General features: G+C 42.6%; 4 protein-coding genes across 14 annotated transcripts in view; 2 read left to right on the plus strand and 2 right to left on the minus strand.

Moving 5' to 3' along the window:
- The first annotated feature begins 18,324 nt into the window (after positions 1 to 18,324).
- On the plus strand, positions 18,325 to 189,689 carry LOC118358634 (DENN domain-containing protein 1B-like). Of its 7 annotated transcripts, none has more exons than XM_052480199.1 (24): positions 18,325 to 18,770; positions 19,419 to 19,483; positions 62,467 to 62,512; positions 67,590 to 67,633; positions 93,578 to 93,627; positions 94,670 to 94,789; positions 109,034 to 109,103; positions 113,135 to 113,215; positions 117,559 to 117,618; positions 118,994 to 119,047; positions 119,332 to 119,442; positions 125,148 to 125,248; positions 133,427 to 133,472; positions 134,977 to 135,078; positions 146,267 to 146,392; positions 150,436 to 150,537; positions 156,682 to 156,772; positions 157,036 to 157,076; positions 166,911 to 166,946; positions 167,401 to 167,454; positions 168,088 to 168,174; positions 180,469 to 180,542; positions 181,111 to 181,333; positions 181,503 to 189,689. In XM_052480199.1, exons 2-24 carry the CDS (start codon positions 19,478 to 19,480, stop codon positions 182,424 to 182,426), a joined length of 2,649 nt encoding a protein of 882 aa, XP_052336159.1. In that variant the 5' UTR covers positions 18,325 to 18,770; positions 19,419 to 19,477; the 3' UTR covers positions 182,427 to 189,689. The 7 variants fall into 7 exon arrangements, with proteins under 7 accessions (XP_052336159.1, XP_052336157.1, XP_052336158.1 ...); XM_052480203.1 differs by having other exon boundaries at positions 18,638 to 18,777; XM_052480197.1 differs by lacking the exon at positions 62,467 to 62,512.
- A 12,541-nt stretch (positions 189,690 to 202,230) lies between these two features.
- On the minus strand, positions 202,231 to 220,965 carry LOC118358894 (protein ABHD8-like). 2 transcript variants are annotated; one of them, XM_035736885.2, is made up of 5 exons: positions 219,714 to 220,965; positions 204,405 to 205,191; positions 204,139 to 204,309; positions 203,759 to 203,975; positions 202,231 to 203,684 (listed from the first exon to the last, which is right to left on the minus strand). In XM_035736885.2, exons 2-5 carry the CDS (start codon positions 205,181 to 205,183, stop codon positions 203,475 to 203,477), a joined length of 1,377 nt encoding a protein of 458 aa, XP_035592778.1. In that variant the 5' UTR covers positions 205,184 to 205,191; positions 219,714 to 220,965; the 3' UTR covers positions 202,231 to 203,474. The 2 variants fall into 2 exon arrangements, with proteins under 2 accessions (XP_035592778.1, XP_035592777.1); XM_035736884.2 differs by lacking the exon at positions 219,714 to 220,965 and adding an exon at positions 209,432 to 209,779.
- LOC118358895 (DET1- and DDB1-associated protein 1-like) lies at positions 219,319 to 223,296 on the plus strand. Its single transcript, XM_035736888.2, has 5 exons — positions 219,319 to 219,704; positions 221,053 to 221,133; positions 221,230 to 221,281; positions 221,439 to 221,500; positions 221,708 to 223,296. Exons 1-5 carry the CDS (start codon positions 219,696 to 219,698, stop codon positions 221,810 to 221,812), a joined length of 309 nt encoding a protein of 102 aa, XP_035592781.1. The 5' UTR covers positions 219,319 to 219,695; the 3' UTR covers positions 221,813 to 223,296.
- A 2,650-nt stretch (positions 223,297 to 225,946) lies between these two features.
- LOC118358896 (anoctamin-8) overlaps positions 225,947 to 288,358 on the minus strand; it is an 82,511-nt gene continuing 20,099 nt past the window's right edge. Inside the window, exons 1-19 of one of the 4 annotated variants that reach the window (XM_035736889.2) lie at positions 282,140 to 282,722; positions 255,709 to 255,819; positions 255,099 to 255,231; positions 250,810 to 250,948; positions 250,610 to 250,706; positions 250,201 to 250,317; positions 247,510 to 247,637; positions 244,254 to 244,415; positions 243,105 to 243,257; positions 242,594 to 242,720; positions 239,003 to 239,058; positions 238,785 to 238,859; positions 237,517 to 237,555; positions 236,264 to 236,511; positions 235,563 to 236,070; positions 233,597 to 233,788; positions 232,356 to 232,487; positions 231,135 to 231,245; positions 225,947 to 230,798 (exon numbers count right to left, since the gene is read on the minus strand). In XM_035736889.2, coding sequence (XP_035592782.1) covers positions 230,079 to 230,798; positions 231,135 to 231,245; positions 232,356 to 232,487; positions 233,597 to 233,788; positions 235,563 to 236,070; positions 236,264 to 236,511; positions 237,517 to 237,555; positions 238,785 to 238,859; positions 239,003 to 239,058; positions 242,594 to 242,720; positions 243,105 to 243,257; positions 244,254 to 244,415; positions 247,510 to 247,637; positions 250,201 to 250,317; positions 250,610 to 250,706; positions 250,810 to 250,948; positions 255,099 to 255,231; positions 255,709 to 255,819; positions 282,140 to 282,308 — 3,417 coding nt within the window. In that variant the 5' untranslated portion in view covers positions 282,309 to 282,722 and the 3' untranslated portion in view covers positions 225,947 to 230,078. Of the gene's footprint in view, positions 230,799 to 231,134; positions 231,246 to 232,355; positions 232,488 to 233,596; positions 233,789 to 235,562; positions 236,071 to 236,263; positions 236,512 to 237,516; positions 237,556 to 238,784; positions 238,860 to 239,002; positions 239,059 to 242,593; positions 242,721 to 243,104; positions 243,258 to 244,253; positions 244,416 to 247,509; positions 247,638 to 250,200; positions 250,318 to 250,609; positions 250,707 to 250,809; positions 250,949 to 255,098; positions 255,232 to 255,708; positions 255,820 to 282,119; positions 282,723 to 288,358 lie in introns of those variants that run through there. The other 3 variants (XM_035736891.1, XM_052480204.1, XM_035736890.2) reach the window with 3 other exon arrangements.

The following is a 288,358-nucleotide window of genomic DNA, read 5'->3' on the forward strand; positions in this document are numbered from 1 at the left end:
TTTAGAGGGGAATTTGGTTAGGATGATATCTATGAGGGTGCCCGTGTTTAAGGCTTTGGGGAGGTACCTGGTTGGTTCATTGTTAATTTGTGTGAGATTGAGGGCATCAAGTTTAGATTGTAGGATGGCTGGGGTGTTAAGCATGTTCCAGTTTAGGTCGCCTAGCAGCACGAGCTCTGAAGATAGATGGGGGGCAATCAGTTCACATATGGTGTCCAGAGCACAGCTGGGGGCAGAGGGTGGTCTATAGCAGGCGGCAACGGTGAGAGACTTGTTTTTAGAGAGGTGGATTTTTAAAAGTAGAAGTTCAAATTGTTTGGGTACAGACCTGGATAGTAGGACAGAACTCTGCAGGCAATCTTTGCAGTAGATTGCAACACCGCCCCCTTTGGCAGTTCTATCTTGTCTGAAAATGTTGTAGTTTGGAATTGAAATTTCTGAATTTTTGGTGGTCTTCCTAAGACAGGATTCAGACACAGCTAGAACATCCAGGTTGGCAGAGTGTGCTAAAGCAGTGAATAGAACAACCTTTGGGAGGAGGCTTCTAATGTTAACATGCATGAAACCAAGGCTATTACAGTTACAGAAGTCGTCAAAAGAGAGCGCCTGGGCAATAGGAGTGGAGCTAGGCACTGCAGGGCCTGGATTCACCTCTACATCGCCAGAGGAACATAGGAGGAGTAGAATAAGGGTGCGGCTGAAAGCAATAAGAATTGGTCGTCTAGAACGTCTGGAACAGAGAGTAAAAGGAGGTTTCTGGGGGCGATAAAATAGCATCAAGGTATAATGTACAGACAAAGGTATGGTAGGATGTGAATACAGTGGAGGTAAACCTAGGTATTGAGTGATGAAGAGAGAGATATTGTCTCTAGAAACTTCATTGAAACCAGGAGATGTCATTGCATGTGTGGGTGGTGGAACTAATATGTTGGATAAGGTATAGTGAGCAGGACTAGAGGCTCTACAGTGAAATAAGCCAATAAACACTAACCAGAACATCAATGGACAAGACATATTGACATTAAGGAGAGGCATGCTTAGTCGAGTGATCAAAAGGGTCCAGTGAGTGGAGAGGTTGGTTGGGGGTCACGGCGATTTAGACAGCTAGCCAGGCCATCGGTAGCAAGCTAGCATAGGATGGAGGTCTGTTGTTAGCCACCTCTTGCGTTCCGTCAGTAGATTAGTGGGGTTCCGTGTGGTAGAGGGGATTCATCCAAATCACACAACAACAACAAAAATAAAAACAATAGATATAGTTATAGAGGCCCAAGAAGAAAACATAATAATAAAAATAAATAAATTGTCCGATTGTCTATTCAGATAGCAGCCGATAAGACAGCTAACGTTTAGCAGGCCGCAGATGGGCGTTCAGGTAACGTCGCGACGGAGGAGCCAGCCGGATCTCCTTTGGGTAGATAACGTCGGCAGTCCAGTTGTGAAGGCCCGGTGGGGCTCCGCGTAGGCACTAAAACGTGTCCGAATAGGTGACTGCAGCCCCGGAGTGATTGATGGAACTCAGGAGTGATTGACGGAGCTTGCTAGCTCCGGAATAATTGATGTTTGCTCCGGAATCGACGAAAGCCGATAGTCACACGGATAGCAGCTAGCTAGCTGTGAGATCCTGGTATGAATGTCCAGAGAGCAGTTGAAATCCAGGGACATGGAGAGAAAAATTGGTCCGGTATGTTCCGTTCCGAGCCGTGCTGCGCCGTACAAAACTGGCGATAGATTTTCGAGCTAAAGCATAGCTGATGACCACAAACCGTGGTTAGCTGAATACTAACGATTTGCCAGTAAAGAAGCTAACTAGCTTCTGAACTAGCTTCTGATTAGCTTCTGGATTAGCGTCTGGGCTAGCTTCTGGCTAGCTCCTGGCTAGCTTCTGGCTAGTTTCTGGCTAGCTTCTTGGAATTTCTGGCTAGCTTCTTGGAGGATTACAGATTTGAGGTAAATAATACTTTTTTATAAATATAAATTGGTGAGGTGGGTTGCAGGAGAGTGTTTTGAAGATGAGTTGATGGAAAATAAAAATAAAATGTATGTGAAAAAAGTTGTAAATATATATATATATACAGGACACGACAAGACGAGGACAAAAGACGTCTGAACCGCTATGCCATCTTGGTTGAAATTGTGTGCAGAGGTTCCATGGTTCGAGCCCAGGTTGGGGCGAGGAGAGGGACGGAAGCTATACTGTTACACTAGCACACCAACAAAGGCATATCTGTCAACAATTGGATGGAAACCTAGCTATTAAGTAAGGTCATTTTCTGTTTACTTCTCCAATGTGATAACATTTTATTTCTCACGTTTTCATTGGCACACACTTTCTTCGAATGTCTCGGAGTTTCATCTGAGCTTTTGATGTATTCCACCTGTCCGAGTTCGTGAAGGACCAGAACACAGGGGAGGAGCCCGCAAACTTGCCTGTTTTTATACTTGACCATAGAGTTTGTTAGAAGACACACCTGCCACGAACGCACTCTCTTTACCTATATTTCTCATGGGGGGGGGTGGGGCAGGTTCCTTCTACAGTACGTGGCTGTGTGATTGAGTGGGTAAAATTCCAAAGAAATGTTCCATCCTACTTCCTCAGCAGTTGTGGTGTTAAATTCCTACTTTCACTCCTTCGCTGTTTATAAACTGCCTAAACAAAGCACAGAAAAAGTGAAGGTTGAATTTCACAAACAATATTCTCCCTGGGCCCTATTTAGATTCAACATAATTTGATTTAACATGAACTTAAATACATGTTTTATTGAGTTCATGTTAAGTCTACTTATATCAAGTCGGAATCGTCTTAACGGTCTTGTAGAATGGCTGAGTGGACAAGGAAGTATTTTGACAGGCAGGAGTCCCAGGTTCACATACACCTCTTAACATGAGTACCCACTTTACACATTACCTCTGCTATAACTTACATAACTCAAATTATTTTTGATTGCGCCATTATTTCTAATCTCACAATGGGCCTGGCAACTGTAGTTTATAATTAGTGCCAAAGCCTTTCCCTCGGGGAAGTATTACATTCTTCTTTAAAATGTCAATCAAAATATTGACTGAAAATCATCATTGATCAATATTTATGCTTTAAACCATTTTCAATTTTAAACCATTTGATTGTAAGCGAGACACAGTCTGCCAAAACATTATTTTTGTGTTTTGTGGCTGCCTTTCACATGCACTGAAACACCAGATCTCAGCATAGGTGTACTACTTTTCCTGGTTTTACTACACAATGACGGTGTTTTGAGACTTTCTATTTTAACAGTGTATTGTGTTACATAATCTCAATGTAAGAAATTCAGGCTGTAACACAACAAAATGTGGAATAAGTCGACTGGTGTGAATACTTTGTGAAGGCACTGTACATATGCTACACATGAGTACCCACGACACAGCAGCCACAGTAATTTGAGAATGTTATAACTTCATCATTTCTCTGCACCAACAATAAAAGCATGCCGAGCTATCTGAAGACAAGTCTTGCTTTGAAATGATATAATCTGACATCTTCCTTTACTGTTGGCATTATTAATTTATATTTGACCAACATTTTATTTGTTTCGTTCTTTGTTTGTTGGGGGAGTACACCTATATTATCCATTTCAAATTATATGTTTATTTAAACATGTACCTGTAGGCTGCTGCTCAGAAGACCCACCAACCTCCCATCCCCCCACTCCCGGAAAACATGTTTCCCCACCACCCTTTAGCAAGTAGGGTTGCTCGTCAGTCACCTGAGCGATTGAGAGATTCAAGGAGCGATCATTGTTAAATTACATAATAGGTGCAAAGCATTGAGTATTTACATTCATGCACTTCAAAATGAATTTTGTAACTATGCCCGAGAAACATTTACATGCAGGGCACTCCCACATCATATGGAGGAATTCACCTAACTAATTTAGGGGACACAGTGAACAGTTGGGAGTTAATCTCATCAAAAAATGTTTCCTTGGCGTTAAATACAGTCTGTGAACAAAAAGGTTTAAGTTGATGGTTCGGATTACAGGATGCAAAGGTCATATTTTTCCAAATTCTGTTCCAGTCAAAAGGTTGTTCAGATTCAGTCAGATCTGTGGACCATATGTTTTTAACGGCTAGCTCATTATATGAGCGTTACAAAAGTTGTTTATATATTATAGAGCTCAGTCCTTTCAGGGGCCAAGATGATTTATTTCAGCATAGCTGACTTAAGTATGTGTCTTTAAAATCTTGGAATGTTCTCAAACCGTTACTGTCCATGATAAAGTCAAGGGTACAGATTCCACATTTGGACCATTGGGGGGATGCAAAAGACAACCCTCCAGATTGCAAGGCGTTATTGTGAAATATTGGAGTATGGGCATGTCATTTTGATTCCCACTTACATTGTTTTTCATTTTCATTTCAAATAGAAATTGTGTTTACAATTATAGAACCAAAGCATACTTTACATTGTTTAAGAGATAAGTCAGTGAAGACCAGGGTGGAGGAATCTGAACCATGTCTAAACCAATTTAGGATGGGACAAAATGCTAGGGCCTCTAAATACAATTGAAAGTTTGGTACAGAGAGTCCTCCTACGTCTTTCCCACTTTGTTAGTAAAATGAATTCTGGGCTGGGATAGCTTGCCATATACAGTTGAAGTTGGAAGTTTACATACACCTTTGCCAAATACGTTTAAACTCAGTTTTCTGAATTCCTGACATTTAATCCTAGTAAAAATTCCCTGTCTTAGTTCAGTTAGGATCCCCACTTTATTTTAAGAATGTGAAATGTCAGAATAGTAGTAGAGAGAATGATTTATTTCAGCTTTTATTTCTTTCATCACATTCCCAGTGGGTCAGAAGTTTACATTCACTCAATTAGTATTTGGTAGAATTGCCTTTAAATTGTTTGACTTCAAACGTTTCAGGTAGCCTTCCACAAGCTTCCCACAATAAGTTGGGTGCATTTTGGCCCATTCCTCCTGACAGAACTGGTGTAACTGAGTCAGGTTTGAAGGCCTCCTTGCTCGCACACATTCTTTCAGTTCTGCCCACAAATTTTCAATAGGATTGAGGTCAGGGCTTTGTGATGGCCACTCCAATACCTTGACTTCATTTTCCTTAAGCCATTTTGCCACAACTTTGGAAATATGCATGGAAGACCAATTTGCGACCAAGCTTTCACTTCCTGACTGATGTCTTGAGATGTGCTTCAATATATCCACATAATTGTCTTTCCTCATGATGCCATCTATTTTGTGAAGTGCACCAGTCCCTCCTGTAGAAAAGCAGCCCCACAACATGATACTTCACTTTTGGGATGGCGTTCTTCAGCTTGCAAGCCTCTCCCTTTTTCCTCCGAACATAACGATGGACATTATGGCCAAACAGTTCTATTTTTGTTTCATCAGACCAGAGGACATTTCAAAAAGGATGATCTTTGTCCCCATGTGCATTTGTAAACTGTAGTCTGGCTTTTTTATGTTGGTTTTGGAGCAGTGGCTTCTTCCTTGCTGAGCAGCCTTTCAGGTTATGTCAATATAGGACTCGTTTTACAGTGGATATAGATAATTTTGTACTTGTTTCCTCCGGTATCTTCACAAGGTCCTTTGCTGTTGTTCTGGGCTTGATTTGCACTTTTCACACCAAAGCACGTTCATCTCTAGGAGACAGAATGCGTCTCCTACATGAGCGGTATAACGGCTGTGTGGTCCCATAGTGTGTATGGGTACTATTGTTTGGACAGATGAACGTGATACCTTCAGGCATTTGGAAATAGTAACCAAGGATGAACCAGACTTGTGGAGGTCCATAATTTTTTCCTGAGGTCTTGGCTAATTTCTTTAGATTTTCCCATGATGTCAAGCAATGAGGCACTGAGTTTGAAGGTTGGCCTTGAAATACATCCACAGGTACACCCCCAATTGACTCAAATTATGTCAATTAGCCTGTCAGAAGCTTCTAAAGCCATGACATCATTTTCTGGAATTTTCCAAGCTGTTTAAAGACACAGTCATCTTAGTGTATGTAAACGTCTGACCCACTGGAATTCTGATACAGTGAATTATATATGCAATAATCTGACTGTAAACAATTGTTGGAAAAACCTTGTGTCATGCACAAGGTAGATGTCCTAACTGACTTGCCAAAATTATGGTTTGTTAACAAGAAATTTGTGGAGTGGTTGAAAAACTAGTTTTAATGACTCCAACCTAAGTGTATGTAAACTTCCGACTTCAACTGTACATTTTGAAACCGAACTATGGGTTTTATCCCAATAGGCAGATGGGGGAGACAAGGGTAGCATTGAACTACAGAAATTCAACCATGGCAATACAGTGCCTTGCGAAAGTATTCGGCCCCCTTGAACTTTGCGACCTTTTGCCACATTTCAGGCTTCAAACATAAATATATAAAACTGTATTTTTTTTGTGAAGAATCAACAACAAGTGGGACACAATCATGAAGTGGAACGACATTTATTGGATATTTCAAACTTTTTTAATAAATCAAAAAACGAAAAATTGGGCGTGCAAATTTATTCAGCCCCCTTAAGTTAATACTTTGTAGCGCCACCTTTTGCTGCGATTACAGCTGTAAGTCGCTTGGGGTATGTCTCTATCAGTTTTGCACATCGAGAGACTGAATTTTTTTCCCATTCCTCCTTGCAAAACAGCTCGAGCTCAGTGAGGTTGGATGGAGAGCATTTGTGAACAGCAGTTTTCAGTTCTTTCCACAGATTCTCGATTGGATTCAGGTCTGGACTTTGACTTGGCCATTCTAACACCTGGATATGTTCATTTTTGAACCATTCCATTGTAGATTTTGCTTTATGTTTTGGATCATTGTCTTGTTGGAAGACAAATCTCCGTCCCAGTCTCAGGTCTTTTGCAGACTCCATCAGGTTTTCTTCCAGAATGGTCCTGTATTTGGCTCCATCCATCTTCCCATCAATATTAACCATCTTCCCTGTCCCTGCTGAAGAAAATCAGGCCCAAACCATGATGCTGCCACCACCATGTTTGACAGTGGGGATGGTGTGTTCAGGGTGATGAGCTGTGTTGCTTTTACGCCAAACATAACGTTTTGCATTGTTGCCAAAAAGTTCAATTTTGGTTTCATCTGACCAGAACACCTTCTTCCACATGTTTGGTGTGTCTCCCAGGTGGCTTGTGGCAAACTTTAAAAAACACTTTTTATGGATATCTTTAAGAAATGGCTTTCTTCTTGCCACTCTTCCATAAAGGCCAGATTTGTGCAATATACGACTGATTGTTGTCCTATGGACAGAGTGTCCCACCTCAGCTGTAGATCTCTGCAGTTCATCCAGAGGGATCATGGGCCTCTTGGCTGCATCTCTGATCAGTCTTCTCCTTGTATGAGCTGAAAGTTTAGAGGGACAGCCAGGTCTTGGTAGATTTGCAGTGGTCTGATACTCCTTCCATTTCAATATTATCGCTTGCACAGTGCTCATTGGGATGTTTAAAGCTTGGGAAATCTTTTTGTATCCAAATCCGGCTTTAAACTTCTTCACAACAGTATCTCGGACCTGCCTGGTGTGTTCCTTGTTCTTCATGATGCTCTCTGCACTTTTAACGGACCTCTGAGACTATCACAGTGCAGGTGCATTTATACGGAGACTTGATTACACACAGGTGGATTGTATATATCATCATTAGTCATTTAGGTCAACATTGGATCATTCAGAGATCCTCACTGAACCTCTGGAGGGAGTTTGCTGCACTGAAAGTAAAGGGGCTGAATAATTTTGCACGCCCAATTTTTCAGTTTTTGATTTGTTAAAAAAGTTTGAAATATCCAATAAATGTTGTTCCACTTCATGATTGTGTCCCACTTGTTGTTGATTCTTCACAAAAAAATACAGTTTTATATCTTTATGTTTGAAGCCTGAAATGTGGCAAAAGGTTGCAAAGTTCAAGGGGGCCGAATACTTTCGCAAGGCACTATACCTCTGCTGTTTTCAACCAAGATCTCAGTGATCACTGCCTCATTTCCTGCATCCGTAACAGGTCTGCGGTCAAACGACTATCCCTCATCACTGTCAAACGTTCCCTAAAACACTAATGCGAGCAGGCCTTCCTAATCGAGCAGGCCTTCCTAACCTGGAAGGATATTGACCTCATCACGTCAGTAGAGGATGCCTGGTCATTCTTTAAAAGTGCCTCCTCACCATCTTAAATAAGCATGCCCCTTTCATTTAAAAACAAAACAGTAACAGATATAGCCCTTGGTTTTCTCCAGACCTGACTGACTGCCCTTGATCAGCACAAAAACAGCCTGTAGCGTTCTGCATTAGCATCGAATAGCCCCCGTGATATGCAAGTTTTCAGGGACATTAGGAACAAATATACACAGGCAGTTAGGAAAGCTAAGGCTAGCTTTTTCAAGCAGAAATTTGCATCCTGTAGCGCAAACTCAAAAATGTTCTAGGACACTGTAAACGTCCATGGAGAATAAGAACAGCTCCTCCCAGCTGTCCACTGCACTGAGGCTAGGAAACACTGACACCACTAATAAATTCACTATAATTGAGAATTTTAATAAGCATTTTCCTACGGCTGGCCATGCTTTCCCTAAGACTACTCCTACCCCGGTCAACAGCCCTGCACTCCCCACAGCAACTCGCCCAAGCCTCCCCCATTTCTCCTTCACCCAAATCCAGATAGCTGATGTTCTTAGAACTGCAAAACCAGGACCCCAACAAATCAGCCGGGCTAGACAATCTGGACCCTCTCTTTTTAAAATTATCTGCCGAAATTGTTGCAACCCCTATTCCTGTTCAACCTCTCTTTCGTATCGTCTGAGATTCCCTGAAGATTTGTAAGCTGCCGCGGTCATCCCCCTCTTCAAAGAGGGAGACACTCTAGACCCAAATTGCTACAGACCTATATCTATCCTAGCCTGCCTCTCTAAGGTCTTCGAAAGCCAAGTCAACAAACAGATTACCGACCATTTCGAATCCCACCGTAGCTTCTCCGCTATGCAATCTGGTTTCAGAGCTGGTCATGGTTGCACCTCAGCCACGCTCAAGGTCCTAAACGATATCATAACCTCCATTGATAAGAGCCATTACTGTGCAGCCGTATTCATCGACCTGGCCAAGGATTTTGACTTTGTCAATCACCACATTCTTATTGGCAGACTCAACAGCCTTGGTTTCTCAAATGATTGCCTCGCCTGGTTCACCAACTACTTATCTGATAGAGATCAGTGTGTCAAATTGGAGGGCCTGTTGTCCGGACCTCTTGCAGTCTCTATAGGGTGCCACAGGGTTCAATTCTCAGGCGACGTACATTTAATGACGTCGCTCTTGCTGCAGGTGATTCTCTAATACACCTCTACGCAGACAACACCATTCTGTATAATTCTGGCCCTTCTTTGGACACTGTTTTAACTAACCTCCAGACGAGCTTCAATGCCGTACAACTCTCCTACCATGGCCTCCAACTGCTCTTAAATGCAAGTAAAACTAAATGCATGCTCTTCAACCCATTCCTGCCCGCACCTGCCCGCCCGTCCAGCATCACTACTCTGGACGGTTCTGACATAGAATATGTGGACAACTACAAATACCTAGGTGTCTGGCTAGACTGTAAATCTCCTTACAAACTCACATTAAGCATCTCCAATCCAAAATTACATCTAGAATCAGCTTCGTTTTTCACAACAAAGCATCCTTCACTCACGCTGCCAAACATACCCTCATAAAACTGACCATCCTACCTATCCTCGACTTCGGCGATGTCATCTATAAAATAGCCTCCAACACTCTACTCAACCAATTGGATGCAGTCTATCACAGTGCCATCCATTTGTCACCAAAGCCCCATACATCACCCACCACTGCGACCTGTACGCTCTTGTTGGCTGGCCATCACTTCATACTCATTGCCAAACCCACTGGCTCCAGGTCATCTATAAGTCTTTGCTAGGTATAACCCGCCTTATCTCAGCTCACTGGTAATCATAGCAGCACCCACTTGTAGCACGCGCTCCAGCAGGTACATTATATCTCACTGGTCACACCCAAAGCCTATTCCTCCTTTGGCCGCCTTTCCTTCCAGTTCTCTTCTGCCAATGACTGAAACGAACTGCAAAAATCACTGAAGCTGGAAACTCATATCTCCCTCACTAGCTTTAAGCACCAGCTGTCAGAGCAGCTGACTCTGCACCTGTAAACAGCCCATCCAACGAGCTCATCAGTATACTGTATTTATTTATTTATCTTGCACCTTTGCACCCCAGTATCTCTACTTGTACATTCATCTTCTGCACATCTACCATTTCAGTGTTTAATTGCTAATTGAGTAGTAAGCGCAGTTCAAGCTCTTGCTGTACCATATCTAGCAACTGCTAGAGACATGTTTGCTTCTCTGGCTAAAATTCGCATATCTGAGTATTCTTTAATGTAGGTGAATAGTAACAGTTGAATAAGATGGCTACAAAGTAATGTCGTAAAGTATAGAACACCAGGCTAGCTTCAGTCAAAGAGTGCCTTGGACCCTTTTGTTTGGTAAACTACTTTGGAATCCAAAGCCCCCTAGTGTATATACTAGAGGTCGACCGATTATGATTTTTCAATGCCATTATCGATACTGTCACGGCTTTCTTCTGTTGAAGGAGAGGCGGACCAAAACGCAGCGTGGTTATTTTGATACATCTTTAATCAAGATGAAAATAGAACAATATATAAAAACAAGAAACGTGAAAAAACGAAAACAGCCCTATCTGGTGTAACAAAAACAAAGACAGGAACACTCACCCACAAAACCCAACACAAAACAGGCTACCTAAATATGGCTCCCAATCAAAGACAATGACTAACACCTGCCTCTGATTGAGAACCATATCAGGCCCAAACACAGAAACAGACAAACAAGACATCCAACATAGAATGCCCACTCAGATCACACCCTGATCAAACAAAACATAGAACATACAAAGCAAACTATGGTCAGGGTGTGACAGTCCCCCCCCAAGGTGCGGACTCCGGCCACAAAACCTGAACCTATTGGGGAGGCTCTGGGTGGGCATCTGTCCACGGCGTATGGTGCCTGCTCAGCGTGTCTGGTCACCGGTACGCCGTTTCGAGCCAGGGTATCCTGCGCCGGCTCTGCGTGCTGTGTCTCCGGGGCGTGCCGGGCAAATGTGGGAGTGGAGCCTAAGGGAGAGGTGCGCGTAGTAGGCACTAGATCTCCCGTGCTTACCCACAGCCCGGTTCAACCTGTGCCTGCACTCTGGAGGGTCCGGGCTAGAATAGTGATCCAGCCTGGGGGAGTAGTGCCAAGGCTGCGCACCAGAGCTCCAGTGCTCCCCCACAGCCCGGTCTTTCAGGTGCCTCCTCCTAACACCAATCCTCCTGGAGGTTGGTTGTGGGTAAGCACGGGAGCACAGCCTGGTGGGTCCTGTGGCAGCCCCACGCACCAGGCTGTCTCTCTGTCTCCTCCCTACAGGTGTTCCTGTCTGTCCGACGCTGCCGGAGCCTCCCGCCTGTCCGGCGCTGCCGGAGCCCCTCAGCCCGAGGCGCCAGAGCCCCTCAGCCCAGAGGCGCCGCTCTGTCCCGAGCTGCCCCTCTGTCCAGTGGGGTCATTTAGAAGGGTCGCCGTGGTCAGGAAGCCACGGAGGCGGACTAAGACTATGGTGAAGTGGGGTCCACGTCCCGCGCCAGGGCCGCCACCGCGGACAGACGCCCACCCAGACCCTCCCCTATAGGTTAAGGTTTTGCGGCCGGAGTCCGCACCTTTGGGGGGGGGGGGGTTACGGTATGGTCAGGGCGTGAGTTGGGGTGGGCAGTCTGTTTGTTTTTCTATGATTTGGGGATTTGTATGTTTCGGCCTAGTATGGTTCTCAATCAGAGGCAGGTGTCATTAGTTGTCTCTGATTGACAATCATACTTAGGTAGCCTGGGTTGCACTGTTTGTTTGTGGGTGATTGTCTATGCTAGTTGCTTGTGTCAGCACAGGTCTCATTTATAGCTTCACGGTCGTTATTGGTTTATTGTTTTTGTATTCAGTGTTCAGTACTTTCTTTAATTAAATATTCACCATGAACACATACCACGCCGCATTTTGATCCTCCGATCCTTCTCGCCTCTCCTCTTCAGATGAAGAGGAGGAAGACCGTGACAGATATCGATTATTGGAGGACCAAAAAGAGCCGATACCGATTAATCGGACAACTTTTTATTTATTTATTTGTAATAATGACAATTACAACAATACTGAATGAAGACTTATTTTAACTTAATAATAATATAAATCAATTTAGCCTCAAATAAATAATGAAACATGTTCAATTTGGTTTAAATAATGCAAAAACAAAAGTGTTGGAGAAGAAAGTAAAAGTGCAATATGTGCCATATAAGAAAGCTAAAATTTAAGTTCCTTGCTCAGAACATGAGAACATATGAAAGCTGGTGGTTCCTTTTAATATGAGTCTTAAATATTCCAAGGTAAGAGGTTTTAGGTTGTAGTTATTATAGGAATTATAGGATTATTTCTCTCTATACTATTTGTATTTCATTAACCTTTGACTAATGGATATAACAGTATAGCTTCCATCCCTCTCCAAGCCCCTACCTGGGCTCGAACCAGGAACACATCGACAACAGCCACACTCGAAGCAGCGATGCCCATGCAGAGCAAGGGGAACGACCACTCCAAGTCTCAGAGCGAGTGACGTTTGAAACAATATTAGCGCGCACCGCGCTAACTAGTTAGCCATTTCACATCGGTTACACCATCCTCATCTCGGGAGATGATAGGCTTGAAGTCATACACAGCTGCTGGCAAATGGACGAAAGTGCTGTTTGAATGAATGCTTACGAGCCTGCTGGTGCCTACCATCACTAAGTCAGACTCCTCTATCAAATCATAGACTTAGTTATAACATGATAACACACAGAAATACGAGCCTTAGGTCATTAATATGGTCGAATCCAGAAACTATCATCTCGAAAACAAGACGTTTATTCTTTCAGTGAAATACGGAACCGTTCCGTATTTTATCTAACAGGTGGCATCCATAAGTCTAAATATTGCTGTTACATTGCACAACCTTCAATGTTATGTCATAATTACGTAAGATTCTGGCAAATTAGGCGGCCTAAACTGTTGCAAATACACTGACTCTGCGTGCAATGAATGCAAGACAAGTGACACAATTTCACCTGGTTAATATTGCCGGCTAACCTGGATTTCTTTTAGCTAAATATGCAGGTTTAAAAATACACTGCTAAAAAAATAAAGGGAACACTAAAATAACACATCCGAGATCTGAATGAATTAAATATTCTTATTAAATACTTTTTTCTTTACATAGTTGAATGCGCTGACAACAAAATCACACAAAAATTATCAATGGAAATCAAATTTATCAACCCATGGAGGTCTGGATTTGGAGTCACAAAATTAAAATTAAAGTGGAAAACCACACTACAGGCTGATCCAACTTTGATGTAATGTCCTTAAAACAAGTCAAAATGAGGCTCAGTAGTGTGTGTGGCCTCCATGTGCCTGTATGACTTTCCTACAACGCCCATGCATGCTCCTGATGAGGTGGCAGATGGTCTCCTGAGGGATCTCCTCCCAGACCTGGACGAAAGCATCCGCCAACTCCTGGACAGTCTGTTGGTGGATGGAGTGAGACATGATGTCCCAGATGTGCTCAATTGGATTCAGATCTGGGGAATGGGCGGGCCAGTCCATAGCATCAATGCCTTCCTCTTGCAGGAACTGCTGACACACTCCAGCCACATGAGGTGTAGCATTGTCTTGCATTAGGAGGAACCCAGGGCCAACCGCACCAGCATATGGTCTCACAAGGGGTCTGAGGATCTCATCTCGGTACCTAATGGCAGTCAGGATACCTCTGGCGAGCTCATGGAGGGCTGTGCGGCCCCCCAAAGAAATGCCACCCCACACCATGACTGACCCACCGCCAAACCGGTCATGCTGGAGGATGTTGCAGGCAGCAGAACGTTCTCCACGGCGTCTCCAGACTCTGTCACGTCTGTCACATGTGCTCAGTGTGAACCTGCTTTCATCTGTGAAGAGCACAGGGCGCCAGTGGCGAATTTACCAATCTTGGTGTTCTCTGGCAAATGCCAAACGTCCTGCTCGGTGTTGGGCTGTAAGCACAACCCCCACCTGTAGACGTTGGGCCCTCATACCACCCTCATGGAGTCTGTTTCTGACCGTTTGAGCAGACACATGCACATTTGTGGCCTGCTGGAGGTAATTTTGCAGGGCTCTGGCAGTGCTCCTCCGGCTCCTCCTTGCACAAAGGCGGAGGTAACGGTCCTGCTGCTGGGTTGTTGCCCTCCTACGGCCTCCTCCACGTCTCCTGATGTACTGGCCTGTCTCCTGGTAGCGCCTCCATGCTCTGGACACTACGCTGACAGACACAGCAAACCTTCTTGCCACAGCTCGCATTGATGTGCCATCCTGGATGAGCTGCACTACCTGAGCCACTTGTGTGGGTTGTAGACTCCATCTCATGCTACCACTAGAGTGAAAGCACCGCCAGCATTCAAAAGTGACCAAAACATCAGCCAGGAAGCATAGGGACTGAGAAGTGGTCTGTGGTCACCACCTGCAGAACCACTCATTTATTGGGGTTGTCTTGCTAATTGCCTATAATTTCCACCTGTTGTCTATTCCATTTGCACAACAGCATGTGAAATTTATTGTCAATCAGTGTTGCTTCCGAAGTGGACAGTTTGATTTCACAGAAGTGTGACTGACTTGGAGTTACATTGTGTTTAAGTGTTCCCTTTATTTTTTTAGCAGTGTATTTACTTCTGTGTATTGATTTTAAGAAAGGCATTGATGTTTATGGTTAGGAACACATTGGAACAACGATACGCACCACACCGATTATATGCAACGCAGGACACGCTAGATAAACTAGTAATATCATCAACCATGTGTAGTTAACTAGTGATTATGATTGATTGTTTTTTATAAGTTAATAAGTTTAATGCAAGCTTGCAACTTACCTTGGCTTACTTCATTCGCGTAACAGGCAGGCTCCTCGTGGAGTGCAATGAGAGGCAGGTGGTTAGAGCGTTGGACTAGTTAACTGTAAGGTTGCAAGATTGAATCCTTGAGCTGACAAGGTAAAAAATATGTCGTTCTGCCCCCGAATAAGACAGTTAACCCACCGTTCCTAGGCCGTCATTGAAAATAAGAACGCGTTCTTAACTGTCTTGCCAAGTTAAATAAAGATTAAATAAAGTGTTCTTTTTTTTTGTAAACGGCCAAATCGGTGTCCAGAAATACCGATTTCCGGTTTGTTATGAAAACTTGAAATTGGCCCTAATTAATCGGCCATTCCGATTAATCGGTCGACCTCTAGTATATACACTACACAAGGAAGACTTCCTCTCTCGGTGGAAGGCAACAACGATTTGGACAAAAGTGCATGCTGCCCCAATAAAACTGACTCCGTCAATCAACGAGCCACCTTCATGCTGAGGGAAGCATCATAACCATAGGCTCGGCTGCATGAATGTTTGGCCCTGTCCGGGGGTGTCCTCGGATGGGGCCACAGTGTCTCATGACCCCTCCTGTCTCAGCCTCCAGTATTTATGCTGCAGTAGTTTATGTGTCGGGGGGGCTAGGGTCAGTTTGTTATATCTGGAGTACTTCTCCTGTCCTATTCGGTGTTCTCTCTTTCTTTCTCTCTCTCGGAGGACCTGAGCCCTAGGACCATGCCCCAGGACTACCTGACATGATGACTCCTTGTTGTCCCCAGTCCACCTGACCGTGCTGCTGCTCCAGTTTCAACTGTTCTGCCTTATTATTATTCGACCATGCTGGTCATTTATGAACATTTGAACATCTTGGCCATGTTCTGTTATAATCTCCACCCGGCACAGCCAGAAGAGGACTGGCCACCCCACATAGCCTGGTTCCTCTCTAGGTTTCTTCCTAGGTTTTGGCCTTTCTAGGGAGTTTTTCCTAGCCACTGTGCTTCTACACCTGCATTGCTTGCTGTTTGGGGTTTTAAGCTGGGTTTCTGTACAGCACTTTGATATATCAGCTGATGTACGAAGGGCTATATAAATAAATTTGATTTGATAATGCACCAGTCATGGGGTTCCATCTGTCACCTTGTCCCCTTATGTGTTGGGTTTGATGTGCTTCTCAAAGACTTCTTGAGCTTCCTTGACAGTGGAAAATGTGTGCGTTGTTTTGGAAGGTCAAGAGGACTTTTGCTGGGTGGATGAAGATGCATCTCTGGTTTAGCTTGCGCAGCTGGGAGCTCACCTCATTGTAGGTCTCCCTTTGTTTTAGCAGTTCGGCACTCAGACTTACAATTAAAACCTGTAAATGAATCATTGGCAGTGCTCAGTGCTGAAGTGGAGACCTATTCAACCGAAGTGGAACGTTTGGAGAGGACAGCCAATGCAACAGTCGTGCAATTTTATAACCTGGAAACGGCAAGGTAGGCTCGAAAGGATAATCAAACTACTAAAAGAGAAGACAGAATCACTCAAATCATTCCCGTAAATTCAATGTGCAGGTCACAGGACTTGAAACTGGTGTGGAAGTGGGTAAACCCAAATGGCTTCATGGGCAATCTTTTCTATGAACTGTTGAAGCAGGAGAAGCTGGGTCCCATGCCACTGATTAACATTGTGTATTGCACGGGTCCTCTCCGGAACGGATCTCGGTGTATGATTGTACAGATCCACAGCTTTGAAGTCAAGCGGGAATCCGGAGTCTGACCTATGCAGGGAAGAGGATCAGCATATACCCTTCAATTAAAGGCAGAGGTAATCTCCTCACAAACAATCTCTGTGTACAGTAGTAGCGGCCAGCTCTTTCTGTTGAGAGATGCCATGTTTCCACAGTTGAATTGTAGATAGACAAATTCTTGTCACACAATGAGTGTCCCACACCTTAATATGATGTTTAGTATTGACAAGTTTTACAAAATAAGTCTGCTAATTCATAGTAATTTGCAAAAGAAAGCCATGAAATAACCACGTGTTTCAATGCATGCCACTGGAACTGGAACTCCAGACTTTTTCCTGTTATTTTATTTTGATCCTCTATCTTTGGTATGCAAGAGTGTTTTACATTTCCAATGGACATCACTATCATTATATACCCTTACAACTGTCCTGTTTTAATAGGGTTCATCCTAATACGTTTTTTTATTTGCCTCAAATAATGTTCAGTGGAACCGCTACTGCACTGTGTATGCTTGCCTTATAAACTGTACATTGAAATAAAATATACTCTGAACCAACCCTGTGTATGTGACTGACTGGGTCATCTGCATGCCACAAACATATATGCCTGCCTGATGAGCTAAAGCCTAAAGTCTTCAGCTCTCAGGCAATGTTACTCATCACACAAGCATGATTTAGCAAACCATCCCTATTACACACACACACAGAAATAAAATAAATGTTGAACCACATAAAGTGGTGTATTTAATCCACAGTAGGCTATTCCCTCCTGACTCCAGCCCTGTGCGTATTGTGCATATAGGTAATGCTTTTGTGAAGGTTGAGACAGCACCAGCAGGATCCTTCCATTATCATATCATAGGAGAAACCTGCAACAGCATGTCCCAGTCTGCTGCCACTTAATTACCTTCAGTCTGCCTGCAGGAAACTGGCTCCCAGCCAGGTCTACTCTCAAGAGGGCTAGGACACACACACACACACACACACACACACACACACACACACACACACACACACACACACACACACACACACACACACACACACACACACACACACTGGTTTCAATTTACCAAGGGACAAATATGAGCTTACACAGGGGCTCCCTCCCAATACTTCATATAATGAGTAAGCATCTTAGGCTGGGCTACTAAGAGTTGTGTGTGAATTATAGCTTATTTGCCACAGTAAATGTGGAATGCATGCATAAATGCCCAAATAATACACACAGGAAAATCCTCTGCATCAAGAGAAGCATTTTATAACAAAAAGGCTCTGATCATGTTTGTTATTCATGACATCAAATCCAGGCAGTCGAGTGAAGGTGAATAACAGACAAGAACAACCTAGGATGCTACCTCCATGCCATAGCATTACACATAATACACATCACTGCTCTTACTTGTGAAGAAGCAGTCCCTTTTCCACTTGTGTAATAACAACAAAACATACAACTCAATTACTAAACATTTACTATGAAACAACATAATAGGGAGATCAGATTTAATCAAGGAGGGAGACATGATGAAACCACTCCTGTTCTGAGGATTTGGGGGAGACACTACAAAGGGTTTATCAAACGAGGTGACGTCACTACATTTTTGACAGCCACTTCCTGGTGTTATTTGTTGTGGCAATACCGTGGATTTTGCCTAGACGAGACACAGTTCATGTCAGAATTGACAAGAATGTACTTTTTGTAGGTTAGGAGAATTCATACACCAGGTTACGATAATCAATGTCACAGGTTAGGATAATTAGGTCAAGGTTAGGAAAGGGGTAGGCTAAAATAAATCAACTTTTGACGTATATTTGACATAAACTGCATCCCATCTAGCGATGAGCAATACTGTGGCACTGAAACGGTCAGCTGCACAGATCAGGAACAAGGAAGACACATCGCTACTAGATACCATACATCTTTGAAGCGTGCCTGTACTATCGGCAGGGAACAGATAGAAAGGTTGAACAAGTTACGGATCTCACGCTGCTTCAGAACGCAAGCTTGGTCTCGAACAGTAAAGCTGGTGGCGCGATCTGTCGCGATGTTGTAAACCATGGACAGCAGAATAAAGTAAGAGGCGAGTTTATTTACTTATATAGATTATACATAACACTGTTTTACGGATCGTTATTAAAAGTGTGTGAATTGTATAACAACGTATGGCGTAATTTGGGATATTTATATAGTTAATAATGGAATGATTTAGCTGGCTGTCTGGCATGCGCTAGCATTTGGGTCAGTCTAATGCCGTCTCGCGCTAGCTGACCAATTAGCAAGCCTGCTAACGGCTCGCCATACATCTTCATCACGTTGCTAAATTAAGTAGCCTGTCAGTCTAGGACAAAGCTCACCGATATTCTAGTATTTAACGGTCCTAAAGTAAACAATATCATCTGGTATCAATACAGACTTTTAGGTACAAGGCATTTTACCACGAATGTCAGCTACCGCTAGCTATCATCATGTTATTTCTCGGCCATCAAATTAATCACGCGAGAATCCAATTGCTTTGATGTCTGGCCAGCTCACAGAGCGAACTCGACAGATGATTCCTTTATATGAACTGCTTCATAACGATTTATTGCTACGATTTATAGTTAGCTATGTTGCATATATTGTTGATGTAGCTAGTTAGCAATTGTTGCATACCATAAATTCTGTTTGTACACATACGTTTATTTTGCCCCAAGCTAAAGTCATAATCTCTTTTTTTTACAGCGAGATTCCGGAAAGGACGTTTGATTTGGTACTACAGATTGCATGCCCAACATCTGAAAATGAAGGTTGGTAAGATAACGTGAGCATGTTTGTGTTACAACACAAACACTTATTGATTTGCCCTGGATGGAGAGGGAGAAATGGACAGATCTGAATATCATTTTTTCCCCCTCTGCCTAGTTAGTATCATACGTACACTGCCAGACAATACTACCAAGACACTTTAGAAACAGAAACGTTTGCCTTTATAAAAGCTGTGAATAGTATGCACATTTAGGTTAAATAATAGGAAACTCTTAGATTGCAGATAACAGACATTAGTGAGAGTCGCATTCTCACCAGACATGGCATAAGTCAGAGTCCACGTTGGTACAGTAAGCCCTAGGCTACAGTGGAGGCATGGCCCAAGACTACCAGACTGTTTCACCAATATAACAGGCTTACAACAGTTAACAGACTGACATATGTTGAAGATCTAAGGATAGGTTAAAGGTTGGAATGTTGACTAACAAACTCCCACTTAGTTGGGAGCATAGATTCCAGTGTTTGGAGTCTTATTTCACCTTCTCTCACAGGGAGTAGTTGTTTTATGAAAGTTTTTGCATTATGATCCAGATCTACCCCTTTTCATTTTCTTGTGACTCACCAAATAGATCATTCTAACATTTTTTTAACCATAACAACCCAGGTTCCAACAGCGACTCCCAACAGAGACTGTTTTGTGTCCAGTCCAGGCCATGAGCAGCCAGCATCAGCTGTTCTTTATATTTGTGATTGTCAAACATTCCACCAGTCGAACAGAAAACACAAAGTGCTTAGAATAACCAGGGAATGATTCTGACCAATAAAGAACGGTTCTAACTTCTCTGAGTAGCCCATGGGAAACAAAACAACCTATATTTCACATTGATATCCAATGTCCAACCATAAGTCGAATATCAGGTAAAAACAGTTGTTGTACATATTATACCAGCTCTCTCGTTTTCCCTCTCAGTCCTGACATTAAAGAGGTGTTCTGTGGATGGTTCAGTGGTGCAGCTGCTGAGCTGACCAGAATAAAGGGAAACGTATCCTTGGACCTAACGAAGATATTAGATTTAAAACCAAACTCATAAACCTTGGGCCTGTACTGAAATAACTGGCTTCTCTCTCAATGATCCAGGGTCAGACTCGTATCCGGAGCCAGACTCTCAGGAGCTCACATCTACATTACACTCCCCTCAGCTCCCATGGAACAACCAAAAGCTTATACCTCATTGGATAAGTGTGCCGCTACAGCCAAATACTACCTCCTCATTGGACAGGAGAGTTGTAGGGTACAGGAAGTGGGTTATGATGTGGATGAATGGCCAGGCATTAGGAGAGGTTGTTAGGCTCACAGGAGATCCAGAGAGATATATTTGTTGCAAGTGGAATCTTGTGATTTTGACAGGTTGTTGTTTTAGAAAAATGGGTTTCGGATATCAAAACAGGGAATCGACCAAACTTCCAATTTTTATTGATTTCCCCTTTCATTTAAAATTGGCCTGGGTTCTAGTCTATGGGGATGTGTGGAATGTTATGTTTCTTTTACGCTGCTGCTTATAAATGAAATAGATTGTCTTGTTTTTAAGATATTATTACATTCAGATTGATGGATTGTGTGGGAGCATTAAATGTGTACTTACTATAGGCCTGTATTGAGGTATTAGGTTGCTATGGTGATGCTGAGCTCTACTGTGTGCTTTAGACTCGGATCCTCATGACATTTTTGTCTTGTTGTCTTTGTGTGTGTGTGTGTGGTATCAGATAGTGTTCTTTCTGAGTCATAATGGACAGGCTTTGGCCTAGCTGTTTGAAACTTCCTCTATTACTCTAATTTTATCATAAATGGCCATGTTCTCATAGCTAATAGCCTAAATGCAGAAGTTGTTCTCCTCATATTTCAGCCTCTTCATGTTACTATTTTTCATAATGGAAGAAGTTTCACTTCCAACTAGTTAACGATATCACAGAAGGTTTTAGTGGTGATGTAAAAAAAAAAAGGCCAATTTCAATTTGTCTGGCTTGCCATTCCAAATAAAATTTCTAGCCCCTTGATATAATTGTTTAATCTGATTTTAATAGCTATCATTTTGATGGCCATAATAAATAGATATGCCGATAGTGGACAACCTTGTTTTACTCCTCTTGACAGTATGATACTTTCTGAGAAGTAGCCATTATTTACTATTTTACACCTAGGGTTAGTTACTATACATAACCTCAACCCATTTTATATGAGATTCTCCAAAATGTAAATATTCTAAGCATTTATGTATAAATTCCAGTCATACTTTATCTAAAGCCTTTTCAAAGTTAGCAATGAATACCATGCCTAGTTTCCCAGATTTTTCATACACTGAAGTGCAAGGGGCCTCCAATTTTTAAAATTAAGTGCGTAAATGTTGCAGGACATGCAGGTGCAGAGGTTGTGTTTGTACAACAGTTGATAGTGTTCCAGAGAGCTTTTGGCAATATTTTCAAAATAATACCTATTTATATACTTTTCAAAAGGCTTTATAACTGTTCAATGAAAAGAAAATGCATTGGAACAGGCAAACTTGTCTATTCAATAAAGATTTTGTTTGGGGCCTTGTGAGCCGAGGCTGACAATTGCCAAGATCGAACTGTCAAAGAAAGCTGAAACGGGTATATTCTTGTAGCCCTTCCCTGGGATATACCACTGTCAAAACAACATTTAAATAACCAAACTGGTATTCAATTTGTAATTACATTGTATAATAATAGTCTAAAGCAGATAATCATAACCCATCCATAAAGGAACTTTAATTCACAATTAGCGTGCACTTGTAATTTTAAAAGGTAGGCTTATCATCCGTTTGACACCGATGAGGAGCTCCAGCAAACAAGCACATTTATTTGAAATAAATCTCCAACGTCGTATTTCAAATGTTCATGTCCACTTTAAACATCTCAGAGGAGAGGAAATGGTCAATTAAATGCAATAAAGTATGTATAATGTATATAATGTGTCGTGGGCCTCCCGAGTGGCGCAGTGGTCTAAGGCACAATGTACGCTGACACAGTCGCCAGGTGTATGGTGTGTCCTCCAACACATTGGGTTAAGTGGGCATTGTGTCAAGAAGCAGGGCGGCTTGGTTGGGTTGTGTTTCGGAGGACGCGCGGCTCTCGACCTTCGGCTCTCGACCTTCGCCTCTCCCGAGTCCGTACCGGAGTTGCGGCGATGAGACAAGACTGTAACTACCAATTGGATACTATGAAATTAGGGAGAAAAATGGTGTAAAAAGTAAGAAAACAAAAAAACAACGATGTTTCGTACCTAAATTTAACAGACATTTCTCCAATGTTGCAAGTAACGGGAATTAAATGTTGTAACACTAGCGATTATTATATGGAGTGTAGATTTAACAGAATGTAGCTTACGTTTAATGGCATCGGATTCACAAATGGGGCTTAGTAGTGCGTCTTCGCCACATGCCTGTAGAATAACCCTGTTAGAATGACCGTAGGAAGGCTATAGGTAGGCCTAGGTCTGTATGTATTTTTTTCTCCTTTTGCTGATGGGATAGTATGGTAACCTTGGTCAGCAGAGTAGACCCCTTAGTCTGCTGTGTGCTGTGTGCTGCCTAGTGCCGCTGCCTATTATTAGCCTACATGGCTGTTACAATGAGCAGTTCCCTGTTCCCTGGTAGCTGAGAGAGGAGAGGAGAACAGTTGTTATGTAGTAATCATTTGAAGTCAGATCCAGTACATGGCCAAAAGTGGACACCTGCTCGTCGAATATCTCATTCCAAAATCATGGGCATTAATATGGAGTTGGTCCCCGCCCATTGCTGCTATAACAGCCGCCACTCTTCTGGGAAGGCTTTACACTTGATGTTGGAACATTGCTACGGGGACTTGCTTCCATTCAGCCACGAGCATTACTGAGTTCGGGCACTGATGTTGGGTGATTAGGCATGTCTCGCAGTCGGCATTCCAATTCATCCCAAAGATGTTCAATGGGGTTGAGGTGAGGGCTCTGTGCAGGCCAGTCAAGTTCTTCCACACCGATCTCGACAAACCATTTCTGTATGGACCTCGCTTTGTGCACGGAGGGATTGTCATGCTGAAACAGGAAAGGGCCTTCCCTAAAATGTTGCCACAAAGTTGGAAGCACAGAATTGCCTAGAATGTCAATGTAGGCTGTAGCGGTAAGATTTCCCTTCACTGGAACTAAGGGGTCTAGGCCGGACCATGAAAAACAGCCCCAGAACATTATTCCTCCTCCACCTAACTTTACAGTTGGCGCTATGCATTCCGGCAGGTTGCGTTCTCCTGGCATCTGCCAAACCCAGATTAGTCCGCTGGACTGCCAGATGGTGAAGCGTGATTCATCACTCAAGAGAACAAGTTTCCCCTGCTCCAGAGTCCAGTGGCGGTGAGGTTTACACCGTATTTAGGGAGTTGCTTTAGGACTTGGTCAGGTGGATTAAGCATGTACCAATTTAGGTCACCTACCAGGACAAGTATAAGGTGCCAGGAGAAAGCTTAGGGCAGGTAGTGTACCTGCTGGTGCTGATGGTGGACGATAACACCCAGCAACAGTCAACAAAAAGCTATTTCAAAGTTTAATGCTTAAAACCAGCAAATCAAATTGTTTGGGTACATTTTTGGTGGAGACAACTGAGCACTGAAGGTGTTCCTTGGTAAAGATTACAACTCCATCACCTTTGGAAGATCTGTCTTTCTGAAAAAGGTTATAACCAGAAAGGTTAACATCAGCGTTCAAAAGACTCTTTCTGAACCACGTCTCAGTAATGACCAACACATCTGGATTTGAGCTGTGAACCCACACTTTCAATTGATCTATTTTAGGTAGTATGCTTCTAGTGTGCAGAAAACCCATGCTTTTACAAAAGCAGAAATCAGTGAAGCAGAGTACAAGTCAGAATTGGGGATAGCAACAATAGATGGGCCAGGGTGTACATGCACATTTCCAGACATCATCAGCAGTAATACAATCAGGACACGGCAGAGGACAGGGAGAGCTTTGTGTTGTTGATTTATGACATTTGAATGTGTATTAGATGGAAACACAGTCTATTTGTACAGCAATTGCATCAGGTAACATGAATACAAAGCTGACAGAGGTGGTTAGAATTAGATGGGAGTCCAAGAGTCCGTGTAACCAATAGAGAGTCAGATTACCGAATGTGGGAACACTGTCTGTCCCACGGTTGGGTAAATAAGCAAGTTCACAGTCAACAAAGCACGCAGGAGTCATGAGGCAAATAGCATAAAGCACAATAAAAAATATAACAACTTGGGGCTAATCATTTTAAGTTTAGAGTCACTCTCCCCAACAGTGCATGTGTTCTGGAGGCAAGTGAAAGCTTAGAGAGAGGGCGGAGTGTGGTGGGGACTCCAGAATGACAACCATCTTTGCACCACTCCACCAATCAGGCCTTTATGGTAGTGTGGCGAAATGGAATCCACTACTCAGTAAAAGACAGCCAGCTTGTATTTTCAAAAAGCCATCTAAAGAACTCTGACCATGAGAAACAAGATACTCTGGTCTAATGAAACCAAGATTGAACTCATTGGCCTGAATGCCAAGCGTTACATCTGGAAGAAAACTGGCACCATCCCTACGGTGAAGCATTGTGGTGGCAGAATCATGCTGTGGGGATGTTTTTCAGCGGTAGGGGTTGGGAGACTGGTCAGGATCACGGGAAGGACGAATAGAGCGAGATCCTTGATAAAAACCTGCTCCAGAGAGCTTAGGACCTCAGACTGGGAGCAAATGTTACCCTTCCAACAGGACAACAACCCTAAGCACACAGCCAAGGCAACGCAGGAGTGGCTTCGGGACAAATTTCTGAATGTCCTTGAGTGGCCCAGCCAGAGCCCAGACTTGAACCTGATCTAACATCTCTGGAGAGACCTGAAAATAGCTGTGCAGCAAAGCTACCCATTCAACCTGAGAGCTTGAGAGGATCTGCAGAGAAGAATGGGAGAAACTCCCCACATACAGGTGTACCAAGCTTGTAGCGTCATACCCAAGAAGATTCGAGGCTGCACTCGCTGCCAAAGGTGAATACATATATGTAATATTTCTGTTTTTAATTTTTAATACATTTGTAAAAATGTCTAAACCTGTTTTTGCTTTGTCATTATGTGGTATTGTGTGTAGATTGATGAGGGTAAAAATATTTAATACATTTTAGAATAAGGCTCCAAATGGTTAAGGTAAGGGTTTAAAGTTTGGCACATTGGCTAAACGGGATATCTGCATTGTGTCCCACCACCTGCCAACCTTTCTTTTTAAGCTTCTGCTACTCTCTGTTCATCATATATGCATAGTCACTTTAACGATACCTACATGTACATACTACCTCAATAAGCCTGACTAACAGGTGTCTGTATATAGCCTTGCTACTCTTTTTTTCAAACGCCTTTTTACTGTTGTTTTATTTCTTTACTTACCTGCACACGCACGCACACATCTTTTTTCCTCCACACCATTGGTTAGATCCTTTAAGTAAGCATTTCACTGTAAGGTCTACCTATACCTGTTGTATTTGGAGCACGTGACAAATAAACTTTGGTTTGATTTGAACTGTGAACGGTATTTCCTCTGACACATTGGTGTGGCTGGCTTCCAGCTTAAGCTGGCAGGTGTTAAGGAGCGCGGCTAGGCGGGTCATGTTTCGGAGGACGCATGATTCCATCTTCGCCTCTCCCGAGCCAGTTGGGGAGTTGCAGTGATGAGATAAGATCGAGGGGAGAGGAGAGACAACGATTGATTCTATGTACAAAAGGTTGCATGTTCGAATCCAGCGATAAAGTTGTTTTTGAGGTTTTTGTTTTAAGCCTATCCCAAACTTTAAACCCTTACCGTAACCATTTGGAGTTAATGCCTAAACTTAACCCTAGCCTTAAAAATGTGGAGTTAATGCCTAAACTTAACCCTAGCCTTAAAAATGTGGAGTTAATGCCTAAACTTAACCCTAGCCTTAAAAATGTGGAGTTAATGCCTAAACTTAACCCTAGCCTTAAAAAGAGTTAATGCCTTTTCTTAAACACTTCGAAATAGGTCTTTTGGAACATCTTCAAAATTGTACATTTAATAAACATGGATGAATTCTGACGTGAGACTGTGAGAGCTTGTTGACCTGAGGATGCCCGCATCATCATCAAGGACCCCGCACACCCTAGCCACAAGCGGTATCAGAGCATGAGGTCTGATACCAACATGCTCAGTGACAGTTTCTATCTACAAGCCATCAGACTGCTGTACACTTGAGCTGGACTGACCACCTGCGCTGACTCTCCGCACCTTAGCACACAGATACTTACAAACCCACACAGATACTCACTCACTCACTCATGCTACACACACACACACATCACAACTGCTACTACCAGACTCTTAAATACTGCACAATTTAAACACTTGTCCTCCAATCCCTCTTCCCCAAAACATGTGTAAATATTGGACTATCAATTGAGTGTTCCTGTATTATAATTATGCTAAAATGTTTATTCTACTGAGCCATGTTCATATTCTTTTCTTGTATTATTCCTTACTGTTATTGCATTGTCGAGAAGGAACCAGCAAGTAAGTATTTAGTTGGACAATGTTTATCCTGTACATACGACTTATAAAACTTTAAACAGCCTATATGTTTCACACCCTCCTACCGCTCTGTCTGTCCTCTGTTGTATGTGTCAACACAGCCGTAAACACCTTCCATTTATAGTAGTGGCATTAGGCCAGTGGGAGATGGACAACTTCAGGACACAGAGTGGGTTTGGTCTGATGTACGTTTCACATCGATTGAGCTGAGATTTTGGCCAGAAGAGAGAATATGTGCATATGGTCTTGTGCGTTTTTGCGTACAGTATGTGTCACTTGTGTGTGGGAATTGCTGACTAAACTATAATTAACTATCATTAAACACACAGTGCATGTTGCTCTTAACATTAACCATGTTTAAGAACTGCTCTGTATGGGTATTCTATATAGCATACATGTGCGTACATATACCACTCAAAGTCCCATGCACACACTAGTAATAATAGTTTAGGTCTAAATGCAATCTAACTTTACATCACTGAATGAGGCCAGCTCATCCACCTCCCAGTAGTAGAGCACATCACACAGGGTTTCATAAGAGGCCTGAGATCATCACTCTGCAGTACAGGGTTATTCTGACTGACTGCATTGGTCACTGGGCTGGATGACCACTCACCCATAGGAGATATTGTTGCACATTACTTTGGGCTGGACTCTGACTAAAAGCCTTGAATTTAAGTCAGCTTCTAACTTTGATACTTGGATGCAGTACTTTCTTCAATGCACATTTGGGGGTTATGTAATGTTATATCATTTAGGGGAGCCTTGCCACAGTGTTGAGTGGTTTCATTTTTACAATGCATAAAAAATTAATACGAAATCCTCTGGAAATTTGAAATTTGTCTCATAGAGATTGTATTGAACAATGAGCATGACACTGAACAATGTCTGACCAGGAGTCAGGTGACATCTTGTTGATTTGTTCATGGGCTAGCCTAGAGTCATTAGACTAGGCTATATTTACTAACATTCAGTACCCCAATCTTAAGAATTATTGCAACTGTGGAGGCAGAAATGTGGTTTGTGATTCTGTAGAGTTATCATCAGGGTTCAATATTCAGGTAAATTAAAAGGTGAGCAACTTCACTCTGCAACAGAATTAGAATTAGCCTACAATTCATATGCTCATTATGGGCAGAAGAATTGAATGCTCAGAGGAAGCAACAGGGTCTAACTGTAACGTTGGCCAACCTAGTCAAACTCTCTATGACTGTGAGTCCTTTGCTTTCCCCAGCAGGCCTATAGAGAGCAGCCCTCTCTGCCCTGCTCAGTTCTATTGGCTCCGAGTAGTGGATGCCTAGGCAGGCAGGCAGTGAGCTGAGCTAGATCATGTCGGCTCCCTGAGAGTGACTGGCATGCTAGCTAGTGCTGGCCCCTGTCGGCACTCCGCTACATAGAGCCATATTGATGTGTTTCCAGGGCCCTGCCAAAGCTAGCAGATGATGCTAGCGGTGCGGTGCCAAACAAAGGCAGTAGGTGGGAACAGATGCTACCTGTCCTAGCCACCCGCTCCAGCCAGATTGCTCCCGGTAACAAAGCTATAAAGTTAATAGATCACCATATCCATTCTACAACTGCACTCATGCTGCAATTAGCTGAACGATTTGCTGTTGTAAAAAAAACAACACAACACCAGTCAGTGGCTTTATCAGTCTTTGATTTTTGTTGATCAGTATTTGATTTATGGACCGTTGGTTTCTGTGTGTGGCGATGGAACTGGAACAGTGGTCGTGTTCCATCGAGTAATGTGTCTTGTTCCAATGAATTGTGGACAAATTCATGGCCTGTCTCAAAGGGCCTCAGATGGCTCTTTTACTGGTAATACTGTAGGAGTTCACATTGAATTGAGTTACTTGAGATGATTTATTTGATGGCTGTATTGATATTGATGCATTCTCTCTATCCTGATAAGAGTTGCATCTCCATAGACTTGAGTTGAGGAACAAGACAGCCATAATAACAGAATGGCCTTTGATTCAGATGCCCTCCTAACTTCACTCGCTCCAAGCATGCACCAATTATGAATCAGAACTATTGTTCTTGTTCCAGAGAACACTCTCTCACTGCAACCCAAGGTCTCAGAATGTCACCTCCTGCCAGCTAGTTAGCCGGCTGCGTTGCTCTCTGCCTCCCTGCTACTGTATCACATCCTCAAGCATTATTCTCTCCACATATTCTCTCCATATGTATTTTCTCTTTTCATCCCTCCCCCCTCACTTCCTGCGTCTTCACACTGCAAACACCCGCATAGTAGAACTTTTAGAAAAGGTTGAATGCTGACATTCTGCAAAAATGTCACTTTTGCACGTTGACCTCCCGCGCCCTGGTTCTGCGTTTTGATTGGTTGTTGGCCTCGTGGTGCGCTCGCGGTGGCCTCACACCCATGCGGAAGGCCACTGGAGGAGCTGCAGATGCCACGGTGATGAGGAGGGTGTTGATTGGTCATGAGAGAGGCCATACTCCACACACAGGCACCAACACTTTTGTTAGTTAAATTGGCTTCCATGTAGATGGAAAAATATGTGGCTTGTTTTTTTATTTTCTTAAATTGAAATTAGGAAGTCTCGTCATAACTGCTCAGAGTTTGACACTCAGTTATGAAGTTATCTGCATCTCATTCTGCCTTGCTCTTTTGTTTGTTTGGCTAATTTGTAGCTCCCTCTCATCTGTCACTCAAACATTGAGACTCAGTAGTCTTGCTCTAGAGTCCTGCTGGTCTCTGGGCCCTGCTCTGTTGGACTGGAGAGAGAGAGACAGCAGGGTGGACGTTACTGGGCAGCGAAGGATTGGCCTCTGGCTGCTTGGCAACCCTGTAGCTGTCTGTCTTGCCAATGTTGGAGCTGTCTATCTGACAACTGAAGAGAAACTACAACTCTGGTTCTCCGCTATAGTCTCTCGCTCTCAATTCATTTTCAATTTAAGGGCTTTATTGGCATGGGAAACATGTTTACATTGCCAAAGCAAGTGAAATAGATAATAAACAGAAGTTAAATAAGCAATAATAAATTAACAGTAACATTACACTCACACAACTACCAAAAGAATGAAGACATTTCAAATTGCAAATAGTTAAAGTCCAAAGAGAAAATAAATCAACATAAATATAGGTTGTATTTACAATGGTGTTTGTTCTTCAGTGGTTGCACTTTTCTTGTGGCAACAGGTCACAAATCTTGCTGCTGTGATTGCACACTGTGGTATTTCACCCAATAGATATGGGAGTTTATCAAAATTGGATTTGTTTTTGAATTCATTGTGGATTAGTGTAATCTGAGGGAATTATGTGTCTAATATGTTCATACAGGAGGTTAGGAAGTGCAGCTCAGTTTCCAACTCATTTTGTGGGCAGTGTGCAAATAGTCTGTCTTCACTTGAGAGCCAGGTTTACCTTCGGCGGCCTTTCTCAATAGGAAGGCTATGCTCATTGAGTCTGTACATAGTCAAAGCTTTCCTTAATTTTGGGTCATTCACAGTGGTCAGGTATTCTGCCACTGTGTAATCTGTGTTTAGGGCCAAGTAGCATTTTTGTTTGCTCATTTTTTTTGTTAATTCTTTCCAATCTTTTTGTTTTCTCATGATTTGTATCAAATTGTGTTGCAGTCCTGGGGCTCTGTGGGGTCTGTTTGTGAACAGAACCCCAGGACCTGCTTGCTTTGGGGGCTCTTCTCCAGGTTCATCTCTCTGTAGGTGATAACTTTGTTATGGAAGGTTTGGGAATCGCTTCCTTTTAGGTGGTTGTAGAATTTAACGTCTCTTTTCTGGATTTTGATAATTAGCGGGTATCGGCCTAATTGGGGCGGCAGGTAGCCTCGTGGTTAGAGCGTTGGGCCAGTAACCGGAAGGTTGCTGGATCGAATCTCCGAGCTGACAAGGTAATAATCTGTGCTTCTGCCCCTGAACAAGGCAGTTAACCTACTGTTCCCCGGTAGGCCGTCATTGTAAATAAGAATGTGTTCTTAACTTCTCTAGGGTAGGGGGCAGCATTGGGAATTTTGGATGAAAAGCGTGCCCAAATTAAACTGCTCCTGCTACTGCTACTCAGCCATAAAAGCAGGAATATGCATATTATTAGTATATTTGGATAGAAAAAACACTGAAGTTTCTAAAACTGTTTGAATGATGTCCGTGAGTATAACAGAACTCATCTGGCAGGCAAAAACCTGAGAAAAAATCCAACCAGGAAGTGGCCTATCGAATACACAGTGTCTATGGGGTCATATTGCTCCTAAGCCTAAGACTTCCACTAGATGTCAACCGTCTGTAGAACCTTATTTGATGCTTCGACAGTGAAGTGGGGGCGAATGAGAGGGGGATGAGTCAGAGGTCTGCCAGAGAGCCACAAGCTCAGTCTCAATTTATGTTAAAAACATCATAAAGATTGATTCTATATATTGTTTGACATGTTTATACGGACTGTAATGGAAATGTTTGACTTTTCATCTGCTCCTAGTGATCGCGCGTCATGAGTTTGGATTGTGTACTGAACGTGTGAACAAAAAGGAGGTATTTGGACGTAAATTATGGACATTATCAAACAAAACAAACATTTATTGTCGAACTGGGATTCCTGGGAGTGCATTCTGATGAACATCATCAAAGGTAAGTGAATATTTATTATGCTATTTCTGACTTTTGTTGACTGCACAACATGGCGGATATCTGTTTGGGCTGTTTTGGTCTCTGAGCACCGTACTCAGATTATTGCATGGTGTGCTTTTTCCGTAAAGCTTTTTTGAAATTGACACAGCGGTTGCATTAAGGAGAAGTGGATCTAAAATTCCATGCATAACAGTTGTATCTTTTAGCAATGTTTATTATGAGTATTTCTGTAAATTGATGTGGCTCTCTGCAAAATCACCAGATGTTTTGGAACTACTGAACGTAATGCGCCAATGTAAACTCAGATTTTTGGATATAAATATGAACTTTACCGAACAAAACATACATGTATTGTGTAACATGAAGTCCTATGAGTGTCATCTGATGGAGATCATCAGAGGTTAGTGATTCATTTTGCCTATATTTCTGCTTTTTGTGACTCCTCTCTTTGGCTGGAAAAACGGCTGTGTTTTTCTGTGATGTGGTGCTGACCTAACATAATCGTTTTGTTTGCTTTCTCCGTAAAGCCTTTTTGAAATCAGACACTGGTTGGATTTACAACAAGTGTATCTTTAAAATGGTGTAAAATACATGTATGTTTGAGGAATTTTAATTGTGGGATTTCTGTTGTTTTGAATTTGGCGCCCTGCATTTTCACTGGCTATTGACGAGGTGGGACGCTACCGTCCGACGTACCCTAGAGAGGTTAACCTCTATTGGAACTGACTTTCCAAGTTAAATAAAGGTTCAATATTTGGCGTTATTTGGTGTTTTACGTTGTACACAGAGTCTCAATTTGGTGTTTGTCCCATTTTGTGAATTCTTGGCTGGTGAGTGGACCCTAGACCTCATAACCATGAAGGGCAATGGGTTCTATAACTTATTCAAGTATTTTTTTAACCAGATCCTAATCGGTATGTTGAATTTGATGTTCCTTTTGATGGAATAGAAGGCCCTTCTTACCTTGTCTCTCAGATCGTTCACAGCTTTGTGGAAGTTACTTGTGACGATGATGTTTAGGCTGAGGTATGTATAGTTTTTTGTGTGCTCTAGAGCAATGGTGTCCAGATAGAATTTGTATTCGTAGGTCCTGGCAACTAGATCTTTTTTGGAACACCATTATTTTTGTCTTACTGAGATTTACTGTCAGGGCCCAGATCTGACAGAATCTGTGCAGAAGATCTAGGTGCTGCTGTAGGACCTCCTTGGTTGGGGACAGAAGCACCAGATCATCAGCAAACAGAATACATTTGACTTCAGATTCTAGTAGGGTAAGGCTGGGTGCTGCAGATTGTTCTAGTGCCCTCACCAATTCATTGATATATATGTTGAAGAGGGTGTGGCTTAATCTGCATCCCTTTCTCACCCCCCGGCTCTGTAGAAAGAAATGTGTATTTTTTGCCAATTTTAACCACACACATATATGTTTGCGTATATGGATTCCATAATGTCGTATGTCAATTAAGGTGTGCAGGGTGAATACGCGGTCTGGCGTACGGTAACTTGGTAAAACGCCAATTTGACATTTGCTCGATACATTTGTTTTCGCTGAGGAAATGTACGAGTCCACTGTGATAATTTAGAGGATTGTCTCAAGTTTGCTGTTGATGCATATCCCACGGTAGTTATTGGGGTCACATTTGTCTCCACTTTTGTGGATTGGGAGAATATGCCAGAGATGATATTAAAGCATTTAAGAATAGTCAATTGGAATTTGTGGTCTGTATATTTTATCATTTCATTTAGGATACCATCAACCCCACAGGCCGTTTTGGGTAGGAGGGTTTGTATTTTGTCCTGTAGTTCATTCAATGTAATTTGAGAATCCAGTGGGTTCTGGTAGTCTTTAATAGTTCATTCTAAGATTTGTATTTGATCATGTATGTTTTTGATGTTCTTTGTTCGAGCCGAAAAGATTGGATAAGTGGTTGTCATAGAATTACAACATTATGTTAATCACAATACTCTTATATTAGAATGTAATTAGAGGTCGACCGATTAATTGGAATGGCCGATTTAATTATGGCAGATTTTCAAGTTTTCATAACAATTGGTAATCGGTATTTTTGGACACCGATTTGGCCGATATTATTATTATCATTTATTTTTTTCCACCTTTATTTAACGAGGCAAGTCAGTTAAGAACACATTCTTATTTTCAATGACGCATAGGAATGGTGGGTTAACTGCCTTGTTTAGGGGCAGAACGACATATTTTTACCTTGTCAGCTCCGGTATTCAATCTTGCAACCTTACAGTTAACTAGTCCAACGCGCTAACCACCTGCCTCTCATTGCACTCCACGAGGAGCCTGCCTGTTATGCGAATGCAGTAAGCCAAGTTTTTTTAGCTAGCATTAAACTTACCTTATAAAAAACAATCAATCAATCATAATCACTATGCTAGATAAACTAGTAATATCGTGTCCTGCGTTGCATATAATCGATGGGGAATGATTTAACAAAAGCGCATTTGCGAAAAAAACACAATCGTTGCACGACTATACCTAACCATAAACACCAATGCTTTTCTTAAAATCAATACACAGAAGTATATATTTTTAAACCTGCATATTTAGCTAAAAGAAAACCAGGTTAGCCGGCAATATTTACCAGGTGAAATTGTGTCACTTCTCTTGCGTTCATTGCATGCAGAGTCAGGGTATATGCAACAGTTTGGGCTGCCTGGCTCATTGCGAACTAATTTGCCAGAATTTTACGTAATTATGACATAACGATGAAGGTTGTACAATGTAACAGGAATATTTAGACTTAGGGATGCCACCCGTGAGATAAAATACCGAACGGTTCCGTATTTCACTGAAATAATAAACGCTTTGTTTTCGAAATTATAGTTTCCGGATTCGACCATATTAATGACCAAAGGCTCGTATTTCTGTGTGTTATTATGTTATAATTAAGTCTATGATTTGATATTTGATAGAGCAGTCTGACTGAGCGATGGTAGGCAGCAGCAGGCTCGTAAGCATTCATTCAATGACACATATTGCAATGGCACATAATGCACTTTTACGTTCTTCTCCAACACTTTGTTTTTGCATTATTTAAACCAAATTGAACATGTTTCATTATTTATTTGAAGCTAAATAGATTATTATTGATGTATTATATTAAGTTAAAATAAGTGTTCATTCAGTATTGTTGTAATTGTCATTATTAAAAAGAAATAAATAAAAATGGCCGATTAATCGCTATCGGCTTTTTTTGGGCCTCCAATAATTGGTATCGGTATCAGCGTTGAAAAATCACAAGCGGTCGACCTCTAAATGTAATCCTATATTAGTACTCACGTGTCTGAAGAGAGAGAAGCCTCTGAGATATAACATTGACAGTAGATTTTCGATCGTTTGGTGATAAGGCAACATTCCATTCTATGATTAGTGTCTGTCAGTAATTTTTGTATTTCTGTATAAGCAAGCAGTACATTTTGATGTCTGTTGCATGAGAGCAAAATGTACATTTTGTGAACATTCAGGAGGATGGACTTTGTTATAAAATGCTGTGGCTTAGTTCTGCTAGTTGGGCTCTCAACGATTCACCTACGGGTGGGTTGTTGACAAGCTCCATTACTGGAGTAATTAAATAAAGTTTGATTGTTTTGATGAAATCTATACATCTCTCCCTTTTTGATTATAATAATTCCACCACAATTTGGCGATGAAAATGGGATCCTCAACGGTTCTAAACTATTGACTTGCCGCTACTTTCTAAAATAATATCTCAAGATATTCTATGATGGGCAGTGATGGACGGAACCCCAGGATGACGTTATATCAAAGCTTATAATCCAAATTTCAATCATCTTATTATACTTAATTATATATGTTATTATCCAAACTCCAGATTAAGACTTATTTCCACCTTCACCCAACTCTCATATATCACTTTCACACAATACTATTACCAAACACAAAAAATCAATATTTGTATAATCTGCAGGAATATTTTGTTCTATAAGTTGTAAGGTCAAAACTTTTCCAGTAACATCTTACTATAACCAATTTTTCCATAATCAGGAATTCCCTCAAGTTTCCATATTTGGTAAACCTGCAAGGACCGATCCCACCGAGATCCAATGGCCGGACCACACCCTAAAAAAATGGCCGAAATACCATGTCTCAACGTCATACAAACACGCGACCTGTTCAAACAGGATTTCTCATAAACTTCCGCCTACATTCCTACGGTTCATAATAAAATACCTATTTATATTTTTGAAACCAACTCCACATCCCTCAGAAATACTTTAAAAACAATGAACACCCTTTTCGCCTAACTGCACACTTCTGACTTAGGTAAATAAGAGACTAGACTCTCTTTTCCAACCTACCACACAACCTAGGATAAGGAGAACATGTCTTTCAAGAAAATATTTCATTAGCTACGTGACATTTTTTTCTTGCCCCCTCAAAATTTTTGTCCTAACTGCCCACTCTGACATTAACAAATGTTCACTTAATGTCTAATTGGTACTATTAACTCTGAGCACTTTAAGTTCAATTATTGAGAGAAATCAGGCTCACCCTTAATCTAATGATGTTTGAAATTATGTATCCATTCAGCTGATGCTCCCAGCCAGGTAGGGATCCGATTCTATGGATTCTTCACTTACATTGATTGAGCTGATTTCTGACGTGCAGTTCCTTCTTTTTCCGTAGTGTATTACTGTATTTATTTTTGGTGATTCACCATAGTGAAGGCGTATGCTCAGGTTTTCTGGGTCTCTGTGTTTTTGGTTGGATAGGCTTCTCAATTTCTTTCTTCATCAAGCCATTTGTTGTTGTTGTTGTTAATTTTCTTAGGTTATCTGCTTGAAATGTTTATGTTTGATAGGGAATCTGAGAGGTCAATATACGGTTTACGTTTTCTACTGCTAAGTTTACACCTTCACTATTACAGTGGAACATTTTGTCCAGGAAATTGTCTATAGAAGGGATTGAATTTGTTGTTGCCTAAAAGTTTTTTGATAGATTTCCATACTATTTTCCTTTTATTTGTAGAATTTCTTAATATTATTCAGTTCCTTTGGCTTTGATGCCTCATGATTGAGCATAGCTCTGTTCAAGTAGAGTGTGATTTTGCTGTGATTTGATAGGGGTGTCAGTGGACTGACTGTGAATGCTCAAAGAGACTGGGTTGAGGTCAGTGATAAAGTAGTCTACAGTACTACTGCCAAGAGATGAGCTGTAGGTGTACCTACCAAAGGAGTCACCTCAAAGCCTAACATTGACTATGTACAGTCGTGGCCAAAAGTTTTGAGAATTACACAAATATTAATTTTCACAAAGTCTGCTGCCTCAGTTTGTATGATGGCAATTTGCATATACTCAAGATTTTTATGAAGAGTGATCAGATGAATTGCAATTAATTGCAAAGTCCCTCTTTGCCATGCAAATTAACTGAATCCCCAAAACACATTTCCACTGTATTTCAGCCCTGCCACAAAAGGACCCGCTGACATGTCAGTGATTCTCTCGTTTAACACAGGTGCGAGTGTTGACGAGGACAAGGCTGGAGATCACTCTGTCATGCTGATTGAGTTCGAATAACAGACTGGAAGCTTCAAAAGGAGGGTGGTGCTCGTAATCATTGTTCTTCCTCTGTCAACCATAGTTACCTGCAAGGAAACACGTCCCGTCATCATTGCTTTGCACAAAAAGGACTTCACAGGCAAGGATATTGCTGCCAGTTAGATTGCACCTAAATCAACCATTTATCGGATCATTAGAACTTCAAGGAAAGCAGTTAAATAGTTGTGAAGAAGGCTTCAAGGAGTCCAAGAAAGTCCAGCAAGCGCCAGCGTCTCCTAAAGTTGATTCAGCTGCGGGATCAGGGCATCACCAGTACAGAGCTTGCTCAGGAATGGCAGCAGGCAGGTGTGAGTGCATCTGCACGCACAGTGAGTCAAATACTTTTGGAGGATGGACTGGTGTCATGAAGGTCAGCAAAGAAGTCAATTCTCTCCAGGAAAAACGTCAGGCACAGACTGATATTCTGCAAAAGGTACAGGGATTGGACTGCTGAGGACTGGGTTAAAGTCATTTTCTCTGATGTATCCCCTTTCCGATTGTTTGGGGCGTCCGGAAATAAGCTTGTCCAGAGAAAACAAGGTGAGCGCTACCATCAGTCCTGTGTCATGCCAACAGTAAAGCATCCTGAGACCATTCATGTGTGGGGTTGCTTCTCAGTCAAGGGAGTGGGCTCACTCACAATTTTGCCTTAGAACACAGCCATGAATAGAGAATGGTACCAACACATCCTCAGAGAGCAACTTCTCCCAACCATCCAGGAACAGTTTGGTGACGAACAATGCCTTTTCCAGCATGATGGAGCACCTTGCCATAAGGCAAAAGTGATAACTAAGTGGCTCGGGGAACAAAACATCGATATTTTGGGTCCATAGCCAGGAACCTCCCCAGACCTTAATCCCATTGAGAACTTGTGGTCAATCCTCAAGAGGCGGGTGGACAAACAAAATCCCACAAATTCTGACGAACTCTTAAGCATTGACTATGGAAGAATGGGCTGCCATCAGTCAGGATGTGGCCCAGAGGTTAATTGACAGCATACCAGGGTGGATTGCAGAAGTCTTGAAAAAGAAGGGTCAACACTGCAAATATTGACTCTTTGCATCAACTTCATGTAATTGTCAATAAAAGCCTTTTACACTTATGAAATGCTTGTAATTACACTTCAGTATTCCATAGTAACATCTGACAAAAATATATTAAGACACTGAAGCAGCAAACTTTGTGGAAATTAATATTTGTGTCATTCTCAAAACTTTTGTCCACGACTGTACATACACAGCGTTCAACAGAGCTCCAGGAATTGTGACCCATTTTTGATGATTATGTTGTTGTAGTTCTGTCTAGGGGGGCATATGGGGAAGGGAATGCTGTCACTTCCAGGTAGCTGTTTGTCCCCCTGTGTGCTGAGGGTGTCAGGTTCTTGTCCAGTTCTGGCATTTAGGTTGCCACAGACTAGTACATGTCACTGGGCCTGGAAATAGTTGATCTCCCCCGCTAGGATGGAGAAGCTGCCATCGCTAAAGTATGGTGATTCTATTGGGTTGATATAGGTAACACACATGAATGAGATCATGAGGTTATTTCCTTAATTAATTTCTAGCCTGATGTAAAATGTTCCTGTTTTGACTAATGTAATAGAGTGGGTTAGGTCTGCTCCATACCAAATTAGCATACCCCCATGTCTCTTCCCTGTTTCAAAACTGGTAGTTTGGTGGATGGAACTACCAGCTCTCTGTAACCTGGAGGGCAGCCCGTGGGTCTGTCTCCTTTAAACCATGTTTCTTGTAGGATGACAATGTCTGTATTTCCAATTTCTTTGAAGTCTGGGTTCCTGCTCTTTAAGCCAAAGGCAGATGACCTCAGACCTTGTATTTTCCAGGATGAGATTGTAAAAGCTTTGTGTTCCATAGTGTCAAGTGTTGTTTTAGGCCTAGACCATCACAGTAGGTGTGAGCAGAGCATGTTGAACATCTGATACATACATCTTAGGTCGCAGGATGGGGCTTGAGCGGGTGTAATAGTGACCTCAAAGTTTTGAACTGTAGTGTAGCTATTAGAGGACAAGGCTGCAGGTCAATATCTATCATTTTAAAGAGAGTATTAAAAAAGGATGACCAATACTCCGACAGCTTAGAACACGAATAAAACATGAGTGTGGTCTGCCGGAGGGAATGAACATCTATCACGTGTCATTCGTGTCTGGGAGGAATTTACTATGTTTTTTTTCTTTGGTGTAGGGAATTCTGTGCAAGACCTTGAACTGAATTAAACTTAACCGAGCACACGAGGATGTGGAGTTGAAAAGGGCCTCAGTCATCTGTAAGTTCAAGTATCACTACCCCAGTCTGTCTTGATTTTGTTTGTTGGAGAGGGTTCAGAGGAAAGCAAAATGTCATATAATCAGAATATGCCGACTCCACGAGAGGGACAAAATCTCCTCTAGCAATGTCTTAGGAGGCAGTTGAGAAAAGGTGGGAAAATGAGAGCGAACAAAGTTACAGGCTTGAAAATAGCAGAAAAGATTAGAATGAGCCAGATTACATTTAGCGACGAGATCATTAAAACTGACAAACTTCCCATCTAAAAATACATATTTGAAACAAACCAAACCTATCTCACACCACAAAACAAAAGCCTGGTCGAGTTTGGATTGTAAAAATAGGCGTTTGTTACAAATAGGGGTTAGAGGAGAAGGGGCAGAAAGTCTAAAATGTTGATGAAATTGTCTCCAGATCTTCAAAGTAGAGGGCACAATGGGGTTTCCGGTATACTTTGAAGGACACAAGGACAGTGGGGCACAGGCAAGTGCAGAAAGGGAGGTTGATTGGCAGGAGTGCGCCTCTAATAAGTACCAGCTGGTCCCTGGCGCATTACACTGAGTCCATAATCTTTTGAATATTGGCTGCCCAATAGTAAAGCAGGAAATTTGGAAGTGCCAAACCTCCATCTTGTCTCCCTATTTGAGGTATTGCTCTATGTATCCTAGGTGATTTGCCTGCCCAGATAAAATTATGATGAGCATATCCAACTTGGTAAAAAAATATTTCGGCAGAAAGATCAGAAGACATTGAAAAATGCATAGAAACCTAGGTAAAATGTTTGTTTTAACAGATTGGATTCTGCCAGCTAATGAGAAAGGCAGATTATCCCAGCATTGTAAATCTGCTTTAACTCATGTGACTAGGCTTGCAAAGTTAGTTTTCTCGAGGGGAGACAAAGAGTGTGTTATATTCACACCTAAATAGGAAAAGTCCTAGGGTGACAGATGGAAAGGCAGGGCTCCATGGGGAATTTGCTTAGAATCAGGGTTGATCAGGAAACATTCACTTTTCTGAATGTTCAATTGGTAACCTGAGAATGATACAAACGTGTTTAAAATATGCATTATGTTATAGACAAAGTTCACAGGGTTAGTGATATATATAATCATCTTCATACGGTGACACTTTGGGCTATTTACCAGCTCGGTGGATTCCAGTGAATGATGATGATAATTTTAAGGCCAAGGAGAGCATTTTTGCAAGAGCAAAAAGGAGCGGGGACATAGGGAACCCTTGACGCGTCCCTCTTGAGACGAGGAAGTATTTTGAATGTTGAGAGTTGGTGTGTACGCTAGCCGTAGGAGCAGAATGGAGCAGACGTATCCATGAGATATTGGATTCAAAACCAAATTGGACCCAAAACCAAATCTTCCAAAAATCTTAAATAATCCCACTCCACCCGGTTGAAAGCCTTCTCATCAAGAGAAACAACCATTTCTGGGTCTGGAGAGATAGGAGAGAGTATATTGTTCAAAAGCCGGCGTACATTGGAAATCAGTTGTCGCCCTTTTGATGAAACCATTTTGATCATCAGATATGACATCCTGAAGGCAGGGTTCCAGCCGGCATTATAGAACCTTAGCTAATAGTTTAACGACAGCGTTCAAACGTGAAATGGGCCGATATCCACCACATTCTGCCGGCTCTTTATCTTAACCCTCCTGTTGTGTTCGTTTCATGTTAATTAATCCTGTGTTCCTGGTCCAAAATGACCGTCCCATTATAGCTGATTATAAATCCATAATAATATATTTATTATCAACTTAAATTCTTGTGAACATTACACGTTTTGAACTTCTATTTGCTATTTATGGCCTGTAGGCCTCATTGACCTGAGCTCATACAACTCGTTTTTGAGTAAAAAAAAGCATAATGTATTGATTATTTTGACTATAACAAATTCTCAGATAAAACATATTGTGCTTTTTATCACAGACTAGTTTGTGTCCAAGTTTAACAATGACTATCTCCTCCTCACCAGTGTCAGGATCAAAGATATGATCAAGAGCCTCACATACAGTATATCATTTGGTCATTGTGCTGCCACATAATGAATTGTGAGCATGACTTCAAAAGAGATGTACAATGGGGCAAAAAAGTATTTAGTCAGCCACCAATTGTGCAAGTTCTCCAACTTAAAAAGATGAGAGAGGCCTGTAATTTTCATCATAGGTACACTTCAACTATGACAGACAAAATGACCGGTCATTAGAAATACTTATTTTCCACCATAATTTGCAAATAAATTCATTAAAAATACTACAATGTGATTTTCTGGATTTTTTTCCTAATTTTGTCTGTCGTAGTTGAAGTGTACCTATGATGAAAATTACAGGCCTCTCTCATTTTTTTAAGTGAGAGAACTTGCAGTTAGCATCGGGGGAGACAGCCCTGTGATTACGAGTTGGTGAATATTTTGATTTCTTTTATTTTACCTTTATTTAACTAGGCAAGTCAGTTAAGAACAAATTCTTATTTTCAATGACGGCCTAAGAACAGTGGGTTAACTGTCTGTTCAGGGGCAGAACGACAGATTTGTACCTCCATCCAATATATCTAATAGAAATGCGGCGGGTTGATCTGGTAACTAAAAAAAATATATATCAACGGGGAAGCAATCAAGGGCCTGGGGCCTTGCCACTTTGCATTAACTTTAGAGCTTTTGTTATCTCATCTAGATGCAGATGGTTATCCAGAACTTTACTCATCTCTATATCAATGGATTGGATAACCAAGTTATCTAAAACATTGTCCAAGCCGGATTATCTGACTGGGGTTCGGATTGGTAGAGGTTAGAATAAAATGACACAAACGTTGAATTAATATTAGAGGGATCACTTGTAAGATTACGGGAAGAGTCATATACCTGAGAGATAAGGCGAGATGCTGACTGGCGTTTTAAGTTGGTGTGCCAAAAGGTGGTTGGTCTTGTCACCATATTCGTAGTACGTCCCCTTTGTTCATTGCAACAGAAACTCTTCTTTATCAGTGGAAAGCAGATTAAATTGAGTTTGAAGTTTCAGCCTCTGCGTATAATTCAGGGTTATGGTGAAGTTGAATATTGGCGGTCTATTACCAGGATTGAGTCCTGATGTTTTCAGTTTTCTTTGTTTGACATGATGAGCATGGTAAGAAATGATCTTTCCCCGTAATACAGCTTTGACAGTCTCCCAAAGAAGAGAAGGAGGAGTCTAAATAAAGGAACAGAATTATTTGTTAAACAATAGGGCCATGTTAAATCTTCAATTCCACAGTTTTTCTTGCTTTTGGACTAAGAGCTGTGGGGGGAATGGTCTGAAATCACTATCACAGAATATTCAGTAGTTTTAACTGAGGGGAGAAGGGCTCTGTCTAAAAAGAAAGTAGTCTATGCGCGAGTAGGCTTGAACATGAGAAAAGTAGGAGAAGTCTTTTGTCAACGGGTGGAGGAAGTGCCCTGGATCAACACAACCAATTTGGGTCATGCCAATTTGAGCTTTTGCCATCCCGGAAGGAGTAAGTGCTCTGGAATTAGACCGGTCGAACAGTTAAGGTCCCCGCCGAAGATGAGGCGGTGAGTGTCAAGATTAGGGAGAGAGGCTTAAAGAGATGTCATAAAACTAGTGTCATCCCAGTTAGGGGCGTAAAGTACTACAGGGGTTTGGAAGAGGGTGCCACTAACTATTGTAAAAGGTCCTCCAGGATCTGAAATGATGTGTGAGGGTGAAAACTGTACATGTTTATGAATCAGTATTGCTCTTCCCCTGGCTTTGCCATTAAAATTAGAATTGAAAAACCATTTAAACCATGCTTTACATATCTAGTGTGGTTGTTAACACGTAGGTGCGTTTGTTGAAAAAATGCAATATCAGTTTTCAGGCTCTTCAGAACTAGACATTAATCTTCATAAGAGGAGAAGTCAAATGAAAAAGAAAGACGAAAAGAGAGCTTGTGCGAGGAGCAGCATGAAAAAAAGAATCCTCTACAAAAGCAGACCACAATAATCTTTGGATAATGCCAACATAACCCCCCTCACCATCCCGGAAATTCCAAACATACACACAAATAAAAATGATGGTACAATAGACTTCAAAGAAAAAAAAAGGAAAAAATATGAATCCTTAACTCATCATTATGAATGAAACCAGCAGCAGGAATTCTCTCTTGCGTAGTATCCCTTGATTACCCTACATGTGCATTAAGGTCAAACTGACCTAGGAAACAAGTTATATATATATACCTTTGAAATAAAAAAATAAAATGTGTCAGTAGGCCGTGTACAATTTGGCCTTCCTCTGACACCGCCTGGTATATAGGTCCTGGATGGCAGGAAGCTTGGCCCCAGTGATGTACTGGGCCGTTCGCACTACCCTCTGTAGTGCCTTGCGGCCGAGCAGCTGCCATTCCAGGCAGTGATGCAAACAGTCAGGATGCTCTTGATGGTGCAGCTGTAGAACCTTTTGAGGATCTGAGGACCGATGCCAAATATTTTCAGTCTCCTGAGGGGGAATAGGTTTTGTCATGCCCGCTTCACAACTGTCATGGTGTGCTTGGTCCATGTTCGTTTGTTGGTGATGTGGACACCAAGGAAGCTCTCAACCTGCTCCACTACAGCCCGTCGATGAGAATGGGGGAGTGCTCGGTCGTCTTTTTTTTGTAGTCCACAATTATCTCCTTTTTTTCTTGATCACTTTGAGGGAGAGGTTGTTATCCTGTCTCTACATGGACAGGTCTCCGACCTCGTCCCTATAGACTGTCTCATTGGTGTTAGTGATCCGGCCTTCCACTGTTGTGTCATTGGCAAATTTAATGATGGTGTTGGAGTCGTGCCTGCCTGTGCAGTCATGAGTGAACAGGGAGTACAGGAGAAGGATGAGCACGCACCCCTGAGGGGCCCCTGTGTTGAAGATCAGCGTGGCAGATGTGTTGTTACCTACCCTTACCACCTGGGGCCAGCCGTCAGGAAGTCCAGGATCATGTTGCAGAGGGAGTTGTTTAGTCCTAGGGTCCTTTGCTTATTGATGAGCTTTGATCCTTCTGTAGCTCAGTTGGTAGAGCATGGCGCTTGTAACGCCAGGGTAGTGGGTTCGATTCCCAGGACCACCCATATGTAGAATGTATGCACACATGACTGTAAGTCGCTTTGGATAAAAGCGTCTGCTAAATGGCATATATATAATATATATATACTTTGAGGGCACTATGGTGTTGAACATTGAGCTGTAGTCAATGAATAGCTTTCTCGCATAGGTGTTCCCTTTGTCCAGGTTTGAAAGGGCAGTGTGGAGTGAAATAGAGACTGCATCATCTGTGGATCTGGAGTGGGTCAAGTGTTTCTGGGATGATGGTGTTGATGTGAGCCATGACCAGCCTTTCAAAGCACTTCATGGCTACAGACGTGAGTGCTACAGGTCTGTAGTCATTTAGGATGTTATCTTGGTGTTCTTGGGCACAGGCACTATGGTGGTCTGCTTAAAACATGTGGCATTACAGACTCAGACAGGGGGAGGTTGAAAATGTCAGTGAAGACACTTGCTAGTTGGTCAGCGCATGCTCGCAGTATACGTCCTGGTAATACGCCTGGCCTTGTGAATGTTGACCTACTTACTCACATCGGCTGTGGAGAGCGTGATCACACAGTCTTCCGGTACAACTGGTGCTCTCATGCGTGTTTCAGTGTTATTTGCTCGAAGCAAGCATATAAGTAGTTTAGCTCGTCCGGTAGGCTCGTGTCACTGGGCAGCTCTTGTAGTCTGTAATGGTTTGCAGGCCCTTCCACATCCGACGAGCATCAGAGCTGGTGTAGTACGACTCGATCTTAGTCCTGTATTGACGCTTTGCCTGTTTGATGGTTTGTCGGAGGGCATAGTGGGATTTCTTATAAGCTCCTGGGTTAGAGTCCCGCCCCTTGAAGGCGGCAGCTCTAGCCTTTAGCTCAGTGGCGATGCTGCCTGTAATCCATGGCTTCTGGTTGGGGTATGTACGTACGGTCACTTTGGGGACGACGTCATCGATGCACTTATTGATGAAGCCAATGACAGATGTGGTGTACTCATCAATTCCATTGGAGGAATCACGGGAAATATTCCAGTTTGTGCTAGCAAAACAGTCCTCTAGCTTAGCATCTGCTTCATCTGACCACTTTTTTATTGATCTAGTCACTGGTGCTTCCTGCTTTAATTTTTGCTTGTAAGCAGGAATCAGGCTTTATTACTGCCACTTTTAGTGAGTTTGGTACACATCCGGTGGATAAAGAGCTGTTTATTATGTTCAACATAGGAGGGCCAAGCACAGGAAGCAGCTCTTTCAGTACTTTAGTTGGAATATGGTCCAGTATGCAGCTTGAAGGTGTAGAGGCCATGATTATTTTCATCATTGTGTCAAGAGATATAGTACTAAAACACTTGAGTGTCTCTCTTGATCCTAGGTCCTGGCAGAGTTGTGCAGACTCAGGACAACTGAGGTTTGAAGAAATACGCAGATTTAAAGAGGAGTGCGTAATATGCTTTCTAATAATCATGATATTTTCCTCAAAGAAGTTCATGAATTTATTACTGCTGAAGTGAAAGCCATCCTCACTTGGGGAATGCTGCTTTTTAGTTAGCTTTGCGACAGTATCAAAAATAAATTTGGGATTGTTCTTATTTTCCTCAATTAAGTTGGAAAAATAGGATGATCGAGCAGCAGTAAGGGCTCTTAGATACTGCACGGTACTGTCTTTCCAAGCTAGTCTGAAGACTTCCAGTTTGATGTGGCGCCATTTCCGTTCCAATTTTCTGGAAGCTTGCTTCAGAGCTCGGGTATTTTCTGTATACCAGGGAGCTAGTTTCTTATGAGAAATGTTTTTATTTTTTGGTGTGCAACTGCATCTAGGGTATTGCGCAAGGTTAAATGGAGTTCCTCAGTTAGGTGGCTAACCTCTAGCGTCGAGCAATCCCGTATCCGGGAGTGTAAACATAGCCTCAAGCTCATTACCATAATGCAACGTTTCCTATTCATGAAAATCGCAAATGAAATTAAATAAATATATTCAAACACAAGCTTAGCCTTTTGATAACAACACTGTCATCTCAGATTTTCAAAATATGCTTTTCAACCAAAGCTACACAAGCATTTGTGTAAGAGTATTGATAGCCTAGCATAGCATTAAGCCTAGCATTCAGCAGGCAACATTTTCACAAAAACAAGAAAAAGCATTCAAATAAAATCATTTACCTTTGAAGAACTTCGGATATTTTCAATGACGAGACTCTTAGTTAAATAGCAAATGTTCATTTTTTCCAAAAATATTATTTGTGTAGACGAAATAGCTCCATTTTGTTCATCACGTTTGGCTAAGAAAAACACCGGAAAATGTCACTTACAACGGCAAACTTTTTTCCAAATTAGCTCCATAATATCGGCAGAAACATGGCAAACGTTGTTTAGAATCAATCCTCAAGGTGTTTTTCACATATCTATTCGATAATCTATCAGTGCTGGCAGTTGGCTTCTCATCAGAAGCAAACAGAAAAATACTGCAGCTGGAGATTACACAATAATTGCGACGGAGGACACCAAGCGACCACCTCGTAGATGTAGTCTCTTATGGTCAATCTTTCAATGATATGCCTACAAATACGTCACAATGCTGCAGACACCTTGGGGAAAACGTGGAAACGTAAGATGACTCCTAGCTCCTTCACAGCCATATAAGGAGTCATTGCCTTGAGGCGGTTTTAAAAAATGCGGCACTTCCTGATTGGATTTTTATCTGGGTTTTTTCTGTAACATCAGTTCTGTGGCACTCACAGACAATATCTTTGCAGTTTTGGAAACGTCAGAGTGTTTTCTTTCCAAAGCTGTCAATTATATGCATAGTCGAGCATCTTTTCGTGACAAAATATCTTATTTAAAACGGGAACGTTTTTCATCCAAAAATTAAAATAGCGCCCCCTATATCCAAGAAGTTAACGGATTTTTGTCCTCTGACGTCCTTGGGCAGGCAGAAAGAGTCTGGAAGGGCATCAGGGAATCTTTGTGTTGTCTGTGAATTTATAGCACGACTTTTGATGCTCCTTGGTTGGGGTCTGAGCAGATTATTTGTTGATAGTCCAGGATTATGAGGAAAAACATTAAGATCCACAACATTTATTCCATGAGACAAAACTAGGTCCAGAGTATGACTGTGACAGTGAGTAGGTCCAGAGACATGTTGGACAAAACCCACTGAGTCGATGATGGCTCCGAAAGCCTTTTGGAGTGGGTCTGTGAACTTTTCCATGTGAATATTAAAGTCACCAAAAATTATCCTGTCTAAAGAATAATCCTGTCTAAAGAATAATGATTGACTGGCTCTTATGAATTTAATATGAGCCTAGTTACCAATGAACAGTTAGTTATCTCTTAATGCTTTATTGTAGTTCTGATAATCTGCCCAGGCTTTTAAGTAGCAACTGTGTAAATGTAGTGATGGAGAATATTGTCGTTAGGGCAAATCCATTTGAATTCAATCACTTTTTGACAGCACCCCTTTTGATTTGAACAAAAATGTCCATACATATTTCCCCATTGTAGAATTGTTCAGTAAGTGAATGTTTGCCAAAACATTCGAAAGATTAAGGTGCTCAAAATTGACCCATTTTGCATACCACACCATTCCATGAGACATCCATATCTTCGTCACTGGAGAAGATAAACGATTGAGATATCATTTACAGTGCCTTTGTAAAATATTCATACCCATTGAATTTTTCCACATTGTGTTGCATTACAGCATCAATTCAAAATGGATTAAATCATTTTTTCCCTCAACCATTAACACAATACCCAATAATAACAAAGAGAAAACCATATGTTTTACCTGGTTCAGTCTGGTCAATTATCAAACAACATGTAAACTCTTTTTCTCCTTCTTTTTTTTGCATTTTTATTCCAGAGTATGTTGTCTCAACCAATGGCAGGTACAACACAAAAACCTCAGATGATGTGAAATAGGGTCTAAGCTACAACTCAGAGTTTACGTGTTTTTAGCTAATTGCCGGTAATGGTCTAAAAATTATATTTGTTAAAAAAAATTATATATTTCAAGAAATAAAATAGTTTGACAACACTGTTTGTAAGCTTTTAAATTATATCATACTCAACCGTTTATCTTTTCCAGTGATGAAGACGCGGATGTCTCATGGGATGGCGGAGTATGCAAAATGGGTCAACTTTGAGCACCTTTACCTTATCATACGTAGACATAATTGCAAATGGTTAAATCCCTCCAATAGAAATAAAAAACTATTTAGTTATGAATTGAACTTTTAATTAAATGAGTTCTCTTCACATGGGATGATTTCACTGAACAACAAATGAACGGGAGTATTTAATGATCCCCAATGATCCATCGCATCTTCCAAAAACATTTTCAACATGGATCTATAAAGTGATCGTTTCTAGACTAATGCTTTGGTTGTCTTCCTCTCAGGCTTCCATGTCTTCTCCCTGGACCTCCTCAATGCCCACCTCCTTGAACATCAGACTCTGAGGCATCATCTTCACTGTCACTTTCCAACCTTGGCTTGTTGTCAGGCTCAAAAAGCCTCAAATTTGCCCGGATGGCCACCAATTTTTCAACCCTTGTATAAGTCAGCCTGTTGCGTGCTTTGCTGTGTTCTCAAAAAAGGACCAGTTGTGCTCTGAGGCGGCTGATGTTGGTGGGATTTGGAGGATGATTGAGGCAACATGTGAAAGAGCCTCAGATCTACAAAGTCCCTTCCACCAGGTGGCTGATGAGATATGTTGGCACAACTGCCATATGGCATCTCCATCCCAAAGCTCTTGCTTGGAAGTGTACTTCGCCAGACTGCCAAGTACCGTGCCCTCATCCAGGCCAAGGTGGCGAGACACGGTAGTGATGACACCATAGGCCTTGTTGATTCTCTGCACCAGGCAGGATGCTCTTGCCAGCATACTTGGGGTCCAACATGTACTCTGCGGCGTGTATGGGCTTCAGGCAGAAGTCTTCACGCTTTTTAATGTATTTCAGAACTTTAGTTTCCTCTGCTTGGAGCAACAGTGAAGTGGGCAGGGCAGTACAGATTTCTTCTCTTACATCTGCAAGCAGAGTCTGAACATCAGACAGGATGGCATTGTCTCCCTCAATCCATGCAATGGCTACTGCAATAGGTTTCAGGAGTTTCAGGTTGCTTACCACTCTCTCCCAAAATACATCATCCAGGAGGCTCTTCTTGATGAGGCTGTCCATATTGGCAAACTGTGATATAGCCATTTTTTGGAAAGACTCCTTCCACTCCAGGAGGCTGTCAAACATGATGACAACACCACCCCAATGGGTGTTGCTGGGCACCTTCAATGTGATGCTCTTATTCTTCTCACTTTGCTTAGTGAGGTAGATTGCTGCTATAACTTGATGACCCTTCAGAACCCTAACCATTTCATTGGCTCTCTTGTAGAGTGTATCTGTTGTTTTCAGTGCCATGATGTCCTTGAGGAGCAGATTCAATGCATGAGCAGCACAGCCAAATCAATCAAACTTTATTTGCCACATGCGTCAAATACAACAAGTGTAGACTTTACCGTGAAATGCTTACTTACAAGCCCTTAACCAAAAGTGCACTTCAAGTATTTACCAAGTAGGCGAAAATAAAAAGTAATACTAAAAAGTAACACAATAACAATAACAATAACGAGGCTATATACAGAGGGCACCGGTACCGAGTCAGTGACTATGCATAGGTAACAAACAAACAACGAGTAGCAGCAATGTACGGGGGTGGTGTGTGTCAATGTGAATTGTCCAGTGGTGATTTTTGTGACTTGTTCAGCAGTATAATGCTTTGGACTAGAAGGTGTTGAGGACCCTTTTGGTCCTAGACTTGGCGCTCCAGTACAGCTTGCCATGCGGTAGCAGAGAAAACAGTCTATAACTTGGGTGACTGGAGTCTCCAATAGGTGTGATGTGAGGGTTGGACTCCTCCACTTTAGACCAAGCAGCATTCAAGTTTGCAGCATTGTCTGTCACCAGTGCAAATACTATCTGTGGTCCAAGGTCATTGATGACTGCCTTCAGCTCATCTGCAATGTAGAGACCGGTTTGTCTGTTGTCCCTTGTGTCTGTGCTCTTGTAGAATAGTGGGTGAGGGGTGGAGATGTAGTTAATTATTCCTTGGCCACGAACATTTCCCAAATTCCATGGCTTAACTTCCCATTTAAAATTCCGGAAATTTACCGGAAAGTTTCCGACCCTTTGCAACTCTACCTGTTACACATATATTTGAGTTGACTTACAGGATTTTGTGTTGAGTCAGGAGTTTGGCCAAGACCTATGGCTCCACTACTTCTCATACTGAAACTTTAGCATCTTTACCCAGAGGAACTTGGAACTGATCACCCTGCAGAAGGAAACTACAAAATAATCTTCACCCTCTTGTTCTATTTCTATTATTGGTGTCTGATACTGTGGGTCATTTATTAAGGTTAGAAAAATCAAGTGCCATGCCGTGCCAAAATAAACGTGTAACCTAAAGTCTGGAGTGTGTGTCTGTCTTGCATCTCCTTAACCACTCCGTATCTCCTCTGGGGGCTGTAACTGTTCCTCAGCCAGCCAGCAACACCCCCATTTACACGACCTGGGTACATACGCTTACTGGGAATATGCTGGCGTTTAGATGGGGAGTATTGGCCCCTTATTTGGGAAGCAGCCCATTTTTCACAACGGAATGTAGGTCACAGCCAATGGCTGTCATTGTGAGGGATGAGTTGTGCCATTTGTCATTGCTCAACATTTGGCTCATTTGTTGTCACACATCATTCTCTCACATGATTGTTCCATGGGCGTTCTGTTTCTCTGAGTGTCAGAGGGAATTTGCATATTCAGTGTTGTCACTGTTTAAGTACACTAGTGCATGCTCAGATCCACCCCACCATTGTCTTCCTTAGAGCTTCATTGTCATAATACCTCAGGACATTCATCTAGGCTAGTTCCTGTCTAGTTTTCAAGGTGAGGAAAGAAAGCCGTTCTGTAGTTGTAGTTTCTCCGTTACTGGCTAGTAGAGAGGACTCTGCTATGATGACAGCAACATGACGGGGCTAACAGATTAGAGCAATGGCGTTGTGAAATATGCTAGTGAATACACATTCAACCTTGCCTCTACCTAATGCCCTTGTGTGGTGGTAGACCAAGTTATTGCATACTCTTAGTTTGTTTACGTGAATCATTGATGCTAAGGCAGGACAACTACAAACTGCATTGATGTAGTTGTCTCACCAAGCTATCTTAAGATGAATGCACTGCTAAATGACAAATATGTAAATGTGTGCTGAGTGTAGACTGACTAGTCTCAGTGAAAGCAGATACAAGGGCAACTTTAAAACACCCCCAATGCTGTGTCTTCAAGCTAAAAATACATTCAGGTTGAGTGTTTCCCATGGGTCTTTTTCTGAGGTGGTCCAGAAAGTACCCCACACAAACATCTAGAGCTGTGATTTAAAAAAAAAATTTGAACTGAAAAATCAACAGAACCAAATAGTGTCCACCTAGCTACTTTAATAACGGTATGAGAAACAGAAACACTTTAGGATTGCCCATCTTTCCAACAGTATTATGTTGCCTGCATTGAACCCTTCAAGTAGCAGTGGTGGTGTCGTTCCGCTAGAGATTGATAGCTGTCTGACAGGCTCCTCATGTGATCCTCAGATCCTTGCTACAATATGACGGCACCAGCATGTAGACGCCAAAGGCAAAGCTTTACTCTGTCATCATCGGCAGCTAGCAGCCTCTGGGCGCCATATGTACAGTACACTACTCTACATGTCATGGAGGGAGATCCATCCTTTTTGAAACTGGGATCCGCGGCCGAGGTACTGCACGTGGTCCGCAACTTTTATGTATACAGTGCATTTGGAAAGTATTCAGACCCCTCGACTTTCTCAACATTGTTACTTTACATCCTTATACTAAAATTGATTAAATCGTTTTCCCCCTTCATTAAATCTACATGCAATACTCCATAATGACAAAGCAAAAACAGGTTTTTAGGTATTTACATAAGTATTCAGACCCTTTACTCAGTACTTTGTTGAAGCGCCTTTGGCAGTGATTACAGCCTCGAGTCTTGGGTATTGCGCTACAAACTTGTATACATGTAGATGGGGAGTTTCTCCCATTCTTAGCAAATCCCTTAAAGCTCTGTCAGGTTGGATGGGGAGTGTCGCTACACCGCTTTTTTCAGGTCTCTCCAGAGATATTAGTTTGGGTTCAATTTCGGGCTCGGTTGGGCCACTCAAGGACATTCAGAGACTTGTCCTGAAGCCAATCCTGCGTTGTCTTGGCTGTGTTCTTAGGGTCGTTGCCCTGTTGGAAGGTGAACCTCGCCCAGTCTGAGGTCCTGAGCAGGTTTTCATTAAGGATCTCTCTGTAAATTGTTCTGTTAATCTTTCCCTTCATCCTGACCAGTCTCCCAGTCCCTGCTCCTGAAAAACATCCACACACGATGATGCTGCCACCATCATGCTTCACCGTACGGAGGTGCCAGGTTTCCTCAAGACGTGAAGCTTGGCATTCAGGCCAAAGAGTTCAATCTTGGATTCATTACATTTACATTTACATTTTAATTGTCATTTTTCCATTGTCATTCACCTGCAGACGCTCTTATCCAGAGCCCCTAACCTCTCAAACTCGACTTACAAATTGGTTTTTAGGGGGCTAGGGAATCGTTATGTCTTTGAAGGGGTAATTTGAGTTTTTCACAGGTACTGCGTTTTTAAATGTGTGAATGAGGCAGATGGTTGCACCATATGGGGAGAAATGTGTTATAACCCGAAGTAGTTCTGTTGCAGTGCATCTTTTTACCCACAAGTAAGGTGGGATGCTCAGCACTGACACTTAACCTAGCCAGTCTAGAATTATTATGTTCTACAGGCGCCTAGTTAGGTCTACAATCTGGAATTGGGAGTTTGTTTATTCTAGAACTAATGTTGTCCTGGCACGCTTGATGCTTGGAACGTGGAATTCACATCACAATGTACTGTAGGAGAGAGAGGAAGTCAGTGCACTCCATATGACTTGAGATATCAACGACAGTAAGCATTCTTTTTATTATCCCCCATACACAAACACGTAGTGTGGAGGAAGGCAGCGCCTAGCTAGCTCCTCGCTCACTGAGGCGTAGCCCATGTTTGACATAATGTTGGACCCGTATGGAGGCTAACTGGGAACATCAGTGTTGATAGATACGCAGAGCGGAGCCTGTCACAGAGCTCGCTTCGCTAGTGTCCATATGCTGCTCTGCTCAGTCGTGAAGCTGTGAAATTGGGTTGCTTCCCAACTATTCTGGAGACATCTCCCTCTCCCTCTCCTCCTTAAGGCTTATCCTGATAGCTCTCAGATAGCTGTGCAGATGAAATAACTGTGTTATTACCAGGGTCAGATCTTCATGAAGCTCTTTCTCCTTCTCCCCGTTATGCTGTGCTTGTCGGCTTTAGATTCAGTGTAATTGGAGAATCCCCAGACCCTACTCACATATACAGCATGTAGCCTGTATAGATAGAATCCCTGCAGCAACCATAAAGTACATTGGTTCGTTTAAAAGTTGCAGTGTACTGCCACAGAATTCTATGGCACGTTATTTGTGTGAACCACTGGTACCATTAATCATTAGTGCTAGTTTGACCACTAGAGGGCATCTTTGAGAAGCTCTTGGTAGCCTTTAATAGTGGCTGTACTAGAGAATTTAAAACCTTTTTTTTGTAAGAACATATTATTTGGGACTGATAATAAGAAATTTTGATTAATTTATTGGATTAATATTATGATGTTTCTAGTCCAAGAAAAACAAAAAACCCTCTGGGTTTCCATTAGGATGGAATGGAAATATGGCGCTGTACAATGTGACGGTCGGCAGTAGGCTACAGTACTGGGCTATTTAGCTAAAGAGTCCCTGTGTCATGTGTGAGACCGGGATTCAATTCCCTGACAGGGAGGAAGGAGTAGGCTGTCCCTGTAAATAAGAATTAGTTCGTAACTGATTCCTTGTGTTATTTCATGGTTGTGATGTCTTCACTATTATTCTACAATGTAGAAAATAAAGAAAAATCCTGGAATGAGTAGGTGTGTCCAAACTTTTGACTGGTACTTGCTAAATTAATTGGATTTAATATTATGGTGTTTCTATTACAAGAAAAATGAAAAAACCCTTGGGTTTCTGTTAGGATGGAACGGGAAATATGGCACTGTACAGTGTGATGGTCGGCAGTAGGCTACAGTACTGGGCTATTTACCTAAAGAATCCCCGTGTCGTGCGGGCACGCAGGGGACCTGGGTTCAATTCCCCCACGGGGAGGAAGGAGTTGGCCTTGCCATGACCAATATGACCAATTTATATATGGTCCTGCTCATAAAGGGGTTAATAATATATCTGTGAGAATATCCAACATGCTTTTATATAATCCTAAATTAATAATAATCGCTTTGTTTAAAAAAATATTTTTCAAATAACGTAAAATGAGCGAGGAAAAAGGCCATTCTTGAACATTGGGTGAGACATTGATAATAATTTGTTAATAAAGCCAGTTTGTTATTTAGAATGATTTATTTCTGTTTTTAGAGGGATAGAAACCAAAAACCTACAGTCATTTCATGGGTCTCCCAGTCAAGGCCAGCACAGGTATTGAACCAGGATCTGTAGCAACACAGCTTGCACTGACCTTTGCGCCACTCAGGCACTGTACAACGTGACCTGTTGGGAGTGACCTGCAGTACCACAGTAAGAGCAAAATTATCCTAATAAAATAATAAAAACCTTAGTGTAACAACAGTTAGTTGTAACAATGAAGTCGTGCACAATTATCACTTTCTATTTAGGTTTCATTGTCAGTCAGAGACACAGTAGGACCCAAAAGCATAATCCGTGCTCTAACTCCCCCTTGCGTTGGTCTGGAGCAATGAAGTGGTGACGCAGGGTACCGTACTGAACCGCAGCATAATCGCATAACGTTTAGTGGAGCAACCACTGTACCTACAGTAGGAATGTAAACTGCAGTGCTTTCCACCAGTATGGTGCAGCTGAGTTTTTTTTTTTTTAGGACACACAGTACATAGGCCTAAACCCTAATATCTACTTTTACTGACCCAGGCTGTTAACACAGACTGATCAACACAAGTAAATTTAAGGACCATATCGTCAGTGAGACATTTCCTTTCTTGGGCCCATTGCCTACTAAATCAGCATGAAATGTAATGCCATTGGCTGTGTGATTTCAGAGTGAGGATAGAGGGGAGAAAAGCTTGTTTTAAACGTCATTCAGTGCGAGTTGAAAGATGGCAGTTAATCTGCCTACTCCTTTAATTGTGTTCTGGTGGTAGGGCTCCTCCAAGACAAAATAAGGCTAGTGATCCAGAAGTAAAGCCATGACCATAGTTATTCCTCCTTCCTTTAGGCTCCTAACCCCTTTCCACCATGCCCCTGTCTCACCCCCTCTCCAGTTTCTTGAGTGGGAAGAAAGCCCTTCGTTCCGACAATAGACATTTGGGGCCATATGTTGGCTTGACATCGTCATCAGGTTCACAGCAGGTTACCTTAGTTAACTTTCACTCCAGTGGCTGATGGGATTTTCACCTGCAGCTCCTTGACTAGCTGGCTCAAAGTCTAGACGGCCTCTGAAGCAGGCCCCTGCAGCCCCTGCAGCCCCTGCAGCCCCGGCCCTACAATGGCGGCCATTGTGGATGTTAAGTAGCGGCAGCTTCCTCCCGGCCAGTCGCTGCCTCCTCAGTCAGAAACTGGCGGCTGCTAAAACAATGTCTTTATCCCCAGGCCATACAGGCCGGGGCCTTAATCCGAACCACTACATACGGTGAAATAAATCTCTTAAAGATAAGAGAGAGAGAGAGGTAGGAAGAGTGGGAGAGAGAAAGGAGGGATTGCCAAGGCGAGGTTAGAGTGCAGCAGTTTAACCCCTGGCCAAGAAAGAGAGGGGAGGGGAGAGGAGGGGATGGGAGAAAGGAGGAACAAGAAGAGGCAGGCACTACAGGGCCCTTCATCTTGTTGTAGAGGAGAGAGATGCTGAGGGGTTCAACCTTTTCTTCTCACTGCAGAACTGCTACTCTCCATATAGAAGCTGTCCTCTAACAAGCAGGATTCCTATTCAATATAACATTCAATCAAACTGCTATCCAGTCGTTTCTGGGATTATGCAAAAACCAACAACAGACTGCCTGCTCTGTGGGCAAATGTGTGTCGTTCATTTAGAGATGAGTTATTGGTAAGACTAAGAATAGGTTTAGGCATATATGCAGTTTATATACTAGATTAATACTGTGCATATTTAATACTGTTTATGAATCCGTAGTACACCGCTATAACTCATTGGTTGAATGTGTGTTTGATACCTCTCAATCTTCAGTGTTTCTGTGTGTGCCAGAGTTTCTGTTAGGAAAATGTGGTGCCAGACAACGTGACCCAGAAGGGTGTCCACCCACGGTGCTCAGAATGACAGAAATCACATTTAGATTATGGTAATTAATCTTAACAGAACATGCAGCTCATGTAATGAAGTGGCCAATAAAATGTAATTTTCAAACATGTGCAGGTGATAGCTGTTCCATGTGTGGCAGAGATGAAAATCTCTTTTAGAAACTTAGAAAGAGGGGGACTGGCACATTGGCATGAAGGATCGGGAGACAGATGCAGGAATGCGTAATAGTTTTTAAAATTAAACCGAAATTACGGCGTGTCGTGTAAGGGCACGTACACAAAACACAGGATTGAAACCCAAACAAAAGACGAGAAGTACCTTGAATAAATACACACGCGCACAATTATTAACACACGGGACGAGACCCGTAATCATCTGCGCAATCCACAAGGGCAAAAAAGCCCAAAACGCACAGCATACGCACTAACGGATATTGTAACAATAATCGACAGCCCAATGGAAACCAAAGGGCACACTTATACATGTACTAATCAGTGGGAACAGGGGACAGGTGTGCGTAATGAATGTTCCCGGAAGATCTGTGACAGGGACTCTAAAGACGCAACAACTAGGGTGGGTTGCTAATATGATTAGGATTGAGACTTTGGGCTTCTGGACAACGAAAGAAAGTTGATTATGAAAATCAATAGAACAGGAGAGAAATGGCGTAGGTGGGTCCAATAGTGAAGTAAATGGGAATTAATTGGCCAAAATTCTATAATTCTATAATAAATAAAATCATAAAAAATACTTCACCAGAAAGCATGACTTAGCCACTAGGGATCGAGGATCATTACCTTCTTTAAAAATATAGCTGTGGATTGTTTTAAATCACAAGCTCTTCGGCCTATGCCTCGTTGGGAGTCCCACAATTTGGTCAGCGTACGTGGAAATTGGCCTAGCTGATTATTGAGTTGCGGCTGTTATTGTAAAGCATATAAAATACGGGTGACGACAATGTGTCTGGAGTAGAACTTTAACTACGAAGAACTTTAATTGAGAAGAAGGGGAGGGGTGTGTGGCGAAGAAAGAGTTTGTAATAAAACTATAGTTCTTGACCGTAAGCTATTTGATTTTTTTTTTTGAACAATCTCCCCTCGATAATCACCAATGCTCGGTGTGAAAGAGGAATGGCCTATAGTCTATGAGTTCCATTGGCTCATTTCTTTAGTCACCAATGGATCGTCACTGTGTATCAATATGTCTATATAACAGAGGATGGTAATCTCACATTAGTTGACTTTTAAATTTGAATAATTTTACACTGAACAAAAATATAAATGCAACATGCAACTATTTCAAAGATTTTACTGAGTTAAAGTTCATATAGGAAATCAGTCAATTTAAATACATTCATTACGCTCTAATCTTTGCATTTCACATGACTGGGAATACAAAATAAAGTAGGGGCGTGGATCAGAAAACCAGTCAGTATCTGGTGTGACCACCATTTGCCTGATGCAGTGTGACACATCTCCTTCGCATAGAGTAGATCAGGCTGTTGATTGTGTCCTGTGGGATGTTGTTCCACTCCTCTTCAATGGCTGTGCAAAGTTGCTGGATATTGCTGGGAACTGGAACACGGTGTCGTACACATCAGTCCAGAGTATCTCAAACATGCTCAGTGGGTTACATGTCTGGTGTATGCAGACCATGTAAGAACTGGGACATTTTCAGCTTCCAGGAATTGTGTACAGATCCTTCCAACATGGGGACGTGCATTATCATGCTGAAACATGACGGCAGATGGATGGCACGATAATGGACCTTAGGATCTCGTCACGGTATCTCTGCTGCCATTGATAAAATGCAATGTGTTCGTTTCCATAGCTTATGCCTGCCCGCCCGTTACCATAAACCAACCATGGGGCACTCTGTTCATAACATTGACATCAGCAAACCACTCGCCCACACGACGCCATACACGCTGTCTGCTATCTGTCATGTACCGGGATTCATCTGTGAAGAGCACACTTCTCCAGCGTGCCAGTGGCCATCGAAGGTGAGCATTTGCCAACTGAAGTCAGTTGCGACGCCGAAATTGCAGTCAGGTCAAGACCCTGGTGAAGATGACAGGCATGCAGATGAGCTTCACTGAGACGGTTCCTGACAGTTTGTGTAGAAATTCTTCAGTTGTGCAAAGCTGCAGTTTTATCAGCTGTCCTGGTGGCTGGTCTCAGATTAACCTGCAGGTGAACGAGCTGGATGTGGAGGTCCTGGGCTGGCGTGGTTACACGTGGTCTGCGGTTGTGAGGCCGGTTGGATGGACTGCCAAATTTTCTAAAACGACGTTGGAGAGGGGGCTTATGGTAGCGAAATTAACATTTAAATTCTCTGGCAACAGCTTTGGTCAACATTCCTGCAGTCAGCATGCCAATTGCACTCTTCCTCAACTTGAGACATCTGTGGCATTGTGTTGTGTGACAAAATTGCATTTTACTGGCCTTTTATTATCCCCCAGCACAAGATGCGCCTGTCTAATGATCATGCTGTTTAACCCCCTAAGGTCGATGACCGCGCCCCTGCAGAAAACTAATTAGCAGAATACACGTGTCAAATGAGACAGTAATACATTATCTGTAATGATGTGACAATGATTTTGAGAAACTTTATTATTGAAATTAAACTGTTCCACAACAATGTGCAGATTAAAATCATAACTGAAATTCCAATTATCTTCAAATTAATATATATATATATATATATATATATGAGATTTTTTGTGCGTGAATTACTGTTTTAAAATATTTGTACTCTCTGTCGACTGTCTTTTCATACACGTAGCACCACGTTTCATTGCTCTTCTATGCACTACTATGATGGAGTTCTTAAAAAAAAGAAGATTTGTATTTAAAAAACTTTTTTGTTGTTTGTTGAAATTATAGGATATTTGCAAGCTTCCCCAAACTTGAAGTCTTTATATAATAATTGCCTCCACATTTCCATGGTCAGTTTTTGATTATAGGCTACTTTGAAGCAAGGTAAGACATGCTAAATAATATCAAATCTAATTATTTATATAGCCCTTCTTACATCAGCTGATATATCAAAGTGCTGTACAGAAACCCAGCCTAAAACCCCAAACAGCAAGCAATGCAGGTGTAGAAGCACGGTAGCTAGGAAAAACTCCCTAGAAATGCCAAAACCTAGGAAGAAACCTCGAGAGGAACCAGGCTATGAGGGGTGGCCAGTCCTCTTCTGGCTGTGCCAGGTGGAGATTATAACAGAACATGGCCAAGATGTTCAAATGTTCATAAATGACCACCATGGTCAAATAATAATAATCACAGTAGTTGTCGAGGGTGCAGCAAGTCAGCACCTCAGGAGTAAATGTCAGTTGGCTTTTCATAGCCGATCATTAAGAGGATCTCTATCACTCCTGCTGTCTCTAGCGAATTGAAAACAGCAGGTCTGGGACAGGTAGTATGTCCGGTGAACAGGTCAGGATTCCATAGCCGAAGGCAGAACAGTTGAAACTGGAGCAGCAGCACTGCCAGGTGGACTGGGGGACAGCAAGGAGTCATCATGCCAAGTAGTCCTGAGGCATGGTCCTAGGACTCAGGTCCTCCGAGAGAGAGAAAGAGAGAATTAGAGAGAGCATACTTAAATTCACACAGGACACCGGATAAGACAGGAGAAGTACTCCAGATATAACAAACTGACCCGAGCTCCCCGACACAAACTACTGCAGCATAAATACTGGAGGCTGAGACAGGAGGGGTCAGGAGACACTGTGGCCCCATTCGATGATACCCCCGAACAGGGCCAAACAGGAAGGATATAAATAATAGGAAATAAAACACTCAGGTTTCAAACAATTTAAGTATGTTTTCAAAATGCATACTGCCTCCAGCTGACATTGTAAAGTTGTGGGTGACGCACTGATAGCCTATTGATTGCCCTTAAGTGTTTTTTTTAAACACAAGATTGCTTTTAGAATTGTTGCGCTTGGGCTTATAGATTCACATTTTACTCCAGCAGCAACCATTTGAGGAGCTACAGGAGAAATCCCGCTGAAAATAGGCTTTGCATGCTCTGCCCGTGGGATAGTTGTTGGATAAATAAGATGACGTTACATGATGACTAACGAAATTGCACAGGTCTATTTAATTCAACAAAATGATGCAAATGAACCTATAGACCGATGAGCATAATGGTCAAATGTATTTCCATCAACTGGTATTGATGAATAAAAAGCATTATTTTGTAATGTGATTTTTTTTCCCCCCTGTCATTTTGGCCGGCAACAGTTTTATTTATTGGCTTTTCATTTTTTTTTTTGTTGCCCAAAGCCGGCTAACGGAAACCCTGGTGTGTGCCTGTATGATGCGTTTCTTCTTGTAGTTTGTCACCACTCTATTTTTAAACCTGACACAGCTTGTCACATGGAGACGTGGCTGACACTCACACAGTGTCTTAATGAAAAGCTAAAACGTCACAGTCTGTACTGGTGATGATGGAAAATTAGTGCCCAGCTCCCACTGAGTTGCAGTTTACAACAGTTAACTGGTTGTTTATATCGGGTTAGTTCTATAGATGTAAAGGGCTCCAATGGGCTATGGCCCTCTTCCCGCATTTATGGTTCCGTAACTGACATGCCACTCATTTTTAGCATACACATTTCAAAAAACATGCTGGTTATTGTGGTTACAAATGTTGAATAGGTACAAAAATCTCCGGGTTAACCATTAATTCAAAAGATTAGAATTCGCTTAAAATAAACTGGGATATACAGTATGTAAGAACAACTCAAGGGTACAAGACTGTGTACATACCAGAGTTGGGGGGGGTGGCAAACAAACTACTCATCCAATACAGCATTGCGGTCTGTATCGTCCAATCATAGTGTAGATACAAGTCACGACCGACCGGTGGATCAGACTTTTAAGTTAATTATGTTTACACTACACACAGCTGGCTAACTTTGAAAACATCAGAAACCATGAGGCCAAAACACCACGTTGGCTAGCTCTATATAGAACAGATAAATAATAATAATTATAAGGACAAATATAAGTCATAACAGGAGCCGTCTAAGCTCTGTCGAACTAGATAACTATTATCTTGTTATATATAGAGCTTTGGTTTGTAATTTAACCATTAGACTCTTTCTAATGTTGTTTTTTCATCAGGGTGGGTAGTTGTATAACCTGCACCAACAGGCACCAATTTACATGTTTAATTTAAAATAAAGATGTACATTTCCTTATACTTTCCTGGGGCAGCAGGGAGCCGAGTGGTTAGAGCGTTGGGCCAGTAACCGGAAGGTTGCTGGATCAAATCCCCGAACTGACAAGGTAAAAATCTGTCTTTTTGCCCCTGAACAAGACAGTTAACCCACTGTTCCCTGGTAGGCCGTCATTGTAAATAAGAATTTATTCTTAACTGACTTGCCTAGTTAAATAAAGGTTAAATGTAGAAAATACAAAAAGCTCTGACTAAAATGGGTGCATTGTTGTGTTGTTTCCCAGAACATGATGCTGCTTTATTTGTTTAAATGTTTTACCTTGTCAGAATTCCGTGCTGAAGATGGCCCATTTCTGGCTGCAGAAACTCAAAGGTTAGTGTAGTTTTCAATGCTTTTTGAAACTGGGAACTAGAGGGAAAAACACCACTTCTTAAGAGGTTGAAACATTCAACCGATGGGCACCAACTGATGGGCACCAACATAATAATTGTTTTGCAATCTCTACCTTGCACAGTAATGTCGCTATTTCTAATATTTTATATCACCACGGGTTAAGAGGATTGAGAATCCAGTTCCCAAACCACTATTCAACAATCTGGTAAAAGCAGCTGTCGGCTCCACCCACTCCTATAACCCTTTTCTATTTGACACTCATTCATTTTTCACTTAATAGTTAACATCTCTGTTTCTCTCCGCTTGTTGCTTCTATCCTTTCTTTGAAGTGGTGTCAGCTGAGAGAGAAGCCTAATCCTTTCCACCCTTTACCTATTAATCATACGCACACGCGCACACCCCTATCTCCCTTCCACCACTCACCTATTAACCCCCTCTGGCCCCCCTTTTCAGCCCCTATCAAAGCGATGCGTATCGACTTTTAAAGACGGGCATCGGTGGGACGTCCAAACATTGATTTGCCACTGACCCTGGCTGCTGGTTGTCTCAGCTGCTGGGGGGCTGACTGTGTGTTGCCTTGCCGCACAGCGCATGTCCCAGGTTAGCCACGCTTGAATCCCACAGGGATTAATGGACACACACATACACACTCGCACACACTCTGAGCCCCGCATTTTTTACACATGTAGGCCTATATGCTGGAAAACACAAACACGTATGTTGAGGGATCAATGGCCACTCCCGTGCCTGCCTTCACTCGGGGTGTAAATAGAGGAATAGTACCCAGTGATGATAGCTGATAGCTAGGTGATTTCAATTGTCACCTACAGGAGAAAGAGATAGGGACTATGTGTGTCTGTCACACACTGGAGATGAAATACGCTATAGGTTGTTTTCCCCTTGTCACTCACTGTCAGAGCCAACATGTTCTCACTAATGGAGTGGATATTTGTTTTGGGAGGAAGTGGGGTTGTTTTATTTTGGTGTGAATGGAGATGTGTTGTAGGTGGAGTTGTGATGTGTACAGCAGCTTCTGTTAACACATCTTTATGGGGTCTGGCCTAGTTCAGGATATTGATAGGCTTGTTTTGATTACTGTTAGACTTCTGGTTTAGTTGTAGGACAATGACAAAGAGGAACTAGTGAAGTATGTGTGTCTGTATTCCAGCATACGTTTCTGTGCCCATATTTATTTGTGTGTGTGTGTGTGTGTGTGTGTGTGTGTGTGTGTGTGTGTGTGTGTGTGTGTGTGTGTGTGTGTGTGTGTGTGTGTGTGTGTGTGTGTGTGTGTGTGTGTGTGTGTGTGTGTGTGTGTGCGTGTGTGTGTGTGAGCGCTAGGTCTGTTGTGATTAACATTTGTCTTTCTACCTCAGCAGCAGGGGCTTGTGGGTGGGAAGGGGGCAGCGGGGGTCTGCTTTACCCTCCAAACCTTCACCTTAACCCCTCCAGCCCCGCGGGCTCTAACACACGCCTGGCCTGGCTTACTACTACAATACAGCAGCAGGAGGGATGGGGGAAAGGGGGAGAGTCGGGGGATGAGAGGCTGAGCTGTACAGAGAATATTGAGAGACTGGTTGAAGGTGAGGGGGGTTAGGGAAAGGTAGAGAGAAGTGAGGGAGAGAGGGAATAGTGTGAGGGAAGGGAGTTAGGGAGAGTTATGGTCAGATGGAGAGAGAATGGAAAGAGGCCCTCCCCTTTTCTCCCTTCATTCCTTCTCCTCTTTACTCCTCACTCTCAATCTCCCTCTCTTTCTCTCTGTCTGGCAGTGGTTCCCATCCTCTCACCCATAAAATCAGCATAAAATTGCCCTAACTCTGGCGGCTCAGGAGGGGGGGGGGGGGATGGTATGTATTTGTGATGGAGTGTTTTATGTATTTGTGATGGAGGGGGGAGGGATGGTGGGTGTATATTTTGGGATGGAGTTCCCTAGGGGAGCAGAAAGTGTCTTTGTCAGGGCCTTTTCAGAGGAGGCCCGTGAAATCACGCAACAGGATTATGGAAGGCATCTTTGATTCTGTCTACTCGCTCCTGTTGTCCTTTTCAGTGGGAAATATGGGGGTCTGTTTATTATGTGTGTATGTGTCCTTGCGAGAGGAAGATTATTGTTTAGTGTTCCAAAATTAAACTATTGATGCCAACATGACTGCTGTTGAAGTTCTAAATCCAAAAACAGAGTTTTCTTAGCCATTTGAACCAGTTTCCCGGACCCATATTAAAGTTGCAATCTGTAGTTCCTCTATCCATTTTTGGACTTCTGAATTAATTAAATGTTCCCATTGATTCTTGAATAATATAACTAATAAAAGCCTCATGAGCTTAGGTCCATTGTTGTACCCAATCAGAACCCAAAATATACACTTATTGCATGCCAATGTTGGTAAACAAACACTATATAGCCTCAAAACATGGTTAAAACTATAATTTTGATATCATTGGTTGGCCAGTCATTGTATCCATAGCTCTGTCTATGAATTTGAGAGTGGTTACATTTCTCCAGCCCTATCCCTCAGCTATTCACCTAAACATTGGTGGGGATATTTAATTGTTATTGTTTTAAATGCTGATTGCTGTTTTAAGGCAATTTCTGGACTAAAAAAACAGTTGCTGTGGTCTGTGGTCTGTTGCTGTTGCTGTGGTCTGGAGCCCTAACATTGTGGTGAACTATGTTTACCAGAAGCCCCTCTGATAGTGACACTACGGCTGTGAGCTCTTCCTCATGTAGACTTTGTGCTAGACCTGGGGAGCGTTCAGCAGGACGCAATGTTTTGGATCGTTCAGATAGAAATTGGCTTTGTAGAACAAGCATGCCTCTATGACATGAAGAATAAGGAATTTAGTCGGCTCTATTCGTGCTATTTCTATCTGCAATGTTCAACAACATTTGTCTATTGAACTAGCCCTGGTGATATAAAAAGTATTTGTTTGCGTTTTCAAATGCTTTCGAAGAGCTTGAGATGGCTAAACGAGCATTGCTGGGTGGGTTTTAAACTTTTGGAATGATTCCTTTGTCATGATCTCTGCCATGATGTAGTCTAGACCTGTCTGCAGGTACATACAGTGGGGCAAAAAAGTTTTTAGTCAGTCACCAATTGTGCAAGTTCTCCCACTTAAAAAGATGAGAGAGGCCTGTAATTTTCATCATAGGTACACTTAAACTATGACAGACAAAATTAGATAAAAAAAATCCAGAAAATCACATTATAGGATCTTTAATGAATTTATTTGCAAATTATGGTGGAAAATAAGTATTTGGTCAATAAAAGTTTATCTCAATACTTTGCTATATACCCTTTGTTGGCAATGACAAGAGGTGAAATGTTTTCTGTCTTCACAAGGTTTTCACACACTGTTGCTTGTATTCTGGCCCATTCCTCCATGCAGATCTCTAGAGCAGTGATGTTTTGGGGCTGTTGCTGGGAAACACGGACTTTCAACTCCCTCCAAAGATTTTCTATGGGGTTGAGATCTGGAGACTGACTAGGCCACTCCAGAACCTTGAAATGCTTCTTACGAAGCCACTCCTTCGTTGCCCGGGCGGTGTGTTTGGGATCATTGTCATGCTGAAAGACCCAGCCACGTTTCATCTTCAATGCCCTTGCTGATGGAAGGAGGTTTTCACTCAAAATCTCACGATACATGGCCCCATTCATTCTTTCCTTTACACGGATCAGTCGTCCTGGTCCCTTTGCAGAAAACAGCCCCAAAGCATGATGTTTCCACCCCCATGCTTCACAGTAGGTATGGTGTACTTTGGATGCAACTCAGCATTCTTTGTCCTCCAAACACGACGAGTTGAGTTTTTACCAAAAAGTTATATTTTGGTTTCATCTGACATTCTCCCAATCTTCTTCTGGATCATCCAAATGCTCTCTAGCAAACTTCAGAAGGGCCTGGACACGTCTGGCACTGCAGGATTTGAGTCCCTGGCGGCGTAGTGTGTTACTGATGGTAGGCTTTGTTACTTTGGTCCCAGCTCTCTGCAGGCCATTCACTAGGTCCCCCGTGTGGTTCTGGGATTTTTGCTCACCGTTCTTGTGATCATTTTGACCAAACGGGGTGAGATCTTGCGTGGAGCCCCAGATCGAGGGAGATTATCAGTGGTCTTGTATGTCTTCCATTTCCTAATAATTGCTCCCACAGTTGATTTCTTCAAACCAAGCTGCTTACCTATTGCAGATTCAGTCTTCCCAGCCTGGTGCCGGTCTACAATTTTGTTTCTGGTGTCCTTTGACATCTCTTTGGTCTTGGCCATAGTGGAGTTTGGAGTGTGACTGTTTGAGGTTGTGGACAGGTGTCTTTTATACTGATAACAAGTTCAAACAGGTGCCATTAATACAGGTAACGAGTGGAGGACAGAGGAGACTCTTATAAAGAAGAAGTTACAGGTCTGTGAGAGCCAGAAATCTTGCTTGTTTCTAGGTGACCAAATACTTATTTTCCACCATAATCTGCAAATAAATTCATAAAAAATCCTACAATGTGATTTTCTGGATTTTTTTTCTCATTTTGTCTGTCATAGTTGAAGTGTACCTATGATGAAAATTACAGGCCTCTCTCATCTTTTTAAGTGGGAGAACTTGCACAATTGGTGGCTGACTAAATCCTTTTTTGCTCCACTGTGTATATATATATATGTATATATTTATATGTATATACGTATGTGTGTGTGTATGTGTGTATGTATATATGTACGTGTGTATATGTGTGTGTGTGTGTGTGTGTGTGTGGGGGGGTAATATATATATTTATTTTCATTGTGAATTATATGTGCAGGTCTGATTTCCACGCGTCCAAACAGGGATGATGTGGTGTATAATATCACATCATATCTACATGAAGGAGAGGCATTAGCATATTGGAGACACACATCCTCCATCTCTCCACGGTGTTAGCTAGCTGGTGCTACTGTATGTGTGTATTGTTGGTGTGTGTCTGTGCCGACTGGCGGCAGCCACCCTTGCCTCCACCCCCTCATTAATATGTATATGTTCTGAGGCAGCGCTGCGAAGGCTGTGTTTCTCACCGCTGATTAATGCTGTCTGTCAATTACCTCCAGATCCTGCCGTGCTGTGGAGCTTCCCCCAGGACTACACAGACCAGGTTGGAGACACACACACAGACACACACACAGACACACACAGACACACACACACACACACACACACACACACACACACACACACACACACACACACACACACACACACACACACACACACACACACACACACACACACACACACACACACACACACACTACTCCTTCTCTATCCCGCTCTCCTCTCACTCGCTTTCTCTCATGGTGATACCCCTTCTCCCTCAACCTCTCTCTCTCACTCCCTGCCTCCCTCCTTTCCGTACTCAACCTGCCATCTAGTGCTACCCCCCACCCTCCACCCCCACCCCCACCCCCACCCCCCACCACCACCACCACCACCGGCTGTTGCTGATAATGAAGGCAGTGAGCAGGTCTTCAATAACGGACGAATCAGTAATTATCGCGCAACCATGACAGGAATGCGCACCTCTGTTTCCTCGCTCTCTCTCTGTCTTCCTTTCTGTCTCCTTTTTACCGTCTTTCTGTTTTCTGTTCTTTCTTCTTTTCTGTCTCTCTGTCCCTTTCACTCTCTCGGTCTCGTGTCTAATCAACCCCAAAAACACCACTAGGGTCTAAAGAGACCTTAAAGCCTTCCTCCCAGTGCCTAAACCGACACTTATTTCAAATCCTGTCATTTGACAACATCCAACATGAGAGGGTGAAGCTGGCGATTAATTTATGCAGATTGCAACAGGAAACGGATACGGATCTGTTGCATTACAAACCTGTTCTGAGACAGGTGTCGTACTGAGGGTTATTTTTGCTCAATGCTATTTAGCACGGTTGACCATGACGTACCAGTGATTCGACTGAAGTGTCGCACTGCTATTAGTTTCCCTGTTAGTCGTCGCTACATGCCTTTTCATTACCATTGAATGAAAGAGCACTAAATCCAAATGGTGTCTTGTTCTTTGTCTCTGACTTAGATTTTCCCAGAATGACAGTTTAGCACCACAGTCCCAGCTAATAATAAGGATCATGCATTAGAAGACCGTGCTAAAATGTGCATTTGTCGAAGATAACAAATTATGCACGGCTGTCTAAGTAAATGACAAAAAAATGGCAATACTGGTTGTCATTTTGGTAGTGATCTTTGACTCTACAAGATGCCGTGTGTGTGTGAGCTGTGGGTCTACCACTGCCATATTGTGGTCCTAAATGCACGGCATGAGCGGGGGGCTAGAGGGATGCGGCGGAGGTATGGACCATATTGTGGTGTGACCGGGCCAGTGTGTTGAAAGGTGTTGGAACACACACAGGTCTTAGAGCAGAGCAGTGGGCAGACTGCAGCTGATCACAGAAAGAGAGAGAAACTAGAATGGAAGAGTAGAGGGAGAGATGAATATGCGTAGGCTAACTGTGTGTGTGTGTACGTACCACAGCAGAGAAGAAACGGCTTTGAAGAATCAACGGGTTGTAGAGACGCTCCCGGCTCTGTCTGTCTGCGGCTCTGTGTGTGTGTGTGTGTGTCACAATGCGATATTATCACGATACTTCGGTGCCGATACGATATGCATTGCAGTTATATACTGTGATTTTTACAGCGATTCGAGGTTCCAAACCTATTGCTGCAGAAAGACAAGAGGGAGCCATGAGAAAACGAGTTTTAGTCAGAGAAATAAAAGCGCTGAAAACAAATTGGCTCCCGATTTAAAAAGAAGCTCGAGAACAAGCTGTGAAGGAAAATATTGAAGTTTTGGTGCAGCTACAGGCAAATAGTGCAAATCACGGGCATTTGATTTAAGTAACAAAAGTGTTTCCCCCCTCTCGCACTCTCTCGCTATCTCTGTTTCTCTCTGTTGTTGACCAGCTTGTGCGTGTGGATAAGATGGCTAGTGTAGCTATTGCGTGGTGTGACTGTGCAGACGGCATGGCCTTTCTTCCCGTCGGCAGCCAGAAAGGCCTGTATACTATTCACACAGCTCATTACCAGGAATTGGGCTCCTTTTCCTCTTTGTGGCTCCACGCTGCGGCCGTGAGGAGAGGAGCTGCAGTCAGTCAATCAGTCAGTCATTCCTCTTTTCTCCAGGAGAGTAGCAGCATATGGCTGCAGATGCTAACAGTCTCCGCAGGCCTCCTTTTGTTTGGCCTGGTATTGTTGCCCGGCGTAATGACAGTTGTAGGATCGGGGTGGAGGGGTTAGTCTACCCCTGGGGAGGGAGGGGAGGAGGCAGGCAGGCAGGCAGGCAGACAGACAGGAGTGTGGATTATGGAAATATGAATGGATTTTTTTCTGTTCTGTGGTTGAATAGAGGCTCAAAGGAGAGCAGGCTGCAGGCTGGCACGCCAGGGCGGATAAATATGAAGTGAGAAACGCTCTCTCCATCTCTCACTCTCTCCATGTTTCGTTCGCTCTTTTTTTTTTCCCCCTCCTGCTCCCTCAACCCCTGAGACTCTTGATGTCCTGGTCATCTACAGCTGCCATGTGGAGAGGAATAGAGAAGGGGAAAGAGAGAGATGGCTGAAGCATATATTTGAATCGTAAGAAGGATTTTTAAATTAAAAAAAAAAATAAAATAGACAGATGGAAAGTTTCCTCTCAGATCTCATCCCAAAGTTCTTAAAAAATAGGAGACACACATACACACACAGTCTTGTATAGCTAACCTTGTGGGGGGACACAATTCAGTCCCTTTAAAAATAATATTTTACCTGACCCAAAAACCCTATCCCTAGCTCCTAACCTTAACCCTAAAACTAACCTTAACCCCAAAACCCCCTACAAATAGCATTTGACCCCAATTGATCATAATTTTGTTCATTTACTATTCTTGTGGGACTTCTGGTACACACACACACACACACACACACACACACACACACACACACACACACACACACACACACACACACACACACACACACACACACACACACACACACACACACACACACACACACACACACACACACACACACACTGGTCTCTGTCTCTGTTTCTCTGTCTCTGTTTCTCTCTCTCTTTTGCACACACACACAGGGATGATATTCTCCAAACTTATCAGGGCATTGAGTCATGCTGATAGCCTCTCTGTGTGTCTCTCCCTCTCTGTCTTTTCTCCCATTTCTTCTCTGTGGCAGGAAATTACAAATGACACCTAAAACAGCAGTTTTCTGCATGTGTTATTACATTAGTCCCAGATAAATGCAGTAAAATGTTTACAGTACTGGATACTGCTACTATAGAGTAAACCTGTACCACGGCTACATATTCAACAATCCACTGGTGTGTTTTTACCCTAACACCTGTTTGGTGTGTGTTTAGAAGCAGAGAGAGACAAAGGCAGACAGCGAGAGAGGCAGAGAGACTCAGAGAGGCAGAGAGATGGAAGCAGAGCGAGAGACCAATAGGCAGACCAACAGACAGTGTGGTCTCAGTCAGTAGAGAAATGGAAAGAGCCAGTGTTGTTGTCCCAGGGGTCTCCTCTCTCAGAGCAGATATTAGTCTATCTCTGACACCATGGAGCATCAGAGCATCCACACTGACACCATATGATTGGTGGACCCATCCTTGGGCCGGGGAGGGTGAGCATCAGAGGGGAGAGTGATGGGGTAACATGGGGAATGAGGAAGAGAAACGCAGGGGCAGGGGGTAGACTGACAGTTGGGCGTAGGCGTGGGAGGCAGGGGAGAGGGGAAGGCATATGGAGTGATGGGGTGAGAATAGGGGCCGTGCCAGCGCTACGGTTGCTGCTGTTATGACGGCCGTTTTTGTAGGGCTGTAACGGGGTGATGAGCAGTGAGAGATGAGGAAAGAGGCGGTGTGTGTGTGTGTTTATGTCTTCACTTCTGCGTCTGTGTGTGTCGAGGGGTCTCGTCTTTCCCCTTCACTGCACCCTGACAGCAGTGTCAGACAAGGCCCTATAATGTGTGTGTGTGTGTTTATCTGTCTCTAGCCCCTCAATGCCCGCTCTCTGGGGTGTTGTGGGGCACTACCTAATGGAAAGACTCGCCCCGCTGAGCTGGCCTTTATACAGGCACTCCTCTGGACATCTAACTGATGGCCTTTGTTGCTCATGGGTCCTGATTACACTGACCCCTGGGCTGCTTCTTAGGAGAGGTAGAGGGGAGGAGAGAGCAGGGGCGGAGTGGGAGATGAGGGGAGAGAAGTGAAGAGAAGAAAGTAAAGTGCAGGAGAGGAGAGAACTGCGTCGAGGAAAGGAAAGAGGAGCGGAGGGTGTGTTTTTGGCAGTCGTGGTAAGGGATAAGGGCACTGCAGGTATATCTTGGCAACCTGGTCCTCTACCAGATTCTGTTCTAAAAACAGGGAGGTGTTCTGGTAAAGAACTCTGATGTTCCGCAAATAGAACAGAGATTGTGGAACAAGGTAGACCTTTTGGTCACATGGTGTCTCATAGTTTCTTCCACCTTATAGTCTATAGCCTGTTTCACTATGACTATATCATTGCTACACTACCTGTGTTTTCTACAAGCACATGGAGTAGTCAGCCAAATAGAAAAAGTAGCCAGCCAAGCTCCCCCAGGCTTTCCCCCCTGAGTCAAGACATTTTTGCAGAACAAGCTCTATTTTGGTGGCCTCTGGTAAATTCTAATGCCTCTATTCCATCTGAAACACGCAGTGAAATTATTGAAAACTTTTAGTTTACCTCCCAGTTGTGGTATCGTGTTTACAGTTTAAGTGACTAAAAATTAATGAATTCAGACTATATTATTATTATAATGGACAGATGGCCACCGTTTTGCAAGCTCTGACCCAATGTTGCTTTTTTGTGATTATTTTGTTGTTTATTTGTACTTTATTTTCACGAACTGTATCCACTATTATTTCTTACAATCAACAAAAACTTTGAACATCAGATCGGCAGTTACTTATCCAAATTCTGGCTTCAACTTTGACTCATCCGCACTGGGCTCTGTCTGTAATTTCGACCCAATTTTTGGGCTACCCAATAGAAAATGCCGGCGGTACAGAGGCAAGAACAGGGTATCCTGGTGAGATTAAGACAAAGGAAACACCCAGCTACCCTTCCCTCCATTCTACTGGTCAATGCACAGTCACTTGATAATAAGATGGCTGTCCTCCGATCACGGATTCGCTACCAAGGGGACTCTCGAATGCCCAACTTACATCAACACGTCTCCAACTCCACTAGGGGCGATAAAGCCCGAGACGACTGTTATTCTACCCGCAAGCACACAAGGCCCTCCCTCGTTCGCCATTCACTAAATCAGATTACGACTCTGTACTCCTGCTTCCTGTTTTCATGCAGAAACTCAAACAGGGAGTACCTTTGACTCGCTCGGTTGAGAAATTGTCACCAGAATCAGAGATTATGCTACAGGACTGCTTTAGCACTGGTTGGAATACGTTTCGAGACTCCGCTGATTAACATTGACGAGCTAACCACCTCTGTGACTGGCTTCATTAGAATTTAGAATTTAGAATTTCCCAATAAAATACCCCTGGATTAACATTTACATTACATTTTACATTACATTTAAGTCATTTAGCAGAATTTAGAATTTAGAATTTCCCAATAAAATACCCCTGGATTAACACGGAGATTGGTGCTAAAGGACAGGGTTAATGCACATAGAGCTATCGTAGACAACCCTGAGGCTACGGCCGAGGACCGGAATAAGTACAAGTCCCACTATGACCTCCGCAGAGTCATCAATTGAGCAAAAGGACAATATAGGAATAAGGTGGAATCATATTACACCGGCTCCCACGCCTGCTGCATGTGGCAGGGGCTACAGTTCATTACGGATTACAAAGACCCAACCGTCTTCAGCCCAACGATGCCTCTCTACCAGACAAACTCAATGCATTTGATTTATGTTTTGACAACAACAACATTGTGCCGGGTGTGAGGGCCGTCACCGAACTAGACGATTGCGTGATCTCAGTTTCCGAGGCCAATGTGAGAAAGGTCTTTTATTGCGGTCGGGTCCCGGCGGTATTCCAGGGCACATTCTTAGAGCACGCGAAGAACATCTGGCTGGCATCCACACTCACAGTAATTTTCACCTCTCTTTGTCCCAGTCTGTAATCCCCACATGTTTTAAGATGACCACCATCATTCCTGTCCCTAAGAACCCTAATCATGAAGTGCTTTGAGAGGCTGGTTATGGCATACATTAACTCCACCATCTCAGACATGCTAGACCCACTCCAATTTGCATACCGCCCCCAACAGATCCATAGATTATGCAATCTCAATTTCTCTCCACCCTGCCCTCACCCACCCACCTTAGTCCCCTCCTGTACTTCCTGTTCACCCATGACGGGGCTGTATTGGAGCGGGTCGAGAGCTTCAAATTCCTTGGTGTCCAAATCACTAAAGACTTAAAATGGTCCAAACACGGGTACAGTCGTGAAGAAGGCGCGACAGTGCCTCCTTCCCCTCAGGAGGTTTAGAGAGTTTGGCATGGGCCCTCAAATCCTCAAAGATCTATAGCTATACCATTGAGAGCATCTTGACTGGTGTAACAACACCTGCACAGGATTGGTACATTCGAACATCACACCTGGGGGACGGGTACAGGATGGCAGCAACAACTGCCCAAGAAGGCACAATCCATCAGTGCTCAGACTGTCCGCAATAGACTGAGAAAGGCTGAACTGAGGGCTTGTTGGCCAGGTTGTAAGGCAGGTCCTCACCAGACATCACCGGCAACCATGTTGTCTATGGGCACAAACCCACCGTCACTTTAAAACGTTACTATCTGACAAGTCTTGATGGACTTCATAACGTAAATACAAACTCGATGTTTTTGTTTACTTGTCCCGATGCGATACCATGAGTATATAATTATGTTGTATGATTTTTGAATGGCAAGGATATGAGATCGACATTACTCAGTCAGTTTGACACCTTTTGTAAACTAGTCAAGCTTGCTGTTAATTAAAGCACATGAATTTGCCCCTCCTTGGCTGCATATGAAACACGCAAGATTCCAACGGTAACTTTTTTCGATGACACGTGCATCTCCAAGCTTACTGGCTAACAATCTATGGGTCTGAACATAATTTCTTCTGGCCCAGACATGGTGTAGTTCTTAAAGTGCAACCGACAGCATTTTAACAACATAAAATCTTATTACAATCTGTTCATATACACCCGGAATAATATTTTGAATTAAATGTATTTATTACATTTTCTGACGAGAGCACTGAGATATGGGAATTTTCACATTTTCATAAATTCTTAGAATGTTTGGGAATTACTTATACTAAGGCATTTGTGAAAATTCTACAGCAATATAAGGTTGGAAAGTGGCTGTGCATTTGGACAATTAATAGACATTGCATTAAATTAACCTAGGACCGTAGTTTATGCAGACTGGTGCGCCATAGCCAATCGGAGGTACAGTAGGCCTATATGCAAACAAGCCATTTGCCACAAGGGCCTGCCATTATTCACTTTGAACTTGACTGTGTGTTTACAGGCAGTTGCAACAGAGCGACTTCAGATCATTAGAATGCATTCAGCAGAAGTCACACAATACACTTGAATGGATTTCAGCAAATATGTAGCTAAATGCCACTGGAGTCCTCATATATTTGGAAACTTTACTACAGTCCTATTGATCAAACACCCATAAATAGGTAGGTTATGTTTCCCTATATGCACATCGACAAGATCAACGACTAATGCTAGCCAGTGCAATATGAGCTAAAATCTAACGAAGGAACAATCGATAAACCCTCCCAAACTTGTTCAGCTAGTTGGCCGTCAAAATTGCACTGATAAACGATGAGGAATAGCCTGCTCGTTCCTTCTGCAGCTTGCCTGCCAGTGAATGCAGTGTCCCAACAATGCACCCAAGCTTACTGGCTATAGTTAGCTAGCTAGCTAGCTACTTCCAGACCTAAAGGTGAGAACACCTCACTGAACGTTTTACTCGCCCTGGCAGAGCTGGGTAGGCCGTTTACCTGTTCTATTGAGCGTTAGTGACAAACTATAACTTTTTTTGCTCACGTTTACTGACACCGGCCACATTCAGCGGGTGTTGCGCCTATGCAAATTCATCAGTTATTCTGCGTTCTGGCACACTTGGACGAGTGCTCTGAAAACGGAGTAAATAGCTAGCCTGGGTGAATTTGCGAACACAAGATATGCTAACTGGAGAACAGTTGTTCAGCATAGCTAGCTAGCTAGCAAAGTGATTCACATTTCTTGCTAGCTAACCAAATGACACGTGCATCTATAGCTGAGTCATTGAAACTGAAACAGTGCACCCTGAATGGAGGCAGCAAACGATGTACCAGGCCAGCTGTGATTTACAACCTGATAGCAATATTTTTTTGGACCAAGAAATGTATTGGTGAATTATATTAATCATTATATTAATCATTGAACTGCATCCATCAATTCTGCCAACAATGCCGTCGTGTACGTCATGGAATGATGAATCAAATAAAAACTATATTTTCAAAGCTCTTATAAAGTTGGTTTTGTAGCAAAAATTGGGAATTTTATATTATTGACTGATATGATTTTGTGTTTGTTTCATACCAGTCAAACGTTTGGACATGTTTTTAATGAAATAACACACATGGAATCATGTAGTAACCAAAAACGTTTTAAACAAATCAAAATATATTTTACGTTCTTCAAAGTTGTTGCCTTGATGAAAGCTAATAGCATTTCAATCGGTCACTCACTCTGAGACCTTGAAGTAGGGGGCCAAGGGCCACGGCTTTTGTAGAGCGATAGGTAAAGGTTCTTCGAGGGTGACTGTTGTCGATGTGTGCAGAGGGTCCCTGGTTCGAGCACAGGTTGGGGCGAGGAGAGGGACGGAAGCAAGACAGTTACACGGAGATCATCTGTTCACCTACTCTGCGTCTCACAAAGACACTGCGGTTGGAACCAAAAATCTAAAAATGTGTACTCATCAATGTGTACTCATCAGACCAAAGGACAGATTTCCACTGGCCCAAGCAAGTCTCTTCTTCTTATTGTTGTCCTTTTAGTAGTGGTTTCTTTGCAGCAATTCGACCACGAAGGCCTGATTCACGCAGTCTCCTCTGAACAATTGATATTGAGATGTGTCTGTTACCTGAACATTTATTTGGGCTGCAATCTGAGATGCAGTTAACTCTAATGATGTTGACCTCTGCAGCAGAGGCAACTCTGGGTCTTCCTTTCCCGTGGCGGTCCTCATGAGAGCCAGTTTCATCACAGCGCTTCATGGTTTTTGCAACTTCACTTGAAGAAACTTTCAAAGTTCTTGAAATGTTCTGTATTGACTGATCTTCATATCTTAAAGTAATGATGGACTATCATTTCTCTTTGCTTATTTGAGCTGTTCTTGTCATAATATGGACTTGGTCTTTTACCAAATAGGGCCACCCGTATACCACCCGTACCATGTCACAACACAACAGATTGGGTGAAACACATTTAAGGAAAGAAATTCCACAAATTACATTCCAGTTGACTACCTCATGAAGCTGGTTGAGAGAGTGCCAAGAGTGTTTAAAGCTGTCATCAAGGCAAAGGGTGGCTATTTAGAAGAATCTCAAATATAAAATAAACTTTTTTTCCCTTACTACATGAATCCATATGTGTTATTTCATAGTTTTGATGCCTTCACTATTATTCTACAATGTAGAAAATAGTAAAAATAAAGAAAAACCTTGAATGAGTAGGTGTCCATACTCTTGACTGGTACTGTATATGCAAAGTAGTTAAAACACTTGTCAGTTCCACTTAAATGTATTGGGGTCATGCGGGGCCCATGGGTTGGCACGCTTCATCTGTATATTCAGCTATTAATAGGTTACATTTGGTTATGATATGTATTAAAAAGCTGTGTATTATTATTTAGCAATGCAATTTATTACTCTAGATTTGAAGATACGACACTGCCCCTTTAAGACACATTTTCCAATAGAGATATCGAAATGGCTACAGTAGTCTAGCCAAGACAAATGCTAGGTGTATTTTTGTTGCTTTCTTTTTGCAGGCTTAGTATCAACAGTAGCCAGCATATTGCTAGTATGTTCACTATTGAAGGTTTGCTTTTGTAAACCACTTTCCGTAAAATAAAGTTTATCGATGTCCGCTTCTTTTTGCTTTGGACACAGCTCACGTGTGCTGTGTGAAAGCAGCAACTTCTGTACTGCTTGAGAAGTGGTGCTTGAATGAACGGCCAATCATATTGCTCAGATGCAAAACGCATGTCGGGTCAGTGACTGACGTGTTCCAGTATCCCAACATGATTTCGCCGGCCCCAGTCCAGCAGGGCATCGTTAATGTCGGACCCTGTAAGCAAAATAAATGGCGCCACAAAACAATAGGCTAAGTGGATTTCGACCTACCACATTATATGGGACCAAGGGCGTCGTTAAGGAGGGGGGGGGGGGAGGAATGAATGATTAATGGGCCCCTAAATGTTTACAGAATTATTTTTTTATCATTTAAAAAATGTTAGACCAAAAAAATGTGTGATTAAATTAAGACGTATAACCATAATCAGATCAGGCATCTCTACCCAACCATCCCATTTGAGTAGCCTAGTTATCCAATATAGCTAGCTTGCTATCTTCAGGGAGCTGCCTACCGTGGACTCACTCGGCTCGGTCAGAGCAGTAATTATTAACATGATGATGATGCGCTACCACTACCAGCTATGGCTAGCTAATTAGCTATTATTATAACTGTTTTCCCCAATATTTGTGTGATATTTGTGAGCTAGCTAGACTAAAATTAAAACCTAACATGTAACCTACTGCATGCTACTACTACTACTGCTGTAGACAAAGATCCCAACGTGTGTTTACTACAAGTTGAAAGAGCAGACCTTGGAGGTGAGGCAGTTGTTTTGCAGCAGCAGCATAACTAGACATTTTTAAATTGTAAAGTTAGGCACATGATGACTTAGATACACTTAAATACATATTCTATTCGATATGTATACTATTAAAATGTTTTTTTTCCTTTCATTAGTAGACTTTTAGTATGGTAACTTTTTGTAGGAGTGAACATTTACACCTAAAATTCCCTTTGTTTACTCACTTCCTAGTGCCTAGAGAGCCCCGGGTAGGCAGGATCTCAGCAGAAAGCTGTCAGACAGACTCTGATGCAGAGGAGAGCAGGGAGGAGGAAGAGGAGTTAAAGAGTAGTAGTAGTGCCAGTGAAGGAGTGACAGAAGAGATTGAACAAGCAAGTAATAAGGGAAAGGAAGAGTATGGACAGATTTGAAGTGAGGAAGATGAGGTTTTAGATGATCCAGCACTGTGGCCAGAGAAAGTACAAGACCGTGAAAGATATTCTGTTGTTTGCAGACTAGCCAACAGGTGTGGTGATGGGACAGAACTGTATAAAATCATGCCTCCAGACTCCGAAGGCAAGCCATTCCCAAACTATTTACAGTACAGTAAGTCAACAAACGGGAGAGAAAATGTGCAGAGAGACTGGCTTATATATAGCAAGAGTGTAAAGGCATTATATTGCATTCCATGTATAATTTTTACTCGTGAGCAAAGTAAACCATCACCCAGTTCTCTGAATAGTAAGGATGGCTATAAGATATAATCAGTGAAATGGCGGAGAATGTCTGACAAACTACCAGAGCATGAGGACGGTGTGTCTCACAAGAACTGTTACTGGAAATGGACAAATCTGCAGCATACCATAACAAAGGCTACAGCTATAGACAGTCAACTGCAGAAACAAATCTAGTCAGAAATGTATAGAAACAGAGCACCTTTTAGAAAGGATTTTGGATGTGATACTGTATTTAGCATCTAGGAATCTGCCATTCCAGGGTAAATCACTCAATCTTGATGATGTTCATAATGGACATTTCCTAGGCTTACTGGAACTGTTGACCCGCTATTACGTGAGCACTTACAGTCAGGGACAAACAGAAAGGAGCACGACTGACTCTTTACCTCAGCCCTGAGAGACAAAACAAGTTCATAGGAATATGTGGTCAAAGGGTTTTGAAAACAGTACTTTATGAAAGAGAAGATGCCATCTATTACTCGGTTATTTTGGATGCAACTCCAGACATTTCCCATACTGAGCTAAATGTATTATTGGGTGAGACATGTACACAAATATAAAGTTCAGTGAACAGGTGAATGGGAAATAATTGAACCTATTCTTGAATTTTAAAGACTTAACATTTCTGAAATGAATGTGAGTGCATTGGAAGGGCATGGTATTGACATAGCAGATTGTTGTGGTCAAGACTTTGATAATGGTGCAAATATGTCAGGGAAAAGAATCCACTGGCCACTTAATCTTGTGGGTGTACATGCAGCTCAGTTGTGCCCAGAAGTATCCACCTTTTTTGGCTGTGGGAATCACCTTTACAATCTGTTCAGTGCCAGCCCAGAGTGATGGACCATTCTCAAGGAAAAGACTGGCTGCTGTCTTAACCGCCTTTCAGACACGCGATGGTGTGAGCGTATTGCTGTGGTCTGACCAGTGGCAACTCATTTACTCTCTATCATCATGGCCCTAGACATGCTTCTTGCTACCTGCAGCCTGACAAACGCAGCCAAATCTGAGGCAAAAGGTCTGAAATGCTACTTCGCGTCTTTCAAGGCAATCTTTCTGCTCACTTTCTGGGTAAAAGTGTTGCAGTGTACTGGGGATAGAAGCCTAATTCTTCAGTCAGGAAGTGTTTCTCTGGATACTGAAGCAGCTCACATTAAGACACAACAGGAAGAAATACAGGCTCTGCGTAATCAATGGTGCCGCTCTTCTGGCAGAAGCCTCCATGGTGGCAAATGAAATGGGTGGAACTGCTCCGTTTCACAGTGAACAGAGGAGCCGCCAGAAAAAAAAGAAAACGTTTCCCTGATGAGACTGAAGATGACATGGTAAATGAACAGAAGTCAGCCTATTGGATTTCGCGACACAAGTGTTTTTATTTGGCTCTGGATAGTAATAGTCACTCATTTGGACACACGGTTTCACACGATTGCAGCTATATGCGAGGAGTTTTCACCAATACTTCCAGTTAGGAAAATGACTGAAAACCAAATTCGTGTATCTTGCCACAGATTGAGAAAGAAGTACTCCAAAGATCTCACAGATGGATTTGAAAATGAAGTGCGACATCTAAAGGCGATATATGGTGCCACTTTTTCAGGCCTTTCTCCCGCAGAGGTCCGAAATGCCATCCACAAGATGCAGCTGCAGAGCATTTTTTTGAGAGGTGTGCATTGTGCTGCGAATCGTCTGTACAATGCCTGTAACAGTTGCTGGAGGTGAAACGTGCCCTCAGTAAGCTGAAACTTAGAAATAACTATCTGAGATCTACAATGTGCCAAGACTGGTTGAACAGCCTTGCCGTCCTTTCAATTGAAAACCAGTTAGCTAGAAATTTTTACTTTTAAAGACATACATTTAGTTTGCTCATAAGAAGGCTCGACGCTAGGTTCTTGGTGCTGTGTAACCTCTGAGTTTTGTTTATAGGGAACAAACACAAGGACACCTGTTCTACCCAAGCCTGCCCGGGGATGGGCAAAATACTGTTTCAGAGGATTTGCTGCTATGGTTCATGTCCTGTTGAACTTATTCAGGAATGGCCACATAAGGTCTTGAAACTACAGTTGTAGTTTCACAGATGTTTGTTCTCTGTAGGTACCACATTTATGCTTGCAGTCCACATAGTTCAGGAGCTTTTATTTTTATATTGGGTGTGTTATTTAGGCATATATTTAGGAATTATGCATAGGGCAGAAGAGGGTTCGCCTTGTTTATAAGAATTGGTAATACATTCTTTATTCTGAACCATGGATCATTGGTAATTTCTTCATTAAAACTGACTACAATACCCTATATTAAGAAAATAAGTCACCAATTGTGTTGTTATTTTATAATAAAGCATCATAAAAATCTCATGACACAGACAGCTTTTTTTAACATTAGGAATCAAAAATGTTTGCGATACTGTTAATATAGGCAAAGGATGAAGGTGGAAACTAGAACCTGCACAATTGTAGTATAGAGCAGCAGAAGCTTATAGTTAGTACATTTAACAACACCTGGTTCAGTTCATTATGTTAATCTGAAACATTTTGATTTCTACGTATGGGACGTGCAGATTCACTCGCAATATATGGAATGTCCTCCGTGTAAAGAAATTAGACTGCAACCACAGTGCACACATCCTGGAGACGGGACAGACAGCAGGCTGTTTCCCTGTCATCGCTGATTGTGACTGACAGACGCCCGTCCTATCAAGAGATCGCTAGAAGATGCATGTCGTTAATTCTAGCGGAAGAGGGCTCTGCAGACTTTCTGACTTGTGAATTGAAAAGTGGAAAAAGTAGCCAGCTGAAAATGGGTGTAATCGGCTGTATAGCCGTACAGCCGGGCTCTATTGGAAAGCACTGCAATACTCCTATGCTGCAGTTCTGCTTTATAACCACCAGCTTCTATTAGCCTACATACAGGGTTGGTATTGAATTTGCTTTCCAGCTCACAACAGAGAAACAGAGGGTTTCCGATGTCCTTCTATGGAAGATGTGATGCCAGATAAAGACAGATTTATGTATAACGATGCATGTTTCTTTACTATTCACATCAAAAATATGAGAGGCTTGGCAGGAGAAGGGGGGATGGTGCCTAGAATGATGGAGGGAGAGATGGAGAGAGCAGAAAGAGCAGGGTTGCTCAGGTGACCTGGAAGTCTCCAGTACACCTCATCCATTGTACATCTGTCAATTTTCTGCCAAATGTTTAGGCGCTACTGTCACGATGGCACTTCTCTGCATCACTTCAATGTATGTATTACAGTCGCGTGGGTGTGCGTGTCCTCTGATAGACCATGTGTTAGTAGCAGCTCCACACCAGGGTTCACAGTAGAGCAGGGCCCGATGGGAGCTGACAGCTTAAAGAGGGAAACCCGCTTAGGCTGCCTCCCTGGCTGAAACACACACACACACACACACACACACACACACACACACACACACACACACACACACACACACACACACACACACACACGCACACACCTCCTGCTACTTAATTAATGTGTGTGTTTGGGGCATATGTAGCGAGAGCCTCTCCTGGCCCACTAGCAGAGCGTCTCGGAAGGAGAGAGACTGTTCCTCTATCACATGGTAATGTATTCTCTGGAGAATCTCTGCATCATAATGCTCTTGTTCTCTCTCTCGCTCTCTCTCTCGGAGCCATCTGTGATATGAAGAGGGTACATGATAGACAGAGAGGAATGACACTCACCCAAACAAAAAAGAAAAGATGTAAACTAAAAGTAAGGATGTAACTGAATGTCCGCTCTCTCTCCTCTTTCGGCTTGTTGCTTGAGTGTCATCTTTATTCGGCTGGTGATACATTTGGATCATACATCTCTTCCTAAACTTTTTAACATTATGGAGATGGTACAATAGTACCAAAATAATACCAAGTAGCATAATTGTCTCTTTCAACATTTGTTTCGTTTTAAAATAACAATAGCTGTGGGCATATTCTTCCCTCTGTTTTAATCCACCTAAAAGGTTCACTCTGTCACTGTATAGCCTAAAGGTTGTTGAAGGCAAGACTGATCTCTGTTAGCAGGAGACTGATGTTCTGGCCATCATTTTGTCCTTGGCTCTCTGGCCCCAGCGAAAGGTAGAGGAAGGCTACAGATTGAGGATGTGTTCGAGGTCCATAGGTTAGCCAAGAAGTGACTACTATTTCCATCACACTCCTCTTCCTTCCTTTTATTGCAGTGGCCATGTGCACCGCACGCATGCACGACGATATGCAGACACACACACACACACACACACACACACACACACACACACACACACACACACACACACACACACACACACACACACACACACACACACACACACACACACACACACACACACACACACACACACACACACACACACACACACACACACACACACACCTGTCAGTGGTTCCAGAGGCTAAGGGATCAATATATCACCTTCTCCACTTTCTTAAGAAGTCCCTCAGTAACCCAGCGGCGTTGTTAACCAAAATAACCTTCGCCTCGCTAGACAGAGAGCCAGCCTCTCTCCACCCCAGGGGTCGCTGTGAGAAACCGCTGGAAGAAAAAAAGGAAAAAATATGTGAAATCCTTCCATCCCTCAGCCTGTGCGGTACGGTGCGAGAATGTGAAAATGCAACGCCCTCGTGTCAATTGTAAAGCCCCCCCCTCCCCCTCCCCCCAAACCAGCTCTGTGCCTCGGTCCGGCTCTGAAGGCCGCTCTTATTACCGGCACAGAGCGCAGGTCAGGATGGCAAGCCAGCAGCATGCTATTAAAGTGTAATGAAAGGAATCTCTGCAGGCTCTGCCTTGCTGTTTCGCAGGCCACACAATCCACAGGATCTGATCTGCTGCAGTTCTCTCTCTCTCTCTCTCTCTCTCTCTCTCTCTCTCTCTCTCTCTCTCTCTCTCTCTCTCTCTCTCTCTCTCTCTCTCTCTCTCTCTCTCTCTCTCCCTCTCTCTGCCCATTGTTCTCCTCATTCTCTGTTCTATTCCGCATGTTTTACACTTCTAATTCTATCATTAGACCATTGTGTCATTTTAAGAGTTCTGTCTTCAATGTCATTTAGAATACCATGGTATATTCTGTTTTTAATTAATGTATCTGGTGCAGTTGCTGGCCAAGTGAAAAACAGGAGGATGATTGGCTTGTTGGTGAAAGCTCACAGTAAACTGTAGACTATATTGGTCATCTTCACCAAGCGAAGAACACTGCTGAGCACCATATCAGTCATAACAATAAAAATGTCCTTTGAGGATAATAAACTATGCTATACGAGTCCTAATCCTATTGGGTTTCTTTTTAGATTTTTTTTTCAGGATTCCCTTGAAAGCTAACTAAAATAGTTCAAATCTGATCATAATCCACTGTGCTCTCCTGTAGCATCATGTATTTATCTTTTGAATATTGTAGCTTAAAGTTGCACCCGTGCTGACCCTGCCACTCTGTATCTGAAAGAGTGAATACTAAAGATCTCTTTGTCATGTTAGCTAGAGGCCTGGGTAAAGCAGTGCATGCAGGACGGATGGCCAGAGATCGGCTGGGAGACGACCCTAATTGGGGAAAGGGGGCGAGAGGGGGACTGGGAGGACGGGGTGTGAGGGGACGAGAGGGGCTTGGGAAGTTGGGGTTGAGCGAGGGACGGGGAGATGGGATGAGAGGGGGATTTAGAGAGAAAGATGAGAGTGCAGAGGAGGTACGTCAGGGTGACGGGAGCGAGAGTGGGACGTGAGGGGGCAGGGGGTGGAGGGTTGGTTGTTGGTGAGGAATGAGATGGGCTGAGGGGACATGTGGGTTCCTGCATTGATCTGTGAGGAACCATGCAGACGCTGTCATTGGACTGGTGCCATCAGCCATTGCAAACCAGGCGAGTCGATTGCTCTGTGCTCAGAACCGGATCACTGACAGATCAGGGTGGACTGGACCAGAGCCAGCCAGTCACTTTCCATTGAAATCAGATGGGGCTGTTTTTTTTGTTGACTAGGCCGAGAACCTTAGTTGGCCCACTGACTGGCTGGCTGATTGGTTTGTAGTGCTGAGCAATTATAAAAAATAAAATAAAAGAAGAATGGTTTTTGATTTCTTTTCGCAATTTTTAAAAAACAAATGCATTATGAAATAATGACAACCATTTTAGATCCCTCAGCCATCACCTGCCTTTTTCCTGACACTGACATTGGGTTGAATGCTGTGATATCACAGAATAAAAGAATGAATAAGAGCCCCATTATGCCCGTTACTTCTTATCGCTTATTAACCACCATTTATTCTCCCTGCTTACTTTTCTTTAATAGAATACTTCAGTTGTGCATATTACTTAGTTTTTATTTGATGACTAAGGAATAATGGACCATAATAATAAAGTAAATATCTGTTCAGGCAGTAGCAGCCAGCCAGTTAGACAACCGTCTCATATTATCTCTCATTGAATGAGTCATCCTATTGGCTAACAAAATCACTTTACTAGGGAAAGGGTCAAATGTACAACCTTGTCAGTTGTACAACTGAATGCATTCAACTGAAATGTATCTTCTGCATTTAACCCAACCCCTCTGAATCAGAGAGGTGCGGGGGGCTGCCTTAATCGACATCCATGTCTTCGATGCCCGGGAACAGTGGGTTAACTGCCTTGCTCAGGGACAGAATGACAGATTTTACCTGGTTAGCTCGGGGATTCGACCCAGCAACCTTTCGGTTACTGACCCAACGCTCTAACCACTAGGCTACCTGCCGCCACACTAGTTTCTTAAATTAAATAAGGCATTCTTTCAAGACTGCTAATTGGGTAGAGCTACCTCACAAACTGTCTCTATCCCTCTCGTTGTTGTGTATCTTGTGCATTGTCATATGGTCTGTGTGTGTCCGCCTCTGTCTGGGGCCAGGAAGAACCGGCACAATGGATTATGGTCATTGTAGTTAATTACCACATTTCTGCGTCGAAGTAGGTTGAGGAAGGAGGAGACGGTGATGAAATCTACAACTTCTAATCAGCCCAGCATCCCACATACTTTTGTTTATTTTGTGTATCTGGACGCCCCTTCAAATAAGTGGACTCGGCTATTTCAGCCACAGCCCGTTGCTGACAGGTGTATAAAATCGAGCACAATCTCCATAGACAAACATTGGCAGTAGAATGGCCTTACTGAAGCGCTCCGTGACTTTCAACCACAGGAGGTTGGTGCTAGTGGTAATGACTGGAGCGGAATCAGTGAAACAGTATGCATCAAACACGTGGTTTCCAGGTGTTTGATGCCATACTATATGCTCTGTTCTGGACATTATTATGAGCTGTTGTCCACTCAGCACCCTCCACTGATGTTCTGAAGCACGTAGCGCCTAAAAACCCCCAACACCTTTGGGATGTTCGAATGGGAGCCAGGCCTAATCGCCCAACATCAGTGCCCGACCTCAGTAATGCTCTTGTGGCTGAATGGAAGCAAGTCCCCGCAGCAATGTTCCAACATCTAGTGGAAAAGCCTGAACTAATGTTGAACTGATTTTGGAATGAGATGTTTGACAAATCATGTAGTGTAGTGTAGTTCTTAATAACATTTATCTTGTGAATTATTTGATTTCTCTAGAGAAGTGGCAAGTTAACCTCAAAATAAACCCAACTCAATGGAATTCAAGTAACTGATCCGCCGTAAGTTAATTGGTTGTTTAATAGCCACAATTTTTAATTTAAAATTGGTTAATCGCTCAGCGCTACCGGTTGGCTAGCTGGCTGTATGGTTGTCTGATAGGTTGGCTGTTTGGCTGGCTGGTTGGTTGGTTGAATGACTTGCTGGTTGGTTGGTTGGCTTGCTGGCTGGTTGAATGGCTTGCTGGCTCGCTGGTTGTTTGGCTGGCTGATTTGTTTGTAGAATGGCTGGCTGACTGGCTAGCTAGCTGGCTGGGGGAATATAAAGCAGAGCCACAGCTTAAAGATTAAACCCCCAGAGTGGAGCAGCCTGGGGAGAGAGAGAGCGGAGGTGAACTGAGCCGCATCTGCCTCCCTCCTCATCTCTTCTCTCCATCCCTCCCTCGATGACAACTCTCGCTTTCTGTTTCTCTTTTTGTACATTCTGTCCCTCGATTCCCTTCCTCTTTATCCAATTCTCTTTTTCTCCATTCTCTCTCTCTCTCTCTCTCTCTCTCTCTCTCTCTCTCATTTTCTCGCTCACTCTCTCCTTCACTTGTCATTCCTTTATTTCCTCTATTTCCCATGGCACGAAGAAGTGACTATTGGATTGTTAAGTTAACACCCAAAATGAAACACCAAGGCCCTGGCTGGGTAGCATTTAACCAGTTGGTTGTAGCTAGTTAGTACCATAAGTTCTTCCCACTAGCTGCTGTGCTATCTGGACTGGCTTGTAGACCTTCTCTCTGTTCTGTTATAATCTTAGTGCATCATCTATGGTTTGGAAGGACATCAGCTCCTACAAGAGCAGCAAGTATATTGGTATCGTCTTGCTAGGGGAATTTGAATTTACGTTCTGTCTTTTACCTAGTAGTCGACTTAATCATCGCTGTTATGAACAGTATGATTGCTCAGTATTTTTCACTGTCGTAGCGGACTTAGATTAGTTTCAGGCCTATTTGTGTATCAGTCTTGCCAATTTGTGGGTGTGTTTTATTGTAGGGGGTGTTTTCTTTACTTCTGCCAAGAAGTCAGTGTGGGGAGTAGTCTTTCACCTCTGCTAGGAAATTAGTGCTAATACTTTAGTCTCCCCTGTTTTTTCAGCGGCAGTATTGTCAAGCGGTGTTGTCGCCGAAACAAAGACGTTCTGCCAAGTTATTTGAGGAAGTTAAGAGAGGAAGGCTCCACACCTCTCTCTCACTTGAGAATGTTACCTAGTTATTTTCCGATGATCTCATTTTGCTCTTTTGTAGCTTTGGCAAGTATGTGTGTGTTTCCCATCCCAGTTTGTTCCTCTCTCTTTCTAGGTTTTACAGACACACCCCATCCTATGGCTGCAACCCGTCTAATTTAGTGTACCTGACGCGCACAACCCATGCGGAATTGCTAGTCTGCAGTCAATAAGGCTGAGTGAATCTCAGCCTGTATTGCTTTTCATTCCCTACACATTCCCTACACATTCCCTACACTTTTTGGCCCTGACTGAGAGGAACACTGCTACTCCAGCTGCTCCAGCTGCTCTCTCGTCATCTGACTATGTGTTCTGTCATAGTCCCCGAGAGCATGTGGTTGTCAGGGGGGTGGCACAAGGCTACTAATTTCTCTGAAGTGGATACCCTCCCCACTCAGCTGTCTTATCTCCTCAATGGAATTCCACGCAGTCACTGTCACCTGTCGGTGTCGTTTGAGAGTTATTCAATGAGCTCGACACCTTGATAAGCTCATTTCAAGACGATGGATCACAACTTTAACTTCCTGACGCCTGACTTCAGTTCATTTCTTTCCACCGCTTTCTTATGTTGACCTCACCCTTTCCCAGTCACCTCCCACTCACAAGGCAGGCAATACGCTTGACCTCATCTTCACCGGAGGCTGTTCTAATCTCACTGCAACCCCCTTCCATGTCTCTGATCACTACTTTGTTTCCCTTTCTCTCCTTCTCACCTCCAACCCCACCCACTCAGCCCCTACCCAGATGGTTATGCTCCGTTGGAATCTTCACCCTCTCTCCTGCTACTCTCTTCTTTCTCTCCTTCTCACCTCCAACCCCACCCACTCAGCCCCTACCCAGATGGTTATGCTCCGTTGCAATCTTCACCCTCTCTCCTGCTACTCTCTCCTCTTCTATCCTATCCTCTCTTCCTTCGGATAAATCCTTCTCCCTTCTATCTACTGATTCTGCCTCTTTGACCCTACTCTCCTCGCTTTCCACATCCTATGCCTCGCACCTTCCCCTTTCCGGCCGGCCGGCTCGGCCCTCCCCTCCTTCTTCGTGGCTGAGTGACTCATTCCGGGCTTACAGATCATCTACGGCAGCTGAGTGAAAATTGAGGGGAGGTGCTCCGGGAGTTTAGTTATCGTCCTTTCAGTCCATCCTCTGTATCTGCTGCTAAAGCCACTTTCTGTCACTCTAAATTTCAAGCTTCTACCTATAACCCGAGGACACTCTTTTCCACCTTCTCCCCCTTCCTTAATCTTCCACTCCTCCCTCCCTCTCTGTTGACAACTTTGTCAACCACTTTGTCGTCAAAAGAAGGTTGACGACATCCGCTCCTTATTCACTCAGCCTATTGAGTGCACTGGTCCCACTCACACAGAACTACCCTACGCCTTGACTTCTTTCTCCCCGCTCTCTTCAGATGAAATCCTGCGACTACTGAGGTCCAGCCGCTTGACAAACCTTCCTGCTCAACCCAATCCCCTCCTCTCCGGAGACCTTCTCCCATTCCTCCCTTCCTTCATCAACTCATCAAAAACGACATACCTGTATCTCTTCTTTATTTTATTTCCAAAACACTTGAGCGTGCTCTGGTCAAACTGTCTCGCCATCGCTCTCAGAACGATCTTCTTGACCATAACCAGTCAGGGTTCAGGGCGGCTCACTCAACCGAGACTGCTCTCCTCGGTGTCACGGAGGCTCTCCGCACTGCCGCAGCTGACTCTCTCGCTCCTCTTTTCATATCCTCCTTAATCTATCCGCTGCCTTCGATGCCATAAACCATCAGATCCTCCTCTCCGTCCTCTCAGGGCTGGGCGTCTGAGGCTCTGCACACTCTTGGATTGCATCCTACGTGGAGATGATCTGTGTCTGTACCACGTACTCTCACTACTGGTGTCTCCCAGGGCTCAGTTCTAGGCCCTCACCTCTTCTCTCCGTACACCAAGTCACTCGGCTCTTGTCATATCCTCACATGTTCTCTCCTCTATCATTGCTGTGCGGATGACACTCAACTACTTTTTCTCCTTCTCCCCTTCTGACACCCAGGTGGCGACATGCATCTCTGTGTGCCTGGCAGACATCCCAGCTTGGATGTTGGCCCACTGTCTCAAGCTCAACCTTGACAAAATGGAGCTGCTCTTCCTTCCGGGGAAGGTCTGCCAAAGGCAAGACCTTTGCATCATGGTTGACAACTCCACAGTGTCCTCTTCCCAGAGTGCAAAGAACCTTGGCGTGACCCTGGACAGCACTCTGTCATTCTCTGCGAACATAACTCGCTCCTGCAGGTTCATGCTCTACAACATCCGTAGAGTACGATTATTCCTCACACAGGAAGTGGCTCCAGGTCCTTATCCAGACACTTGTCATCTCCCGTCGAGTCTACTGCAACTCTCTGTTGGCTGGGCTCCCTGCTTGTGGCATCAAACCCCTGTAATTTATTCAGAATCCCGCAGCCCACTTGGTGTTCAAACTTTCTAAGTTTTCCCATGTCACCCCGCTTCTCCGCACACTCCACTGGCTTCCAGTCAAAGCTTGCATCATCTTCAAGACCCTGGTGCTTGCCTACGTCGATGTGAAGGTGTTTAGCCCTAGGGTCCTGAGCATAGTGATGAGCTTTGAGGGCAGTATGGTGTTGAACGCTGCGCTGTAGTCAAGCACTTAATGGCTACAGATGTGAGTGCTATGAGTCAGTTGTCATTTAAGCAGGTTAGCTTGGCGCTCTTGGGCACAGGGACTATGATGGTCTGCTTGAAACATGTAGGTATTACAGACTAGGTCAGGGACAGGTTGAAAATGTCAGTGAAGACACTTGCCAGTTGGTCAGCTCATGCTCTGAGTACACGTCCTGTTAATCTGGCCTTGTGAATGTTGTTTAAAGGTCTTACTTACATTGGCTACGGAGAGCATTGCTTACCTCAAAGCGCGCATAGAAGTAATTTAGCTTGTCTGGTAGACTCGTGTCACTGGGCAGCTCGTGGCTGAGCTGCCCTTTTGTAATCTGTAGTAGTTTGCAAGCCCTGGCACATCCAATGAGCATCTGTCTAGTAGGATTCAATCTCAGTCCTGTATTTACGCTTTGCCTGTTTGATTGTTCATCCCACGGCATAGCATGATTTCTTATAAGCGTCTGGATTAGTGTCTCGCTCCTTGAAAGCGACAGCTCTAGTCTTTAGCTCAGTGTGGATGTTGCCCGTCACCCATGGCTTCTTGTTGGGATATGTACGTACGTTGTGGGGATGATGTGGTATATTCCTCAAAGCTATCGGATGAATCCCAGAACATATTCCGCGATTCCTAAGGGGAAGGGTGGTTGTCATGCCATTTTTATGACTGTGTTGGTGTGTTTGGACCATGATAGTTCCTTAGTGACGTGGACACAGAGGAACTCAAAGCTCGCGATCCGCTCCTATACAGCCCTGCACTTGACACGATTGTGATGTGTTGTTGACTCACCTAACTATCTTAAGATGAATGCACTAGCGTCTGCTAAATTACTAAAATGATAAATGTTATAAACAGTGGTCCACTCCACAGTACACTCCCAACACTGAGCTGGGTTTATGGGCTATCAGCCCCAGCCTGTTGAGAAGGATCTGCCCTCAGAGAGCTGTTGGTGACCCATTGGTGATCCGTCCATTGGTGGTCCATAGACAACAGAACAAAGTGGGCGCCGTGTTAGCACCATGGGGAAGAACAGGCCGAGGCAGAGACAGGCCAGTGTGGAAGGGAAGACCTGCCTGCTGTAGCTATGTTGGGAAGGGTTGTAAAGGCTATGCATAGGCAGAAACAGAGGCAGGCCCTGAACTGTGCTGTAGTTAGCTGTGATGCCAGACCTCCGCTAGGGGAGCTGAGTGTGCTGTCTCACTGAGTGATACCCCTGTCTCTACCTCCGATAAATAATGCAGCCTCTACACACACACACACACACACACACACACACACACACACACACACACACACACACACACACACACACACACACACACACACACATGCCTTCAGAGCTACAAATGTATTAGCTGCTTTATATTCTTTTGTCTTGGGAAAACGTTTCGCAAGGGGGAGGAGGGGAGAGGAAGTAGTGTACAACAGAATAACAACAACAACAGTGGCAACATCCCTCCCCCCCAGTCTTGGATCCCCCTGGTATACTGGAGGTCCCGCACATCACCTGGAGGAATGGAGGAGGAAGGGGGGGGGGGAGAGGAAGAGATGCTTGTTGGAGAAGGAAGGGAGAGAGAGATGGTGTTGGAATGTTGTGTACATTGAGAGAGATGGCCATCTGTTTTTCTGTATATATGCCTACATCACACACACTTTTGTTGTATCTGTGATCTTGTCGGTCTCCATGGCTCAGGGACTGTCACTTTTTCCTTTCAACACATGTGGGCTGGGCTATGGCCATTACGGAATCCGGCAACCCATACGTTTTTATTTGAAGAGAGATGGAGTATGTGTGTTTTCTGTGTGCCATATGTACAACACTAAGCTAGGCTCTCCGAAACATATTGGTGTTCCTACATGGCGGTTAATAATAGTAGTGAGTCCATACGGCGGTGGCGGCTCAGACGTGTGTGACAGTTTTATAGCCACACAGCCTTCCTACACACTGATACGCCAGACACACACACACACACACACACACACACACACACACACACACACACACACACACACACACACACACACACACACACACACACACACACACACACACACACACACACATCTCTGTTCCTTGTTGCCTGTGGTTATGGTGGCAGGCAGCTTTGTCTAGTGATCGGGGGGATCAGTGGTTGTTCCCCATGGCTAGACTGCTGTGCCAGACAGACACACAGACCCAGGACCAACCTCAGTCAGACAGACAGAAGTGGTGGCTGGCTCAGCTAACCCATATGGTGCTCTGCTCCTGTCCCCCAATTACTCCCCCACACAGGGGAGGTGTTGGGAGATAAAGCCCTTAAGGCTCTACACCCCCCCCCCCTGCCCGTTCCGTACCCCCAGAGCTGCTTAGCCTATTGTCACAGCAATCTGCCACCACCTATGGGTCTTTCTCTCTTCTCTCCTCCATCCCTCTATCCCTGCCTCCCTCCCTAACTCCTTCCATCCCTCCCTCCCGGTCTCCCTCCCTCTTTCACCGCCATCACCCCTGATAATCGATGTACTGTAAGTAATCGTAGCTAATTATTTAAGCTATGGGTCTGGACCTATAGAAAGGAAAACCTTTTCCCTGATTTTCTCAACTGAAACACTTATCAGCTCTGGGGATTAAGTTGTTTCTGTTGTATTTAGGTTATTTAGCCAAATTGAATTATTTAATGAGATGCTTTTAATGAGCTCACTATCAGACTTTGAATTAGTCTTTGTTCAACAAGTAATGTTATTGATTAAATATATTTGATTGGGCTAAACTTACAGGGTTGTGTATGAACACAAAAATACATGAATTTATTAATAATAAACATTATTTATTTCTATTAATGCATTGAGTATTCCATAGTTTTTAAACATGTATCAGTAGCATTATATGAAACATCTATACTGGCTTGTTACTGAAGTGTGACTGTTGATTTTGTCATTGGTTTGTTGTTTATGTTATGTCAGTGTTGTCTAATCAGTGGCTGTGTTATTCTGGTTCTCAGGAGTTTCTCCAGACGATACCCAAGTTCTGCTTCCCCTTCGATGTGGAGAGGTAATGAACAGGATTCCTTCCCCCTGCTCCCCTGTTAATAGTCCTGTACTCTACCCTACCAGCACAGGGACACACACACACACTAATATGTTTTAGTAACAGGAGAGCTGTGTGTGTATGCTGTGGAGCGATGGCGTGTGGAGTCTGTTGTTAACAGCTGGTGGTGTAGTTGAAGCCAAAAGCCTCTCTTAGTCTCCTAAACACCAAGCCAGTCTGCTCCCTGCTCCCTGCCCAACCCATGCCAAGCCATTTGATCTCACTCCCACCACGGTGTGTGTGTGTGTGTGTGTGTGTGTGTGTGTGTGTGTGTGTGTGTGTGTGTACCCGCGTGTGCTTTTGTATGCATTTGTGTCTGTCTGCATATATGTGTATGTCTCGCTTGTATCATGTGTTTGTCTTTGATTGAATAACTATATCTCTAGATTTGGTATCCGGTCTGATTTGAAAAGCAGCCCTCTGTAGAGGATTCTGCTCTTATTTTGTAGCCTGGAAAATGACATTGGAAAAGTGCCATTGTATAGTTAGGAGGTAGGGGGGTGGGGGTTGGGATATCCTGAGCTGTGCTGTTCTCCACGCGAGCTTTACTGCTGCCATCTAGTGATGGAACTTCATAAGAAACGCACATACCCAACTCACACACACTCAACAGTCGGGGACTGTAGCCAGAATCATATCGAAAAAGTTTAGAGGTGAGGTCGAGGGACTTCGACTTAGTGTTGGGGGAGTAGTTACTTTTCCCAATTTAAAAAAAATACTGTATCTTTATAATGTTATAATATGTTTGTCATTGCTTTCCTCTGCTGTGATAATGTGGTAATAAGGAGTTTCTAATTTTCTATTTAACTGAAACCATTACATTACTTTCACTGGTCTGATTGTCATGACTCCCTGGACTGAAATGTTCCCATGTGTGCTTGTGAAGTAATTATTTGTTATTTCTGTTCCATATGTGACTGTGTGGTCATACTGTATTTCTGGAGGTAATTGCTCGAGTGTTAATGGTGTGTTCTCTCTCTACCGTACGTGTGTGTGCTTTTCCCAGGGTTTCCCAGAGTCAGGTGGGCCAGAACTTTACCTTTGTGCTGACGGACATCGAGAGCAAGCAGAGGTTTGGCTTCTGCAGACTCACGTCCGGCTGCCGTGTCTGCATCTGTCTGCTCAGGTACGACACGCTCGCACATATTTAGTAGACTTTGATCTCGAGCACATTTAAGTAAGGAAGCTTATTCTTTAGCACCCTCAAACTCAACTCTGGACCTCGAAGCCAGTTCCACTGCGTTTTTTTCTCCGTTGTTCCCCTCTAATCTGTGACTGATTTTAGACCTGGGACACCAGGTGTGTGCAATTAATTATCAGGTAGAACAGCAAATCCGCAGGCTCCAGACCTCATAGGGTAAGAGTTGAATACCCCTGTTTTATCTATTGACCGATTGCATCAATCAGTTAGTCAATTCATGTTTTGTTTTTTTCTGAAAAGGATTTTGTCACAATTGCCTTTTTCATGAGGAAAGACATCTCTATTATTGACATGTTACTTATTCATAAATACCAACTGTTTGTAATATCCTCACGTCAGTCACATGCAGATTACATTTCTTAATTGATTGTAGAGAGAGGTGTTCTCTTTTGGAAGCAGTGTGAATCAGAGTGTTATCCTCTTCAATTTCTTCATGTCCAGTTACAGAAATATTCTAAACTCCTGAATTCCATATTAGTTTGGTCCCTATAATGTTATTAATTTAGTTCATTTATTTAACCCGGAGTCAATTAGGAACAATCTTGTTGGTTATTACTGCATTGTCGGAACGAGAAGCACAAGCATTTCGCTACACTCGCATTAACATCTGCTAACCATGTGTATGTGACAAATCAAAATTGATTTGATTTGAACAATCTATCATTTACTATGACAACTATGAAGAATTATTTTAATAGTAAATTGTAATTTCAACTCCCTCTCGAGATATCGTTTAGCACAGCCTGGATTTATCTCAAATGTGATGTCATCTTTTATTATTAATGCACAGAAAGACATTTTAGTAAAAATGATTTAATAGGGCCTTAGAAACGTTTATATTTTATATTAACAATTTAAATAACAAACATTTCATTAATTAAACAATATAGTTGAACAAACCACAGAATTAATGGGAATTTGCACAGTCCAAAAACAATAATGAAAAAACATTATCGAAAAAAAACAACGAATTTCTCATATGCTAAACTAAATGCAGTAATTGCCTAAGTGTCGTGAGGTAGTGTGTGTTGTGTGGATATTGACTGGCAGCCGCAGGGTTTATCTTGTTCTTGATGAGCTGCTGTCGAGATGAGCTGCCCCCCACCTCCGCCCTCCACACACACCCGCCCATCCCGGCCAGCCACCACCATGCCCTTTGTTTTCCTTTTTCTTTTTTCTCTTTCTCCTCGTTATTCGGCTACAGGCACAGAAGCACGGCAAAGGAAGCCGCTTTGCCCATAATTATGCATGAAGCCTCGCTGCCAATTAGCAGAGACTCCCCTGTCCCCCTCTCTGAGTCCCACATGCTAATTCATTTGACATACGATGTATAAAATTCATTATGCATTCTGAACAGTTTGCATGGCTTGCTTCATTCATAATAAGAAATGTATAGACAGGAAGAAATTATTCTGTGAGTGTGTTTTAAAGACTTCAGTTTGTTTTTGCTGCCTCCTTTTTTTGCCTCGTAAATAGACCCCACTGTGTGGCGAAAAAAGGTTAGTGAAAATAGTTTAAATCACGATTACAAAGACATGCATATTTTAGATACCTCATGGTTTAGAAATGTGAAATATGTACAAATTGAATGTTTGCATCAATGACAGAGAGGGCAGACTTGGTTCCAAGTTTATTTATTTTTAACCTTTGTTTTTCCATTTTCTTATTTTTATATATATATATATATATATTTACATATTAGTAATACAAAGTGGAATGCATTTTTTTTTGCCCAGTTTGCTTTATTTGAGAAATGCAGAAATGGAAGGAATTTGGGAATTCTTAGATAAGCAATCCAAGTTGTGATCATATTGAATAATCCTTTTAAATCTACTGCATGTAGTGATCAAATGAGACAGCGACATTGCCTTCACAAAGTATTCACACCCCTTTACTTCAAAAAATAAAAAGTCAAATGTGACAGCCTGCATTAAAAATGGTATGAATTGAGATTTGTTTTGTCGTTGGCCTACACACAATACCTCATAATGTCAAAGTGAAATTATATTTCTCTACATTTTTACAACTGAATTAAAAAATGAAAAACTGAAATGCCTCAAGTATTCAAAGTAAACGTTTACTTAAAAAGTCACATAATAAGTTGCAAAGACCCACTTTGAGTTGCAATAATAGTGTTTAACATGATTTTTTTATTGGCTACCTCATCTCTTTACTCCACACATAATTATCTGTAAGGTCGGTCAGTCGAACAGTGAATTTCAAACACAGATTCAACCACAAAGACTCGGAAGGTTTTCCAAGGCCTCACAAAGAAAGGGCACCTATTGGTAGATGGGTAAAAAAAACAACTAAAGAGCAGACATTGAATAGCCCTTTGAGGATGGTAAAAGTTATTAATTACACTTTGGATAGTGTATCAATACCCCCAGTCGCTACAAAGATACAGGTGTCCTTCCTAACTGAGTTGCTGGAGAGGAAGATTTCGGGGATTTCACCATGAGGACAATGGTGACTTCAAAACAGTTACAAAGTTTTCTCCTATCACAACAATTAAACTGAGGATGGATCAACAAGATTGTAGTTACTCCCCAATACTAACCTTATTGATAGAGTGAAAAGACAGAAACCTGCACAGAATTAAAATATTCCAAAACATGCATCCTGTTTACATTAAGGCGTTAAAGTAAAAACTGCAACAAAAAAAAACGTGTTAGGTTTGGGAAAATCCAACACAACAAACACATCACTGAGTACCAATCTTCATATTTTCAGTCATGGTGGTGGCTACATCATATTATACTAGTCAACGGCAAGGACCAGGGGGATAAAACAACAAAAATAAAAAAACGGAATAGAGCTAAGTACAGGCAACATCCTATAGGAAAATCTGGGTTAGTCTTCTTTCCAACAGACACTGGGAGGCAAATTCACCTTTCAGCAGGACAATAACCTAAAACACAAGTCCAAATATGCGCCTCAGTTTCTTACCAAGACGACATTGAGTTGAGTGGCCTATGGCAAGACTTGGACATGGCTTTACAACAATGATCAACAACCAACTTAACAAAGCTTGAAGATTAAAAAACAAAGTGCCAATATTGTACAATCAAGGTGTGCAAAGCTATTAGGGACTTACCCAGAAATACATCACTGCCAAATATTATTCTAACATGTATTGACTTAGTGCGTTGAATACTTATCTAATCAAGATATATTAGTATATTAAGTGTTTTATTTTTATACATATATATATATATATATATAACACACCCACACACACACACGCACACACGCACACACACACACACACAGTTGAAGTCGGAAGTTTACATACACTTAGGTTGGAGTCATTAAAACTTGTTTTTCCTCTGTCGCAGCCAGCCGCGACCGGGGTACCCATGGGGCGGCGCACAGTTGGCCCAGCGTCGTCTGGGTTAGGGAGGGTTTGGCCGGCAGGGATATCCTTGTCTCATTGCTCACTAGCGACTTTTGTGGCGGGTCGGGAGCAGTGCACGCTGACACGGTCGCCAGGTGTACGGTGTTTCCTCCGACACATTGGTGCGGCTGGCTTCCGGGGTGGATGGGCATTGTGTCAAGAAGCAGTGCAGCTTGGTTGGGTTGTGTTTCGGAGGACGCATGGCTCTCGACCTTTGCCTCTCCCAAGTCCGTACAGGAGTTGCAGCGACGAGACAAGACTGTAACTACTACCAATTCGATACCATCAAATTGGGGAGAAAAAGGGGTGAGAAATACAATTTAAAAAACAAACTTGTTTTTCAACCACTCCACAAATTCCTTGTTAACAAACTATAGTTTTGGCATGTCGGGTAGGACATCTACTTTGTGCATGACACAAGTCATTTTCCCAACAATTGTTTACAGTCAGATTATTTCACTTATAATTCACTGTATCACAATTCCAGTGGGTCAGAAGTTTAAATACACTGAGTTGACTGTGCCTTTAAACAGCTTGGAAAATTCCAGAAAATTATGTCATAGCTTTATTCTGATTGGCTAATTGACATCATTTGAGTCAATTGGAGGTGTACCTGTGGATGTTTTTAAGGGCCTACCTTGAAACACAGTGCCTCTTTGCTTGACATCATGGGAAAATCAAAAGAAATCAGCCAAGACCTGAGAAAAATAATTGTAGACCTCTACGGGTCTGTTTCATCCTTGGGAGCAATTTCCAAACGCCTGAAGGTACCATGTTCATCTGTACAAAGAATAGTACGTAAGTATAAACACCATGGGACCACACAGCCGTCAAGCCGCTCAGGAAGGAGACACGTTCTGTCTCCTAGAGATGAACGTACTTTGGTGCGAAAAGTGCAAATCAATCACAGAACAACAGCAAAGGACCTTGTGAAGATGCTGGAGGAAACAGGTACAAAAGTATCTATATCCACAGTAAAACGAGTCCTATGGCGACATAACCTGAAAGGCCGCTCAGCAAGGAAGAAGCCACTGCTCCAAAACTGCCATAAGAAAGCCAGACTACGGTTTGCAACTCCACATGGGGACAAAGATCGTACTTTTTGTCCTCTGGTCTGATGAAACAAAAATAGAACTGTTTGGCCATAATGACCATCATTATGTTTGGAGGATAAAGGGGGGGGCTTGCAAGCCAAAGAACACCATTCGAACCGTGAAGCACAGGGATGGCAGCATCATGTTGTGGGGGTGCTTTGCTGCAGGAGGTACTGGTGCACGTCACAAAATAGATGGCGTCATGAGGGAGGACAATTATGTGGATGTATTGAATCAACATCTCAAGACATCAGTCAGGAAGTTAAAGCTTGATCACAAATGGGTCTTCGAAATGGGAAATGCATTCTAAAGTTGTGGCAGAATAGCTTAAGGACAACAAAGTCAAGGTATTGGAGTGGCCATCACAAAGCCCTGACCTCAACCTATAGAAGATTTGTGGGCAGAACTGAAAAAGCGTGTGCAAGCAAGGAGGCCAACAAACCTGACTCAGTTACACCAGCTCTATCAGGAGGAATGGGCCAAAATTCACCCAACTTATTGTGGGAAGCTTGTGGAAGGCAGCATTGCCTTTAAATTGTTTAACTTGGGTCAAACGTTCCGGGTAGCCTTGAATTTGAGTGTATGTAAACTTCTGACCCACTGGGAATGTGATGAAAGAAATAAAAGCTGAAATGAATCATTCTTTCTATTATTATTCTGACATTTCAAATTCTTAAAATAAAGTGGTGATCCTAACTGACCTAAGACAGGGAATTTTTACTTGGATTAAATGTCAGATATTGTGAAAAACTGAGATTAAATGTATTTGGCTAAGGTGTATGTAAACTTCCGACTTCAACTGTATACATACAGTGCATTCAGAAAGTATTCAGACCCTTAGATTTTTTTCCACATTTTGTTACGTTACAGCCTTATTTATTACGTTACATTTCCTCAACAATCTACACACAATACCCCATAATGACAAACAAAACAGGGGTTTAGAAAGTTTTGCTAACGTATTAAACATTTAAAACAGAAAAACCTTATTTACATAAGTATTCAGATCCTTTGCTACGAGACTCGAAATTAAGCTCAGGTGCATCCTGTTTCCATTGATCATCCTTGATGTTTCTACAACTTCATTGGAGTCCACCTGTGGTAAATCCAATTGATTGGACATGGTTTGGAAAGGCACACACCTGTCTATAGAAGGTCCCACAATTGGAAGTGCATGTCAGAGCAAAAACCAAGCCCTGAGGTCGAAGGAATTGTCCGTAAAGCTTCGAGACAGGATTGTGTCGAGGCACAGATCTGGGGAAGGGTACCAAAAAATGTTTGCAGCATTGAAGGTCCCCACGAACACAGTGGCCTCCATCATTCTTAAATGGAACAAGTTTGAACCACCAATACTCTTCCTAGAGCTGATCACCCGGCCAAACTGAAATCGGGGGAGAAGGGCCTTGGTTGGGGAGGTGACCAAGAATGTGATGGTCACTCTGACAGAGCCGCAGAGTTACTTTGTTGAGATGGGAGAACCTTCCAGAAGGACAACCATCTCTGCAGCACTCCACCAATCAGGCCTTTATGGTAGGGTGGCCAGATGGAATCCACTCCTCAGTAAAAGGCACATGACATCCCAATTGGAGATTGCCAAAAGACATCTAAAGACTCTCAGACCATGAGAAACAAGATTCTCTGGTCTGATGAAACCTGGCACCATGCCTTTGGTGAAGCATGGTTGTGGCAGCATCATGCTGTGTGGATGTTTTTCAGTTACAGGGACTGGGAGACTGGTCAGGATCGAGGGAAAGATGAACGGAGCAAAGTACAGAAAGAACCTTGATGAAAACCTACTCTGGAGCGCTCAGGACCTCATACTGGGGCGAAGGTTCACCTTCCAACAGTACAACAACCCTAAGCACACAGCCAAGACAACTCGGAGTGGCTTCGGAACAAGTCTCTGAATGTCCTTGAGTGGCCCAGCCAGAGCCCGAACTTGAACCCGATCGAACATCTCTGGAGAGACCTGAAAATAGCTGTGCAGCAATGCTCCCCATCCAACCTGAGACCTTGAGAGGATCTGCAGAGAAGAATGGGAGACACTCCCCAAATACAGGTGTGCCAAGCATGCGCATAATACCCAAGAAGATTCGAGGCTGTAATCACTGCCAAAGGTGCTTCATCAAAGTACTGAGTAAAGGGTCTGAATAGTTATGTAAATGTGATATTTAACTTTTTTGTTTGTAATACACTTTCTACAAACCTGTTTTTGCTATTTCATTATGGGGGTATTTTGTGTAGATTTTTTTTTTTTACAATTCAATCTATTTTAATCCCACATTGTAATGCAACAAAATGTGGAAAAGGTCAAGGGGTATGAATACTTTCTGAAGGCACTTTCGATAAAGGAGGCTTCTAGCTAGCTACCTTTTATTTAATGTTTCTGTTCCCCGGATATAAAACAGTTTGCGTCCCTGTGATTGTTGAGGTGCTCCGAGTATAGAATTGTCACCTATGCTAACACAAGGAAGTGGCTTAATGATTAGGACAGTTCTATGTGGCCAGGTCTTTGTTGTGCTGCGGCTAAAGCCCAGGCTGAAAGGGTCACGCTACCTTCAGGCCAAAACCTCTTCAAAGAGGCAGAATGTTTCGATTTTACTCTTTCTTCCTTCCTTCCTTCCTCTTCTTCCTCCTCCTCTCCTCTTTTCTCTTTTGGTCATTCTCTCATATTTAGGGATAAATCACCCTTGGACATGTCAGAGGGGTCTCAGATGAAAAAAGGTGTTTTCCTTGATTTTATTTGGCGGGTGAGACCTGGGTTCCCTTTTAGGGACGTCGGCGCTCCAGTTTGTGGTCACTTAGCGAGACGCCGCAAGACATTTCCTTCCCTGTACTTAACCTCTGACCCGGGAAAGTAAAGGTGTAATCAAATCAGTGAGCTGGCTACAAGGTGCAAGTTGACTTTCACTAAGGGCCGTGGGTGTGAAGGGAAATTTAAGACCCGTCCAGGGAATATGAATAACAGTGCCGCGCTTAACATCCAACAGGTGTAGTTTATTTATCACATGACAACCTAACCTGCTCAAAGATATGTAGATATTTATTTGCATTGAGATATTTCAGTTGGTTTATTCTGGTAATATCCCTACACCAGGAAAAAAACTATTCTCTCTCTTCTATTTGTTTTTATGGGTAATTACATAATTTGCGTCATTACAAAAACACCAGTTAATTTATTTGAGCTTTTAGAGAATATAAGTGTTAAGAATTAAGACATAACGAAAAGGATTTGACCACATCTAGCCTATATCTTCTGTTCTGCCCATCTATGTGTAGATGGGAGAGTCTCTGAGAGGTTGTGTTGTGGTAGGGGATACAGTCTGTTGCCTGGCTACCCATCCACAGCGCTTCGGCCAAGCGTCTCGCCCACTAACATTTCTTCTCCACGATGAGTCTGGATTTGCTTCCTCCCCAACAACTTATTGAATGCGAACACATTCATACCATTCTGATTGCTCCCAGAAAACTATGGGTTGGTCCAGTGCCAGCCTACACATGAATCACTTTATTTTGATGTCAGCGCACACAAATTTATAGGATTATCAGGTTCAGATTGATGCATGGAGGTATTTGATCAAGCAACTAAATGAAATTCAGGATTAGTCGTCAGGAAATACAGTCGACGGGGTTGTGTTAGGGGATATAGTGTGCGGGGTTGTTTTGTGTGTAGAGGATACAGTCGGGTTGTTTTGTGTTAGGGGATCCGTGTTGTGGAAGCTACTATGAAAATATAGTTTACCAAGTTACCAATTACTTCACACTGGAAGAAGTTAAACTACAATAAAGCTACCCTTAAACATATAGTTTACTTAGCTACTTTTTCAAAGTAACTTTAGTTAACGTCATCCAAACTACACTCAACAAAAATATGAACTTAACTAAACATGTAAAGTGTTGGTTCCATGTTTCATGAGCTGAAATAAAAGATCCCTGAAATTTTCCATACCCACAAAAATATTCTAAAAATGTTTTGGGGTACAAATTTATTTAAATCCAAGTTAGTGAGCATTTCTCCTTTGCAAAGATAATCCATCCACATGACAGGTGTGGCATATCAAGACGCTGATTAAACAGCATGATCGTTACACAGGTGCTTGGGAAAATAAACGGCCACTCTAAAATGTGCAGTTTTGTCACACAACACAATGCCACAGATGTCTCAAGTTTTGAGGGAGTGCACAATTGGCATGCTGACTGCAGGAATGTCCACCAGAGCTGTTGTCAGAGAATTGAAAGTTTATTTATCTACCCATAAGCCCCCTCCAACGTTGTTTTGGAGAATTTGGCAGTATGTCCAACCGGCCTCACAACCACAGACCATGTGCATGGTGTCGTGTGAAGACCATGTGTATGGTGGGCGAGCGTTTTGCTGATGTCAACAGAGTGCCCCATGGTGGCGGTGGGGTTATGGTATGGGCAGGCATATGTTACGGACAACAAACACAATTCCATTTTATTAATAGCAATTTGAATGCACAGAGATACCGAGATCTTAAGGCCCATTGTCGTGCCATTCATCCGCCTCCATCACCTCCATGTTTCAGCATGATTATTGCACGGCCCCATGTTCCAAGGATCTGTACACAATTCCTGGAAGCTGAAAATGTCCAAGTTCTTCCATGGCCTGCATACTCACCAGAAATGTCACAAACCCATTGAGCATGTTTGTAATGCTCTGGATCGCCGTGGACGACAGCATGTTGCAGTTCCCGCCAATATCCAGCAACTTCGCACAACCATTGAAGAGGAGTGGGACAACATTCCATAGGCCTCAACAGCCTGATCAACTCTATGCAAAGGAGATGTGTCACACTGCATGGTACAAATGGTGGTCACACCAGATACGGACTTATCCACGCCCCTACCTTTGTTAAAGGTTTCTGTGACCAACAGATGCATCTCTATTCCCAGTCATGTGAAATCCATAGATTAGGGCCTAATTGATTTATTTCAATTGACTCATTTCCTTATATAAACTGTATATATTTGAAATGGTTGCATGTTGCGTTTTATATTTTTATTCAGTATACTTTGTGAAAAAGTATCATATCTAAATCTTAAATTGCCAGAACAGTGGAGTCAGATGTTGACAGAATGTTTGAAATGATAATCTGATGCCGAAAGAGAAAGTAAATTCAGGCGTTCTTTACCCATATTTTATTTTAGTCAAAAAGTAGTGTGTAGTTCCTGTAGTTAGCTAGACCAGTACATGGCCAAAATGTTTATTAACTATTGAAAACACTACAAAGATATGAATTTTGTTCAACTACCACCAAGCTCATCAAAATGTAATTAAGTTGGTTATTTGAATCAGCTGTGTAGTGCTAGGGATTAAAAACAGAGTTTTGGAAACCCTGCTGTAGGAGATACAGTCTGAGGGGTTGTGTTGTGGTAGGAGATACAGTCTGAGGGGTTGTGTTGTGGTAGGAGATACAGTCTGAGGGGTTGTGTTGTGGTAGGAGATACAGTCTGAGGGGTTGTGTTGTGGTAGGAGATACAGTCTGAGGGGTTGTGTTGTGGTAGGAGATACAGTCTGAGGGGTTGTGTTGTGGTAGGAGATACAGTCTGAGGGGTTGTGTTGTGGTAGGAGATACAGTCTGAGGGGTTGTGTTGTGGTAGGAGATACAGTCTGAGGGGTTGTGTTGTGGTAGGAGATACAGTCTGAGGGGTTGTGTTGTGGTAGGAGATACAGTCTGAGGGGTTGTGTTGTGGTAGGAGATACAGTTGGAGGGGTTGTGTTGTGGTAGGAGATACAGTCTGAGGGGTTGTGTTGTGGTAGGAGATACAGTCTGAGGGGTTGTGTTGTGGTAGGAGATACAGTCTGAGGGGTTGTGTTGTGGTAGGAGATACAGTTGGAGGGTTTGTGTTGTGGTAGGAGATACAGTTGGAGGGTTTGTGTTGTGGTAGGAGATACAGTCTGAGGGTTTGTGTTGTGGTAGGAGATACAGTCTGAGGGGTTGTGTTGTGGTAGGAGATATAGTCTGAGGGGTTGTGTTGTGGTAGGAAATACAGTCTGAGGGGTTGTGTTGTGGTAGGAGATACAGTCTGAGGGGTTGTGTTGTGGTAGGAGATACAGTCTGAGGGTTTGTGTTGTGGTAGGAGATACAGTCTGAGGGGTTGTGTTGTGGTAGGAGATACAGTCTGAGGGGTTGTGTTGTGGTAGGAGATACAGTCTGAGGGGTTGTGTTGTGGTAGGAGATACAGTTGGAGGGTTTGTGTTGTGGTAGGAGATACAGTCTGAGGGGTTGTGTTGTGGTAGGAGATATAGTCTGAGGGGTTGTGTTGTGGTAGGAAATACAGTCTGAGGGGTTGTGTTGTGGTAGGAGATACAGTCTGAGGGGTTGTGTTGTGGTAGGAGATACAGTCGGAGGGTTTGTGTTGTGGTAGGAGATATAGTCTGAGGGGTTGTGTTGTGGTAGGAGATATAGTCTGAGGGTTTGTGTTGTGGTAGGAGATATAGTCTGAGGGGTTGTGTTGTGGTAGGAGATATAGTCTGAGGGGTTGTGTTGTGGTAGGAGATATAGTCTGAGGGTTTGTGTTGTGGTAGGAGATATAGTCTGAGGGGTTGTGTTGTGGTAGGAGATACAGTCTGAGGGGTTGTGTTGTGGTAGGAGATACAGTCTGAGGGGTTGTGTTGTGGTAGGAGATACAGTTGGAGGGTTTGTGAGTTGGCCATAGACTTAACTGGTTTACTCGGAGTATCCAGTACTTTGAGTGATGTGTGTGTTTTAAAACAGCTGCAGAGATAGCCGGGCCTCCACACACATTGATGGATGTCTCTCTATCTGGGGATTTAGGAAGCACAAACAGACCTAAGCTGCTAACTGAGGAGAGGAGCAATGATTTCTTAAATAGCTTCATTTAAGAAAAAAAGAAACACATACCGGTACTGTACCACAGAAAATAGCTCAGAAATAATCATCCGTTTTATACAAAAACATGCACCAATCTGTGTGTGAGGCCTGACTGGACAGAGAGAGAGGAGAGAGGTATGTGAAGGATTAGTGTCCAGGAGCCTGGATTTGTAAACAAAGGACCTGATGAGATTGATAATGACTGGTCTTTGTTTCAATGACCTGTTCAGAATTTTTTTAAAATGTTAATTTGGTTGTATTGATTTTTCCCCCTCTTTTAATGTTGAAAATAAACTTCAACACATCTTCAATGAGATGGGCAGTGTTTCTGTTATATGCATCTGAATTACTAGTATTTTGTCATTTGGATTACACTGAGCTGAACTACCAAAATACTTTTCTATAAACATTTTTTTTTATAGTGGTTCACCATTTTGTTTCCCCACTTTCATTGGTATCAGAAGTCTGATGGCACTGCTAAATGAACTAAATATAAACGTGTTTACAAAAATGGAGCATGCTGAGTATTATTCTAATGATCTCCGCCCCGAAACAAGGTTTTGTCTAGAAGGGATACAGCTTTTGTCAAAATAGACTTTTCGTAAACAGGTTTCGGAGAACTGACGCAGCAGGTTAAGATAATTAGCGTAGCAGGTTAGGAGAATTAGGTTAAGCTGTATCCCATCTAGACATGACTTTGAAACAAGGCCAATAACAATAACCAGTGTGAATTTACAGTTCATTTTTGGTCATTTAGCAGACACTCTTGTCCAGAGTGACAGTCGGTGAATTCAACAACATAATCACAGTCATAGCAAGTAAAAGGTTTCTGTAACCTTTACTGAGAATGGTGTTGCTCTTTGGGCCAGCTACTTGCTAATGTGTTTCTGTATTTTAAAATACAAAATACATGTATTTGAATTTAAAACATTTCGAGTATTTTCTAGTTTATTTTGATACAGTGATCTTTAGGTTATTTAGTCATTGTCATGTTTTGCCCAAATCTGCCTCGAGCCCATAGAAACATCCACTGCCTATTTGTTTGAAAGCATGGCATCTTTATATTTTTAATGTCCAGCCAGCATGTGACTTTTATAGTTCACACATGCATGTTACATTTTGGGTTTGCAGAGTGTGACCTGATTACGGTGAGCTCTTCATGCGGACGTCAAAATATTGACATGTTAAGGAGCTGATTGTTTCAGGTTAATGGTCACTCAGGCCCTCTGATTGGTGTGCTTGGCTGCACTTGCCTGGGAACCGCCGTGTCATTGGCCCCCTTGCAGATTTAGTGATATGAACATTTGCATTAGGTTGACTTTATTGTTTTTTTCTTGTTGTGCGTTAATTCCAGTCTGCAGAGCAGCCAGTGACCCATGCCCTGAGAACTACCCAGTATCCCCCCTGTCTCCCTCTACAGGACTTCCCTGGCTAATAAAAGTCTCTCACACACATACACATTTTCATTCAAGTTTCATTGTGATTTTTTTGTGCGGTGAATTTTTGTTAGCCATTTCAGCCAGGTAGCCATTTCAATTTAACAAGTGACTTTTGTTAATGCAGCGTGCATCAGTGTAAGTTTCATTTTGACAATATTCATTCATTTCTTTGTTCTTATATTTCACTTTCATTCAGTTAATGAAAGTTAATAAAGCATCTTTTTTTTTTAAAGTGATGAATGATAAACGAGTCATAGTCCAACGTCATTATGCAAATGCCTCACTTCGATACCTCACCACATTTTGTATTATTTGATTGCATAACATTAAACATGCACTGAGCTCTCTCTTCTGAGCAACCTTCAAGCCAAAACAAAATGTTGGCCATATTCCACCTCAAAAGGAAGTCAACTAACTCCGCCAAGAATATGTCAACCGTATAAAGAAAGCCATGTTGCAGATGCATTTGGCTTCTGGTGGGTGTATTTTGCGATTAGCTATAACACAAACACTACAGTATAATTTTTTTTTTTAGTTTGTTCATTTTATTTATTTATTTAACATGAATTTGATAAGGAAAAACCAGAAGGAATGTCTATTTTAAAATGTAAATAAGGGGTGGGGAGAGGGAAAAGAGAGGGGAAAAAAGTGAAATGGGGCAGTGGGTAGTGCTTTTCTTTCTGTGCATCTGTGTGTTGTCTTGGGCTGAGCCTGGACTGTGCATCTGTGTGTTGGCTTGGGCTGAGCCTGGACTGTGCATCTGTGTGTTGGCTTGGGCTGAGCCTGGACTGTGCATCTGTGTGTTGGCTTGGGCTGAGCCTGGACTGTGCATCTGTGTGTTGGCTTGGGCTGAGCCTGGACTGTGCATCTGTGTGTTGGCTTGGGCTGAGCCTGGACTGTGCATCTGTGTGTTGGCTTGGGCTGAGCCTGGACTGTGCATCTGGGATCAGTATGCTTGTAAACCATGGCATCCCTCCTCGTCCTCCTCTACCACAGCTTTCGTTGGCCCAGTCGTGTTGGGTTGAAGAAACTAAAGCCAGTCTCTACCTCCCGTCTTTTCCTCCCCAACCCACCGCCTTTAGACTAAAGCCTGCCTTTCTACCTCCCCTGAAAATAGCCCCAAAAAATACGAAGAATGTCGTAATGACATAGTATTAGAGCGTATTTACAGTATATTGTAGACCTATATATCTATTTCTAACCATAGTAGGCGGGCTATACATGGCTGTGTCCATAGCCCACTTTGTCTGTAAGAAAACCCAACAACAATTGAATTTAAATATTTGTGTTTTTATTGTGAAATATAGAAAAAAATAGTTGAATATTCATTTGAATTATGGATTGATTGTAAACGTGCATTTTGTGTTCTTTCTCTCTTGCAGTTATCTCCCCTGGTTTGAGATCTACTACAAGTTCCTGAACACACTAGCAGATTACCTAACCAAAAACCAGGTGATACGGCCTTCATGTCTCTGTACTGTACCTCCTTTAGGACATTTCATAAGACTCAGGGTTAGCAAACCTGATATTGAGGTACAAGATGTGGCATGTAGCAGAAGTCACCAACCAACAATAGACTAGTACGCTACTTTTCATCAGCTTCTGTTGGGCATGATCTTGTTTTGCACACAGTAGCAGTTTAAGGTTGTATGTACAGTAGCTGGTTGTGAGAGCCATGTTGTTGTAAGTTGTTAGCAGTGTTCTGTTTGTTTGTAAATGGGGCTGAGCTGGGGGAGAGAGAGTCGGGCTTGGCTTGGCTCTGAGTTTTTTGAGGCAGCGATGTTGACATTTCACAGACCAAACGCTGATTTAGAGCTAGAAGTCAACTCCTGATGATTTACTGGAAAACAACAAACAGTTTAGGAATACACACACACACACACTTTGCCAAACTATTTCAGTAACAGAGGGAAAGAAGTTCAGGGAATGTATAAAAGAAATGGGGAAAAATGTGCAGCTAGCGTAAAGTGGAATTGATGAGGCAGTGTTTATACCAGAGCGCGAGAAAGGAGGGAGAGCGAACAGGGGGAGAGGGAGACGGAGAGAGGAAGGGAGCGGTTGGGAGCTGGGACTAAGGAGTGCCATCAGTGTGCTGTCATGTAGCTTTGCTTCCTCAAAGCTACTATGCTGAGAGAGGGGTGAAGGGGACAGAGCCTCCCCAACACACACACACGCCCATACTCTCGCACACACAATCACACAGGCGCAGGTTCAGGGGGTACAGGAAACAGTACATGTCACGCATCACTTCAACCAATCAGAGCACAGGCGGTCATTAGCCTGCTCTCCTGCTTTTAGAATCTTGAATGTATTTTTTATGCATATATATTTATTGTATAAGGTGTATGTATGTATGTGTATATGTGTGTGTGTGTATATATATATATATATATATAATATATAATATATACACACAATAATCGCTTCTATATTCCTTCTAAAATGTCAATTTCTTTATATGTCACAGACAGTACTGTATTTGAAGTATAGTACTGTAAATTAATTTATGGATGGATTTCTTTGACAGATGTCATTTTCAGTCAAAACAAAAGTAGAGGACAAGTGTAAATGCTATTTTCTGTAAAATAATAAGTCCTTTGTTTGTGTGAACATTTCTATGTTCATCTTTATCTCTGCTCTGAAGCAGAGAGAGATAGAGAGTGAAAGAGGGATTCGGTAAGAGATAGATGAGATATGTGTGTGTGTGTGTGTGTGTGTAAATGTTGGGTGACTGCAGTGTTGGTGTGCATGATTTGGTTTATATTTACCCTGCTGTTGCAAGGCGATGGAGGGATGTTGACAGACGAGGGGAGACCGTAGCGATGAGGGTTCAGGGCCAGGGGTAAATTAAGTGTTTCCTCAGGCTCAGCCCGGTTACTGACCATGCGTGTGAGCATTCAGCCTCTCGTGACAGGAGGCTGTTTAATCTCACACTCTCTCACTGTCTATCACACGCACTCTCTCTCACTCTCACTCTCTCCCACACACACACACCGTTTCACACACATCGTCACACGTAGGCATACACACTAATGTTAAAGCTCCACCGTCAAAAACTGGCATTCAGAAGAGACAGAAATTGTCTGAAGCCAAAATATTTTTCAGAAATAAGAACCTTTTTTCTTTGTCTTAGTAACCAGTCTTAGTGACTACGTAATTATGTCTTAGCAACCTCTATTCCAATTATACTGTGCTCTTTATCATTATAACAGTAACTAGACAAGTAATTCAGAGAGTTCATCCAGGAAAAGATGTGTGATGACCGTGCCTGTTTAGTGGCACAGACTTATGGGTAACTACACATCAAAACCCCAGCCCTTGTACAGTAGGTCCTAAATCAGCACTGTGTAACAGTCCTCTGCTGTGGCCGGACACATCACTCTGCCTCTTTTTCTTAACCTCCTCCTCGCCGCTCGTTAAACACTGTGTGTCAGACGGATGTTTCGAGCCCCTTGGAGGAACACACTCAGCTTCCAGTGCCCTGCTCCCAGCTACTTGCCAGCCACACCGTCAGCGCCTTTTCAAATCGCTCATGAGTTGACATACAATATCAGATTACAATTTTTGTGTGTCTGTGTGTTTTTGGTTTTGTTGTTAAGTTATATACAGTACCAGTCAAACGTTTGGACACACCTACTCATTCCAGTGTTTTTCTTTATTTGTATTATTTTCTACATTGTAGAATAATAGTGAAGACATCACCGCTATGAAATAACACATATAACTCATGTAGTAACCAAGAAAGTGTTCAACAAATCTTTTAGATTTTAGATTCTTCAAAGTAGCCACCCTTTGCCTTGATGACAGTTCTGCACACTCTTGGCATTCTCTCAATCAGCTTCATGATGAATGCTTTTGCAACAGTCTTGAAGGAGTTCCCACATATGCTGAGCACTTGTTGGCTGTTTTTCCTTCACTCTGTGGTCCAACTCATCCCAAACTATCTCAGTTGGGTTGAGGTCGGGTGATTGTGGAGGCCAGGTCATCTGATGCAGCACTCCATCATTCTCCTTCTTGGTCAAAAGCCCTTACACTGGAGGTTTGTTTTGAGTCATTGTAATGTTGGGAAAAAAATGATAGTCCCACTAAGCGCAAACCAGATGGGATGGCGTATCGCTGCAGAATGCTGTGATAGCCATGCTGGTTAAGTGTGCCTTGATTTTCAGTAAATTACGACAGTGTCAACAGCAAGGCACGGTGGGAACCACACATACAGAGATCATCCATTCACCTACTCTGCGTCTCACAATGACATGATGGTTGGAATCAAAAATCTGAAATTTGGACTCATCAGACCAAAGGACAGATTTCCACCAGTCTAATATCCATTGCTCGTGTTTCTTGGCCCAAGCAAGTCACTTCTTCTTATTGGTGTCCTTTAGTAGTGGTTTCTTTGAATTCGACCATGAAGGCCTGATTTACGCAGTCTCCTCCGAACAGTTGATGTTAACTCAGTTTTTCATATATACATAGTCACTTTAACCATATCTACATGTACATACTACCTCAATCAGCCTGACTAACCGGTGTCTGTATATAGCCTCTCTACTGTATATAGCCTGTCTTTTTACTGTTGTTTTATTTCTTTGCTTACCTATTGTTCACCTAATACCTTTTTTGCAGTATTGGTTAGAGCCTGTAAGTAAGCATTTCACTGTAAGGTCTACATCTGTTGTATTCTGCGCATGTGACAAACTTTGATTTGTTTGAGATGTGTCTGTTACTTGAACTCTGTGAAACATTAATTTGGGCTGCAATTTCTGAGGCTGGTAACTCCAATGAACTTATCCTCTGCAGCAGCGGTAACTCTGGGTCTTCCTTTCGTAGCGCTTTATGGTTTTTGAGACTGCACTTTAAGAAACTTTAGTAGTTATTGAAATTTTCCGCGTTGACTGACCTTCATGTCTTAATATAATGGACTGCCGTTTCTCTTTTCTTATTTGAGCTGTTCTTACCATAATATGGACTTGTTTTTTTACCAAATAGGGCTATCTTCTTTAAACCACCCCTACCTTGTCAACACAACTGATTGGCTCAAATGCATTAAGATGGAAATAAATTCTGCAAATTAACAATGTATTCCAGGTGACTACCTCATGAAGCTGGTTGAGAGAATGCCAATAATGTGCAAAGCTGTCAAGGCAAAGGGTGGCTACTTTAAAGAATCTCAAATATAAAATATATTTGGATTTGTTTAGAACTTTTTTGGTAACTACATGATTCCATATGCGTTATTTCATCGTTTTGATGTTCTCACTATTATTCTACAATGTAGAAAATAGTAAACATAAAGAAAAAGCCTTGAATGAGTAGGTGTGTCCAAACTTTTGATTGGTACTGGGTGGGTGGGTGTGAGTGTGTGTGTGCGCGCGTGTGTGGGTGTGTGTGTGTGTGCGCGCGTGTGTGGGTGTGTGTGACACATGGTTTTACATTTGTATAATTTGTATTATTCTTATTGAGTGTGATTTATGGTGTGTTCTAAGGAGAATGAGCTGAATGACATGCTGAACTCACTGTACAGCCTGCCGGTGCCAAAGCCCTTCACCCCAGTCAACCTGAGTGTGGTAAGTACAGTGGGACCACTTGAGCTGTACACTGCAAAGAAGAGGGAGGGGGAAAACGGAGGGAGGAGAGAATAGTGAGGAAATATGGGAGACATAGTTGAGACAGATGGGTTAGTGAAAAGAGAGTGGCGAGATGAGAGTGAGCTAGAGGAGAGCTTGGATAAGGAAGAGTGGAGTAATAAATACAGTTGAAGTCAGAAGTTTACATACACCTGAGCCAAATATATTTAAACTCAGTTTTTCACAATTCCTGACATTTAATCCTGATAAAAAATCCCTGTTTTAGGTAAATTAGGATCACCACTTTATTTTAAGAATGTGAAATGTTAGAGACATTTTTTTATTTCAGCTTTTATTTCTTTCATCACATTCCCAGTGGGTCACATTGCCTTTTAAATTGTTTAACTTGGGTCAAATGTTTCGGGTAGCCTTCCACAAGCTTCCCACAATAAGTTGGGTGAATTTTGACCCATTCCTCCTGACAGAGCTGGTGTAACTGAGTCAGGTTTGTAGGCCTCCATGCTCGCACACACCTTTTCAGTTCTGCCCACAAAAGTTCTGTGGGATTGAGGTCAGGGCTTTGTGATGGCCACTCCAGTACCGTGACTTTGTTGTCCTTAAGCTATTTTGCCACAACTTTGGAAGTATGCTTGGGGTCACTGTCCATGTGGAAAACCCATTTGCGACCAAGCTTTAACTTCCTGACTGATGTCTTGAGATGTTATTTTAATATATCCACATTATTGTCCTTCCTCATGAAGCCATCTATTTTGTGAAGTGCACCAGTCCCTCCTACAGCAAAGCACCCCCACAACATGATGCTGCCACCCCCGTGTTTCATGGTTGGGATGGTGTTCTTCGGCTTGCAAGCGTCCCTCTTTTTCCTCCAAACATAACGATGGTCATTATGGCCAAACAGTTCTATTTTTGTTTCATCAGACCAGAGGACATTTCTCCAAAAAGTATGATCTTTGTCCCCATGTGCAGTTGCAGACTGTAGTCCGACTTTTTTATGGTGGTTTTGGAGCAGGGGCTTTCAGGTTATGTCGATATAGGACTCGTTTTACTGTGGATATAGATACTTTTCTACCTGTTTCCTCCAGCATCTTCACAAGGTCCTTTGCTGTTGTTCTGGGATTGATTTGCACTTTTCGCACCAAAGTAGACCGAATGCGTCTCCTTCCTCAGCGGCTTGATGGCTGCGTGGTCCCATGGTGTTTATACTTGCGTTCTATTGTTTGTACAGATGAACATGGTACCTTCAGGTGTTTGGAAATTGCTCCCAAGGATGAACCAGACTTGTGGAGGTCTACAATTATTTTTCTGAGGTTTTGGCTGATTTATCTTGATTTTCCCATGATGTCAAGCAAAGAGGCACTGAGTTTGAAGGTAGGCCTTGAAATACATCCACAGGTACATCTCCAATTGACACAAATGATGTCAATTAGCCTATCAGAAGCTTCTGAAGCCATGACATAATTGTCTGTAATTTTCCAAGCTGTTTAAAGGCACAGTCAACTTAGTGTATGTAAACTTCTGACCCACTGGAATTGTGATACAGTGAATTATAAGTGAAATAATATGTCTGTAAACAATTTTGGGAAAAAATGACTTGTGTCATGCACAAAGTAGATGATCTAACCAACTTGCCAAAACTAGTTTGTTTACAAGAAATGTGTGTATTGGTTGAAAAATGAGTTTTAATGATTCCAACCTAAGTGTATGTGAACTTCCGACTTCAACTGTAGGTGAGGAGACTGGGCTTACACTTTGTTTAGAAATACAAGTGACATTAAGCTGTTAAACTCTGAGTGGTTGGTACCGGGTCCAGCGAGTTTGGGGGCACTCCCCCCACAACATATTTTTGTCAGACAATTGAAAGTGACATATCATTTGAACGCTACAGTCCTTGTCTTTTTGGAAATCAAACTAAAATATTACTGCTGGCCATAAATCATGCGCAATATGGTCATTCATAGAGTATGCAATGCAGGTCAATCCACCAAAAGTGCAAACATTTAGTATGCATGGAAAGGGTATACCCTGATGTTCATTGTAAAAGCAATGCATTCCCTTCTCCTTGCACATTAGCTTGTATGCATCCTCCACATGCGCCATTGATCTACCTCGTCGTTTACGATAGGAAAAGTGAATGGGAAATGTTGTTTGAGGTTTCCTCACCTGTGCAGGCGTCTTATTTAATTTATTTCCCTGATTTCCCTGATTGCCATTTTGGCACAGTGACTCACTACCCAAACCCATCGCAACTGGTTTCAAGTGGCCAAGAGACGTCATGTGATATTCTACTGCTGTCTAGTGGACGAACTCGGAACCAGACAGGGGAAAAATGTACATAATTGGCTAGGTAGAGACTTTGCTTTCTCCTCAAATGTATACTGAACAAAAATATAAACGCAACATGCAGAAATGTAAACGATTTTACTGAGTTACTGTTCATATAAGGAAATGAGTCTATTGAAATAAATAAATGAGAACTTATCTATGGATTTCACACGACTTGGCGGGGTGCAGCCATGGGTGGGCCTGGGACGACATATGCCCACCCACTTGGCAGCCAGGCCCAGCCACTGGATTGCCAGGCCCAGCCAATCAGAATGAGTTTTTCCCCACAAAAGGACTTTATTACAGACAGAAATACTCCTCAGCATCCACCCACCCACCCACCCACCATCAGACGATCCCACAGGTGAAGAAGACGGATGTGGAGGTCCTAGGCTGGCGTGGTCTGCAGGCGTGACGCCGGTTGGACGTAGTGTCAAATTTGTTGGGGGCAGCTTATGGTAGAGAAATGAACATACAAAAAATGTTTTTATTTTTTTACATTTATTTCAGCTCATTAAACATTGGACCAACACTTTACATGTTGCATTTATATTTTTGATCAGTATATACCATTCCTGTAATAGGAAAAAAATGACAGCATGGCACGTTTGCACAAGCCCTGCACTTTTGAAATGGCTGTTTGCGCATGTTTAGAGCGCCAACATTAAGTTAAAGTATCTATTTATTTATTTTAAAATAATTTTGGAACAGTAATAGGTGACAAACAGTACCAGTCAAAAGTTTGGACATTCATTCAAAGTTTCTTTATTTTTACTATTTTCTACATCAAAACTGAAATAACACATATAATAGTAACCAAAGAAGTGTTAAACAAATCTAAATATATGTTATATTTGAGATTCTTCAAAGTAGCCACCCTTTTGCCTTGATGACAGCTTTGCACACTCTTGGCATTCTCTCAACCAGCTTCATGAGGAATGCTTATCCAATAGTCTTGAAGGAGTTCCCACAATGATGAGCACTTGTTGGCTGCTTTTCATTCACTCTACGGACCAACTCATTCCAAACCATCTCAATTCAGTTGAAGACTGCAGAGTGAAGGAAAAGCAGCCAACAACTGCTCAGCTGTCAAGGTAAAGGGTGGCTACTTTGAAGAATCTCAATTATAAAATATAGTTTTATAGTTCATAGTTTTGATGTCTTCACTATTATTCTACAATGTAGAAAATAATAATAATTGAATGAGTAGGTGTGTCCAAAAGTTTGACTGGTACTGTATTTTATTTCAAACCTAGACTTTCAAATATCTTACTCCCCAACATGGGGACAATGTAAAAAACAAGAACATACATTTCAGTTTTTTTGGCACCTTTATCATAATCCCACATGTCTTACCTTTCTACCAGTACTAAGCATGTGTTTGTAGGACTTACAGTTTTGAAACCGAAATGTACTTTGAGGGTAGTATACAAAACAAAAATATAGTTTTTCAATTACCAAAAAAGCAACTATTGTTTAAAATATAATTCTGTGTTTATGTTATTATGCATACTTTACTGTATTGGGTTTTAGTCTTTGTCCATAAGGATCTGCTATTCTTTATTTAGACTAATTAAATCAGCTAGCCTCTCTCTCAATGTAATATCTAATGTCTCATGGGGTTATCCAATTATACAGTTTCATTCATTCCAGTTGCCTTTATTAAGTAATCAATACATTGCCAAGAAAGGTTAACAAGTGGAATTGTGCGGGGGGGGGGATACCATTTATTCTGTCACTTTTAGTCTGGCACGCTTTTAATATGCTTTTATTTTTCATTACCAAGGTTCATTGAGAACACACCGAGAGGAGAGGTTAGGGTCCAACTGCTTTCTGTAGAAAATACAAGTTAGATTTTTAATTGATGAAGCAGAATCTTCCACAAAAAGTTATTTTTGTTTTTTTTATCATGACAGCCTTGAAAAAAATAAAAAATACGGATCATTGTCCCCTTTCAAGTGTGAACTCTGTTTTGCTCTCTTATCGCTCTCACTGTGAAGACCGCGCTGTTGCATATAGCCACTGGGCAAGTACTGAGAGATGCACCAAGCCGGCAGCCGGTGAGTGGAGGAGAAGAATGAGTGAACAAGAGAGCGGGGAGAAAAAGGAGGGAGGGGAGAGAGAGCGGAAAGACATGGGAAATTTTAAACCGCTGCTGCTGCACTAACCGCATGGGAGCTGAGCCTTTCCAATTTGGCCAAAAAAGCCTGGCTATCTTTTTAAATCTCACAAAAGCAAACTATCCTGGGCCTTGGTGTCTGTTTCTTCTCCTCTGGAAAACAATCAAACTTAGTGAATGATTAATGTTGTTCCATGCTACTGTATTCTCTTTCTGAATATTTAAAGTCTATTTCATGGTGCGTGTTTAAAGCAAAGGCAATTGTGCTCAGAAAGTCTCCTTGATGCCTTTCCCGTTAACCCATATTTCATGTTTTTATATAAACATCGATTGAAAAAAGCAAAAAACAACAGCAGATAAGCAAACATACAGCGAGGGCCTGGGACTGATGGAACTGAACTGAGAATACAATGACCGTGCCGTGGGTTTATAAGGCGACAATAGCCCACCATTCAGACATCAGGCTACTCACTGACACCATTCCTGGAGGTGGCGGCATCAATATTATTTGACATTATTCGTTGGAACATTGATTGACCAGGCAGCAAATAATGTGACAGTGACGCAGACTCATATATATATATATATATATATAGCACAATATCGCCATCAGCAATTAATTGTTAGGTTACATCATTCATCTAGGTGAATTGTCATCAGAGGTTGTTTGTGGCTGACTGTAGTTTTGCCTATTGCTTTAATCACTTTTCCCAGGTGAGGTGGATTGTGGGTGTTGTAGTTTTAGACCAGTGCTTGGTGATGGGTTCTCTGTCTCTGCTCTCTTCTAAGGAGGCAAAAATGCTGGGGTTAATTCATTTTATGAGTGTGGACATGCACTTGTATGTGTGTCTGTCATCATATGGTGTGGGTAAAACAGTATCAAAAGAAGAGCATGACAGGGAGAGAGAAATTGAAAGTGTAAAGAGTGGTTAATGGGCTGTCCAGGCCTCTTTGATCCAAACAGTCAACCTGCTCTGCTCCCCCAAAGTGAGACAGGCAGCTCTCTGATCCTCTCAACAACCTGTGTGTGTTTGTGCTTTCTTTAATGCTGAAATAAAGACCTTGTTTCCCACCAGAGAGCTCAACTTCCCACCAGAGAGCTCAATCTTACATCTATAGGGTATAGGGATCCAGGCTGCCATGTGTGTGCGTGCGTGTGTTTGTGTGTGTGTCAGTGCTGCCCTCCTAGCCATGTCAGTACAGACGGAAGCTTAACAATTCCCACAGACAGAGGAGTTATAGATCACTCTGTGAGTGGCGTGCTGCGCTTACGTTGCTGACCCTGTCTTCTCTCCATATACTTTGTGTTTCCTCAGCACTCCTACTTCATAGCCCCAGATATCAACGGCTTGCCCACAATCCCCGAGAGTGTAAGTCTACCCTTCTGGTTTACCAGTGTGCAAGACCTCGATCTTACCCCGTCGAATAGAGCGCAAGATATATTGTGCATTTTGAATGAAATTGACCATTGAACCGTTTTTAGTTGGAGACTGCTGTCCATTTGTGTTTTCTGTGAAATACCGTAAACCTATGACCTGAATTTGTGATAATGGTTACATCTTCGATTTACAGGAAAGAGCCGTCCCTAGTGCTCTGAGAAGTGTGTCGTGATAAAGTCACTAACTGCCCTGTCTCCTCTGTTTTCCCAATCCAGAGGAACCTGACAGAGTATTTTGTGGCGGTGGACGTCAACAATATGCTGCATCTGTACGCCAGCATGCTGCACGAACGACGCATCATCATTACCTCAAGCAAGCTTAGCACTGTGAGTACCTCTTTGTTGTACACTACAGTGTGGTACAGATTCATGCTTTGAGGGACATTATACTAACCAGGGTTTGTGTTTCTGATTAAACATGGCATTCCTCAGTAACATAACAAGCACTTCATCAAAATGTATATCTAAACGTTCACAGTTTGAATGCACGTATACACACACACACACACACACGGACACACACACGGACACACGGACACGGACAGAGTTCAGTGGTCCTCCAGTCATCCGGCTCCTCTATCTCCAGTCTCTGGCAAGTAGTAAAGCCAGCACTAAACCAGGATTATATTTGACTGTTTGTCTTAAAGTTCTAGCTTTTAATGGCTGCCAAGCCATAAATTATCAGTTATTAGACGCTCTAACTCTCTTACATTAGTTTATTTTCAGTTATTAGGCATTTCAATCGCTGCCATAGTACCCGTAGAGGTCTTTCTCTCTGTGCTTATCATTGTGGCTGGCAGCAGAGCCAAATGTTTATGAGAGGGAGAGCACGAGTGATGTCATCCACGCTCCTATCTCTACCATTCTGCTCCGGTATCTTCCTGCAGGCCGGAATGCTGAACTGGGGAGCGGGGTGGGGAGAGGAACCCAAGGTCTCCCTGAGGATAGAGTGGAGGGGTCCGGGGAAGGTGTAGAAAATTACCCAACCCTCAGGGAATTTCACCTCTCTTCCCCTTTCTCCTCATCTCTCCCTCTCATCCACTCACCTCTTCCCACCCCCCACCCCTCAGCATGTCAGAGCCCCAGCCGTGCCCACGGACTCCGGGGTTACAGGGTGTAAATTATCAGAGCCACGGGTGACGGCTGTTTTCTTAGCAGACGGCTGGAAGTGATATTCTGTGTGATTTACAATTTTGCGTCGCGACAAGACAAACTGTCTGTGGTTTATTTAACTTAAATGTCGACGCCCATCGTTAGACCACCCATAAGCCTTTATTTGTTAATCTCTCCCTCCGTCCATCAATCAATACATAAATGCTGTCCTTTTTATTAGTAGAGTGTGTGTTTCTCTCAGTCCATCCCTGGCATTACTCTTAAAGAGTAGTTTGCAGAAAGAAGAGAGCGATTAGGCCTCCATCTGACCCCTGCTACCACTGTCCCTCTGAGAGATGGTGAAAGAGAGAAAAGGAAAGAGAAAGATAGAAATGCAGAGAAGAAGAGGTAGAGAGTGCATGGGAGAGAGACTAGACACGGCATACATTATGTGGGCTCCAGGCAGAGGGCCTGCCTGTGTGTTAGGGCCCCCAGTGATCCCGCTGTGCCAGTGTAGCAGAACATGGCGGCATACCTGCAAGCGCCCAACAGCAAAGGAATAAATCATGATGGTACAACAATGCATCAGTTGACTTATTGCTGTTTTGTGACCGGAGGTGAGTGGTACCACTGTTTTGAAAGGCGTGTGGTGGTGCGGTGCGATGGCCGAGGCAGTCAGCCGAGCATGCAGGCTTGTCATGCCGCCGTATAATTGTGCTGCATCAGGCCTCTTCTAACTAGTCAGCTGGGAGGCCCGTGTCTTTCATCTTCCCCTCCCCTGGCCTCGCCGGGCCCTGGCCCCCTCGGTAGGCAGTCGGCAGGCCCCTGACAGCAGCCTTCTCATCATGCTGTCAGTATTATGCTAACTAGGACCATCCATCCACCACGGCCCTGAGTGCGAGCTGCCTGCCTGCCTCACCACCGCACAGCGCCTTGGCCCTAAAACTTACTTCTCACTTTTCACTCTCCACTTCTTCTAGTCTATCAACCTCCCTGCTTTCTCTTTCCGTCTCCCGTTGCTTTCTTCCTCTCTTGCTCCTAGTCGCTCTCTTTCGGTGTCTCTTTCTGCTTTCTCACCCTGTCACCTTTCTTTCCACCTCTTGTTCTCTGTCTGCTTTTTGTCTTTCTTTCTTTCCCCTCTTGTCCCTACAGCCACATTTCTTATGGTGGCTGGTGGTTAGCGCATCATCTGTGTTTTTGTTCCCCATTTCTTATTTTGTTGCCGATTTTGTTTTTGTGTGCGTGACTGTGTGTGAGGGTGGCCTGGTGTTACTGCGATGCCCTCTTTCTCTGTGTCTCAGTGCCATCTACTTGTTAGTGGCACACCTGTGTGGCTGTGCACTGATACCGGGCGTTTGTCAACACACAGAGAGAGCAGAGGTAATTGGGTGTCTTCCTTTGGACGAGGAGAGGAGGAGAGAAGAAGGGGAGGAGAGGGAGGGAGGGATAGGGTAGAGGACGTGGTGAGGTGTATGAGGTTGGCGAGAGGGGGAGGGGAGAAAAGGAAAGAGAAGATTGGCGAAAAAGGCAGTAAAGAAGAGTTGAGAATTGAGGTTTGAGGTTTGTTGATGTTGCCTATTCCTCCCCCAGGCCAGTCTAAACCAGTTAAAGAATGGTGTGGGTGAGCGAGTTGTAGCACAGTTACTCAGGGTCCTGTCTTGGTGAACATCACACATAGAGTAGGTGCCTGGTTGTTTGCTTGTTAAAGCAGATGTTTTAAAGGCAGGGCAACACGCTCATCCGACTTAAGACAACCGATTCCTACGGAAGTGTCGTGACGTGCTCTTTGATGGCTAACAACGTTGTCTTTGATAGTTACCTGTCTGTTGCCACCCACGCTCCCTGTTCACATCACTGATGAACTGCATTCTTCTGAGCGGCTTGCTTTCACAAATCAGTTCTTAGTACGTTATTAGTTCCTTACCGAGTGCACTATACAATCATAACTGTCTTGAAGCAGGTATAGCAAGGATTTTTTTGTTGTTGCTTCAATTCAATTGAATTAATAACCGTGGATATTGTGTGTGTGTGTGGGGGGGGCAAAAATATTGACCAAGTTATTTAGGAATAGAATGATCATTGGTACACAGTGTCCACGGATTGTCTCCTGTTAAGGGGTAATGTTGTGTTAGTATGTTCCGTTTCTCTCAGTTTATAGTATTGTGTGTTTAATGTGGTCAGTTTATGTGAGGACTTAGGAGAGCTGTCAGGGCTGGATGGGGATCTGGTGCCTTCAGAAGCAGGCTGTTGCTGTATAATCTCTGACCCATCTGAGACTCACACTCACACACAGACCGAGGCAGAGGCTCATTACTGGGAGGACCCCAGGTCCCAGAGGGCCAAGGCTAGCACCTAAAGCAGCCCTAATCCAGTATTTGTTCTTGGGGACTGTATCTGTGCTGTATCTGTGATTCTCCACTGAATGGAATATTAAGCACCAGGTCTTTTGTGGAGCGTGTAAGCCATTTGGCTCCACACATCTATTATTTATTAGCTTGGCAAATATTTTATAAGGGCTCCTAGCCGCCCGCGACCTGCTCTCTGGTGGAGCCCCTGAGAAAAAAAAAGAAAGAAAGCGCTTACAAATGTCTATTTTTGATTTAATCGTCTCTAACACCTGTGTGTTAGCTGGCTATAGATAGACATGGGGTTGGTTTGGGTTAAATGTGAGAGGAAGTATAAACTATGCCTTTGGACTCCTACAACCTCATCTTCCTCCTCTCCGGTTGGTAGGGGGAGGAACAAATCACATCAAGAAAAATGTATTTCTTATGCTTATCTTAGTTTCAGTAGAACCCCCCCCCCATCCTTAGAAGAGAGATATGCTGTCTTCTCTTTTAACCTGAGAGTAAAGCAGGCCAATTGAGGGCTAAGTGAGCCTCACCTTGAGGACAGGCTGTGGCTGAGATAATTGGAGTTGGTTAGCTATTTCTTTCTGTCCCATTACCTCCTGGTACCAACGGCTGAGCCTCCACTCTCTCTGTCTCCCTGAGGAAGGAGTTTGCGTGTGTGTTTGCGTGTGTGTTTGTGTGTGTGTGTGTGCGTGTTTTGTTGTCTGTGTGTGGCTGTTTGTGTGTGTCCGTGTATACAAAGGAGGTGTGCACCCCTGATCCATTGACCTTTCTTCATCATTATTTAATAGGTTTATACTGTCACCATTTACTAGGAGAGGAGAGAAAGGCAAGACGGCTTTGATACTCTCCTGTCTCCAACTGATACACTCTCACATTAATATTCACACAATTGATTTATTTCCTCCTTAGAAAGAAATGTTTGCTGGGGAATTAAATTTGACAGGACGGGAGCATTGTTCTATTTTATTTGAAGGAGGCGGCAAGCCAGTATGCGTATGCAGATATGCGGAGCAAGACACCAATTAAAAGTTGATTAAGCCTTAATGATGGTGGGACTGCAGGAGAGTAAATTTATTGCTCCTCTCTCGAAATAAAAAATGAAAACGGTTGAACCTCCCCACCACACGCACACACACACACACACACACACACACACACACACACACACACACACACACACACACACACACACACACACACACACACACACACACACACACACACACACACACCTCATATGTTAAGAGCTACACAGGCGTTCAGGCTCTTTCTTTAAGGGGGAGGGGGCTTGGTGCTCTTTGTGTCGGTTCAGTTCAGTCGCCAAGCTTGGCCGCGTTTGCTAGCTCGCCGGTCACTTGTGACATTGTGTGTAGTTTGTGTGTGTGTCTGTGGTTCACACTTCCAAGCATAGCGCCTGCTCCCAGGTCCCCGCGGTATTGGCCCAGCCCGTAGCGCTAGCGTTGGCGGTCTCTCTTGGCTAACTCATGTTTCATTCTTTGGCAATTTGCCCTAATGAAGTCCCCACAGAGCCCTCAGACCACTGTTCTCTTTCTATATTTAATCATGTTATTTTAATCTGCAGGATGAGCTAGCTAGGCTGCCCCTGTGTGTGTGTGTGTGTGTGTGTGTGTGTGTGTGTGTGTGTGTGTGTGTGTGTGTGTGTGTGTGTGTGTGTGTGTGTGTGTGTGTGTGTGTGTGTGTGTGTGTGTGTGTGTGTGTGTGTGTGTGTGTGTGTGTGTGTACACTAGTGTGTACAAGTGTGTGCACGTGCGTGCGCAGGTCATTACAATTACTAGGTAGTCAAGAGCCTGTACAACTCCAGGGTCACAGTCTATGCTCATCTATTTGTCTTTATACATTATATCCTAAAAGAGGAAAACACAGCTGTCATTTGAAAATAAACAGTGACTTTTCTGTGTCTATTTTTCTACAATGATAACAAACAGGGGTTAATGTTTTGAGTGTCAGGTCTTTGTTGCCATTCTTTTCATCCTTTATTTCTTGTTGTGTATCCATCACAAGGTTTCATACCACACACACACACACACACACACACACACACACACACACACACACACACACACACACACACACACACACACACACACACACACACACACACACACACACACTACTCTAACCTGATTGTTATCCATCTTTCAGTCTCTCTTCTTCTATTTGTGTGTGTGTGTGTGTGTGTGTGTGTGTGTGTGTGTGTGTGTGTGTGTGTGTGTGTGTGTGTGTGTGTGTATATGACACCACTATCAAAGCTGTCAGTGTCATGTCTGAGTCTTGTATTGTTGGGATGAAAGCTGAGCTATACATTGGCAACAGTAACACAACAGATCATACCGTCTGTTTTTTTTTGGGGGGGGGGGGTTGAACATTTTGGTGTTTCACTAAAGATTGAAGCTCCTTAGAAGGTACATTCAGCATGATGACATCATCATACACAACGGAGCCAATTGCCATCTCGCTGAATCTACCTTTTAAAATGAAAAACAGCAGTAGTTCTCGCCTGGAGTCAGATTTGAGAAAAGTCACGATTGGCTCTGTTATAATATGTTGTGTTTGTCCCTCTCATAGTTAACTGCGTGTGTCCACGCCTCTGCTGCCATGCTGTTCCCCATGAACTGGCAACACATTTACATCCCTGTACTGCCTCCACATCTACTGGACTACTGCTGGTAAGACTCCGCTACTGGCCACACACACACGAGATCTCTTCTTTATTCCTCTCACACTATTTTCCAGTGAGGTTTTGCTCCATAATGAACAGTTTGAATGGTCTTCCTACATATTTGATTCCCTGGGCCGGTCAGCACTAAGCTTTCCATGTCTTCACCCTCAGTGGATTTCATTACAACTCATCCAACACTAATCTAACAAGTCTGACTGGATGTTGACTGACCTCAATTTACCTCAGTTTGTGGATATATGCAGCACTTAACCTATGGATTCTTGAGTCAGTGCCTAGATATGGCACAGGCAGTGAAATAACATATTTATATACATTAATATTATATTCATACACATTTACTGTAATGTTTTTGCATTGTGTAAAACCTGGTGTTCACTGCCAGCTAAATGTGATTCCCAGCACACTGAACACCAATCATGAATGGGTTAACACAAAAACGAATGGGTGTTCCCTCCGTCAGATAATCAAATATCTACCAAATCACATTACAACCTCTCAAACAGAGTTAAGCATGTGTTATACCATGACTTGAGCATTGTGTGTTCACATGAAAGGGAGAGAGGTTACAGTATTGTGACAGACCTACAGCAGGCCAGCTGTTGTAGAGAGAAAGAGCAGATCTTATTAACCAGCTAACCTGATTGAGGCAGCGGCCACAGAACAGAATAGGACCTACACACAACACTCCCAGCTCTGCCAAGCCCTGACCCGGTGACGTTCCCCAGTTAGAGTAATCAGGTTTGCTTGGTTGAGAGCAGGCGGCGTTGGGTTCTGGGAAGTGTGTGAGGCGTTAATGATGTTAGACGGTGCAGGCATGTCCTCCCTGGTCCTCTCTGCCGCTAGCTGATTGGGTTACTGGACAGCGCTGAGGCTTGATTAATGATTAACAGTAAATACTGTATGTCTCATTATAGTCTTTAGTTGGTAATAGTCTTAGCTGGAAAATGATATGTTAATAGTGTTATTTGCAACTGACTGTATTTGAAGTTTAAGATGGTTTTGCTAAAGCTACAGTAACATCACTGTAATAAAGAAAAATATATATATTATTTTTTATTTGTTTCATGTTTGATTCTGATCTTTGTGAAACCCAGACAAAGAAATACCACAAAATGTAATCCATAGAATAGTATACTTGATATTTGTATATAAAAGCATAATTGAAGAAAAACATTTCAAAGTTTGCATATTTATGACATTTTGTCCTTACCAAGGCCTCCTTTAAGACTCCGTGGTGTTTCATCTGTTGGTGCTACAAAGCAAACAGTTGTCATTTTAACTTTTACCGCTTGCTCTGTAATATGAGTCATATGAGTAGTATTTTTCTATCACTAATCTTTTACATTAATATATGAATATTGAAAAATATAAACATGATTATTTGAAATATCCCATTTTTGATTTAGCAAATGTTTCAATATATTGTTGAACATAATACACTCTACGGGCTTATCAAAGTTCCAGAGTGGGATCTCTGGTAGTTTTAAAGTTATGATCCAATTTGTAGGCATTACCAACAGAGTGAATGTGAAAATGGATTCAAAATGGTAGCCCTCTGCTGGTGATTTGCAGGATATTCAACTTATTTATACAAGTTAAAGGAGGGCTGTGATTGGTTAAATTGCCTACTATGCCAATTCCACAGGCCATAAATTATTCATATTCATAGTGTAGGCAATTTAGGTAAAGTCACCAAGAGTGTTTGCGTGGAAACGGTACACATTGGTGGTCATTGTAATGCAATGCATTTCTTTCTCCGTCTACATGAAATTTGACATGGCCTTGAATGCATCCTCTCTATGCCCCGTTGATATATCTCACTGGTTTCCAATGGGGAAAATAAATGGGAAAAAGGAGTTTGAAGTTGCCTGTCTGTGTGTTATTTAAAATCGCTAGGGTCCTTTTAAGATGTCAGGCTTGAAAATCCGCAAAGCCATTTTTACACAGTGAGCTACTACCCAAACCAGATCAAACCAGGCACATCTGGTTTCAAGTGGCCAAGTCACATCATGTGATCTTCTACTGCGATCTAGTGGACGAACTGGGAATCAAACATGAGATCTGATTACATCAGTGAAAAGGTTACGACTTCAGCTTTCTCCTCATACTGTATGTACATAGCATTTGGAAAGTATTCAGACCCCTTGACTTTTTCCACATTTTGTTTTGTTACAGCCTTATTCTAAAATGGATTAAATTGTTTCCCCCCCCTCATCAATCGACTCATAATACCCCATAATGATGAAGAAAAACTGTTTTTTACAAATGTTTGCAAATGTATCAAAAATGTACATTTTAAATATCAGATTTACGTAACTATTCAGACTCTTTACTTAATACTTTGTTGAAGCACCGTTGGCAGCGATTACAGCCTCGAGTCGTCTTGGGTATGACGCTACAAGCTTGGCACACCAGTATTTGGGGAGTCTCTCCCATACTTTTCTGCAGATCCTCTCAAGCACTGTCAGGTTGGATGGGGACTGTCGCTGCACAGCTATTTTCAGATCTCAACAGAGATGTTCGATCGGGTTCAAGTCCGGGCTCTGGCTGGGCCACTCAAGGACATTCAGAGACTTGTCCCAAAGCCACTCCTGCGTTGTCTTGGCTGTGTGCTTAGGGTCGTTGTCCTGTTAGGTGAACCTTCGCCCCAGTATGAGGTCCTGAGCTCTCTGGAGCAGGTTTTTAATCAAGGATCTCTCTGTACTTTGCTCCGTTCATTTTTCCCTCGATCCTGACTAGTCTCCCAGTCCCTGCCACTGAAAAACATCCCCACAGCATGATGCTGCCACCAACATGTTTCATCATAGGGATGGTGCCAGGTTTCCTCCAGATGTGACTGTTGGCATTCAGGTCAAAGAGTTCAATCTTGATTTCATCAGACCAATCTTGTTTCTCATGTTCTGTGAGTCCTTTAGGTGCCTTTTGGCGAACTCCAAGCGGGCTGTCACTCTACCATAAAGGCCTGATTGGTGGAGTGCAGCAAAGATGGTTGTCCTTCTGGAAGGTTCTCCCATCTCCACAGAGGAACTCTTGAGCTCTGTCAGAGTGACCATTCTTGGTCACATCCCTGAACAAGCCCTTCTATCCCGACTGCTCAGTTTGGCCAGGCGGCCAGCTCTAGGAATAGTCTTAGTGATTCCAAACTTTTTACATTGAAGAATGATGGAGGCCACTGTGTTTTGGGAACCTTTGATGCTGCAGAAATGTTTTGGTACTCTTCCCCAGATCGGTGCCACGACACAATCCTGTCTCAGAGCTCTACCTACAATTCCTTCGACCTCATGGCTTGGTTTTTGCTCTGACATGCATGTCAACTGTTGGACCTTATATAGACAGGTGTGTGCCTTTCCAAATCATGTACAATTGAATTTACCACAGGTGGACTCCAGTCAAGTTGTAGAAACATCTCAAGGATGATCAATGTAAACAGGATGCACCTGAGCTCAATTTCGAGTCTCATAGCAAATGGTCTGAATACTTATGTAAATATTGTTTTGACTTTGTCATTATGGGTATTATAGTATTGTGTGTAGATTGATGAGGATTTTTATTTATTTAATCCATTTTAGAATAAGGCTGTAACGTAACAAAATGTGGAATAAGGGAAAGGGTTTCGGAAATACTTTCTGAATGCATTCTGTGTGTATGTACTGACGGTAAAAATTTTAGAACACCTACTCATTCAAGGGTTTTTCTTTATTTTTTTACTATTTTCTACATTGTAGAATAATAGTGAATACATCAAAACTATGAAATAACACATGGAATCATGTAGCAACCAGAAAATTGTTTAACAAATCAATCAAATATATTTTACATTTGAGATTCTTCAAAGTAGCCACCCTTTGCATTGATGACAGCCTTGCACACGCTTGGCATTCTCTTAACCAGCTAAATTATGTAGTCACCTGGAATGCATTTCAATTAACAGGTGTGCCTTGTTAAATGATAATTTGTGGACTTTCTTTCCTTCTTAATGCGTTTGAGCCAATCAGTTGTGTTGTGACAAGGTAGGGGTGGTATACATTTGGTAAAAGTCCAAGTCAATCAATCAATCAATCAATCAAATGTATTTATAAAGCCCTTCTTACATCAGCTGATGTCACAAAGTGCTGTACAGAAACCCAGCCTAAAACCACAAACAGCCAGCAATGCAGGTGTAGAAGCGCGGTGGCTAGGAAAAACTCCCTAGAAAGGCCGGGACCTAGGAAGAAACCTGTAGAAGAACCAGGCTATGAGGGGTGGCCAGTCCTCTTATGGCTCTGCCGAGTGGAGATTATAACAGAACATGGCCAATATGTTGAAATGTTCATAAATGACAGGTCAATACCTCAGGAGTAAATGTTGGCTTTTCATAGCTGATCATTCAGAGTATCTCTACCACTCCTGCTGTCTCTAGAGAGTTGAAAACACCAGGTCTGGGACAAGTAGCACGTCTGATGAACAGGTCAGGGTTCCATAGCCGCAGGCAGAACAGTTGAAATTGGAGCAGTAGCTCGACCAGGTGGACTGGGGACAGGAAGGAGTCATTAGGCCAGGAAGTCCTGAGGCATGGTCCTAGGGCTCAGGTCTTCCGAGAGAGAGAGAAAGAAAGAAAAAGAAAGAGATTTAGAGAGAGCATACTTAAATTCACACAGGACACCGGATAAGACAGGAGAAATACTCCAGATATAACAGGCTGACTCTAGCCCCCCGACACAAACTATTGCAGCATAAATACTGGAGGCTGAGACAGGAGGGGTTGGGAGACACTGTGGCCCCATCCAACGATACCCCTGGACAGGGCCAAACAGGCAGGATATAACCTCACCCCTTATGCCAAAGCACAGCCCCCACACCACTAGAGGGATATCTTCAACAACCAACTTACCATCCTGAGACAAGGCTGAGTATAGCACACAAAGATCTCCCCCTCTTCACAAACCCAAGGGGGGGCGCCAACCCGGACAGTAAGATCGCGTCCCAGTGGAGAGAGGGGAACAGGCCATGCAGAGACAGCAAGGGCGGTTCGTTGCACAAGTGCCTTTCTGTTCACCTTCAGACTATACTCAATCATAGGACATACTGAAGAGATGAGTCTTCAATAAAGACTTAAAGGTCGAGACCAAGTCTGTGTCTCTCACATGGGTAGGCAGACCATTCCATAAAAATGGAGCTCTATAGGAGAAAGCTCTGCCTCCAGCTGTTTGCTTAGAAATTCTAGGGACAGTAAGGAGGTTTGCGTATTATGATCGTAGCGTACGTGTAGGTATGTACGGCAGGACCAAATCGGAAAGATAGGTAAGAGCAAGCCCATGTAATGCTTTGTAGGTTAGCAGTAAAACCTTGACATCAGCCCTTGCTTTAACAGGAAGCCAGTGTAGGGAGGCTAGCACTGGAGTAATATGATCTCATTTTTTGGTTCTAGTCAAGATTCTAGCAGCCGTGTTTAGCCCTAAGTTAATTTATTGCTTTATCCGGGTAGCCGGAAAGTAGAACATTGCAGTAGTCTCATCTCGAAGTGACAAAAGCATGGATACATTTTTCTGCATAATTTTTGGACAGAAAGTTTCTGATTTTTGCAATATTACGTAGATGGAAAAAAGCTGTCCTTGAAATGGTCTTGATATGTTTGTCAAAAGAGAGATCAGGGTCCAGAGTAACCGCCGAGGTCCTTCACAGTTTTATTTGATACGACTGTACAACCATTAAGATTAATTGTCAGATTCAACAGAATATCTCTTTGTTTCTTGGGACCTAGAACTAGCGTCTCTGTTTTGTCCGAGTTTAAAAGTAGAACATTTGCCGCCATACGCTTCCTTATGTCTGAAACACAGGCTTCCAGGGAGGGCAATTTTGGGGCTTCACCATGTTTCATCGAAAAGTACAGCTGTGCGTCGTCCGCATAGCAGTGAAAGTTAACATTATGTTTCCGAATGACATCAACAATACATTTAAATATATAATGAAAACAGTAATTGTCCTAAAACAGAGCCTTGAGGAACACTGAAATTTACAGTCGATTTGTCAGAGGACAAACCATCTACAGTGACAAACTGACATTTTTCTGACAGATCAGATCTAAACCAGGCCACAACTTGCCCGTGTAGACCAATTTGGGTTTCCAATCTCTCCAAAAGAATGTGGTGATCGATGGTATCAAAAGCAGCACTAAGGTCTAGGAGCACGAGGACAGATGCAGAGCCTCGGTCTGACGCCATTAAAAGGTAATTTACCACCTCCACAAGTGCAGTCTCAGTGCTATGATGGGGTCTATAAAACCAGATTCTATACATTGTTTGTCTTCAGGAAGATAGTGAGTTGCTGTGCAACAGCTTTTTCAAAAAAAATTGAGAGGAATGGGAGATTCGATATAGGCCGATTTTAGTTTTTTATATTTTCTGGGTCAAGGTTTGGCTTTTTCAAGAGAGGCTTTATTACTGCCACTTTTAGTGAGTTTGTTACACATCTGGTGGATAGAGAGACATTTATTATGTTCAACATAGGAAGGCCAAGCACAGGAAGCGGCTCTTTCAGTAGTTTAGTTGTAATAGGGTCCAGCATGTAGCTTGAAGGTTTAGAGGCCATGATTATTTTCAGCAATGTGTCAAGGGATATGGTATTAAAAAAACGTGAGTGTCTCCCTTGATACTAGGTCCTGGCAGTGTTGTGCAGACTCAGGACAACTGAGCTTTGGAGGAATATGCAGGTTTAAAGAGGAGCTTTCTCATGATCATGATGTTTTTGTCAAATAAGTTCATGAATTTATCACTGCTGAAGTTAAAGCCATCCTCACTTGGGGAATGCTGCTTTTTAGTTAGCTTTGCGACAGTATCAAAAATAAATGTTGGATTGTTCTTATTTTCCTCGTTTAAGTTGGAAAATAGTGAGTGATCTTTGTTACTGCACGGTACTGTAATGCCATTTGCATTTTCTGGAGGCTTGCTTCAGAGCTCGGGTACTTTCTGTATATTATTTTATGTATTTTATGTCAAGAACAGCTCAATAAGAAAAGAGAAACGACAGTTCATCATTAGTTTAAGACATGAAGGTCAGTCAATGCGGAACATTTCAAGAACATTGAAAGTTTATTCAAGTGCAGTCGCAAAAACCATCAAGCTCTATGATGAAACTGGCTCTCATGAGGACTGCCACAGGGAAGGAAGACCCAAAGTTACCTCTGCTGCAGAGGATAAGTTCATTAGCGTTACCAGCCTCAGAAATTGCAGCCCAAATGAATGCTTCACAGAGTTCAAGTAACCAACACATCTCAACATCGACTGTTCAGAGGAGACTGCATGAATCAGGCCTTCATGGTTGAATATCTGCAAAGAAACCACAACTAAAGGACACCAATAAGAAGAGACTTGTCTGGGCCAGGGAACACAAGCAATGGACATTAGACCGGTGGAAATCTGTCCTTTGGTCTGATGAGTCCAAACGTGTCTTTGTGTGACGCAGAGAAGGTGAACGGATGATCTCTGCATGTGTGGTTCCCACCGTGTAGCATGGAGGAGGTGTGATGGTGTGGGGGTGCTTTGCTGGTGACACTGGCAGTGATTTATTTAGAATTCAAGGCACACTTAACCAGCATGGCTACCACAGCATTCTGCAGCGATACGCCATCCCATCTGGTTTGCGCTTAGTGTGAGTCTAATTTGTTTTTCAAAATGATCCAGTACACCTCCAGACTGTGTAAGGGCTATTCGACCAAGAAGGAGAGTGATGGAGTGCTGCATCAGATGACCTGGCCTCCACAATCACAGGACCTCAACCCAATTGAGATGTTTTGGGATGAGTTGGACTGCAGAGTGAAGGAAAAGCAACCAACAAGTGCTCATCATATGTAGGAACTTCTTCAAGAATGTTGGAAAAGCATTCCTCATGAAGCCGGTTGAGAGAATGCCTAGAGTGTGCAACGCTATCATCAAGGAATCTCAAATCTAAAATATGTTTACTATTATTCTACAATATTAGTGTGTGTGTGTGTGTGTGTGTGTGTGTGTGTGTGTGTGTGTGTGTGTGTGTGTGTGTGTGTGTGTGTGTGTGCGTGTGCGTGTGCGTGCGTGCGCGCGCGCGTGCGTGCGTGCGTATAAAATGCCTGAATTATTTCACCCAGTCGTTATTTTATCATTAATAATTTAGTCCTGACTCAGATCCTTCTTTCAAATTCTCTCTTCCCTAGTGCCCCCATGCCATACCTTGTGGGAGTTCATCTCAGTCTGCTGGAGGTAAGTCAAACAATCGCAGACACATCATATTATATCTAAATTAGAATCTGATTCTGAAACTCTCCCGCTATATTTTATTAAATGTATTGTGATTTGGTTATTTCATTTTTCAAAAATGTTGTGTCTAGTTTTTTAATGTTTTTGTCACTGTGTAGTGGATGTGTACAGGATATAAGTGTGATCAAACAGCTGTGATTGCAGCTGTGAGAATGAATTAAACGGTGAACTTCATAACGATGCAATATTAACATTGACGTACCCAACACTGGAAACCAAATCAAAAGGATATTGACAATGCTTTTCCTTTTCTGCCTCTAGGTTTTTATCTGTTGTGTGCATGCTTACCAATTTAAGAAACAAATAAATGACAGGGAAAAAGACAGTTTTCACAAACAAAGAGCTTTTGTGCTTCGTTATTGAGAGCTGGTGTGTTGGTCGGGGGTAGACCCGTCACCGCGCGTGTGTGTGTGTGACGTTCCTGGCAGTAGCGGTATTCATCACACACTGTACCAGTGACAGACCCTCTCTCGTGCACTGCCAGATCAGCATGCAAGCCTCCGCAGCCACCACTGTCACACAAGTGTGTGTTTGTTGTGTACGACTGTGTGTGTGTGTGTACTGTATGTGCCTGTATGTTTGCTCGTGTGTGTCTGCGTGTGCATATCTGTGTCAGTGTGTGTATATGAGAGTCTCCGTATCCCAGACTATCACATACAAAAGTGACAAACTCGAGATCTCCAGCCCCACCTGCCTACAGAGCACCACATACAGATCCGTGTGGTTTGTAGCTATCAGGAAGACTCCAGCCCAGCACAGCAGACTTACTGTTGAGGCATCAGGATTTACGCTGCTAGAAAATGTTTGCAGACTTTAAATGTTTTGCTGTGTGCCCTTTTTTCTATTTTGGTGTTTTTGTCTGTGTGTGTGTGTGGAGCAAATTTGTTTTTGACTGTAGTTTTAAATGTTACTTGTCAGTGTATTTAAATCTAAAACACTCTGGCTGTAAGACGAGAATGTGGGTTGGAGGTTATAAAAAAGGTCTGTGTGACTTATTATAATGACCTGTGAAATATTTGCGGCACTGTATCAAGTTCTGGAACAATAATAACTGTAATTGTTCCATGAAAAACACTCCGAGATTAATAAATACGGTCTGTGTTTCAATTTCTCAATTATTTTTCCAACTACAAACTTTTGCTGGTGTGTGTGAGGGATAATTGTTTCTTTATGATGATTGGTGTGTGTGAGGGATAATTGTTTCTTTATGATGATTGGTGTGTGTGAGGGATAATTGTTTCTTTATGATGATTGGTGTGTGTGAGGGATAATTGTTTCTTTATGATGATTGGTGTGTGTGAGGGATAATTGTTTCTTTATGATAATTGGTGTGTGTGAGGGATAATTGTTTATTTATGATGATTGGTGTGTGTGAGGGATAATTGTTTATTTATGATGATTGGTGTGTGTGCGTGTTGAGCTGACGACCTGTGTTTTGTCCTCTCAGAGAGTGCGCAGCAGGTCATTGGAGGATGTAGTGATTCTGAATGTGGACACCAACACACTGGAGAGCCCCCAGGATGACCTGCAGAACCTGCCCAGCGACGTGGTGAGCCCACACACACACACACACACACACACACACACACACACACACACACACACACACACACACACACACACACACACACACACACACACACACACACACACACACACACACACACACACACACAAACACACAGTCTCCCTCCCGCCATCATTCTTATTACACATGCACATACAGTACCAGTCAAAAGTTTGGACACACCTACTCATTCAAGGGTTTTTCTTTATTTTTACTATTTTCTACATTGTGATGGAGTGCTGCATCAAACGACCTGGCCTCTACAATCACCCGGCCTCAACCCAATTGAGATGGTTTGGGATGAGTTGGACCGAAGAGTGAATGAAGGAAAAGCAGCCAACAAGTGCTCAGCATATGTGGGAGCTCCTTCAATGCTGCATTCAAGGAGAAGTTGGTTGAGAGTGTGCAAGGCAAAAGCTGTCATCAAGGCAAATGGTGGCTACTTTGAAGAATCTAAAATATTTTTTGGTTACTACATGATTCCATATGTGTTATTTCATAGTTTTGATGTCTTCACTATTATTCTAAAATGTAGGAAATATTAACAATAAAGAAAAACCCTTGAATGAGTAGGTGTGTCCAAACTTTTGACTGGTACTATATGCAGAGCGTCTTTCACACCTACTCTCTGACTCTCTTGTTTCTCTCTCACACACACACACTCACTATCTTGCACTTATATCTACAGTATTCACACACTCCTCCATTCACACTTTCCTTCTCTTTTCCCACTTTCTTTCTCTCATTCGTCAACACAAGTAGTACAGTGCATTGGGAAAGTGTTCACACCCCTTCACTTTTCCCACGTTTTGTTATGTTACAGCCTTATGCTAAAATGGATGAAATAAAACAAATTCTCATCAATGTACACACAATACCCCAGAATGACAAAGCGAAACAGAAATACCTTATTTACATAAGTATTCAGACCCTTTGCTATGAGACTCGAAATTGAGCTCAGGTGCATCCTGTTTCCATTGATCATCCTTTCTGCAACTTCATTGGCGTCCACCTGTGGTAAATAAAATTGATTGGACATGATTTGGAAATGCACACACCTGTCTTTATAAGGTCCCACAGTTGACAGTGTATGCCAGAGTAAAAACCAAGCCATGAGGTCGAAGTAATTGTCCAAATTCTTCTTTACAATGACGGCCTACCGGGGAACAGTGAGTTAACTGCCTTGTTCAGGGGCAGAATAACAGATTTTTACCTTGTCAGCTCAGGGATTTGATCCAGCAACCTTTTGAGTACTGGCCCAACGCTCTAACCACTAGGCTACCTGTGTCATACCCAAAAAGACCCGAGGCTGTAATCACTGCCAAAGGTGCTTCAACAAAGTACTGATATTTAAGTTTTTATTTTTAATACATTAGCCACCATTTCTTAACCTGTTTTTCCTTAGTCATTATGGGGTGTTGTGTGTAGATTGATGAGGGAAAAAAACTACAATTTAATCAATTTTAGAATAAGGCTGTAACATAACAAAATGTGGAAAAAGTGAACAGGTCTGAATACTTTCCGAATGCATTGTAAATCCATGTCTTCTTCAGGATGTACACACATACTCTTCCTCACTTGTCTAACCAACCCTGTCCCCCTCACCCCCCTGGTCCTTAGCAGCGCTTGCGGGAAATCCTGCAACACACACATGCACATACAAATACACACACTGAAAGGCAAGCAGCATTCATCAGCCATCAGATCTGTGGAAACATCTCTCCCCTTCATCTCCCTCTATTCTAATCATTATTCCTCAAAGACGGCTTTTTCTGCCTGCCCAGTGGCACGTCTCCGGGAACGACAGAGCGAGAAAGACTGTTTGAGAAGGGACGGAGGGAGAGGAGGAAAGACTGGGTTTGTGGCAGCAGGGAAAGAGGGAGAGAGAAGAAGGGGGCCAATTACCAGTGGTGTCTCTACAGCCACCTGCCAGCTCCATCTCTTTAATTAATGTAGCACTGACACCGGTCAGTGCAACAGGAAACCAGGGTCACACACACACATGCATGCCTGTCATCCCTCCGTTTGAATCACGCAGGAGGCTGTTTGTTTCTTTCCTCTCTAGGGGGGATTTAATACTCCTTGTGAAGCTGTGTGTGTGTGTGTGTGTGTGTGTGTGTGTGTGTGTGTGTGTGTGTGTGTGTGTGTGTGTGTGTGTGTGTGTGTGTGTGTGTGTGTGTGTGTGTGTGTGTGTGTGTGTGTGTGTACTCATACAGACACACACATGCGTGTGCACACACACACATTCACACACACACACAACCCTAATAGTATACCTATACCTGCAGTACGGCTACCTCTCTCTCTCTGACTGTGCAGCAGCCCGCCTCTCTGTGCCCAGGGACTCCAATCCTAAATTAAAGCGCAAACTGAGTCTGTCATAAAAGGGAGACGGCTCTTTTGAATCTGACAGGCAACAGAGAAAAGCCTTTTGTCTTTGTCGTCTGCTAAATTAAGTGGCGGCTTTGATCCTCGAGCTCGCCATTTCCCTCCGACTAATCACAGAACACACTCTTCATATCACGGCGAATTACACCGCCTGAAACAAGATGTGTCACCTACTACAGTACAGTACCATCATATATTTATTACAGGGGAAAGAAAATCAAAAAAACACTCTCTCTCTCTCCTGCCCCCTCATCGCTAGGGGTGATGTAGATGAATCAGGAAAAGAGCAGGTACTAATTGCGGGGAATTCCAAGTCCCTTGTTAGTTTGCTCGTTAGACTGGAAGGACGTGCCACATGGCATCTGATAATTGTGTTTACATACAGTAGGATGGTTGAGAGGCATTGCTCAGTTCGTCAGAACCAACGGCCGGGGAACTGAAGGCTTAATTAACAGAGTCTGTCTTAATCTCAGAATAAGAAACTGTTAACTGGCTGCTTGAGATTAAGGTCATAGAACTGTTATTGCAAACAAAGTGAAGTCTTTATAGAACTGTCATAACTTTATACAGCTAAAATGATTAGACACTTCATGTACCTGTTCTCGCTGACTGTACTGTGGCTTCCTGATGAATAGAACGGCTTGGGACTGCCATGACAGCATACGCTAAACCGATCAAGAGCAGATAGCATTTAAGAGGAAGAATGTACAGTAATTAAATTGGTACTGTTAATATGAATTTATCAGGAGCAAACTGCATTAGTAGATAAAGATTAGCAGCTGATAACCTGCATCTCCTTCCACCTCAGCATTATCTAACCTGCGATTCAGATAGTGAGAGTTTTCCACATTTAGAAAATCCAATGCCTCATTCCTTCCATAAAGCCAAGTATATTAAAATAGATTAAGGGGCACATTTTTTGGTTTGAGTGTTTCAAGTATAAAGTTGCTGCGGAACAACTTTGTGCATCAAGTCAAATAACATTTTATTAGTCACATGTGGCGTCGGCTGACCACTGGCCCTACTCTTGGAGGGGTCAGGGGTCGCAGACGTCCTGCATTACCTGGCCCGCTCCCAGACAGGACCCCGCAGCTGCCCGCTGCCTGCCCTTTAATGGCCATTTCCCCCAATTCCACACATAATATTTGAGATTTATTGACTATTAGAAATGCTACCACGCCAATAGCGCTTCCGCTCGGCGAAACAGCTAAAGATTTACAAATAGAGAGAATAATTGGTTAAAGGGTGAGAAAAGGATGTGTGTAACCTTCTGAGAATGATTTTTGACATGTGTTTTTATTGGAAACATCAGATGAGACCGAGTTTAGGTTCCTGTGTTGATTGTGTTCTGAATTTGTCGTGCTACTACGTTCTGAATTTGTCGTGCTACTACGCACTGAGAATGTCGTGCTACTACGCACTGAGAATGTCGTGCTACTACGCACTGAATTTGTCGTGCTACTACGCACTGAGAATGTTCACTTTTGACGGTGAATCATTTCTCGGTAAAGGTTGAATTTTGGCAGTTGTGAAGGCATTTTCTAAAATAAACTGTTGTCTTTTTTCCTGTTGAGATTATTTTTGTTTTAATTAAATTACATTTAATAAAATAAATACAAATATGACATCACTGTTTCTGCACAGAACATTTACATTTTTCTTGTTGAGTATTGCAATGAAATGGAAATATAATGCAGCTGATTTATAATACAAATCTATTTCCTGTCCTTAATCTGTTTGGGATATTAAGCACATTTATAGATTTATAGAAATAATTTTAGAATGTTAAATTACAATATTGTAATGGTGAAATATAATGTTAAAAAGTCCCTTATATTTTGTTGAAGAGAACAATTTGCTCTTAATATGTATTCTTTAGTGGCATTGTTTTGAGTAAAAAATAAATTTAAAAGTTTGCTAATTTGTGGCATGGGTCTGAAAAGGTTTATAGGTTCTTAAACACTTTTAAAGTTTCAGCCGCTTTTCTACAGATGCTACTAATATAGGTCTCTGAGGTCGATGTGTGTTTTATTAAAATCAACGTGTTGACAAGTGTATAGAACAAGGAATGTGCAATGTGAACCACTGCTGTTGTTCTAAAGATCAAGGTGCTTTTATTCTTTGTTTCTTTCATTCTTTGTGTCTTTTGAATTGTTTTGCAGACTTCTCCCACACAGTGATACAGTTATAATTGGGCTGGGGTGTAGTGTGGTGTAGTGTGGTTATTTGCCACGCTAGTCATTAAAAATATCCAAGAATAGCAAATTAGGCAGACCATTAATTCTGAAAACAAACAATGTGCGACTGAATCCCATTTTTATTTGATCCCGTAGACTTAATATCAAAACCTATGACTGGAGTATTTGTTTAAAAAAAATAATGTATTCTTCCTTTTGTGTGTTTTACACATTCAAAGTAAGAAGTACGAGAACCTCTTTCAAATGGCAATGTGTAATTCCCTCTGTTCTCTGTCGCCACTGGCTTTTTTTTTTACACAGTTCCTTACATTTCTACCCTTCCTATATTTGATCATCTGTGTTTCCAATCACTGAGGGAAATGTACCCAGTGCACACCTACTTGTTGTATTTTAAGACTGTGGTGGGAAGTTAACAAATATGGCAGAGGGAGAGAGGTGTGTGTGTGTGTGTGTGTGTGTGTGTGTGTGTGTGTGTGTGTGTGTGTGTGTGTGTGTGTGTGTGTGTGTGTGTGTGTGTGTGTGTGTGTGTGTGTGTGTGTGTGTGTGTGTGTGTGTGTGTGTGTGTGTGTGTGTGTGTGTGTCTCCAGAGATAACCTGGCACAGGTAATCAAACACAACAGCTTTAATTGGGAGTTCAGCTTCAGTTCACAGAAAACAACATCATCAGCAGCCAACGCAGCTACATGCGCACACACACAGACACGCAGAGGAAGGTACACTCCTGTCTCACTAAAAGTCACTCTGAGTCCTGTCGATGGTGAACGATAATCACTCAAAACGCCAAGCTGACATTTAAATTAGGAGAAAGATTTCTCTACTTACACGTTTCTGCTTCGTCCACAATACGCGTCAGCCACAGCTGTACACTGCATACAGAGTAGGGCCAGGTGTGTGTGTTTCACCTCAACTCATTTCCACTGTGAAGCAGCTCCAGGATTTCCCAAACCATAAGCTACCTACCTCAGAGATTGGCTTGTACATTAAGATCAGCACTGAACCGTGCTGCTTCCTCTAGGATTGCTCACTTCTTATTAATGAAGCATAATGAGTTAAAAGAAGGTTAATGGCAGGTAACTGTTTTGATTATGATCTGATGACGATTCATATCATGTTTTTTTGGGGGGGGGGGGGGTGGGTGCGTGCGTGACTGACTGACTGACAACTGTGTCTTGTTAAATTGCCCTGTCTTAACTCAATGTACACTATGTTTCTGCTTCAAACTACAATTCCCAATCTTGTCCATCAAACAGCGTTTTGGAGTTTGGGGAATTTTTACTCGGCTCTCTCTCCTCTCTCTCTGAGTCTCTCTCTCTCTCTCTATCTCTCTGAGTCTCTCTCTCTCTCTCTCTCTCTCTCTCTCTCTCTCTCTGAGTCTCTCTATCTATCTATCTCTCTGAGTCTCTCTCTCTCTCTGAGTCTCTCTCTCTCTCTCTCTCTCTCTCTCTCTCTCTCTCTCTCTCTCTCTCTCTCTCTCTCTCTCTCTGAGTCTCTCTATCTATCTATCTCTCTGAGTCTCTCTCTCTCTCTCTGTGTGTCTCTTTCTCTGTGTCTCTGTGTGTGTGTGTTGATGCTCTGGTCCATTCTCTATTTGAAGTCAACCCAGGGAGCACCAGAGACCAGTTAGTGTTTGAAGTAAAGATGACATTTAGATATGTTTAATTATGTATGCAAAACTCCCAGCTCATCCCAGAGCCTGCTATACAGGGTCAGCCTGACAGTAACCCCACTTCAGGGAGTAGCATCTGCCATTAGATATCCCTATTAGTTAAAATGAACACACAGACACACACACAGCATCATCATCTGTTTGATGTGCTTATTATTTGTGGTCCTTCTGTAGCTCAGTTGGTAGAGCATGGCGCTTGTAACGCCAGGGTAGTGGGTTCGATCCCCGGGACCACCCATACGTAGAATGTATGCACACATGACTGTAAGTCGCTTTGGATAAAAGCGTCTGCTAAATGGCATATATTATTATTATTATTATTATTATATTATTATTTCACTGTGGCTAATAAAATGATGATGGATCTATAGTCCTGCTCATATGGGCTGTAGGAAACCGTGTCTTTGTTTGTTTTTCCTGTGGGACATCTATCTACACATCTCACCAGCAGGAAAGACGGCGCAAGATATTAAAATCTACTTCACCTGCCTTCTCTGTCCTCTCATCTTATATTAGAGGTTGAGCCTGGTGGACTTGGAAGTCATAGTTTTGCTTTGCAACGAGAGAAGACCATTAATGAAAATGATTTTGGATATAAATATACAAGCAATTGAGTCTGTTTGTCTTGAATAACATTGTTATGAGGAATTGGTTTATATACTAGAAATTGTAGAATGAAGGACTCTAAGGGTAAGAATAGTTTTATATTGAGATTTATGTGTCAGATATTCTTTTTTATGATTATTTTTTAAATGTGGGTGGAGTGTTTTTTTGTGTGTGTGCGCGTGTGTGCGCGCGTGTGTGTGTGTGTGTGTGTGTGTGTGTGTGTGTGTGTGTGTGTGTGTGTGTGTGTGTGTGTGTGTGTGTGTGTGTGTGTGTGTGCATGCGCACACACACGTCTTTGTGCATGAGGGTATGTGTAACATTCAGGCAGCAGCACATCAAAAGAAAGCGGGAGATTTTCATAACTATTTTTTTTTCTTCTTTGTAGTTCTTTAATTGCATCCCCACGGCCTTCTTTCCCTGGACAGAATCTTAACAAAACATTTTTTGGGGGGTTCGAAGAGAAAACCCAAACTTTCTACCACAGCAGCAGTGTCAGGGTTGAAATGTGGGAGTTGTATATGCTCTGGTAGAGCCTTAATTGTCATTGTCATTATTACAAGTATTTTTTACTACATTTTTCATTTTAAACACATTCTATATATATAATATATATAATTAGGATATAGATTATTTTCTATGTCAAATCGCTGCTGGGTTTAAGCACATTTTTCCACTGCTCCAATCACTGATAAATGCTCCATTATATTTAGGCAAACACTTACCTTTGCTTTTCCTTTCTCTACAAAATGCTGCTGGGTTTTAGCTAGGGAGACGAACCATGTATGGTTCCACTGCTGTCTAGTTGTAGATAAATAGTAGTCAAATGCTCAGTAACAATTAACTGTGCTGTGCCTTTTGCCAGAGTAAAAGTCGTCAGACAGTTGGTGCCTGTACGGTAACGTGGTGTGACTGTGTGCTGTGAGACAACGTTAGTTGATGTTGGTTCCCATGTGTTTAGAGGACGCTGCAGTACCAGCCAAGCCTCGTTATCCTTGACGGCTGTACTAGATCCTCCGCGTCTCGTTATGATGTTGAAACTTTTCTCTTTTCTGTTTCTCTATGTAAAGCACCAGAGCTGAAAGATATGGCACATTTACTGCTTTGGACACTTCATGTTTGTTAGAATTGTTTCTGCTGTCCTTGAACACATGTAATATTATTTTAAAGTTATAAGTTCTAGGATATTCTGAAGTGATTCAATTTTGAGTGCTCTGCAATTTTTTGCTCTCCTTTAAAACATATATTTGTTACGTAATTGTGTCGGTGTATATTTGTCAATACATGTACACACACTGGGAGAGGACCTACAGTTCAATCAGATAAAACTTCAGAATGGTGTTACATGACGTTTGTGTGTGCGCCCACGTGTGTTGTGTGTATGTGTGAACCACCCCACAGCCCACAGCAGAGATGCGATGATCCAATGACAGTCGCTAGTCTTATCCTTTACAGAGAAACCGATATCACCACTGCACCTGCTAATTATCATCTCCAGCTGCTGAGTTAAATGGAGATCTGTTCCCGGTCTGACCTGTGACCCCCTGCTCTTTACACCAGCCACTTCAGTCCTTGTTATAGGGAGGCTGGGCCGTGGCTTAATGAGCCCCCGTGTCTACCCTGTGTGGCTGCCGGCCTGCCGCTCCTCAGACGCACGCCTTTCATCCACAGCCATCCTCCCTTGATGTAAATTGAAAAGATCACAGCTTTGGGGAAAAGACCTATACGGGAAAGGCCTCTCTGCATAGATTATGACTATCATAACTCAACACTTTTTTTTTTCTTTCTTTGCGCCTTCCTTTTCTTAGCCCCCCTTCTCCATCTCCCGCTCGCCTTCTCTCCCTCTTTCTTTCTCTCTCGCTCTCTCTCTCTCTCACTTGCGCTCTCTCCCCTTCCTTCCTTCCCTCTCTCTCTCTCTCTCTCTCTCTGCAATGCTATAGTTAATTGGACCCATTGGGGGAGTCAGTCTCTTTGATCTGCTGGCCGTCAGTGTGGCTTTACAGTAAAAAATGTCATTGCCAAATAGGGTTATCACCTGTAGAGCAGGATCTCTCTGTGACGCCTGCTCACGTCTTGTTAGCCACGCTCACACTATAAAAGCTAATTAGTCTGACAGAGACCATTACTGCTGCAGCATGCCTGATGAGATGCTACTGCACCAACTAGCCTCGTCTGTCAAACACACACCTATTATTAATCACAAGTTTATTATTTTAGATATTTTTCTGTACATTTGTTGGATTGTTTTATGGGATGTGTGGGTTTTGTTTTTATTAGTGCATGTTCTGATTGTCGCCTTTCGGAGATGATTCGATTTTTGAACACAATTGCTTTCTAAAAAAAAATGATCAAACTCGTCACTGGACGAAGGAATTTCCCTTCTCAAAACAGATCAAGACACGTTTTCGAAATTCTAACTTGTCACTAAAACAATCTCATTCGAATTATATTCCCGAAAACAGAACATCTCTTTGTGTCCCTCCCTTTCATTAAAAAGTATTTGTAATCGTTCTCCTCTAAACACTGATCTTCAGAACTCCGCGAGCAGCAGAATTTACTTCTCCCCGCCTGTCTGGCAGTCTTCAGGGTATCAGCAGTAGACTGACTGACATTCTGTTGTCTTTGATTCTCAAGCTAAAAAAAAAAAAGAAGACCTTTAATGATTTTGCAGTGCGAGAGAAAGAAAAAAAATCTGCAAACGCACACAAACATGAAATATTAATTTCAGAAACAACTTTACATAAACATAAAAGTATTTAGCAAAAATGAGTGAGTGTGGAGATGACGGTTGTTAATTTAGCAGTGATAAACTGCTGTTTGATGCTTTGGAGGGGAGGGAGTTTTCGTGGTGGATGGTAGCAGGCAGCGCGGGAACGGGGACACGGTGGAGAGAGAGCGTCAGACTAAACCCCAGGGGTTTAGTGAGACTTTGTTAACACACTGCTTCTACTCCCTCTAGTTTCTAACGGCGAACTCAAACAGCAGTCAGCATTTCTCCTAAAATGACAAACAGTACTTTTACTGTAGGTGCTCCTTGATTGTTTTGGTCTGGTCTCTTGAGGGTGTTCAAACGGAATTGTGGAAACATTTTCTTGCTTTACATTGCGTGATATAGGCCTATGCATTCACATGGTAATCAATAGGTACAGTTCTTAGACTGTTAAACATTTCACAAAAAGTTTAACAACAACGTGGGCATTGTACACCGAGTGTACAGAACATTAGGAACGTCTTCCTAATATTGAGTTGCAACCCCTTTTGCGCTCCGAACAGTCTCAATTTGTCGGAGCGTGGACTCTAGGTGTCGAAAGCGTTCCACAGGGATGCTGGCCCATGTTGACTCCAATGCTTCCCAGAGTTGTCAAGTTGACTACACAGGAAACTGTTGAGGGTGAAAAACCCAGCAGAGTTTCAGTTCTTGACACTCAAACCAGTGTGCCTGGCACCTACTACTATACCCTGTTCAAAGGCACTCAAGCATTTTGTCTTGCTCATTCACCCTCTAAATGGCACACATACACAATCCATGTCTCAAGGCTTAAAAAACATTCTTTATCCTGTCTCCTCCCGATCATCTACACTGAAGTGGATTAAACAAGTGATATCAGCAAGGGATCATAGCTTTCACCTGGATTCACCTGTTCAGTCTGTCATGGAAAGAGCAGGTGTTCCTAATGTTTTATACACTGTGTATATTGTATACAACCAAGGGACAGTGTATATTTTGTGATTATATACAAGACAGACAGGGAGATACAATCCTCTTTCAGACAGACTTCAGAGCAGGTGAAGAGGCTCTTGACACCTTCCTTAGACGTTCCGATGGACCACATGGGTCACCCATAAATAAGCATCTGCACGCTGCTGCTCTCCTGTGGGAGGGAGGGATTTACAGGACAGTACAAGGAGTGGCATTAAGAGGAAAATAAAAGAAGTAGAGTGGGAGAGAGAACGAGACAACTGGATTTTCTTTCACAGTCCTTCTTTACTCCCTTCCCCTTCCTCTCCATCCCCCATCCTCTGCTCAATTAACAGAGCAGCAGGTGCTCTCTGCAGGTGCTCTCTGCAGCACAACAGATACGATTTTTTGTATTTCTTTTTCGGGAATGACCTGTAAATGTGACACTTCACACCCAGAATGGCTCTCCCGTTCCAGCTACCAATTTCACAGGTGTTAATTTAACTTTCCCCTCTCTTTCCACTCTCTTTCTCTCATTCATTCCCTCTCCATCCTCTCTCACTCCCCTCTTTCTCTATCTCTCTCCACCCTCGTTCTCTTCTCCTTTCTCGATCTGTGTTTTTCTCTCTCTCTCAGGTCCACTCTCTGAAGAGTAAGCTAAAGAAGCAGTCGACATCAACCGGAAGTGGAGTAGCAAGGGCCTTCCTCCGGGCTCAGGCTGCTCTGTTTGGATCCTACCGAGATGCCCTCCGATACAAACCTGTAAGAGCCTAACCCTAAACCCTTACCCTCCGATACAAACCTGTAAGAGCCTAACCCTAAACCCTTACCCTCCGATACAAACCTGTAAGAGCCTAACCCTAAACCCTTACCCTCCGATACAAACCTGTAAGAGCCTAACCCTAAACCCTTACCCTCCGATACAAACCTGTAAGAACCTACCCCTAAACCCTTACCCTCCGATACAAACCTGTAAGAGCCTAACCCTAAACCCTTACCCTCCGATACAAACCTGTAAGAACCTACCCCTAAACCCTTACCCTCCGATACAAACCTGTAAGAGCCTAACCCTAAACCCTTACCCTCCGATACAAAGCTGTAAGAAGCTTCTCCTAACTGCAACCCTCAGGTACAAACCTGTAATAACTCGCTTCGACCTAATCATTATACCCCTAACCCCTACCCTCAGAAGTTTGTTTTCAGGTTGTGAAAGGAAAATGTGTTTTTGAACAGTGAGTGAAGGTTGAAGGTGTGTTTTGAGTTGACTGAAGGTGGTCTGAAACACTGACATATCAGTACCTTTACAGGAGGAGTCAGGACATTCTCTTTGAGGATATATTTTAGCCACTTCTCACTATCTTCCTTTCCCTCTCTAGTCTAAATCCCAGAACATTTCTCTCTCGCTCTGCCTCTCAATTCTAAGTTACTCCAGTTGAGAGCAAAACACGCCATGTACTGTTTGTCAAATAGCAGGGCTTTTGTTCATAGGCTTTAAGGGTAATTGGGCTGTGTAGAGTCCCAGAGAGGGGATCCATAATTGATGCCTCTGTGTTGTCGGTCTGTGTATACAGACAGTGGCATGAACACACTGCCTGACTCCCTTCAGACACAAACATTTAAAGCAGAGCGAGCAAAGAGCTTGTGTGTGTGCCGTGACGTCCACACATCATACCATCTCCCTAGTCCCCATAGGATCTAGATAAAAGTCTATGATTCCACACACACACACACACACACACACACACACACACACACACACACACACACACACACACACACACACACATTGGCATCCATGCTTGCATACTTTCATACACACACACACACGCACAAATACACATACACAGGCACTCACACACATTCTGAGCACCCCGTTTGACTGAAGCATGTGTATTTGGAGCCCATATGCTTTCACAGAAGAGCCAGTGTGTCTGTGTGTTAGTGTTGCACGGTATACCAAAACCTGAGTACTTTTCAATACTAGAACCTGAAAAAAAAATGTTTCGGTACTAGAATTTTTGTTACTTTAATGGTCTTCTGTCAAATGTGTCTCATGGATTAAGCCTGTCTTACAGCGCCGCCGACCACTTATTGTAGCGTGCACTGTGCCTGCTCCACAAACTCTCGTTTTAGTATCAAAACGTAACGTTTTGCAACTGTGTGGACTAACGATGACACCCTAGATCAGCTAGATGCAGGCAAGGGTGTGCAAGGCTGTATTGAATGTGTCACTGTCTGTCACCTTGATTACTACCTTTTGTCTCTCGAGCTGTGCACGCCACCTACGTTATCAACTTTCATTTGTAGGCTAGATTGTAGCAACCTCATGATGGGTAATTGGGCCATTTTTAGTATCATGTAGTAGCTTAAACCTATCTATGTTATGTTGAGCTGGGTGAATGGAATATGACTGACAGACAGGCATCCAATATGCTGTAATAGAAACAAGGCCATGCTCATAGAAATCAAATTAAAATTCCTCCGTAATCTTAAACGGCACCGACCGCCACTGGGCGACACATACAGGTCCTCTGCCTCGACGACAATGGCAGGGTTATCAGCAGCACCTGTCTTACTAAAGGGATGCGTTCACTTAGGAAATGTTTCTGTTAACATTAAATAGTTTATTTTTTCCTTTTCTCTGCCCCCCTTCTGAAAGCGCCTCATTGCTGCAGCGTAGTTTCAATGAACGCGACGTTTCCAATCGTATAGTGTGAAACGATGCACCGGAACTCTGTCAGGGAGGAATAGTGAGTGGGTGATTAATGACACTTGTTTCTACTATTATGAGGAAAATGTTGTATTGATATGAAAAGTATGTATTGGAAATAACTTATTGATCTGTTACGAATTATTATTTGGCTGTATGAATTCATGTACTTTTTTTGGAGGCAGTTTTTGTCACCAATGTGGCCTCATTAAACTTAACTGTGCCCTTCGTAATCCAGCTAATGATTAGCCCATTGGGGTAAACAATGCGGAGGAGCAACCCCGTGCTTCAGCCATGTAGCCACAGATGCTGCAAAGAGACAGTTGATGATGCTTATTGCTAAAATAGCACACCTGCCTGATAATATGTACCATGTACAGCCCCTAAATATATCATCAATTTGTTATTGGCTCATTTCTGGAGGGGAATATTACATTTGAAACGGTTTAATATAGGCTATACAGTATGTCATCATTCGTGGGGGTAGCAGCTTCATTTTGGTTTTCCAAACAATCAGTGTAGATACCAGGTAATATAAGGTACCTGCCCAGACTGCAAATGAAACATGAAATCACAACTGAAATTATGCATGCATAACTTGCTCTACTGGGATCTTGGGTGGGGCCAGTAATATAGTCATTCGGGCCAGTAGTTCTCACATGGTACTGGCCGGTGTGCCGCTGTCAAATTTACATGACTGTCAAGCCCTAAACTGGTAATCAGGCTAACTGCCTTACATTTCTGAAGACATTTATTTTCAGTGTTAGAGCGGCCACTTAAGTATCTGGTCAATATAATGGATAATCAAATGGATCATCTTTGGTCACACACACAATAACTCATTCGTGGGGGACGTCATGTTCACTGTTGTGTTAGAATAGATTTGTTCTTTATTAGTCCATCTGCAAAGAAAGACATTCTTCTGTTCCTATTCTTTCAGAATAACTATTCCATGTCTGAAGTAAAGTTGCTAATTGCAGAACTATAAACTAATCTTCATGTAATATATAGCATTAACCAACCAGCACTAAAATTAGGCCAGACCTACACTGTAGTGAACATGTCCTAGTGTGTTCATAGCCTCAAACACTAGCCTGGTTCTCCACAATACTTCAAAAGTAACTGTAGAAAAATATAAATTTGCAAATTAGGCCAATTATACGGAAACATGCATGTAGAACCACTGCAGGCTCCTTTTGATTGGCTGGGTAGTCATGTTGTCATCTAATGTCTGTAGCTCTCAGCTAATTATGATGCAAGAGAGTGTAACAGGAGATACTGAATTACCTAGTTACTAAAGTTACTAAGTTTTGGGTGGCAGAAAATGTGTAAGTAGTATACAGTAGAAATGTATTGTCAACTTCTTAATTTCTCTGGTCCTTTATCAGATCAGTAATGTGACATTTTAACAGTGATGGAAAAAGTACCCAATTGTCATACTTGAGTAAACGTAAAGATACCTTAATAGAAAATGACTCATGTAAAAGTGAAAATCGCCCAGTAAAATTCTACTTGAGTTAGTCTAAAAGTATTTGGTTTTAAATATACTTAAGTATCAGAAGTCAATGTAGTTTCTAAATTATACTTAAGTATCAAAAATATAAATCATTTCAAATTCCTTAAATTAAGCAAAACAAACAGCACCATTTAAAAAAAAAATTTTTTATCCACTGATTGCCAGGGGCACACTCCAACACTCAGAGATCATTTACTAAACACATGCTTCATTTGTGAGTCAGGAGGATTAGAGGCAGTAGGGATGACCAGGGATGTTCTCTTGATTAGTGTGTGAATTAGACCATTTTCATGTCCTGCTGGGCTTTTCGGGGTCAGGGAAAATGTATGGAGTAAAATGTACATACTTGTCTTTAGGAATGTAGTGAAGTAAAAGTTGTACAAAATATAAAAAGTAAAGCACAGATACCCCTAAAAACTACTTTAATATTTTTAAGTATTTTCACTTAAGTACTTTACATCCCTGCATTTTAAAAGTATTCCACCACAGAATACAAAGTGTAAATATCTGTAAACGTTATCTGGTTCTAAATATGTGGTTCTGATCTTCCTGTCTCCTCCTCTTCCTGTTTCTGGTCAGGGGGAACCAGTCACGTTCTGCGAGGAGAGCTTTGTGGCTCACCGCTCCAGCACCATGAGAAACTTCTTGGAGATGGCGGTCAACCTGCAGCTCTTCAAACAGGTAACACTGCGATGTGTGTGCCTGGGTGCATTCATGCATGTGTGAGGCCCACCATTCCGGAACCATGAGAAAATTCCTACCTAATAACTGAAAAACAATAGGAGCTACAGTGGTTGCCCACAAATAGTTTTGTGATTATGCTGCGGGTTGTGGTTTAGTACGGTACCCTTCATCACCACTTCATTGCTCCAGACCAGCGCAAGGCCGAGGTCGAGCACGGATGATGCTTTTGGGTCCCAAGGTGCTATTGTGTCTCTAAATGACAATGAATGGGCGAAATAAACCTAAATAGAAAGTGATAATTGTGCACGTCTTACTTACTTAAACTGTTGTTACACTAAGGTTTTTATTGTTTACTTTTGTTTGGATTATTTTACTGTAGCCCACTCCCGACCAGTCACGTTGTCCAGTGCCTAAGTGGCACCATGGTCTAAGACACTGCATTGCAGTGCAGTACAGATGCTGGTTCAATACCCGTGCTAGCCTCGACTGGGAGACCCATGAGATGACTGTAGGTTTTTGGTTTCTATCCCTCTAAAAACATAAATAAATCATTCTAAATAACAAACTGGCTTTATTTACAAATTATTATCAATGTCTCACCCAATGTTTAAGAATGGCCTTTTTCTCGCTCATTGTACGTTATTTGAAAACTCAATCATCTCCAAAATGTTATTTTTTAAACAAAGCAATTATTATTATTATGAATTTAGAATTATATAAAAGCCCTTTGGATATTCTCACAGATATATTATTAACCCTGTTAATAGCAGGACAATATATATTGGTCATGGCTTCCGAGTGGCGCACAATGGGATTGCCTTGCAGTTCTCCAACTGTGAGGTTTAAGGCACGGGGGCAGGAGGCACGGGCTGGGCCACACAGCCGCGCACAGAAGACTGACCTAGCCCATGGGGAAGGGAAAGAAGGGGGAGGGGTGGTGGACCCCCACCCCGCCACACTGGGTAACACAGAACAACACTTTAAGGGGGCATTGCACTAATAATGGCGCTGACTAGGGAAACGTTCCCGCTGTTCTTAGTGCCAGTCTGCCCGTTCAAACTCAAACAATGTAACTAATAATGGCATCTTTATGCTTTCGTTAATAAAATAATGATACAAATACTCTTTCAAAATGCCGATGTTTATTTAGCTATGGATCCATAACGAATTACTATGGGAATTAATATCACTGAATTACAGAAATATCCTCCAATCCTCGAAATGTAATTATTGGCAGAGAGTCACGTCATATTTTCCGATATACTGTAGGCCTACCGTAGGTGACATGAGTCTCACTATTGTTGAGTAATGTGCTGTTAAAAGTGATGTAGGTCTTGTTTATTTAAAAAGCATAGTGAAGTTAGAAGCAATAGGATTTGAAGCAATAGTCTACAACTATTTTAGCACCGTTTTGCGCTGCTCTGAGACAAGCATGGGGACTGGTCTTTAGAAATCAATGAGATTTTTAATTTCACTGAATCCATATTTGGGTATCGGTTAGACTAGAATTAGGGCACTAACTAGCATTAACTGTACCAGTGGTTCACACTTAAATAACATGCCATTGAATTCTTGCGGCAACATTCAAGCTGCGCCGCAGTCCTCTGCAACTTTTAAAGGACAAACCACTATATTTAAGCCTTTGATTAAGCTGAAAGCTCTTTCAATCCTCTCTCCTTTAAACCAATCAAACCAATACCCACAGACAAAAATGCACCTAGGATAACTTCCTTCCCTTAAGTAGGAAACGTAAACTATTAATAGAGTAACTTTCAAAGCCTGCACAGTCTTAAAAGCATTCCTTTACACCACCACAGTTAGACTGTTCCTCTCCAGCCTTGATAAGTTGTTTATTTAACCCTAAGAGGGAGCAGAGAGCTTCTTAATCAGCTATTTTTTGCGCTCTCTCTCTCTCTCTCTCTCTCTGTCTATCTCCCCCTCACTTCCCCCTCTTTGCTCCTGTCTGTGTGGTAGCGTAGGGAGAAGGAGTGTTAGGATGCGGTGGTTATCCCTCTCCTCCTCTCTAGCGTGGCGAAGGAGAGCGTTTATCTCTTCTGCTCCCTGTTAAAGTGAGAGAGGCCAGTGGTCCGCCAACTCTGATCTGGCCATGACCCACATCCTCTCACTGAGACACACACACACACACACATCTGCTGACAAACAAACCAGTCTTTCCCGACCCATCCCCAGCCCCATCTCCATCACGGTCTATTCAGTACAGAACAAAAGGAGGAGAGCTACCAAGAGAATGCGAGGGAAAAGCTGTCAATGATAACCTGCTTTTTTATCAACCCTTCTGGCCCCTACACACACATTGACTGAAAACACACACACACACACACACACACACACACACACACACACACACACACACACACACACACACACACACACACACACACACACACACACACACACACACACACACACACACACACACACACACACACACACACACACACACACACACACACTCCTTCTATAGTGGATGGGTTCAGGACACTGCTTGGTAGATGCAGTGGTTCAGTGGAGACTGGCTCAGTGAAGCTTCCCCTTCCTATAGACAGAGAGAGCAGCCTCATAATGTACATATTACCCCTCTGTCTCTCCACATAATACCAATCACAAGTCAATCAGATCATTCTCAAAGTAGGACCCCATTTTGCGAAGAATCAAAGTGGAAAAGCTGGAGAGCTTTAGGTTTCCTCTTCTCAACATATAAACTGTGTATGAATGTGATGTTTATGGGATGTTGAGTGTGGATGTCAGACTTGCTTTGTAGGGTCCTACAGGCAGTTAACCCCCATGTTCTGGAACATCTTCCAGAGATCTGGAACCCCTCCCACAGTCATCTAGAACACTGCAGTGAGGATTCCAATGTCTGGCCCACAGATGGCCTGTCCGCCTCGTTTTTACTGTGTACATGCAGCAGTACAGGTGGACGCCAGATGACTCCCAACATTATTCACCTCACGGCTATAGAATGACTGACACTCTATGATAATCGTATAGATAATAATGAATGTTTTGTCGTTTATTTATTTATAAAATCCCAACCCAACAATTACATTGAGGGAGGCGATTTGCTTTACAATTCAGCCGTTTGATTCATCAGACAAAACCGTTTTTGGTCTGTCTGTTTTTCTAAAGGTTCTTTTAATATTTTTAACTATTTAAAAATATATATATTTGAAAATATCAATAATTTCAACACAGTTAACATGATTGATATTCATGGCCATGAATACTGTCTTCCGTCCAGTTACTCCTTTTAAACAAATCTCTTTTGATGGTTGAAACCTGCAGTGTCATCCCGCATTAGCAAAATTATGATGATGAGGTTCCCCTCAGTCAGGCCTACAGGAGAGGAAAGCCTGGTGCTAGGTAGATAGTTAGCCTAGCGCGCCGCTTAGCTATATACCCGAACACATGCCTAGATATAGATGGAACGCTATCAACGGTTTCTAGATACAGTCTTTGAAATACAGCTAGCTGGGTGGACATAGCTCTAAAATAAATCGACTTAATCTACTTAACCCTTATTTGACCAGAGGCCGTATGTATCAAGCATCTCAGAGTAGGAGTACTGATTTAGGACTATGAAACTATGAAATAACACATGGAATCATGTAATAACCAAAAAAGTGTTAAACAAATCAAAATAATTTTATATTTGAGATTATTCAACGAAGCCTGCCTTTGCCTTGATGAGAGCTTTGCATACTCTTGGTATTCTCTCAACCAGCTTCATGATGTAGTCACCTGGAATTCAATTCAATTAACAGGTGTACCTTGTTAATTTGTGGAATTTCTTTCCTTCTTAATGCATTTGAGCCAATCAGTTGTGTTGTGACAAGGTAGGGGTGGTATACAGAAGATAGCCATATTTGATTAAAGACCAAGTCCATGTTATGGCAAGAACAGCTCAAATAAGCAAAGAGAAACAACAGTACATCATTACTTTAAGACGCTATGATGAAACTGGCTCTCATGAGGACCGCCACAGGAAAGAAAGACCCAGCCTTAACTCTGCCACCGAGGATAAGTTCATTTGCGTTACCAGCCTCATAAATTGCAGCCCAATAAATGCTTCACAGAGTTCAAGTAATAGACACATCTCAACATCAACTGTTCAGAGGAGACTACGTGAATCAAGCCTTCATGGTCGAATTGCTTCAAAGAAACCACTACTAAAGGACACCAATAAGAAGAATAGACTTGCTTGGGCCAAGACACATGAGCATTGGACATTAGACCGGTGGAAATCTGTCCTTTGGTCTGATGAGTCCAAATTTCAGATTTTTGGTTCCATCTGTCGTGTCTTTGTGAGACACAGAGTAGGTGAATGGATGATCTCCGCATGTGTGGTTCCCACTGTGAAGCATGGTGGAGGAGGTGTGATGGTGTGGGGGTGCTTTGCTGGTGACACTGTCCGTGATTTATTTAGAATTCAAGGCACACTTAACCAGCATGGCTACCACAGCATTCTGCAGCGATACGTCATCCCATCATTTATTTTTCAACAGGACAATGACCAAACACATTCCAGACTGTGTAAGGGCTATTTGACCAAGGAGGAGAGTGATGGAGTGCTGCATCAGATGACCTGGCCTCCACAATCTCCCGACCTCAACCCGAATTGAGATGGTTTGGGATGAGTTGGACTGCAGAGTGAAGGAAAAGCAACCAACAAGTGCTCAGCATTTGTGACCCTATTCAGGAAACTAGGCGTATGTCGCAAGTCATGACTTAACAGGACAGCCGTTTGAACGTACATTTTTATTTTTTATCAACATGCGTTTTGTGCAGAAATGCCTTCTCCAACATGTGAACTTTCATGTGCCTTAATATCAAACTTGTATGCCATCTGTAAATACTAATACAATTGTGAAATTACGAGCCTAGTTGGTTTAGCCACAGAAAAATAGAGCACCCTTCCTGCTAGCCATGATTGGCTGAAATAATGAGTGGGCTGGACATGCCGAGGGGAGTTTGGATTGGTCTGCCATATAGCACGCGTCTGTCTAATTATTTTCCCATTGTTTTCTCAAATGCAGTGTATGATAATATACCATTTTGTAGCTCTGAGTCGCTACTTGTATCCGATGTAAAAGAAAAAGTTTTAAAAAAGAAGAAAAAAAAGAAAAACAGAAATTCAAATGTTTCTACATAAAGACCGAATCCAGGTGTTTAGTCACATATGTGGGAACTCCTTGAAGACTGTTGGAAAATCATTCCAGGTGAAGCTGGTTGAGAGAATGCCAAGAGTGTGCAATGCTATCATCAAGGCAAAATGTGGCTACTTTGAAGAATCTCAAATATAAAATATAATTTGATTTGTTTAACACTTTTTTTGGTTACTACATGATTCCATGTGTTATTTCATAGTTTTGATGTCTTCACTATTATTCTACAATGTAGAAAATAGTAAAATAAAGAAAAACCCTTGAATGAGTAGGTGTGTCAACTTTTGACTTGTACTGTGTGTGTGTGTGTGTGTGTGTGTGTGTGTGTGTGTGTGTGTGTGTGTGTGTGTGTGTGTGTGTGTGTGTGTGTGTGTGTGTGTGTGTGTGTGTGTGTGTGTGTGTGTGTGTGTGTGGGCCTGCGTGTGCACGCGCACGTAACGTCTGGGCTTATAACGAACATATTTATGGGAAGCGTTTTATAAGCTCCATGTGACAAAGGGAGGAAATTAAAGTTTCTAGTGCATCAGACACCAGGGCTGCATCCCCAATGGCACCCTATTCCCTACATAGTGCACTACTTTTGACAGGGCCCAAAAGTAGAGCACTATGGTAGGGAATAGGGTGCCATTGGGGATGCAGTCCTTGCCTCACCATGCAGTCTCCCAGCCAGGCCTAACCCTAACCAGGCAGCATGGCTGTCTGCTGCCCTAATCCCCAAAACCTGCTCCACATTACCCACCCGACCCCTAAACTCATTTAATCTAGAGACATTTTTGGAACAGGTAGGATTAAACACACTTGCCCAGTTGGGTGTCTTTTTCCCTGTCGTTTGTTCTCCCTCTGTCCCTCCTTTCCCCCCTATTTCCCTCCTCCCCCCCCCCTCTCCCTTTCCCTCCTGCCATGCCTGCCTCCCTCCCTACCATCTGTAATTCTGTGTTGTAATTTATGGTTGCAGTTTATTGACGGCCGGCTGGCCAAGCTGAATGCAGGCCGAGGCTTCACTGACCTGTTTGAAGAGGAGATCAGTGAGGGAGGCTTCTGTGGAAGTAAGTGGCACTAACATCCTATAAGATTCATCTTACAAATAATAATTTCACTCAAACATCATTTTGGCTTACTTTTTAATTTCATATTGAACCTTTATTTAACCAAGTAGTTCGATTGAGGTCAGACGACCTCTTTCCCAAGAGAGTCCTATACGTTTGATACAGTCCCACAAAATGTATATCATCAATTAAATTCATGTCATCACTGTGTCTGATCAGTCACATTCACGTCTCTCATTGTGTGTGCCTTTTCTGTTTTGCAGGTAATTCCAGATCTTATCAACAGTGGGTGCACACCGTCAAGGTATGCAAAGATATTGTGCAAATAAAATTAATTGAGTGTATTCAATATCTTCTCATGTTAGAGTAAATAACAGCTGTAAGTTCTTGAGTCTATGGAGTGGAGCGTGCTGAATGTAAGTGTGTGTGTGTACATGTGTGTGCGGTTGGGCTTGTGAATCTGTGCATACTTACAGTAGGACAATTGAGACAGGGAGAAAGAGAGAGGGAAAGTGAGAGAGAGAGAGAGAGAGAGAGATGGAAAGAAAGAGAGGGAAAGAGAGCGCGAGACTGTAGTGATTTGACGAGACGTCTCCCTGACTGACATGTTGATCTGTCAGGAAACACAAGAAAAGTGTTCCTCCATCAAACCAACCAAAGAACATAGATCACACACCCTTCTCTCTTCCCTCTCTTCTCTCTCCCCTCTCTCTCTCTATCACTCTCTCTCCTGTCAACCGTACAGCAGATCTGAATTAGTCCTCTAGAGTTATTTTCAAAGCCTTGTTAAAGTTCACATCCTATGACTGACACAGATCTATAAGAGCAGACTTTCACCTCGGCCCCTCTCTACTCTTCTACGCTCATCTCCTCTCTTTTCTCTGTCGGCTCCAAACTCTAAACTGGCTGGCATTAAAAGAGTTTAGTCGTTTAGTTTGACGCAGTTGCCCCGTGCTCTCTTAGTCTTTGCATTAAAGACTAGTGTGGTGAAGGTAGAGAGGGAGTGACAGAGAGACAGAGAGACAGAGATGGATGCATGGCGAGACAGAGAGAGGGAAAGAGATAGAAAACAGGATAAAATAACTGAGTTCAGCAGAGATGTCATTCAATATGTGATGCAATTTAGCTACTGTATCTTGCCTGCTAATGTGGTGCTTATATATTCACTATTACACTATCTCAGTGTGTCTCTCAAAGCAAACCATAGTATAGATGGCAATAATGAGTTGTATGTGTTAGAGATATGATGCATACAGAAAACACGCTGTCCGTCCATCGGCTTATTTTTGTATAGTAATTCCAGGTGTCTGTTGGTTTCAGTGGAGGCTCCTCAGAGGATGAATGGGAGCACCATCCTACTTAGTGAATTTCATTTTTTTTTTTTATATATTGAAACAATAAAGTTGTACTTTTTAGATAGAACTGAACTAAATATAATCACGTCACCAAATAACTGATTAAAACACACTGTTTTGCAATGAAGGTCTACACAGCATCCTCTCGGGTAACACAATGGTGTCGTCGGAGGACCGCTCGCTTCCGTCCTCCTCTGTGTACATTGACTTCAATACAAAACCTAGGAGGCTCATGGTTCTCACCCTCTTCCACAGACTTACACAGTACCGCAGATGAAATATCAGCCAAGAGAGAGAAGCACGAGTTTGAACTTCACTCAACTTAATCGAGTTTTCCCTATTAGTTAACACTATCAACGTTTCCCTTTACTCTGCAATTGTGATCGATTCAACGCAATATTAGCCACTTTCAATGCAACATACTGAAACAAAATGAACTATGCAAGAGATTTTGTGGGAGGCAGAACGCATCCAGACCAGTGCGGCATAACCAATCAAAGCTGCAGTAGGCCTGTATGCAAATAGACTATATATGGATCTGTGCCATTGACTTTGAACTGGACTGTGTTTACAGCATGAGCAGTTGTGAGTTGATGCACTTGTTTTAAGATAAAAGCTAAATATGCGTGTAGCCACGTGGACATTTTGTTCATATCCTTTTCTAGTTAGTGCGTTATTAGCCCAGTTATAGATACTTAGTAGTTAGTATTAGGGGGGTGATTGCTTCCTACAAGAGCACAAAACATGTACATTTCTAGACATCTTTGAAAAGCAGGTCATGGAAAATAGTTTTTTTGTTTGTCTTAACAAAAGTGTTGTATTTTGAGAAGGCTTGAATAAGCTAAGTAGCCAATTGGCAGAGGGTACTGTCATTTGTCTCATTCTCTGTAATAATGGTACAGGAATAATAATTCATTTTATTTTGTAAAGTGGTTCCTTACATCAAATAACACAACAACATTTTCAGTCACCTCCTTGTCTGAAGGATAAACAGGCTAATGACAAGCGCTGCATGTTTTTTTTTTACAAAGGTCTCATGAAATGTAGGCCCACATTGAACCCCAACATTGGCTGCTACTGTAGGCTGAATGTTAGAACATCTATTTACATGTGAACATTTTATGGGATGCATTTCTTCCATTGTTTTTGATGGTAGGCCACTGGTAGGCCTACATTATAATTAAAAATAGCCACCGTTGCATACTTGGCCACTGCTAAAACTGTAACTTAAAGTGGTTACAACCTCAGTGTTCACACTAAATGCAAGCTGGAAGTTGCACCGAAATTTCACAACATTCAAGTTTGCCCTCAGCAGACTTGACATTTTCTCAGTGCAAAACAAACATTTATTTTTTATGAATTTAATTGCAAATTATGGTGGAAAATAAGTATTTGGTCAATAACAAAAGTTGATCTCAATACTTTGTTATATACCCTTTGTTGGCAATGACAGAGGTCAAACATTTTCTGTAAGTCTTCACAAGGTTTTCACACACTATTACTGGTATTTTGGCCCATTCCTCCATGCAGATCTCCTCTAGAGCAGTGATGTTTTGGGGCTGTTGCTGGGCAACACGGACTTTCAACTCCCTCCAAAGATTTTCTATGGGGTTGAGATCTGGAGACTGGCTCGGCCACTCCAGGACCTTGAAATGCTTCTTACGAAGCCACTCCTTTGTTGCCCGGGCGGTGTGTTTGGGATCATTGTCATGCTGAAAGACCCAGCCACGTTTCATCTTCAATGCCCTTGCTGATGGAATGAGGTTTTCACTCAAAATCTCATGATACATGGCCCCATTCATTCTTTCCTTTACATGGATCAGTCATCCTGATCCCTTTGCAGAAAAACAGCCCCAAAGCATGATGTTTCCACCCCCATGCTTCACAGTAGGTATGGTGTTCTTTGGATGCAACTCAGCATTCTTTGTCCTCCAAACATGACGAGTTGAGTTTTTACCAAAAAGTTATAATTTGGTTTCATCTGACCATATGACATTCTCCCAATCTTCTGTACTGGCTTAAGCAGGGGGACACGTCTGGCACTGCAAGATTTGAGTCCCTGGCGGCGTAGTGTGTTACTGATGGTAGGCTTTGTTACTTTGGTCCCAGCTCTCTGCAGGTCATTCACTAGGTCCCCCCGTGTGGTTCTGGGATTTTTGCTCACCGTTCTTGTGATCATTTTGACCCCACTGGGTGAGATCTTGCGTGGAGCCCCAGATCGAGGGAGATTATCAGTGGTCTTGTATGTCTTCCATTTCCTAATAATTGCTCCCACAGTTGATTTCTTCAAACCACGCTGCTTACCTATTGCAGATTCAGTCTTCCCAGCCTGGTGCAGGTCGTCTACAATTTTGTTTCTGGTGTCCTTTGACATCTCTTTGGTCTTGGCCATAGTGGAGTTTGGAGTGTGACTGTTTGAGGTTGTGGACAGGTGTCTTTTATACTGATAACAAGTTCAAACAGGTGCCATTAATACAGGTAACAAGTGGAGGACAGAGGAGCCTCTTAAAGAAGAAGTTACAGGTCTGTGAGAGCCAGAAATCTTGCTTGTTTGTAGGTGACCAAATACTTATTTTCCACCATAATTTGCAAATAAATTCATTAACTACAATGTGATTTTCTGGATATTTTTTCTCATTTTGTCTGTCATAGTTACAGGCCTCTCTCATATTTTTAAGTGGGAGAACTTGCACAATTGGTGGCTGACTAAATACTTTTTTGCCCCACTGTAGCTAATGCAGCTAATTTAGCCTACTCAACAACCTGACTCAGAGAGGAATTTCTATTTATGTTAGCTGGCTGGATACAGCTATCCAACACTGCAACTCTTCCAATTAATTCAAGTTAGCTTTCAGTTTTATTAATATATTGCAACCAGGGCCTGTCGGTGTAACTTCTAAACTGCTTGCTGTACAGCGTGATAGGATTGGATTGTGGATTTACTAGTCCTATGTTGCTGTACCTATAAAATCACATCGTTGTCACACGTCCCTTGGAGGTCTGGAGAATTTTGTATTGTAGGTTTTAATAGTCAGTGTGGGTACAACATACTCCTGTACACTTCCTTATAAACTCACCAAATCAGTATAAAAATCAATATTATTCTTTGAGGCTACCCGGAACATGTCCCAGTCCGCGTGATCAAAACAATCTTGAAACGTGGATTCTGATTGGTCAGACCAGCGTCGAATAGTCCTTATCATGGGTACATCCTGTTTGAGTTTCTGCCTATAGGACGGGAGGAGCAAAATAGAGTCGTGGACAGATTTTTTTCCTTGAGGGCCGTCGTGGTATCGGCTTGAGGATATACACGGCTGTGACAATAACCAACGAATAATTCTCTTGGGAGATAATACAGTCAGCATTTGATTGTGAGGAATTCTAGGTCAGGTGAACAAAAGGACTTGATTTCCTGTATGTTGTTACAATTACACCATGAATCGTTAATCATGAAACATACAACCCCGCCCTTCTTCTTCCCGGAGAGATGTTTATTTCTGTCGGTGCGACGCACAAAGAATCCCGATGGCTGTGCCAACTCCGACAGCATATCCTGAGAGAGCTACCTTGTTATCTAGAGATTGGACATTAGCGAGTAATATACTCAGAAGCAGTGGGTGGTGTGCGCGCCTCTGAAGTCTGACCAGAAGGCCACTCCGTCTTCGTCTTCTGCGGCGACTTTGTTTTGGGTCGGCCTCTGGGATTAGTTCAAATGCCCTGGGGGGTTCGGACAAAGGATGCACTTCGGGAAAGTCGTATTCCTGATTGTAGTGCTGGTGAGTTGACCTCGCTCTGATATTCAATAGTTCTTCCCGGCTGTATGTAATAACACTTAATATTTTCAGGGCTAACAATGTAAGAAATAATACATTTAAAAAAAAAAAATACAAATACTGCAGTTTCCTAAGGACTAGAAGTAAGGCGTTCCTCTCTATCGGCACCATCTTGTATTACATTAGATTGACAGTAACAGTTGTCAGATTACAGGTAAAACAAATTCTAATAAAATAAACACTGGCTGTTGTTGACAAACGTATTCAGTTCATATCACAGGAGGCTGCTGAGGGGAGATAAGCTCACAATAATGCCCGGAATGGAGCAAAAGGAATGGCTTCAAATACCTGGAAACCATGTGTTTGACGTATGTGATACCATTCCACTCATACCGCTCCAGTCATTACCCTTGAGCCCGTTCTGCCCAATTAAGGTGCCACAACCTCCTGTTGTTCATATACATATTATTAATATTTAATTCAGTTATTTAAATTATGATCCCATCCTCAGTAGCCTATTCCAGCAGGCTATTGGAAACAAAAACACTTCTTAAATGTAAAATCACCTCGCTATTCATGTTGAATAAATTAGTCTGTTAATTTGAACTAAGCAAGCTGCTAAATAGTTCAGTTTACATCTTGTCTAGGCTACTGTAGACTATCTGAAATTAGATGTAAGCCTTTCAGGGGCCATAGACGACCAGCCTTGAGCTAAGCAGACTATGGCAACATTTTATTACAATCATAAAACCAGATTTTAGTTTGTATTCTATGCCTATTGAAATGACAAGTCAATCTCGCAAATGGGCCATTTATAAAGGTTTTTAGTCTTAACATCTGGCACATAATAACAGCACAATTGCCAGAAAGTAGCCTAACATTCATTTTTTTTATGTTCATCCAAGTGTTTCTTGCTTAGAGATTTCGAGATCCTCTGTCCAGCTTTCATCACTCAAACTCTCCTGTCGGATTTATCTATAGTTATGCGCAAAGAGGATTTATTTACATTTATAAACCTGGTTCGAGCCCTGAATGCTAATTGGCTGTAAGCCTTGGCATATCAGACCATATCCCGCGGGACAAAACATTACTTTTTACTGTTCTATTTACAGTGGTAACCAGTTTATAATAGCAACATGTCACCCCGGGGGATTGTGGTATACAGCCAATATACCACGGATAACGTCTGTCTCCAGACACTCCGCGTTGTGTCGTGTTTAAGAACAGCCCTGGTAAATTGGTAAATTGGCCATAATAACTCCATAATAACAAAAAAAGAAACGTCCTCCCACTGTCAACTGTTTATTTTCAGCAAACTTAACATGTGTAAACATTTGTATGAACATAACAAGATTCAACAACTGAGACATAAACTGAACAGGTTCCACAGACATGTGAGTAACAGAAATGGAATAATGTGTCCCTCAACAAAGGGGGGGTCAAAATCAAAAGTAACAGTCAGTATCTAGTGTGGCCACCAGCTGCATTAAGTACTGCAGTGCATCTCCTCCTCATGGACTGCATCAGATTCGCCAGTTCTTGCTGTGAGATGTTACCCCACTCTTCCACCAAGGCACCTGCAAGTTCCCAGACATTTCAAATCCAACAGGTCCCAGACGTGCCCAATGGGATTGAGATGCAGTACACTGAGATTCCTGACTTGCAGGAAATCACGAACAGAACGAGCAGTATGGCTGGTGGCATTGTCATGTCAGGATGAGCCTGCAGGAAGGGTTCCACATGAGGGAGGCAGATGTCGTCCCTGTAACGCACAGCGTTGAGATTGCCTGCAATGACAACAAGCTCAGTCCGGTGATGCAGACCATGACGGACCCTCCACCTCCAAATCGATCCCGCTCCAGAGTACAGGCCTCGGTGTAACGCTCATTCCTTCGACGATAAACGCGAATCCGACCATCACCCCTGGTGAGACAAAACCGCGACTCGTCCGTGAAGAACACTTTTTGCCAGTCCTGTCTGGTCCAGCAATGGTGGGTTTGTGACCATAGGCAACGTAATTGCCGGTGATGTCTGGTGAGGACCTGCCTTACAAACAGGCCTACAAGCCCTCAGTCCAGCCACTCTCATCCTATTGCGGACAGTCTGAGCACTGATGGAGAGATTGTGCGTTCCTGGTGTAACTCCGGCAGTTGTTGTTGCCATCCTGTACATGTCCCGCAGGTGTGATGTTCGGATGGACTGATCCTGTGCAGGTGTTGTTTCAAGTGGTCTGCCACTGCGAGGACGATCAGCTGTCCATCCTGTCTCCCTGTAGCGCTGTCTTTGGCGTCTCATAGTACGGACATTGCGATGTATTGCCCTGGCCACATCTGCAGTCCTCATGCCACCTTGCAGCATGCCTAAGGCACGTTACGCCGATGAGTAGGGACCATGGGCATCTTTCTTTTGGTGTTTTTCACAGTCAGTAGAAAGTCCTCTTTAGTGTCCTGTTTTCATAACTGTGACCTTAATTGCCTACCGTCTGTAAGCTGTTATTGTCTTAACGACCATTGCACAGGTGCATGCTCATTAATTGTTTATGGTTCGTTGAACAAACATGGGAAACAGTGTTTAAGACAGGGTCCTGAAAAAGGGACATTTCTTTTTTTGCTGAGTTTACCATAACCCTTTTGCCTTTGGCTTAAGTCATGGCATTCAAAGTTCAATCGACATCCATTGATGGAAAATTAACTGTCGACTTTAATAAGGGCAAATTAATGACATTTTCTCTTGCCAAATATTACAATTCCTTTATTACAAATTTGACTTCTTGACATTCCCCTTTAACCCCTATGATAAACTCGCTGTTTTCACCCATTGGACTGCCGCTGACTGGATGTTTTTTGTTTGTCACATCATTCTCAGTAGAGACTGTCGTGCATGAAAAGCCCAGAAGGGTGGCCGTTTTTGAAATACTGGATTCGGCGCGGTTGGCACCGACAATCATACCACATTCAAAGTCGCTTGGGTCACTCGTTTTGCCCATTCTAACGTTCAGTCAAACAGTAACTGAATGCACGTCTGCCTGCAAGCCACGGCCACATGACTTACCCTCTGTAGGAGCGATCCATTTTCATGAACGGGCCGGTCAGTGTATAAACGTTTTACAATTGGAGCAATTTTCTGTTGTTTAGTCTAAGATGTCTAATCTTTACATACATTACAAGTGAGCTTTTCCGTACATTTTTAAGTGATAAAGTGTTGATTCCTTGAAGTTGATTCCTTGTATTAATTGTTAAACTATTTTTCAACATGAACTAGTGTCAATGTTGGTTAAACCCATATCATAATCCTGAAGTAAAGTGGGGAAGGGGTTTTGCCTATAATGTGTCTGTGATTCTGTGTTGTATTCCTAAATAAACATTTCCTCTTTGTCTAGTCGTAAGAGCTCCAGTTGGTTTTATTTGATTGTCACTCTCTCAGTATATCAGCTATGTGAATCTATTTTGCAGCTTATCATATAGTATGCTTCGCCAATGCAGCTATAGGACTACAGTATGACGGCATTACATGCCTTATGCCATTTGTCATCTGAAGCAGGGAATAGCTAAACTCACACATTGTTTACATGTTGAGCTATATGTTCTCAATTTAAATTGATACCAATAGACAATGTATGAAGCAAACCATATACCAGATTTTGATTGCAGTTGTTCCCATAGAGAGACAGTACATGGTTGCTCTATGTATCACTGACACTGGATAAGCTAGCGACTGGGCTAACACAACTAACCTTTTAGGTCAATAATATGCTCTTTTTATTAACATTTTGTTGGCTTCATAATCGTGAGAGAAAATTAACTACCTAGTTGCTAGCTAGTTAGTTGTAGCTTACAAGGTTAGGTGACCTTTCTCAAAACAAGCCTCATTGTGGCTAGCTACTTCTTGTCCCTAATCCTAGCCTTTACAGCCAAATATCTCTTCAGAAACCTCAAAATAAAAAAATATTGATTCATGCCAGCATTGATTACATTTCCCCCCCTCTTGCTGCAGTTTTAACTCATCTCAAATTAACTGAGAAATGCTGTGAAAACCAGCGTGCTGCAAACATTCAAAAATATGTTTTGTCACTAGTGCTTGTTTTGTTCAAATCTTTAGTCCTCACCTACCGTTAATCCTACGGCACTAATCTGGTGAGCATCTTATGGAGCTCCGCTCAAGCAAGGCATTTGATTGGATTGACGTGTTGCAAGGCGACACTGATTTACACCGGGTTCTGAACACTCTTTAGCTGATTTCTGCCATGGAACTTTTTAGGGCTATGAGTTTACTAATGTTTTAGTTCTCGTTTCTTGACTATAACTTTAATATGGTGATTTTGATGTAGGCTGTGTAGCGGTTAGCAGTTATGGTACGAAGGGTTTGGCTGGAAGTTTTTGGGCCTATTCACAGACAGCTGTTGTGTTGTGCACTAAAGTCCATAAGTAAGGGAAAAGGTGAGAGGAGGAGAGTGTGCGGGTGATCAGGGGTATATTCATTCCGCTGATTCTGGTGCAAATCGTTTCTTACACGGAAGCAAACTGAACGAAACTGGGAGGGACCTACCTGAATTTGTCCAATAGAAACTCTCGTTTGGACTAATGATTACACACCAGATCAGCTAGATGCAGGCTAGATTCAGGCAAGAGTGTGCAAGGTGGTGCTGAATGTGTCACTGTCTGATTACTCCAATATATCTCTCGACCTGTGCACCTACGTTATAAACTTTCATTTATAGACTACGTTGTAGCAACCTCATGGTGGCTATAGGGCCATTTTTAGTAACATGTTGCAGCTTAAACAACCTTACATTGAGTTGGGTGAATGGAATATGAAAGCCATGGTCATGAATAAATAAAAGTCTTCCTCCCTAATCTTAAATGGCACCAACTGCCACTGGTTGGGTTGTGGGTTCGATGGAAATCCTGTGTGTGCTGCCAACCGTGCGTGCGTGCGTGCGTGCGTGCGTGCGTGTGTGCGTGTGTGTGTGTGTGTGCGCGCACTGCTAAATTACAGTGTTGTGTGTTGCAGAGAGGCGGCGTGCTGATCAACACTGCAATGACTAAGGCAAGTCCAGCTGTGAAAACGGCCTTCAGATATGGATTAATAACGTTCCCAATCAGACCGGGTCAAATACGTCCAATATGTTCAAATATTAGAGCTTCTCTTGATTTAGTTTGGAACCAGTGGAATAGTCCCACAAGTGCAAACTCCGAGCTAAGTCCAGCACACCTCAAATACTTTCATATTGGACACACACAACATGAAAACCTAACCTTAAAATGTGTATTTAGTCGTACAGGTTCTCACTCTGCATATCCGAAAGGTTGTAGTTAGCTGGTAAATGTCATTGTTCTACTCGGACTGTGTATGTATATGCATGTGTGTGATGCCCTTTCCAAGTTTAGTCTTTGTCCTTTTGGCCAGCAGGATCAAAGCAGGCCTTGATGTTACACCAGACCACTGTCGAATATTAATGGAGCCTGTGGTTATTTCTAATGCCTGTGTTTCTCTCCTTCAGGCCAAGAGTCATGCCAAGAGGGGCATTCGCAGGCTCAAGCAAAGGGTGACCTATGTGAATTCACACCTCTCCAGGGCTCACACACACACACACACACACACACTCTGTTTTATATGGAGCATGTGACTCGGCTCACTCAGAGATGAGCAGGGTTGTAAATGACTTGTGAAACATGTGCATTGTGCTTTGGTCAGGTGTACATTTGTCGTCATCCAGCTACAGACCTAACCCTTTATTGTTTGCATATTTCATAAATGAGCCACTGATTCCTTCAAAGGAAATGCAACCAGATGTATGTCTCCATAAGTCTGGCCCTTTTGATAAGGCAATTTCAGTTTGGACTCACCGTCAGAGAGAGGCTGAGGACAGGGACACTGACTAACTGGCTCTCACTAGGCTGTACTCGGCACATACACACACACACACACACACACACACACACACACACACACACACACACACACACACACGTCGCTATGTGTGCATACACATGAGTTCAGAATGATTTAATCTGATTTGACCTGGCCACACTCCAAATACATGCATAACTGTCTGTTTTATTATGTTATACACACATTATGGCACACTCACTTGACACACTCACTCCTCTCTCTTTCTCTCGCTCTCCCCCCCTCTCGTTTTCTCACACCATCTCTCCATCTCCTCCCTCTTATCGCTCTCTCTCAGGAAGAGGAGGATGATGGGCCGTTCTGCTCAGGGTCTCCCACCAGCACCAAGAGTCTGTCACCACGGAGACTGCAGAAGAGGAGACATGTGAGTGACACACACGCACAAACTATTCCTACGTCTCCGTTCCCATCCCCCTCTTCCCATCTCTCTTCTCATCTATCTCCACATCTAATCTCTCTTCCTCATCTACCCCTTCCTTTGGTCTAGTCTCTCCATCCTTCCTCCTATTCGTTACTTTGTAGTAGTTTGTCAATGTGCCAGATGATAAGTAATGAGAAGCAGATTTTCTAGTGTGTCACATCAGCAATAGTAAAATGCACCGTACACTCTACAATGTTTATGTAAGTTTGTTAGTTTGCTCTGTCTGTATGGACAGTCAACACAACAACACAGCTCCTCTGCTTTTCACCACTTCTTAAGGAGAATCTGCTTGTGGCATCATTAAAAACACGGCATGTCTGCCTAGTATGTGCAAGCTGGCACATGCACCCTCCATGCACCCCCCCATACCTCTCTGTTTCTCTCTCTTGTTCCCTCCTCTTTGTTTCTCTCTCTTGTTCTCACTCTCTCTCTCCCTCTCTCTCTCTCTCTCTCTCTCTCTCTCTCTCTCTCTCTCTCTCTCTCTCTCTCTCTCTCTCTCTGATGCACTCACACAAACAATACTCCTGTTAGATTTAGTTTGCATGGTGTTTGCGAGGTTGTCAGCTCTCTGGTGATAGCCTTCGTTGTGTTTTCTCTGGTGATAGCCTTCGTTGTGTTTTCTCTGGTGATAGCCTTCGTTGTGTTTTTGCTGGTAAACTGCCTTCGGCTGTGTTTTTACTGGTGGCTAGTCTTCACTGTGTTTTAGCATAAGCTAAAGCAAAACCAGCATCAAGTCACATTATGCTGGCTTGCAAAGTGATATTTAATTCCAATTGGAATCCAGCCAGAGTGGATTCCCCCAATCTGCATTCAGAATGACTGGAAGGGATAGACAGATTAATACATGAGACTACCTAAACTACACTATATACGGAAGTATGTGGACACCCCTTCAAATTTGTGGATTCTGCTATTTCAGTCACACCCATTGCTGGCAGGTGTATAAAATTGAGCACACAGCCATGCAATCTCCATAGCCTAACATTGGCAGTAGAATGGCCTTACTGAAGAAAGAGCTCAGTGACTTTCAACTTGGCACCATCATAGGACGCCACCGTTCCAACAAGTTAGTTTGTAAAATGTCTGCCCTACTAGAGCTGCCCCGGTCAATGTGAAGTGGAAAAGTCTAGGAGCAACAACGGCTCATCCACAAAGTGGTAAGCCACACAAGCTCACAGAATGAGACCGCCAAGTGCCGAAGTGCCTAAAAATCTCCCGTCCTCTGTTGCAACACTCCACGACTGAGTTCCAAACTGCCTCCAGAAGCAACGTCAGCACAAGAACTGTTCGTCGGAAGCTTCACGAAATGGGCTTCCATGGACGAGCAAGCCGCACAAAAGCTTAAGATCACCATGCGCAATGCCAAGCGTCGGCTGGAGTAGTGTAAAGCTCGCCGCCATTGGACTCAAGCAGTGGTAACGCCTTCTCTGGAAGCCGCTTCGCCATCTGGCTGTCCAGAGCAGGTGTCCACATACTCTTGGCAATGTTGTGTACCTAAACTTGAACAACCAACAGGTGCAATAAGTCAAACTAACAGATTGGATTGGTTTAGAAAAATGTATGTTATTTGTCTCTGTGCAGCAAAATATCAAATAAATGTGCACAAACACAGGTATTGAAACAAACAATTAAAAACATCTCAATGCGATAGAGCATGCTGGGAAATATGATAATGGTGGATGTGGTTTTGCAGACCAGCAAAATTCGGATTACTTAGGAGTCAACCTCAATTGGCGTTTTATCTCAACTCCTGCTATGCCACTGGATCTACATTCTGTCATTTGTCCCGGTAGGGCAACGCTTCCCAAACTCGGTCCTGGAGACCACAAGAAGGGGCACGTTTTGTTTTTTGACCTAGCACTAACCAGCTGATTCAAATAATGAACTCATCATCAAGGTTTGATTATTTGAATCAGCTGTGTATTGCTAGGGCAAAAGCCAAAACGTGCACCCCTTGGGGTCTCCTGGACCGAGTTTGGGAAATGCTGCTGTAGGGGGAACTCTTTTGGGTTCCACGTAGAACCCTGTCATTTGTTACTATGGGGGAACCCTTTTGGGAGCCATGTATAACCCTTTTGATTCGTCCCTGCAAGATACAACTTTTTGGAGTTCCATTTAGGGCCATTTCATGAAGAACCCTCTGGTTCCAGGTAGAACCAATGACACGTTCTTCAGTTATACTTATAGGATACTTTAAATGTGCTTATGTTCAAAATGACTGTAATTTGACAGTAAGTTACCTACTGAGTTGCAGTAAGAATACAGTGTTTTTACATACTGAATACAAATATAAACACAACATGCAACCATTTAAAATATTTTACTGAGTCACAGTTCAAATGAGGACATCAGTCAATTTAAATAAAAAATATTAGGCCCTTAATTATGGATTTCACATGGCTGGGAATACAGATATGCATTTGTTGGCTATAGATACTGTACCTTAAAATAAAGGTAGGGGCATGGGTGAGAAAACCAGTCAGTATCTGGTGTGACCACCATTTGCCTCATCTCCTTCGCATAGAGTTGATCTGGCTGTTGATTGTGGCCTGTGGAATGTTGTCCCACACTTTTCAATGGCTGTGCAAAGTTTCTGAATATTGGCGAGAACTGGAAAACACTGTCGCACATGTCAATCCAGAGCAACCCAAATATGCTCAATGAGTGACATTTCTGGTGAGTATGCAGGCCATGGAAGAACTGGGACATTTTCCGCTTCCAGGAATTGTGTACAGATCCTTGCAACATGGGGCCGTGCATTAATCATTCTGAAACATGAGGTGATGGAGGCGGATGAATGGCATGACAATTAGCCTCGGGATCTCGCCACGGTATCTGTGTGCATTCACATTGCCGTCGATAAAATGCAATTGTGTTCATTTTCTGTAGCTTATGCCTGCCCGTACCATAAGCCCACCGCCACCATGGGGCACTCTGTTCACAACGTTGACATCAGCAAACCCCTAGCCCACATGACGCCATATACGTGGTCTGCGGTTGTGAGGCTGCGGTTGTGAGGTTGGATGTACTGCCATATTCTCTAAAACAACGTTGGAGGCGGCTTATGGTAGAGAAATCAGCACTAAATTCTCTGGCAACAGCTCTGGTGGACATTCCTGCAGTCAGCATGCCAATTGCACTCTCCTTCAAAACTTGAGACATGTGTGGCATTTATTAAGGCAAATATTCAACTGAGTTCAGCGCAGAAATGCTGTAATTACATAAAATGACCATAATCCATTAGTCCTGTTCTTTCCAGCTCGGACAGAGATGGATACACTTATGCCTGCTACAGTTGGTTAGATACACACAGACTGCATAGACCCGCATGAGAGGAATGTACAGGACACAAGACGATAGAGAGGCATAGACAGTTTGTGAAAGTACGAGTAAAAGACCTAGTCAAATGATTTCGTCAGTCTAAATAGTATGACTAAAGACAGTACAGTATGGGGAGCACAGCGATAAAGTGATGTGGCAGGGCGGATCTGCCCGAGCAGAGATGGGAGGATGACTTTAAGGAATGAAAAATAACACGGTCATCAAATAAAAACCTAAGTAATATACACAACTGAAATGTGTGTACGCATTTTTAGAGCTGACCCCATTTAGGCGATTGTTTGGTCGATAGGCTGTTGTTCAACCCGAAATGTCCTTAATCGAGCAGTCACAAATTATATTGTTTTCAATTCATGGTGCACAAGACACCGGGCTGATTCGCGCCTGTCTCAGTGGACTAAACCATTGCGGAGGCCACAGGGATGGATGGATCAGTTCATCACTCTACGATGTGATACTGAAATTGTATACGGTTATATTATGTAAAAAATAATGGTGCAACACTAATAAATTGAGTATTATTTTAGGTAACACTTTAATTGACACCCAGTGTCATAACATGTTATGTCATAAGAGCTGACATAACTTGTCATAACCTGTTATAATATGGTCATAACACTGTCGTGACATATGCGTTATTTTATGGCTGTTTATGACACCTACATAAGAGTGTAAAATCCCACTAAACCTACCACACAAGGCAAAATATTCCGTTTCACAATAGCCTATGTGTCAACGGTATGTTTGTTATATAATGTTTTTGGAAATTGGCCATATTAAATGATCATTGTAATTGTGCACCCATTGATGGCAGACATTTACTTACACCAATGGCCTGTTGCTGATGACTGGGTTGAATACAGGAGCAGATTTATGGAGCAGGACAAGACACCCTCTTTTTGACTGAGGCCATGTATGTGATCAGGCCTATCTGGCTTATGTGATTATGATGGTCATAACGCTTCTTGACAGATTCAAAGTGTATTTTCATAGTCCACGTAAAACTGACACGGGATAGTTATGCTTCATTACAATGTCATGAATGACGGCCGAAGCCAACTGTCCACCACCCTATGGAACTCCCCATCACGGCCGGATGTGATACAGCCTGGAATCGAACCAGGGTCTGTAGTGACGCCTCTCGCACTGAGATGCAGTGCCTTGGACCGCTGCACCACTCAGGAGCCCAAGAAACAAACGTTCAAATTAAAGGAAACTTCTCGGCAGCAAAAGAAACTACTTTGATGAAATGTTTTGACACTATGTAACCAGCCATAAAATAACGCAATATACCTATGTTACAACAGGTGACAATATTATGACCATGTTATGGTTATGATCGTGTTATGACTAGTTATGTCAGCTATTATGACATGGTTATGATCGTGTTATGACACTGGGTGTTATAAAGTAAAGTGTTTTTCACAGCACAGTTGAAAAATATATGGCCAATAGAAATGAAAACTGGATGGTGTTCAGAGATAGATGGGAGGGGTTGAGTGGAGCTGAGTGAAGGGTGGGACTAAAAACAAACCAAGGATAAACTATAGTAAAATACACTGTGTCCGTAAAATGTATACAGTACGTATAATCTGGAAGTAGAAGCCTAAGTGTTGTTTGTTAGTTTACTCGAATTATGGGAGGGGTGGTAGGGTTAGGGGAAAATAATAAAGGAAAATTTGCTCGATATTTAGCAACATACCCATCAACCACTTAAACTAGTACAACACTTCCACTGAGGTTTGGCACAAATACACATATATTAGTTCCCCCCCCCAATATGCTAATATGCTAATGAGTCCCACTGGTACATTGCCCCACCTACATTTCAAATCTCTGTGATGAATTTTTTTTTACCATTATACTAGATTATGTACCCTAAAAGGAACCAACCAGTACCATGTGAGTTCCTATGTGTACCTCTGAAGGTACCTTATGTTTACCTTTGACCTCTTTGTACCTCAGGGAACAGCACTGTATCCTAACCATACCCTAATTTTGAGAGTGAGGATATATGTTTTTGGTAGTAAAGATGTATCTGGTGGCACTGCTGAGACATTAATGCACTTCAGCCAGAAAGCTTGCAAGTTTAAATCCCCAAAGCAATTTTTGCACACTTTACATCCAGTGTCCCTTAGCACTGCTATTTTTTACATTGGTGTTGTCAGATAATCTGACAATTATCGACTTGGGCAATTTTTAGCAAAGTGCAGGAATGTTTTCTTGCATTAAATCTGTGGCCAATCTCTCTCATGTCCACAGACCTGGTGGCGTAGCAGGAAATTCAGGTCATTAGCAACCAAGAGGTTGTGAGTTCAAATCCCAAGTGAGGCATAGTCTCAAGTAACCAGCGTTCAGCATCATACTGTCCTTTTACAGCAATAACACCTGAATTCAGTTGTAAAAATTCTGTAACTTGTTGTCGTGTGTGTGTGCGTGTGTGCGTGCGTGCGTGCGTGCGTGCGTGTGTGTGCTGGTCCTGCATGACTAGCTGGTCTGCAAATCCACATCCATCATTATCATGTTTCCCATGCATGCTCTATTGCAGTTAGATTTTTAGAATTTTGGGATCACAACTACAGACACAAACCAAGGGGAAACACTGAGATTGTGAGGCCAAGACGGTTGCCACGGCCACGGGTTTCTGTCCTGTAATGAACTGTGTTATATCCTGTGTGCTTGATGAGGCTGATGAACACACAAAAAAAAATGTGACGGCTCAACCACTACCAATTAGAGATTCTTTACCGAGGTCTCTGCAACACACATGCATGCACGCCACTGAGCTCTGTTCATGGCCACAGTAACGGGACCCCAGGGACTCCTGGTGCAGAGACACACTGGATGACATGTCCCAGAGCACTTGTGCGTGTGTGTGTGTGTGTGTGTGTGTGTTAGGCATCGCTTCCAGTTTAAGATACATTTCTCAATCAGACTTGTACCCAGACCAAGTCCTGTACCCAAATCCTCATACCCTGTACCCCTCAATGGAGCCCCATTGGCCAAGACTACCTCTCCGTTCCTGCGACCTGCATATGACCCAGCCCCACGCCCGAGCCCTGTACTCAACTCATATACCCCATTCTAACAATATACAGTACCTTTGCCTCAACCCCAAACTCTATCTGTTCCTGGTAATAAAGATAAAGATGTACCTGGTAGCACTGCTGAAACATTAATGCACTTCTGCCAAAAAGCTTGCAATTTTAAATCCCCAAAGCATTTATGCACGCTTTACATCAAGTGTCCCTGAGCACTGCTATTTAAGAATGAGCAACTGATTTAAGAATGGCGCCGGAGGGGAAAGCTGCGGTTTTACGGGCTCCTAACCAATTGTTTTATTTTGTGTTTTTTTTGTTGCATTGTTTGTAACTTATTTTGTACATATCTTGTTGCTACCATCTCTTATGACTCACTTTCTTTAATGAGTTGGACAAGAGTTATATAATGTTGCTCCCAGACAATGCCCAAATCCCCGTCATTCACGTGAAGAAAAGAAGGAAATTCAGGGAGCAGAGATCAGGGTGCCTTGTGAGAATTCGTCAGCGAGTGTGTAACCCACCTCTACCATCTGTTCTATTAGCCAACGTGCAATCACTGGAGAATAAACTGGATGAGCTCTGTTCGAGACTATCCTTCCAATGGGACATTAAAAACTGTAATATCTTGTGTTTTACGGAGTCGTGGCTGAACGACAACACGGATAATATACTGCCCTGGCAGGACAGAACAGCTACGTCCGGTAAGACGAGGGGTGGTGGTGTGTCTCTATTTGTCAATTACAGCTGCTGGGCGCTGTCTAATATTAAGGTTGTCTCTAAGTATTCGAGGACAACAACCTCTCCCTCAACGCGAGCAAGACAAAAGGGATGAAAGGGACAAAAGGGATGATCGTGGACAGGATAAGAAGTGCCCGAACACGCCCCCATTCACATCGACGGTGCTGTAGTGGAGCAGGTCGAGAGTTTCACCAACAAACTGTCATAGTCCAAACACACCAAGAAAGTTGTAAAGAGGGCACGACAATGCCTTTTCCCCCTCAGGAAACTGAAAAAATTTGACATGGGTCCCCAGATCCTCAAAAAGTTCTACAGCTACAGCATCGAGAGCATCCTGACCCTTTGCATCACCGCCTGGTATGGCAACTGCTCGGCATCCGACCATAAGGCCCTACAGGGTAGAGGGTAGTGCGTACAGCCCAGTACATCACTGGGGCCAAGCTTCCTGGCATCCAGGACCTATATAGTAGGCGGTGTCAGAGGAAGGCCCAAAAAATTGGCAAACACTCCAGTCAACGAAGTCATAGACTGTTTCTCTGCTACTTTTACACTGCTGCTACTCGCTGTTTATTATCTATGCATAGTCACTTTACCCCTTCCTACATGTACAAATTACCTCGACTAACTTGTACCCCTGCACATTGACTCAGTACCGGCACCCCCTGTATATAGCCTCATTATGGTCACTTTTTTTTTACATTTGTTTATTTAGTAAATATTTTCTTAACTCTCTTTTCTTAAAACTTCATTATTTGTTAAGGGCTTGTAAGTAAGAATTTCACATACACCTGTTGTATTCGGCGCATGTGACAAATATCATTTGACTTGATTTTATCTCTACTGTACCAGGCCCAATGTAGGCCAGGGCTACCTCTCTGCTCCTCTCCATCTCTGCATATTAAAGAGATATTACAAACCACTTATCTAGTGTATAATTCATACACACTTTGCCCTGCACACACACCTCACACACAAACACAAACCTCACACACACACACACACACACCTCACTCACGTACTCACAGACACACACTCAGCTCTCTGAGTGATATGGACATACCTTCTATCACCATGTAGCATTAACAGCAATCTCTGTTTCTGTCCTTGAAATGAAATGAATTAATGATCTGGTTCATCTTTGGAGTTTATTCTAATATTAGATATTTTATATTAGATCAGTGTAATTATGAAATAAACTTTTAAACGGTTTTGTGTTTTTTGGCCAGTTCATTCAAAGTGTCACTAAAAGAGCATGTCCGTTAAAAGTATGTGGGAGGTATTCCTTGATTTGCACACCCGGAATGTTCTCTTAGTGTGAAATACTAACAAACACAAACCTATTGTCTTGCTTCTCTATATTTGGGAGTGATTGCTCACCTTGTGTGTGTTTGTGTGTGTGTTTTAGCGGATGCAACAGTACGTTAGCTGTGTGAGAGCGAGACGGTGGTATGCATAGTGACAGCAGGCTTGTGGCAGGGCTCAGCAGTGTGACGCTGACACTACTCCACCATAGACTGAATAAATGCTAGCATGGGGGAGAGGGAGAGCGAGAGAGTGTTTGGGAGGGGGAGGGGGCTAGTGTGGATGGTTTGTTTTTGTGCTTCTGTTCTAATGGGGAAAAACTGCACACATCTGCATGGTGATGATGTGGAGATTGGAGCCTGTCAGGTTGTGTGTGGGTGGGTGTGTGTAGGCTGTGTGTGTTTAGGTGGTTATTTGTAGTCTGGCCTGAGATTCTTGTCTGAAGCTAAGCTGCCACCTCATGGTAACTTTAAATTACTGCATAGGTCAACAGACAACGCTGGTTGATTTTATAGGATTGCTTATTTATTTATTTATTTATTTTTGCAAAATGGTCAGAATACTTTTAATTTAGCCCGTTTGTTAAAAGCGTGTGCTTTCAGAGGCAGCCAGTTGGACAGACAGGCAGGCAATGTATCCTGCCTCAAACACTGTCTGTAGTTTTATGTCTAACAGAAAGACAGACTTGGCCATGGTTCTGGCTCCCTCTTTCACTCCCCCCTCTCTAGCTCCCACTCCCCCCTCTCTACCGCCCTCTCTCTCTATCCCTCCTCTTTCTCTCTCTCATTTCATTTTCCCCCTCCCTCTCTCTCTCTCCGTGTGGTTTGTTTGGCATATCTCGCATACCCTGCCAAGCGGTGAGATCAGTGGCCACTCAGAAACACCATATGAAATGTAGAATGTAAAGCTGGTACTTAAAGTCTCTAGCGCTCTGTCGTTGGCATGCTCGCTTAACATAACCGGTCATGCAGACGAGAGACTGAAAGAGAGAGAAAAAAGGTTTTTCTTCAAGTATTTCTACTGAAATGGACAGTGATTATTATTTTCCCCTCGTAAGAAGGGGAAGTGAAATATAGAGTTATTGTATGGCATATGAAGGATTAATAGAGCCATTGCCATGAGCTCTCCTTTAAAATAGATTTCATATCTTGGCTCATTCCGTTTGGAAAGCGAAAGCTTGACACTATACAATAGGTTAGAGGATGACTTGGCCATATTGAAACTCTCCTCACTTACAGCACGACTGGCTGGAATATACAGCTTTTTATTTCACCAGAAGTGCCTCAATAAATTATCCTTCTTTAAAAAAAAAATAAAAAAAATGTTTACTGTAAATAATGATTTGTTGCCACGAAATGTGCAACTGCAGCGGTATTGACAATGACTAAACATGCGGCCACTGTCACAAAATGACTCGCCATTGTGTATATCACATTAGTGATCCAAAAAAAAGTATTCTAAAAAATGTTCACAGACAGTAAGACCGTCTATTGTTATGCCAGCAGAGGTTACTGTGCAGAGTACCTATTGAACCACATTAACAGTGTGCTTAGTGATTTTAGTGTGCTTTTAAACAAATTAGAGCCTTGTTTTCCCCACCTTCTGTCCTCCAAACTGACGGTTTTAGCCAGATTCCGTGAAAATGGCCTTTTTCCATGTTCATTATTCTACTTCATTTGCTGCCTCTTTTCCTGGTGTGGCACTCTCCCTCGTTCTCTCCTTCTTTCTCCCCTTCTCTTTCACTGCAGCAGACTCACTGCGAGAGAAAAACAACAGTCATCTGTCATGTGAGAGAGGTGAAGACGGAGAGAATGAGAGGCAGAGATGGAGGCTGAGGGAATGAGAGAGGGGGGGAGAAACGAGAAAGAGAGGGAGAGACAGGAGAGAATCACTTTTCCATTTTCACCTCTCAGTTTTATATTAGTCTGTCGTGAGAAGTGAAGGCGGAAGTTGTTTCACCCAGACTTCCTCTAGCACGGTTGTCTTGTCTTTACGGTTTCATCAAATAGCATGCTACTGCCACTGTAATAATCACAACTCTGGATGACTTCCATGTTCATTCAGTATGTGTGTTTCATAAATGGAAAGTGTGCATGCATGTCTTTTTGTTTTCTGTATGTTTACAGTGTGTAGGTGTAGGTTGTCTAGCATGGATATAATTATGACCATAGGAAAGGGCAGGCTGAGCCGGGTGTGGTTATGATGTGGGCTGAGCTCTATGGCCTGGGTATGGTTTGTTGTGTTTGAGGGTTCACCTTGTTTTAATAAACACCTAGACACATCGAGAGGCCCCACTTCCCTAAACATGCCTAAGTGCACAAATGAACAGGCTAAATAGCAGCAAGGACCATGACCTGTGTGTGTGTGTGTGTGTGTGTGTGTGTGTGTGTGTGTGTGTGTGTGTGTGTGTGTGTGTGTGTGTGTGTGTGTGTGTGTGTGTGTGTGTGTGTGCGTGTGCGTGCCCCAGCACCCACCCTCTTGCAGGTGCATCTCCAGTCTCCCTAACTGTCAAGCCATCCTCTGCGTGAATGAGTTGATATATGTGTGTGTGTGTATGAACACCCTTGCGCTTGTGTGTACATGGTATCACAGTGCTGATTTACGGCCCTGACACAGGAATCCATTAAAGTTTTTTTTTTAGGAGATGGGAGGCCTGAGCCGCTCTATAATGGTCTTTATTATTATAGCTCCTAGCTACCAGAGACAGAGAGCAGCCTGAGCCGGGCAATCAGCGCCGCACTACATGTGTTCCTGTTTAGCCCAATGGCAAAGAGGACTAAGTGGCCGCTCTACACATTTCTCCTCCCTTAGCTTTTATGGAGAAGGCGGCGGTTAACCCTTTCTGTATGCATGCGCGCGTTTGTGTAAGGTGTGTGTGTGTACCCTAAATGAGCAGCGGCCAGCGACACGTTACATTCCGCCCGTCTTGCTGGCAATGTGTCAGCTAATCAAGACCGGGTTGGTGCAAGGCTCTAACGTTTCCTCTCTCTCTCTCTCTCTCTCTCTCTCTCTCTCTCTCTCTCTCTCTCTCTCTCTCTCTCTCTCTCTCTCTCTCTCTCTCTCTCTCTCTCTCTCTCTCTCTCTCTCTCTCTGTGTGTGTGTGTGTGTGTGTGTGTGTGTGTGTGTGTGTGTGTGTGTGTGTGTGTGTGTGTGTGTGTGTGTGTGTGTGTGTGTGTGTGTGTGTGTGTGTGTGTGTGTGTGTGTGTGTGTGTGTGTGTGTGTGTGTGTGTGTGTGTGTGTGTGTGACGAGTCATGGTTGCCCTCTAGGGGATGTGAAAGTGACAGGCTTTTATAATGTGGCAAACCTGGTTTTATAGGCTGCTTTAGAGGCTGCGTTGGTACAGGAAAGAAAAAGGGGTGAGATGGTTAGAGAGGACGAGGGAGGGAGAGAGAGGACATTATACAGTGTGCACAAGATATACAAAGATGTGAATTAGATGGGCAGAGAGAGAGGTAGAATGAGTAAAAGACTACACGTCTGTGGTGGATAAAGGTCTTTTTAATAGCAGGCCTTGGGCTGAGCTCTTATAGGGGAGGAGAGAGGGAGGAGGGCGAGGCGTGTGCCTTTTAAGGTTCTTTCTCCTTTAAGTCCCCAGAACGTTAAACGTGCTACACAGGTGGCTTATTATACACACTGGACTTGAGCTACCAGGCACTGGACTGGACTGGGGTGTGAATGACACCCCGTTGCCAACACAAACACAGCACACCGCCATCATAAAGAGTTATTTTTGTCGTTGTTGTTGTCATGGTCAGATGTGATGGTCATTTTGCCTTGAGTAACCTGTCGATCTCATTGTCTCTGTTTGTGCGTTAGCATTATTATGCAAAGTCTTCCATGGGATGTCCTGACTTTGCCATCGATGACGATGAACTGGACACTGCCAGCAAGTAAGAGTCTGTTATATGAATATGATAATACCAACAATCTCCCAGTATTGTTTGAATATGTATGATCTGTGACATTTATTTATCTATCCTTTCAGGTGAGTCTCATTGAGACAGCTATCAATTTTACTAGTGAGCCCTAGCCAAGAGCAAACATCGCAATACAATAAAATTATTCAAGTTGGTTCCATGGTAGTCTCCTCTTTCATGAAAGTTGTTTGTTCTGTCACTTGGGAAAAAAATCATCTCCCTGTCCTGTCCTTCACTAGTTACTATGGTATAGACAGGTTCCCCCTCATCCTCTTCATACTCACATCAATGCTGCCCTCCAGTGGTTTGGTCCTACAGTAAGGACCCCACAGTAGATTTATTGCATTGTGATTATAGCCTCTTGGACAGATCATTATTCGTGAAATGATCATTGATTTGCTGAGTTTATTTGCTGGCTTATTAATACATTTATTTACTGAATTATTTTTTGTTATTTTATTTTCTGTATTTCATGTATTTGTTGATTTGCTAAATTTATTTTTGCTAATTTATTTTGCTAATTTAATTTGCTCGCCTTGAGGATCTCGTCTGAGGACAGTGGGGAGATGCCGTCCTACACTGAGGACAGTGACGACTCCTATTCGTTGGAGCTCGACACAGACTCCTCCCACACAGGCCAGATGAACCTATTAGAGGAGATCCTTGACTCTCTGAGCACCACCAGCACAGAGCATGGAACACTCAGCGCTGCCAAGAGCCTGGACTTCTTCAGATCTATGGACGACATCGACTATAAGTCTCCGGTAAGAGAAACATCTGTAACATCTAAACCACACTCATATAACCCCAGATACATACAGTAAATAGAGTCTGAACGTCATGGACAATGTCTTTGCATATGGACAATATTGACTGAGGCACCGGTTAAAGAAAACATCAAAATGTGTAAACCACTCTGTGTCTGTATTCTAGAACAAGTCCAACCCCCACAGTGAGAGTAATCTGCCCCAGATGTGTACCAGTGGCAGCAGGGTGGGGGGAGTAGGTGGGGGAGGGGAACAGGGAGGAAGCTGGCAGGATGACAGTGCCCTCCACGGGAAGCACCTGCCCCCCTCCCCTCGTAGACAGCCTAGCAAGAGCAGCCTCAAGAAGCCAAAGCAAAACCCCTTGACAGCCTCTCCACCGGCCACAGCTGCAGTCCCAGCCAAGGACAACAAGGTCCCCAATCTCCTGCCCAAGACCCAGCCCCTTCATACCAAGACCCAGCCCCTTCATACCAAGCCCCCAATCTGTCTCTCTAAGCCCCTTCCAGAGGAGCCTTCGCTCCCAACACCTCCATCACCACACCTGGGAGACCAAAACCCCTCTTCCAGCCGCTCTCCTGCACCAACCCGTGCATCCACACACAATCCTCCACCGGCAACACACACCCCTCCACACACCTCAACGCTGACCCGTGTTAGAGCCTCCACAGACCCCCAGCCTGAGTCTGAGACCAAACCCCAGACCACATCCAGCATCCTGCGGGGGAATGTGCTGTCCAAGGAGACGGCGAGGCAGGACCAGGCCCTCCGGAGGCAGGGCAGTCAGGACAAAGAGAGGCAGGGTGTGAAAGCCGGGCAGCCCTCTGTGCCGGTCCCCTGGGAGAGAGGGAGGCCAGAGGAGGGGGGGCAGGGAGAGGACCAGGGCCTAGGGCTGGGGTTGGGGAAGGAACAGGGCAGGGTCTTTGGGGCAGAGGTCCAGGAGAAAGGCCTTCTAGAGGAAATAGAGTCTATGTGTCATCTCAGCTCAGCCTTCCAGACCAGCCTACAGCTGTCCCAGGTCCAGTGCCACACCAACAACACACATAATAATGCCCACGCCAACAGCCACAGCAAAGCCACCGACAAGTCCTGAGACGGACAGGGACAGGGAAAGGGGTACTTGAGGTAGAAGTTGCCCTTAAGAATCAGACTGCCCTCCCCAAATCCTAACCTTAACCACTGAGTGAAAAATGTTTACGAAAAGATCAGTGTGTTTAAACAGAGAACAAATTCATTTTTCCTTCGATCTGAAAGTATTGTAAAAACACAAAGTAAACCCCCATGACCTTGGTCACTCTTCCACTGTACAGTCTCCTAACACAATGCCTTAAACCAGGGATGGGCAACCGCGGGACGCCTTTTGTAGGTCTGAGGACCAATTTCACCAAAAATATACAACCTTTTTTTAGGAACTCAGTCGGGGTTTCAGCTTGCTGTTAAGAGTTAGAATAATAGAGTACACAAGGTGCAATTTCGAAATGTATCGGAAGTCACTCAATTAGCCCATGTCGGCTACATTTTTAAAAAAATTGTTCAGTTAGTCTAGTGGCCAGCTACCTAAACTTGTAGTAAGCATGGTTGAATTATATATTAAAAACTGTTTACATTTGCCTCCACCCTCTGGCACAATGTGTGTAATTACAGGGAATTAGCTGTAAAATGTCTAATTATTCTCTGTGCCCCATGGCAGAATGAAGAGAATTGCATGAAATTTGTTACAAAATTGCTAAATCTTCTCTCTACCCCTGCAAAATGTGTAGAATTTCAGCAAACTTGCTTTAAAACGGCAACATTTTCTCCACGCCCTATGGCAAAATCTGCAGATTTGCTGTTAATTCATTTTAAAACTTAAAATTGGTGGGGTGTCCAAATCAAATCCAGCCCCTCATGATGAGTTTTGTTTGTGCCCCCCCTTATTAAAGTTGCTCATCCCTGCCTAAAACGGAGGTGTGCTTTGCATTTGGTACTGCTCAGTCTTAAAATGAATACTGTAACTGTTACTTTGGAACCAGTTGACCTGCTTAGATCTACTATGTGGAACGCAGCCAGCTTTCCCACTGTGCTTAGATATATTAAGATAGTTTAATATATGTTGCACTCAGAGAGAAGCTCTGTTTAGTTTGATTTCAGAGGCTTATCTATTTAGATATGTATTTTTCTCAAGTGTTTGTTTCTCAGGATACTCCTGTCTGTTAGGAAAGAAAGGCGAAAAGGACTTGTGTAAATACAGCGGATATGAATGAATAGACAAGCCCATCCATGGCACCTATCGCACCGTCTCTTGGTCGGTCTCTCTCTCTCCACATCTCTCTCCATCTCTCGCTTCCTGTCTCCATGTCGCCACTCCTTCCCACTCGTGCTCGCTCTCCTCCATTCACCCTTCCATCCTCGCCATCTCCCACAATCTCTGTCTATCCTCCTACCCTCACACACTCTCCTCCTTTCTGGATTTACCCCAGTGTTTTACCCAAAAGGCTCAGACTTTTCTGTTTCCATCTACGCGAGCTGGCACCGTGGGCTATGGGTAGTTTTCAGCCTTCGTTTACATAACAATGGCTAACTGGGAACTTCAAACACCGTCACAAAGCAACAGTCTTGATGATGCAGACGTTGTCTTTAGTCTTTAGTGTCACACTCCTGATGGAAATAATATCACTAGAGCTTACACTGACAGCCCACTGGTATGGGGGTATGTCATTGGTAAAACACCCATGAGTGCTTTAGGAGGAGTGTGACTTCACTCTGCTATGTGCACACACCGAACGAAATGCGCTGTCCCGTACTCTGATGCCACCGCACTGTGTTTGACTGGAAGGCTTGAGATGATTGTAGAATAGTAATAAAGCAATACGGCTCTGCTCTGAGAATGTGGACGGACGGCCAAAGAGATTTTCATAGGAATCTCCCATGGAGAGAATGCAAGCCCTTCTGGGTAATGTCCAGAGATGGTGGCCACTCACTATCGTACCACTATGGTACATACAGACAAAAGAAAGTATTTTCCAGTACTTGTTTGTGGTTATGTTGATGATGAGTTTAGCCTGTTTACGCTAGCGATTTGTGTGGCATGCCGTTGAGTGTGGCGGTTGAACGGTAACTCTTGCCCCCCTGTCCTGAGCTCGGGCTGTGGTGACGATGAGATCGTAAAGCGAGTTCTCCGTGGTTCTGGGAAGACCTCACTTCAGCTATTCATTTGGATTTGAAAGGGCCCCGTGTACAATTTATGTTCGCCTATGTTTCAATTTTGCTATTTATTTGGTGCAGCTTTGAAGTTGGAGCACTGTCTATGTACTATGCAAACGAAACTTATTTAAAGTTTCCAAATTCAGAATAGAATTTGAGGTTACCACTATAAAGATCAGGTAATTGATAATCATATTTGTGAATCTGGCCTTTTCTGAGTACCACTTAGTATTCTCAGCACAAGTCATTAGGGAGAAATCGAGTGGCTTTAAAGAGTCGTCCCCTCAACATTTCAGTTGATATCGTCTGTATATGCAAAAGAGACCAAGGACCACTGGTCCGGTCAGTAGGGAGGCCCTGAGAATAAGCCACGTCCTTAAAGATGGAATCCGAATTGGGGGGGAACAGCGCCACTGGTTTCTGAACTGAGGAGCGTCGCGCAGCACTGTAAAACAAATTGCGGTACATATTGTGCTCGTCTATGTGCAATGATGTCCGATGAGGAAAAAAACTGTGTTTGCTGTTTACAGTAAGTTATTTGCTGTTTACAGTAAGTTATTTGTTGTTGAAATATCGCAAACGGACATGGTTGTTTTCACCATTAAGGATTCCAGCTTTAAATGCATGTTGGTCAGTTCTTTCGCCTATGAGATCCACTAGAAAATGCTTAATTTCTGTTTAATTCTTTCTATTTCTGTTTTAAAATGTTGTAATGAGGCTTTACTCTATGTGTTCTTTTTTTTCCCATCTGTGCTGATATTTCAATGGTCTTTCATACTGAACTCACTATGGAGAAGGATCTTGTTATGCTTTGTTGTAGGTAGTTATATTTTAAGATTTATTATAGATGAAAGATTGTATTTTTTGTGTTTTAAGTATATTTTACAAGGAGAATATATAACTGGTATAATAATATATTGTAAATGATTCGTAGAACAAACAAGATTTGAATGTTGTTATATAACTTTTTGGGGGTGGGGGAAATATTTTGTATAATGATAAAATGTGTTATCTCAAACCATTTGCCATCCAGCCACTCACGTATCATGTCACAGCATTTCTGATTCCTGAGATAGATGACCGAAACGGCATACCTATGAATTTAACTTTCTTTTTTATTTTCAATTTGTGTTGTGCATGTACAGTAGAATATCCTATTATTCCATTCCCCTGCTTCAAAATATCTGTGTGTATTGGCCATGTTTTGCTGATCTTATTTGGTTGTTAAATGTGTTTTAAAGTTAATCAGCTCAAGATTTAACGCAAAAAAAAAGGTAGTGTCAGGTACGGTAGTGTTGTCCAGTATCCACAATTTGTTTAGCCAACTTGATATACTTTATTATTAGTTATTTCATCTACTACACGACTAGTGTATTAACTGCGATGGATTGGGATGTCTTACTAACACTTGCAATAGTCAGCTCGGAATCCTTTGAGGCTGAGTATCTGTGTACTGAAAAGCTGGTTATTTTTATGACTGAATGTCTGTTTTACCGTCTCAAAGCTTACTGCCTGACGCAGAAGAAAATAGGACGAAAGCGAACCTCTTCTGTTCTCTTTTCTAAATGCTGCGATTGCATTTCCCTTTTTCCTAATACTCACGTGATATGAAAGATCAAAACCCCACTGGTTGTCAGGAACTAGCAGAGGCATTATCACCTGTCTCTTTAACCTTTCTTTCACCGCAGTGACAACACTGAGACTTTTGACACAGTGTTCATGTTCATTCGTTCTCCTTTCCCACTGGTCCCTCGACACGGTACTGTAGTTATTTGAATATGCCGTATGCAACCTACTGAAGTCTAGTGCGTGCACACTTGATTGCATGTTCTCAATGCCGAGAAAAACTGTTGTCTTAAATAACGTATAGGTCAATCTAATGTGCTATCGATGGAACGGTACAACTGTTATGCACTGTGGACTTAAAAATAAATTATATTCGTGTTAATGCAACATTGTCCTTTTTTTTTTTTCATTGTCCTTTTTTATCTCTAAAATAAAATAAAAAAAGCAAACGCATACAAAAGGGCAGTGCAATTATACTCTCCTTTAATGAATAAAGTATATTCTTCACCTCAAAATCAGACATTTAGAAGCTGTAGACATGCATATAGACTACGTATATATGTATGCTGGGAGTATAGGAGGGATTATCAGATCTGGATGTGTCAAAATCTGCTGACTTCTCTCTAATGCCCTCATCTACTCCTTGAGGTTCCTCAACAGGGTGCGCATCGCCATTGGCATCAACCACTATATCGCAGTCACTACGGAGTCTTCAGTGGCTGCGGTGGCCACAGGGCAGTGCTCCTTGGGCTCCAGCTGCAGGACACAATGGAGCTCCTAAAGCTTTGACTTCAAGGTGTGGTGGTCCCATAACAATTTCTGGTGTTTGTCTATGAGCGAGTGGTGATAAGACCAGAGCTTTCTGTGCTCCCTCTCCAGTGTGCTTCGGCACTATCCTCTGGTGCTGCACTTTGAGTGTCTCCATAAAGGCCTTGGTGTGATAGCTCAGGGTGAGACACGTTGATGTCTGTGTGGAGGAGGCATTCATGTGCATTAGCTTCCTGACCATCACTTTGGTCTCCTTGGCCATCCGGTTAGAGTGGCTTTATTGAGCTGCCAGGAGGGCACTCGGGTCACTATTGGACTCTGTCCTTCTCCATGTACAGAACAAATGTAAAATTAAAATAAAAGACTTGTCACCTACCTCAGCCTGTTCCACCTACCTGGCTGTGGGAAGACGAGGCAACAGATGCAGCCTGACTCTGAATCTTCTCTGAGATCAAGGAGTAAGACCGAAGTCTTCTCTATAGGAATCCTGGGGCAGCAACATTACATGAAACAGAGGTATCCAGATTTAGTATGGTCCACTATATGAGCAGCAACTTTACCCACTACTGTACATCAAGATTAGATACCGGAAACGGAAGAGTCGGACTGGATCTCCTCGGAAACGGAGGAGTCGAACTGGATCTCCTCGGCAATAGGGGCATCGGATTTGCCCTCGATGTTCCCGGCAATCGAGGAGTCGCACTGGTCCTTTATCTCCTCAGCAATGGACTCAAACACGTCTCCCTCACAAAAGTCCTGGGGGCAACAGCATCACATGAAACAGAGGTATGTAATGTTAGCATGGGGGCTCTAGGCCACCTTTACCCATTACTGTAAATTCAGAAGATAAAACCTCCCCAGTTTAGTGTGGGATGACTGAATAGTCTTGTGGGTGTTGTCACTTCCCTTAGCCTGGTTCTCTTCTGCTCTCTGAATATAACCAGCATGGGGACAGGATAGGAGCAGGATAGGAGCAGGATAGGAAGACAGAGTAGCCTGTTTTTTTTGTTGTTGTTTTTTTACATTTGTAAGGACATTTACACACACTTATCCTATTCTATTTGTGGCCTCAGTTGAGAAAGCACTGAGTTGCATATTCGAAAAGTCTGAAATGTCCTAAACACTTTACCTTCACCAAGGGATAGATCATCCACCAGCGAGTACCAGGCCTTTGGATAATCTGGACAGGTTGTACTCCGTTGATAGCAACTCTAATATCAAGGTTCATAATCTGACAAGAGAAGGCAATTCAGTTGCATATTAGGAAAGTTAAAAAACTAAACACTTTTACCATCCTCAAGTGAGAGATCCTCTAGCAGTGTGTAACAGGCTGGAGTTATTATGGCCTGTGCATAATCTGAAACAGAATGAACTCAAAAGCATATATTTTTAGACAATATCTAATATTTCTACATTGTTTTTGAATGATACAAAATAATACCTGCTGTTAAAAACACAATCAGGAACCAAGTTTAAGTTAAAGCTAACACTGTCAGCGGGCAAATCGGGCTTGTTGCACAGGGTGTCATAGCCGCTAGAATGTCCCTTTGTCATCAAAATGTGACATTATAGGCGTACCCTCCCTCCCTCCTCCGCTTTCCCCGCCAGTTATAAGGATAAAGGCTGCAGGCCTGCTGCTTTGGGCTACATTACAGGTAGGCCTTTATTTGCTGATATGGCATTTTCCTAATGTAACCAGCCTTGTAAGGATTTTGATTTGATTTATTAGGATCCCCATTGGCCGACGCCAATGGCGACAGCTGGTCTTACTGGCGTCCGACATATAACGAAAAAGACATTACAGACAAAAGACTTTACGATTCACACACACACTACTTGCTAATGTTTTTAAATGTATGTGCACATATCAGTTACTCACACTGTACATGTCAGTACATACAACAAGAAGGTCACATGGGGGAGAGGCGTTGTGCCGTGAGGTGTTGCTTTATTTGGACTATTGTTGGAGATCTATGCTGCAATAAGACATGAGGAGGTGCGGTATATGGCCAATATACCACGGCTAAGGGCTGTTCTTGTCACGCTCTGATCTGTTTCACCTGTCTTTGTGATTGTCTCCACCCACCTCCTCTATGGCCTATTTATTGGCTTTACCTCCCTAATCCTACTACATTTGCACACACTGTACATAGACTTTTTTTTATATTGTGTTATTGACTGTACATTTGTTTATTCCATTGTTTACTCTGTGTTGTTGTTTTTGTTGGACTGCTTTGCTTTTATCTTGGCCAGGTCGCAGTTGTAAATGAGAACTTGTTCTCAACTGGCCAACCTGGTGAAATAAATCAAAGAAAAAAAAGAAACCTCCAGGTGTCACCCGTTTTCCCCGTTAGTCCCTGGGTATTTATTCCTGTGTTCCCTGTTTGTCTGTTGCCAGTTCGTCTTGTCTTGTCAAGTCAACCAGTGTGTTTTTCCATGCTCCTGCTTTTTCTTATCTATCTCTTGCTCGTCCTCCCGGTTTTGACCTGGGTTTGGAGAACGCTAGCCGATTCCCACCCCGAGAAACCAACTCCTTGGTGGCGCAAAAGGCACACCCAAACCCCATGGCATCAGTGACTGGTGACACATGTGGCTTGAAGACTGAAGAAGCCAGTGAGAGAATCTACAGTCTTAACTTTTGTCTTTCTTTAAAAAAACAATTTTGGCAAGGGCCTGCCTTGACTCTGAACCCGCCTGCCTGACCATACTGCCTGGCCTGACTTCAAGCCTGCCTGCCACTCTGTATCTCCTGGACTCTGACCTTGTTTATGATATTTTGCCTGTCCACGACCATTCTCTTGCCTGCACCTTGAATTATAATAAATATCAGAGACTCGAACCATCTGCCTCCCGTGTCTACATTTGGGTCTCGCCCTGTGCCCTTATAGTTCTTATGCACGACACATCGCGGAGTGCCTGGATAGCCGTGGAATATTGGCCATATACCACAAACTCCCGAGGTGCCTTATTGCTATTATAAATTGGTTACCAACGTAATTAAAGCAGTAAAAATAAAAGTTTTGTCATACCCGTGGTATACGGTCTGATATACCACAGCTGTCAGCCAATCAGCATTCAGGGATCAAACCACCAAGTTTATCATTAATGATAAGTAGGCCGAAAGGATTTTCAGTAAGGGAGAGGTCGAAATGTACACAATAGTTACCAGGAGGAAAATGGAGGGTCATGCTTTTTACATTTCAGTCAGGAGAGGGTTGAGTATTTTTGTCATATTGCTCAAGGTTTGATAATTAGCTGCTTGTTATATTATCTCATGTGTGCCTCATGATGCCCCTCATCCCTGATTTTCTGTTGTGCTCACAATATCAAGTGTGCCTAGTGTGGTCTCAATACCTTAACCATTGAGAGTTAATGCCTGAACCATAGCCTATGGATCATATACTGTTCCGAGCCACTGCCTGTTCACCCCACTTATCATCCAGAAGGCGAGGTCAGTACAGGTGCATCAAAGCTGGGACAGAGAGACTGAAAAACAGCTTCTATCTCAGGGCCATCACACTGTTAAACAGCAATCACTAGCACATAAGATGCTGCTGTCTATAGGCATAGACTAGGAATCACTGGCCATTTTAAGGAATGGAACACTAGTCACTTTAATAATGTTTCCATATCTGGCATTACTCATCTTATATGTATATACTGGGTGCTTCACCAGCATTCCATTTTTCTCTCACCTCCTTGTCGTCACAGCTTTCCAGAGGAATAAGACTGTGTCTCAATAGTTCAAAATGTCTTCCTCCCTCATTTCCTTCATCTGCACTGATGTGAAAGAATTAGACAGATTAATATTCATTTTACGCTCATCTATCCTGAGATTTCAAAAGAGTGCACATGAATGGAAATTAGGAGTTGTGGAAGGAAGCTACATGGACTATTGAGATGTACCCCCAGTGGTGTAAAGTACTTTAAGTAAAAATTATTTTAAGTACTACTTAAGTCGTTTTTGGGGGTATTTGTACTTTGTATTACTATAAAAAAATGTTGAATATTTTTACATTTACTCCACTACATTCCTAAAGAAAATCATGTACTTTTTACTTCTTACATTTTCCCTGACAACCAAAAAAGTACTTGTTACATTTTGAAGGCTTAGCAGGACAGGAAAATTGTCTAATTCACACACTTATCAAGAGAACATCCCTGGTCATCCCTACTGCCTCTGATCTGGTGACACTCACTAAGCACAAACAGTTTGTTTGTGAATTTTGTCTGTGTGTGGAACTGTGCCCCTGGCTATATCCGTAAATAAAAAATAAAAATTGTGTTGTCTGGTTTGCTTAATATAAGACTTTAAAAAAAATTATATATACTTTTATTTTTGATACTGAAGTACATTTAAAACCAAGTACTTTTAGACTTTTCCTCAAGTAGTATTTTACTTTGTGACTTTCACTTTTACTTGAGTAATTGTCTTGGGGACTTGGATACTTTTTCCATCACGGTGTACCCCCAGTATGGACAAATGAAGGCAGAACAAGATAGAGCAGATGTTAAGAGATAAGGGAAGTGTGGGAATTTAGAGTTTTAGGTGACACATTTTCTCAAGCTTTTTTTCCTCTGGAACTTCTCTCTGCTTGCTAGCTACTCCCTCAGCTCATAGATGGAGTATGCAGTGCATTCGGAAAGTATTCAGACCCCCCTCCTATTTCCACATTTTGTTACATTAAAGCCTTATTCTAAAATGGATAAAATAAAGAAAATCCCCCTCATCAAGCCACACACCCCACAATGGCAAATCAAAAACAGGTTTTTAGAAATGTTTGCAAATGTATAAAACATTTTTAAAAATAAATATCACATTTACATAAGTATTCAGACCCTTTGCTATGAGACTCAACATTTAGCTTCGGTGCATCCGGTTTCCATTGATCATCCTTGAGAAGCTTCTACAACTTGATTGGAGTCCACATGTGGTCAATTCAATTGATTGGACATGATTTGGAAAGGCCCCACAGTTGACAGTGTATGTTAGAGCAAAAACCAAGCCAAGAGGTCGAAGGAATTGTCCGTAGAGTTCCGAGACACTTTCATGTGCCTTAATAACAAACATGTATGCAATCTGTAAATATAAATACAGTTGTTAAACTACGAGCCTAGTTGGTTTAGCCATGGAAAAAGTCACGAACCGTCCCATGATTGGGTGAGATAATGGATGGGCTAGACATGCTGAGAGATGAGTTTGGATTGGTCTGCCATGTAGCATGCTTCTGTCTAAAACATAAGCTGCCCAGTATGTAGATAATCCTGGTTACCGCTGCTATTTTGAAAGATATCATGGAGAACTGCTAAAGTGTTGCTACTGCTCTCAACATTGCTGCCCTGAATTTAACAGGTGCTACCGGCAAAGATCCGTGGGGGAAAAAGTTGTGATGGACTTTCTGGAGGTCGATCGGGCCGTGCTGACTTTGACTCTGAAAATGAATCAGATGATGAGGAAATCCCTGATTTAGGTTAAAAAAAAAATCATTGAACCAAACATTGTAGTATCTTCTGATGACAGTATGGGGAAGAAATGGCAATCAACAGTGTTGTTGTCAAGGAAGAAGTTGACAGAGTTTTGAAATCAGTCGAATGCCCGTGTGAAAGCAGAGTTTGTTTGCAAATGTGTATGGAGTCAAAAAAGAGAACATAGTAGGCTGTGGTATAAAACACCTGTATCCAGATTATATCTTCAAACAAAGGGAAACCACGGCATCCACGATAGACAGGGAGAAGCGTTCATCCATGTACACGGTAAGAGTCTAGCTACATTTTTGCATTTTAATTAGTTGAAATGTGGCTTCTCCTGGGTTTCGGTTGGGTGTGATTGTTTGCTCTTGAGCAGATACCAAATAAAGGCCCCTCTATACAAATATAACACAACACAAAGACTTCGCACTCAAAGACGTTACAGATGAATATGTTTGAGTCATTGTTACATATCTTACCATGTATGTCTATTTGTTTGTCACACCACTTCACTTCAGCTTGACACTTACTGTATGATTACTGTACTCTGATAGTCCAGAGGGAACGTTCTCATTCCCGCAAAGGTTTTCTCCTCCTTTTCTCCTCTTTCATCCCTTCCTGGTGTGTATGAACAAGGCTGAGGGATGTGACTTAACAGACACCATACACCACAGAAGACTAAGGACAGATATAACACTTAGATGAGTACATTTCAGAGAAGAAGAAAAAGGAAGATATTAACTTTACTTCAAGATAAAAAAAAATGCCATGAGAGAGACACCAAATAAATGATGCGTGTGATGCAAAAAGAAATTGATAGATAGATTTATTTATTTATTGAATGTGTAATGTATGTGTCGGGAGACCTATGTAGGACGTAGGCCTGGTATGTGAGTTGTATCACTTTTCTTCTTTTCAAATGTAGACTTTAAACTAATGGGAGGAGTCAGAAGCAGAGGGAAAATGCTGAAACCACAACGGGTTTCATAATGTGTCACAGACCCCAAAGTCCCCCGTGTATAACTACCAACACGTTCAGCAAAGATGGCTGTCCTGTCACTACAAAGGAGTAGAGCATGTTCACGTCTATCACCTAACTTGTCAAAAAAGAAGCGCAACAGGTCCACAGATGTTGAAATGTGAAAACATTATGTATCCGTAATATTTTTTGCGGGGTGTGAAAAGAAACAGGCTAAAATGAATATGTATGCCAATTAACAGATGCCTTTATCCAAAGCGACTTACAGTCACGTGTGCATACATTTTCTAATGTGTGGCCCCAGCGGGAAACAAACCAACAAACAATGGCATTGCAGGCACTATACTCTACTTACTGAGCCACACAGGATCAACTACAATAGTCAACACATAACTCTGTTATATGGAAGTCATCCTTGTTTGTGAGTTCAGAAAGCCTCTTGTAATTTGTTAAAGATTTTATTGACAGATCAGCAATGTCTGACTGTGAGACCAGACTACTCTGGCCTCTCCTCCTCTGAATATTACTCAAACACAGTTCAAGCTGGCCTGCACCAACACACTTATAACATGTATTTTGTGTCTATTTGATGTGTATCTAGGAACGAGCATAAGCGGAGGGAAGGGGATGTGTGGCATAGAAGAAATGGGACTTCCTGTAAAGTACGGTAAGGTACAGTGCCTCAGCTAGCTGTGAAATCACTTGTTGTGTCACGCTGAGGGACCAGAGATGAGGGTTAAGGGGAACACATTCAAGAAGCTATGTCCACGGATAAGACCGGAGAAGAAAACAAACATAACGAAAAATAGCTTTTTTTTTAAGTACTTCTCCTTTTTGTTCATAATAAGACATTTTTTCCTTCGGTGTCCCCTTTAGGACATATGGTGTCCCCTTTAGGACATATGGTGTCCCCTTTAGGACATATGGTGTATGGGTAGAGTGATCATCGCTCCTGGATATGGCCGGTCTCTTTGGACTGAAGATCCTGCTGCTGTGGACTGGGCTCATAGAGTTGGCAATATGTAAGTACAGTATGATACCCAGGGGGTGGGAGTGATGGGAGGGTTGATATTTATTTGAATGGGGATGGGCTGTGGGGCCTAAATTCACCTTTAACGTATATGGAATTGTTTTGGAAAATGTTTCCTGATGCAGTCACCATCAAGGCTTAAGAAAACACTTAAAGGGTGCAGGATTGCATATAACCTAATGTTGATGAATCAAACTTATTTGAGATCGTTCGAAATGCAGTAACTTTCTCGGGGTTAACTAATGTGTCCTTTCCTTTAAAACGGAGTGTGAGTAGAGTAGCTCTGAGATTGTCAAGTCCATCTAAACTGTCTGCCTGTGGGTGAGCGTTACTTAGAGGACTAGCTTTTAAAGGAGACTTGTGACAGACTTGGCCCGCTCATGTTCAAAGAATGGACAGACCTGATTTAGTGATGTAAAGTATTTATTCACCACTGTCTTTGTTTGGTTCTCTGAAATAGTTTTCCGTGAAAGACTATAATAATCTGAGGCTAAAACCTCGTGTGCAAAACTGCAGCATTTGTATGTGTGAATTTAGCATGATTCTACACTGCAGTACATGTGAAAGTTCTGAATGTACTGTACATCTACCGACTGCAGTAAGACAACATTTAGATGAGCGGTTGTCTGATCACAGCACAACCACTCCTGTGTTCCATTTTGAGCGGCCAAAGTGTAACAATGACGATCTGGACATTATTTATATCTGTAAAGAGTTATATTGTAAATCCACATGTCATATGAATTTACATATTCCAATTGAGTTTATGTTTATTCAATTGAGTATGAAACCATACATTTAATAAATGGATATCCATTCAAAGGAAGAAATCACTAATATTCACTAATATTCACTAATATTCAATCACTAATATCACTAATAGACTCTGGAAACAATGGGTCTCTCAACTTGACTCATTTGGAACTCTTCAAAAGGTACATATGTCTTGGAGATATTACTCACAACAATGAAACTATTTATACCACATCCCATGAAGTTGAAATCAATTGTTGTAAGTTATAGCATTTTTTAAAAATAAACTCTCTCGACTTAAAAATTGGAATACTTAAAAATAGTCTCCGCTCTTAGAAAGTGGTTTCCGAAAGGGTTCTTTGGCTGTCCACATAGGAGAAACCTTTTTGGTTCGGGTAGAACTCTTTTGTGTTCAATGTAGAACCCTCTGTGGAAAGGGTTCTACCTGGAACCAAAAATGTTTTTTCAAAGGGTTCTATTAGCCTTTTAAAATGATAAACTTGGATTAGCTAACACAACATGCCATTGGAACACAGGAGTGATGGTTGCTGATAATGGTCCTCTGTACGCCTATGTAGATATTCCATAAAAATCTGCCATTTCCAGCTACAATAGTCATGTACAGCATTAACAATGTATTTCTGATCAATTTGATGTTATTTTAATGGACATAAAGCGTTTTTCATTCAAAAACAAGGACATTTCTAAGTGACCCCAAACTTTTCAACGGTAGTGTACATTTCAATCTGGAGCAAACAAGTGATTGATAAGCATTTCATATAATGTATCTCTGACTCTTAAAATGTTTTATCAGGTTGTCAGAGTTTTGAGCACTTGCATCCATTCACAGAGTACAACTGTTCAGTAGAGTCGAATTACCAAGGCATCCATTTTTCAAAAACACCCCTATGTATTCACACCCCTTAACTTTTTCCACATTTTATTGTTACATCCTGAATTTCAATGTAGATTTTGTGTCACTGGCCTACACACAATACCCCATAATGTCAGAGTGGAACCATGTTTTTAGTCATGTTTACAAATGAATTAAACATGAAAAGCTGAAATTTCTTGAGTCAATAAAGTATTCAACCCCTTTGTTTATGGCAAGCCTAAATATGTTCAGGAATACAAATGTACTTTACAAGTCACACGATGAGTTGCATGGACTCACTCTGTTTGCAATAATAGTGTTGACTACCTCATCTCTGTACCCCACACATGCAATTATATGTAAGGTTCCTCAGTTGAGCAGTGAATTTCAAATACAGATTCATCCACAAAAACCAGGGAGGTTTTTCAATGCCTTGCGAAGAAGGGCACATATTGGTAGATGGTTAAACATTTCAAATAAAGCAGACATTGAATATCCCTTTGGGTATGGTGAAGTCATTATTTACACTTTGAATGGTGTATCAATTACACCCAGGCTCTACAAAGATACAGACGTCCTTTCTAACTCAGTTGCCAGAGAGGAAGGAAACTGCTTAGGGATTTCCTCATGAGGTCAATGGTGACTTTAAAACAGTTACATAGTTTAATGGCTGTGATAGGAGAACATTTAGGATGGATCGACAACATTATAGTTACTCCACAATACTATACTAAATGATGGAGTGAAAAAAGGGAAGTCTGTACAGAATAAAATATTCCAAAACATGCATCCTTTTTGCAATAAGGCACTAAAGTAAAACTGCAAAAACAATTGGCAAACAAATTAACAACATTTGAAAACAAAGCGTTATGTTTGGGGCAAATACAACACATCACTGAGGACCATTCTTCATATTTTCAAGCACGGTGGTGGCTGCTGCATCATGATATGGGTAGTGATTATTTGGGGTATAAAAATAAATGTAAGAGAGTTAAGCAGAGGCAAAATCCTAGCTGAGAAACCTGGTTCAGTCCAACAGACATAGACACCATTTCACCTTTCAGCAGGACAATAACCTAAAACACAAGGCAAAATATACACTGGAGTTGCTTACCAAGATGACATTGAATCTCTATTATACAGTAGTGCTATTGATGCAAAATGTTAGCTACAATTTTAGAACACTAACACTAAAGTGAAAGTTATAAATGTATATGGGTATTTGATGGAGTCAAATTGGGGTCATGATAGGGGCTGTACCAAATGTTTGATGTATTATAATAATTGATTGTAATATGTTGTATTTATAGAAGGGGAAGGGTTATAAGACCCCTCCCACTCCACATTTATAGGGTCCTAGACTACAGATTAACAATATATATATATTCATTATAATGTTTTAAAATTGTTCCACAGTCTTTTCTAAGTCTCTGCCTCTTATAAAGAAACGGTCTGAGAAATGTGTGAAATATTGCATGGGGTCTGTGAGAAAGCACTTCAAAGATAAACACAGAACCCGGCAGGGGAGTAGAAGAGATAAGAGACTCGTCAGACATACCTCTATAAATCAACTTGGGGGAGTGGACATTTACTGCTGAGCCCTTAGAAAACACTGGAACCATTGTATTTATCTTGCAAGTTTGTATTGCTCTGTCTGCATGGGCTTGGTCTGATGAGTAGAAGGTGGTGATGCAGTGACATCACTAGGGCTGGACTTCGGGCTTAATAAAATAACTTGGAACTTTTCCAATGGGGCAGGACCCAGGAGAGACATCAGTTGTATGTGTGATGTTTGATCTTTGACTTCTGTCTACGGCTGTATTTGGATTAAAATTGTTATGATTTATAGGTGCACATTTGAAGTGTTCCTTATTTGTTAAGTAAATGAAACAGAGCACAGAAAAACCGAACCAACATATTACTGATGGTGGCTTCTGATAGTGGCTAATTAACATTATACAAATTGTCAAATAAAACAAGCTTTAAAATATTCTAAAACGCATACATCAACTCGGCAGGTTCAGCCCGACAGAAACCTATAGCGTGGGTGTCCAAATTTCATCCACACAAATTATAAAGGCACACAATTAAAATTCTGAATAACAGCACAGCTTTTTGTAGCCTATTTCACTGTGTCATGTTGATATGATTTTCAGTTGGCTTCGATATGGCTGGTTTCCCATTCATCTATACAGGGACACACACACAGACACACACACAGACACATACACAGACACACACACAGACACATACACAGACACACAGACACATACACAGACACACACACAGACACATACACAGACACATACACAGACACACACACAGACACATACACAGACACATACACAGACACATACACAGACACAGACACATACACATACACATACACAGACACATACACAGACACAGACACATACACAGACACATACACAGACACACACACAGACACATACACAGACACATACACATACACAGACACATACACAGACACAGACACACACACAGACACAGACACATACACAGACACATACACATACACAGACACATACACAGACACAGACACACACACAGACACACACACAGACACACACACATACACAGACACACACACAGACACAGACACATACACATACACATACACAGACACATACACAGACACAGACACACACACAGACACACACACAGACACATACACATACACAGACACATACACAGACACATACACAGACACATACACAGACACATACACAGACACATACACAGACACATACACAGACACATACACAGACATATACACAGACAGCATACACAGACACATACACAGACACATACACAGACACATACACAGACACATACACAGACACATACACAGACACATACACAGACACATACACAGACACATACACAGACACATACACATACACAGACACATACACAGACACATACACAGACACATACACAGACACACACCACAAACGTTCAGGTGTTTAGTTCAGCCTACTTCTTGTTTGGTTGGGAAAGATAATTTAGTGAAGGGTAAAATAATAAACATTGTATTTATATTTATTATTATTTCTGCCAAACAAAATGCTAAACATGGCAATGTTGCTCTCATGGTCTCAATAAAGGTGTTCAATAATGAGGTGCATGTCATGATTTATGCACTTTTTCAATCTGTTACAATATTCACCCCAAGCACTGTTACAACTAACCCAGACCATGTAGTAAATTGTAACACTCCACTCCTTGTATTTAAGACAACACCATGCATTTGCAGTTTATTTACATATGCTATATAATAACCACACCCATTTTTAATGGACAAATGTAGGTTGTTTGTATCAAGTTTTGAATACACTACCATAAATGATCTCTGGGAAACTGACTAAAAGGTGAAAAGTGTTACATGTAGGGGAGACCGGGGATGGTTGTAACCATTTGAAGTTTACATGTGTTCTGAATTGATTTTTAAGCAATCTTTTGAAATGTTTCATATTATGATATTTATAGCTTTATTTCTGTAATATTATGACTTTGCATATTTTCAGATTCAAACTAAATGATGCATTGTGTGGCCATGGTAGGGTAAGCTGTGTAGGATGTTGCAAACATATGTACTATTTAGTAAGCAAAGTAAATGGCAAACTTTGCACTACATTGCTGTTTTCAAACTACAGATTTTTCATCTTTGTATGATATATTGGTATGGCTGAGGCTTTAAGGCTGTTTCAATTCTATTATTAGATGTATCTACTTTCTCTACTATCATAAGTGCAAATCAAGTCTGTGTATTCATTTATTTTAAGTAGTAATTTGACTTGATCTAAAGGAGTGGTGACTCTGCCGAGACATTTCATTGGTCAATCGAATATCTTGTAAAGATAGTTTAACCGTTGACAATGTGCATTGCTTACTGTTATTACACCAGGGTTACTTAGCACTTCCTATTACCGAGAAGCAAGCCAAGTGAGCTAAAAAGAAAGAAAGAGAAGTTGGCCTACACTTTGATGAAAAGATAAGATTGAATGCTGAGCAACGATGCCCTGACTGTAGGTCTGGATAAAGTATGTATGCTGAAAAAAACGTGTTTTCTTACTTGCTAAAACCAAGTAGCCTGAGTCATTGGAACCACACTGTATGTTTGCACAGTTGATTAAGATTTTTTTTGAAAGGTACCATAGTTTTCCTACTGAATTGAATGGTGGAAGTAACAAATGGCTTTGATTCCTAATCTGGACAGCTACTTGTTACTCACCGCCACTACACTTTCCTGTATTAGGATGGATAACCACACGTGTTTCCTCAAACAGTAACACTTCCAGCAAACACAAGGTGTACAGGACATTTCCTGCACCCACTTGAAGTCACCCCGAAATGCTTTCCACTGTAGATAAGGTTCATTCTAGTGTTAAGCAGAGTATTATACAGTGCAAATACTAACTACTTGTAGCTTGACAAATACCCGGGTATTGTAGCTTTAGCTTCTATGTGGCATTGAAGAATTTTCTTGGTATCTATGTGGCTTTAGTTTTTGCTTGTTAGCAGGAATCAGGAGGATAGAATTATGGTCAGATTTGCCAAATGGAGGGCGAGGGAGAGCTTTGTATGCGTCTCTATGTGTGGAGTAAATGTGATCTATTGTTTTTTTCCCCTCTGGTTGCACATGTGACATGCTGGTAGAAGGGAAAACAGATTTAAGTTTGTCTGCATTAAAGTCCCCAGGCACTAGGAGCACCGCTTCTGAATAAGCATTTTCTTGTTTGCTAATGGCCTTATACAGCTCGTTGAGTGCGGTCTTAGTGCCAGCACCGGTTTGTGGTAGTAAATAGATTGCTATGAAAAATATAGATGAAAACTCACTTGGTAGATAGTGTGGTCTACGGCTTATCATGAGGTACTCTACCTCAGGCGAGCAATACCTTGAGACTTCCTTAATATTAGACATTGCGCACCAGCTGTTATTGACAAATAGACACACACCACCACCCTTTGTCTTACCAGATGTAGCTGTTCTGTCCTGTCGATGCACGGAAAACCCAGCCAACTCTATATTATCTGTGTCGTTGTTCAGCCACGACTCGTTGAAACATGAGATATTACAGTTATTAATATCCCGTAAGCTCATCCAGTTTATACTCCAGCGATTACACATTGGCCAATAGAACGGATGGTAGGAGGCAGGTTACCCACTCGCCGATGAATTCTCACAAGGCTCCCGGACCTTGTCCTGGAGAAACAGTATATCTATCGCTTCAGACTCATTAATGAAGTGGCATTGAAAACATCTTTGTCCAGTTCGAGGTGAGTCACTGCAGTTCTGATATCCAGACGCTCTTTCGGTAATAAGAGACGGTAGCAGCAACATTATGTATATAAGTTTCAAACAATGCCAAAAAACACACAAAATAGTACAATTGGTCAGGAACCTGTAAAACAGTGCCACCCCCACCCCCCCGGCGCCATTATCAGGATCTCGTCACGTTATCGCTGTGCATTCAAATTGCCATCGATAAAATGCAATTGTTTTCACTGTCTGTCACTTATGCCTGCACATACCATAACCACACCGCCACCATGTGGCACTCTGTTTACAACGTTGACATCAGCAAACCACTTGCCCACCTGACGCCATCTGCCCGTTACAGTTGAGACAAGGATTAGTCCGTGAAGAGCACACTTCTCCAGCGTGCAAGTGGCCACCGGAGGTGAGCACTTGCTCATTGAAGACAGTTCTGACGCTGAACTGCAGTCCGGTCAAAACCCTGTTGAGGATGACGAGCACGCAGATGAGCTTCCCGAGACGGTTTCTGATAGGTTGTGCGCATCCGCTGTCCTGGAAGCTGGTCTCAGACGATCCCGCAGGTGAAGAAGCCGGATGTGGAGGTCCTGTGCTGGCGTAGTTACACTTGGTCTGCGGTTGTGAGGCCGGTTGGGCGTACTGCCAAATTCACTAAAAGGACATTGGGTGCGACTTATGGTAGACAAATTAACATTCAATTCTCTGACTGGTGGACAGTCCTGCAGTCAGCATTCCAATTGCATGCACACTCTAAACTTCATATCTGTGGCATTATGTTGTGTGACAAAACTGCACATTTTAGAGTTGCCTTTTATTGTCCGCAGCACAAGGTGCACCGGTGTAATGGTCATGCTGTTTAATCAGCTTTTTGATATGCCACACCTGTCAGGTGGATGGATTATCTTGACAAAGGCGAAATGCTTACTAACAGGAATGAAAACAAATTTGTGCACATCATTTGAGAGAAATAAGCTTTTTGTGCATATAGAACATTTTTGGGATCTTTTATTTCAGCTCATGAAACATGGAACCAACACTTTACATTTTTGTTTACATTTTTGTTCAGTAGTTACATGACAGAGCTTGCTAGGTGGCATTGAAGAATTCTCAGATTTTACAAACATTTTTGGTGTACCATATTTTGGTGTACCAATAAACATTTTCATAGCTTATATCACTTTTACCTGAAAAAAAGGTAAACAATCATTGTTCAGCATAGTTTTGTAGAGGAATATGAAGAAACGGCTAGAAAAATAATCCTTCTAAAAAGGGCCCAAAACACACATTGATATCTACCAGTTTGTACTTCCCAGTTAACCAGCAGCCAAAGGAAACATATTTGTTTCCCCATAAAATACACAAGGAGACTTTGTAAAACAGTCACACATTGGTATTTCCCCAAAACATTTCCCAAAGCAAAACATTGTCAATGTCAAGAAATTGCTTGTCATTTGGAATGATTCTGACAGGGAAGTGCGTTTGAATAATGCATTTAAATACATTGGAGTTGGCTCGTTCTCAAAAAGCAGCATTGATTGTCAAACATCATTTCAAATGTCTCATTCAACTTGAGTCACAATGTTGTGAAGTTTCAAATATTCAAATGTGAAGAAGTAGTCAGAAAAAAAAGAAAGTTGGTTCTGGTGTTGCTTGTCACAAACATTGGCTAACCTTTGGCTTGAGTAGTATAACAAGCGTTCTTCTTGTGTGACTTGACCACTTCCAATACATTCTCTTCCCTCTCTGATGCACCCTTGTTTTGACATTTCCACCCATTGTGCAACTAGAGGTGTACCACACAAAACCAATAACATTATCAGGTCCACCTCTACAACTCAGCACCTCTTCAGCCCCACGTCACCCCAAGGCACAGTCAGGGATCAGTCACTCAATCAGAACAATACAATAGACCTCCACGGTCAACGTCATTGACGTCCATCTATCCGTCCCTCCTCGCATCCCTCTTGTCCTTCCTCTGATGTAGTGCAGTGGCTCAGACTTAGACCAAATATGGACCCATCTGTCCCTGTGTACTGTGTTCCACCTCCTCAAATCTCAATATTAAACCAGCTCAAAACCAGCCCAGACCAGTTCAAACCGACTCAAACCAGCTCCCTGCACCAGAGGAGACACGCCTAGCACTACCAGCCATGGTAGACAGTACACATCACTGTGCAAGCTTTGATTGGAGTCAATAACACACATCCATCCTTCTATGGGCTACTTATTCTTGACTTGGCTTTCGGAAGTTGCTCCCCCGTTGGATGCAGTGGGGGCATTGGCGGTTTCAGATCGTGGTTTAGATTTAGGAGCGGAGTCTGGCTCCCAGAGGAAGAACTCGTGCAGGAGGGTGTTGACGCTCTCGGGACACTCCATCATCACCATGTGACTGCCCTCATTGATTATCTTCAGGAAGGCCAGCAGCAAGATCTGAGAGGAGGTAGAGAGGTTAGATTAGGTTTAAAGAAAGGGTTAAAGTTGGCGTTTAAAGGTTTCTCACTCACCTCTGCCATGCGTTGATCCTCCTCCACGGGCACAAACTTGTCGTACATGCCGTGCACCAGTAGGATGGGCACAGTGATCTCTGCATGGTACACCTCGTCGCCCTCTGGCCAGTACTGGCCACTCATCATGGCACGCAGCACGAAGGAGGACACGTTGAAAGCATTGTTGTCTTTCAACAGCTGCTTCTCCTTTGCACCCTGATGGGCAAATCCAGCCCTGAGGGAAGCAGAGGAGAGAGTGAGTAGAATATAGGATGTCATACTTGAACGTCATAGATGGAAAGATATTTGTACTGAAGTTTGTCTGTACCCATACAAGGGAAGGCGCGCGCACACACACACACACACTCTCACTCTCTCTCTCTCTCTCCCGCTCTTACTTGAGAAAGCTCCAGGAGAGGCAGGGGGAGAGGCAGTGCAGGATGCAGGTAGGCAGGTTGAAGATGGAACAAAGGCTGGGCTCCAGGGCTGTGGGGCCTCCTCCGTTTATCATCACCACCTTGTGGACCTGGTCCGGGTACTCATGGGCCAGGAATGTACAGAATGACACACTGTACAAAGAGAGAGATGGAGAGAGTCTGGGAGAGCAAAAGGCAGAAAATACTATATGCAGTGTCTATAACTAACACACTTCTGTCTAACTCACCCATAAGAGTGTCCGATGAGAATGTTCCTTTTCCGTGCATATCTCTTAAAGATGGCCCTCATGTCCTCGGCCAGGGCATAGAACGTGTATGCCGCCGCGATCTGGGGCGCCGAGCTCGCCCCGTGACCTACCAGATCTGGTACGATGACCTCATAGCCCAGACGGAAGAAGAAGTCCAGCTGACTGCCCCAGATGTCCAGCGAGCCACCCACACCATGCACAAAGAACAGTGCCACGTCCGCGTGTGTCCCCTTACACGATGTGATCTTCCTCTCGCTGTCGATCACCACTGTGCGCTTGGGCTTCCGCCGTCGCTTCCGGGGCTGCTGGGTCAGATCTGGAGCTGTTGCTGCTCCCCCTGCCCCAAGTCCCCCTGTCCCAACCACTGACCCTGTCTTGTCCACTTTGGTGTCAGAATTGGGAGTTGGATTGGAAGGTGGGTCTGCGAGTTCTACCTCTACCGTACAGTTGGGTTCTGCTTCTCCGTTCGGAGCATGTAACCGCTCCTGTCTCACCGCATCCCCCAGGTTTTCGATCAGTAGCTGTCCGTTACGATACACTGTGATCTTCCTCTTGCAGTGGACGCTTCCCCCTGGCCCGCTGGGCTCTTCCTCCACCTCCCGTTCCGGAATGACATGTCGGACCCTCAGGACGCGACCCGGTTTGACCTCCACAAACTCGTAGCCGTCAGCGGGTTCTGAGGTTTCTATGGGAACCACAACGTTGGCCGACTTCCCCGTCAGGCAGCAGAGGAGGCCGTCCATTAAGGTGGTCAGCATGGCTGCCCCTGGATGTTCACACACACATTAGACATAAACATGAGTCAATTGCATATGAATAATGAAGGAAATAACAGTGTCTGACAATACATAGCCGGCTGTTTCACTCTACATATACAAATATAAGGAAACACGCACCCACTAACAGCATCCACACACAAACACATGCTGCCAGGATAATCCCTATTCTAAAGCCGTTAGGGGTAAGGTTACACTATGTGAACAGAGTCCACTCTTAGAATCCCAGCACAACAGCATAATGGCCGCATAATATATCAGGAATGGGAGAGGAACTCCTTTGACACGTTGGTGACTCGTTGAAACCACCGAAACGTGACCATTTCCCTTCAGACGTGGCTGATAAATAGGCTCTTCTATCAAGATTCTTCCCCTCGTGAGGCCTTAGAAGTATTAATAGAAAGGGGGGACCGTAATAGCCCATGGCTGAGGTAAAGCCGGCTAAAAGTGTGTCCATGTGTGCCCCCTGTGTCTTCCAGAATTATTACACTTTATTACACACACAATATTGTTGAGGCTACAAAGCAAGAACATGTGTGTTCTTGTCTTGTCTTGTTTTGATAAGCAAAGTAAATGACAAACTTTGGATTTCATTGCTGATGCTGTTTTCCAACTACTGTTTTTTAAAATTTAGAATACTTAAACAATGTTTCTGTGATTTTCAGGCTGTTCCAATCTGATTATGAAAATGGGGTATTTGGGAGTGGGACTGCTCTGAATGAAGCGAAGATGACATGTGTTCACAGATGTTGCCCACAAACATCATCGGGCTCAGGACAACCCTTGTAAAGGGATTGGGGTGTGGCTCTTCTTTAAGATCCCATTTAATTCAAATAAACTATTCTGAGTGGGCAGCATCTTGGCTTTGAACATAGACTTGTTACACTGTTTTCACATATTGACAAACGGCTGACAAAATGTTCCCGACGACAAAAGAACAAAACAAAATCAGACAAAACCAGATTGTTACAAATACTGATATGTATTCACACTATGTCCTCTCACTGTGTTCCTAAAATATTATTTCCTGAGCAGCAACTCTTAAGATAAATAACACTTATCAGACTGGCAATAGCAGAGAGAGTCAAGCTGGGTCTGTCTCCTGTGCTATTTATTAGTCTTCCTGCTGCTCTCCGAAACTTTCTTTCCTGGGAAAAGAGGGGATGTACACCCCTTTCTTTCGCTCCCTCCAGTCACACTGCAATCCGCAATATGTTTGTCTATCTATCCTTTCTAAAAAAATATATATATTTTAAAAATATGTGGTTCTCCATAAACAATTCTTTCAACTTTTGTGTTTGCAATAGAATAGAATAGAAACGGCCGGATATGTCTTTTCTTTTGTGGTTGGATGTTGGAACCAGACTTTTCAACCTCAGCCCCCACTGCTCACTGTGGTTGGATGTTGGAACCAGACTTTTCAACCTCAGCCCCCACTGCTCACTGTGGTTGGATGTTGGAACCAGACTTTTCAACCTCAGCCCCCACTGCTCACTGTGGTTGGATGTTGGAACCAGACTTTTCAACCTCAGCCCCCACTGCTCACTGTGGTTGGATGTTGGAACCAGACTTTTCAACCTCAGCCCCCACTGCTCACTGTGGTTGGATGTTGGAACCAGACTTTTCAACCTCAGCCCCCACTGCTCACTGTGGTTGGATGTTGGAACCAGACTTTTCAACCTCAGCCCCCACTGCTCACTGTGGTTGGATGTTGGAACCAGACTTTTCAACCTCAGCCCCCACTGCTCACTGTGGTTGGATGAGGATTATAGTAACAATGTAGCATACAACTCCGCTCCTCTTGTTTCCTCTCCTTCCCCCCCCTCTCTTTTGCTTACTTGCACTTCCTCAGCCCACACGGTGTTCTGTGGTGCTGTGTGTTGTGTGATAAGCTGTAGGCCTTGATGTCTGACACATCAGGTTTGAACTATTGAAAAAAACGTGTCCCTCGACTACTGTGGCGTGGCCCTCCATTTTCTCTCAGTGTCGATTCTGACAGGGGCGTGGCCAGCATGTAAAGATCCTGTCCTGTGTTTTAAAGGTTAACCTCTTATAGGCTACCTAACTTACCATATACTTTACAGTTAATAAGTAGTCCATTTCAGGTGTCATTTTAGGTAGAAAACTGACACACATTGCGTCCCCCTCCATAAATGACTGCATTTAAACCACACCTACCCCTCCTTTTCATAGCAGTCTCCCTCAGTGCTCATATATATTATTCAATAACCAGGACTATAAATGCTATAGGTTTAAATTATTCATAATTCCAGTGATTCCTAAAAACAGACTCAGTGTCTCGTCACAACACACTAAACGACAAATCACTGAGTGGGACCTCTCCCATAAACGCCACAAACTGCAACCGTGGGCTTATTTGTGGTGTGGCACACAACGGTTTTACATCTCTCATATTGTGGTCTTATCTGAAATAATAATAAAGGATTCGAAGGTACTGCCACCCACTTTCTTGGCCAATAACGCTGTTATGATGTTATCGGCATAACACGGCACTGGCTACAAATAGCAGAAGTCCCACACACATTCTTCGCGTGCACACTCATTAAAATCCCCCCCGCTGTCTACCCACTGAGGAACAAGAGTGTAACTTTTTGGCAACTACAAACAATTTCAGCAATTGGGTCAAAATCTCTGGTCCATATGTAAATTTAGTCAACCCTTCAAATTGGCCAGTAATATCTGCAAGGCTAGCAGTAGCAACACACCGACTTCCTGCCAATGGCGTAGCTAAAACAGTGTTACATAAACCCAGATCAAAGGGTAGTCAACTCTGCGTAGGGATTGGCGCTTAGAAAAGAGCAGATAGCATCAGATGGATTAAAACACATTATGGCCTGTGCTGACGGTCTCGGGCCTCTGCTAAGGGTCAACAAACACTAACAATAATCCTTCTTCTTCTAGGTGTGACTACGGGCGTGCTTCTGTTCTGCACGATGCAAAGTGGCATCCTTAATATATCAAGGTCACAATATTGTGTTATTGTATCTAGTTCTGTCCTTCAGCGGTCATTGCCTGTTCATGTTATGTATTATGTCATATGTTATGTTTTGTGTGGACCCCATACTAACAATGGCTCCAACTTCTGTGGATGAGTGTCAGGACAATTGATTTGTTGGCTCATGGTGAGAGTCATAACCATGAGATGTGCATAGGCTACATGGGATCAATAGATACTTTAAAAATGGTGTTGAAATCTGATGCTAAGCGGACTCTAAATTCATGTATACATACATGTGGTATATTCTGTACTAAATCAGAGGCGAGACCAGCCACGAGAAAAGTTTGAGGAGTTGATCAAAATCAGAGCCTATTTGGTACTAAAAACACAATTTCTAAATGCTGCTGAGAGTGTGTTCAATATCCTCCAATGGACTGGTGTCAGCTGGAGGATCCAATCAATATCAGCTACTTTACAAAGCAACACATCACATGACCTATCACTGGGTGACATCTTCAAATCAATACACAGGATAGGTAGGTGCTTTGTCTTGAATACAAATAATCCAAACATTTGGTCCCAAATCCAATCAAATAGGATATTGGTGTGACATTAAATACAAAAGACATCCTGAGGTATTCGGGAACATTATTTTCATGACGATGTATTAATAATATATCATCCAAGCTTATTTTGAAACCCTCAACCAGTACAATATAATCTCAGGAATATCATGCAATAAGTGGGCTGTCCAAAGGACAAATCCTATCTGGGCTCTCATGAATCACATGTCAATAATTAGGTCATATCACAACTGAAATAAATCTAATATCATTTATTGTTATTAGTTGGATACAACAATATATATACATTGTTGGCTATCTAATAAATGAGGTAGTGTATTTGCTACTGTTCCGTTTACTATTGGTCTCCTTCCATAGAATGGAAGACAACAAAGCGTTGTGAATTAACTGACAGAACATCTGATGCAGCAAATATACAGCAAACGCCAGAATGTTGTTCACCTTTTGTTCACCAATTTCCAAGATGCATTAGATCAGCCATACCACTTTACACACAAGTAATACCACATCCCCATTTTGGTATTTGATTTAGGCTAATTACAGTCTGAGAATTTGTTATGCAATTGGTTTAGTGTATCACCCTACTTTCCCGGTGCGTTCTCTTTTTGCCTTCTGTTGACACGAAACACAATTATAATCATGCATCAGGCTTCATTCATATACATTCTCAACAACGAAGAATCATACCTTATTATTGTCGAAGTCCACAGGGGTAAAATTGTTTGATCATACGCGTCTTCCTCGGTATACTGCGTCTTGGAAGCAGGCGCGCTATAATCTGTTGCAGCCAATCCAATAATCTAATCTAATTGGAGTCAGCAGCACTGTTCTCAACCTCAACATTCTTACCCGTTAGTTTACCTGATAAACTACTAAAAATGAAAACCAAGGTGCATTATCAATTCCATTGCATATTGGACGTGCCCGTGGGCGCATAGTGGATGCGCACGCCAGGTGTCTATCTACATGTGCAGGTTTTTAATCCATTGTAAAGCGCACGGTTCACGCGTTTTCCAACTGTTCCCTGTTCCTGTGACTGCCTCTCTGGAACCTGGTCTCAGAGCAAAACGTATTATATTCGACTAAAATCCGGGTCAATCCGTTTAGTATGAAATGTTACTTTACATTAGGTTACATTACATTGGCCCTACCAATTTAATAACGGTCGTAAAATATAATATGAATTGTAGGATGTATAGTATCCTATATCTTGATCACATTTGACCTGTTTAGTATGATACATTACGTCCGACTGCTTTAGTATGATATACTATGTTAGGTTAGGGTTAAGGTTAGGAGTTAGGTTAAAGGGTTAAATTTAAGGGTTAGGGTTAGGGAAAGTGTTAGCTAACATGTTAAGTAGTTGCATTGTAGCGAAACAGTAGTAAGTAGGCAAAAAGTTGTTAATTAGCTAAAATACTAAAGTTGTCCAAGAATCCTTAAAATGTAAAAAAAAAAAAAAAATACAGTCACATGTTCACATAACACACTGTTACAAATAACAGAAATAATACACTGACATATTGACCAGATAAATACTCTGACAGTATGAAAATATAGATTGGTTCCTTCGTCTACCATAGTCCTGCACAACCTTCAAAGTATTGTATTTAACTGGTTCTAAAGTATTGTCTGAATTAATTAAGGTTTCTGTTTTGCTCAGATAAATTATTACATTTCTTTATTGCTCTGAATCTAAAATGTTATTTAGCCTATTTCTCTTTTCTGCCAGAATTACACATAGATGGTGGACAACCTATTCCTAGTATTGACTGAATGTCTGTCTCTTATCAACTGAATAACGCTGTGAACGGAGTTTGACCGTTTACATTTTTTATTTTATCTTTATTTAACCAGGCAAGTCAGTTAAGAACAAATTCTTATTTTCAATGACAGCCTAGGAACAGTGGGTTAACTGCCTGTTCAGGGGCAGAATGACAGATTTGTACCTTGTCAGCTCGGGGGTTTGAACTTTGCAACCTTCCGGTTACTAGTCCAACGCTCTAACCACTAGGCTACCCTGGTGTACATTGTGAAATAAAATACATGTTTTTTTTTTATTCTCTTGTTGATTGATGACCACCCAAGAGTATTGCACATGACTAAAACAGAATAACCATATCTCCACCTCAAAACAATCATTACTGATTTATTCTGTGCAATCTGCAGCCTCCTAAATATTACTTCATGGCGCATTTGCCCAGACCACAGAAAAACAGTTTATCTGACTCCCAATTAATGCTTGGGTTGTTTGCTTAAGAATCTTTCCTGGTAAATATTTAGCTATCCTTCTGATCAAGCATGCAGTTATTTATTTTTGACATAGATTAGTAATTTAGATAACGAATTTGTACTCCCCCTCTTGAAATTTTCCAGATTGACTGACCTTCATGTCTTAAAGTAATGATGGACTGTCATTTCTCTTTGCATATTTGAGCTGTTCTTGCCATAATATGGACTTGGTCTTTTACCAAATAGGGCTATCTTCTGTATACCACTCCTACCTTGTCACAATACAACTGATTGGGAAAACGCATTAAGAATTAAATAAATTCCACAAATTAACTTTTAACAAGGCACACCTGTTAATTGAAATGTCTTCCAGGTGAATACCCCATGAAGCTGGTTGAGATAATGCCAAGAGTGTGCAAAGCTGTCATCAAGACAAAGGGTGGCTATTTGAAGAAAATATATTTTGATTTGTTTGACACCTTTTTGGTTACTACAGGATTCCAACTGTTATTTCATAGTTTTGATTTCTTAACTATTATTCTACAATGTAAAAATATAGAAAAATCCTTGAATGAGTAGGTGTTCTAAAACTTTGACCAGTAGTGTATCTGAGGAATACATAAGATACACTATTCTATGTACAGCAATAGTTGAATTCGGATGGCCTTGACTAGAATACAGTATATCCATACGAAAATGGGTAAAACAGTATGTAAACATTATTAAAGTGACCATTGTGTCATGTATATGTACAGTGCCTTGCGAAAGAATTCGGCCCCCTTGAACTTTGCGACCTTTTGAGGACATGGTAAACTTTGCGACCTTTTGCCACATTTCAGGCTTCAAACATAAAGATATAAAACTGTATTTTTGTGTGAAGAATCAACAACAAGTGGGACACAATCATGAAGTGGAACGACATTTATTGGATATTTCAAACTTTTTTTAACAAATCAAAAACGGAAAAATTGGGCGTGCAAAATTATTCAGCCCCCTTAAGTTAATACTTTGTAGCGCCACCTTTTGCTGCGATTACAGCTGTAAGTCGCTTGGGGTATGTCTCTATCAGTTTTGCACATCGAGAGACTGAAATTTTTTCCTATTCCTCCTTGCAAAACAGCTTGAGCTCAGTGAGGTTGGATGGAGAGCATTTGTGAACAGCAGTTTTCAGTTCTTTCCACAGATTCTCGATTGGATTCAGGCCTGGACTTTGACATGGCCATTCTAACACCTGGATATGTTTATTTTTGAAAAAGGTCGCAAAGTTCAAGGGGGCCGAATACTTTCGCAAGGCACTGTACATACATACGTACATACATACACACATATACATACATACATACACACACACGCACTCGTACTCAAAAAATAAATTAAAACACACAAAAAAACATATAACACTTGCAGCAGCACTATCAAGGTTCTTATCAGTTATTTCAAGCATTCGCTGAGACGACGGGCCAATAATTCGTTTTTAGGTTTTACAGTACCTTACACGACGTGTATCTGCGCATTTCCCTAGTCACCCCGTTCACTCTGTCCAGTTTGAAATATAGTTGAATAGTGGAGACCAGAGTCTATCAAACTTGGGCTGTCTCTTGTGGAGATCATAAGTGAGCTTTTCAAGAGAAAGAAAGTCAACAATCTGGTCAATCCACATTTTAAATGTAGGAGGGGTATTAGAGGCCCACAATAGAAGAATACATTTCTTAGCAAAGTATGTAATAGTCATAAGCAAATTTTCTCTGTCAGGATCAAGAACAAAGTCCTGCTGGGCATTATTTTCTGTGCAGCAGTATGTACAGATTGCCAGAATCTGGCAATCTCCCTACAGCTCCAAAATACATGCATATAGGTTCCACTTTCAGAGGTACATCTTTTACAGTTAGGATACATATCTGTTTTCATTCTATGGAGTCTCAAAGGAGTATAATAAAATTTGTACCAAAATGTGTAATTAGATTCTTTCATTTTTACACTGGTAGAGGAGCAGTATACCCTGTCGCAAACCTCGGCCCATAACTCATCACTGATAGTCAGACCAAGGTCCTTTTCCCAGATTATTTTCAAAGGAGTAAAGGAGGAGCTTCCTTTCTCAGAAAGGAGTCTATAGATGTAAGATATTTTGCCTTTAATGGATTGTGCTGTGACAAGAAGGGTTTAAACTTCATTCAACTCAGTTCTAAACCTCCTCTTGGAGGTAAATGAGGAAATTACATGTCTAATTTGAAGATATTTAAAAAAAAAAAAAAAAGGGATCTTGGCACATCGAATTCACTGCAGAGCTCTTGAAAGGATTTCAGTGTAGTGGTTTTCTGATGATATAGGTCTGAAAAGGTCCTGATTCCTAGAGTATGCCAAAGATTAAAGTTGGCATCCCTCAGGGCTTTTGGCAAGTCTGGGTTGCCTACTATAGGCGAGTGAGAACATATTTGGGAGGAAATGCCCAGATATTTCTTACAGTCCCTCCACGCTAGTAAGGTGCTGTAAATCACAACGTTTTGGCTATGTTGCCCACTTCACTAAAGTTATTAATGAATATAATTGAGCTTAAGGACAATGAACCACAGGATTGGGCTTCTATCTGAATCCACGTTGACTCGTCTGTTTGTGATCCATGTTAGCATGTTGCGGATTTGGGCAGACCAGTAGTACAATTGAAGGGAGGGAAGGGCAAGACCACCCTTAGATTCATGTTTCAATAGAGTGGAAAACTTGATCCTAGGTTTTTTATTGCCCCATATAAATTTGGTGATGCTTTGGTTAGTGGTTTTGAAGAAGGAAACTGGGAGATAGCATGGGAGCATCTGAAATAAGTAGTTCAGTCTAGGGAGGACGTTCATACGGATTACATGTACATATTCTTATCTTTTCCTTTACATTTGTGTGTATAAGGTAGTCTTTGTGAATTTATTAGATTACTTGTTAGATATTAATGCACTATCTGAATTAGAAGCACAAGCATTTCGCTACACTCGCATCAACATCTGCTTACCATGTGTATGTGACAGGAAACATGTCTCAATCGGACTGTGGAGGGATATGTAGTGATTTCTAGGGACAGATATGGGGGGGGGGACTTTATGAAGGTGGCAAAGGTATTGAACAGGAATGTATGGTGGTGAAGGTGTGGTTGAGTCTTCAAGGAGGGGGCTAGTGGTAGTGAACTACTATAATCCTTGTCAGATATTGGACTGGGAAGTGCTGGAGAGGGTGGAGGGCCAGGATTGAAATAAGGTGATGTGGTGTGGGGGTTTTAATGGATGGAAATGGCCAAGTGATGTAAAATCTGATAGGAATTCAAGATATGGTGTGCCTGAATGATGACCGAGGGACCAGTATGCCTTGGACCTCACTCTGGTATCTAGTGCGATGGCAGGAATCTATGAGTGGGAGGTATGGGAGGAGTCGACAGTAGGGAGTGATCATTACCTCATAGTATGCACAGTTGGCCGGAGGGAGGCGGAGGTGTCAGTGGATGGGGTAGGCAGGTGGGTGTTTGGAAGGACAAAGTGGGATCCGTTTCTGGAGCTGAGTGAGCAGGTGATTACTCAGGTGGATAAGAGAGGGGATGTGGACAGAATGAATAACTTGGTGAGAACAGCATTTAGTGGGGGCAGCTACTGAGGCTACACTTAGGAGTTCAGGGAGGAGGAGGAAAGCAGTCTCATAGTGGACAGAGAAGTGTGGGGCAATGATGAGGAGTAGGAACAGGGCATTTAGAGCACAGAAAGGGACGCATAACTTCCAACATCTGATTCAGTATAAGCAGGCCCAGGCACTGGTGAGGAGAACTATCAGCCAGGCAAAGGGGTCATGATGGCGTCGGTTCTGTGACACCATTGGAAGGGGATGATTAAGTGGATGAGTGGGGTCAGAAGGGAGTGGGGTTATCCAGTGTTGACACGTGGGAAGGATGTGGCAGTAACAGGTGAGGAAAAGGCAGAGATGATGGCCAAATCGTTTGTCCAAGTGCATAGCTCTGCAAATTTGTCAGGAGGGGCGGAGGGGGAGAGAGAGAAAGAGAGGAGCACCCTGGAGTGCTAGAAAGGAGGGATGATGTAAAGTATGCGTTGAATGCACCATTTACTATGGCAGAGATTAAAAGGATAATAGATAAGCGTTGGTTAACTTCACCTGGGAAAGATGAGGTGTGCCATGTTATTTTGGCCCATCTTTGTGATGAAGCACTGGATAAGGTATTGTTGTTGTACAACAGAGTGTAGGAAGAGGGGAAACTACCAGGCAGCTGGAATGAGGCAGTAGTGGTACCGATCCGGGAAGCTAGGGAAGGACCCAATGCTACACCAGAGTGGGTTCAGGAAGGGTAGGGGAACTATGGACCCAGTGCTCTGCTTAGAAGCAGATGTCAGGAAGGCTCAGGTGAACAAGGAGACCGCTGTAGCTGTCTTTTTTGATGTGGAGAAGGCTTATGATATGATGTGGAAGGAGGGATTGTTAATCAAGCTTGATATTATGAGGGTAGGAGGAAGACTGTACAAATGGATAAAAGATTTCATGTTTGGAAGATCTATCCAGGTGAGGGTGGGGACGTCTCTATCAGGCAGCTACCTGGTGGATAACGGTACACTACAGAGGAGTACGATTAGTTTTCTGTTGTTCTCAATCATGATCAATTATGTTTACTCTCAGGTACGCCCGGATATTGGTAGGTCGGTATTTGCAGATGACGGGGCTTTATGGAAGAGGGGAAGAAATGTGCCATACACAGTCAGGAAGGTACAGGAAGCAATTAATGACGTAGCGCGGTGGGCATTCATGTGGGCATTCAGGTTCTCTGTAGAGAAAACTCAAGACGGTGTTCTTTACCAGGAGGAAGGTGGGAGATTAGATATGCGGGAAGAAATGAAATGAGGAGAGAATAGGGTCCTTCAGGTTCCTTGGGGTATACTTTGACACCAGACTGACCTGGGCAGAACACATTGAAAGTGTAAGAAGGTGCTAAATGTGATGCGCTGTCTGACGGGGAAGAAGTGGATAATATGGAACCATGTATGTTGCATTGATCCAATCTGTAATACACTACGGCAGTACAGCGTATGGTTGGGCAGCCCGGACCTCATTGGAAAGGCTAGATGTCATACAGGGGCAAGGATTCAGAATATGTCGTGGGGTGTTTCGGACCTCCCCACTGGCTGCACTACAGGTGGAGATGGGGGATATGCCATTGCAGATTAGGAGACAGCCGGTGGCAATTAATTATTGGGTCAACCTACAGGGACATGGGGTGTCTCATCCTGCAAAAGGGATTTTAGAAGCATGCTGGGAACATGAGCGAGAACAGAACACAAACTTTGGGTGGTTGGGTAACCCAGGTGAAGGAGATGGGACTGTATAGAAGGGAGTTTAGTCCAACGATAGCTATTCCTGTAAATCCACCATGGCCAATCCCGCCTCCCATAGTTGATCTGTGTTAGAGAGACTACAGAAAGATAGGGAGGGTGATTTGTTAAATAGACATCACGATTTTTATTATTTTACCAGGTAAGTTGACTGAGAACACCTCATTTACACCTGGGGAATAGTCACTGCCCTGTGGCATTGGGATATTTTTTAGAGGAAAGAGTGCCTCTAACACCACTTCCAGCAGTCTCCCATTCCGGGGACTGACCAGGACCAACCCTGCTTAGCTTCAGAAGCAAGCCAGTAGTGGTATGCAGGGTGGTATGCTGCTGGCAATACTGATACTATGAGTCAGGATTTTTTTGTTTATTTTTTGTTGAATCTTTACCCCTTTTTCTCCCCAATTTCATGGTATCCAATTGTTAGTAGCTACTATCTTGTCTCATCGTACGGACTCGGGAGAGACGAAGGTTGAAAGTCATGCGTCCTCCGATACACAACCCAACCAGGTTCTTAACACAGCGCGCATCCAACCCGGAAGCCAGCCGCACCAATGTGTCGGAGGAAACACTGTGCACCTGGCAACCTTGGTTAGCGTGCACTGCGCCCGGCCACAGGGGTTGCTGGTGCGCGGTGAGACAAGGATATCCCTACCGGCCAAAACCTCCCTAAACCGGACGACGCTAGGCCAATTGTGCGTCGCCCCATGGACCTCCCGGTCACGGCCAGTTACGACAGAGCCTGGGCGCGAACCCAGAGTCTCTGGTGGCACAGCTGGCGCTGCAGCTGGCGCTGCAGTGCCCTTAAGCACTGCGCCACCCGCGAGGCCCCGTGAATCAGGATTTTGTGGCCATTTACACAGATGATTCAAACGATCCAAGGACTCTGGGATCCAGGATGCACTGGGTCCGCATTTGTAGTGTAGGAATGTGGGGTGGCAGTCAGGAAACGTGTTACAGATCATCTGGATGTATATACGGCAGAGCTGATAGTCATAATGTTGGCCTTGCAGTGGGTGGAGGAAGTCAAGCCAGACAGAGAAGATATTTGCTCCGATTCATGTGCAGTGTTGAGCAGTCTGCAGTTTTTTAGTTCACGTAGCAGACAAGACCTGCTTTATGAGGTGTCTACAAACCCATTGCAGGATAAGACAGATGGGTACACAGATAATATTTACTTGGGTTCCAGCCCATGTGGGGGTGGAGGAGAACGAGGCAGTTGATGTACTGGCTAAATAAGCACTTAGTAGTGGGGATGTTGATGTTGTAGCTTCAATGAGAAAGGCAGAGGCAAAAAGCCTGAAATTGACAGTGATGGTGCAGAGACGACAGGAGCAGTGGAATAGAGATACTAAGGGCCTGCATTTATTTCAAGTACAGAGGAAAGGGTAGGTTGGCAGGAAGGGAAAGAATAGAGGAGGCTATTTTTAGAAGATTAAGGATGGGACACAGCCAGTTGAATAATACTTTAAATGTGATATAGGAAAGCATCAAACAGGAAAGTGTGATTATTGCCAGAAAACAGAGACCGTGGAGTGTGTATTGCTACAGTTTGGGCAGTATCAGTGGGAAAGAGAGGATGAGCTCTAGTATGAGGGAGAAGGGGATACGGGAAATTAGTTTATAGAGTATATTAAGTAGCAAGTAGGATTTAGTACAGTACATTAGGTGGTGGTAATGCACCATAACGTTGGATGCCAACCACCGATTAACCCCACCGAAGAACACAATCCCACCGAAGAACACAATCCCAAAGATTGAAGAACGCTAAAGACTCGGCCCACGAAGCCAGCTAGGCCGTTTCCTTGTATTATAGCCATGACCATGTGCCTTACGGTAGATCGTGACAGCCGGTTAAATGGCATCCCTTGAGAAGGCAAGAACAAGATGTATGTCAGACGAAGTGCAGTACTTTCATACAGTGATGGATATTTGGAATATGGAGGAGGAATGGTGGGAAAAAGAGGTGCAGGAGGAGGTCTAAGAGAGAGGGAGGAAGAGGGTGAGCTTGAGTGTGTAAAAAAATTCAGAAAAAAGGGAGATGGTTTGTTAAAGAAGAATGGTAGAAAGTGTAAGCAGAGTGAGCTGAAGACAGGAGGAGAAATGGAAGTGAATGAGGGCGAAGTATTGGAGGTGGTAGGTGTGATGAGGTTCTCGGAGCCCGAGGCTTGCACTGAAGGTCAGGATAAAGATGAGTCTGTGACAGTAGGAGTGAAGTTTGGAAAAAGTGGACCCTTGCCTTTTAGCCAATCCATTTGTGAATTCGGGGTGGGTGAAAACAGAGTTGGGTGCTGTTGAATTGGTGAGGGTAACCAGAGGTGGTCTTGTGATAATTGTTAAGTGTTTCTGCTGGTCAGAGGGAGAAGGCGCTCCCGTGTTAAAAGAATGGGGTCAAGAAATGTGAATGGTTTTGCTCTCAAGAAAAGAGCGCCATTGAAAGGAGTGATTACTGGGGTAGCAGTAAATGTAAAGGTTGACCAACTGAAGGGCAAGATTCCCGGTGTTTGCGGGTGGCGTGAGTGGTGAAACAGAAGAATTATTGTCTGTTCTTTTGAATTTTGATGTTGAGTCTGGCCGACAAAGTGATGATAGGATTTATAATTTATCATGTTCGAGGTATTATGCCGAATACATTTTATTGTTACAGGTGTCAAGCTTATGGGCATGTGGCAGCAGTGTGTAGGAGGGAGGTTCCTTGGTGTGAGAAGTGTGCAGAAGGGCATGAGATCCTGAGAGGAGTGGTGTTTGTAGTGTATACTGTATGTACCAGCACAGAGGGATAGGCCAACAAGTGATATATGTTTCAGTAAGATTGGATTTATAGCAATGGTTATCAACTGTACTGCAGGGATGGAAGGTAAGTCACAGAAAATTGGGTTGTGGTGGCAGCTGCAGAGAAGTATTTGGGTGTGCGAGACTTGGTATCAGAAGAGTTACAGGGTGTGCTAAGTGTTGGTATAGTTTTTTTTAAAAAGCAAAGTATAAGGGAGTTATACTCCAATCTAGTAGGTGGCGGTAATGCAAACATTTATTGGATGCCAACCGCAGTTAAACCTAGTCGAAGAAGTGCCTCACTGTACTTGCGGTTTTTCATGATTACAGAAGATAAAGTTGGACGCAAGAATGTATACAACAGCGTGCCTCAAATAACAAGTGACTGTGGAGGATTTCATAAACATTGGCTAGTAGGCTGGGGAGCAGGTAGCAATCTAACTAGCTAAAACAGCAGTCGTTCGCTGGCTTGATAAAACAGTCCATTAACTTTACCTAGCAACCTGCCACATTATCTATCCAGCTGCAAGATATTGTGCAAAGCTCAGTCTGCGTTTCGTCTTGCGACACAAAAAGGGAACATCATGGACCAGGTAACTTACCGGCAAAACGTTTTGCGAAGAGAAAGCAGCTACCTAGCTGGCAGCTTAGCAAGATAACGTTAGCTAATGTCAGTTCAGTGATCTCATCATATGGCTGTTCATTTTTCAGTTATTTAATTGTATGATCTGAAGTAGCTTGCTCGCTTTCTGTCTTATTGGTAACGTTCACGTGTTGCTATTAAATACTTAGTTAGCTAGCTTGTATCACATAACACTGAGACAGATATTTCCCCAGATGTATAAATGTGAAGCATCCGGTTGGCGTTTCCACTCACTATCAAATATGGTAGTGAGAGGAAGCCCAGTGTCCGGCAGTGGGAGAAGATGGAACGAGATGGATTTGGGTCGACATCCTGTTAATATACTAATCGATGAAACATTTGATCTCAATAGTTTTCTGTAACCAAAACAAAAGTATGTTGCAAACAGAGTGGGCTTTTTTGTAGACTTGACCCTTTTACAAAGTTTTGTTTATTTATTTTAAATTTGCATTTAGACGGGGTGCAAAGGCGTTTCGAGTTCTTGTAGGCGTTCCCCAACGGAAATATGCAAATGTTGCTAGAACACGCCAATTGGATCTCGCTATCTCGTGCTTTTGGGTCTCCCCCCTTGCTTGTTCTGCCCACTATGGCTCATTTGTTCCCATTTGAAACGAAAGACCACAGCCTATCTTGTTTTAGTTATACAAATCTTTGCTTGTATCTCACCTGCCAGCCAACAAGCCAGATAGAATCCTCCACTTGTTTCGACCATATGACAGGGAACGCCCAGGGTGTCAGCCACATGGCACCAGCCCCGGGTTTCGAGCAGAGGTGTACCCCACCCTCCCCATGGTGTCTTGGAGGTCACTTATTCCAGAACATACAGTCCTTTGCTTCTCTGTAGTTTGAACCAAATGCTGTCAAAGGGGCAGGAAAGCATCCTTCATATTGAACTAACTAGATGTCAACCTAAACTAGCCATGTACCCCAACTCCTCCACTGAGTTGAGCGCAGACTAGAGTTGTTTTTAAATGAACCTCTGATTCCTTTGAGTCACTCTGTGTCGATTTTTAAATGTACCCATGTTAGTCCTCTGTGTGCCTTTCGCTGTTTCTTTTTAATAAAACTTTAATTAAATACAACCACCTCGGCACTAATGTTCATGAGCCAATTGAATTTCAATGTGGAGGAGGTACTTAACTAACCTAAAACCAGACATGATAGATAAGGCAGGGGATGGTAGAGAATCTTGCAGGGCAAGAGGCTTGGTCACCTATGAACTGCAGGACTAGGATGATGCTCTGCAAAATTGGCAACTTTTAGCTACACAACACCGACTGAATAATATTTTTCTACAGGCAGATTTCTTAAAGGGTCTCCCTGTTTACAACAAGACCAATTTCAGCCTGTTCCATGCAGACCCTGTGTGCAAAGCATCGGTGAGCACTTACTCATCTATCAGAACATTTGTAATATGACAGATGAACATCATCAGTCTTGCTCCACCTGAAACGATTTTAAATCACTTTTTACAGAACCGAAGACCGTCCGTGTACCTCCCGACATGCGAGTACCCCTCAGAACAGAGTAAGTTCCTTCATCCTTACTGGAGAGCACATACTTCATCGACAGTCTTTATTTTCTTTGTCTTGGGAAACATGTACTGCTAGAAATGTAAACATGTATTTTAAACTCAAGCCATTTCCCCTTCGAAAACAACTAAATGATTCCTTTTACTTCCTAGTCATTGTCACGGAGAAAACAAATATCCTCCTTCGCTACCTTCACCAACAGTGGGACAAAAAGGTGAGTTTTGCGGGGGCTTCCCATTCCTGAATGAATAGATACATTCATGAATAGCAAGGTGTCATGCAAGAGTAACAGATGTGACCTGTAACAGACCAGGAACTGCTTAAAGCATGGTCAGCAATGCTCACTCTGAAACATCAACTTTGTAGAGGAGGTTGTCAATCAGGTGAGTGAAAGCACTGATTGTCCTCCTCTGTTGAACAGAATGCAGCGAAGAAGAGGGAACAGGATCAAGGAGAGGGAGGGAGTCCAGCACCTCCACACAAAATTGCAAGGACAGATAGCCAAGAGATGAACGAGGACTCTTAGGAGTGTGTGTGTGCATCTGGAGGAAGCACATGTACAGGCACACAACAGACATGACTATAAAGACATACGAGACACTCACACTTTGACAAACAACCTGGGAAAATGTTCACCCTGGTTTGGGAAAATGAAAAAAAAAAGTGGCTCTTTTTTGTTACCTTCAAAGAGTTTCCTGCCTTGTCTAGTGCCCTGTTTTCAGCTTCACTCCCTAGCCCTGACCACATGGGACGCTGCAACATCTTTCCACACAGTTTGCAGACCCAATACACTGAACTTCTGCATGCCACAGCAGGGGAGGACCCAAGGATGTATATAAACTCTGGTTTGATGATGCAATGTATTGGCCGTTGAGAGGCTTTGAAGCCACTGGTCGGCCATATTGGCACTCTCCAGTAGGAGCAGTCCGCCATAGGAATGAATGGAATTCAACAGTATTTCAATTAAATGTTTGAAGAACAAAATTACATGCATTTCATTTCACAGTAACCCTAGTACTCACAAAAAATATAAACATTTAATGTTTAGCTCACATAATAATTTAAAAGTATGTATTAAAGTGTCTAATAGACTAAGTGTCAAAAACAAATGTGGCTTCCACAATCTTTTTTTTTTACAATGGAGGATTACCAAGATGGCTGTGCTGAGGCTTCAATAGTGTCCCGTCAGTCATCCAGGGTTTATACACATCATTGGGAAGAACCCTCCCCCTGGACTTATGGTTCAATGTGCATTATCTTCCATTCTGCTCTGGATTTGTTTGTGTTTGCAGTTTGCTGCTTTGTTTTACTGTCAATTTTAGTTCTGAGATGTTAACTAGGACAAGTCAGTTAAGAACAAATTCTTATTTACAATGATGGCCAAACCCGGACGATGCTGGGACAATTGTGCGCCGCCCTATGGGACTCCCAATCACGACTGGATGTGATTCAGCCTGGATGACAAGTGACTCAACAGTATACTCGCTTAGTTTGAATTTTTGCTGCTTTCTGGCAAAGTATCCCTGTTAAACAAAAAGGATAAAATGTCAAGCCAAATTGTTTTAGTCATAGGTGTTGACTACTCAGTTTGCTAGAATTGCTTTTCAATTTGTTTATACTGCAATCGATGGACCCATTAGGTATTTTAAACTCAAAGTTATAGCACCGGTAGAACAAAGAATAGTAGCCTACATCAATGAGGGGAAGGGAGAAAGTTGTATTCAGTATGAAGACTTACAGTGCCTCCTGAAAGTATACACCCCTTGCACATTCTTCACATTTTTGCTGCCTTAGAATTAAATCTAAAAAGGAATGAAATGGGATTTTTTTTCTCCACCTTGTAGATCGGTTGGAAAATAATCAAATGTAGTCCTGTGTTGTCTTTTTATATTTTTTTATATAGCAAAATGTGAAGACTGCAACTTGTATGTAAATATAATAGCCAGTGCCAGCTGTTGGATATTAAGGTCTTGGCTTGATATTTATCAAAAATAAATGACTTTGAATCTGCCTTTTTGTAAAAATGAATACACATAGCTACATGGATATTATACTAGATGCTGTTATTAAATGTTAAGAGAAGCACTGCTACCCTACCCAATGTTTGATCTTGAAGAAAAAACGTCAAACTTCCGCCATCCTGCCTTGTTCAAGAGATTTAGTTGGTACTAGTGCTGGTTTACATTCACAACATTGAAGATAAAATAGTCATGAAAAGAGATGACATGATTAATATCTGCTCTGGAGATCGACCAATTTATCGGCATGGCCGATTAATTAGGGCCGATTTCAAGTTTTCATAACATTCGGTAATTGGCCTTTTTGGATGCCGATTATGGCCAATTACATTGCAATCCATGAGGAAACTGCGTGGCAGGCTGACCACCTGTTAGGCAAGTGCAGCGTGTCAAAAGGACCTAGTTGCTAGCTGGCATTAAACTTATCTAATAAAAAACCATCTTCACATAATCACTAGTTAACTACACATGGTTGATGATATTACTAGTTTAACTAGCTTGTCCTGCGTTGCATATAATCAATGCGTTGCCTGTTAATTTATCATCGAATCACAGCCTACTTCAACTTCGCCAAACGGGTGATTTAACAAAAGCACATTCATGAAAAAAATCACTATCGTTGCAGAAATGTACCTAACCATGAACAGCAATGCATTTCTTAAAATCAATACACAGAAGTATATATTTTTAACCCTGCATATTTAGTTAAGAAATTCATGTTAGCAGGCAATATTAACTAGGGAAATTGTGTCACTTCTCTTGCGTTCAGTGCAAGCTGAGTCCGGGTATATGCAACAGTTTGGGCCGCAGCTCCATGCGAACTGTGAGCTAATTTGCCAGAACCTTACATAGACATTGAAGGTTGTGCAATGTAACAGAAATATTTAGACTCAGGGTTGCCACCCATTCAATAAAATACAGACGGTTCCGTATTTCACTGAAAGAATAAACTTTTTTCCCCCTCAAAATTATAGTTATGACCATATTAATGACCAAAGGCTCGTATTTCTGTGTTTATTATATTATAAGTCTATGATTTGATATTTGATAGAGCAGTCTGACTGAGTGGTGGAAGGCAGCAGCAGACTCGTAAAGCATTCAAACTGCATTTTACTGCGTTTGCCAGCTGCTCTTAGCAATGCTTGATGCACAGCTCTGTTTATGACTTCAAGCCTATCAACTCCCGAGATTAGGCTGGCAATACTAAAGTGCCTATAAGAACATCCAATAGTCAAAGATATATGAAATACAAATGGTAGAGAGAGAAATAGTCACCGCATCATAATTCCTATAACTACAACCTAATAAAATGGGTTGATTAATCGCCATCTGCTTTTTTTGGTCCTCCAATAATCAGTAGCGGTGTTGAAAAATCATAATCGGTCAACCTCTAATCTGCTCTATATAATACATTTCCTGTAACGTTGCACCATTCAGAACAGGCCCCAGACCTATGTTAACATTTACACTGCTCAACAAAATCACTGCAAATGTATTTTCCAGATGCTGCAATCGAAGTGAGTTGACTGTTGTCAGTGATGTTCCTTCTGTAGGTCTACTTGCCATCCTCTGACTTTGAAGCATAAAGACATGTTATGCTTCTACTAGACTGTTCTCAATACACATGCTACGCCTTGCCCTGTTTTATTGTGTATAGATGGGTTGGCTGACAACATCATGAAAATTATGGGCGCACATCGATGTGGCCGGAAGGTGCACGTTATGATTCTGAAAAGTCAGAAAAATTGCAACAATGAAAGAAGCTGCCTTGTAGGTGGCTTGTTTCAGTTCATATCTTGTTATTGAAGCCATGTCTTGTTTTGACTGATGTCATGTCTATGCCTATATGGCAAATATTTGCTAGCTAGCGATACCAACAACTGTAGTAAATATGTATTTGAGAGACAAGTGCTCATTGTGAAAATGTATTTGTTTTCAATAAACATTTGGAGATTAAATATAGTTTACTTGTCAACAGTCTATGCCAACCCCGTCTGTTTTGCCCCATAGATGCGTATGTGTCGAAACAACTAACCTATGTAGGTCAAATGTTCTTTTCAGCTTCGCTCAAAAAAAAAAAAAAGATTGAAAAGTAGACCGCTGCTGGAAACTAAGACATTGCAGTGCTTGAGGCATCTCTACAGACCAGGGTTCAATCCCAGGCTGTGTCGCAGCTGGCCATGACCGGGAGACCTATGAGGTGGCGCACAATTGGCACACAGTTGTCCGTGTTAGGGGAGGGTTTGGCCAGCCGGGATGTCCTTGTCCCATCGCGCTCTATAGCACGCGCTCCAGCAACTTCTTGTGGCAGGCCGGGCGCATGCACGCTGACTCGCGGTAGCAAACTGTAGGTGTTTCCTCGTACGGCTGGCTTCCGGGTTAAAAGCGAGCAAAAGTAGCAGTGCGGCTTGACAGGGTCATGCTTCGAGAATGCATGGCTCTCGACCTTCGCCTCTCTCTCGGCGATGGGACAAGACTGTAACTACCAATTGGATATCTCAAAAATTGTGGAGAAAAATGAGTAAAAGTACCCAAAAATTATAATACACATTTTTAAAAAGTTGTTTCCGTTATGTAATTAAAACAATGTAAATGTACATTTGTTTCATACTTTCATGTTTCAGGGAAGAAAGAAACGAACATTTCAGTTTACATTTGTTTTATTATCTATTTTCAAATCTTACAAAAAATATGACAAAAATAAATAATCCCATTTCCCAGCATTATATTTCTTGAAAATAAAGATTTTTTTTATACAGTGGTACATTGGAAGAGAACATGATGTCTTGTCAGTGAGGCTGAATTTGTTTTTTAAAATTTAGTTAAGAGGTTTAAGGGAAGGGTTCTACATACTGGTAGCTGTACAGTACACCTGTACACCTCCACTTCACGGCATCAACAGCACTCCTCCCACAAGTCTCCAGAAAACATATGTTTTGGGACTGAGAGGGACCTTTTCATTATAAAGTTGGAGGAAATACATTCCTAGCGTGCAAGGAATGTGTTTGCTGGCCTCGTAAATGCTCGCCAGCTAGCTAACCTGTTTGCAATTCCTTTAGCGTTGCTTGCTGGCTAGCTACAGAGTTCAGCTGGCTAGTTAGCTACTGCCATCAGTTGTTGTGTTGGTATCATATTTGGCCTATTCCACCATTTGTAGAATGCATACTGGCATTTGAATGTAGCGTGGGATAAGGGAATCCGGACACGGTAGACACATTTAAATATAGGTGTAGACACGACGCATTCGTAATACCATGATCCAGAACTCTGATCGGATATTAAACTGAACTGTCAAGTCAACTGTCAAGTCTAAACACGGCCTCAGTTCTCTTCTCGTAACCCTTGTAATATTTGTAACTAAGCAGTGCAATGATAGAACATCAAAAGGTAAACTCTTTCAGAGTACTTCCTTACAGTTAAAATACGTATAGTTGCATTGATACTGACATGAACCATTTCACTACTTCTAAGTAGCTCTGTCTGATAAAAGGGTCAACGTGTTTAGTGAGGTCAAAGGACATGGACGGCCACTGACCCAAGGCAGGCTGCATCTCGATGGTCTTACTAACATGGCCCGAGCTCCTCGTCTCCTTTCCATCATCGGCACTTATCTGAAAATACCGGACAGGTAAAAGCAACATGTTTAGTTGCCTGCTGGGAATTTGCTTTAGCTTGTCCATTTCTTTCAGATCAGGGAAATAGAGGAAGCCATTCAGAACTACGAAGGTACAACCTGTATCAAAGGTGAAACAAACAAAGAAACCAACCTAGTCTGGTTCCAGAGCTGCGGCAGGCAGGTGTACCATGGATGACTGTTACGAACAATAGTCTATGACAGAAAACCTGATCAAACACTTCCAAATGTGTCCGACTAAGCAGCTGCAGTAAAAGAGAACACAATTGAAATCATGTCTCAATCGTGTCATCCGTGGCCTAGTTATTTGGCATTATTCACAAATGTATGGTGACGATGATAGTAACCAAATGGTTTCCTTGTTATTTGTACAGAATTACTTAATGGCTGTAGAGTGAGGGGGAAATGTAATGATAAGGTCACAAACAACTGCTCTTTCTGTTTCCTTGAAGTGCCTTTTCAGCTCAAATACATTCTTATGTAACTACTACTATCAGTACTAGTTCAGTCAGTCAGAGCTCAATACTCATTGTTTCAATCATATGCATGAAAATACTCAACCTGGTCTCAGAGCATTTCTTATCATTCTGTACGTAAATCCAAGAAACTCCACTTAGTAGGATGTCATATGATATGTATTAATTTGTGATGTCCATCACCAACTTTGTATGATATGTTACAAATTACAATTCGTATTATATGTTACACATTTGCAAAACGTCCAATATGTTACGAATTTGCTAAATGTATATGTTACGAATTCTAGCTAGGTGTCTAACATTAGCTAGGCTAGGGGTTAAGGTTAAATGGTTAGGGTTTGCTAAAAGGATTAAGATTAGGGGAAGGGTTAGCCTAAAGGGTTAGGGGAAGGGTTAGCTAACATGCTAAGTAGTTCAAGTTGCTAATTAACTATAAATTGTCCATAATGAGATAAGTAATCATACTAAACATAATATATCATACTAACTTGAGTGTCCTGGATGTACATGTACTATGTCTAGTCTATGAGACCAGGCTGAAATACCATATTGAGTTTCATTGCAGAAGCAAGACATTATTTTGTAGCTTGTATAATTACAGCAAGGCAATCCATGCAAAATTAAACTTTATGCATGTTTTTGCCAAAATTCATATTTGATAGGCATTTTAGGTAACCCCGTCTCATATTTAAAGCACAGAGAGAGATGAAAAGGACAGTGTACCAGGGAAGCTTCCTTAGATTAGGTTTCCTATTTCAGAAGGGAGACAGGTGTGTGTCTGGTTCAGCCCAGATGGAGAGAGGAGAGATGAGATGTTAATACCCACACCGAGAAGCCAGGTAAGGTGGAGGAGATCGAAAGATTTGGGTGGTGGAACAAGAGATGCAGTTGGCTACGGCATGGACCAGTAGAAGACTAGTGTATATGGCTGAGCCACTATGTCCCTCCAATACTATATTATTGCAAAGATCCTAGCCAAAGAGGATGACGTGGAGGTGCAAAGTTAGTTTACTGCATGTCTCTGTGCTGAATCTCTGCTGTGAATTGCAGTGGTTCATCTCTTCAATGAAGAAGACTGGATGTACTTTGAGTTTATAGGCACAGATATAATGTTAGATTACCTTCCCCCAAATCCAAAATTGAACAGTAGGGGTGGGACACACACAACTGACTGCTGATCAGTATCCAAGGACAATGCCACCGTACTCTAAATTAGAGACGTATAAACCACTTTCTTGTTCTCTTGGCACCGTCCTCTGGCCACATTATAGAAAATAAAGATGGTTGAATAATCCCTTTGGTTTTTCTTATAAAAGGAATTTAGAAATCTGGGATCTCCAGAAATGTAACTATGTTCTCACATGCCAGAAAGGTACTGCTTTGGCAACATCCCAAATGACATATGTCCCCAAAGACACAAGGTGAAGTAAAATATATGTCAGCTCTCCAATGATTGGGATCATCAGCCATCCAGATGAAATAACAACAGCATCAGTATAAAATACTAGCGATAAAAAAAGCAAGTGTTTGCATATGTTAGGTTGTGTTATGAGCCAGGCTGGTATGGTCATTCCTTACACCTGCAGAACAAGCTCTGCTGTCTCAGTGCAGTACTTCTGGGTTTAGTGCAAATGTTCTCTCTTTCTATCTCACTAATCTAGTCAGATCTTTGTGTTGAAATGGAGTGCCAGGATTAGTATACTGTCTATAATGTGTCTCTCTACCGGCTTGAATGGGGAGATATGAGAATGGCACACAGTAGACTACAGTAACCCAAACTCTCCATAGCACATACTGTATACTGTCTAGTCGACACACAGATCCATGTCAACATCCTGTGGCATCTTCCTTCATCGGACTTTCAGTTTCCTGGGCAGGCATCAGTCAAAACAACTGTCATTCTCTCCCTCTCTTTCTTTTCCTCTCTCCCTAGAACACATACTGATACAAGACAGTATGTGTTGGTTGTCTTTTATCAAACGACTTTCATCTCGGCCTTTCACAACATCCACTCTCACTGTCAAGACATACACTTCAGATATTCCTGCTGTTTTCTTGGGAGGTATATACTAAGCTCGGGTGGTTCTTTTTGCTTTGTAAATAAAGCTCATAGCACTTCATGTATGTCTTTAAATGGGAGATGAGGCGGATGAGAATGAACTTGACGTGTTTTGCAGTACTGCTCAAATTTTAAACACTGATTGATATTGCACGGCTAGCAAAGCCACTTCGTTTAAGTAGAAAAGCTGATAGGCCTTCATAGTTCAAAATTTGTAAGAGATCAGCCGACCATTTTGTGGATGCTACGAAAGGTCTCATTATGCCTTTGATACATTTTTTTCCTTCTCTCCCCCAAAACCAGGCTATTATGTTTCAGTGGCAAGATGGCTACCAAGATGATTTAAATTTTCAGATGATAATAAATCAAGATAAACTGCTCTCCCTTTTCCCCCCCCCAAAAAAGTTTCAGAAACACAGCTCATGCATGTCTATATGTATTGCAGACAAAAGTGAGGTATGTGTGTGTCTCTATACGGGTTATGTTTTCATCATCATCGCCACCAGCCCATTCCCCTCACAGCCTCTAGGCAGTGTCTACATACACAACCTCAGACAGCACCACTTATTTTTTCCTTGTAGTAGATATATCAAGTGAAGTTCTCACAGCAGTTTATTATCTCTTTCCAAAGAGAGACTAGACTTTACGGTCCGGGGAGTCTGTGTGGTGTTCGTTCTCCCCTGCGTCCCCTCCAGAGGTGAACGGCTCTCGCCCGTCACCCCATTCAGGTCAGACTTGGTGAGCTGTTTGTCAGACACCTGGGACCCCTCTCCTGGTCGGGGTAACTGGGTCCCATTCACACAGGAGCCCCCCTCCGACTTCCCAAAGTTAAACAGTTTCCCCGGGTTGAATGACTTGCTTGGCGACTGAGACCACTCCTGGTTACCACTTGGGACGGTCGCAGACATCGTGTTATTCGTTGCCGTGGCAGCCGCTTCCTTCTTATTCTCGGGCGACTTGAGGAACTTGAAGCTCAGGAACCCGGGGAGCTTGGGTTCGTTTCCGGTGGGAGACTGAGGGGAGCGCGCGCTGCTTGAGGAGAACTTGTTCTGTAAGGGGATGATTTGTTTGAGCTTCATCACGTTGTTGTTGGCCAAGAGGGAGCTGGGCCTCTTGGGCTTGTCCCCCCCTCCACCCCCCCCAGTGCGGGACTTCCCCCTATGGCTCTTGTCGTGTTGGTGGTCTCCCCCAGAGGAGTCCTTCCCCTCATCTCTCTCCCTTTCCCTGCGAGCCTGATACTCCGCCTGCCTCTGCCTCTCCTCCTCCTCTCTCTTCCTCCTCTGTAGCTGTTGATAGTGTTGCTGTGCTTGCCGCTCGTGCCTCTGTAGGGAGAGAAACAACCGTTACAACAACTCATACAGTCACAGTCTGACAAAACTGTGCGCACTCTGAACCGAGAAACTATCTATTCACTCTTCACCTCTACCAGGTACAGCCAGAAGTGGATGGTTTCTTTTCTGGGGAGTTTTTCTACCCAATGTGCATCTGCTTGCTCTTTGAGCTCTAGGTCGAGTTACTGTATCACTTTGGGTTACTGGGTCACTTTGTGACAACTGGTGATATAAAAAGGGCTTTCTAAATCAATTTGATTGATTATTGATTGATTGATACAATGAACTCCTCACAACACCAATATGATTCAGGCATGGACAATTTACCTTAAAGGCCTCCCTGCGTTGGTACTCCAGTTTTGCTATCTTCTCTCCTACCCAGCTGGGGATATCTGGGATCGCTACGTGAATGATGTACTTCAGCAGGATGGCAAAGTGCTGAGAGAGAGCGAGCAAGAGAGAACATTATAACATTTTTAAAAAACAGGCTGGTCAGGCCTTTTGAGTTAGCAGGCCCAAGCCAGAGAGCTGTTTACTGGCTGCAGTGCTGTGTTGTGTTTATTTAGCATGTTGAGACTGTCCTATCCTGTCCACCCCACTCCCTCCCCTTTTTACCTCACCACCGGGAGTGTGACAGAGTGGTGGAGATGTCCAGAGATCATGTAACACTTGAGCTTTCTTACAGGTACGTACAGTCTCTGGCTAAGAGTAGGGTTCACATCACATCACCTGCCCTGTCAACAACCACAGAAGTAGCCAGGAATGATCCGCCTCATTTCACACGTACTCATTTTTACTGCTATGGGCACTTAGTTGAATAGCTGAAAGCTGCCTCAGAGAAGGATACATTTCACAGAGGTAGCTGTGGCTAGCTTCAAAATGGTATTTCCTGTTTCTAAGCTTTCATAGGGGCTTAAGACACACCTGCTGCTGACTAGTGAGCAGGACTAGCTTCAACATGGTAGATACCGTTCGAACGAAAATCCCTTCTCTGGGATGTAAAAACAACTTCGACACCTTTACTTACGAAATATTTAAATAAAGGAGGAAGTTAATATGAAATTGCAAATGACATGCCCAGCAGTCTCCAAAATATTTGTCATATTTATTATTTTGACTTCATTTTAATCTCATCTGAAAGCCTGCTAGTATACTGCACACTGAGGACGGCTTGATGCCAAAACACATTGGTGCAGCTGCAGGTCATAATAAACATTTGAAATGTGTCTTGGAAGACGCTACTATGACCACAGCTCACCGAGGTGACTTTTAAAGAGACACGTCTATAAGGCCTGCTGGGCCGCTGTCAAATTGAGAGGTTGAGCTGCTGATCAGTTGACCAGCCATATATCCTCCCCTCAACTATTAGAAGACGTCAATCAAATCTGACTCTGGATCAGTGCTGAGTGTTAGTCTACCTCCTACAAAATCCATATTTAAACCCTGCCAACACTGAAACAGAGTGAGACTCAAAAACCCAATCAGCCAACTGAGCTAAAGCCTAGGCATTAGCTGATGTCAGGTGTTTTACTGTAGTAGAGACTTTACTTCGAGGATGACAATGGAGATGATGGCCATCTCAGGGCTGAGCCAGGGGAAGAGTCGCTGCAGCTGACCACACTGACCAATCAGGTAACAGTTGACTATGATGGCGATTAGACCCATGGCTTCCATTGCTGTCTGCAGAGAGAGTGAGAGAGAGACACACACACACACAACAGACAGGCTTACTGTATTTACATGCAATATAACACATGCTTTCAAAGCTAACACAGGGTAAATTCATGATTAGGTTTATACTAAAGGACAGGGCTCTGTTTATGAAATATTAGTGCTGGGCTGCAGTAAAAGCCTGTGAATACTGTGGCTTTCCATAACCAGTCCCCCGTTCCCACTGCCGATATTAGGACTGTCTTTTATTCCTACCTGTCACTGTCCCTTAGTCCAACCTGTCCTTGTCATTGTCCCTCAGTCCTACATGTGCCATCGCTCAGTACTACCTGTCGCGCAGTCCTACGTTCCACTGTCCGTCCCTCAGTCCTACCTGTCCCTCAGTCCTACCTGCCACTGTCCCTCAGTCATATATGTCACTGTCCCTTAGTCCTACTTGTCATTGTCCCTCAGTCATATATGTCACTGTCCCTTAGTCCTACTTGTCATTGTTCCTCAGTCTTACCTGTCCCTCAGTCCTACCTGTCCCTCAGTCCTACCTGTCCCTCAGTCCTACCTGTCCCTCAGTCCTACCTGTCCCTCAGTCCTACCTGTCCCTCAGTCCTACCTGTCCCTCAGTCCTACTTGCCAGTGTCCCTCTGTCCTACCCATCCTGTCCCTCAGTTCTACCTGTCACTCAGTGCTACCTGCCAGTGTCCCTCAGTCTTACCGGCCAGTGTCCCTCAGTCCTACGTGCCAGTGTCCCTCAGTCCTATCTGCCAGTGTCCCTCAGTCCTATCTGCCAGTGTCCCTCAGTCCTATCTGCCAGTGTCCCTCAGTCCTACCTGCCAGTGTCCCTCAGTCCTACGTGCCAGTGTCCCTCAGTCCTACGTGCCAGTGTCCCTCAGTCCTACCTGCCAGTGTCCCTCAGTCCTACCTGCCAGTGTCCCTCAGTCCTACCTGCCAGTGTCCCTCAGTCCTACCTGCCAGTGTCCCTCAGTCCTACCTGCCAGTGTCCCTCAGTCCTACCTGTACTTCAGTCCTACCTGCCACTGTCCCTAAGTATAATTTCTACTTTTTTTCTAAGTTCTTTCAATTTGACATTATATTAAGTACTGAGCTTGAACAGACTGTTCTACCTGCCACTGTCCGATGCTCTCCACCCTCTGACCAAAGGGCCTCTGCAGGCCGGTACAGAGCTTTAAGGCGTCGCTGCGGATCTCTATGATGTTGTTAATGAGAGCACACATGGCCGCCAAGGGGAAGGCTGAGGAGAAGAGAACCACATAGCCAAACTGGACAAACATCTCCTGGTAGTCCTGGAAGGTGTCCTGGAAGGGACAAAATACACAACAGACACTGTCAGCACTGTGACATGGATAGATGATTATCGCAGTGTTTAATATCTTTAATGTTTCAGTAAGGGTCAGAACAAAAGTTGTGTAAATGTAATTGTACGTGTATGGGAAGTTAGCTAGTCATGGCTAACTTTGCCTCGCACAGTGACGTCAAAAGACCTAAAATAATATCTTACTGATTCTCGGTGCAAGACACAGACACCATGCATTTACATTTATTGGTGGTAATACATACTGTATCTGCACTGTAGGGTTGTTCCACGAAAAGAGTGCTTTTTGCGTCCCTTTGATATTTTAACATGAAATTGTGCACCAATATATTGCATTTTAAAAGCCAGTTATATTAGGGGCCTCCCAAGTAGCGCAGTGATTTAGTAGCCGGCCGCAACCGTGAGACCTATGGGGCGGTGCACGTTTGGCCCAGCGTCATCCAGGTTAGGGGAGGGTTTGGCCGACAGGGATGTCCTTGTCCCATCGTGCTCTAGCGAGTCCTGTGGTGGGCCAAGGATGGCACGCTGACACGGTCGCCAGGTGTAGGGTGATTCCTCCGACACATTGTGTGAGGGTGTGGCTGGCTTCCAGGTTAAGCTGGCATTGTGTCAAGAAGCAGTGCGGCTTGGTTGGGTTGTGTTTTGTTTTCGGGGGACTTAAATCACTGCTCTCGACTTCCGCCTCTCCCGAGTCTGTACGGGAGTTGCAGCGATGAGACACGACTAACTACCAATTGGAAACCATGAAATTGGGGAGAAAACAAGGGGTAAAATATGAAAAAAATATCAGCCAGTTATCTTATTTTTATATGAATAAAGACTTGCTCAAGTGCTGACGTACAGCATTTTGACACGCCTCCCTGTGCACCCTCTGACTTATAGGAAGATTTTAACCCACTTAACCAACATTTCTCCAAGTTTTCACCATTAGTAGCTAGGTTTCCATCCAATTGGTGATAGCTTTTAATGTGCATATTCTAAAATTTGCATGAAATAATATACATTTTCCCAACAGATATGCTTCAATCAAATGTGTTTCTATCAAAAAAAGGCTTTGCGTGATGATGTAGTGCACTTAAAATACCCTTTGAAGTCAAATGGGTTTCCATTGCATTTTCACCTCTACCAATGTTTTTCTCATAAAAATGTTGCACCATATAGCATGTGCCCACTCTGGTATTGGCACTTGTGCTCTAGCCAACAGCTCTTAGATACAGTGCAGGTAGGATAGCCTACATGATGAGATTATTATGGAGAGCATCATGGTGTGGGGGTTCTTTGCTGCAGGAGGGACTGGTGCACTTCACAAAATAGATGGCATCATGAGGAAGGAGAAATTTTGTGGATATATTGAAGCAACATCTCAAGACATCAGTCAGGAAGTTAAAGCTTGGTCGCAAATGGGTCTTCCAAATGCACAATGACCTCAAGCATACTTCCAAAGTTGTGGCAAAATGGCTTAAGGACAACAAAGTCAAGGTATTGGAGTGGCCATCACAAACCCCTGACCTCAATTATATAGAACATTTGTGGGCAGAACTGAAAAAGTGTGTGCGAGCAAGAAGGCCTACCAACCTGACTCAGTTACACCAGCTCTGTCAGAAGGCATGGGCCAAATACACCAGCAGGGAATTTTTACTAGGATTAAATGTCAAGAATTGTGAAAAACTTATTTTAAATGTATTTGGCTAAGGTGTATGTAAACTTCCAACTTCAACTGTATCTATGTATGTGTGTTTGTGTGTGTGTTGTCCTACCTCATAAGTCTGCATGCAGCTCTCAATCTCAGCCTGTGCCAGAATCGTACTCTCTTGCTCCTCTGGGGGGTCGATCCACGACTCCCTCTTGGTCTCAGAGTCTAGTCTCTCCAAACTCCTCTGCCTTCTGTGATGACGCACCCTCACCGTGCTCTCCGGCCCAGAAGGCAGTGGGGCAGCTGCCACACCTTCATTTGCCAAACCACCCGTGTCCTTCATCTCATTGTCATCGGCATCATCATACGTCTCGAACACCGAGGCCGGGTCCATCCCCTTCTCCACCATGGTGGGGCTGCCATCCTCCAGGAAACTATCCTCTATTGTAGGGACGCAGCCCCCTCCAGACGACTTCCTGTCCACCTTCTCTATGAAGCTAACCTTCCTCAGCTTCAGGCCACAGTCTATCAACTCCTCGTTCTCTCCCTCACTGAACCTCCCGCTGTCTCCCTCCTCCCTCTCCCTTTCCTCCTCGTCAGGCACCCCACATCCCCCGTTCAGACACTTCTCCCTATAGAACAGCAGAAAGGTTAGGCTTTCACTTAATTTAGTCTAATCAACACTATTGTATGTAAATGTCAATAGGTCACACATCCTCAAACAATTCAAAACATTGGCTTGTCTATAGTCAAAGAAGCATGTCATGAAAAAAGCTCTAATTTAACTTATTCATGAATTAATATAAGCCGTTGTGTCAGCATTACCTGCGGCCAGGCTGTCCCACCCCGGATCTGGTTCCCCTCAGGCCGTGGCTCGGTACGGCCTGGTCGGTGGGTGAAGCCTGGGCCTTTCCTGCGGCCAGCCGGCAGTACTTGAGCAGGGCTGAGAGGAGCAGGTCCCAGACGCCGTGCAGGGTGAGCTCGCCCAGCTTATGGCGCTCGTACAGGTAAGGCTGCAGCACCTCTTTCACGTTCTGGACAAACTGCCGGGTGATCAGAAGGGTGGCCAGCATCTGACAGGATCAAGGCTTAAAGGTCAGAGTTGTCATGATCGGTCACTGGGTTTGAATACCATGGGTGGAGTTTCCCATAAGTAGGCACCACACTAAACAAATAAAATAGTAAAAAATAGAATTCCTTTGCAGAAATACACTGCGTATACAAAACATTAGGAACACCAGTCCATGACATTGACTGACCAGGTGAATCCAGGTGAAAGCTGTGATCTCACTTGTAAATCCACCTCAATAAGTGTAGATGAAGGGGAGGAAACAGTTTAGACATGGATTGTGTGCGTGCCATTCAGAGGGGGGGAATGGGCAAAATATTTAAGTGCCTTTCAATGGGATATGGTAGTAGGTGTGAAGCGTACCGGTTTGTGTCAAGAACTGCACCGCTGCTGGGTTTTTCATGCTCAACAGTTTCCTGTGTGTATCAAGAATGGTCCACCACCCAAATGACATCCAACCAACTTGAAACAACTGTGGGAAGCATGGGAGTTAACAAGGGCCAGCATCCCTGTGGAACGCTTTCAACACCTTGTGGAGTCCATGCCCTGACGAATTGAGACGGTCCCGAGGGCAAAACTCAATATTAGGAAGGTGTTCCTAATGTTTGGCATACTCAGTGTATAACATTCCCTCGGTACTATATATGATGGACTGAAAACAATCCTCTATATAAACCGCAAGCAGTTCACACCCATTCAAATATAGTAGATACACACACTACTCTGTATGCAGCCTAGTCAAATGTGCGACATCAAAACCATGACATGTAAAACTACTACTGCAGGAATAACTACAGGGCATTGTGCTCAGGCCCAGAGGTAATACCCAGGACACAGACACAGTGTCCTTTCACTGCAAACCATGACCAAGTCAACGCACAAACCACAGATAGCACATTTACAGACAGCCCATAGTCAGTCCATCAGTTTACACAAAGGCCCATTCAGTGCTTATTAATGTTCCTTAACACGAACAGAAAGTGCAGTATGAAAACATATCGACACAAACCTTATAGGTCAAATGTCCAAATCCACAGGTAGTCCGACGCTATAAAACCCATAACATAACACTGCTTAACAGACATGTCAAATGCTTCAAAATGTAATTCATATACACAATTAACAACAAAACAGGTAGAACAAAAAACAACTGTGGGAAGCATTGGTTGTGTGTTACAGTATGTGTTTTGTAAATCAACATAGTATTAAGTTCTGGGTCCATACGTGTTAAGAGATGAAGAAATGCTAGAACGATGAGCTCCACCCTCTCTCTTCGAAAGATACTAACAACTGCGAAATCGCGATTTATGGAAAAACCCAAAAACACTGGGACTACTGCTACTCTTATATTACGCATCCCATTCAGTCCCGACAGATGCTCTCGATTTACACGCATAATCTTTCCACGGGAGATTCACCTAAACATATAAACGCTTTCTATGCAATGCCAATGATGCTACAAACGACAAGCACAACAAACGTACAGACTACAACTCTAAACAAATAAGCGCGGGTGAAAGTAAAGCGCTTCGGTACGGCGTCCTGGCAAAAACACGAGCCGATCACAGTAGTGGCCACATATAATCTGGCCTAATGTCAATCGGCATTACACTCTTTTGGTGTTTTGTGTAACAGGTGTCTCTTTCCATTCACCACTGTTTGGAGGCTGGAAATATGTTGCGAGTGGATGAACATGCGCGGGGGTAGCCCAGTAAAGGAGCCCTTTGAAGTGAGTGATTGACAATCATATGAAAACATCATAATGGGTTGCATTTATGCCACAATAAATACATTTAAAAAAAGTTAAGACAAATCTTCACAACTAGGCCCACAGAGATCATTTTGAATTAAATAGGGATTCTATATCTAATTCTATGATTAGGCCCATAAAAAATGTGGGGTGCTGGGCAGGTAATGTCGTGATGACTAACCCCTGACCCCACGGTGGTGGGCGAAGTCGTACTTTGGACCTAAAAGAGGCCCTGATGACCCAGATGGGAAAGACCATCAGCTGGATCTTGGAAAAGAGATATGGGAGCACATTGTCCTTCAGCTGCCTGAGAAGACTCTTGCCCAGTGAGAACACCAGTAACATCGAGGACCACACCACAAGACCAGCACCAAAGACACACACAACACAGAAACAGATGGAGAAATAGGCAGAATGGAGAGAGAGCAACATGTGAAGAAGGTAGAAGGATTAGAGACCAGGGAGGTGAAAATGGTTTGGGTAACTTTTGGAAGGAGAGGAAACGGCGGGATTTCAGTGGCTTTTACCTCTTTCAGACGCTCCATGTCTCTGAGGTAGAATCCAATGTAGAAAAGACTGAGATAAGAATTTACAAACTGAAACTGCGAATAAAGAAACAAAACATGCAAGTTGAAAAACTTTAGAGAGAAAGTGTAAGTGTGGATTCTGTATTTCAATCATTTGTCATGTGAACAGAGAGTCCAATTTCCATGTAATAAGGAAGGAAGAAGATGACACCACTCACAAGAACCATTTTGATGATGAGATTTTTCTCATAGGCACTCTGGAGTCTGTAGTTTTCTGCGGGGGAAGAAATATAATGTCAGCATTCACAGAAATAATCATCATCACCTGAATAAAAAGAAAATACACTGCTCAAAAAAAAATAAAGGGAACACTTAAACAACACAATGTAACTCCAAGTCAATCACACTTTTTTGAAATCAAACTGTCCACTTTGGAAGCAACACTGATTGACAATACATTTCACATGCTGTTGTGCAAATGGAATAGACAACAGGTGGAAATTATAGGCAATTAGCAAGACACCCCTAATAAAGGAGTGGTTCTGCAGGTGGTGACCACAGACCACTTCTCAGTTCCTATGCTTCCTGGCTGATGTTTTGGTCACTTTTGAATGCTGGCGGTGCTTTCACTCTAGTGGTAGCATGAGACGGAGTCTACAACCCACACAAGTGGCTCAGGTAGTGCAGCTCATCCAGGATGACAAATCAATGCGAGCTGGGGCAAGAAGGTTAGCTGTGTCTGTCAGCGTAGTGTCCAGAGCATGGAGGCGCTAACAGGAGACAGGCCAGTACATCAGGAGACGTGGAGGAGGCCGTAGGAGGGCAACAACCCAGCAGCAATACCGCTACCTCCGCCTTTGTGCAAGGAGGAGCAGGAGGAGCACTGCCAGAGCCCTGCAAAATGACCTCCAGCAGGCCACAAATGTGCATGTGTCTGCTCAAACGGTCAGAAACAGACTCCATGAGGGTGGTATGAGGGCCCGACGTCCACAGGTGGGGGTTGCGCTTACAGCCCAACACCGTGCAGGACGTTTGGCATTTGCCAGAGAACACCAAGATTTGCAAATTCGCCACTGACGCCCTGTGCTCTTCACATATGAAAGCAGGTTCACACTTTTTATTTTACCTTTATTTTACTAGGCAAGTCAGTTAAGAACAAATTCTTATGTTCAATGACGGCCTAGGAACAGTGGGTTAACTGCCTGTTCAGGGGCAGAACGACAGATTTGTACCTTGTCAGCTCGGGGATTTGAACTTGCAACCTTTCGGTTACTAGTCCAACGCTCTAACCACTAGGCTACCCTGCCACCCCCACACTAAGCACATGTGACAGACGTGACAGAGTCTGGAGACGCCGTGGAGAACGTTCTGCTGCCTGCAACATCCTCCAGCATGACCGGTTTGGCGGTGGGTCAGTCATGGTGTGGGGTGGCATTTCTTTGGGGGGCCGCACAGCCCTCCATGTGCTCGCCAGAGGTAGCCTGACTGCCATTAGGTACCGAGATGAGATCCTCAGACCCCTTGTGAGACCATATGCTGGTGCAGTTGGCCCTGGATTCCTCCTAATGCAAGACAATGCTAGACCTCATGTGGCTGGAGTGTGTCAGCAGTTCCTGCAAGAGGAAGGCATTTATGCTATGGACTGGCCCGCCCGTTCCCCAGACCTGAATCCAATTGAGCACATCTGGGACATCATGTCTCGCTCCATCCACCAACGCCACGTTGCACCACAGACTGTCCAGGAGTTGGCAGATGCTTTAGTCCAGGTCTGGGAGGAGATCCCTCAGGAGACCATCCGCCACCTCATCAGGAGCATGCCCAGGCGTTGTAGGGAGGTCATACAGGCACGTGGAGGCCACACACACTACTGAGCCTCATTTTGACTTGTTTTCAGAACATTACATCAAAGTTAGATCAGCCTGTAGTGTGGTTTTCCACTTTCATTTTGAGTGTGATTCCAAATCCAGACCTCCATGGGTTGATACATTTGATTTCCATTGATAATTTGTGTGATATGTGTCAACTCAGCAAAAAAAAAATTATCCTCTCACTGTCAACTGCGTTTATTTTCAGCAAACTTAAAATGTGTAAATATTTGTATGAACATAAGATTCAACAACTGAGACAAACTGAACAAGTTCCACAGACATGTTACTAACAGAAGTGGAATAATGTGTCCATGAACAAAGGGGGGGATTAAAAATCAAAAGTAACAGTCAGTATCTGGTGTGGCCACCAGCTGCATTAAGTACTGGCAGAACTCTGTCTTGCAGGAAATCCCGCACAGAACGAGCCGTATGGCTGGTAGCATTGTCATGCTGGAGGGTCATGTCAGGATGAGCTTGCAGGAAGGGTACCACATGAGGGAGGAGGATGTCTTCCCTGTAACACACAGCGTTGTCATGCTGGAGGGTCATGTCAGGATGAGCTTGCAGGAAGGGTACCACATGAGGGAGGAGGTTGTCTTCCCTGTAACGCACATCGTTGAGATTGCAATGACAACAGGCTCAGTCCAATGATGCTGTGACACACCGCCCCAGACCATGATGGACCCTCCACCTCCAAATCGATCCCGCTCCAGAGTACAGACCTCAGTGTAACGCTCATTCCTTCGACTATAAACGATTACCCCCGATGAGACAAAACCGCGAATCGTCATTAAAGAGCACTTTTTGCCATTCCAGTCTGGTACAGCGAAAGTTTGTGCCAATAGGCGACGTTGTTGCCGGTGATGTCTGGTGAGTACCTGCCTTACAACAGGCCTACAAGCCCTCAGTCCAGCCTCTCTCAGCCTATTGCGGACAGTCTGAGCACTGATGGAGGGATTGTGCGTTCCTGGTGTAACTTGGGCAGTTGTTGTTGCCACCCTGTACATGTCCCGCAGGTGTGATGTTCGGATGTACCGATCCTGTGCAGGTGTTGTTTCACATGGTCTGCCACTGCGAGGATGATCAGCTGTCCGTCCCGTCTCCCTGTAGCGCTGTCTTAGGAGTCTCACAGTACGGACATTGCTATTTATTGCCCTGGCCACATCTGCAGTCCTCATGCCTCCTTGGAGCATACCTAAGGCACTTTGACGCAGATGATCAGGGACCCTGGGCATATTTCTTTTGGTGAGTCAGTAGAAAGGCCTCTAGTGTCCTAAGTTTTCATAACTGTGACCTTAATTGCCTACCGTCTGTAAGTTGTTTGTGTCTTAACGACCATTCCACAGGTACATGTTCATTAATTGTTTATGTTTCATTGAGCAAGCATGGGAAACAGTGTTAAACCCTTTACAATGTGGATCTGTGAAGTTATTTCTATTTTTAGAAATTATCTTTGAAAGACAGGGTCCTGAAAAACGCACTACTCATTCACTGGTTTGTCTTTATTTTCACAATTTTCTACATTGTAGAATAATAGTGAAGACATCAAAACTATGAAATAACACATATTGAATCATGTAGTAACCAAAAAAAGTGTCAAAATAAAAATATATTTGATATATTTCAGATTATTCAAAGTAGCCACCCTTTGCCTTGATGACAGCTTTGCACAGTCTTGGCATTCTCTCAACCAGCTTCACCTGTTATGCTTTTCCAACAGTCTTTAAGGAATTCCCACATATGCTGAGCACTTTTTGGCTGCCTTTCCTTCATTCTGCGGTCCGACTCATCCCAAACCATCACAATTTGGTTGAGGTCGGGGGATTGTGGAGGCCAGGTCATCTGATGCAGGACTCCATCACTCTCCTTCTTGGTAAAATAGCCCTAACACAGCCATATGTGTTCATGTGTGTGTGTGTGTATTTGCCTACGTGTTCTCACCCATGTCGTTGAGCCAGCAGGCTATCTTCCGGTACACCTCGTCACAGGCGGTCACAGTGATGGCCAGCATGATCTTAGGGATGAACCTGGCCAAGCGAGGTACCTCCTTGATCCCCATCACAAACTCCTGTGAGACAACAACAGCTGCCACGTTACAATTCCCACCAAGTGGGCTAACTCTATTGGCACAACGCATGGGTGTTGACATTTCAGTGCAGCGACCCGTTACAATCAATTCCACAGGTATATTTCCCTTCAAATCCTTTCTACGGTTGAAGGAAATTTTCTTTTGTAGGGTTGTTAAATTCCGTTAACTTTCTCAAAATTCCCAGGTTTTCCAGAAATCCCAGTTGGAAGCTTTCCAGGAATGACGAAGGAATAAGCACAAAATCCACAATTCTCCAACCAGGTTTTCTGGAAAACCTGTGAATTTTGGGGAAGCTCCCTAGACACTAGGAAGGCAGTTATGTAGGTAGAGCAGCAGCAGCCAGAAGGAGCAGTACTGACATACCTGCAGCTCGAAGCAGATGAGCATGGCCAGGAAGACAAAGCAGAGACAAAGGATACAGATGGGCAGGCTGACCAGCCACCTGAACATCCTCCTCCTCCACGGAGAGTAGTATAACTCCTCACAGCCTGTTATGGGACTGCACCGCTTCACGCCCTGCAGGTGGGAGGGGGCGAGAGAGGAGATGGAGGGAGAGAGGGGAGATGGAGGGGATGGGGCAAGAGGGAAAGGGTGAGAGAGGATAGAAAGGGTAGGAGGAGAAAGGTGGAGGGAAATTGAGAGGGAAGAGAAAAGCAAGAAAGGGTAGATCTGCCGCTTTCAAGTAGCGGGACTATTTAAACAATTTTTTTTTATGTAACCTTTATTTAACTAGGCAAGTCAGTTAAGAACAAATTCTCATTTATAATGATGCTCTATGGGATTCCAAATCACGGCCAGATGTGATGCAGCCTGGATTTGAACCCGACTGCTGCGCCACTCGGAAGCCCCTAAAGCTTATAACCCGGACGCTTATAAGAAATCCCGCTATGTCCTACGACGAACCATCAAACAGGCAAAGCGTCAATACAGGACTAAGATCGAATCGTACTACACCGGCTCCAATGCTCGTCGGATGTGGCAGGGCTTCCAAACTATTACAAACTACAAAGAGAAGCACAGCAGAGAGCTGCCCAGTGACACGAGCCTACCAGGTGAGCTAAATTACTTCTATGCTCGCTTCGAGTCAAGTAGCACTGAAACATGCATGAGAGCATCAGCTGTTCCGGACGACTGTGAGTAAGACCTTTAAACAGGTCAACATTTACAAGGATAACCAGGACGTGTACTCCAAGCATGCGCTGACCAACTGGCAAGTATCTTCACTGACATTTTCAACCTCTCCCTGTCTGAGTATGTAAAATACCAACATGTTTCAAACAGACCACCATAGTCCCTGTGCCCAAGAACACTAAGGTAACCTGCCTAAATGACTACCAACACGTAGCACTCACGTCTGTAGCCATGAAGTGCTTTAAAAGTCTGGTCATGGCTCACATCAACATTATCCCAAAAACCCTGTTTTGTTGGTTGAGGGCTTATAAGTAAGCATTTCACTGTTGTATTCGGAGCATGTGAAAAATAATGTTATTTGATTTGAAATGTTCTCCTCACCATAAACTGTGTCCGTGGTTCCTCTAGGGACTCGTTAGGGGTATCCAGCGTACCCCACTTATAGGCTAGCTCCGCCCCCCTCCTCTTCCACCTCTCCAGGAACAGCGTGGCCCACACCACGTTGAACAGAGCAAACACTACACAGCAGATATCACGACTTGTCTGAGAGAACACACAGAGAATACACAGGTGAATCTTTAAATAGGAAACATGTAACCTCTATAACACCTGTGTAAAAACTAAAGGAGGACTGGAGGAAAAGGAAAACATCTTAGAAAGAAATGGGATCATCATATGTGAGGTTACTTCGAAATACTTTCTACATTTTCAAGTGTCAACAGTTCGATATCTCACTCTGTTATTCTGTTGAAAAGGCATTGTCAGAAAACGGCATAAGTCTGTTAGAGAGCAGATGAGTGTATCACAATTAACATCTGTGTCCAGACAGTGCACTTGAAAAGTAAGTGGTAAGTATAAGCCTTGGACAAGTAAGGCTTGTCTGAGCCAGAACTGCCCATAGGGGCAGAATCTTATAGTGCCTTCAGAAATTATTTATGCCCCAAGACTACCATATTTTGTTGTGTTACAGCCTGAATTGAAAATGGATTATACACGCAATACCCCAAAATGACAAAGTGAAAACCAGGGGTTGGAACCGGTTCAGGAAACAGAACAGAAAACCATAAAAGAACGCAATTTTCCAGTAACAGAAACGTAACCTGAAACGAAAGTAATCCATACTGTTCCGGGAACAGAACCGTTACTTTTAAAGCATGGGAACTGGTTAATAACATTGTTTTACGTTTCAGACATTTTTTTCTAGTCCCACAACAAAATACAACAAAGCACCTATGCAAAGCCCTCACTCTGTCACTCAGAAACATATACCAGTGTGTCATGCCCTGATCTGTTTCACCTGTCCTTGTGATTGTCTCCACCCCCTCCAGGTGTCACTGATTTTCCCCAGAGTATCGATCCCTGTGTTTCCTGTCTCTCTGTGCCAGTTGGTCTTGTATGTTTCCAAGTCAACCAGCGGTTTTCCCGTTCTCCTGCTTTTTGCATTCTACTTTTTCTAGTCCTCCCGGTTTTGACCCTTGACTGTTTCTGAACTCTGTACCCGCTTGCCTGACCATTCTGCCAGCCTTGACCACGAGCCTGTCTGCCACTCTGTACCTCCTGGACTCTGATCTGGTTTTGCCCTTTTGCCTGTCCACGACCATTCTCTTGCCTACCTACCCCTTTGGATTAATAAACATGTTAAGACTCCAACCATCTGCCTCCTGTGTCTGCATCTGGGTCTTGCCTTGTGCCTTGATAAGTGTCTGCCTACAAGCTGAAAATCTTTGCCTGTGCGTGTGTAGGCTACCTGCTCCTCCCCCTCCCGAAGCATAGGCTACTGTACTGATGTTACAAGCTTGATTCAGAAGATGAGAGAGACTTTTAATTAGTAGAGAAGAATGGATAAACTTTTTCAATGCTAGGATACTATAGGTCTATTTATCACATTGGATTTATTAAGGCCTGTCTAACTAAAAAAAGGTGTTTTTAATATTGTGCTGCTTTGCACACACAAGCTAGCTAGCTCAAGCTTGTAAGCTAGCTAGCTCAAAGGTCATTAAGGTTCCTCCATAGAAGCCGCTCCTAGGTATAATTCATATAATGCATGTCATAACAACATGCCCAGCGATTCAAGCCTCCTCCTCAACCCTCTTTCACTCTCTCCCCACCCACAAAATTTAAGTTGCATATTGCAGCATAGGTTACACTTGTCTGTCCACCACATATGTAAACAACTAGATTGCCTGCGCTCTCCGCACGGATTGAGGTAATTTAATGAGCTAAACGTAAAAACCTGTTGATTTCACAGGTTAAAAAAGGAACGGAAAGGAACAATATAAAATTGTACTTTTTTTGGGGTCGAACCGGTTCAGGACTTTATTTTGCCTGTCGGAACAGTGGAACAAAACCCCCCCAAAATAATGGTTCTGTTCAGATCGTAACAATTGAACAATTATTTTTGTTCCAACCCCTGATGAAAACGTTAGATTTTTTGTGTGCACATTTATTGAAAAATAAATACAGCAATATCTCATTTACATACGGTATGTAGTCACACATCAATACTTTGTAGAAGCACCTTTGGCAGTGATTACAGCTGTGAGTCTAACTGGGTGAGCCTTGAAGAGTTTTCCCACACCTGGATTGTTCAACATTTGCCAATTGTTATTTTCAAAATTATTCAAGCTCTGTCAAATTGTTTGTTGATCATTGCTAGACCACCATTTTCAGGTTTTGTTGTAGATTTTCAAGTAGGTTTAAGTCAAACCTGTAACTTGGCCAATCCAGAACATTTACTGTCTTGTTGGTAAGCAATTTCAGTGTCGATTTGGCCATTTGTTTTAGATTATTTTCCTGCTGAAATGTGAATTAATCTCCCAGAGCCTGGTGGAAAGCAGAATGAACCAACTAGGATTTTGCCTTAGCTTCATTCCATTTATTTTTTATACTAAAAACTCCCCAGTCCTTAATGATTACAACAATATCCATAACATGATACAACCACCACTATGCTTGAAAATATGGAGAATGGTATTCAGTAATGTGTTGTATCTGCCCCAAACATAACACTTTGTATTAAGGACAAAAATGTAATTGCTTTACAATTTGTTTTGTTGCATTATTACGTCAGTGCCTTGTTGCAAACAGGATGCATGTTTTGGATTCTTTTTATTCTGTACACGCTTCCTTCTTTTATTTCTGTCAATTAGGTTGGCATTGTGGAGTAACTACAATGTTGATTCATCCTCAGTTTTCTCCCATCACAGCCATTAAACTCTGTAACTCTTTTAAAGTCACCATTTGGCCTCGAGGTGAACGCCACTGGCCTCCTCTCCGGCAACTGAGTTAGGAAGGATGCCTGTATCCTTGTTGTCTCTGTATTGATACACCTTCCTAATTGCAATTAATAACTTTACCATGCTGAAAGGGATATTCAATGTCTGCTGTTTTTTTTTTTTATACCCATCTATTAATAAGTCCCCTTCTTTACAAGGCATTGGAAAATCGTATTGTGTAAATCCATTTTAAATCAGGCTGTAACACAACAAAATGTGGAGAAAAAAAGTCAAGGGGTGTGGATACTTTCTGAAGGCAATGTATCTCCTGTTTCTGTAGTGAGGCAGCTTGATATACAAGTACACCCCGTGTACAGGATGCTAGAAAAAGGCACTTGATAAAGGCCCAGTGTGAACGTCACCTGATCAGACTCCGTCAGAATCCAGAGAACAAAGCCTATGACAGCTGGATACAGCATAGATGTGGTGTAGAACCCCAGCCAGGCAAAGTACATGGCTATCTTCACCCCAAAGTAATCATGAATATCATCTAGATACACCACAGAGGGACCGAGGGAGAGAGACAGTTAGCAACGAAACATTTATAATTCAATTCAACATACAATTCTGTGAGTGAAGAAACTTTTTCTGGTGAGTTTTGGCCTCGGTTGACCTTAGGTTTAAGGTCACATGAGCCACATATACAGTTGAAGTCAAAAGTTTACATACACCTTAGCCAAATACATTTAAACTCCGTTTTTCACAATTCCTGACATTTAATCAAAGTAACAATTCCCTGTCTTAGGTCAGTTAGGATCACCACTTTATTTTAAGAATGTGAAATGTCAGAATAATAGTTGAGCGAATGATTTATCAGCTTTTATTTCTTTCATCACATTCCCAGTGGGTCAGAAGTTTACATACACTCAATCAGTATTTGGTAGCACTGCCTTTAAAATGTTTAACTTGGGTCAAACGTTTCAGGTAGCCTTCCACAAGCTTCCCACAATAAGTCGGGTGATTTTTGGCCCATTCCTCCTGACAGAGCTGGTGTAACTGAGTCAGGTTTGTAGGCCTCCTTGCTCGCACATGCTTTTTCAATTCTGCCCACAAATTTTCTATAGGATTGAGGTCAGGGCTTTGTGATGGCCACTCCAATACCTTGACTTTGTTGTCCTTAAGCCATTTTGCCACAACTTTGGAAGTATGCTTGGGGTCATTGCCCATTTGGAAGACCCATTTGTGACCAAGATTTAACTTCCTGACTGATGTCTTGAGATGTTGCTTCAAAGACATCCACATACTTTTCCTTCCTCTATTTTGTGACGTGCACCAGTGCCTCCTGCAGCAAAGCACCCCCACAACATGATGCTGCCACCCCCGTGCTTCACGGTTGGGATTGTGTTCTTTGGCTTGCAAGACCCCCCCCTTTAACCTCCAAACATAATGATGGTCATTATGGCCAAACAGTTCTATTTTTGTTTCATCAGACCAGAGGACATTTCTCCAAAAAGTACGATCTTTGTCCCCATGTGCAGTTGCAAACTGTAGTCTGGCTTTTTTTATGCCGGTTGTGGAGCAGTGGCTTCTTCCTTGCTATTCTTCCTTGTCGATATAGGACTTGTTTTACTGTGGATATAGATCATTTTGTACCTGTTTCCTCCAGCATCTTCACAAGGTCCTTTGCTGTTGTTCTGGGATTGATTTGCATTTTCGCACCAAAGTACGTTCATCTCTAGGAGACGCGTCTCCTTCCTGAGCAGTATGATGGCTGCGTGGTCCCATGGCGTTAATAGTTGCTTACTATTGTTTGTACAAATGAACGTTTGGAAATTGTTCCCAAGGATGAACCAGACCTGTGGAGGTCTACAATTATTTTTCTGAGGTCTTGGCTGATTTCTTTAGATTTTCCCATGATGTCAAGCAAAGAGGCACTGAGATTGAAGGTAGGCCTTGAAATACATCCACAGGTAAACCTCCAATTGACTCTAAAGCCATGACATCATTTTCTGGAATTTTCTAAGCTGTTTAAAGGCATAGTCAATTTAGTGTATGTAAACTTCTGACCCACTGGAATGGTGATACAGTGAATTACAAGTGAAATAATCTGTCTGTAAACAATTGTTGGAAAAATGACTTGTGTCATGCACAAAGTAGGTGTCCTAACAGACTTGCCGAGACCATAGTTTGTTAACAAATAATTTGTGGAGTGGTTGAAAAACAAGTTTTAATGAACCCACCTAAGTGTATGTAAACTTCAGACTTCAACTGTACATCATGAAAGATTCACCCAGCACAGCTTGACTGCACTAACAATTCACTTCCAGCAAACACTCATCTAAACTGTAGACTCCTGTCTAAACTTCAGTATTTATGCTGCAGTAGTTTATGTGTCGGGGGGCTAGGGTCAGTTTGTTATATCTGGAGTACTTCTCCTGTCCTATTCGGTGTCCTGTGTGAATTTAAGTGTGTTCTCTCTAATTCTCTCTTTCTCTCTCTCGGAGGACCTGAGCCCTAGGACCATGCCTCAGGACTACCTGACATGATGACTCCTTGCTGTCCCCAGTCCACCTGGCCGTGCTGCTGCTCCAGTTTCAACTGTTCTGCCTTATTATTATTTGACCATGCTGGTAATTTATGAACATTTGAACATCTTGGCCATGTTCTGTTATAATCTCTACCTGGCACAGCCAGAAGAGGACTGGCCACCCCACATAGCCTGGTTCCTCTCTAGGTTTCTTCCTAGGTTTTGGCCTTTCTAGGGAGTTTTTCCTAGCCACGGTGCTTCTACACCTGCATTGCTTGCTGTTTGGGGTTTTAGACTGGGTTTCTGTACAGCACTTTGAGATATCAGCTGATGTATGAAGGGCTATATAAATACATTTGAATTGATTTGATATACCAAGACGGAGGAAAAGTACACAAACAGTTCTGTGTGTGTGAGAGTGTTAATTGGGGAGAACGGGCTTGTGGTAATGGCTGGAGCAGAAAAAGTGGAATGGTATCAAATGCATCAAACACATGGTTTCCATGTGTTTAATGCCATTCCATTCACTCCATTACAGCCTTTTTTATGAGCCGTCCTCCCCTCAGCATCCTCCACTGGTACTGACCTAGTGGCTGTTTTTCACACACGGCCTGCACCCAGGACTTCATCAGCTGACTGAGGATCCTCTGCTCATGGAGAGGAAACACCTTCTGGATCACGCCCCGCACACTTAGCTCTGGGACTGGTGGAACACGCATACAAACATGAATTCTTATTTTCCAACACACAGAGTACAAAGTGGTACACATAGAAGCATTCAGGAGCACACACACACACACACACACACACACACACACACACACACACACACACACACACACACACACACACACACACACACACACACACACACACACACACACACACACAGTATGGTATTGGGATTAACACAGTGCTGGGTATAAACAAGTTACACAACATTATTTACTTCACAGTGACTAACAAAGGCAAAACAAACAACAAATGCTGCTCACTGATTGGCTGTCCCTCCAGGAACTGTATGTTGTGAAGCACCTCTCCATTCTTGGCACGTAGATTGTCGAGCCAATACTTGATGATGCTTTGCCTCTCCTGAGGAGAGATAGGGACCGACTGGTCAGACAGAATCAAATCTTCAGGTTCTCAGACAAGGTTATTTATCACACAAGTGTGTGTGTGTGTGTGTGTGTGTGACCTGTGATGTGAAGAAGCATAGTTCACTCTCAATGTTCTCATAGATGTAGTCTTCTTCACAGGAGAAGCTGCGTGCTCCTCCCCCAAACTCTGGCTTCACTGATTTCCTCAGACCCATCTCCTCTGCCCCACGCAACAGACTGAGAGACAGGGAGAGAGAGAGTAAGAGGGAGAGAGTTAGGGAAACACACACAGGCTTCCACAGGCCCACAAGGCTGGAGCAGAGTTGGGATGGAGAAACGCACAGTCACAAACCAACAGAGTGGCACAGAGTGACAGACAAGCAAGCAAACAGACAGGTGTTCGGACACGCGCACACACACACACAATAAAAACAAGAACATACACACAAAGATTGGAATACATGGTCTAATGTGAATAAGACCTGTCTTGACATGCCACACATCTGATAAGAATTCCATATGACACACCCCATGATAGATGCACATGAAGGGACCAAATAACACTGAACAGAGCAGCAAAGGAAAGCCTGAGTAAACTCTGAATGACAGCATTCTCGATTGACAACAGTATCTATTCTAGGTTCTACTTCACCTCTCCTCCTCCATTCCTGTCCTCCTCTCTCTAGAGGCTGACTCTATGCAGTTGTGCTCTGTTCTCTCTGCAGAATGATAAGCCCAACTCACACAGCTACACACACACACACACACCTGAGTGAGGCCACACTCCTATTAGCTGCCATTTACCAGCACACATCTATCACACGGTTATGGCCCTCTCGGGTCGTGAATGAAACTGCATTACAATATAGTCCATAGTACTGAACTCAACAATGACTGAAACTGATCAACGATCTAAGAAGAATTATATCTATTTATAGGGTAACACAGACTGCATTTACTCAAATCCACAATTTCTTATCCAGATGAAGCCAGTATGTTTTAGAGAGGTATCCTGCTACTGCCAACACTCTTTACGAGGGGTCGTGACTGAACACGTCCAAGCACCCAAGCTTCTATTGGATTAAAAGTTTATAGCCTTATTTTCCTTTCAATTCAAGAAGTCATTACCTGCGTGTAGTGTCCCGTTGTCATTGGCCACTGCTAACCTGGGATAAATAACCCAGTCTAATACTGCTGAGAGGGCTAGCCTAGCCAGTTGAACTCTATGCAGCTTGCTTCTGTGCTAATTTAGAAAATAATATATCACCAGTAATGAAAAATTCTGCCCTGCTTGCGGGAAAAAACAGCGAACTCAGACCTAGAGAAGAGTGAATGAATTGATGAATGTTGCCATCTGCTAGAAGATACGTACGATAAGCAAGAATTTCAATAAGCATTTTTTCTATGGCTGGCCATGCTTTCCACCTGGCTACCCCTACCCCGGCCAACAGCTCTGCACCCCCCGCAGCAACTTGCCCAAGCCCCCTCCCTGCTTCTTCTTCACCAAAATCCAGATAGCTCATGTTCTGAAAGAGCTGCAAAATCTGCATTCCTACAAATCAGCTGGGCTAGACAATTTGGACCCTCTCTTCCTAAAATTATCCGCCGAAATTGTTGCAAACCCTATTACCAGCTTGTTCAACCTCTCTTTTGTATCGTCTGAGATCCCTAAAGATTGGAAAGTTGCCGCGGTCAGACACTCTAGACTGAAACGGTTACAGGCCTATATCCATCCTGCCCTGCCTTTCTAAAGTCTTCGAAAGCCAAGTTAACAGATCACTGACCATTTTGAATCCCAGCGTACCTTCTCCACTATGCAATCTGGTTTCAGAGCTGGTCATGGGTGCTCCTCAGCCACGCACAAGGTCCTAAACGATATTATAATCGCCATAGATAAAAGACAGTACTGTGCAGCCATCTTCATCGACCTGGCCAAGTCTTTCGACTCTGTCAATCGCCACATTCTTATCGGCAGACTCAATAGCCTTGGCTTCTCAAATGACTGCCTCGCCTGGTTCACCAACTACTTCTCAGATAGAGTTCAGTGTGTCAAATCGGAGGGCCTGTTGTCTGGACCTCTGACAGTCTCTATGGGGTGCCACAGGGTTCTCGGGCCGACTCTTTTCTCTATATATATATATATATATATGATATCGCTCTTGCTGCTGGCGATTCTCTGATCCACCTCTACTCAGACGACGCCATTCTATATACAGCTGGCCCTTCCTTGTGCACTGTTAACAAACCTCCAAACGAGCTTCAATGACATACAACAGTCCTTCCGTGGCCTCCAACTGCTCTTAAATGCTAGTAAAACTAAATGCAGGCTCTTCAACCGATTGCTGCCCACACCTGCCTGTCCGCCTAGCATCACTACTCTGGACGGTTCTGACTTAGAATATGTGGACAACTACAAATACCCCTTGGTGTCTGGTTAGACTGTAAACTCTCCTTCCAGACTCACATTAAGCATCTCCAATCCAAAATTAAATCTAGAATTGGCTTCCTATTTCGCAATCAAAGCCTCCTTCACTCATGTTTCCAAACATACCCTCGTAAAACTGACTATTCTACCGATCCTCGACTTCGGCGATGTCATACAAAATAGCCAGTGGTGTGTAGCCTCCAGCCTACCCACCACTGCGACCTGTATGCTCTCGTTGGCTGGCCCTCGCTACATATTCGTTGCCAAACGAATATGGCTCCAGGTCATCTATAAGTCTTTGCTAGGTAAAGCCCTGCCTTATCTCAGCTCACTGGTCTCCATAACAACACCCACTCATAGCACGTTCTCCAGCATGTATATTTCACAGTTCATCCCCAAAGCCAACACCTCCTTTGTCCGTCTTTCCTTCGAGTTCTCTGCTGCCAATAACTGGAACGAATTGCAAAAATCACTGAAGCTGGAGACTTATATCTGCCTCACTAACTTTAAGCCAGCTGTCAGAGCAGCTTACCGATCACTGTACCTGTACACAGCCCATAGGTAAATAGCACAACCAACTACCTCATCCCCATATCGTTATTTTTTTTGTTTATTTTTTGCACCCCAGTATCTCTACTTGCACATCATCATCATCTGCACATCCATTACTCCAGTGTTAATGCTAAATTATTTCACCACTATGGCCTATTTATGGCCTTACCTCCCTAACCTTACGACATTTGCACACACTGTACATTGATTTTTCTATTGTGTTTTTGACTGTACGTTTGTTTATCCCATGTGTAACTCTGTGTTGTTGGTTATGTCGCACTGCTTTGCTTTATCTTGGCCAGTTCGCAGTTGTAAATGAGAACTTGTTCTCAACCGGCCAACCTGGTTAAATAAAGGTGAAATACATAAATAAATAAAGTGACCGTGTATCATTTTCTTTTAACCTTCTATCTCACGACTATTAGCATTTCCATATCACTTTCATGGTTCAACACAAGTTCGAATCGTTTCAGCAGCAGTAAATGAGATTACATACATGAGCTTTTCTATCGCGTTAATTGAGGTCATCCAATACACCTGAGAAGGAGCGTGCAAGTATGTGTGACTGTGTGTATGTGAGATTGTGTGTATGTGTGACTGTGTGTATGTGAGATTGTGTGTATGTGAGATTGTGTGCGCACACATGCTGGTACAGCCATCTGCCTTGAGTAACGCACGCTGACAGAAAGCTCTCTCTCTTTCTCTCTACTCCGTTCACTTGTTAAGAGGTGAAAGCCACCCTTAAAACTCTCGGGATAGGATAGTCAAGAGCACAGCAGACATCATCTAACACAGAGTGAACTGCATTGTGGGGTAGTGTGGCTAATGCCCGCTGCGCTCTTACTTTGGTTGTCGAGTCATCTCTAAATCCCCTGGTATTTACCCAGAGGTAAGATACAGCATAATAGCATCATGTACAGTACAGTGTTTAGAAAGAGTTAACGCTATTGTAGAATGTAAGTCCTAACATTCTACAATGAAATTCTTGTAACTTTCCCCAAATTCCCTGGTTTTCCAGAAATCCTAGTTGGAACATTCCTGGAATAATGAGAAATGAAGGAGGTAATCTGGGAATCCTCCAACCAGGATTTCTGGAAACCCAGGGAATTTGGGGATAGTTACAAAAATTGTGCAATCCTAGGTCCAGATCTCTTAGCAGTGGTTTTAATACACTCACATACAGCAACGGGAGGCCACACTAGTATTGCTAATACACTAACTAACCTTCTGCTGATTTAGGAAATGTTCTATTTATTATCAGTCAAGACACTAATTCAAACAGGTTTACTAAAGCCTCGGTAACTACCCTCTATCCCCGGATCCATTTAAATGCTAACAATAATAATGACAATTAATTCATACTGCAGCACGCAATGTCATTGTGTGGCCATGCAGCCCCCCGGTTCTTACTTCTCATAGGTTGCCGTGACAAAGAAGGCATGGACGCGCGTGCGTTTGTGATGTCGGATCTGGATGTTGAGTTCCGGAATGCCCAGACGCAGGTGGTTCAGTAGCCATAGCAACGTGTGGTCATCCGTCTGGTCTGTCACAGGGAAGAAATAGAATGGAGATTAAGCACATACAGTACATGCATGTTTTAAAAAAGACAATTATTTGGTTACATCATCATAATAACGGTTTAAATGAAAATTCCAACCTTCAAGATATTAACAACAGTTTTACTGTGAAACTGTTCCACATAAACCAACACAGAAACACTGTTTTTAATTCAACTCAGAGGTAACATCATTATCTCAAAAGAGTAAACAACCCATATTAGTATCATTACTTTTACACTAGCCTGGAGCGATGAGTGCGTGTTGTCTAATGAGCATTATGTTCCAGTAATGACTGAGAAGAGTAGCACATCATATCTATGTACTGGGATGGGCTAATGTTTCGATTACATTATCACCATTCATAAAGTCAGGCCACAGAGACCAACATGAAAAATTACTTCTGCTTTTCAAAGTCCTGGATGGCCATGCAAACATGTAGGTAAACAGAAACAAAGAGACACCTGAGAAAGTCATGAGGATGTCACAGTTCTCAGTGGGCACGGTCTTCATCCAGGACTTATGAGACATGATGTACCGCCCAGCCTGCAGCAGCCGCTTCCCAAATAACTTATCTAGAGAGGAGAGAGAAAGAGACAGATAGAAAGAGAATCACAACGACAGTCACCTTCCAATAGTGAAGCAGAATGACAGATTAGGACTCTTCTTTTCAAACTGTCAGTCAGTGCTCCTCTCTGCCCCCCCTTTCCACACACATCCTTTTCCTCTACCACACACACATCCTTTTGCTCTACCACACACACACAATCTGCCAAACATACACACAGTGCATTTGGAAAGGATTCAGACCCCTCGACTTTTTCCACCTTTGTTACATTAAAGCCTCATTCTAAAATGTATGAAATATTTTTTCCCCTCATCACTCTACACACAATACCCCATATTGACAAAGCAAATAGAGTTTATGTTTTATGTTTTCAGAAACACATTATTTACATAAGTATTCAGACCATTTCCCATGAGACTCGAAATTGAGCTCAGGTGCATTCTGTTTCCATTGATCATCCTTGAGATGTTTCTACAACTTGATTTTTAGTCCACCTGTGGTAAATTCAATTGTTTGGACATGATTTTGAAAAGGTACACACTTGTCTATATAAGGTCCCACAGTTGACAGTGCATGTCAGAGCAAAAACCAAGCCATGAGGTCAAAAGGAATTGTCTGTAGAACTCTGCAGCATTGAATGACCAAGAACACAGTTGTCTCCATCATTCTTAAATGAAAGACGTTTGGAACCACCAAGACTCTTCCTAGAGCTGGCCACACGGCCATACTGAGTAATTGGGGGAGAAGGGCCTTGGTCAGGGAAGTGAACAAGAACCAAATCTTCACTCTGACAGAGCAAAAATGTTTCTCTGTGGAGATGGAAGAACCTTGCAGAAGGACAACCATCTCTGCAGCACTCCACCAATCAGGCCTTTATGATAGAGTGATCAAACGGAAGCCACTCCTCTGTAAAAGGCACATGACAGCCCACTTGGAGTTTGCCAAAAGGCACCTGAAGGACTCAAAAATTATCTGGTCTGATGAAACCAAGATAGGACTCTTTGGCCTGAATGCCAAGTGTCACGTATGGAGGAAACCTGGCACCATCCCTACGGTGAAGCATGGTGGTGGCAGCATCATGCTGTAGGGAAGTTTCCAACAGGACAAGTACCCTAAGCACACAGCCAAGACAACACAGGAGTGGCTTTGGGACAAGTCTCTGAATGTCCTTGAGTGGCCTAACCAGAGCACAGACTTGAACCCGATCTAACATCTCTGGAGAGACCTGAAAATAGTTGTGCAGTGACATTCCCCATCCAACCTGGCAGAGCTTGAGAGGATCTGCAGAGAAGAAGGGGAGAAACTCCCCAAATACAGGTGTGCCAAGCTTGTAGCGTCATACCAAAGAAGACTCAAGGCTGTAATCACTGCCAAAGGTGCTTCAACAAAGTTCTGAGTAAAGGGTCTGAATACGTATGCAAATGTGATATTCCGAGCTGACAAGGTAAAACTCTTGTCATTCTGCCCCTGAGCTAGGCAGTTAACCCACTGTTCCCAGGGCGCCGATGACATGGATGAAAATTAAGGCAGACCCCGCAACTCTCTGATTCAGAGGAGTTGGGTTAAATGTGGAAGACACATTTAAGTTGAATGCATTCAGTTGTACAACTGAAAGTCAAGGGGTCTGAATACTTTCCGAACGCATTGTCCCCTCTCTATCTGCCAGAAATAAAATGTCACCCTCCTTCCCTCTGCAACATAAGAGCGAGGGAGTCGGACTTAACCCCTACCTTTCTGGGAGACACTCTCTTTCTCAACACTGACTATCTCTCTCTATTACTGTGTATGTGTGTGCGTGTTCATGCGTGCATGCATTTATTCCTACAAGTGTGTCTGCATGTGTGCGTGAGACCACACACACACACACACACACTGACTCAATAAGGAGAGTGATGGAGTGCTGCATCAGATGGCCTCCACAATCACCCGACCTCAACCCAATTGAGGTGGTTTGGGATGAGTTGGAAGGCAGAGTGAAAGGTAAAGCAGCCAAAAAGTGCTCAGCATATGTGGGAATTCCTTCAAAACTGTTGGAAAAGCATTACAGGTGAAGCTGGTTCATAGAATTGATTTTATTCAACCTTTATTTAACTAGGCAAGTCAGTTAAAAACAAATTATTATTTACAAAGACGGCAACTGAACAGTACAGGCGTGGCCAAAAGTTGAGAATGACACAAATATTAATTTTCACAAAGTCTGCTGCCTCAGTTTGTATGATGGCAATTTGCATATACTCCAGAATGTTATGAAGAGTGATCAGATGAATTGCAATGTCCCTCTTTGCCATGCAAATGAACTGAATCCCAAAACATTTCAGCCCTGCCACAAAAGGACCAGCTGACATGATGTCAGTGATTCTCTCATTAACACAGGTGTGAGTGTTGACGAGGACAAGGCTGGAGATCACTCTGTCATGCTGATTGAGTTCAAATAACAGACGAAGCTTCAAAAGGAGGGTGGTGCTTGGAATCATTGTTCTTCCTCTGTCAACCATGGATACCTGCAAGGAAACACGTGCCGTCATCATTGCTTTGCACAAAAAGGGCTTTACAGGCAAGGATATTGCTGCCAGTAAGATTGCACCTAAATCAACCATTTATCGGATCATCAAGAACTTCAAGGAGAGCAGTTCAATTGTTGTGAAGAAGGCTTCAGAGAGCCCAAGAAAGTCCAGTAAGCGCCATGCCCGTCTCCTAAAGTTGATTCAGCTGCGGGATCGGGGCACCACCAGTACAGAGCTTTCTCAGGAATGGCAGCAGGCAGGTGTGAGTGCATCTGCACGCACAGTGAGGTGAACACTTTTGGAGGATGGCCTGGTGTCAAGAAGGGCAGCAAAGAAGCCACTTCTCTCCAGGAAAAACATCAGGCACAGACTGATATTCTGCAAAAGGTACAGGGATTGGACTGCTGAGGACTGGGGTAAAGTCATTTTCTCTGATGAATCCCCTTTCCGATTGTTTGGGGCATCCGGAAATAAACTTGTCCGGAGGAGACAAGGTGAGTGCTACCATCAGTTCTGTGTCATGGTAACAGTAAAGCATCCTGAGACCATTCATGTGTGGGGTTGCTTCTCAGCCAAGGGAGTGGACTCACTCACAATTTTGCCTAAGAACACAGCCATGAATAAAGAATGGTACCAACACATCCTCTGAGAACAACTTCTCCCAACCATCCAAGAACAGTTTGGTGACGAACAATGCCTTTTCCAGCATGATGGAGCACCTTGCCATAAGGCAAAAGTGATAAATAAGTGGCTCGGGGAACAAAAGATCGATATTTTGGGTCCATGGCCAGGAAACTCCCCAGACCTTAATCCCATTGTGAATCTGTGGTCACTCCTCAAGAGGCAGGTGTACAAACAAAAACCAACTAATTCTGACAAACTCCAAGCATTGATTATGCAAGAATGGACTGCCATCAGTCAGGATGTGGTCCAGAAGTTAATTGACAGCATGCCAGGGCGGTTTACAGATGCCAGGGCGGGGTCAACACTTCAAATATTGTCTCTTTGCATCAACTTCATGTAATTGCCAATAAAAGCCTTTGACACTTATGAAATGCTTGTAATTATACTTCAGTATTCCATAGTAACATCTGACAAAAATATCTTAAGACAATAAAGGAGCAAACTTTGTGGAAATTAATATTGGTGTCATTCTCAAAACTGTTCTGTTTCTCAAACTAGACAAACTAGCAACGGGTGTGGCTGAAATAGACAATTCCACTCATTTGAAGGGGTGTTCACATACTTTTATACATATACTGTAGTTTCTATAAATCATATATCATGAGTTGAACTAGATACCACAGCCCTATAAATCACCTGCACATTAAAACACTTGTTCTCTGACCAGTCCACGGTGACCTCGAGCCACATATCTGATTCATACCAGCACTAGTCAAACAGTCAACTAAGCTAATCACCAAGCCCTTGATCAGTTGAATTAGGTGGTCTAGAGTGTATATTTGGAATATGTATCAAATATGTTGAATAGCTAGGGGTCCCCAAGGACTGGTTTGAGAAATACACTGTTCAGCTCTGTGTGGTTCTGCTTCCTGGAACAGACTGAGAATGAAAGACGGGCAGAGTAGGACTACTTCCTGGAAAGAATGCCCAGGGGTTGTTCTAGAGAAATAAAAATAGCCCCCATACTGTCAAGATGTACATCGCAAGGTAAAATACGGTTCGGATTGTTATTCTGTAACACTAGATAACCTTCATGCCTGCATCACTTTGTTACATAGGCAGTCTGAACATGTAGAGTTGAATTTGGATTTCTTACAGAGAGAGTTAAGGAATTTCATCCCACTGGGATGAACAGGATGTTATTCTATTCCAAATAGTGATTTAACAAATGAAAACAATAGAAACAAATGTAAAAAACATTTTTATTTCAGTTTCATCTTAAGAGTTATTATTCACAGTCTCTAAATCCATCCTGTTCCCCATGCAGCTGCAGTTTGGCAGAAAAAGAACAGCCTGACAAGCATTCTAATGAGGCCTGTATTCACTGCTCCACACACACACACACACACACACACACACACACACACACACAGTCTGAAAGCCAACACCTCCACAATACCTCGATTTATGAACCAAATTGACAGGCAGACTGCTGTGCAGCTTACGCGTGTGTGTGAGTTTTAGTGTGTGTGTTCGTCTCTGTGTTTGAGTAATGCTCATAGAAAAACCCATTCACATTGGTGGTGTCTCCATTTTTTACTTAACTAGACAAATCAGTTAAGAACAAATTCTTATTTACAATGACGGCCTACCCCGGATGACGCTGGGCCAATTGTACGCCACCCTCTGGGACCCCCAATCACAATTGGTTGTGATACAGCCTAGAATCAAACCAGGGTCTGTAGTGACACCTCTAGCACTGAGATGCAGTGCCTTAGACCGCTGCGCCAATCGAGAGCCCCCATTTTCCCAGACATTGCCCATCCGGGCTTAAGTGGGGACATTTTGCCAGGTCCCTACAAGGAAAATGGTTAGGCTTAGGGGATAGGTTTAGGGTTACAAGTAGAGGGTTAGGAGTAAGGGTTAAGGTTAGCTTTAGGGAAAATAGGATTTTGAATTGGAATCAATTGCTTGTTCCCGAACAAGGGTAGCAAAACAAATGTGTGTGTGTGTGCTCTGCTCACTTGGCTCCCCTGCAAGAGGAGGTCGTAATTTCCACCAAAATACCATGGAGATACAAGCGCACCTGACACCATGCTGCTGAAGAGACGGAGGAAAATACAGCCCCTATCAACAGACCCAGGGTCAGCAGTCACAGACACACTCAAGCATTTTACTGGGAAATCACTGTTTTAAGAACAGGGCTTATCTAGCGACAGCGAGGCCAAGGCACCTGCTCTGTTATGTGTACTCAAGTATGGGCCCCACTGATCTATCACCATTCCGGGATTGTTGAATAATATTCCATACAGTACCAGTCAAAAGTTTGGACACACCTACTCATTCAAGGGTTATTTCTTTAGTTTTACTATTTTCTACATTGTATAATAATAATAATAATAATAATAATAATAATAATAATAGTGAAGACATCAAAACTATGAAATAACACATATGGAATCATGTAGTAACCAAAAAAAAGTTTGAAACAAATCAAAATATAATTTTAGATTTTAGATTCTTCAAAGTAGCCACCCTTTGCCTTGACAGCATTGCACACGCTTGGCATTCTCTCAACCAGCTTCACCTGGAATGCTTTTTCAACAGTCTTGAAGGAGTTCCCACAGATGCTGAGCACTTGCTGGTTGTTTTTTCTTCACTCTGCAGTACAACTCATCCCAACCTATCTCAATTGGGTTGAGGGATTGTGGAGGCCAGGTCATATGACGCAGCACTCCATCACAAACTGGAGGTGTGTTTTGAGTCATTGTCCTTTTCAAAAACAAATGATAGCGCAAACCAGAGGGGATGGCATATCACTGCAGAATGCTGTGGTAGCCATGCTGGTTAAGTGTGCCTTGAATTCTAAATAAATCCCCGACAGTGTCACCCCAAACGCACACCCACATCATCACAACTCCATCCTCTGCAGTGCGAACCACACATTCGGAGACCATCCGTTCACTTACTCTGCATCTCAAAGACACATATAAAATTTGGACTCATCAGACCAAAGGACAGATTTCCACCATTGTCACGACTTCTGCCGAAGTCGTTGCCTCTCCTTGTTCGGGCGGTGCTCGGCGTCCGACGTCACCGGTCTTCTAGCCATCATTGATCCTTTTTTCATTGGTTTTGTCTAGTCTTCCCACACACCTGTTTTCAATCCCATGCATTACCTGTTGTGTATTTAACCCTCTGTTTCCCCTCATGTCTTTGTCAGAGATTGTTTTATCGTCAGTGTAGTGTGATTGCTGTATAGGTGCGCGTCGGGTCCTCGTACCCATGTCTGTTTGTTTATGTACATTTAGTGTTATGGAGCATACTCCGTGGACTTTATTAAAAGACTCCATTTTACACTCCATTTGACTCTCCTGCGCCTGACTTCCCTGCCACCTATTACACCTATGCATGACAGCCGTTCTAATGTCCATTGCTCGTGTTTCTTGACCCAAGCAATTCTCTTCTTCTTATTGGTGTCCTTTACTAGTGGTTTCTTTGCAGCAATTCGAACATGAAGGCCTGATTCACGCAGTCTCCTCTGAACAGTTGATGTTGAAATGTGTCTGTTACTTGAAGCATTTATTTGGGCTGCAATCTGAGGTGCAGGTAACTCTGGGTCTTCCTTTCCTGTGGCGGTCCGCATGAGAGCCAGTTTCATCATAGCGATTGATGATTTTTGCGACTGCACTTGAAGAAACTTTAAAAGTTATTGAAATTTTCCAGATTGACTGACTTTCATGTCTTAAAGTAATGATGGACTGTCATTTCTCTTTGCTTATTTGAGCTGTTCTTGCCATAATATGGACTTGGTCTTTTACCAAATAGGGCTATCTTCTGTATACCACCCCTACCTTGTCACAACACAACTGATTGACTCAAAAGCATTAAGGAAAGAAATTCAACCAATTCACTTTTAACAAGGCTCGTGAAGCTGGTTGAGAGAATGCCAAGAGTGTGAAAAGCTGGCATCAAGGCAAAGGGTGGCTACTTTGAATAAATCATACAAATAAAATACATCTTGACATGTTTAAAACTTTTTTGTTTTCTATATGATTCCATATATGTTATTTCTTAGTTTTGATGTCCTCACTGTTATTCTACAATGTAGAAAATAGTAACAATGAAAAACCCTGGAATGAGTAGGTGTGTCCAAACTTTTGACTGGTGCTGTATATATAATAATAATAATAATAATAATTATAATTATAGAAAAGCAAGGCATAGGACTGAATGGAATATAATGTATTATTGTAAGTCCTCTCGAGAGGTGGTAATGCTGAAGGAAATGCAAACCAACATGTAAATTCACTAACCTCAACCTCCCCCCACTGCTACAGACTACAGTAGTTTAAAAAGTCAAATGTTGAGGCCTCGGCCTACATGTAAACAAGTAGGATAGTTTACATGTTAGCTAAGCATCTTGCAGTGACATCAGCCAAAGTAATTCAATTTCACTGAGACTTTAAATACTATCACTCTCTGAGCACTACAGCTCAGGTTTCTGTAGTTTAGCTGTATTCACAGACACTTCAGAGTATATTAAGTGGTCGAGAGCATCATATTGAATCCTGGGGGTCGACTCATGGGGTGGGTCAGCACACGTGAACAAGCTTTAGGGGTGCTTTCATGGGGTCTACATCCCGAGTGTGATGCGCTGTGCAACGCCAACATGTCACATACTAAATTACTGCATACACAGGACAACACAGATGGGATGTCAACTTTGACTAAACAGACCTGGAACTTCTCATGTTAATACTGCAAAACAGACCTGAAACTAACTGCTTTAATACACATTTATAACAAAATTCTGACTACATAAATGTGCGTTCATGAACCAGGAACAGTTCGTAACATGTTTATTACACATTCATAACAGCATTCATAAACTACAAATAGGTTCCACAAATAGCTGCTGGGACTTTTTCTGGTTTTAGAGGGATGACATATACCGAACCCCATTCTAAAACCCAAAACCAGCCCTAGCCCTTTAGGGACTACGCTGAAGATCTGAAAGAACTGGACAGCTGCCCATTGATTTGGGATTCAGCACTACCCTATGTACTAACATGATTCTGTATGACTAACAACCATGTCCACAGCCACAATACCAGTACAGTGTAATAGCAATGATCCCATTAAGAACATCTGCTCTGTTTCTGGGCCAAATTATCGAATCATGCTCATTTCTTCAATTAGAAGGTCTTCTGTTCCTATAATTCCTCTCTCACTCTACCCCTCTCGCTCTCCTTATCGCCCCCTCTCTTGCCCCCTCTCGCTATCCCTCCTCTTGCTACCCCTCTTGCCCGCCCCCCTCTCTCCCTCTCTCAAAATGCAGGGCTCTTAAGGTTTTAAAGCCTTCCACTAATTTGTGCTAGTTCAACAACCGTATATTTTGTCAATAGAAAATGGGGGTTCCAGAACATAACTGAGTGTGACCTTCAACACAGTATATTACACTGTATAAAGAAGAGTGGGCTAGATCAGACAGTGAAGAGCAGCAGTATAAAGGCAGAGTCTGAACAGTAAAGTGCCAGAGCCACAATGCCTGCTATTCATCCAGGTAACAATCATCAAAGAGTGCCAGTGTGGAGCGGAGCCCCTTTCACACAACTCTTCCCAGATCCACAGCTTGCTGGTTATCTAACTGGCTGAATTGGCCATTGTGATGAAGGGGGATTAATAAGAGAGTGGCTCTGAATATAGTTCATGAATAGCAGCTTTTGTGTGTCCAACTCCAACGGACAGCCGTGTTCCATAGTTGTCACAGCAAAAGCCCCCAAACACAAGAGGAAGATCCTCTAATGACCACAGCAACAAAGGGATACAGGATTTACCAGATCAACAGTACAACCATGACGATGCAAGGCCGTTTGGGCATTGCAAGATGTAGCACAATTTTTTGTAACGTGAAGTTGTGTGCACGTTACAAATCACTAAGGGGGATAATTGATTGGGTGGGGTCTGAACTATTAAGTCTGATGTGATAACCCTAACTCAAGAGAGGGAATTTACAGAAGGAAAAAGTTGTGAGATATAACCTACGGTTGAAAACAGTTCCATAAAAAGGAGGTATAGGTTTTTGATGTGTTTCTCAAACCAAAAAAACTTAAGGAAACCAAAAGGAGGTGAGCAGAACTGAACCAAACACAAGAGGTCTTTCAGTAAGATGCTTAAAGAGAGAGGGCATTAGCGGTGGAGGCACTGACCCACTTCTGACTGTCACCACACTGGGCAAAAACTGGTCGAATCAACATTGTTTCCACAATTTCAACCCCCAAAAATCTATGACGTTGAATCAACGTAGAAAACTGAATGGATTTGCAAAAAGTCGTCAACACAAGGGCATTTCATTTTATTTCACCCAACTTTTAATCTAAATCCAATGACATGGTGACATTTGTTGTTGATTTCAAATGTAAATCAAAACTAGTTGTTGAACTGAGGTCTGTGTCCAGTGGGACGGTTAGCAATGACCAACTATTTCAGGAAATAAGGGATCTAAATCTATTTCCATTTTGAGGCAAAGACCTACTAGTGTATTATCTGTATAAAGAATTGAAAAACTCAAGTTTTTCAACTCAAGTTTATATTTCTCTCTCCCTCTCTCTATTATTAGGTTACAGTGAGTAAAAAAAACAATTACAATGCACCCAGCTAGCACATTTAGTTCCTTGGAAGTTGTGTGAACGTACGTTTTTGGTTTCCCATTGGTTCTGGGAACGAAGCCATACGTTTCCTGACTGGTAAAACAGAACGTTATTTAAATGTTCTGAGAACATTCATTTTTAGGTTGCAGGGAGGTTCTGAGAATTTTTACTATGGTTCCCTGAAAGTTTTCCTGGGAGATTTTATTAACATTCTGTGAATGGAATTGATAGGTTTTTTAAAAAGTAATTAAAATAACATTCTGAAAATAAGATTTTTAATAACACTGCTAGCTTAGTTTGGATGAACTGCTTTGAACGCTAAGCACATATGGGACACATGGAAATTAATTTGCATGAGCATTAATGATGCAAACATTGTTTTTATTATTGTGGCATCAGGGAGATTTGAACCTATGATCTTCTGTTCTCTAACAACAAAATTAGTCCACTGAGCCATGTTTTTTTAATTCACACAAAGCTGATCATGTGTCTATTCAATCAGCCCCCCTTTCAAAGGAAACAAGTATTGATTAAGATCAGCTGAGGCCAATTAGTAAGTGTGGCCACCACACCTGAACACACTTACCAAGATAGAAGATAGAAGACAGAGAGAGTTTGGTTGATGCTGCAAACGGAATGTATATGTTTTAAATTCATTATTATAATGTTCTTTGGACGTCAATATTTTGTTGTGTTTTTATAGTCCCGATAGGTATTCACACAATAAGGAATTCTCCTCGACCACACCCACAAATTGGGCAAAAACAATCATTCTTTCCTATTGACCCCTACTGTAAGAGGCAACTTTGTTGTTTTTGGTTATACAGAGATAACAAAACATGTCGAGAAGCTGCTGTGTTGTTCAATGTACAGAAACTAATTTATAAAAAATGTAAACTGAAATATCACATAGGTATTCAGACCCTTTACTCTGTACTTTGTTGAAGCACTTTTGGCAGCTATCACAGCCTTGAGTCTTCTTGGGTATGACGCTACAAGCTTGGCATACCTGTATTTGGGGAGTTTCTCCCATTCTTCTCTGCAGATCCTCTCAAGTTCAGTCAGGTTGGATGGGGAGAGTTTCTCCACAGCTATTTTCAGGTCTCTCCAGAGATGCTCATTTGAGTTCAAGTCCAGGCTCTGGCTAGGCCACTCAAGAGACTTGTCCCGAAGCCACTCCTGCAATTTCTTGGCTGTGTGCTTAGGGTCATTGTCCTGTTGGAAGGTAAACTGTCGCCCCAGTCTGAGGTCCTGAGCACTCTGAAGCAGGTTTTCATTAAGGAACTGTACTTTGCTCCATTCATCTTTGTCTCGACTAGTCTCCCATTCCCTGCTGCTGAAAACCATCCCCACAAGATGATGCTGCCACCACCATGCTTCACTGTAGGGATGGTGCCAGGTTTCCTCCACATGTGACGCTTGGCATTCAGGCCAAAGAGTTGAATCTTGGTTTGATCAGACCAGACGATCTTGTTTCTCATGGTCTGAGAGTCTTTAGGTGTCTTTTGGCAAACTCCAAGCGGGCTGTCATGTGCCTTTTACTGAGGAGTGGCTCCCATCTGGCCACTCTACCTTAAAAAAGGCCTGATTGGTGGAGTGCTGCAGAGATGGTTGTCCTTCTGGAAGTTTCTTCCATCTCCACAGAGGAACTCTGGAGCTCAGTTAGAGTGACCCCGATTGTTCAGTTTGGCCAGGTGGCCAGCTCTAGGAAGATTGATGCCACTGTGTGCTTGGGCACCTTCAATGCTGCAGAAATGTTTTAGTACCCTTCCCGAGATCTGTGCCTTGACACAATCCTGTCTCGGAGCTCCATGGACAATTCCTTCGACCTCATGGCTTGGTTTTTGCTCTGACATGCACTGTCAAGTGTGGGACCTTATATAGACAGGCGTGTGCATTTCCAAATCTATTTATTTTACCATAGGTGGACTCCAATGAAGTCGTAGAAACGTCTCAGGGATGATCAATGGATTCAAGATGCACCTGAGCGCAATTTCGAGTCTCATAGCAAAGGGTCTGAACACTTATGTAAAAAAAAATGTTTTTATACATTTGCAAACATTTCTAAAAACCTGTTTTTGCTTTTGTCATTCTGGGGTATTGTGTGTAGATTGCTGAGGATATTTTTGTTTTATCCATTTTAGAATAAGGCTGTAAAATGTGGAAAAAGTCAAGGGGTCTGAATACTTTCCGAAGGCACTGTACATCTAGCCAGGTCAAAAATAACTGACCTACGGTTCGCAATTCTCCCACGAAGGGAAATAGAGCCTGTGAAAATAGTTAGGCTATTCGTTTGAGAGAGTGGGAAACGTGGGGACGCTGTGTCCAAGTAGGCTACACGTAGCTATGTGTAAAGAAAGCATTTAATCACAGGTAAGACATTTAACTTGTTTAGTACAGTCTGTTTGTAACTCAACTCGCTACTTGTAGCTCTATAGTCCGTTTGTGTTGTTGATCTTGGCTAGCTTAATGTTCAGGTCAGTAGCTATCTAGCACTCACTCAAGTGGCTGCTAGAATCGTCATGAAAAGGAAAAGGGGTATGAGGGAAGCCCAGTGGTCACCAACCTTTTCTGAGTCAAGATCACTCTCGGAGTCAAAATCAAATTAAGCCCAATCAAATTGACGTGGCTTAAGCATTGTTGTGGACTTAGAACATCACATTTTTGTATTTTTTCTATTACAAAAAAAGTTTGATTTTGAAAGTGACAAATCACCCAAAATCTACGTGAAAACTCGTTAAAAAAATTTAGGAAAACATGATTTTCACACAGGGTGCCTTTCTTTCGCTGGGTGGGCCGTTTGGGAACTTTTTGGCAAAATTAGAGTATTCCCACCTCTCCAGGCACCAGTACACCATAGGGCCGATGGAAAGACAGCAATCCCACAGCGCATGATGTTAAAGGATATACATACAGTAATAAGCCAGTAGGTCCCAATCATAAGAATACAAAAACACAACCATTAAGCATTTCCCAATAAGGAGTTAAATAATTACTTCATTGCAAAAACATGTGTGACCTAAAGTTTGAATGCAACAATGTTTCACACAAGTTATTTTCAAAGAGATGGCTAACAACAGCTAGCGAGCTGCAATTTAAAATAAAATAAAAAACACCGTTCCACTCACCAGATGATGATCATTTGAAACTTAACTTTTTGTTGAAAGTTATTCTTGAAAAGGGAGAAGCTAACAAATTAGCAACAACATCCTCTTTGATAACACCTGCTGGAGCTGCTGAAAACTAGCCGACAACAAAAACTAGTTAACTAGACCATGGGAAAACTACTGCTAGCTTATTGCGCAGAGACCGGTTGGCCTTTGAGAAGGCAGAAGTATCCATACGTTTTTGTAAGTCAAAATGTGATTGGTTGATGTCACAGTCACTACAAATTGTTGCCTTATTACAGTTGAATGGCAAATGACTTCTATCTTGCTGTCACGTTCTGACCTTTATTTCCTTTGTTTTGTCATTATTTAGTATGGTCAGGGCGTGAGTTGGGTGGGCAGTCTGTTTGTTTTTCTATGTTTCGGCCTAGTATGGTTCTCAATCAGAGGCAGGTGTCATTAGTTGTCTCTGATTGAGAATCATACTTAGGTAGCCTGGGTTTCACTGTGTGTTTGTGGGTGATTGTTCCTGTCTCTGTGTTTTGCACCAGATAGGGCTGTTTTTGGTTTTCCACATTTATTGTTTTGTAGTGTTCATGTTTATCTGTTTTTATTAAACATGAATCAATATAACCACGCTGCGTTTTGGTCCTCCTCTACTTCACCACAGGAAAACCCTTACACTTGCTTCTGATCCATCTAGCCAAAGGCTGACTAGATTTAGCTCCCCAGAGACTAGCAAAGAAAAATCCTGATTGGATCTTTTTTTCCTCTTCAGTGTTAACCCTTTCCTTTCCAACAAAACTGAAGAGATTAAATCTGAACATTGAAAATATTATTGTTATTATTTTATAAATACTTATCCCTTCTCTGTAGGCATAGAAGGCCCATTCTCCCACACTGTTATGAATGTCTTAAGAATTCATATGTTGTTCTGAAATACTGGACAATTTGACAAAAATTACAATCATGGACCCTCCCGGTCTCGGTCTTGACTCGGCCTCGCCCCCCCTCTGGACTTGGTCTTGACTCCAAATCTATTTGTTCCGGTCTTGAAATCGGTCTTGCTTTAAGTGGTCTCGAACACAACACTGCTTCAGACACATGAAATGGTTCAAAGTGCAGGGCAGCTGATCGACCGGTTGGTGACAAATGCCCTACAATATTATGTTTTTCTAAGTAGTGAGAATGTTCGGGAGTAGGCAATGTTGAAAAGTAATCTTTAGACATGTAATTTTTTTTTTATGTAGTTTTGTAATTACTAAAACAAGCAGACAAGAAAATTGCATTTGAAAAATGTAAAGTTCTTGCTGTGAGCCAGGCAGGGTCGCGATGTTCTGTGTAATACCGACTGAGTCTATGGAACGTTTTCTTTATGTTCTGAAAACATTACTTTAAATACAACCATGAGGAAACGTGATGCTAATATATTGAAATTCCCACAGAAGAACATTGTTTCTTAACATTCTCTGAAAAATGTGAGAACATTACTTTAAATAGAACCATGAGGAAACGTTAAGCTGAAGTACTGAAATTCACATCTAAGAAAGATATGGTTCTCAGAACAATATGTGCTAGCTGGGCATTATTTGTGTCCCTTATTTCACCTCTCTCATTTCACATGTCATCAGTTTACTTCTCATAAGGTCAATACGGAATCACATAACTCTTATTACTACAATATTACATATTTACACCCTTTACTGCATTTTCATGTGTATAGCCCATGGCTCTAACAGTCAAATAACATGGTACATTTGACTTAATATGATGCAATGTTTTACTATGGTAGACCAGCGATGAGATGACAGACTGTCTAGCAGTGACTTAATCCAGATTCGTAATCATTTTATTTCTGTCTAAAAGAGAGAACATTTCACTTTCCTGATGAATTAGTTAAAATTGCCAAACTGCTGCTGTGCTCTGCCTCCGAGCAACGCTCATCTCCATACTGTACAACCACACTGATGATAACAGAATATCTATTTTTAGAAAGTCATTCTAGATCTAATTTCCGCTTTTAACTCGCACACACTATCACACATACTATAGTGACGCATAGTATCATACTGTATATCCAGCAACCCTAACCCTCATATCCGTGCTGAGACTGATGCCCTATACCGTAGTAATGATATCTATGTGACGTCTTTGAGGATGTGGATGTCAATAATAATGGCAGTGGGACACTACAGTCAGTAATTGGTCCGCTGATCTCGAGCTCTTATCACTGCTATTATAGGCCTAGGTTTTATCTGTAGAAAGGTCCTTATTGTAGTGGTAGATACAGTACATGTTCATGGACGGTTACCAGGCAGATCGATACCCTGAGGATGTAGAAATTACAGCCCTTAGATCCACTCGCAGTCGGCATTCCAATTCACCACAAAGTTGTTTGATGGGCTTGAGGTCAGGGCCCTGTGCAGGCCAGTCAAGTTCTTCCACACCGATCTCAAACAATTTTACGGACCTCGCTTTGTGCAAAGGGCATTGTCATGCTGAAACAGGAAAGGGCCTTCCCCAAACTGTTTCCACAAGTTGGAAGCACAGATGTGTACCATGACCAGTCTTTCAAAGCATTTCCTGGCTACAGATGTGAGTGCTATGGGCTATAGTTATTTAGTCAGGTTACCTTGGCGTTCTTGGGCACGGGGACTAGGGTGGTCTGCTTGAAATATGTGGGTATTACAGACTGGGTCAGGGAGAGGTTGAAAATGTCAGTGAAGACACTTACTAGCTGATTAGCGCATGCTCTGAATACGGGTCCTGATAATCCGTCTGGCCCTGCAGCCTTGTGAAAGTTACCTGTTAAAAGGTTTCTCTCACATCGGATACGGAGAGCGCAATCACACAGTCGTGCTCTCATGCATGGTTCAGTGTTGCTTGCCTTGAAGCGAGCATAGAAGGCATTTGGTTCATCTGGTAGGGTTGCGTTATCCGCAGCACGCGGCTGGATTTCCCTTTGTAATCCATGATAGTTTGCAAGCCCTGCCACATCTGACGAGTGACAGGATTCAATCTTAGTAGTATGATTCGATTTTAGTCCTGTATTGACGCAATTCTGAGGACATCAACATAAGACAAAAACACTTAGACAGATTTCTAAAGTGGAAATGTCGGGTGCAGAGTCAGGGTATAGAGAAGGTTTTGCACTGCATTTTCCTGACAGCCTATTTGTGAGAGGTTCTTATGCAACACTGCACAAAGGCAGGCGACCCTCTTGTTTTAGTTTTGCTGAGGGGTCAAAAGTGGCACAAGAACCACAGCGAGGAGTTTGGTTAGCAACTGTGTTTTAATCACTTTGCCTATGCACCAAAAGATAACTAATATGATTGTGGGTGGGTTTTTTTAATCTCCACTGCTCATTTACCACAAATATAAAACATATTCCGAACCGAATCTGTCATCTATTTTTGGAATAACCAATTAGGAAAAAGAGGAGAGACAGTGATGAACTGGTGCTGAAATACTAATGCCTGAAAATGGACCAGAAAGTGTTCCTCGCCCCTGTAGGCTAACTAAAAAGCCCTTCGGTAGAGGGTAGAGAGGAGCTGATCTGGTGATATTCCCCATGTCATGACTGAGGCTAAAAACAGCCTTCCTCTGCATGGCTCCATCGCCATTGTACTTCTACTGGCCTTGCTTAGCAACAACAACAAAAATCCCCCCCTGCTCAGTCCCCCCCTGCTCAGGGAGGATAAAGGAGAGGGATTCTCAGTTTCCATGAGAATTGCAATATCTATTTACACACACCAAAGAACAGCAGTATTGACTCTGCAGGCAGCGATCACAGGGTGACATGCTCAAGAAAGACATTCAAAAGCCTCTCTGTATTGGCACGGTGGATGTTTATAGATGAAATGCAAACATTTCTCATGTCTAGAATAGACCTAACTTTTAGGAACAGATTCCACATGCATCCACAAGCCAGTCAAAACCATAACCACAGGCTCTTGAGTAAGAGGCAGGCTGACTAGATTGCACCCTCGGACAGACAAGATAAATGTATGGCCAGTTCCACTCTTGCATTTTTCATCTCTGGAAGAACGATAGAAACACAAGACAGCAACTTGAGACAGAGAACGGACTGGAGGGCCCCACCAGGTTGCTCACAAATATTCTCATTATCCCTAAATATGTCCCGTAGACTGCACAGCAACTGCTATCTTTAATCTACCCGATCTTTGGGTCGTTACATGAAATTAATGCCCTTTGCTTCCCTTTGATACATGTAAGTAGAAATTGTGAACCAATATAAGCCTGTTATATTCAATGAAGTGCCCTTTAATGTAGACCTAAATGTTAACCTAAGTATACATCATAATATCTATAGCTGCTTCATCATGGATTTAGCCCAAGTGTAAGCTATACACACTATGCAGGCTAGTTTGTAGGCTCTTTTTACCCTGACAACATTGGATCACTTCTCATAAGACATTGTAACCAGGTTGTGCAATGGACTGGCTGTTAAAATATCAAAAACATCACTGTGCTTCTCCTATAAAGCAGTAGTCTATGGTGCTATGAGAGGAGAAGTCTGTTAATAGGTAGTTATCAATAAAACGTCACAATAAGGCGCAGAGTGTGGAATTTGCCTGCTGGGGGGCTGGAGACCCTCAACTGGCAACTGCACATCGGTTTCAAGGGATTGTTAAATAAATATGAACTATTGGGTTGTAATATCCCCTCTTGAAGAGCATAGTCAGTACTACAAACTGTCAGATTATTCCAAATGTAGCTCTATCATCAGAGTTATACATCAAGTACAGTGGGGCAAAAAAGTATTTAGTCAGCCACCAATTGTGCAAGTTCTCCCACTTAAAAAGATGAGAGAGGCCTGTAATTTTCATCATAGGTACACTTCAACTATGACAGACAAAATGAGAGAAAAAAATCCAGAAAATCACATTGTAGGATTTTTAATGAATGTATTTGCAAATTATGGTGGAAAATAAGTATTTGGTCAAAAACAAAAGTTGATCTCAATATTTTGTTATATACCCTTTGTTGGCAATGACAGAGGTCAAACGTTTTCTGTAAGTCTTCACAAGGTTTTCACACACTGTTGCTGGTATTTTGGCCCATTCCTCCATGCAGATCTCTAGAGCAGTGATGTTTTGGGGCTATTGCTGGGCAACACGGACTTTCAACTCCCTCCAAAGATGTTCTATGGGGTTGAGATCTGGAGACTGGCTAGGCCAACCCAGGACCTTGAAATTCTTCTTACGAAGCCACTCCTTCATTGTCAGGCTGAAAGACCCAGCCACGTTTCATCTTCAATGGCATTACATGGCCCCATTCATTCTTTCCTTTACACGGATCAGTTGTCCTGGTCCCTTTGCAGAAAAACAGCCCCAAATCATGATGTTTCCACCCCCATGCTTCATGTATGGTGTTCTTTGGATGCAACTCAACATTCTTTGTACTCCAAACACGACGAGTTGAGTTTCTACCAAAAAATTATATTTTGGTTTCATCTGACCATATGACATTCTCCCAATCTTCTTCTGCATCATCCAAGTGCTCTCTAACAAACTTCAGACGGGCCTGGACATGTACTGGCTTAAGCAGGGGGACACGTCTGGCACTGCAGGATTTGAGTCCCTGGCGGCGTAGTGTGTTACTGATGGTATGCTTTGTTACTTTGGTCCCAGCTCTCTGCAGGTCATTCACTAGGTCCCCCTGTGTGGTTCTGGGATTTTTGCTCACCGTTCTTGTGATAATTTTGACCCCACGGGGTGAGATCTTGCGTGGAGCCCCAGATCGAGGGAGATTATCAGTGGTCTTGTATGTCTTCCATTTCCTAATAATTGCTCCCACAGTTGATTTCTTCAAACCAAGCTGCTTACCTATTGCAGATTCAGTCTTCCCAGCCTAGTGCAGGTCTACAATTTTGTTTCTGGTGTCCTTTGACAGCTCTTTGGTCTTGGCCATAGTGGAGTTTGGAGTGTGACTGTTTGAGGTTGTGGACAGGTGTCTTTTATACTGATAACAAGTTCAAACAGGTGCCATTAATACAGGTAACGAGTGGAGGATAGAGGAGCCTCTTAAAGAAGCCTCTCACAGGTCTGTGAGAGCCAGAAATCTTGCTTGTTTGTAGGTGACCAAATACCATGATTTGCAAATAAATTCATTAAAAATACTACAATGTGATTTTCTGGATTTCTTTTCTCATTTTGTCTGTCATAGTTGAAGTGTACCTATGATGAAAATTACAGGCCTCTCATCTTTTTAAGTGTGAGAACTTCCACAATTGGTGGCTGACTAAATACGTTTTTCCACCCACTGTAACTGCATGCTTTTCATGATCAGTAAACATCAATTGATCATGTCATTTCAGATATGTGTGAGTAGCGTTAAGATATCTCTCAATATTGGCCACCATTCAGGTATGCGAGGGTAGAACATTCTTATTACAGCTCAGTGGGGTAGCCTCACGATATCTCTCAATATTGGCAGTAGAAAGGCGCATTTGCCGATGTACTGTTAGCTGATGTTTTCTTTGCAAGCTACTGGTAGAAACTTTGCACAGTTGGCTTAAAACAGTGGTAATTATACCTAATGTACTTTTTTCTCCAACCAACGTAGGGCGACCTAGCGAAGTTAGCTAACATTATCCCCTTTTCAACATTGTTTTTAAGAGTGTTTAATTATGATTGCTGCTGACAAGACATGATATGCTACATTGATCGATGGATAATGTCAAATTAGCTAGCTAACTCATGACAGATCACATCAATATGGCTGGTTAAGAAGCTAACTTTCAGGGTATAAACTAGATGGCCAACTATTTCCAAATATAGTTTGATTTGCTTGCCATCTACAGTGGTGATGACAGAAGTCCGACTGGAAACTTTACCAGGACGAGGATTTACCGGTGTAAATGGATAGGTTACCCTCACATATCTTAAATGACGTGATCAATTGGTGTTTACTGATCATGAAAAGCATGCAGTTACTTGATATATAACTCTGATGATGGTGTAGTTCAGACCATGCTCTTCAAGCGGTGATATTAAAACCAAATAGTTAGCTGTAACATTTATTTAACAATCCCTTGAAAACAGCACATAGTTGTCAATGGTTTTCTGAGAAGCTGGGGGTCTTTTTGCTCCCCAGTAGCCAAATCGAATACTCCTCACCGTATTGTGACGTTAGAATAAAATAGGATCAGATAGAATCAGACTGCAATGTCTACAGTAAAAAGTGTAGGTTCTTGCTTCTACAAATGTGGTGGTGAGTTTGATGCTTTTGCATAAATTGTCTTGCCTTTCAGTGCTGTCACAGAGGGTTGGTGTGCACTATTAGAAAAAAAGTGTTCTTCAGCTGTCCCCAATAAGAGACATTTTTGATTCCAGGCAGAAACTGTTTTTAGTTCCAGATAGAACCATCTGTGGAAAGGGTTCTACCTGGAACCAAAAAGGGTTCTTCAAAGGGTTCTCCTATAGCCCTAAAACCAGGAAATAAGTTAGCTCTGGTTCATTCAGCCATCCCTATGGGAAAAACGAAGGGGGAAATAATAGGGTTTTGGAATAAATGACGAAATTAAGGTCTGAGATTAACACAGGTTTAGGAGATCTTATACGTTTGGTTCTATGAGATAATAGCAGTCAGTTAACATGACTATGAATTATGAAGCCTTTTTATTATTATATAATATTCACAAAAAGTGATGTAAGCGGATGAAGATTAAACCTACAAAAACATTTTCCTCATAGGTTTTGTCCAACGAACCATGGCGGAGTTGGTGCCTACAAAAAGAAGCTATTGCTATTTCTCTCTAAGGGGACAGCCAAAGAACCCTTTTGGGTTCTAGATAGCACCTTTCTTTCTAAGAGTGTATTTAAACCAACTTGTGTGACATTGGACCCGTCTAAATCTGCTTAAAGCAGAGCGGAGGACTCCTTGCTGAGGGGTAAAAAGAGAGAAACAGAGAAAGTGGAATCCCTGTCAGTGCCACGGGTGTGTGGATGATGTGTGCTGAGACAGTGTGCATATCCCTGCTTAGAGGGATAGTTCGGGATTTTGGCAATCTACTTCACCAGAGTCAGATAAACTTGTGGATACCATTGTTTTGCATCTGCATGCAGTTTGAAGGAAGTTGCAAACTACCGTTAGTACAATGACTGGAAGTCTATGAGACTAGTACACTTCCAGTCATTGCGATAACACGAGTTAGCACTGACTTGTGAAACTACCTCTAGCTTCCTTTATGATGGACAGAGACATAAAAAAGGGTATCCACGATTGACAAAATACCGACCTATTCCTTTTACAACATTCTACTTGTGCCTTATTGCACAAGGAGAATCGCCTTTATTAATGCTGAGTTCTGAAGAAAGAAACTCTGTTAAATAGGTTTACACAGATGAAAATGTACCCCCTCCCTCCCCCATCCTATCTCACCAAGATCACAGAATAGATAGAGCGCCACTTTCTGAGGAGGTTTGAGTCGGCAGAGTGAAAACCCTTCTCAATGATCTGATCGTTTTAGACAGGAGGGGAGTTTATCAATATGCAAACTCCCATGCTCCACACTCTCATGCTCAGAGTTTGTTCTCCAAGAGTGTTCAAGTTTAGTCTTAATTTGGGGACTTGTATCGCTTAGATCAGTGCTTCACTTGATCTATAGAGAGAAATACAGTAAAACCAATGGGAATTAGAAAATATACTTGTTATAAGCACAGTTCAAGTACATGTTTGGCGGAGTAACCCTCTTCACAACCATTACATCAGGTTAGGGAAACTCCACAGAAACGTTTGCTTGCCTTTGACTTTCCAATAATGGATGTCCCTTCCAAACAACACAAACAAAAACACTGATGTTCTGGTTGAATGAATATCCACCATAAAACCCATGCCCTGATTTCACTACTGTAACCATCTGTATCTTATCAGCACAACCACTCTGCACTGGAGTGGTCAATACTTTCTGAAACTACGGAGACGCCCCAAATGGCAGCCTATTCCCCTGGTCAAAAGTAGTGGACCACATAGGGAACAGGGTACCATTTGGGACTCACCCTAAGATGACTATGTTATATGATGGACATGTAATTAATGTGGAGGACGAGGGAGGGGACTGAGAGGGTGAGGTCACAAAGGACGGTGTCTTAATGGATCAAAGCTACTTTAGGCTAACTGAAAAAGGATTAGGAAGACTTGCTTAAAACATGGAGAAGAAACATCCAATCCTCCCCGCCCGGCTAAAACAGAGAGCAGGGCTGAGGGGGAATCAGGCATCAGGACTCAACATGCTGTGTGGCGGCGTGGCGCTGACAGACACTGACACGTGTGAAAGCAGTTATGTGATATGTTAATCATGACGAAAGTCTGCACTGACTCCCCAGCTCTTCTCCCCCATGAAACAACTGGGAAATACAGCCAATAATATATACTACACGAAGTGTACAAAACATTAGGAACACCTTCCAAATATTGACTGGCACCATCTTTTGCCCTCAGAACACTCAATTCGTCGGGGAATGGACTCTACAAGGTGTCAGGCATTCCATAGGGATGCTGTCCCATGTTGACTCCAATGATTCCCAGAGTTGTGTCAAGTTGGCTGGATGTCCTTTGGGTGGTGGACCATTCTTGATACACACGGGAAACTGTTGTGCGTACTGCCATGACTTGTTCAAAGAACTTACATGTTGTCTTGCCCATTTACCCTGTGAATGGCACACATACACAACCCATGTCTCTGTCTCAATTGTCTCAAGGCTTAACAAATTTTTCTTTAACTTGTCTCCCACTCTTCATCTACACTCATTGAAGTGGATTTAAAATGGCCGGGCGGCCAGCTCTAGGAAGAGTTGGTGCTTCCAAACTTCTTCCATTTAAGAATGATGGAGGCCAATGTGTTCTTGGGGACCTTCAATGCTGCAGAAATATTTTGTTACCCTTCCCCATAATCCTGTCTCGGAGCTCTACGGACAATTCCTTCGAGCTTGGTTTTTGCTCTGACATGCACTGTCAACTGTGGGACCTTATATAGGCAGGTGTGTGCCTTTCCAAATCATGTTCAATCAATTGAATTTACCACAGGTGGACTCCGATCAAGTTGTAAAAACATCAAGTATGATCAATGGAAACAGGATGCAAGTGAGCTCAATTTCGAGTCTCATAGCAAAGGGTGTGAATACTTATGTAAATAAGGTATTTCTGTTTTTATATTTTATTTCTAAAAACTGTTTTCGCTTGGCCATTATGGGGTATTGTGTGTAGATTGATGAGGAAAATAAATAATTTCATCAATTCTAGAATAAGGCTATAACATATCAAAATCTGGAAAAAGGGAAGGGGTCTGAACACTTTCTGAATGCACTGTACAAAGTAAAAGTGCTATACATCAAATTCCTTGTATTAAGCAAACCAGACGGCACGATTTTCTTTATTTTTTTGTATTCCTATTTTCCACCATAATTTGCAAATAAATTCAAGAAAAATCCTACAATGTGGTTTTCTGGATTTTTTTTTCTCATTCTGAAGAAGCTGCTAGCGCTGCCTGTTCTGCAGTGATAGCCTCCCGTCAGCTCAACTTGTGCTGCTCTCAGCTGATCCCAATGATCGCAGAGAAACACGCTGATCTACGGACAGATTTCTGACAACAGTCACTCTTAACCTCTATATGCGATCGGTATTCACCTCTGAAGGTAAATAATGTCCTTTACATTCAGTAATCTTGCTGATTTGTCATCATGAGGGTCCCAGAGATGAAATGTAGCATCATTTTGTTTGATAAAATCCAATTTTATATTCAAATGTAGTAACTTGGATTCTACAGTTTGAACCCCTGCTGTGTAATAATTTAGCTAGTTATTCTGCATATTTCATAGAGTCATAGAGTGCAGTGATATCAAAAATTAGGAACTAAGTTAAAAAATTATCGGATGATCGGGAATCCTAATATTTTAGGATGAGTCCCACATCCTACAAGACAGATTGGATGAGGGAAGTGCATCGCGTTGGAGTGATGCCATCTGACGTAAGACAATGGGCCTGTATAGCGTTTGCAAAATCATCAACATCCGTTTCAATTCAACCCAGAATTTAACTCAAAATAGACAATAAAATAGGCCTAGTGCTTCAAGCTCTGGTTGATTTCAAATAAAATGATATATCCTGATCTTGAATTGTGTTCGGATGTCAACGCATCCAAATATCAATATTTGAAGGAGATGTGTCTTCTGCTTGGATAGTTCCATCTGTGACACTGGCTTTAATTCCAGTTTGTCTACAGATTAATAATTGATATGTTGGATTCAAGTCTCCATCTCAACCCAAAATCCAGGTAAAGAATAGGAATAATTCAAACTTTATTTAAAGTGCATTTAAAAGTTTGATTTAGACCCTATTCTCTAACTTTTTGGGGGGTTGAGAAGGAGACATGAATCGAACATATCAATTATCAATTTGTAGACAAACAAAGTCAGATGGAGCCAACTATCCAAACAGAAGACAAATCTCCTTCAAATGTTGATATTTGGTTGCGTTGACAACCAAACACAATTCAATATAATTTTGAAATACAATAAATAGCCTATTAACTTAGACAAGTTAACAAACTATGTTGGATTCATGTCTCCAACTCAACCACAAATAAAAATTGAAGAATGGGATTAAGACAGTGGCTCAGATGGAACAATCAACAACCAGTAGATACATCGCCTTTAAAATGTTATTTGGTTGCGTTGTCAACCAAACACAATTCAATATTACTTTTTTAAATACTAAAGTTAAGGCTAACATTCCACATTAAAATGGCCACATTGAGGTTACTGTAACTATAAATGTCTTCTTATGTAATTACATAAAGTGTGCATGTTCAAGATTGCATGCATAGGTTATAGCAGGTCTGTGGAGATCTTCACAATTGCTGCAATAATCTTCAACGGCATTGATGACTTGCACTTGTATTTATATGTATTTTCAACTGCAATCCAGGCCACTTGGTTCTGCTATTAACACACTGATAACACAATAAAATGTTTTATAAATAAACAAAATATCTGACATTGTATTCCTATTTAAAGTGTTATCAGTGTGTTTGTATTCCTATTTAATTGAAAGCACAGTGATGGACATTTGGGTGACTAACTGTCACGCCCTGACCTTAGAGCTTTTTATGTCTCTATTTTGGTTTGGACAGGGTGTGATTTGGCTGGGCATTCAATGTTCTTGTTTCTGTGTTTTTGTATTTCTTTGTTTTGGTCGGGTATGGTTCTCAATCAGGACAGCTGTCTATCGTTGGCTCTGATTGGGAACCATACTTAGGTAGCTTTTGCCCACATGGGTTTTGTGGGTCGTTGTTTTCTGTATGGTTTAGTTTCCTTACAGAACTGTTTGTTTTCCTCTTTGTTCGAGTGTTCTGAGTTAATAAAATATCATGAACACGTGCCACGCTGCGCTTTGGTCCAGTCATTTACAGAAAGAGGATCGTTACACTAACTAAACCAAAAATCAGTTATTGTTTTTCCATTGGAATTTGTTGATGCTTTTAGACGGTTGCAAAGCATAGTGATAACACATTGGAAATTCAACAAATTATTTTTGCATGGGTAAATAAATATTGTAATCTCATTGATCAACATCAACCAAATATTACCCAATTATCCACATTGAAATTGTGGTGTGCCCAGTAGGTTGATAGAAGAAGGGGGCACAATGCCAAAGAATCTTCACAAAATACTTAATTTAAATAACAAAATATTAAACTGTCATTATGGGAAATGCGTTTTGGTTGAACAGGCTTTCAAGTTTGTGGTAAAGGTTAAAACCAGACCATTTGAAAACTCAGAATACAGCAGCCCTGATCCATAAAATGCTGCCCATTGGGCACAGAAATCAGTTCTTCTAGTTTTTAATTTACTTTTGGTTGAGTTGTCACCTAAGTGAAATCAAGTTGAAATCAACAAAACATATCTCACCATGCCATTGGATGGATTTAGGTTAAAAGTTGGGAGAAAAAAATAAATGCCATTATGTTGATGACTTTTTACAAATCCAATCAGTTTTCCACATTGATTCAATGTCCCCACGTTCATATTTTTGGGGTTGATTTCACGTGGAAATAACTTTGATTCAACCAGTTTTTGCAGTGGATGGTAATTCCAGGTTGTTGCTGGATATTACAGGCTAAACCTCCCACATGTCAAACCTACAACAAACATGTGGAGTGAGTGTTAGCAGGCTAGCCTAGAGACAGCGACGATGATACTGTAAATTTAAGGACAAATACACCCTTCTACAAACAATATAAGATGTGGGCTGTTTATATGGTGGCCATGTGCCGGAAAAGACGAAAGGACGGTGCGGCGCCTGTCCTATATTGCTCGTCTCGTTTCCCGTCGCATCTACCCGTCCCGTCGCCGCAATTCTAACTACATTACATTTCCGCCCACAAGCCAAACTGACCCTTTGAAATACGGGCTCACCCAGTACACCGGAGGACGTTTGCTGCGAGGAGGCAGCACTTGGATCGGTCTTTTCTCCCTCGCGTTGCGATCGGTGTTTATGCCAAAAGCCCTCGGTGCCGTCTCTGCTGTCGGAGGAGCTGATACGGGCAGCTGCAGCTGCTGGTCCCGTCGCCCCCGTCTCAGGCATGCTCTTTCAGTGGGGTGTAACGGTCGATACTCTCCGGGTAAAGGGAGAATGAAATCGCATCTCATGCAGGCAAAGCATGGACCGCGACAGACCGGTGGGTCAAAGATACAGAGGTTAAATTAACGTGAAGTGATGGTTGTTGTGCTGGTGGCTTTTCCTGGTTTGCAGCAGAATGCGAGCAGATGGATAGCGCTCGGTTGATTCTTAAGTATCGATGCTTAAGAGAAAAGGGGAGACGACACGTAGGCTACAGCCAGCCACCACACACAGACACATGCCCTGGAAATAAAATATCGTTATTTTCCTCCTTGCCCTCCAAGAGAGCATTTCAATAAATACACCTTTCACTTTCTCTGACCTCTGCAAACAGCCAGAGAGCAAATTGTTTTTTATAGAACCACTACCCGATGCAGAAGCGCCACCCCCCATCTGATATCAGTCAAAATACTAAACGATTTACTTTCCAATCCCACTGGTCACGCTGTCATTTCAACGTAGATAATTGGGTACTATTTGGTTGAGACGTTGATCAATGATATTACAACCTATAGTCACCCACTCAAAAATACAAAAGTTAGTAAAATGTCCAATGTATTATCATGATGCTTTCAACCATCTACTAGTAAAACCACAACCAAATTCCAAGGGAAAAACAATGTCAGATTGTTGGTTAAATTGGCACCCAAATGTCTGTCACTGTGCTTTCAACCATTTAAAGGCACAGCAAAATTCAAATGGGAATACAATGATCTATATTGTGTTTATGTATACAGCAGATTAGTGTGATATCACTGCTTCATCTAATAGACATTTAGCACAACCAAATGATGCTGGATTGCAGTTGAGATGCATTACCAGTAGTACTTCTGTTCAAGACTTTGTGCAGATTATTACAGCAATTGTGAAGATCACCACTGACCTGTGATGACCTATGGGTTCTATCTTGAACAGGCATGCTTTACATGATTGCGTAAGAAGACATGTATTGTTACAGTAACCTCAAAATGTGGCTATGGATGTGTTACTCCATTTTCAGGTTGAATGTTACATTAGTTTATAGCCTTGTCTTTAGGATATTTATTATATTACAAAAGTAAGGCTTAAAAAAGCATATATATTTTATCATCTTGAATGGCCTTTTCTATTCCAAATTTGGAAGCTTTCAACTTTCCAGCTGGAATAACAAATGTAATAATAATAAAACATATTAATATATAAATCAATATATTTTATATTTAGTCAACCACCAATTGTGCAAGTTCTCCCACTTCAAAAGATGAGAAAGGCCTGTAATTTTCATCATAGGTACACTTCAACTATGACAGACAAAATTAGAAAATAAATCCAGAAAATCACATTTTTAATGAATTTATTTGCAAATTATGGTGGAAAATAAGTATTTGGTCAATAGCAAAAGTTGATCTCAATACTTTGTTATATACCCTTTGTTGGCAATGACAGAGGTCAAACGTTTTCTGTAAGTCTTCACAAGGTTTTCACACACTGTTGCTGGTATTTTGGCCCATTCCTCCATGCAGATCTCCTCTAGAACAGTGATGTTGTGGGGCTGTTGCTGGGCAACATGGACTTTCAACTCCCTTCAAAGATTTTTTGAGATCTGGAGACTGGCTAGGCCACTCCAGGACGTTGAAATGCTTCTTACGAAGCCACTCCTTCGTTGCCCGGGCGGTGTGTTTGGGATCATTGTCATGCTGAAAGACCCAGCCATGTTTCATCTTCAATGCCCTTGCTGATGGAAGGAGGTTTTCACTCAAAATCTCACGATACATGGCGCCATTCATTCTTTCCTTTACACGGATCAGTCGTCCTGGTTCCTTTGCAGAAAAACAGCCTCAAAGCATGATGTTTCCACCCCATGCTTCACAGTAGGTATGGTGTACTTTGGAATCAACTCAGCATTCTTTGTCCTCCAAACATGACGAGTTGAGTTTTTACCAAAAAGTTATATTTTGGTTTCATCTGACCATATGACATTCTCCCAATCTTCTTCTGGATCATCAAAATGCTCTCTAGCAAACTTCAGACGGGCCTGGACATGTACTGGCTTAAGCAGGGGGACACGTCTGGCACTGCAGGATTTGAGTCCCTGGCGGCATAGAGTGTTACTGATGACAGGCTTTGTTACTTTGGTCCCAGCTCTCTGCAGGTCATTTACTAGGTCCCCCCGTGTGGTTCTGGGATTTTTGCTCACCGTTCTTGTGATCATGTTAACCCCACGGGGTGAGATCTTGCGTGGAGCCCCAGATCGAGGGAGATTATCAGTGGTCTTGTATGTCTTCCATTTCCTAATAATTGCTCCCACAGTTTATTTCTTCAAACCAAGCTGCTTACCTATTGCAGATTCAGTCTTCCCAGCCTGGTGCAGGTCGTCTACAATTTTGTTTTTGGTGTCCTTTGACAGCTCTTTGGTCTTGGCCATAGTGGAGTTTGGAGTGTGACTGTTTGAGGTTGTGGACAGGTGTCTTTTATACTGATAACAAGTTCAAACAGGTTCCATTAATACAGGTAACGAGTGGAGGACAGAGGAGCCTCTTAAAGAAGAAGTTACAGGTCTGTGAGAGCCAGAAATCTTGCTTGTTTGTAGGTGACCAAATACTTATTTTCCACCATAATTTGCAAATAAATTCATTAAAAATCCTACAATATGATTTTCTGGATTTTTTTCTCATTTTGTCTGTCATAGTTGAAGTGTACCGATGATGAAAATTACAGGCCTCTCATCTTTTTAAGTGGGAGAACTTGCACAATTGGTGGCTGACTAAATACGTTTTTTGCCTCACTGTACTCTGTCATGAAATACTAAATAAGGGAAATAAAACTAATATAATAAAAGGAATGTTTTACATCTTGCTAAGTCTAAGGGTGGTATTAACCTCCCAGAATTGGAATTGTATCAACTCGCCACCCAGGGCTTTGACTTGCAATTGATAGGTAAATGCACTAAAGAAGAACAATGTGTACATACTGAAGATGCGCAAGCTCATCCCTAAAATCTTTTCACGTGGTGATTTTGAAAGGATAACGCAAAGAACATTGACAATTTCATAATTAAGAACGCTATAAAATGGAAGAAAATTAAAAGTATACTACAATAACTAATATCACTCCTTAAAAACACAACCCTATGGAACAATCCTTGGATAAAGTTTCAAAATTAACTGATGGTCCACATGGAAAACTGGCGTAAGGCATAGAAACCATCAATGACTTGGTAATATGAAATACATTTATTTCCATGACAGAATTAAAAAGGAATTTTGGACTGACCAATATAGATATTTTCAAATATATGAAACAAAAGTTTCATATCATGAAATTTATATTTGAAATCTTTTGGACATCAGAGCAATCTTGAGGGTATCCTATTTTAGTCAGAAAGGGATATTCATAAATAGGTAAGAGTAGGTGAGATGTGCATTCGGAAAGTATTCACTTTTTCCACATTTTGGATGACATCTATTTTTTTCCTCATTAATCTACACACAATAGCCCATAATGACAAAGCGAAAACAGGTTTTTAGAAATACCTTATTTACAGTTGAAGTCGGAAGTTTACATACAGTACACCTTAGCCAAATACATTTAAACTAATTTTTTCACAATTCCTGACATTTAATCCTTGTAAAAATTCCCTGTCTTAGGTCAGTTAGGATCACCACTTTATTTTAAGAATGTGAAATGTCAGAATAATAGTAAAGAGAATGATTTATTTCAGCTTTTATTTCTTTCATCGCATTCCCAGTGGGTCAGAAGTTTACATACACTCAATTAGTATTTGGTAACATTGCCTTTAAATTGTTTAACTTGGGTCAAACGTTTCGTGTAGCCTTCCACAAGCTTCCCACAATAAGTTGGGTGAATTTTGGCCCATTCCTCCCGATAGAGCTGGTGTAACTGTCAGGTTTGTAGGCCTCCTTGCTCGCACACACTTTTTCAGTTCTGCCCACAAATGTTCTATAGGATTTGTGGGCAGGGCTTTGTGATGGCCACTCCAATACCTTGACTTTGTTGTCCTTAAGCCATTTTGCCACAACTTTGGAAGTTGTGCATTTGGAAGACCCATTTGCGACCAAGCTTCAACTTCCTAACTGATGTCTTGAGATGTTGCTTCAATATATCCACAGAATTTTCCGCCCTCATGATGCCATCTATTTTGTGAAGTACACCAGTCCCTCCTGCAGCAAAGCACCCCCATGCTTCACTTTTGGGATGGTGTTCTTCAGTTTGCAAGCTCCCCCTTTAACCTCCAAACATAAGGATGGTCATTATGGCCAAACAGTTCTATTTTTGTTTCATCAGACCAGAGGACATTTCTCCAAAAAGTATGATCTTTGTCTCCATGTACAGTTGCAAACGGTAGTCTGGCTTTTTTTATGGCAGTTATGGAGCAGTGGCTTCTTCCTTGCTGAGCGGCTTTTCATGTCGATATAGGACTCATGGATATAGGTACTTTTTAACCTGTTTCTTCCAGCATCTTCACAAGGTCATCTGCTGTTGTTCTGGGATTGATTTGCACTTTTCGCACCAAAGTACGTTCATCTCTAGGAAACAGAACGCGTCTCCTTCCTGAGCAGTATTACGGCTTTGTGGTCCCACTGTGTTTATACTTGCGTACCATTGTTTGTACAGATGAACGTGGTACCTTCAGGCATTTGGAAATTGCTCCCAAGGATGAACCAGACTACTGGAGGTCTACAATTTATTTTTCAAAGTTATTGGCTGATATATTTTGTTTTTCCCATGATGTCAAGCAAAGAGGCACTGAGTTTGAAGGTTGGCCTTGAAATACATCCACAGGTGAACCTCCAATTTACTTAAATGATGTCAATTAGCCTATCAGAAGCTTCTAAAGTCATGACAGCATTTTCTGAAATTTTCCAAGCTGTTTAAAGGCATAGTTAATTTAGTGTATGTAAACTTATGACCCACTGGAATTGTGATACAGTGAATCATCAGTGACATAATATTTTTGTAAACAATTGTTTGAAAAATTACTTGTGTCATGCACAAAGTAGATGTCTTAACCGACTTGCCAAAACTATAGTTTGTTAACAAGAAATGTGTGGAGTGGTTGAAAAACGAGTTTTAATGACTCCAACCTAAGTGTATGTAAACCTCCGACTTCAACTGTACATAACTATTCAGTCCCTTTGCTATGAGACTCGAAGTTGAGCTCACGTGCATCCTGTTTCCATTGCAACTTGAAGTCCACCTGTGGTAAATTCAATTGATTGGACATGATTTGGAAAGATAAACATCTGTCTATATAAAGTCCCACAGTTGACAGTGCATGCCAGAGCCAAAATCCAGCCATGAGGTAAAAGGAATTGGCCATAAGGTGCCGAGAAAGGATTGTGTTGAGGCACAGATCTGGGGAAGGGTACCAAAAAAGCTCCTCTCCTCAGCTGTGAAATGGCATAATAAAGCGCACAGCCTGTCCTGTCTGGGAGGATTACCTACATTATGATTGATTTATGTCTTCACGGATATGGGGTAGCAGGTAGCCTAGTGGTTAGAGCGCTGGGCCAGTAACTGAGTGGTTACTAGATTGAATCCCCGAGCTGACAAGGTACAGATCTGTCGTTCTGCTTCTGAACAAGGCCGTTAACCCACTGTTCCTAGGCTGTCATTTAATGCCTTGAAGCATATTTCTTGGTCTTCATACGTTTTCCATGTAAACATTGTAATACATGTCATTCTCTTTCGCAAAGCCAAACGTTCTCTAGTTTCTAAAAGCATAAAGGTGAATCGAGACCTAATTTATTTACTTTGTCAAACCATGTCAACATGTGGAGCACGCAGTTTCAATATACTCATCCTGCACTTGTCAATAGACAGATAATGCCTGAAAAACAGCTTCAAAACAAATATTGATGTTAGCTGAATCTTTGACATATTTTTAAGCTAACAATTATTTCAGGTACCATCCCCAGGATCTGGAAGGTGGCCGGCCCATATACTCCCCCTTCACAAAGGTGGTGACCCATGTGACCTAAAACATTTTCGCCCCATTTCCAAACTCTCTTGCC

This window comes from Oncorhynchus keta, chromosome 26 (assembly GCF_023373465.1).
Source record: "Oncorhynchus keta strain PuntledgeMale-10-30-2019 chromosome 26, Oket_V2, whole genome shotgun sequence".
In the NCBI taxonomy this organism is placed as follows: Eukaryota; Metazoa; Chordata; class Actinopteri; order Salmoniformes; family Salmonidae; genus Oncorhynchus; species Oncorhynchus keta.

Bases quoted from the DNA above. Each gene is read 5' to 3' on its own strand.
- LOC118358634 (XM_052480197.1), top strand. The intron at 93,628-94,669 runs GTAATGAACAGG...TGCTTTTCCCAG, and splicing joins TTCCCCTTCGATGTGGAGAG to GGTTTCCCAGAGTCAGGTGG. The intron at 157,077-166,910 runs GTATGCAAAGAT...TGTGTGTTGCAG, and splicing joins AGTGGGTGCACACCGTCAAG to AGAGGCGGCGTGCTGATCAA.
- LOC118358894 (XM_035736885.2), bottom strand. From the start codon at position 205,183: ATGCTGACCACCTTAATGGACGGCCTCCTCTGCTGCCTGACGGGGAAG. The intron at 203,976-204,138 runs GTAAGAGCGGGA...TGCTTCCCTCAG, and splicing joins CTCTCCTGGAGCTTTCTCAA to GGCTGGATTTGCCCATCAGG. The intron at 203,685-203,758 runs GTGAGTGAGAAA...ACCTCCTCTCAG, and splicing joins AGGATCAACGCATGGCAGAG to ATCTTGCTGCTGGCCTTCCT.
- LOC118358895 (XM_035736888.2), top strand. The intron at 221,134-221,229 runs GTGAGCACTTAC...CACTTTTTACAG, and splicing joins ACCCTGTGTGCAAAGCATCG to AACCGAAGACCGTCCGTGTA. The intron at 221,501-221,707 runs GTGAGTTTTGCG...TCTGTTGAACAG, and splicing joins ACCAACAGTGGGACAAAAAG to AATGCAGCGAAGAAGAGGGA.